This window comes from Rhinatrema bivittatum, chromosome 9 (assembly GCF_901001135.1).
Source record: "Rhinatrema bivittatum chromosome 9, aRhiBiv1.1, whole genome shotgun sequence".
NCBI classification, from domain to species: Eukaryota; Metazoa; Chordata; class Amphibia; order Gymnophiona; family Rhinatrematidae; genus Rhinatrema; species Rhinatrema bivittatum.
The window spans coordinates 50012833-50239200 of record NC_042623.1 but is presented as its reverse complement, the minus strand read 5'-3'; the positions used below and the strand labels follow the sequence as shown (position 1 = coordinate 50239200).

Below are 226368 nucleotides of genomic sequence, written 5' to 3'. Positions count from 1 at the left end.
AGCGATATTAAGTCGGAGGCCCCACAGATTAAAAAAAATTATAATTCGGCCCACGGGTTGGAAAACAGACGCTCAATTTTGCCGGCATCCGTTTTCTGAACCCGTAGCTGTCAGCGGGTTCAGGAACTGACGCCAGTAAAATTGAGCATCAGCTGTCAAACCCGCTGACAGCCACTGCTTCTGTCAAACAGGAGGCGCTAGGGACGCACTAAGTGTCCCTAGCGCCTCCTTTTTACCGCGGGCCCTAATTTGCATACCTTGGCTTCCTGAATCGCGCACCCAGGAGAGAGGCCTGGGTGCACGTCGGGAGAGCCGGCACTCGCCGGCTCTCCCGCGAGGTTCTCTGTATCGGCCCGTTTATAAGATAAGACACTATATATTGTTTTTAGTTTTAATCTGTATATCTATCACTGACCAGACAACCCAAGCAATGCCAGGCAGTTTTTGCTACATGTTTCAAAGCACATGATGACACAGCAGAGGAGGAGAAAAGACGCACCAGAGACGCTACAAGACTGCCTTCCTCCTCTTCCTTTTTCACTGTCATTGGAGTTGGTGTGCAAGGAAATACAGGTGAGGGAAGGAGGGAGGGAAATTGAGATTGTGGGGGTCACGGACAGAGTGGATGCACAGAAAGGGGATCGTGGGTGGTGGAGTGAGCGAACCATGGGGAGGGAACAGTGAGTGAACTGGGGCAAGTAGGGGCTTTGTGGGATGGGGGAGGCAATGTAGTAGGGTGGGTGTGATACACTTAACGCACTTTGCAGTAAAATAGCTATGTGAAGCATTAAAATAGCACGCGTTGCGGTATCTCAAAAATTACCCTAACCACGCCCCTTTTTTTTAATTGCGGGCACTTTTCCTGCAAAATTTATACCAAAATGATGAATCAAGGTCTAAGTCAGGGATGTACCGGTGGGGGTGCAAACAAACTTCCAGGGGGCCACTAGCAGCAGTGAGCCAGGACGAAACGACAGGAGTGCCCGTCTCTGTCTGGGCCCTAGTGGAGTGGTACATGGTGGGAGAAGTTGCATGTGGCTGCTGGGGGACCTGATGCTACTAGCAGCCACATGCAACTTCAGTTCAAATTCTCTCTTTGCCTGTCTTATCAACGTTTACATTGAGGGGTAGATTTTATAAATCTGCGCACATGCGTACTTTTGTTCGCGCACCAGGCACGAACAAGAATACGCGGGATTTCAATAGATACGCGCGTAGCCGTGCGTATCCATTAAAATACGGGGTCGGCGGGCGTAAGGCTGCCCAATATCGGCAGCCTGTGCGTGCCGAGCCGCGTAGCCTGCCTCCGTTCCCTCCGAGGCCGCTCCAAAATCTGAGCGGCCTCGGAGGGAACTTTCCTTCGGCCTCCCCCCACCTTCCCCTCCCTAACCCATCCCCCCCCCGGCCCTATCTAAACACCCCCCCACCTTTGTTGTGCAAGTTACGCCTGCTTACTTGCGCGCGTTGGGCCGGTCGCCGGTGCGTCAGGGTCCAGTCCGGGGGCTAGTCCAGAGGCCGTGGCCACGCCCTCGGAACGCCCCCGATGACACGCCGGCCGCAACACGCCCCCCGGAACACCCCCCCAGGAAGGCCCCGGGACTTACGTGCATCCTGGGGCTTGCGCGCGCCACCGAGCCTACTCAACATAGGCTCAGCACGCACAGGGGGAGTTTGGGCCAGATTTTCGGGGGGTACGCGCGTAAGAAAGTCTGGCCCTTAGCTTGCCAATGCTTATGCTTTTTCCTATTTTCTTCAGATGGATCCTTTTTCCAGTTTTTGAAGGATTTTCTTTTGTCTAAAATAGCCTCTTTCACGTCACCTTTTAAGCATGCTGATAATCGTTTGGCCTTCCTTCCACCTTTCTTAATGCGTGGATTACATCTGGACTGTGCTTCTAAAATGGCATTTTTAAATAATGTCTATGGGGTAGATTTTCAAAGGGTTACGTGCGTAACTTCGAAAAACTGCCCCTACGCGCCGCCGAGCCTATTTTGCATAGGCTCGGCGGCGCGCACAAGCCCCGGGACACGCGTATGTCCGGGGGCTTTGAAAAAGGGGCGGGGCGGGGGCAGGACGTAGGCAGCAGCGGATTCACGATGTGGGATCGGCCTGGGACACATCACATGGTCTGCCGAGTCCGGCTCTGTCACGGCCGCGCACGGCAGACCATGTGACTGGAGCGATCGGCCCACCGGGGGATGCCCGATCCCCCGATAGGCCAATCCACCCTTGGACCTAGGCCTCTGGCACAGCGGCTGTGCCGGGGGATGGCACGCCCGGCGCGCAAGATACGCCTGACAGAAGCAGGTGTAAAAAGTTAAATAAGGTAGGGGGGGTGTTTAGGTAGGGCTGGGTGTGGGTTAGATAGGGGAAGGGAGGGGAAGCAGAAGAAAAGTTCCCTCCGAGGCCACGCGTAACCCTTTAAAACCCCTGCTGCGAGCGCCGAGCCTATTTTGCATAGGCTCAGCGGCGCGCACAAGCCCCTGGTTGCGCATATGTCCCAGGGCTTTGAAAAAGGGGCGGGGAGGGGGTGTGGGCGTGGTGCCGGTCCAGGGGCAATCCAGAGGCCTCCAGCACAGCAGCTGTACCGGGGGATGGTGCACCGGTAGTCGGCTGGTGCACGCAAGATAGCCTGAAAAGTGAAAATAAGTGAAAAAAATAAGTGAAAAAAAGTGAAAAATGAAATAAGGTGGGGGGGGGATTTAGGTAGGGCTGGGGGGTGGGTTAGATAGGGGAAGGGAGGGGAAGGTGGGGGGGAGCAGAATAAAAGTTCCTTGTCGGGAACAGGGAAAGCCATCGGGGCTCTCCTAGGGCTCGGCGTGCACAAGTGTGCACCCCCTTGCGTGCGCCAACCCCGGATTTTATAACATGCGCGCGGCATGAAATAGATTTGCACACAATAGAGGTGTTGCATGCAAATCTATCTCCCGCATATTCATTGTGGATATCCTGACAAGCTGATTGCATAGGTGTGTCCTGAGGACTAGCTTGAGAAGCACTGCTGTAGGTGATGTCTGATGGACTGAAGAACACACAGTTTAGTCTACAACTCTTAAAGCAGAATTCATTGGTGGATGGCTACTGTTAAACGTGAGTTTTCCATATTACCAGACTCACTATAGGATTTTTCCCCGAATTTCAAAACAAAAATACACCTGTACATTGTTTGAAACTTGCTGCAGATAGAAAGTACCTGTAGATATTTACAACTGCCTTTATGTGTTGGTACTTTTTCATAGAAAATTATATCTTCATGGCCCCAAGAGTGCCTCCTGTAAATGTGGTTAAAAGTGTACATGTTTTTAGCGGCATTAAAGGAAGGCACTTTTCAGGCTGTCAGTGGCTTTGAAAATCACCCTTCCCATGTACATGTAGCCCAGTACTCACGGGCTTGAGTTTTATTTTTTATTAGGGGTGTATAAACAAAAAATGCTCAGGCTTTATAAATTTCATTTTGTTTTTTTAAATTTGTGCTTTTTTGTTTTGTTTTCATTTAGTGCACACTATTTCAATTTTATTAGTGCACACTACTTCCATCGGAGGGACCATCTTTTCAGGCTCTACTAGTGGAGACTCTACCATTCAAATCTTTGCTCTTCAAAACCCATAGGTTTGAAGTTCCCAAAGTGATTTTTACCTCCAAAATTAAAGGAGAGGATCACAAACTTCAAATGCAATATTTATTTACGCTAGCCAAAATCATTAGGTAGGAAAACTTCCATGCAAGTCACTTCTTACAGTGATTTGCATGGAAGCGTTATCCTTAGTTATCAGCCCTGGTGAGCTATACACTTGCACTAATCACTTTCCACTTTTTCCCAACCCAATCTATCAAGTCAATGGCTGGGTTACTTGGATAAGAGGAAATAACTAGCTACATAAATCAATATAGGCTGCAAGAAAATAATAATTTAATCTCTGGAATCAATAAATAATGCTGTGACTGTAATGTATTATTTAAAACAAGATTGTTAATGTAGAGATAAGACCTCAGTATTGGCAAGAGATCTGAATTAACAGAAACTTCTAATGGCCAATTGGTCCAATCATCGGTCTTGTAATCTCTAATTGTGATTTGGTGAATTTTAATAAAAATCTTTTAATTATTAACTGTAGTAACACTCTTACATATTAATTTATTAATTTTGCTTTTTTGTAAAATTGGAACAAATGTCTATTGGCACTAGTTAAACAACACTGTGACTTGTGTTCAATTTTGATGTTCTGAATTTGCTTGAAATCAAGCTTAATTCATATTATATTTCTTGAAAAAATTCTTGAACTTGATTTCCTAAGTGATAAGAGTAGAAAATATATTTGTCACTCTTAATTAATGTCCTTCAACTTTTTTTGACTTTTAATTGATGTCCTATATACTTTGTTGTAATTGATTTTAATGAAATGATAAATCGTTCACACAGCTAAAAGTAACGTTTTGTTACTATTCAGCAACTTTGTAGCGCTTTGCTGAATCGACGGCTGTGCTGTGCTGTTTGAAAGGACTCAGACGTCTCAAAAAAGTAACAATTGTTACTATTCAACGACTTTGTTGTGTAATTCTGGGGGGAGTGTGTTCCACAACAGTGGATGGAGCCACTGAAAAGGCACACCACCAAGTGGATAGGCACAATCTTGCGCATTTTATGTCCTTAGTTGTGCCTTACAGTCTGTGGATAAACATTTCTTAGAAGTATCATGTGATAGAGCAGTGCACTTAGTTGTTGCTCGTGAACGAGCATTCTCTATTGCTGGGCCTGCACTCTGGAACTCTTTACCTGGGAATCTACATACAGTAACAGAGCTTTGAAAAAGCACTTAAACATTTATTTAAGAGTGCCTTTGGCAAAGAGACCTTATGAAGTAGGTAAATTTTTAGTTTTCCTGCAATATCAGCAGTAGAAGCACGTGAGACAGGCTAATTTGGTTTATTATGCTTTTATTTGACAGAATTTTTGTCTCATTGTGTTATTGTATGGAGCAACCTTTTTATGTCTTATTAGTGTTTTATTTTTATATGTTTTAGTATATTTTCACTTGTTTTTTTTATTATTTATGTAAGATTTAATTGTAATCTGCCGTGATCTTACGGAATGTGCAGAATATAAATTTTTCAAAATAAATAAGCCCATTTAAAGAAGTAAGCTGACAGAGTGAGAGGATGTGAAGAAATTCATTGTTACATAGGAGGGATGTGAAGAAATTCATTGTTACACAGGAGGGACAGTTTTACCCCATAATTAGAGAGGAGTATAGTCGTGGAGACCTGACCTGACCAGAAACAACAGCAGCACTGTCATTTTAGATGTTACAGTTAGCACACCAATATACTCAAAGATCGACTAATTGAAGAATTAACACACGTTAACTACGCAAATAGCCACAGCGCAATAACCGACTGATTAAATAGAACCACCACCTTGGCTAATGAACTAAACCCTATGCAATTGGCCCACATAAAAGAATCAAAGCAAAATAGTCCATGGTATAGTGAACAAATCAAGGAAATAAAACGATGCCTTAGAAAGAAAGAAAAAGAATGGAAAAATAACAAAACTTCTGGAAATTTAACAAAGTACAGGAAACAACTTGCATACTACAAAAAAAACAATTTTAGACACAAAAAAAAAATACTACAGCTCAAAAATAGAAATATTTTTGAAATAACGCCAGAACCCTATTTAACATAGTAAAGAATCTAACTAGTGACAATACAAACAACTACCTAACACTACAAGAGAACCAATGCAACGAGGTAGCTCAATTCTTTAAAGATAAAATTGAGAACCTAAGAAAAAAATCGTTAACACTACGAAACAAGAGATTAAAATGCCCACTAGAGATGTTAGTAACTGGTCAGAATTTGAACAAGTATCACAAGATGAAGTCGAGAAATTGATAAATCAAATGAACCCTGCCACCCACGTAATCGACACCGTTCCCATTACCGAACTAAAAAAACTAACCAACACAATATCCTCAACCCTAACTAAGATCATCAACCTCTCACTTCATGAAGGAGTAATGCCAGATATCTTGAAAGGAGCCATTATTAAATCAATAATTAAGAAAAAAAACCTTGACCCACTAGTTGGTCAAGGTTATTATCAAAACAAATTGGACATGCTAAACACATGTCGTTTCTATAGTTTCTTCCTATAATCCCTGTTATGCCCACCTCTTTATCTGTTACCTGTTTGAAGTGTTTTTCTCGTTTCAATGTAAATCGCCCTGCGAGGCGTTAGTTTCATTTCCTTGTAAACCGAGGTGATATGTATTTTATACAGGAACCCCGGTATATAAAAACTAATAAATAAATAAACAATAAATAAATAAATAGTTCTCAATAACTATAGACCAGTCTCAAACTTACCCCTATTAGCCAAACTAATAAAAAAAACAGTACAAAAACAATTGTCAAACCATATAGAATGTAATAACATATTTTACCCAACGCAACATGGGTTTTGCAAACACTACAGTACTGAAACTCTACTATTAGCTTTATCAGATAATATCCTAAGAGGTTTTGATACAAGAACACACTACATTCTAGTTCTATTAGATCTCTCCGCAGCATTCGACACAGTAAATCACAAAATACTACTAAATAGACTGAAAGAAATAGATCTCGCTAATAAAACAAGAAAATGGTTTGAGTCATACCTAAACAATAGATATTTTCAGGTACAAATCAAAAATACACTCTCGGACAAAGTCACACTGCTAACCGGTGTCCCACAGGGATCGGCCCTGTCGGCAACACTTTTTAACATTTATCTTCTCCCGGTATGTCACCTACTAGCGGGACTTGGAATCACACATTACTTATACGCAGACAATATACAGCTACTGCTGCCAATTGTAAACACCATTGAAGAAACAATGAAACTTGCCAATATGTATCTTGAGATAATTAAACAGCTCTTAAATCAGATGGAACTGGTAATAAACATCGACAAAATGGAATTCTTACACCTTGAACATAAAAACATACACCACATTCAACCAACACTCACACTTAAAAATAACCAAACCGTTGAGCTAGCAACAAAAGTACGAAATCTAGGAGTAATAATTGACCCTGAGCTAAACATGAAATAACACATCTCATTGAAAATAAAAGAAGGATATGTGAAACTAATGATCCTGAGAAGACTAAAACCTCTACTAACGCTAAACAATTTCCGCACAGTTCTGCAGGCAATGATATTCGCAAGTACAGACTACTGTAACTCACTACTTTTAGGACTACCACAATCTACAATTCGGCCACTACAAATATTACAAAACTCAGCTGCTAGAATTTTGACTGGCAAAAAAAAGAATGAACACATTACAGGAATACTCGCTGATTTACACTGGCTCCCAATTGAACAAAGAATTCAATATAAGGCATTATGCATAATACACAAACTAATCCACGATGAAAAAGCTGACTGGCTTAACACTGCACTGCGCGTACATGTCCCGCAAAGAAACCTAAGATCTGCTAATAAGGCTCTACTAACTGTCCCCTCTGTCAAAACAGCACGCCTCATGCAAGTTAGGGCTGGCCCCGTGCTATGGAACACCATGCCGCTCGAAATAAGGCTGCAAAGAAATTTCAAAATATTCAAAACCAATCTGAAAACCTGGCTATTTAAACAAGCTTTCTATAAAGATAAAGAGAAGGAAAAAAGCAGTTGATTGATAAGGATGCACCAAACTAGAAGTTGTTACTTGTAAGCTACAAATGCACATTAATGTTAAATTCAATCCGCCTAATATGTTCCCAACAGACAAGCCTAATTTACCCACATAGTTTATTGAAATGAATTGTTACCGCACTATGATGGCACATGATTAATTTGTAATCTATACCACTCATAGTTTCATTATCGTGCCTTGCTGTAAACCGTTGTGACGGTTATCTAACTTAATGACGGTATAGAAAAGTTTTTAAATAAATAAAATATAACACAGGCCCCCAAAAAGTAACAGTTGCTGAAATGACAATTTCAGTGACAGTTCAGCTATTTTAAGAAACTAACAGTTTTTCAGCTAAGCCCCCCTGTTGCAACAAGGGAAGCTGCAGAGCCCCAAGCAAGCACTTGGCAAGTTAAAGAATGAGGAACTCCTTTGTCTCAGGAGTAGTATAGCTGAATGCAAGATCAGAAAGTCAGGAAGTAACTCTGTAGCTTAAAGAAAAAAAAACTCTTGAAATATTATGGCTAAAGAACAGAACACAGCTCTGAAACACTGCTCATTTATTTTTACTCTGATATATTTTAGAAGAAAATATTTTGCTTAGGTTTTGAGAAACACTGATTCGGAAAACAGGAAGTAGCTACTACAGCCCTCTATAGCTCTGAATGAGGAACTATTTTTTTCTGCCTTAGCAAGAAATATTAGAATATGTACATGACTTCACACATCTAATTGCTGGACCCATGCCTTTTTCCCTTCCCCTGTCTTTTCTGGTTGAAGTGGTTGTTTGGTGACTCTCAGTTGCAGAGAACAAAGCAAATAAGGCTGCCTGCATCAAGCCAGATGCAGTCTAAGAAGCATAAAACATATAGTAACATAGTAACAAGATAATGATGGCAGAAAAAAGCCAAATGGCCCATCCAGTCTGCCCAGCAAGCTTCCCATGGTAGTAAAATGCCACTTCATTTTTTTGAAGGGGTTAATAAACATGTGGATAAAGGTGAACCGCTAGATATAGTGTATTTGGATTTTCAGAAGGCGTTTGACAAAGTCCCTCATGAGAGGCTTCTACGAAAACTAAAAAGTCATGGGATAGGAGGCGATGTCCTTTCGTGGAGTACAAACTGGTTAAAAGACAGGAAACAGAGAGTTGGATTAAATGGTCAATTTTCTCAGTGGAAAAGGGTAAACCATGGAGTGCCTCAGGGATTTGTACTTGGACCAGTGCTTTTCAATATATATATAAATGATATGGAAAGGAGTACGACGAGTGAGGTTATCAAATTTGCAGATGACACAAAATTATTCAGAGTAGTTAAATCACAAGCAGACTGTGATACATTGCAGGAGGACCTTGCAAGACTTGAAGATTGGGCATCCAAATGGCAGATGAAATTTAATGTGGACAAGTGCAAGGTGTTGCATATAGGGAAAAATAACCCTTGCTGTAGTTACACGATGTTAGGTTCCATATTAGGAGCTACCACCCAGGAAAAAGATCTAGGCATCATAGTGGATAATACTTTAAAATTGTCGGCTCAGCGTGCTGCTGCAGTCAAAAAAGCAAACAGAATGTTAGGAATTATTATGAAGGGAATGGTTAATAGAACGGAAAATGTCATAATGCCTCTGTATCACTCCATGGTGAGACCGCACCTGGAATACTGTGTACAATTCTGGTCGCCGCATCTCAAAAAAGATATAGTTGTGATGGAGAAGGTACAGAGAAGGGCAACCAAAATGATAAAGGGGATGGAACAGCTCCCCTATGAAGAAAGACTGAAGAGGTTAGGTCTGTCCAGCTTGGAGAAGAGACAGCTGAGGGGGGATATGATAGAGGTCTTTAAGTTCATGAGAGGTCTTGAACGAGTAGATGTGAATTGGTTATTTACATTTTCAGATAATAGAAGGACTATGGGGCATTCCATGAAGTTAGCAAGTAGCACATTTAAGACTTATCTGAGAAAATTATTTTTCACCCAATGCACAATTAAGCTCTGGAATTTGTTGCCAGAGGATGTGGTTAGTGCAGTTAATGTAGCTGGGTTCAAAAAAGGTTTGGATAAGTTCTTGGAGAAGTCCATTAATGGCTATTAATCAAGTTTAGTTAGGGAATAGCCACTGCTATTAATTGCATCAGTAGCAAGGGATCTTCTTAGTGTTTGGGTAATTGCCAGGTTCTTGTGGCCTGATTTGGCCTCTGTTGGAAACAGGATGCTGGGCTTGATGGATCCTTGGTCTGACCCAGCATGGCAATTTCTTATGTTCTTAAGTTACAGAAAATTAAAATTTTGGGCAAAAGATGCACTATTTTAAAATTGTACAGGCAAATTGATTTGCAGGTTCTTTCTCCTCTTTGTCTGACCTTTGTCCAAAATGTAATCTGGTCCTAAAATAAATGTCATCAAAAAGCTAGCTGCTGGCATTAGTTTTAGCATCATCAGTTTTATAATGGAAGATAATTGCTTAATATTCTTGATTTATATTACATTTAGGGTTTTCTGTAGGAAACAGACCAAGTAGAAGGAGGTGTCTGATGGAAGCAAGCAAAACTTTGCATGTGGGATTTACCTTAGCTGAACAGCACTGTAAATTATTCCTGAAATATTGTCACTTACACGTTCTTTAATACTTGCATTTAAAATATTATGTAACTAATCTAACTAAACTCATTTCCATTTATAAATATACTGTATTATTGTTATTGCTGTGGAAGTATAAAGTACATTAGTTGAAAAAATAAAAAATGTATTTAGCTGCTACTAATTAGCACTTTGAATAACATTTAAATTATATATATAAACAATTATTATATAAGCCTGAGTCAGCTGTACATAGGGTTTTTTTTAGTGCTTATAAACTCCATCAGCATTCATAGGCTGACAGTGGAACATTTTCAAATTGGGCACATAATACAGGTCTTCTATTACCTAATTTACACTTAACACTACTTGATATAGCCTCTGTTCTGTGAAATTCAGAAATGTGCAGAAATTATGCACCTAAATAAATCTCATGACACAACAAAATATCCCCCAAGTTGACTTGAATATATTTTTGCATCAGAAAAAATGTTATGGATGGAATATTCTCAGATAATTGACCATTTATGTGGTTTAGGATTTTTGCAGAATAAGGACCTATGTATGTGTCAGTTTGACTCCAAACCTTACTGTTCACCAATGATCAAGACCTTGGTTCCTTTACTCAGCTCAGCTCTTATTTGTCAGCTTGCTTGGGCTTGGGAACGTTGTGGAAATAACCTTCACCACCCTTAAAAGGAGAGGAAGCCACGAATGTAATTAAATAACGCAATCTAATAGCCAACCAAGTGCTCTCTCATGCTGTGTTCTGGGGCCTGAAATATGAAGCAATACCCAGAAGGTTTGGTGAAAAGAGCTGAAGTTCAATCCTGTTGTGCTGGAATTTCAAGATTTGGAGGAGCAAGTTAGAAAAAAAGGGGGGGAAAAACCATCTTCTGCATTCGCCCAGCATTCGTCTGACTGCATTCGCCCAGCATTCGCCTGACTGCATTCGCCCAGATTCGTCTGACTGCATTCGCCCAGCATTCGTCTGACTGCATTCGCCCAGCATTCACCTGACTGCATTCGCCCAGCATTCACCTGACTGCATTCGCCCAGCATTCACCTGACTGCATTCGCCTGACTGCATTCGCCCAGCATTCGCCTGACTGCATTCGCCCAGCATTCGTCTGACTGCATTCGCCCAGCATTCGTCTGACTGCATTCGCCCAGCATTCGTCTGACTGCATTCGCCTGACTGCATTCGCCCAGTCTGACTCGTCTGACTGCATTCGCCCAGTCTGACTGCATTCGCCCAGCATTCGTCTGACTGCAGCGTCTCATCTTTAAGTAAATATGAGACTCAACTCAATCCCAATAATATATAAAATCAGGAGATTCACACCAAACAAACAAACCGCCCCTTATGAACCACAAACTCGACAAAAAAGGCTCTTACCAATCATGATTTCCCCGCTAAACCAACTCCTAGGCCTCACGCTTTTCTCTGTTACCCTTTTGAATGCTCAATCTCTCTCAAAAAAAACTCACCTACTAAGTGACTATCTGGAGGAGGAAAAACCAGATCTATGTGCCATCACTGAATCATGGCTAAAACTAGAGGATGCAGCCCTGATCAATCAACTTCCTCTCCAAACATACGACATCTTTTCCATCCCTAGACCTAAGAAAAGAGGAGGTGGTTTGTTATTAGCATCAAAAAAATTTATAGGATTATCTCTGCTCACATCTATTGCTACTTCTAATATTGAATTCGCTGTCTTCAAATCATCTCACCTACAAATAGGCCTCATCTACGCTCCTCCAGGCCGCCTTGACTCCGACCCTTCCCCTTTAATAGAATATATAGCTCGTCACATCAACACGGACTCTCCAGCCATACTACTTGGAGATTTCAACCTTCACGTAGATGCTAACCCTCGTTCCTCCAATTGTGAAACTTTCAACAACACTCTCAACTCCATGGGATTTCATCAACTAATAAACGAATCAACTCATAAAGCTGGCCATACCCTAGACCTAATCTTTATAAATAAAGGTCTCTCCCTATCAGCCCCAGTAGTTTGCTTGCCAATCCCATGGTCTGATCACAAGCTAATCCGCTCATCCTTAGCAACCCACCTCCCAAGCACTACTACCTCATTAAAAACCTCGATTCAATTCAGAAAACTATGCAATCAGGAAACCCTTATCACACATCTATTGGAAGAACTAAAACACATAAACATCTCGGACGCTGACTCAGCCCTCTCATCCTGGTCCTCTATAACCAAAAAAGTTGCAGATCAGACATGCCCTCTTATCTCCAAAACCATCAACTCTAACAAAGAAAAGAAAAAGCCGTGGTATACCCCCGAACTTAGACATTTAAAGCGGGAACTTAGAAATAAAGAACTCATCTGGAGAAAAAATCCGACTTTGGAAAACAACTCAGCCTTCAAAACCATCATGCACCAATACAGGATCGCTATCCTACAGAAAAAAAAAGATTTCCACTCTCGAAAAATCCACCACTTCATCTATGATCCTAAAGCTCTTTTCTCCCTGGTCTCATCCCTCACTAAACCACCCACATTCATCATTCCAGATGAAAAATCTGCAAGCAAAGCCGAAGAACTCGCTATCTTCTTCAAAGAGAAAGTATATAACCTACATAAACCACTCCTGGATCAGAAAAAAACTTCCCCCCAACCTCCTCTCTCAACTTCCAATCCTCTTCAAATTTCAAGCCTTGAAGCCTTCGAGCCAGCATCCACTATTGAGATTGAAAATATCCTAAAAAAACTTAAACCTGCATCCCACCCGCTTGATTCGATTCCTGCTAATATGCTCATTGCTGGCGCCAAAGCTATTTCTAAGCCCATTGCTCAAATCATTAATGCCTCCCTCACACAGGGCTTAGTGCCAACCCCACTCAAACTCGCTATACTAAAACCCCTCCTAAAAAAGCCCAACCTCTCTCCGGAAAATCCAGCCAACTTTCGGCCTATAGCCAATCTCTCATTTATAGCTAAAATCCTAGAAAGATTAGTCAACCATCAACTCTGCGAATTTCTGGATGATAACAACATTCTCGCCACAACACAATTTGGATTCCGCAAATCCCGAAGCACTGAATCCCTTCTCATTTCTCTAACCGACAATATTCTCTTAAACCAAGAGAAAAAACACCCTTGCCTATTGATCCTCCTTGACCTCTCAGCGGCGTTTGACACGGTCAACCACAAGATCCTCTTAGACCGTCTAGCAGAGATTGGTATCAAAAACACAGCACTCAACTGGTTTAAATCCTTCCTACTAGACAGGTTCTATAAAGTTAAGATAAACAACTATGAATCTCAACCGATCAGTTCTAACCTTGGCGTCCCTCAAGGATCATCTTTATCCCCGACCTTATTCAACATTTACCTGCTCCCACTCTGTAACCTACTTTCTAAGCTTAATCTAACCTACTACCTTTATGCGGACGATGTCCAAATACTTATTCCTATCACCAAATCCTTGCAAGAAACACTTCACTTTTGGAATTCATGCTTCCTCTCCATATCCAATCTCCTTGCTGATCTATGTCTAGTACTGAATACCAACAAAACAGAATACCTCCTAATCACCCAAGAAGGCAACTACCAACTCTCCAACACTCGCTCGTCGGCACCACCTCCTCTTTCTACTCTCTCTACTCAGGTTAGAAACCTAGGAGTTACCATGGATAACCTACTGAATTTCAAAAGTTTTATCAGTAACACAGTGAAAGAATGCTTCTTCAAACTCCAGGTTCTAAAAAGACTCAGACCTTTATTGCACCCCCATGATTTCAGATCAGTTCTGCAAGCAATCATATTTTCTAAAATTGATTACTGCAACTCCCTTTTACTTGGACTCCCTGATATCTCCCTGAAACCGCTACAAATGCTCCAAAATGCCACTGCCAGGATCTTAACTAAAGCAAAAAAAAGGGACCACATAACACCAATATTAAAAAATCTCCATTGGCTCCCTATAAAACACAGAATCACCTACAAAACCCTTTCATCCATTCATAAATCCATTTACAAAGCCTCATACCTAGATCTCAGGATCCCATTCCAGCTACATACTTCCTCCCGTCCACTGAGAACTGCGCAAAAAGGCTCTCTGAAAATCCCTCCACTTAAGATTTCGTCAAACAAAAGAGCCTTCTCCACTGCAGGTCCGATCCACTGGAACTCTCTACCATCGGATCTTAGGCTTGAACAATGCCCCCTCACTTTTAAAAAAAGACTTAAAACTTGGCTTTTCTCTCAAGCCTACGATTGAGTATATCCACAAATCCCTCCTCCAGGTCTATGCCATATAATACCTCTTAGCTCAACAACTAAAGAATTAATTTTCCAATCCATCTAGTCTATTTTGCAGATATCTTATTCATACTGATTCTTTTAAATCGCCTGTATATAACATGTCTATTACTACTGTTGTTTTTAATGTTATTTGTTATTAGTATTTATTCAATTTTCTCCAAGTTCATTTTCCTGTTCCATGTAAGACTCGCATGTTAAGTCACTCCAATGTTATATGTAAACCGAAATGATTAGCAACATTGTTGCTAGAATTTCGGTATATAAAAAATGTTAAATAAATAAATAAAGGAAACAAAAATCAACATTTATTGATGTTTCAATTGGTTCTAACAGACAATTATCTCATTTAAAAAAAAAAAAAAAGTATCATCAACATATTCTTTACACCTATAAAAGCTTCAGTGCATGCATCAAAAGGCTTATGAAATAGTGACTCTGCGAACGAAGTCTCCATCTACAGCCCTACACTTTCCAAACAGCACAAATCATTTTGACTGTCCCTCGGCTAATGTCCCTGAGAACTTCTGCTGAGCCAAGCGGCACATTTTGGGGAGAAATAAAATAGGATTCTTAGGTTAATTATGTTTAGAGGACACTTCTGCAATTATAGACAAAGCAATTTAATTTTTATGGGCATATTAAGCTGCACTCGCAGTATTTCAATCTTTACTCGTTAATGCAAACTTCATTATGTTCTGGGTTACGGTGGCAATATTCAAGCCACAGGATGAGCTAATAATGGTGATAACGGAGGAAACTGCTACTTATTTGGCTCTTTTTTTTATACATTTCTATTTCAGTAGAACATTGTCTACCTGAGAAAATGTCTATACACGTTTTAAAGAGAAGCAATAAAAACTATTTTCCAACTAAGTCTCATGCAAATTTTTGGACTTTGAAAATAAACTTTCCATGTGGGGCTAAATTATTGACTACAGGAGAAAAGTATATGTTGTAGGTAGAACACAGTATATGATGGCAGATAAAGACCAAAAGGCCTATCCAGTCTGCCCAGCAGCGATTTTGTGTGTAGATCAAAATTCCCACATGGAACCCACTTGCATTGTGTCTCCTTTAGGGCTGTAGCTGCCGCTCCGCACAGGGGTCCTCATGCCTTCCAGGAAGCACAGCGGTGCCGTATCACTGCTGCATCATCATTACCATTCTCTTGCCACCAGGGATCCTCTGTGCTTATTCCATGCTTTCTTTAAGTCTGCCACTGTCCTCGTCATCACCGCATCCTTCAGGAGGGCATTCCAGGCATCCGCCGCCTTCTCTGTGAAAAAATACCTCCTGCCACTCTTTCTAAATCTGCTCCCTTGGAGCTTCATATTGTGAGCCCTAGCTCTACAGCTTCTTTCCATTGAAAAAGCTTGGCTTCCTGTGCATTAATATCTTTCAGGTATTTAAATGCCTGTATCAAATCCCTCTCTCTCGCCTCTCTTCTAGGGTGTATATATATTAAGTTCCTTTAGTCTTATCTCAGAGCTTCCAGAACAAATCCTGCACCACTTTGGTTGCCTTTCTCTGGACTGCCTCCAGCCTCTCTATCTCTTGTCTGAGAGACTGCCGCCAGGTCAGGACTCATCAGTGACCTATGGAGAGGTATTATCACCTCTCTTTTTCTCCGGGTTATGCCTCTCCCTATACATCCAAGCACCCTCCCAGTTCTGACCACCACTTTATCACACCGTTTTGCTGCCTTGAGATCATCTGACACTGTCATGGTCCTATAGTAAATAACAGCCGAAAGAGACCAACAGGCCCATCCTATCTGCCCGGTAATTCACGTTCACCCTGTTAAGGATATATCTCAGCTGCCAATTGTAGAAGCTAGGTTAGAATATAGCTCCTTATCCAAGTCAGGTTTTGTGGTCTTCCTCCGATTCTCTACCATCCTGGCTAGATGAGCATTCAAGGTCCCATATTAAATTGTTGGATTAAACAGCTACCAAACACTAGTCAGGTTGTTACCCAAACATTGCCTCCTAGGTCCCTTTCTACTTGCTGGACAATACCCAGCCTCCAGCAATCTGACAGTAGCTATCAGGTTGGTTTCTGTGGACTTGGAGCCTGCTGCTAGCAGCCCAGATACCCAAATGCCTTAGAGAAGGAGTAGCCTAGCGCATCTGCAAGGTTCCTAATATTTTACTGCATGGACTTATGACTGAACTGCATATAAATATCACTCAGGGAAAATACAAAGAAAGAGAACATATTCTGCTCTTTTCAGCATTAAAATGAAGACTGCAAACCAGAACAATGAGTATTTTGAGACTACAGCTTGAAGTGCAGGTTTTTCTAAACAGAGTAAAGGTCAGACTCAAACCCTTTGTGGGGCTAGCATGTGGCAGTGTACTGAGCAATTATTTAACAAAATCAGCCTTTTCTGATTAATAAAAACCTACTACAACTACATTTTGGCCATGTAAAATGGTATAAATTCCCTTACAGAAAATTAGCATTGGGGGATGGTGAGGTGGCATAATAGCAAAGTGCACTGCCATGCAGAAGGCCTGGTTTCAATTCCTGGGACTGGGAATGCTTCAGAGGCAATGCTGCTCATAGCCTCTGGGGTGAGGTGGGGGGTCCCAATCACTGCTCAATGCTGCCACCTACTGGTTGTAAATAGGACGCCTATGTACCAGGTACTGGAGGAAGTCCGAAGTGTTACCTGTTCACAGAAAGGGAAGGGAAAGGTTATCAGACAACTTCAATGCATGCCTCAAAACCTGGTATAAAAAAGGATGTGTATGGAATAATAGTCTAGACAGCAAAGATGGCCTACATCTCTCTGTGGCAGAAAAATAAGGATCTTATATGAGAAACTCAGAATATATGTCATCAAGCGTTTAAAGGACGGGATGGGAGAAATCAATCAATGAAATTGAAATGTCACCCCAGCGCATACAAATACAGGAAGTGGTTAGAGAAAAAGAACAAAATTATTCCGCTCTTAGGAAAAAGCGTGGGAAAGGTACCTTTGATCCTATATCTTCCTCTGAAGTGCAAAATATTATCTTAAAAATGAATCCTGCCTCCCATCCAAATGACTTAATTCCCATAAATTTATTAAAACGAATTCCTAATATTAAAGCTAAACCTATTGCAAACATAATTAATCTTTCACGAAATGAAGGAATATTCCCTGATAAATTAAAATGTGCAGTTATCAAACCAACACTTAAAAAAATCCAACCTTGACCAACTTAATATTTCTAATTTCAGACCTATTTCTAAACTCCCTTTTATTACAAAAATACTCGAAAAATTTGTCAATCAACAACTTCAGGAGCATTTAGAAAAACAAAATATTATTCCCAAATCAACATGGTTTTAGAAATACACACTCAGCACTGAAACTTTATTAATATCATTATCAGATACCATCATTAAAGGATTAGATATTGGCCAAAATTTCATTCTAATCTTCCTCGATATATCAGCTGCTTTTGATACTGTAAATCATTCTATTCTTTTAAAAAGACTAAATGAAATTGATCTATATGGTACCACCTTTAACTGGTTCTCCTCATACCTACACAATAGATCTTACATTGTCAAAACCAATTACAATGAATCCAATCAAATTCCCCTCACCCATGGTGTTCAAGGATCCTCTTTATCCTCAACTCTTTTCAATATCTACCTGCTTCCATTATGTAAATTACTTTCAAATCTTAACTTAAATTATTTCATTTATGCCGATGATGTTCAGATTCTTTTACCTATAATCTCTATCTTACTAATACACTAAACCTCTGTAATTCTTACCTTAATACAATACAACAATTACTAATGCAAATATCGCTTAAACTTAATCATAATAAGACAGAAATTCTATATATTGGCAATAAATCCTCTCCTGAAATAGACATTCATCTTAATAACCATCTATCTAATAATAACATTCTCGTTAAAGCAAGAGAACTCAGAATTCTACTTCAAACAACATATTAATAACATTATCAAAGAAGGTTTCTACAAACTTCAAATTTTAAAAAGAATTAAGCCTCTCCTTCATCATCATGACTTCCGTTTAGTTTTGCAAGCTCTACTATTATCTAAATTAGACTACCTGCTACTACCATCACTCCACTTCAATTATTACAAAATGCAGCTGCACGATTACTTAGTAATCACAAAAAATCAGATCACATCTCTCCAGTGCTAAAAGATCTTCACTGGTTACCTATTCTTTATAGAATACAGTATAAAATTATGTCTCTCATTCACAAAATATTATTTAATAATAAGACAAACTGGATGGATACAACAATATTTTTCCAAATCTCAAGGCAATCCTTACGATCCTCCAACACTGGTCTCCTCGAAATACGATCTAAGATATCCCGTCTTACCTCAACAAAACAACGTGCTTTATCAATTGCTGGTCCGACATTATGGAACTCCCTTCCTATTGATTTAAGACTGGAAACTTCTACTCAAACTTTTAAGAAGAATTTTAAAAAACTTTACTATTTCTAAAAGCTTTTCCAACATGATTAATTTAATTATATATTAATTTTTACTCTACTTTTATTCTTTTCATTTTTTCTTTCCACTTTAATTCTCTCCATTATTTTATATAACACCATTATTTCTATTCTTCACATTGTAACTGTTTATCATTATTGTTGTATGTGAACCGACGTGATGGCTATGGTTGAATGTTGGTATACAAAAAAAAAAAAAAACCCACAAAAAAATAAAACACACACACAAAAAAAAAAAGTGTGGGAAAGGTACTTGGGAAGAACTTCAAGCCAAGGGAAATAAGATGGACAGCTTGTGGTCTGAAAAGCAAAGTTGCAGATTTACAGGCCCCAAAGGTGGAGGCGGATAATGCAGCTATCAAGGAGACATGGTTTAGTGAGTCTTATGAAATGGGATATGGCCATCCTGGGCTGAGGAAAGACAGAGAGGGCAAAGAAGGGGGAGGAGGAGCTCTTTATGTCAAAACCAATACCCTAGTAATTGATACGTAGGAGCTGTGGGGGAGGGTAGAAGCGTCGTAGGCTGTCACTGAAAAGCATAATGGCAATCCCATTTACACTGGTGTGGCTTACAGGCCTTTGAACCAGACAGAACAGGACAGAAAAGGGAAAACGGTACTCATTAGAGATCTGAATCTGCCAGATATGGATTAGAGTATCACTGCTGCAGTACCTATAAGGAGTAGGGAAATTAAGATAAGTGACAGCAGGTAATTCTTTATATAAATGTGCGTTTGCTGAAAAAAAGACTGGTTTGTCGAACAAGTTTGCAAAGTAAAGGACTTTCAAGATGAGAGCCTTGTTGCAAGAAAGGTTTTTCTCCAAAGTTGGGGTGTTTTAAGATATTTAAGAAGATACAAAAATAAGAAATTATCAATAAAATTGGACTTAAGAGTTTACACAGGATGTAGTATGAACATTCCTACTACTTGAAAATCCTACAAAAAAGAAAAAAAGATAATAACAATTAGTATATATATAATTAAGAACTGTAGCAGTGGAAGATATAAAATATTGTCTACTGAGAGACTTTTGGGTTGTTTTGTGATTAATTTTGTGAGCATCAGGTCTAGTATCATTCCTCCCCTCGTGGGTTCCATCACTATTTACCTAAGCAAGAGCCCCTTGAAAGGCATCCATAATCAGCTCTTTCATTGATTTATCGTTGATTTATCGAAGCTCACAAAATTAAGCCATACCTAGAGCCAAATGACTTCAGAACAATTCTTCAATTATTATTGATCTCAAAACTTGATTACTGCGATTCCATCTACTTGGGTTTTCCTAAATATACATTGAAGACTCTTCAAGTCATTCAAAATTTAGCCACTAGAATACTGTCAAGCACTTTGAGATATGACCACATTTCACCAGTTTTGTTATCATTACACTGGTTCCCTGTTGAACAAAGAATTCACTTCAGGGTTCTCACAATGGTTCATAAGGGCACGAGTGGTGCGGCACCTGCATCCATTAACTCACTGCTTAAGGTATATCAACTTCCCAGTGCACTAAGGTCTGCAGGTCAATTCTTATTAGTCGTTCCAAGCTCCTGGAGAATAAAACTGGCAGAATGCAGAGAAAATAAAACTTTTCCATTATGGACCCAACATGGTGGAATCAATTGCCTATTGCTATTCACAAAGGAGGCAGTATTAAGCCCTTTAGAAAAAATGTGAAAGCCCACCTATTTCGAGAGGCCTTTAATTTGTAATTTTATCTTATCTGTTAATAATTGTCTATGAGAAAAAGTGATCTCTTTTGATCCGTGTATGACAGTTAATGATTTTTTAATCTTCTTTTCAAGTACTGTTTGTCATGCTACTATGTATGTTTTTTGTAAGCCGCTCTGACCCAAGGATAAAGTGGCACATAAAATCTTAAAATAAATAAATGGAGTTAGTATCTCTAAAGTCCAGGTAGGTGCCCATTTCAGAGTGCCAGTGATCATCAAATGGTATGGTTTGATATAGCAGCTAAGATGGAAAGAAGTCATATGAAGATGAAAGTCATGGATTTCAGAAATACAGACAGAGTTAAAATAGGGAAGTACTCTGAGGAGGAACTAGAAGACTGGGAGGAGATGGGAGAAATGTAACAACAGTGGTGGGCTAAATTAAAAGGAGCTATATCAAAGGCAACAAATCTTTATGTAAGAAAGATGAATAAAAGTAAGAGAAAAAGGAAACCAATATGGTTCTCTAAAGAAGGGGCTGAAAAAAATAAAGGCAAAAAGATCAGCGTTCAAAAAGTACAAAGGAAGACAAAAAGAGGAAGACAAGGAAGAATATCTGGTGAAGCTGGAAGAGATGAGAAAAGAAATCAGAATGGAAAAAATCTCACATGGAAGAAAAGATCGCCAAAGAGGTAATGCCAGGTGACAAAACCTTTTTTAGATATATCAGAGAAAGGAGCAAGGCCAGAGGTGGTACTGGAAGACTGACTGGATATGAGGGCCATTATGTGGAGAAAGATGGGGAAAAAGCAGAAACATTAAACAAACACATCATTTTGGTGTTCACTAAAGACCACTTTGGAAAAGGACCACTGTTGGTTGGTAAGAGTGGGGTAGATACCTTTCTGTTTATGGAAAAGAATGTTTGGGTTGAATTAAAAAACTGGAAGTGGACAAGCCATGGGGACCAGATGAGATACATCCCAGAATACTGAAGGAGCTCAGAGAGGGGCCTGCTCAATAGATCCTTGGAAATAGAAGTAATGCCGCAAAACTGGAGAAGGGCAGTTGTTGGACCCGCTTCACAAAAATGGCAGCATGGAGGAGCATGGAAACTACGCCAGTTAGCCTCACCTCATTGGCAGAAAAACTAATGAAGATACTTCTGAAGGAAAGAATAGCCCTCCCTTCTCTACCCACCCACCCCAGAGTTTGTTCTTTTAATGTAATCTTGCTGGGGTAGATAATGACAGTAATTGGTAACAAGATACTTTGCAAATTTTTATCAAATTAAAGGAGGTCCCTATCAAATCAAATGAACAAAATGACTATTATTCAATGTAATAATTATTGTCCCTTTGTCTTCAGGCAAACCTTCTGGATGCTTAGGGCTTGCCCCATTGGTTCACAGCTCAATTCAATGATAGTGAACTATCTGCTATGCATTGGGTTGCATGATCTAAGATAACATGGTTTTAATAGAGGAAGTTTATGTCAGATAAATCTGATTGATTTTGTTTTGATTGACTAGAGTATTAGATCAAGGAAGAACACTTGATATGATTTATCTGGATTTCAGCAAAGCTTTTTATACGGTCCCACACAGGAGACTCATGAACAAATTGAAATGCCTGGGAATGGGTCCTAAGGTGGTGGAATGAATCAGAAGGGACAGTGTGTAGTTGTAAATGGAACCTACTTTAAGGAGGGAAGATTGATAAATATAGTGCTCAGGGATCAATTCTGGCCCTCATTCTGTTCAATGACTTTGTGACAGATATTGCGGAACGTTTAGAAGGAAAAGTTTGTCTTTTTGTGGATTACACTAAGATATACAACAGAGTGGTCACACCTGAAGGAGTAGAGAGAGTGAAAAGTGATCTAAGAAAACTTGAGGAGTGGTCGAGGGCTTGGCAGTTGGGATTATACGCCAAGGAGTAGAGAGTCAAGCATTTGGTTTGCAGAAATTCAACGGGGGGGGGGGACTGTAAAGTCTATTGTGCAAGGATTGGGAGGGAGACCTCAGGGTGATAGCATCTGATGATCTGAAGGCAGCAAAGCAATGTGACAAGGCAGTGGCTAAGGCCAGAGGGATGCTGGGCTGCATAGAAAGAAGCATAACCGGCAGGAAAAAGGAGGTGATAATACCCCTGTAACAGATCATTGATGAGGCCTCATCTGGAGTACTATGTTCAGTTCTGGAGCCCGAATCTAAAAAAGGATAGAGATAGAATGGAAGCGGTCCAGAAAAGGCAACTAAAATGGTGTAGGGTCTGAATCAAATGAGTTATGAGATGAGACTGAAAGACATAAAGATGTACTGTATATATTGGAAGAGAGGAGAGACGGGGTGATATGATACAGACTTTTAAATACTTGAAAGGTATTAATAATGCAAAGGAATCACGTTTTTTTCAACAGAAAGAAAACCGTAGAACAAGGTGTCATAATGTGAAGCTAAGGGATTAAGTCAGGACCAATGTCAGGAAGTATGCATGGAACGCCCTCCTGGAAGAGGTAGTGAAGACGAGGGACAATAATGGAATTCAGAAGAGCATGGGAGAAACAAAGATGGATTCCTAGTGGCTAAATGATGGAGATGAAGAAAAGGGGTAACCCGTATTGACTGGGATAACCTGTACAAAGCAACAATTACCCTAAGAATTTAAAAAAATTGCTTGCTGGGCAGACTGGATGGATCACTTGGATCTTTTTCTGTCAACATTTACGATCATAGACTGTGGCACCTGGCCAAAGACTGGCACTACAATAGCCGGGGTTAGGGAAGGTTATAAAAACAGGGGAACCACTCCAGGCTTAGGGCACCATTGCCCGGCAGTGACCAGCTAGGACTGAGCTAGAAGCCAAAGGATGAGGATGAAACTGCCAGTCCAAAATTACAGCTTGTAAGCCCTCTGGGGATAGAATGTAATCGGCTTTGAGTGCCAAAAAAAAGGAATATAAATCAGATAAATATTTTTTAAAATACAATTAAAAAGAGTGTAACTGGCATTTTGTGTTCTGAAATCTGTCATGCTTCTTCCTTTTTAAGAATGTCTGAGAAAGTAGTTGTGCTAGAAAAAAAAATACAGTAAACCTGTTATGTCCTCTAGATCATGTAAGGACATTTTAACTTATTCACAGAGTTACCAGAAAGCTTACACTGGCTTTTAAAACATGAAACATTTCCATTTCTGTATACACAGGAAGGGTAATTTTCATTATTTGTGTAACTCAGCACATACAGGCATTAAATAAGTGCTCCTAAAGTTACACCTGTATTTTGTACACTGTGCGGCAAGAGCCACACAGATATAGAACACCACATACCTATGCCCCATGAGTATTCACATATGGTTCAGTATACACACAGTTTTTTTTAATATAGGGATCCACATAGTTTATACACCTATTTAATAAGAGCATGCATATATATTTTATGCACTAAATAATTGTTAACCCTTAGTTTATCCAGGAAGGCGCATCTCTTATTCCAAGCACCAGCTTGCCAAGACCTGCACCAGTTGACCCAGGCCTTCCCTAGTTCACCCACAGTCTACAGCATTTGCTCCTGATCTCCCCCACCCAAAAGAGAAGTCCTGCTCAATTTATGCAATTTGTTAGCAGGGGTGAAAGCCCATGTGCAGGTTTGCTGATATATATACATGCACTCCTATTTATAAAATACGGAAACAGGCCAGTATTTCCAAACAATGTCCTCTTTGTAGATGCACAAGGCAGCAAAAGTATGCTCTGAAAATGTGCTTACCACGCCCAGAGGCTACTTACATGTGAATATGTCAAGTTTACATGCCCAACTCCCATGCAAGTCTTTGAAAATTCACCCCAATATGTTCCAAGTTAACAGCATTGCCCAGCAATGTGCTTCTCAAACACTCCACTCGTTCTAAGCACCGTCTGGCAAGAGAAGAGGCAATGAACAAACCGCTCAAATGACACCACAAATGTCTTTTTATACTCCGTATTTTATTGCTTTTAAACTTTTTGTCATTTTCTTGAATTAAAATTAAGCTAAATATATTTACATAAACATACATACTCTCACATCTATATACAAATATCCCTGATAACTTAAAGAGTAGTTTAGTGGCTTCTCAGAAACGAATGAAATCACACCGATGGTTCGAGCCATCGAGGGTTTTCATCCAGTTTGTGCATAATGTGGAAACAATTAGGGAGCAAAGTCCGTGGGCACTTTTTACAGTGTGTGCTTACGGCTGATTTTCAAACATTAAACTACCTGGATAATTTCGTTTTGAAAATCAGTGTTAAAAGTGCCCACTCTACTTTGCACCTGCTGTTCGGCATGGGCAGCTGGGCGTGGGGGGTCCAAACAGCACGTGCACATTTAAAAATCAAACGTGCGCAGGACGTTTTACGCCCCTCACTTGAACGCGCTCTGCAGGAGCGCCTCTTTTTAACCAGGCTAAACACGTATGCATGCTACAGGTACTTTCAGCTGGGCAGAGAAGGGCGGTTTTCAAACAGGCCAATTTACCCCACTAAATAGCTTTGAAAATTGCCCTGCTCACGGGGGGAATCCTACGGATCTTTCCGAAAGGCACACAGCAGTGAAAATCCCTTACTGAATAAGGACGATTAATAGCTTTAGCAAGTCATTTAGAGGTCCACAGTGAGCGATGTAGCAGGCGGGAAGTTATCTAGGTAAAGTTAGCCATGATATTTTGCAGGACTTACCTGGGTATGTTTACCACTGAATATACTCACCTGAGGTTACCCAGACAGCTTTAGGACTGCGGCTTCCTGACCAGACCTACCTACCTACATTTATCCAGACAACACTGAATACTGGTGCTAGCCAGATAAATTTAGGCCACACCCCTTAACACTGTCCACCCTGCCTCTTTTCATCAAGCTAAATTTTATCCAGGTAAAAGTTTTGCCGGTTGGTGGGTGGCACATTTAAATCTAAGGGTTTGTCCAGATAACTTAAATGTTATCTGGACAAATCCTTTTGAATACAAACCTTGTACAGTCTGTAAAAATCTAGACATACTTTACTATCTCTGGTGCAGTTTAACAGCCACACTAGTACTGCCTACCTACCCACAGAACACTGTTATATCAGCATCACACTCTCATCTTCTGGCTACAAAATGTGCATAAGGCTTCACCCAATGGGATCCTTCTGCACGGCAGGAGGGAATTGTAGGCATGTGCTTAGAATACACAACGCAAATGTCTGCACTCTTGTCCATTCATGAGTGCATGCCCGGTTTGCTTTGCTCTGTTCCCAGGAGCAACAGCCTGGAGTACAGCAGCGTGCCAGAAGACTGTTTCATAAAGCACATGAAACCCTTCTCACTTGGAGTTCCATGATCGCCTACATTTCTTCCATTTCAAAATTTGTGTTGAAGCCGTTGGCCATGAATCTGTGATCAAAGGTCCTTGTCGGGCTAGGTTTCAGCAGCTCCACTGATTGACATGCCAGATGTTGGGCGGGGTCGCTCTTCAAGGACATGATCTGATCGGCTCCAGGATCCTTTCTGTCATAATACAGTGCCCAGAGCAGCGTAATAGTAAGAATCATAGCCAGAATCTGTGTCACCCCAATGGAGATGCCCAAGAACCGCAGCACTTGCAGCTGTTTGGTTCCTCTCAGGAAGCTGTACATTTTTCTGCCACAGCCCTAAAAAGCAAAGGAAACCTGTTAGTGAATATTATGTTTATATATTAATTTCTCCATTCTCATCCCTATTGGGAACTTTTGATTAAAAATATCATCAAAATATTGTATATTTTCATGTAGCACATCTATGTACATGGTGCTGTACAAGGCTAGTTTAGCATCTCCCTACACAATCCTTACCTGCTTTGTAGATTATGACTTTTTTTAAATTCCTTATTGTCTGCTCCTTTTTATAGCAAACCTCAACCCATGCCTCCACCTCCTTATTACTGGCCTGGGCATGAGTGACTGCTGGCTCCCTTGCTGGTTGAGAGCTGGACGGATGTCTCCAAAACTGAACTTCTCAACACTGCTCTTGTACCAGCAGGGGTCACTACGCTAGCAGCCACTACCTGAACTCTGCTTAAGGTCCAACACTGATATGACAAAGGAGATCCTAACCCATGCAATTTTGCATAGTGGTAAAAAGAAATGAATTAAATTGGAAAAATATTGAGCCATGTCCCATTTTGACAGCTTAATACAAGAAACAGATCTGCCTGCCTCTGAGTGGTCACAGCTTTCACCAACTTCCGGTTTTCTTCTGATAGGTATTTTAAGACTTGTCCTTTATTCTAGTTCAAATGTGAAAATCTATGACATTCAGGTTTTTTGCTATCTGCTACTGCACAAAAATGCTTACCAGAGGCAATATTCTGATACAGTTCACACCGCACTTAGAGGAAACAGCCTCTGTGAAAGGGCAACAGCATTAATCCTCTTTTTACCTCCATGCAGCCATATGACAGAGACAAATTACACACTGTATCTGGATCTTCAAGGCTCATTCCTAGAACAATGAAATTCAAGACATTCCTCCTATCCATGGAAGTGCCCAAGATTTCTCTGCTTGTCAAGGTACTTGCTTGAAAAAAAGACAGCATAAAATGAATAGACGATGTATAAAACAACGCACACAATTCTAATTATTATTATATTCATAATCAAAGTGGCACAGGGGATTGATACAATTCCACATCTCAAGAGGGGCAGCCACATTCGTGTGCAGCAGGAAAAATGACAAGCTGGTGGCCCTTTATAGACTGTCCAGTTTACTGAGGCCTCAGCTTTTGAGTCCACGTCACCTAATGTAGCTCATGAAGTGGGCTCTTATGCTGCAAAGCTCATGTCTATAGGGTGCCACCATTATATTACATTTTTACACTTTTATAATGCCTTACTTCACAAGCATAAACCCAAAGCAGTTTACATCACAGATACAATAATCAATACTAATTAATCCCATAAGGTACAGAATGGCCCCATCCGCCTTTCTCACTAGGAGATGGGCCAACCCTGTAATACAAAACAACAAAGATAAACCATCATTCCAAATAAACCCAGAAAATTCCATCCCAACCTGCCCATCTAAATACCAAAATACAATATACTAAACTATCAAAGCCCGGCAAACCTAATCCTCTCACGCCAAAAAAAAAAAAAAAAGAGCATGCATACTGATCATATTCCAAGTAAATCTCTACTCCCAAGGGATGGTCCCCTTTGAATCACCCCTTTAGGGGCGACTTGCCTGCAGCGGCAGACCTCTGATTAATGTCCACTGCACATGATGATATGAAAGGGGCAGACGCCTGGGCCTGGGACGGCATCAGCCAGAGCAGGCATTCAGGCTAATAACTGCAGCGGGATAACCGAGTAAACATCTCACCCCTCCTGCGGCCACAGCAGAAGGAGCAGTTGTCCTCTCTCCCAGTGAAGGACCTCTGTTTAAAGTCTGCTTCAAATGACACCAAGTTGCCAGTTCTAATCTCGTTCAGGTCCACACTAATAAAAAAAAACCTTTATCTGGGAAAGGTCCCTAAGGCAGAACAGTTTATCGGCCGTGATGATCTCAGTGGTAGAGTTGGCGCTGATCACTGGACATGGCTGGGCGTTACTGGTAAAAATGGGAAATGCAGCAGCAATGGACTCCTTAGGAGGAGGAAATGTGCCGAACGTGATCTTTTCATTACTACCACAGTCTTTCATTTGCCGCATCATAGACAGACATCTTGGATGCACCAGTGCTCCAGACATTGGCATCTCATCGACTATGTCATCATAAGGAGAAGAAACAGACAGGATGTCAGCGTGACAAAGGCCATAAGAAGTGCTGAACGTTAGACTGCTTGCAGTCTTATAATCTCCACATTAAACCTCTGGACACATCCTAGTAGCTGAAAACTAATCAAAAAGTCCCTAAAAAGCTTAGAGGTGAATTTTAGAAAGCCGATGCATGTATTAATTAGGGGATGTGCGAAGAAGTCAGGCTCACGCGCGCCGAGTAGATTGTAAAAGTCGCCGAGATGTGCACATATCTCCCGCAGGGTGCATATCTCAAAAGTTTTCACAAAAAGGGGCAGGGCGGGGGCCTGGTCTGGGCCGAGCATGGACATTTCGGAGCGTGAACCTAAGATGTGCGTGTAAATACTGGCACGACCCAGCACACGCCGAGGTCCCCTGCTGAGTAACTTATCTTCTGCTATGGATGATCTAAGAACATAAGAAATTACCATGCTGGGTCAGACCAAGGGTCCATCAAGCCCAGCATCCTGTATCCAACAGTGGCCAAACCAGGCCACAAGAACCTGGCAGTTAAAAATTAAAGAAAACTAGGCAGATCTGCGGGGTTTTAAGGGTTGGGGGCATGAAGGCTATAAAACTAGAGGGGTTTGGAGGACCTCTCTCAACTGGGCAAACTGGGGACAACGTGGTAGAACTGGGAACAGATATGGCATGCGCCGTTTTTAAAGTCCCCCGATTTATGTGGTTGAATGATTTGTGCACACACGCATGCGCCCACTTAAAATTTGCACATGTGCGCGTGGCCAGGATATTTTATAACATGTGCGCATATGAGCACCTATGTTACAAAATGGCCGCATCCTGGATGCAGGCCAACATATGCACGCAAATCTGCACATGCACACCAGTTTGAAAGTTACCGTCTTAATGTTTCTGTGAAAGGATATATACCCAGGAACCCGGAATACCTTCAGAACAGGGCTTAGCTTTCTGGACAAGGTCCACCTTAGGACAGGGAATTCTGGGTATAGGTTGTCGGAAGAGCAAAGAGAGGCCCAGGTCTGCAGGAACGTGAGTAAGAAGGGATAGGCAGCCCCGTAACAATAGTTGACCTATTTGCGTTATCATATAAATGGGAGAAGGCAGTTCTTTTGCTTAGTTGCCTGAATTTGTGTTGTGCAAACTGTGAATGCTGGTGGCTTTGTTGCACTGTAAAAATAAATCACTTAAAAGAAGAAAAAGCCTTGACCACTCTTTGCTGTGCCACAGTCTTGTCTGAGAGTCAGTGCGACTGTGGGAAAGGGCATAGGGCCATAGACATGGTGTTTGCTGCTCATCAACTTCTGGAGAAATGCCAGGGGCAGCATTCCAACCTGTATATGACCTTTGTTGACCTGACAAAAGCATTTGATACAATTAGTCATGAAAGCATTGGGAAGATCTGGGCAAAATTTGGCTTCCAGCAGAAATTTATTGTAATTGGATTAGTAATTTCATGATGCACGCTTGCTTATGTTGTGAGTGACAGTGTATTGCCTGATTCATTTCCATTCACCAATGGGGACAAGCATTGCGATTGACATTCACATATCAGACTATGATAAACTCTTCAGTCTGAGGAGACTACAAGCAAAAATAAAGCTACAGGAAGTGATAGTCCATGATCCTCTGTTTGCTGGTGACTTTTCCCCAAATGCCAAAACTATGTCTGATGTGCATGGATCATTTCTCTTCAGCTTGTGACAACTTTAAGCTCACAATCAACATCAAGAAGACAGAAATGTTGCATCAGCCTGCACCAAGAAAACCTCTTGGAGCCTATGATCATAGTGAATGACCATACCCTCAATACTGTACATAAGTTCAAGCAGACAGTCACATGCAATCCACACTGATGATGAAATCAAAGCAGAATTGCCAAAGCAGGTGTGACCTTTGGCAGACTACATGCAAATCTGTGGGAGTGCAGGGGTATCAGTCAACAAACAAAACTGAAGGTCTGTGTTGATGCCAACCCTGCTATATGCATGAGAAATCTGGATGAATTTACACGCAAGGCTATGAAGCTAAACCATTTTCACACAGGTTGTCTGAGGAAACTGATTTGACATATTCCCAGATACCGAGATATAGGCTGATATTCCAAGCATTCACACTTTCCTGATAAAATCACAGCTGAGACGGGCAGGTCATCAGAACATTACATGAGTTAAAAACATAACCTGCCATACCGGATCAGACCAAAGGTCCATCAAGCCCAGTATCCTGTTTCCAACAGTGGCCATTCTAGGTCACAAGCATCTGGCAGCAGGGTCAGTGCAAGCTTACATGGGGCACCTCCCCCACCTCCTACTTAATAACCAGCGACAGTGGCTCCAGCCCAGCACTCCCTTCTTTGATGGTATTGCCTGTACAGTACCCCTCTAGATATCACAGTGTCAGGATTTTGCCACCCCCAAAATATTGCACTCTAGGAGGGCCATACTCAAAAGTTATTTAGATGGATAATGTAATAGTTATCTGTCTAAATGGCTAACCTGTTTATATTCAACCTTTATCTGGCTAAATTCTAGCCAGCTAATAAGAATAAGTTAGGAGGCTAGAATTTAGCTGGATAAGCTAGGTGCGGTCCAGGGGCGTATCTGGGAGGAGCTGAGTTATCCGGCTAACTCCAATATTCAGATAACTTAGCTGGCTAAGTCTGGTCAAGTCAAAGAGCTGTCCTAAAATTAGCCGGTTCTAGTTAGCCGGCTAACTCATTAAGTAGCCGACTATATTCAATAATGTGGCTGCACTGTTGAACATGCCTCCAAAGTTAGCCAGATAAGTTTATCCGGTTAACTTTGTTATCCGGACAGTGTCTGAATATAGACCTCTTGGTGAATGCCTAGTTTGCCTACTGGAAGCACCGGCCCTGTCTGGCAGGATCCCAAAGGGTCAATAGATTCCATGCTGCTTTCCCCCAAGTCTACCTTAATAATAATTTATAGACTTTACTTCCAGAAACTTGTCCAAAACTTTTTAAAATCCATCTACGCTTATAGCTTTTACTACATCCTCCAGCAACGAATTCCAGAGCTTAATTATGTATTGAGTAAAAAAAATATTTTCTCTTATTTATTTTAAATGTATTACCTAGTAACTTCATTACTAGGTAATACTAGGTAACTTCATTATGTGACCCCCTAGTCTTTGGTCTTTTTGAAAAAGTAAACAACTGATTCATGTTTATCCATTTCACGCCACTCGTTATTTTATAGACGTCTATCATATCTCCTCTTAGCTACCTATTCTCTTCAGCCTTTCCTCATAGAGGAATCATTCCATCCCCCTTCTCATTTTGGTCGCCCTTCTTTGTACCTTTTCTAACTCCACTATATCTTTTTTGAGATGAGATGACCAGAACTGCACACAATACTCAAGGTGAGGTCTCACTATGGAGCGATACAGAGGCATTATGATATTCTCTGTGTTATTCCCCATTCCTTTCCTAATAATTTCTAGCATTCCATTTGCTCTCTTGGCCACCACCACATATCGCGAACAGGAATTCAACATATTATTCATGATGACACCTAGATCCTTCTCCTGAGTGGTGACTCCTAATTTTGAACCTTGCATTGTGCAGCTATAATTTAGGTTGCTCTTCCCTACCTGCATCACTTTACACTTGTCTGCATTAAATGTCATCTGCCAATGGAATGCCCAGTCTGGTGATATAACAACTTTGAATCATTTTTTTATCATCAACAAATGTGATCACCTCATTCATTATTCCCATTTCTAGGTCATTTATAAATATGTTAAAAAGCAGTAGTCCCTGTGAAAATCCTTGAGGCGCTCCACTATTAACCTTTCTCTCACTGAAAAAACTGACCTTTTAGCCCTATGCTCTGTTTTCTATCTTTTAACCAGTTATCAATCCACAAATCAACATCTAGCCAATGATGTTTTAATTTTCTCAAGATTCTTTCATGAGTTACTTTGTCAACCGCCTTCTAAAAATCCAGATACGCTATGTCAACTGGTTCACATTTATTCACGCATTCAAAAAAAATGTAGTAGATTGGTGAGGCAAGACTTCCCTTAACTAAATCCATGATGACTTTTTCCCATTAAACTATGACTATCTATAGGTTAAGTAATTTTGTTCTTTATAATAGTTTCAACCATTTTACCTGGTACTGATATCAGACTCACCAGACTGTAGCTTTCTGGATCACCCCTGGAACCCTTTTAAAAATTGGCATTATGTTGTCCACCCTCCAAGCATCATAGCTAATTTTAATGATAGTTTACAAATTAGTAGATCTACAATTTCATCTTTCTGTTCTTTCAGCACTCTGAGAGCTATACCATCTGATCCAGGTGATTTGCTACTCTTTAGTTTGTAATTTGCTCTAGTACATTTCCTAGGTACACTGAGATTTGTTTCAGTTCCTCTGAATCATCACCTTTAAATATCAATTTTGGCATGGGTAACTGCCTTACATCTTCTTCTGTAAAGACTGAAGCAAAGAATTCATTTAGTCTCTCTGCTATGGCTTTGTCCTCCTTTAGTGCCCCTTTTAATCCTCAATCATCTAATGGTCCAGCTGACTCCTTCGCAGGCTTTTTGCTTCAAGTTATTATGAGTTTTTGTTTCCACAGCAAGCTTCTTTTCAAATTCTCTCTCTGCTTTCCTTATCAATTTGCTAGTGCTTAAGCTGTTTCCTGTTTTCTTCATTCGTATCACTTTTCTATTTTTTTGAAAGATGTTCTTTTGGCTAGAATAGCCTCTCTCATCTCATCTTTTAATCTTGGGCTTCCTTCCACCTTTTTTAATGATTGGAATATATCTTGTCTTGCAGTCCACCAATTTTTTTTTTTGTAAATTTATAGGAGCATTTGTTTATAATGTTTGTATTTACTTGATTTGTTTTATTTGCATTCTTTTAATATGTATGTTTTTATGTAACCCATCCTGAACTATGGAAGGTGTGGATATGAATACCTTTTAAATAAATAAAAAAATTAGGCCAGGATTCATCAAACTATTGATTGTGATAGGAAGAGGGGCGTGTTTTATGGTAATAGCCTATTTATCGCAAAGTGCACTATCTTAGCGCTTCGCAAAGGTATTACCGCAGAGTGCAATAACTTTTTTGCACTTTGCGGTAACTGCTACAATTCCTACCTACAACTACTTGGGGCGGGGGGGGGGGGGGGAAGAGAGAGAGAGACTAGCTATAAGACCCTTATAGTAGTTAGGTATTTATACCTCTATATGAGGCCCACCTAGTTACTCGAGGTGAGGTTTAGGTAGTAGTGTAGGGGTTAGGGTCCACTTTGACATTCAGAGTGAGACGTATGAACAGAACAGTACACACTTGTGAAGATTTGATGTCCTTCGGAGTGAGAAAACTCACACAACGATGAGATTTGTACAATGTTCTCTCAAACTAGCTTGATGGAGTCTCTACCTGGGTAACATTAAGCTAGGTTGATGGTACACGATGATATAATTTTATAACCTTAATAGAAACGTGATTCATAACTTCCTGATTATTCAGCTGGTCATACATTCCGTCTCTTCTGACATCATGGTGACTTCCTCATAAATATGTCATTGGCTTTTTCTGCCGTTTCCAGTTTGAAGTTTGGCACCAAATGCCCAAGAAAACGCAGTCATGAACTGTGTGTGCAGGTATAACTATATTGTTTTTGACTGATATATCTGCAGTAATTTCATTAATATTGATTTAGGTTTTTTGTTGAATTAAAGCGCATTGCTTATACTACTGGATTGAAAACCCCCCTGATGCAGAAACACAGTTTCAAAATGCGGACCTTGTCAGGGCATGGGACTTCTTATTATTTAAGATAAGTTTTATATGCAGATTTAAATGTCAACAAAACAAATGGCACAAAATTATGCCAAACGATCATTTAGAAGGCAACGAAAGTCTATGATGGCAATTGTCAATATTTTCACTAATGTACGAGGAAAGTTGGTATTACAGTCATTGTCCTTTTTCTTTCACTGATTCTCACACTTGCCTATATTGAGAGTGATTTTTAAACAATATCCATACCTGATGTAAATTCTTAACCTTTGTAGCTGCTTCTTTCAAAATTTTCCTAACCATTTTCCTCATTTCATCATAGTCTCAGTTAAATGCTTTCACAGCAGATTTCTTTAGTGTCCTCCCTCCAGTTATCAAATCAAATTTGATTATATTATGATCACTATTGCCAAGTGGCCCCAATCGCATTACTTCATCGTCCCCCACAAGATGAAGATCCAGGGAGGTCGACTCAGAACCAACATTAGGAAATATTTCTTCACGGAGAGGGTGGTGGATGCCTGGAATGCCCTGCCGGAAGAAGTGATGAGGATGAAAACAGTAAATGAATTCAAAAGGGCATGGGATAAACAATGCGGATCCCTAAAGGCTAGAGATTGGAAATGAAGAAAAGAGTACATGGGGGTTACCCGCATGGAGTGACTGTTACTACCCTTAACAGAAGGCATGGGGATTACTACCCTTAATCAATTAGCCTTGATGCTTCTGATGCAACTGGAACATTGCTTTCTGCTTCAGCGGGGGCAAATAGGGGAATTGGATTCTGACATCATCCATCGCTGGGCCCTGACTTTTATAAGACATTAGAGAAAAGTACCTAATGTGAACCTTGAAAATGAGAAATGCTATAGAATCAAGCACAAGATCTCACTTCAAAACAGCACAAAAAACTCGTTCTTGAGTTGATGAACCATCATATATTAGCACTTGGAATGCATCAGTGAATTTTGTGTCTTATGTCAGCTTATGTGCTCTTGTAGTTATAATCATCAGGTCAGTAAATCTCAGCTTGAAAACAATTTTTGAAAATGTTCTTATGCAAATTAAAATATCACACAGTCCTTTTTAATACATTCATGTCAGGAATAACACATAAAAAGGTTGATGAGGACGTGTACAGAAAGTGTTCTCAGGGAGCAGCTTTTATCTCTTATATTGTACTTATATTGTACTTGCATATCTTAATGAACAAGGTTGGTGCCAACGATGTGAGGACACTGCAGCATTTCGAAGAATATCTTCCTCAGGGGTTTATCAATTTTGTTACACGGGTCTCCCAACTGAAAACCATCTGCATGCAAACCAGATCGGGAACTGTGTGATATTTTAATTTGCGTAAGAACATTTTCTAAACATTTTCTCAGCCTGACATTTACTGACCTGATGATTCTAAATTCAAGAGCACTTAAGCGGACATAAGACATAAAATTTATTGATACAGTCCAACTGCTAATATATGACGGTTCACCAAGTCCACAATTCATTTTTTGTGCTGTTTTGAAGTGAGATCTTGCACTTGACATTTAGGAAAAAGCACAGGACTGCTTTACAGCCAAGTCCAAAGGCAAAGCATGTCCAGGCAACATTGTCTGAATTAAGAAGACTGCTCACCTCGTAAAAATGCTGCTAGCAGTAATTTAGTTATGGGTTTGATTTGTTTTGATTGTAGATATTACTATCTTTAATATAAGGCTTAGGAATAACTTGCATGAAGCGACAGTTACAACCGTAGAAGACTTGCTGGGCAGACTGGATGGACCATTTGGTCTTCTTCTGCCGTCATTACTGCGTTACTATGCTATGTTACTTCTCACACCGAATCATCTGTTCCACTATGGATTAGGTATAAAATGGTTCTTCTACCAACTGCTCCATGAAGCAGTCATTTATTTCACCTAGAAACATTTACCCTAGGAGGGAAAGTGTTCTCAAGGTGATCAGAAGAAGCATTTCAAGGACTCCCTGGTCACCTCTGAAACACTTCAGTAATGACCCATAATCTTGGGAGGGTCGTGTTCATTAGCCCTCCTACTGGCAAAGCCTCATCCTAGACGTACGTACGTTTAGCGTGAGTCAATGGCTTTTGAAAATTGCTGCGGTAGGGTACTACACATTTACATGCATAATTCCTTTGAAAATGTGCCTAAAAGTGCCTACTTTTGGCTACATTAGGAGGAGGTGTTCCTGAGGGCAGGATAAAAATAAAAAATTCTACGTGTGTTATTTTCCATAAAAAACAGGGGCAAAAGTCCATGGGTACTTTGTACCCGAAGCTATTTTTAATGGGAAAACCCAAGCCCATGGGCTGAAAGTACTCATGCACTCTGCACTACAATGGACAGTTTTAAAGATGTCCCCTAAATGTCAGAGATGAAGGATTCATCGGGCACGGCTACCACCGCACCCTGTGGGGATCCTTCCTGAGCAGAGTCCGGGTAAACTGGCATAGCCCTGTAGAGATGAGAGGCTCTGCTACTGCCCCTACCGCACCTGGTACTGCTGACTAACAGAAGGCAGCTTTCACCAGCACCACAGTCACTACTTTTTAATTATAAAACATAAATCCAGCAATGAACTGGTAACTAACGCATTTCAACCACAAGTGCCAACATCATTTTTCATGCATGCTACCTAGTGGACTCCGTTAACCACAAGGATACTAGATTTCATCTGACTCGGATGGGGCTGGGGATGATGTGGATGAAGCGTTCGCAGCCCATGAGCTGGATGTGTGGATAGTACAGTCACTGTGCAGTGCCAACACCTAGCAGTTAGATTTAGGAATCATGCTTGGAGGGTTACAGAAGGAGCCTTAGGAGGTCATTTTAAAAGGAGTTACACCTGCAACAATTTTAAAAAGCCACTCATATATGTAAAAGTGCACTTACGAGGGTAAATCCTGTGGACAATTCAATGGCATATAATGTAGCAATTTTCAAAAGCCCACTTACACAGGTAAAGTGCATTTACATGTGTAAAACCCAATTTTAAGCTTATAAATGCTCTTTAAAGTCAGGCCCTGTGTGCATGGTCCCCAGTCAAGGACTGCCGCTGCGATTGCTGAACTAAAGTATATTAGGAGAAAATATAAAATAGAGGAAAAATCCTCAAGTAGTTGCGAACGAAGACTCGTGACAACGAACACAATGGAGGATGATCCCAATTCAGCTGAAAGTATAAAGATGGAGGAGAAAACTAGCAGGTGGAAAGAAAACGAATGTAAAGAAATGAAAGGTTTCTCATCTTGCAGAATGCATATGACTGAAGCCAGAGGCCTTCCAATAAAACACGAGAGGAAAAGTTAGCAATGGCAAATACAGCTGAATAATAAGTTTGGAAACACAACATTTCCAAAGTCATTCTCCTTGTCCAGAATTCACTAACCAGGGATGAAATGTAGTCATGATGAACACCTACAGCTCTCCTCCCCAAGAATTTGTTTTGAGAAGATAGGTGGCAGAAGTATATGGTGAGTGAATATTTTCCCAGGCAAATGCAAACCCTCCATACCATCCCCTTGCAGCTTTCTCTCTTCTCCTCCATTTCCCTTCCCCACCCTGTGTATTTCTCTTTCCACTCCACTCCCCTCATTCTCCATTCTTCCTCTGCTCACTCCCTTCTCTCCCCTCCCACCACCCCCTTAGCTAGCCTCAATCCCTCAGCACTCCTCTCCCACTCAACCCCAACTCTCTCTGTTCACACCTACTCCCACTCACTCTTCTCTTCCTTCAACCAGTCCCCTTCTTGATTCTCCTTCCCCATCATCTCTCTCCTCTCTCTACATCTATGCACTCCCCACTCACTCTGCTCTAACTCACTCTTTTACCCCCACATTGCTCTCTCTCACCACCCAGCCCTCTTACTCTCTACCTTTATTCCCGCCCTATTCCTGATGCGGCATTATAGGTTCAAATGGCCCCAGTGGGTACTACAGAGATGGCCTTCTCCTGCTAGGCAGCAAATGTCTTCAGCCCTGACAGCTGCAACAGGGGGCAGGATGATCAAGGCAGGGGCTTTCTTCAGCCCTGTGGCCATAATGAAAGTTGGAGGATCCAAGTAGTGGCTATCTTCGGACCCTGCAGCCACAAGGGAATTGTGATTTCATAACCTGCCACAGAAGTGAACCCAAATCCAAGAGTGGGCAATGTTCAGTCATGGAATTATGCATTCCAGCAAGAGCAGAGATGGACATTGTCTGGTTGCATCCATCTTTCCCTTGCGTTGAACCCTCAGGTGCTGGCGGCCAGCAGGACTTGGACAGTAAAAAGGAAACACAAGACACACACTAAGGCAACATTAAACCGAAATTTGGAGACATGAAGGAACCTCAGAAGCAGAGCAGGACCACTGCAGGAAAATCTGAAGACATGCAAGTGCCCAAAGAAGCAGTGTGGGGACCACTGCAGGCGCACTGGAAGTGCAAGACACACACTGATGAAGAATGGGATCAAACAGGAACAATGGATGAACAAAGCAATTGCTGAGTAAACAGGAACACAAAACATAGGACCACAAAGCATGACCAAATGTAAGACCGTTTATAGCACAAAGCTCCGGCAAAGTGCAGACTGGAATATATATGTGTCCAGAGGGAAACAAGATGGCCACCAGCAAGAAGTGTGACCTTAGAGCTAGGAGAACTAACCAGAGGGTCCAAGAAGCCTGCCAAGGCCCTTCGCCAGCAAGGGCAAGAACTGCCCATTAGGGCCTCACAGAAAGGAGGAATAGTCTAGGCTGCAGCAAGTCTTTGGCCCATATGGCCACATTGGAAGTCACTATCCAGCCGTCTTCTGTCTTTATTATTTAGCTGGCAGGGCCTGGGGAATCTCACCAGCCCCTCTATTCTGGCTGCCATCTCCTTCCATTTTTAATTCTGTTGGAAGGGCTTGGGGAACACTGCCAGCCCCACTGCTCCAGCTCCCTGGCACCTCTTGCTGTTCTCCATTCCAATTTTCATCTGCTCATGTACAGAAAGGAGCATACGTTTCTGTGAATGTGTAGATGAAAACTGAAATAAACAACGTGGTCAGGTGCATAAAGCATTCCTGTGCTTCACAGTACTTACTGTGAAAAATGCCGAAAAAGAAAACATAAGACCAAATGCCTCTCACACAATAAGGGCCTTATTGTGTGAGAGGCCTTATCTCTTGTTTTCTGTCTGTGGCAAAATTCTTTTAAAAACAATCCTATATAAAAGTTGCCATTTCAAAAATTTATTTAGCTCCATTAAGATTTTCTGTGTTAGCAAAAAACTGCAAATCCAGTGATATACTATAATCACTGTGTAGGATTGCTTGTAATAGAAAACCAGGTTAGACCCCATAGGCTAAAAAGTGTATAACCCTGTCACTTTAATGCTAGAAACAGCAACTCAGACATAAGACATTCTTCCAAGCATAAAACAAATTCTATTGCGATGTTAGGGAGGATCAACTTGGAGGTGGTGTGGTGTTTTATGTCCGGGAGGGCATAGACTCCAACAGGATAAAGATCATACAAGAGAATAAATGCACAGTAGAATCTTTATGGGTAGAAGTCCTGTGTGTGTTGGGTAAGAGTATAGTGATAGGAGTATACTACTATTCACCTGGCCAAAATGATGAGACGGATGATGAAATGCTAAGAGAAATCAAGAAAGCTAACCAATTTGGCAGTGCAGTAATAATGGGAGATTTCAATTACCCTAGTACTGACTGGGTAAATGTAATATCAGGACATGCTAGAGAGGTAAAGTTCCTGGATGGAATAAATGACAGCTTAATGGAGCAATTGGTTCAGGAACAGACGAGAAATAGGAGCTGAGAGACTTTTTTTCCAGAGATATCCAGGAGCACATGGCTGGATCACCCTTGTAAGAGACTGAGTTAAGTAATTTAAACTTTGCACAGAAAGTATCTTAGCAGAAAACAGAGAAGGTTTATTTCATGCCTTTTGTCAAAAATTCAGTCTCTCATATTAACTGCTTCAGCCTTTCAGCTAAAGTCAAGCATAAACCCTTGCTAACAGGTACAACCACACAAGATAGCACTGGGAAAGAGAAGCCAATGGACCATAGTCTTTCTGTAAGAGACTAAAACCAGGTCAGTTTCCTGTTTAGTACCAAATAAACCATTTGGAGAAGCTCCCCAGGAGAGAGAGGGATATTTTACATACTGCAAATGTTTGGTTTGTCATCTAGCCAGCTCCAACATCATCAAGAGGGACTTTATTTTCTTGATTGTTTATTTTCTACAGACTTGTGTTTGGGACAGGGTGCACCTTACAAAAACTGGTGACATTGGGGTGGATCTAATCTCCCCTCCTTTTTTGAGTACTCCGGGGTTAAAGACAATTTTTGAAAGCTGTGTACTTCACATTTAATGTTCTGGCTTGATTACCTGTTTACTTACACAATACTAGTAAAAGGCGCTTTTCAACAACTAAAGATGCACTTGAATGCATTTCATAGAATGACTGAAGCTACTATAGTCTTGATACACAAAAAAGGCAGGGATGAGCTAGACCCAGGATCGTACAGACCTATATCCCTTCTAAATGCAGATATAAAAATCTTAGCTAAAGTAATGCAGATAAGAGTGCAACGCATTTTACACATCTGGTAAAGGAGGACTAAATGGGATTTGTGAAAGGGCAGCTCTCCTTTACTAAGACTAAACGTGCCTTTCATATCATCTCATTGGCAGACAGGCATCAGATCCTGGGGCTGCTTGCATCTTTGGATGCAGAAAAGGCCTTTCATAGGCGTAGCTGGGGATTTCTGTTTGCTGTTCTGTGAATGTATGGCTTCAATCAGGAATTTATTGATTGGGTTAAAGCCCTGTATTCCAGGCCAGCGGCTAGGGTTCTTACAAATCGGTCTCTCTCCAATCTTTTCCCAATTAAACAGGGTATGTGGTACGGATGCCCCTTGTCTCCCTAATATTTAACCTAGTTATTGAAGTATTGGCGCAGTCCATTTTCGTAGACATTGACATTAAAGACTTTGTGTTTAATGGGCATGCACACAAGATTTCTTGGTATGCAGATGATGTGCTAATACATATGACGCAGATTACAAACTCAGCCCTGTGAATGTTTCAGATACTTGAAAAGTAGGGAAGGGAGTCGGGCTATAAAGTAAACTATCAAAAATCTAAACTATTTTTGATAAGAAGGACTCAACGCTCTCAATTACCGGACTATGATTCATTTTATGGTGGCAAGAGCAGGGTTTAAATATTTGAGTATTTTCATACCCAAATCTTAGTTGGACATCTATAAAACTAACTATGCCCTAATATGCTGGAAAGTCCTAGAAGACATGCAGAAATGGACTGGGCTTTATGTCTCATAGGCAGGAAGAATTGGGATCTTAAAATGAATTTTACCAAAATTTATGTACCTGTTTCAACATTTACCCATTACATCTCCTATGAAATTCTTCACTAACCTGAATGAACCAATGTCTAGGTTTATCTGGCAGGGCAAGGTTTCTAGGTTTCTAAAAAAGCAAGTTTGTTTACCGTAAAAGGTGTTTTCTGTAGATAACAGGATGAATTAGCCGTGCTTTCTGGGACATCCTTCTGGGGCGGCCGAGGCAGAGTTTCTTAAAGATGACAGAGCTTTGCTCTGTGTGCGACTGTGCATTATTTCCCACATGATTCCATTTTCTCGTCAGTCTATTCCAAAGCATGACTGTGAAGTGTGAAGTGGAGTCCATCTGGGGAGGTGGGTGAGTCACATGGCTAGTTCATCCTGCTATCTTCGGAAAACACCATTTACGGTAAGCAAACTTGCTTCCCCCCCCCCCCCAGATAAGCAGGCTGAATTAGCCATGCTTGTTGGGAGTCCCCAGCTGAAGGTTGTAAGCGCAGTCTGAAGGGTCCCTGTGGGAACGCTGTGCAGTTCCCGAGGCTGAGTAAGATGTGTTGCGCCCAACCTGATCCAGAGTAGCAGACAGTCTCTTTACGTGGTCCCTGACTGGAGTATGGACCTGCCCATCACCGCATCCACAGCAGCTTGCTGGTCAAAAAGGTAATGGGAAGTGAAAGTATTCAGCGAGGACCACATGGCAGCTTTACAGATGTCCATTTAGGAACTTCCAGTAGATGAGCTATTGACGCTGCCATCGCTCTCACTTAATGGACCTTTGACAAACTGGTCAGGGTCTCTGACTTTTTTATTGTAACAGAAATGAGTGCACTGTGAAATCCAAGTCAAAAGAGTCCATTTGGAGACCGGCAGTCCCAGGGATTTCAGGTTATAGGAAATAAATAGTTGTGAAGCTCTAGATTCAAAATGCGTTCTACGCTTATAGTAAGCCAAGACTCGCTTGCAGTCCAGCATGTGTAGCCGCTGCTCACCCTCAACTTTGTGTGGCTTTGGAAAGAAGGTCGGCAGGGTGACGGTTTGATTAATGTGGAAAGCCAAAACCACCTTGGGTAAAGAATGAGGGGTGTGTTCGTAAGGTCACTTTGTCATGATGAAATTCAAGGTATGGCGAATAGTGAACCAGAGCCTGCAACTCACTGACTTCTTGCAGAAGTCAGGATGACCAAAAACAGAACTTTCCATGAGAGATATTTCATATGACTACTTTCCAGAGGCTCAAAGGGAGGAAGAGTAAGTTGTTCCAGTACCAGATTGAGGTCCCATGGAACAGGTGGCTTCTGTATCGTGGTTGCAGCCGTAAAATGCCCTTCATGAACCAGAAGACTAGCGGGTGGGTGGACACTGGCAGACCATTGCAGGGATGATGATAGGCCGCAATGGCACTGACATGGACCCTCACCAAAGCTGTCGCCAGTCCCATTTGGGGCCCCACTGAAGGAGTTCTGGTGAGCAGGTGGTCTATGCCCTTGTCATTGCACAAGGCCGAGTATCTGAGCCACTTGCCCTGATAATTCCTTCTGGTAAAAGATTTTCTGGATGACACCAGGCCCTCTTGGATCTCGAATGGCAAGTGTAGGTGGCTTAATACTGTCCTTTCAACTTCCATGCAGTGAGATGCAGCGAGGAGTGCATGGGGTGAAGTAAGGTGCCGTTGTCTTGCATTAGCAGATTTGCACTGTCGCCAAGAGGAATAGATGGTTCAATGGAGAGTCACACTAGACATGGCTGTCTGGGCCAAGCCAGAGCTATTAGAATGAGGTCGGTGACGTCTGCGATACACTTCTGTATCATTCTTGAGATGTGTGGGATTGAGGGATAAGCACGAGAAGCCCTCGTCCATGACATGAGAAACATGTCCTATATGATGGGGTAAACAGAGCAGAACGTCTCTATTTTCCTGTTGCGTTCTGTGGCGAAGAGGTCCATGCATGGAAGGCCCCATGTTTTGAAGAGGCCTGTCCGCCACATCCTGGCAAAGCTCCCATTCGTGTGGATGGAAGATCTCTCTTGGCCTGTTGGCTTTGGTGTTCTCCACCCCGGGCAGATAGGTTGCTTGGAGAATGTTAGAGCCCATCTTCTGCCTATTCCAGGATATGCACTGCTTTCCTGCACAACATCCAGGAACCGGACCTTCCTTCCTTGTTTATACAGAACTTCATGACCTGATTGTCCATGTGGACCACGACGGGTCTCCCCCACAGGAACCCCTTGAACTGTGCGCATGGCATTCCCAATTGCTCAGAGCTCTAGGAGGTTTATCTGTTGGACTCTCTCCCAGCCGGACCAGAGCCCTTTTGTCCATACCTGGTCCAAGTGGGCTCCCCACCCTTTGCTTGAAGAGTATGTGGTGAGGATTAGCTGATGGGACAGAGGTTGAAGTGGCGCCCTGCCTAAAAGAGCTGTGGAGCGCAACCACCACCCAAGTCCGCTTTCATGCTTCGGGTCAGACTCATTCGCTGGGACAGCAGATGTGAGAACTGTGTCCATTGTGTCTTCAGTCCCAATTGTAGGTGCCGTATATGTAAGCAGGTAAGCGGTAACACAGACTACCGCTGCCATGTGGCCCAGCAGGGTCAAGTTCTCACTGGCCAAGGCGCAAGTACAGTCTTTCAGTTGGATGGCCAGGGTGTGCAGCGTGCGGGCCCTGTCTACCGGAAGGAATGCTCAGCCCAGTGTAGTACTGATACAGGCCCCAATGAACTGTAGGTTCTGCGTTGGCTGTAGACTGGACTTCTTATAGTTGATAACCAACCTGAGCCCCTCCAGGCAATGGATTGTTCCTTCCAAGCTTCTCTGAAGAGTTGCAGGTTGCAGTGTCACTATCAACTAGTCAGCGAGGTAAGGAAACATAAGAGGTCTTGAACGAGTAGATGTGACTCAGTTATTTACACTTTCGAATAATAGAAGGACTAGGGGGCATTCCATGAAGTAAGCAAGTAACACATTTAAGACTAATCGGAGAAAATTCTTTTTCACTCAACGCACAATAAAGCTCTGGAATTTGTTGCCAGAGGAGGTGGTTAGTGCAGTTAGTGTAGCTGGGTTCAAAAAAGGTTTGGATAAGTTCTTGGAGGAGAAGTCCATTAATGGCTATTAATCAATTATACTTAGGGAATAGCCACTGCTATTAATTGCATCAGTAGCATGGGTTCTTCTTAGTGTTTGGGTAATTGCCAGGTTCTTGTGGCCTGGTTTTGGCCTCTGTTGGAAACAGGATGCTGGGCTTGATGGACCCTTGGTCTGACCCAGCATGGCAATTTTTTATGTTCTTATGGATTCCTTGCTTCCTGAGGTGGGCCACTGCTACAGTTAAACACTTGGTGAAGACTCTCGGGGCAGACGAGAGACCAAAGGGGAGCACCTTGTATTGGAAGTGGAGTTTACTGACCTGAAAACACAGGTTCCGCCAGGAGGAACTATGGTTAGGGATGTGAGAGTATGCATCTTTGAGGTCCAGCGAACACATCCAATCATTGGGCTGCAAAAAGGGAAGGATGGTCTTGAGAAATGTCATCTTGAACTTCTCCCTTTTCAGGAATTTTGCTGAGAACTCGTAAGTCCAGGATTGGGTGGAACCCTCCTGATTTCTTGGGGATGAGGAAATATTGGGAATAGAATCCCTGGCTCAGCTGACTGCTAGGAACACGTTGGATAGAATGTTGTTGGAGCAATTTGGTGACTTACTCTCGCAGCCAGCCTTGGTTCTCTGAGGTGGGCAAATGCGACCGTAACTGATGGGGGAGATCTGGTATTTTCTTGACGTTCAAGGGGTATCCCTCTCTGATAATATTCAGCACCCAATGGTTGGAGGTGATCGCTTCCCAAGAATGATAGAAAAGGGAAACTCTCCCTCCTACTTTTAGCAGTAAGAGTGGCCTAGATACCTCTAAATACCCTGCTGAGGTTATGTGTTGCTGTTATTCAGGGCTGGGCATTGTTATCTCTGGTTCCGCTGCCTGCTGCGAACTTGCTGTTGTTGTGGTAACTGTGGCCAGGTGTGAGGATAAGGAGGCGGATGGTAGGATGAATATGGCCTGTACGGCCACCGCTGGTAATAGGCTTTCCTGTAGGACTGGTAATAGTTATGGCGTAAGGGCTGCTGGTTGCTGGGAGATGCCAGAGCAAGACCACTTTAATTGGGCTACAGTTTCACACAGCTTGTCTCCAAAGATGCTGTCCGAGAGACAGGGGAGGTCAGCCAATTTTTCATAAACGTCCTCCCAAATGGCGCTGACCCGAAGCCACGCCATCCACCGAGCAGCTATGATTCCTGCTGGAGTGCGTGCAGATGTCTCGAAGGCTTCATATATTGCCTGCAACAGATGTCGTAGCCCCTCCTCTAGGTCATGAAATTGTTGTGGTAGGGCCTCATCCGGCGAAGCAGTGGCAAAGTGGGGCTTTAGTGACTGTAGACACTCGTACAGGTACTGCGTAAAGTAGAATTGATGCTTCTGGATTTTTGCATTCAGCATACCTGCTTGGAACGCTCTTCTACCAAAATCATCCAAGTATTTACAGTCGCATTCCAGAGAAGTATTCAAATGGAGGCATGATTTTTGGCTCTCTTCATGGCTGATTCAACCATCACCGAGTGCTGCGGGAGATGGACACATCCTGAAATTGAGATCAGTCTTCCGTGAGGTCGCTTGACCAGAAAAGGGGGGACTCCCAAGCTTTCGTCAGGACCGAGTCTAGCACTGCTTGGGATAGCAGCTTGGCCAGAGCTTCAAAGATCTTCAGGATCCTCAGCACCTATCTCCAGCGTGAGGGTCTGACACCTTTTGTATTTCAATGTTAAGCCGAGTGCCCACCTTCTCCACAAATTTCGAATAGGAGAGCTTCTCTGGTGGGTCAGATGGGTACCACATTGAGGAACCCGGCGACGTAGGTGGAAAGAGCTGCAGGGAGACGTCAGGTTGCGGAGAATGCTGAGGGGCCGGGCTGCTGGGCCGAGGCTCTGAACTATTGTCCCTTTGAGGAGGAAAGGGTGTTCTATTCGGGAAGGGGAGGGGGGGGGGGGGGGGGGGAGTCCTTGCATGGGATAGGGTGAATCTTGCTACCTCCCTGATCCTCCATGGAGGCGAGGAACTGAGTCAAGATCCTGGAAATTTGTGATACCACCTGTGAGGATAGGACGAAATGACGAGCCATCCACCGAGGAATTTCTTGGTGGCAATGCTGCCAGCGTGATGTCAGAGTTGGGATCTCTGGGTCATACTTGTGCTCGTTCTGTGCGGAAGAACTCTCATGCCGCTTTCGGAGGGGGCATTGCCGTGAAAACCTTTTCCATCTGAATACTGAAGACAAATCAGAGTAGACGTGCTCCAAGGACATGGAGGAGCCCGTGGACACATATTCAGAGGCCAGCTCCATATCAGAGAATCCAAGTTCCATTAACTCGTCAGGTGTGAAGACCACCTGCACGTTCACAGCCGGAAGAGGCTTCTGGGATGACATACCAGCCAAAGGACTGAAGGCAGCTGGTTCCCGGTTACTTTTGGACACCTTCTGCGTCAAGGTGTTCGATGCGACGTGCCCATCTTGACATCTGCGTCAAAGGGCTCTCCTGTGTCAATCCCGATTATGCCCGGTGATGATGCGACAGTGGAAGTCAACACATGCGTCGACAGCGCATCTTGCATGCAGCGCTTCATGGTCTGCGGCGCGGTGTGGTGCAGTGCTCTGGTCGGCTGCATCAAAGCTCTGACGCTGGACAATGCCAATTCCCTTGGCAGTTGAACCGGCACATCTCCTGATGCTCCACATGCCTGGTTGGCTTGGGGGTGCTGAGGGTCAGAGAAGGATTGGCCCACCTGTCCCTGCCACTTTTCGGCGGTCCCACAGAGGAGGCCCTTTTAGATTTTTTAGGGCGGAATAAGTGCGGCCCAGGGACAAGTGGGCCAATAAGCCCTCTGAGCTGGGGGCATAAGACCCCAAGTTGCCTTCTCACAACCAGGTGATCTTAGTGGCACATTGGTGCTGGGCCCAGAGGGACATTCGGCTGTAGTCCCTGAAGGAGACCTGGTTGTGGTCCGGGCCTAGGCATAAGTAACAATAATTATGCCCTTCGGTGACTGACAATCTTCCTGCACTGGCAGAACTTGAAGCCAGGCGATCTTGGAGGCATTTTGATGAAAAAACGTAGTGCTCTGTGAGGAGAGAAAAATGCTCAGCATGCAGCCTGCAGCATGGAAAAGAACAGACTGAGGAGAAAATGGAGCTGTGTGGGAAAGCTCTGTCATCTTTAAGAAGCTCCGCCTAGTTGTTCTGGAGGGACGTCCCAGAGAACATGGCTAATTCTGCCTGCTTATCTGCGCGGAAAATTGAGCACTAAAAATGGAGGAGGGTTTGCGCTTCCTAATCTATTGGGCTTCCAGATTGGTTTGCCTACCAGCATGGCTTAATAGGGATTATACACAGCCATGGCTAACACTGGAGGCGAAAGCGATAGAAGGAATAGATTTACCTCTTTTGCTATTTTTATCACTCACCTTCCGGAGGGTCAGGCACGTAATGAGATCTAGTCCAATTGTAGCACACATGGTATATGCTTTGTAAGCATTTGCATATACAGCTGGACCACCATGTCCCACTGGCTGTTTTAAAGCAAACCTTGATATTTCAATCACTATGTTTAATACAGAGTTCCAGAAATGGGAGTATGTCCCTGTATAGAACACACTATTACGGAGCCATCCATCCCCCTCAGTCCCTTCCACCTGGGAGAGCTGCGGCTGGATGCCTGAACACTGTTTAGCCTGTGAGTTCTCTCTAAATCCTAGGTGGACAAGCACTTGAGAGAGACAGTGATGCCTGACGATTTATCCAGGTCACCATTAGAAGTATTTTTTGAACCTGAAGTTGGGAACCTCCTCCAATAGGATTCTCGGATAGCCACTGGGTGAGCTTAGTATTAGTAAAAGCACCATGGGAGCTGTACCCAGAGGTCTGAATAAAGGACACCTACCTTCAGAGGAAAATCACTCATATATCATAGTCAGATGTAACTTCAACAATATGGACAAATGGACTTCAATGTACTTATTATCAAATCAGTAAACTTTAATTTAACACCCAAAGCCTGGTCCTGTATGATTTGTCCCAGCATCTCACCTCATGGGATGCAACTATACTTTAAACAGACTGAAAGTAAGACACCACTGTCTGGGCCACAAGCGAGAGCTTCCTGCATAAAAAGAATCCCCCCAGGATTAAGAGTTGAGTGTGGGTTGTAAATTGCTAGCCGGAGTAGCCCCAAAGAAAAATAAATTTGTTTGTGTGCCCTTGGGATTAAAAACCCTGCTAAGGGTTATAGGAGAATCTAGAATTGAAATATCTGGATGACTATGGGATGAAAATGTGTGGCTACCCTTCAAGGATTTGAAGGAGGAATTTGACTTGAGAGATGAGGCTAAAGGAGTTTGTGACATCATTCGCAGACGCCTGAATAGAACGGAAGGGACCTCGTGGGCTAGAAGGGAGCCCTCATGAGTAGAGTAGGTACTAATGACCATAGAGGTAGGATATAAAATTATCCCCCCCCTCTATATCAGGCCATTATTGCTACTTATGAAGGGAGAGAGCCACTTAACTGCTCTAATAAAATGGAATGCAGATCTATGGGAGAGATTGACAGCGACAGACTGGAAGACCATAAGGAGGAAGGTACACAAAGTTTCTATCTGTAGGGTGGAACTTATGTATAAATTGGTCCAGAGGATTTATAAGAAACCCAAAGTATTACACCGGTTTTTGCTACAGAGATCTAAACCTGTGTTGCAGGGGTTGTAGGAAGGAAGGGACCTATTTCCACGTGTGATGGACATGTGCGCTACTGGCGGAATTTTGGAACCAAGTGGAAAAAATAATTCCTAACACAAACACACTGGATCGTCAGGATCGTCTCCATCCTTAAATTATTGGGACGGGGGGCAGATCAGCTCTCGACAGATATCAATACAGGCTGTGTGGACATTTAATTCACACCGGGTGTTACACAAGCGCCACAGACTGGAAGTCAACACCTTCAATTGCCCAATGGGATAAGCAGATGCCCGACATAGCAGTGCTGGAAAACCTCACATCAGAAATGCAGAAGATGACCCAGTGTGTTTGAAAAGTATAAGGAGAAGTTCAGGCACGTTTGATGTTGCTCTTTGGGGTGCTGGTTTGAACAGAAGGGGGGGAGGTTATGGTGCACTGTGCAAATATAAGGTCAAGATACATGATTCATACAACTGCTGCTGACACTGAACATGTTTGAGTGTTGTACTGTTATGTTGTTATCTGTCCTATAAATAAATGTTTAAAAAAATAAAATAAATAAAATAAATAAATAAAAAGCACTTGAAGGGAAATAACTCACAAGCTTGAGCCCCCACCCTACTCTCTCCTATTCTATGAGACTGGCTACAGAAAAAATGTGTTCCCTTCAACTGCTGTGACGGCTAGTTTTATTATCTCGGGCGGAAAATGTGCTAAATTATTCGGTGCACGTTATCACAGCTCAGAGTCTGCCAAATGTCTGCTGAAAATAAGGAGAGGCAACGAGCCAAAGGGAAAGTGTAGAGCGAAACCAAAAAGTCCCACCGCCGTAAACCGTCAGCTGCGTTAGACCTAGACAGACCGTCGCAGAAGTAGGGTATTAAAAAACACCCTGTACGACTTGCACGGCATTACATACAAACCATAACATTAAACTGGAAGCCGTAACTGTGCTTTGATCTGACTGCTCTATACTCTGCATGGTTTCTTCATGGAGTGCTGTGGAAAGGAAACTGGTTTTTCAGGCACAACTCGGCCCACCCAAATTCTTCGTGGCCTCTGGAGGGTAAATAATAGGGGAGAAAACAAATAGCAACCATCATAACAGCAGATGTGTGGGAAATATTTAACTAGAAAATAGAAAATATTTGACAAAGTCTAAGCAAACCAGCCACCATGGAGCTTTCATTAAACGCTCTCCTTCTCGCCCACAGACATGTGTGCCCAAACCCATCCATTCACACACACACACGCACACACACACTTTGAAACCATGCAGCTCCCATTACTTCCTATGGAAGCAATTTGCTATATGTTTCAATTCTTTAAACTTGTAGAAAAAAATAGGATGTTCAGGGGAACAACCCTTATATGCCGAGACCACAAACAAGTTAACAGCAAGTATCCCATCCCTTATTTTTAAACACTGGCTAAAACTTCCATGAAAATTCTGATTACAAAAGGACCAACACTGAGGGCGGTGGCGCATCGCTAATTCAGAGGAAGAGTGGGGGGGGGGGGGGGGAGGGATCAGTGTCGAGGGAACTACACTGCTGACAGAGGCAGGGAGGGTGGTCGCATTGCTGTTACAGGGGGAGAAGGGGTCAGGGCTGCCCTTGGGAGAGTCAAATAGGGGTGACCACCCAGGGCTGCGCATGTTGACGTGCTCTGCACCACCATGGTAGAACCGTCCCCAGCACCATCATTAATGTCAGCGTTCCAGGGCCCCGCTGTGGTTGAGTCACCCTGAGACTCCCAGCCTCCTAAGATCCGTTTTGGAAGGGGGCGACCATCTTGGCAGGCACCACTAACCTCCAGAGGTGTAGTTAAGTTTTGTCGGTTTTGGCAATTAACACAAACCTCATTTGTTAATGCAATTTGATCTACTGAGCTGTTCAGCGTGCATATAACATGCTGCTCAGTTCATTTAAATATCCTTCACGTTATGCCGAGATTTCTTGCATTGACACCCATTAAAGATGTTTAACGCCCTTCCGTAAATAGGAGCGTTAGCCACAAGTAGATTATTTGGTCCCACGCTAAATCTGGAAGAATAGGTTTAAAAGGGTGCCTTAAACGCACAGGTTATAAAATACTGGTGTAGCTGTGTGCAGGCCCCTACACATGCATCCAATAAAGTATAAATATAAATGAAATGTCATTTGTATGTTACCTTTAGCACATTCCCCGTCTCCGCCAACCCCCCCTTTGCAGAGTGTGTCCTGGTGTGCAATTTAGAGAGGTCAAGGAGCGCTGTGATAAGAGGCACAAAGTGGAAAAAGAAGCTTCAGAGAGTTCAGCCTCTTGCTCTTATTCAAGCAGACAGGTCAAGCACGCTCATTCTGCTTCCTCAAGCCCCATTCCAGATGTTGATGACATCAAGAGAGCAACTCTCCATGCCAAGAAAGGGTTAATGAGGCTCATGCTTCCTTTAATGACACTGATAACATATTACACAATCCCAAACGGGAGCTGGTCTAAAAACCCATGCAGGGAGGGTTTATTTGATTTCCACAAGATCCACAGGCCCTTGCAGCCGCATCCTTTTAGCATCAAATATGCTTATTACACTCATAAATACTAACAAATAGCTTCCAGCCAGAAATGTTTCTAAGTGCCAGATTTGGATGAATCAAGCCCGCTGTGTACATTTTGTACTGTGTGCAAAGAGATTCATGGACTATGAGCAGCAAAAAGCATCACTGAGTTATATGCTGCAACACCATGCCAACGACTTTACAATAAGATGATTCATGGAATCACAGCTACACGTAATGTAAAGGAAGCAATTTTTATGACCAGAGCAGTAAACTGAGAAGTTTCAGGTCCCCAAATGCTTTCTGTTCTGCGCTATACTCAATTTGGGTTTCCAGATTTCACTGTGTTTGATCATAAGGCTATTTGTCCAACATCTACATAAGATGAGCTGAAAGAAAGTCTTTGTAAAAAACTCCCCACCTTACTATATAAGCTACTAAAAGCTACACTTAACTTTCTCTGTATTTAATATATCCTGCAAGTCAATTATTCATTAACTCTTCACTATTTTACTCCATCTTGTTCATGAAAATCAAGCATCTTTTGGGACTTCTTCTACACCTGATCTTCAGCATTTCAGCGATCATATTTTGCACTCAATGTAACGTCTGCCAGTCACAGGGTCGGCCCGCAACCGGCAGCATTCATCCAACAGCCTCTGGCATGGTAGGAACACCACCAGCATCGCCGGTCCTGGGTTCCCCTAAGCACGTGCGCAGCACTTATGAGGATCCCAGGGCGGGAAACCAGGTTACTGGCGCACATTGATGACATCATGTGGCTGAGTATAAAGTGCCCAGCCATACTCCCTAGCCTTGCCTCAGCAACAGGTCCACCTGCTTGATTGCAATGCATGTGGCTCCTGCATTGGGGTTCCTGATCCTGCTTCACCTCATCCAGCCTGCCTCGCCCAGTCCATCCTGCCCCATCCTGGGTCTAGTCTTCCTTCATTCCGGTCCCTCTCCTGTCTGCCTGGTATTGACACTCTCTTGCCTGCCTCCTGCCACTGACCTTTGCTATGGACCTTGTCCACACCTTGCTTGCTGCCTTCCCTGACCGCTGGTCTTTTTCTGGTCATTTTCTGACCGCCACCTGTCCTGATCTTGGCCAGCCCCGGACTCTCTTACTCTGCATGCCCTGTTGGACTCTCGCTTAAGTCTTGCTACCCCTGGAATCCAAAGTCTCAAGCCACAGGGAACGGGTCTAGTATAAGTGAAGCTCCAGTCTAGTCCCTGTGTCCAGGGTGTGTTTGCCAGCTGTCAGCATGGGGTTTCTGGATTCACCTACTAGGCTACGTCAATCACACCACAGTACAAGGATCCACTTTTTTACATTTTAGAAAGTTAGATTTCATTTACTTTATTGAGCATGGATCTTATACAACATTTTAGACTCCAAGTTTATTTTTCTCCATACCTCCTGATAGAGGTCACTAAGGTCCTCATGATGTGCTTGTTTGGAGCAGCCAGGAAACTCTTTAACACAACAGGAATCAGGAGGCCAGTCCATCTCAGTCATTTCCAGCCAGTCTGTGAAGTATACTACTCCACAGCATTTAAACTGCAAAAGGAAGACATGTTAGAATCAGTATTCCAAACTTGAAAGGGGAGCAGTGCTCCTAATGAACCAAATCAATGATTTTCCACTAAAAAATGAGCATTGTCTGGCATGGAGTAATAGACAGTAGGTTCTGGCACTGTCCCAGGTTTGTGTGGCTGCTGCTACTTCAGTGACCTCTGCCAGCCATGGACGAATGACATCCCTCCAGCTGGCAAGAATTTCCAAGTTGCCTTGGGCACACTGCCTGCCTCATTATAACATAATAAAAAAAGAGACAAAAAAGCAGGATGAAAAATATAAATTTTTAACCGGTTGGTGGCATGTAAAGTAGACTGAAACATAGAAAAAGCATTAAGGGAGTGATGCCTTACAGTTATGATGCTTTACTTGCCTTGAAACACTGCTGTAGATAACAGTGAGCATACCAAATGGTCTTTCACCTTCTCATCATGGCACCTAAGTCTTATTACAAAACATATTTCTGCACTATAGTAAATAGATGTTAAATAAGGTTGGGGATATTAAAGTCTCACGGGACACTCTGCAGACCAGCTCCCAAGGAAGCAAGAAACGGGACCCCGTACCAGCTTTTTGTAACCTGCCCATCAGGAACGCATGAAAGCAGTCCCAAACCACCTCTACTCCCAGCTCTTGAAATGATCCTCAGGAAATGATTATGGTTCTGCTTTTAACATTCTCCCTTTCTCTCTCATATATATATATAGTATACATGTCTAGAACACTAATGTACGCTCTTATGCAAACAAATATTGAATATACAAAATATACAAAAAATATTTGTATTTTTCTTATGCAAACTAAAATAACATGGGGCATAAACAAAATATATACTAAAAATTCATAACATGCATTTTTTTTCATATTGCCTTATAATTGCTCTTAATACAGTCCAAAGTCAGGCTGACATTTGCAAGCCTCATTATGGTTTCCAGAGAGAAAAGCTTGGAATGGGAAGGCTGAGAATATGGTTGAGAGAACAAATTATAGCAAAATGGTGTATGTGATTTAGACTCAGAGATAGTGCCAAGACATTGGGCCTCATTTTCTAAAGTATCGCAGGCCTGCGATACTTTGGAAGATGAGGGGCGGGGGGCTGAAACGGGTGGCGGGCCTGCGATCGCTGCCGGTTTCGCACCCAATAGCGCCACCATAGGAGGTGTAGCTATTGGGAGCGAAATAGGCAGCGAAAAGGCACTTACCTTTTTGCTGTGCGCGCCGTCGTCGCAGAGTCGGCCCCGGCGACGCCTCGACTCCTCCTCTTCCAGGGCCGACTCCGCCCCCATTTTGGTATCGCACGCGAAAAGGGACATTTCGCGTGCGAAACGTCCCTTACCGCGTGCGATACGTTTGGAAAATAAGGCCCATTGTGGGGCTGATTTTAAAAGCCATATGCGCGTAGGGGGTGTTACCCACGCCGGGCATCTAAGTCCCGGGGCTTTACGGGAGGGGGCGGGGCAGGGTCAGAGGCTCCCGGCACAGTGGCCATTTGCCGCTGTGCTGGGGATCGCGCACCGGCAGTCGGCCAGCACGCGCAACTTACTTCAGCCCCAGGGCTGAAGTAAGTTTAACAACAGAAGTTAAAAAAAAGAAAAAGGCAGGGGGGAAAGGGCGGGGGAGGTAGGGAAAGGGAAGTTGGCGTGGGGGGGTAGGGAAGTTCCCTCCGAGGCCGTTCCGATTTTGGCCTGCGTGCATGTTATAAAATTGGGCGTACATGTGAGTGCGCCGGGTAGCGCGCGCACATGTATGCCCGTGCGCATCTATTAAAATCTACCCCTATAGGTTTTTAAGACTCTTTACACTGGAATCTGTTATTGCGTGGTCTCTTCCCCTCTGAGGAAGCCAGACCTGGAAAACGAAGGCCTTTTGTTGGGGAATACAGAGGATTGTACTACGGGGAACAGAGTGGATCACATCCTTTGATCGAATGGAATTTAAACCCTGCACTAGTTGCAAGGTTTCCTTGGATCTAATACTCATGATGTATTGAAGAACTTTAAAAAAAAAAACAACACAAAACCCTTGAGAAGGTATTTGGACTTAACGTATTTTTTTTTCACACTAAAGAAAAATTAAAGGCAGTGTGAAAAAATACATGTTGTGAACTTTTAATATACATTTTATTTATGCTCCATGTTATTTTAGTTTGCATAATAAAACTAAAAATATTTTTTGTATATTTTTGTATATTCAATATTTGTTTGCATTAGAGCTTACATTAGTGTTCTATTATTAGATGTATATACTGTACAATGATCGTGAGAAAAATGATTTGTGCACTTTGATTTTTCTTTTGCATATCTACAAAAATATATAATATGAACATATATATATATTTTTTTTTAATTTATTGGTTTTTATATACCATCATTTAGACTTGCCTTCATAACTGTTTACAAGCTTGATATAAAATGGTAACATTCAAATCATATAAAATTAATAAAAATAACATATTTAAATCTAAAAATACAAGTGTTATACATACTATAAAATATAAAACTAAATTATTTAATTAAAATACTATCATGAGCATGAATTGGAGCTATTTGTTATATGATTTTTAAATGCTGGTTGAAGAGTTGTATTATGATCTCTTTGTTTTTTTAAAATGTTCTTGTAAATTAATGGGTTTGGTTTATGGTTTTTGTGTTTACAGCATTAACTGGTTTATCTAGCCGTGAGGCAATTTCAAACCCAGTTACATTTCTAGCTCCCCCCCAAGGTGATAAGGTGGGAACGAGAGGAGGTAAACATTTTTTTTGTATTAATTTTTTAAGGATATTTTGATAATATTAACTTTTTTTTAGAGTTAAATTTAGTAGAGTAACAGATTATTTAAGAATTTTCCAACATGTTTTTTATAATATAGATTAGTTGTTTTTTAAAATCAGAATAACTGAGTATAGGTTTTAGGGCGACAGGTAACCCTATGGGATCATTACAGTTGTGAGGGGTTTATTTGAATATAGTCTGAGTATCTTAAGGTGTTTTATGATTTATGTTTTCTATTACCTATCCATTGTAGCAATCATTCTTGGGTGTTCAATTTGTTGCTGATAGTTTCCTCTGAGAATTTCCCTGAGGAAGCCGGATTGGCGAAACAAGGGCCTTGCTGGGACATCATATCATCAGGACATCACAGCTCAACACCCATAGGAATATCGATATTTAAGTATTATTTTTGGTTAGATTTATCAGTATATGAGATGTTTTGTTAGAATGTTATCATTGAGTGTGATTTTTCATTCTGTATTCGTTTGATTTGATTCTATGCTTTCCAAACTGGTTTGCCCAGCTCAAGTTAGCTATAGATTAGCAGCAGTTTAGATTTGAGGGTCTACCTTTGTTAGATCTGTATACAACAGAATTAAGAATGGGAAATATGTGTCCAATGTGTTTTAAGGGATATGCATAAGTATTCTAGGGAAAATTTAATGATATGTGTGTGTATTTTGTTCCAATGTGGTTATCTTTGAATAAAGGATTGCATTAAATGTTTATTTTTGATTTTGTATAGTTATTGATGTGCTTTTTTCCTTCTCCTATTGGAGTTTTTTTGGTATATATGACAAGCACTAGTTAGCTCTACATATTGCCTATATATATATATATACTAAGATAGAAAGTATCTTTTCCCACAGGATCTTCGTTTTCGGAGGATTTAGTTTTAGCATTTTATTTATTTAAAAAGATTTAGATCCTGCTTCTACAAAGTTCGAGGTGGGTTACAGTATGTACATTCATAAAACCATGAAAACAGAGTACAAAAAGACACAGCTCAGGCTTCACCACTAGCTATTAATAATTCAAGTCAAGCTCCTAGATCATCAGGTGTATCAAGGCTTAAAATTAAAGGCTTCCTGAAACAGGTAAGTTTTTAATCTAACATGTTAGATTGCATTCAGCTTGACATGCACAACAGTACATTAGCCTTTCTACTGCTTTTATTTTAATTGGCTTAAGAGATTTACACAATTGTATATTGTCTGCATAGATGCGATGTTTATTCCCCAAGCTTTACAACATGGACACCTGGGGGTTGTGTATCTGTTCTTTATTACAGTCATTTAGCACATCTATTCAGAAGAAAATAGCAATTTTTACATTCAGAATTCTTTATAGTATATAAAGAATTATATATATATAATTCTTTATATACTTTATATATATATACTATAAAGTATATAAAGTATACTATAAAGAATTATATACTATAATTCTTTATAGTATATAAAGTATATAAAGAATTATACATATATATATATAATTCTTTATATACTATAAAGAATTCTGAATGTAAAAATTGCTATTTTCTTCTGAATAGATGTGCTAAATGACTGTAATAAAGAACAGATACACAACCCCCAGGTGTCCATGTTGTAAAGCTTGGGGAATAAACATCGCATCTATGCAGACAATATACAATTGTGTATATCTCTTAAGCCAATTAAAATAAAAGCAGTAGAAAGGCTAATGTACTGTTGTGCATGTCAAGCTGAATGCAATCTAACATGTTAGATTAAAAACTTACCTGTTTCAGGAAGCCTTTAATTTTAAGCCTTGATACACCTGATGATCTAGGAGCTTGACTTGAATTATTAATAGCTAGTGGTGAAGCCTGAGCTGTGTCTTTTTGTACTCTGTTTTCATGGTTTTATGAATGTACATACTGTAACCCACCTCGAACTTTGTAGAAGCAGGATCTAAATCTTTTTAAATAAATAAAATGCTAAAACTAAATCCTCCGAAAACTAAGATCCTGTGGGAAAAGATACTTTCTATCTTAGTAACAATTCCCTCTGTCTGCATAGATGAGATTTTAATTCTTCCAAGTTCACAGGTAAAAAACATCAGACTTTTATAATGATGTCCCCATACTTCAGCAGTTACCAACATTTCACCTTTCCACCTCCACTACGTTTGCCAACTTTGACATTTACATCTGATGAGACTGGACTCCACCTCCATAACACCTCGTCCAGAATACTGCAGTGTGTTGTATACGGATCTGCCTGTGTTCAAAATACTGCTGGGAGGCTGGTTTGCAATGTGTGGTATACTATACCGCTATTTAAATAACTTCATTAGTTACCGGGGGTTTTCAGGTCTCAATTTAAGTTATCAACCTCGAATTTCAAGGCTTTAAACAATATTGGGTCCTCTTACTTAAAAGAATGTTTAGTAAGAAATGTCCAAAGTAGATCCTTAAGATCCAAATCTGAGGCGCCTTTAAAAATTCCTTCTTTAAAAAGAAGCAGAGTTGGAGGTCACTTGATGAGGTGAGCCTGGGCAAATGTGTTTGTTCGGGCTGTGGGTGCCAACTCCAGAAATCGTGTGAAATCTGCTGCGGTGACTCAGATAGATGTTTTCAAGCTTGGTGAGATTTGCTTATGTCTATAGACATATATATGCATAAATCGTCCTCTAGCACGCCCTTGAAAGGGAGAAAAAAAGATCAAGAAAAACCACGGGTGCTTGGTGAAAAGATGGCGGCCGAAACAGAGAAAAGAAGCGAGCATTCTTTAAGTAGTGAAGCGACTGCCAATCATACTGCAGCGGTAGTAACTGCTTTGGAATAATTTACAGAAATCAAAGCTGTGATTACTGAACTTGGCCCAAGGATGAATGCAGTTGAAGGGAGATTATCCCTCCTGGAAGACGATTCGATAGCCCTCTCTAGTAAGGTGGCAGCTTTAGAAACAAAAGTTGAAATACAGGATATTAAGTTAGAGGACCTTGAAAATCGGTCTTGAAGAAGTAACATCAGATTGGTGGGGCTGACGGAAAGAATAGAGGATCAGAACCTGGTGGGATTTTTGGAGAAATGGTTGCCTGAGGCCCTAAACTTGCCGGACCTACTGGGGAAACTAAAAATTGAAAGAGCACAGAGACTGGGAGTAAGAGCGGTGGTGAAGTTCGATCTCACATCATAATCGCAAAAATTCTTAACTGGCACCATAAGCAGCAGATCATGCAAACTTAGCATAAGTGCCGAGAAGTGGTATACCAAGAAAAGTTTATCTGCATTTTCCAGGATTATTCGATAAAAGTTATCCATGCAGCGTAAAGAATTTAATCCATTATGTGCAGTTTTAGTGCAAAAACAAGTTAAGTTCGCACTGCAGTACCCCATATGCCCTTGCATATGGCATGCAGGAGCAACATATCTGTTTGATAAGCTGAAGGAAACTAAAGAATTTATTGATCAGTTGCCATGATTTTTTGTCAATCTGCGGGTTCCTTTAAGTTACCTTACAGCATAAAAGGACTGTTCGTTGTTTAGGTTGGTACCGCTAAAGGAAAAAGGTTTTGATATTTTTGAAGACTACTACTAGCACCGTCTCAAGATGGTGGAGGAAATCGATGACACATGACTTTACTTTACGTTTATAGCCACCGTCATCAAGGGAAAATAAAGCTTGCACTTTCTAATTTTTTGACTAAATATTTGCCTGCTTGGTTAAATGGTGGCGCCTGCTTGAAGGGAGATGAGAATTTGAGCCAAGTGGGCAAATCAGCGCATTTTCCAGAGGAAGGATAACAAGCTAGATGGCGATTTCTTCTTTTTGCTTTATTTAATTCTTGCGAGACCACAACATTGCAGATTTGCTACAGGATGGTGATTTAGTATGGCAGATAACTTCCCTAAGATCATAATGTGGCGCTGTTTCTACAAAACAACAATGGAAATAATATATAAAAGGATAATGAGCCGTAGAATGCTAGCCTTTCATAAAAGTTGTTTTCAAGTATTACCAGGACCATGCTGGAGATGACCCAATGAGGATATCTGGCGAAGGGGATAGAGACTTTAGCATTGAGTCCTTCAAGAAGAGAGTTCTCTGATGGAATCAGAGATAGTCCTTGGGGCAAAGCATATGTTATGCTCATTACTTGTTTATTACTAATTGTTCAGAATTAAGAGACGTGATAGGGGGAACCTAGCACCCTGTGTTGTGTTATATGGTGTTATAATTTAATATGTTTGGGATAAAAAGCGGGTTTGAAGTGATGTTATTGGACAGCAATCTTTTATGTGTTGTAGGCTAATGGGGAGATGGACAGATGTACTTCATGCTCGCTAAAGGGGAGTAATTAGATATGGAGGGGTATAGGAAAAAGAAAGAGGGAGGGGTGACTCAGGAGAGTGTTAAAATCAAGGGTGGGAATTCTGAATGGGGGAATTCTCAAGAAACACTTTGATAAATCAGCATCGGCTAAGGTTCGTACTATAAATGATCAAATATTGATCACCTTACTATTTTCTCAAAGTGGGAGGTAAGTTTTCATTCCTTTCAGCGGCTACAAACACAGTGGGAAGATTCCCCAAAAGCAGTTCTTTGCTTATTTGCAAGGACATCATTTTAGTTATCAAACTTGTAAGGGAGATCTTAGTCTATTAGTTATGACTGATGCGGAAGACTTTCTTTGGCACGCCCCCTAAGTTTAACAAAATTGCAGTTTGGATCATGCAATTGAAGCCCACTCTACCCGACCCACATCTGACCCATCTGTCTGAAGGGTGGAAGATTGACTTGGGGGAAGCTGTCTCAGCTGAAATCTTAAAGAGAGCCTTCTTGGGACTTTGGCGGCAGTTACCATCTGCAGCCTTACAAGAGATCCAATTTAAATTGCTGCACAGAGCTTATTTGTCTTGAACACAGGGAGTTAAAATGCAACTTTGGGATTCTGACCATTGCCTCAAATGCAACGTCCAAGCGGGGACTCTTTGTCATAATTTTACTGGATATCCTAAGCTAAACAGCTACTGAACACAAATTCGGGGACTTGTGAACAAGTACTTGGAAGATCGGTTTCCTTGTCGGGAGTCTTCACAGATCTGTATATGACAGACAGCTGCCCCAGTCTGGTGTCACCATGAGTAATAGCCCCCTGTGGCCTTCAATCTTGTGAATTATCCTGCTCAACAAGGGTCATGGAGGAAAGGCATAAAGCAACCTGTCTTCCGGCCAGACCTGTATGAGAGCATCTATGCCCAGGGACCACAGATCTCTCCTGCAACTGAAGAATCGAGGATGATGGGGCAGTTCTTCAGCTCTTCCCCCCCCCCCCAAAAAAAAAAAAAAAACCAACCCAAAACCTTTTAAAAACAGTCTTTGTTGATGCTGGCTTTCTATCCCTCCCCCTCCATCCCCGATAAATATTTTAAGAAATACAACCTCCTCGCCGCCGCCCCAGTATCTTAATCATTGGCCCATTTTAAGCGCAGGCCTGAGATTGCTGAAAGATACGATCCCAGCTGCTTCTAGTGTAGCTACAGGCAGCGTCACTGGAAGCGGACGCTGGTAACTTACACTTGTAACACGGCTGCCATTAACGATGCTGGAAACAGCCGGGATTGCATCTTTCAGGGATCCCGGCCTTGCACAACATAACGGGCCAGTGATTAAGGTACTGGGGAAGGGTGGCAAGGAAACAGTATTTCTAAGTATTAACCGGGGAGGAAGTGGGGAGGGCTGGAAGGCTGAGGGCAATAAAGGCTGTTTGTTTACATTTTCGAGGTGGCTGAGGGGATCCTGGCCAGCCGTGGGTTTGATATTTGTGGTGATGGGGCTGGAAGTAGGCCGGGAAGCCCGCAATGAAGTTTTGTTTGTTTGTTTGTTTTTACAGAATCACTTCTTGGTCGGATATCATTTGAAGATATCCGGCTAAGTGGCAGGTTATCTGGCCGGCCTAGGCTGGATAACTTAGAATTTCGATTATATCTGCCTAAATTATCCAGATAACTTTGGCCTGCCCTGGAAGACCCTCTCTCTTATCAGCTACACATTTAGCCGGATGAGTGGCTGGATATTGCAAAGCATGCCACTTAGATGGATAACTTGCGAATATTGACCTCTAAATGTTTTCTTTAATAATATGAGGGTGTTTTAGTTGTTTATTTGCACAATTACTTTTGTATAGTATTATGTATTTGTTACTTTTTTATTCTAATTATTATAATACAGAATTTTTGTATATGTGCAATTTTGTTGATTTTGCTTAATTTGTCCTGCTTTTAAAGTGCCCTGGGCTTCCTTCTGTTCAGAAGGGAGGTCCAGACATTTAATTAATTAATTAATTAATTGTGACATAATTAATTAATTATGTCACAAGCTTTTTTTCCAGTTTGGTGCCAAATTGTTTTTCTATACAGTGCTTTAATCGTTTTAGTAGAAAGTGGTTTATTTAAGCTTTCCAAATGGCGTGCAGGCTTTTCCCCCCTTTATTTCTGATTCTTTCTAGTGCAAATACGGACTAATAAACCAAGAAATCAGGAAATGTTTGAACAAACAGGAAACCACCGAAACAATGGTTGACTCCAACGTTATGACAAGGGCAGCAGAACGAGAGGCATTAAGAAAGTTATTCTTTTCCTGAACACCAACATATATGCTTACATCTTGTGGAGTTCCCTAACGCTGTGGCTGTAACAGTTTGTTTTTTTTGCTGAAGCCGTCCTATTCGGCATTGCAGACCACAGAGCTGATTTGTGCTGGGCACATGGAACTCTCCAATTTACTGCTAACGCTTAACACTTGCATCCTAGCAAAGAGTTCACAGGAGAGGCAACAAACCAATGTGCAGATGGAAATGTTGGGGTTTCTAATCAGGCCAGGGGTGCTCTCTGTATGAATTGTATTTCATGCTGTCCTAAGGCAGGAGTGACCCTCTCTCTCTCCCAAGCACTGAGTTTTGCAGTGGTTTAATGCAAAATTCACTAAACGACATAAAGGCTTTAGGAGTCAGTATTCAAAGAAAGTGCTCGGTTCCTCAATTAAGTTCCTAAACTTAGCAGAATTTTCGGCCGAATGTAGGAACCCAAGTTTTTCAGCTGAAAATTCATCCAGCTGTAGTTACTTCAAATTTAGGACTGCAAATCATTTGCCTAGAATTAGATGCCTGAGTTAGGTGCCCGGGGCCGAGCCTCACTGCTAAGTGCTTAGCTTTTTACCCCAACCCTAACTCTGCCCCCAGCCGTCTGCATTTCAGGCATCTAAATTTACATGCACAAGGAAAATCAGCTCCTAAATTTAGGCTGCTCAACCCTGTTCAGTTTTCAAAGGAGCCAATTTAGGTGCCTGGAGACCAAAGGCACCTAAACCGTTTGAAAACTAATCCTTTAGTGAAAAGCGCAATAAATGCACTGCAAAAAGACAGGTTAAAAATCCTGCAGAGAGAGGCAAAACCTTTCCTGTTATTTTGCTTTAGTTTTTCTCCTGATAATTCTGAGACATCAGTAATACCACCAACACACTAGAGATTAGGCGTCTTTCACTTATTTAGGCCCTGCATCTTGATAGGAAAAGACCTTTGTTCTTGTTGCAATGCATACAGTAGCAAGCCGCACTGACACTAAATCACATTATGCTTGGACGGCCTTCCTACCTCTCTTTGAAAGAAATTCCATGCGTGAGTTAGCCACTGGTATCTAGGTAACCCGTAGTTCGGCATCCTGGCTTTCAAACTGACCATATCTGACCACTGAACCGGAACCTGGGAATGGCAGAAAAGAACACACGATTATTAGTGATGCATGTGCACGGAGGATAGGGCCAAGAAAACTAATGCACAGGAGGCAGCTGGTTTGCTGGGGGAGGGGAGGGCGATGCAAGGGACGGCCTTCGGACCATTGTTTCGTCGGGTCTGAAGGCTCCACGGTGCCGTTCTCAGGTCAGCACCGAGGTCTCAATAAGAGCAAGAGAGTATGTGCACACACGTGCGTTTTTCCACCACAAAATAACTTTGAGTGAGTCATAACGACACCAGCGTGCCAATGCAACTCTAAAACAAATGCATTTTCCAGGCCTTCTTTGCTCAGCACTTTTACCCAACACACATTGCACACATTTTCCTAGCAGTTTGTTTCAGCCCGTCCCTTCCCCATCACTAAGCCTGAGTTTAAACTTTTTGTCCTTGGGGTCTGCAATCTCTTCATGCTTTGTAAACCAGTCATGACCTGGGAACATGTTTCCTTTGCTAATTACGATTAAATATATATTATCTTTCCTTACTGAATAACTCACTTTTCCCCCCTTTGGCTCCCAGACTGTGACCTCCGTCAGCACCGTGTGAGTAACAAAGTAAGCAAAATCTGTTTGATTTGGCACCAAAGATATGGTAGGCATTCACTTAAAAACTTGAAGTCAACATCTGTCCCAGCAATAGCCATCCGGCACAGCCCAAAGCAGATGTGGAGCAGTTGAAAACATTAAGGAAACTTGACAAAGATCTCTAAATGCTTTTTCTCCAAAATGTAATTGTGCCTGCTTTTTGCCCCATTCAATTGCATAATCGTAGCTGAGAGCTGAAACTACTACTAACTCCGCTGTTATAGCCATGGTCCAGTTGCCCAGAACAGGAACAATTATTGAACACCGATGATATGATTTTATGTTTTATGGAGGGTTCACCCTCATAATCCTCTCTGAATGTACTATATATGATCCCACGCAAAACAAATGTGGTGAAACAAGCGCAAAGGTTAAGAGGGAGAATAAACCTTCACGGACATAAGAGACACCTCAGCAGGTGAACGTTTCTCAAGCAAAGACCACGCTCTTAAAGACCTCACAATCTTAAAGGGAATTTCAGAACTATACAAGAATGCAAAACATATCAAACAAAGATGATTAAATACTGTGGAACTTAATGAGGAGATTGGCTTTCTCGCCCATTCTGAAGCATAGGTCCCCCCTGGAAGTGAAATGCGCTACTGCCTCAGCCCTGTACTGTGCTGTAACTGCAATGCAACTCAGAAGTCGCTAACACACGTAGGCATCCTCGGGCCTAGCTGAATTCTACACTACTTAAACCGGGGTACATCTGCGCTGCTTCTTCACTGACCTGACGAAGGGAGCAAATCCCTGGAAAGTTAGTCACTGAAAGACGTCATCTACAACTTGTCTGCTGACTCTTATTTCTACATTTTACTGAATGAAAGCCACTACAGGAGAAACAGACTATGGATGTCAGGGGGTGCGAGAGTTTATTCCCTTGCAGCATTCCTGACTTGCGCAATTCCTCTTGGACCTACCAGTGAGCCGTGGCTTAGGCAGTGCAGCAGAGAAGATTTGTGCCCTTTTTCCTTTGGGTTTTCCATTCTGCCCAGCAGGTTTCTAATCCCTTTGACTTCCAGTTCAATCAGAACTAACTCCAACTGGGGATGTGCTGCATAGGCCCTTATTCACAGCCAGTCAAGGTTTTCCCCATTTTGGTTCTCTCTCTTACCCCTCTCCCATCTACTCCAGTCATGGCTGAAAGACACAGATCACGGTTCCCTCTGGGACTCACTCAAGTGTGCTTCTGAGCCCAGTCAGCGGTTATATCTTAGTTCAGAAGCATCCTCGGCCCCCTGCAAGCCTGAACAGCTAGAATCTGAGCAACAAACCCTCATCTCCTGTGCACCGCCGAGGGAGCACTGGGGCAGCAGGAATCTGCGCCTTTAGGGACTGCTGCTTTCCTTCTGCCAGCTGTGAGGGGAGAAGGGGGCTGAAGTGGAACGAGGAGAAGTGCCAGGAATGTATTTCTCCGTTCTGGAGACCGAAGAACAACTCTAGCTGGGCTATGCAGTCTAATAAAGCGGGCCACAGATCAGACTGTGACTCAGCTGACTGCTTGTACATAAAACATCAGGACAAGTGGGATCTGATCTAAGGCTGCAAGAAGACTGCAGTGAGCAAAGACCCATAAATATCATAGAATCATAGAACCAGATGTTTCAGTGAACTGGAAGGAGAATACAGAGCTCACCTGAAAGTCACCAGTTCAAATTAAGAGTAAGTTGTTAGTGACAGAGCATTGCCATGTGAGAGACAATTGCTGGCTTAGCTGAAATCAGCAAGGTCAGGCAAGTTCATATTTGGCACCCATGCTGACGGTCTCAGCTTAGGAACCAGCGAATGAAAGGGCATGGAAACTGAATTACCTTCTTCTTTGCAGAGGTGTTGCCTCTAGAACCGGAATGGAGCACCCTGGGGGCAGGGCAGGAGCTAGGATCTGCCCAAATTGTACCTATTCTATGAGTAAATGGAGGACTTTGCTTTCCGGTGCTGTCAATTCAGTATCTTCCACTTCTGACTAGAAAATGCTTACAAAACCTGTGTGTTTCTCAATCAAATGCCTGGTGAATTTGTGAGCTCTCATTTGCTGCATTCCCGCACCATGTACCAGCAGCAGACTGTACTCTCTACTCCGGTCCCTGACATCTTCCATTTCTTTTCTACCCTTGTGACACTTTGCCCTCCTAAAGTCTCCTGTTTTATCAGGATTGCAGACATGGATTACCGGATCCCTTGTGATTTTAAGACCACCAACCTTGCCGGGGTCCCCTCATGACCGACCCGGAATCCTAGCGCTCTCTTCCGCCGTCTGCCACCTTTCCTTAACCTTTAATTCACACAGGGAGTCCACCTTCTCAAGCAACCAAGGGCAGATCCTAGATGGTCTTCTGTGAACCAGTAAATTAGGAACTTCGTTAAGATGTCTTCTATAGACGAGCTCCCTTGGAAGAGGTTTTAGCATTCCAATCAAGCCTTCTCATCCTTATTGGTATTGCATGTACGCCCATGAAATATGTGTATTGCAAGGCATCTGAATAATGAAAGGTAGATACTGGCAATGAAGAGAATTATTTTAAAAGTCTCTTACACTTGCCAAGTAGGAAAACTGAGCTCAGAAGACAATTTACAATCTTTGCCCTTGACTAGTCGAATGTCAAGGAGAAAAGTTTAATGTGTGCAAGGGAACAGGGGAAGAAGAATCTAACTGTACTGGCATGGATTCAAGAAAACGAGTCCTGCCTTCCAGCCTTAATTAAGAAACGCCACTTCTCAGAAGGGGGGAGGTACTACTGCTGCTACTTACTTCTATAGCACCTCTCGACGTATGCCGTGCTGTGCAAAAGCACATAAGAGAGAGTCCCTGCTGAGCAGAGCTTACAATCTATCCGAGACAAACAGACAGGGCAAGAGAGAATTTGGGAATTTCATTTATTAAGAAAATTATTGAAATCAATAAGGCAATAACTGAGTGAGGACTTTCCATTATTGGATGTGCTTTTCTCCTGCTTGCTTGGCTGGCTCAAAATAAGCTCATTCTTAATGTAAAAAAAAAAAAAAAAAGACTGAAGCACTATGGGTCGGTCGCAGAGTGCCTCCTGAAGTTTTGCCTGATATGCAATTAGACGGGCAATCGATTGGATATTCTATCGAGGCGCGTGACCTTGGGGGTCATTCTAGATTCTCACTTGACTTTAAACCCCCTCCCCCGATGAAAAAGATATTGAAATCTGCTTCTTTATAAACTCGATGGCTAGGTAACTCACGTACATTTCATCTACGCATTATTTTCGCTCGATTGTTCGTTCCTTGTATTTGGGACTTCCTAAATGTTAAATTTGTGTACGTCAGTCAATTGCTCCAGAACACTGCTACTCAACTTGTTTTATCAACCGTACCCCGAGATCAAATCATCCAATAGCTGCAGGAGCTTCATTGTTTACCTGTAGCTCAGAAAGTTAATTGCAAGGTCGCTACATTGATTTTTTAAAGCCTCGTGGGAGGAAGGCACCCAGTGGCATAATGATGCACTTGATGTTTATGCCTACACTCTGCAGATAAGTGCCTTTCAGGGATTCCCTCTGTTAAGTTGGTTCACCTGCAAGACACTTGTAGATGGGTTTTCCAGTGGCTGGGCCAGCACTGTGGAATGCACTTTCCTTTCAGTTAGTCAGGTGACATTTTTGATGCTAAACTATTCCGGAAGCAATGAAGAGCTTTTTATTTTATTTTCTGGATATGTGATTTTTTTTTTTTTTTTAGTTTTACTGATTTTATTCTTATCTGGTACTTTTAAACCAAGTAAAACTTATTCATTCTAGCGATGTTTTAATGTATTAATTTTAGGTCTACGTATGTCCTGCTTATGTTTTGCTGTTGGATGCTGTTAAATTGTGGATCGCCCAGAACTATTTGTACTGTAGGCGCAGAATATTAAACATTTTTCATGAATAAATAAACAAGCACCGGGGTAGCTACTTTCGGAGGAAGAGGAGGTTAGTATTATATCCATGGCTGTTTTCCAAAATATGAAAACTCTGGATAGAAATGGTTTCAGATTAGAAGGTTCCTTCTCAAGTAACACCTCAAAAGCATTCATAAAAGTCCTTCCTTTGGTTCACAACCCCTGCTTCTTACGCACTAACTTACCTCTCTTCTGGGTGGGATAAATTAGTCATAAGGTTCTCTTTTCATGCTTAGTGCTGTTTATCCGCTAGAAGCAAAACTATTTATATGGGAGCTCTTAAATCTGAATATATGCCAAAACGTCTTCCCCACATGCTCTGTTTGATCATGCAAACTCCCGGTTTTTAGTCTGGCACTCCTCGGCAAGAACAATGTCTCAAAGCTGCTTATCCCTGCAGTAGCAGAACCACTCTGGAATCTCTCGCAGAGGATGCGTTTTCAAGCAAAAGTGCCTCAAGCTGCTGGAGCTGCCAGAAATTCCCTGGGTGCCAGCGCGGCACGAATGCCGCGGACAATCCCTTCTTTCTCACTGCAGTGGACTCGCTTCAAGCTTCCAGGGCTTGGTCGTGTCCCTACCATCCATAATTAACAGCGATTTGCATCCCGCTGAAAAGAAGTACAGTGTCTGGCAAACAGGCAGCTGGTAGACGGACCCGATTTCAGAAATGATTTCGAAAGCGGGTGCTCACGGTGCGTGAACCATTTACAGCCTGTGAGCATAAGTCACGATGTTTTCTGCGTGTAAATGGGCTTTTGAAAATTGCCTGGGGAGGGACAGTACGTATCACAGAATGCATAGAACGATTCCAAGCACTCCGGGTGCAGGCATACCATTTATACACGTCCCTTTGACTGATTTATTTTACATTTTTATATTCTGCTTTTCAGCACTTCACAGTGTACATTAAAGCGGATTACATCCAGGTACTGTAGGTATATCCCTATCCCCATAGGGCAACGGCGGGTAAAATGACTTGCCCAAGGTCACAAGGAGCCACAGCGGGATTTGAACCCTGGTTTCCCCTGGGTCGTAGCCCACTGCTCTAACCACTAGGCTACTCCTCCACTCCATTTTCATTTTAGAAAGTATGGGGGTAATTTTAAAAGGAGTTACACACAGTGGGGCGGATTTTAAGAGCCCTGCTCGCCTAAATCCACCCAAATCCGGGCGGATTTAGGCGAGCAGGGCCCGGCTCACCGGCGCGCGCAGACCCCGGGACTCGCGTAAGTCCCGGGGTTCTCCGAGGGGGGCGTGTCGGGGGCGGGCCCGAACCGCGCGGCGTTTAGGGGGCGTGCCGGGAGCATTTCGGGGGCGGACCCGGAGGCGTGGTTACGGCCCGGGGCGGCCCGGGGGCGTGGCCGCGCCCTCCGGACCCGCCCCCAGGTCGTGTCCCAGCACGCAGGAGGCCCGCTGACGCACGGGGATTTCCCGACAAAGGTAAGGGGGGGGCTTAGACAGGGCCGGGTGGGTGGGTTAGGTAGGGGAAGGGAGGGGAAGGTGAGGGGAGGGCAAAAGGAAGTTCCCTCCGAGGCCGCTCCGATTTCGGAGCGGCCTTGGAGGGAACGGGGGTAGGCTGCGCGGCTCGGCGCGCGCCGGCTATACAGAATTGATAGCCTTGCGCGCGCCAATCCAGGATTTTAGCCGATACGCGCGGCTCCGCGCGTATCTACTAAAATCCAGCGTACTTTTGCTTGCGCCTGATGCGCCAGCAAAAGTAGGCCTATTCGCATAGTTTGAAAATCTACCCCAGTAAATGTAACTACTATTGCAGGAATTTTCAAAAGCCATTTACATGCGTAAAGCGCACTTGCATGGGCAAAACCTACGGACAATTCAATGGCTTATATTGTAGCAATTTTCAAAAGCCAATTACATGGGTAAAGTGCGTTTACACGTGTAAAGCCCAGTTTCATTGCGTGTAAATGCTTTTTAAAATCAGGCTGTATGCGCATAAACCTATTTGCACACATTTACATCTGTTAACCAGCAGGTGCTTAAAGTGCACAGGGATGCAGAGCTGGGTTTCGTGCACTGCGGCTGAATGCAAGTCCACATAAGTCCTTGCAGACTTTAACCCCACATGGACCACTGAAAATTGCCTTCTTATGGGAATGTGTTCCTACCCTTACGCCTATGAAAAGTATATTTATCAATAGGGCCCACGTGTTCTGTTGCTTCTTTTGCTGAAATAATACTGATTCTTAAACAAGAACTGATTGTTTTTTCACCATTTTGTATTTTTAGCAGGCTTTCCGAAGGGAAGAAGGCTGAGCTCGTCATGCCTGTGCGTCTTGCCCTAATAACTGTGAGTGTGTGTGTGTGGGGGGGGGAGGGGGGTAAATTCTGCAACAACCCGCATTCAGCTTCACTTTGAAAATCACTCCGGAAAATCTCCCTGCATACAATTTCACCTGCTGTTTGGTGTGGGGGTAGTTTTGCTAGGAAAATATAAAAGTGTCTGCTTTCTAAAATCAAAAAGGATGCTCGTAATGAAAGCACCATACAGAAGAACCCCCATCACCCTCGCAACGCCTTTCCTGATGGGGGCCTATGAGTGCGTAAATACAGCTCTTCTGCACATACGTACACCCTCATTTTATAAAAGGGGGAGAAAGTACTGCTTTACCTACAGAAAGGCCTTTTAAAGTTACCCTCCCTGTGTTTGGTGTTTAGTAAATGTCGGGAGGTTCGAGGGGATGGGAAGGGGGCGGGGGCATTCATGGAAAAGAGGCTCCGTGGGTTCTGCACGGCACTTCCTGTTTACATATGTTAATGTCTCATAGTTACTTAGGATCATGTGCAGTGGCACGACTGCACATGATTATATCCAACTGGTATTCGTGTCCACAACCAAAAAAATGAAAAACCCAAGAACGAGATCTTTAAGTAGTTTTGCTGATGTCTTTTTAGGTGTTGCAACAGCATAAAAACTTCTTAAAGGTCACTTTATCAGTCACGCGAGTTGTTTTAAACAAATTCAAGAAGCTGAACAAACCTGACTGTTCAGGCAACACCGTATTAAAACAAAACCCAGAGATGAAGAAGTTGCAAAGAGACAAAAAAGTAGCTATGAAAGAATGAGTATGGGATATGCTCTCTAAGGCGGGCGTGTGGATCCCCCATTTCTAAAATGTTTACGTGCAAACAAACAGAGGCATCGTGGGACATGATCTCATCCGTCTATTGCCTCAGGCACACCTACCTGGGCAAGGAAATGACTTCGAGCTCCGTATTCAGCCACTGTGCTGATTAGCTGGTTATACATCTCCGGCTAACTAGCAGGGTACATTCCAAATATCAGTTAACCTATGCGACTAACTCCACTCCTCCCCAGAACACCTCCTGCCCACCCGTGTCTTATCCGGCTACAGCCTAGCTACCCAGCTAGAAGTTAGCCAGATAAGGGCTGAATATAGCCAAGGAAGCCATTAAGGCGGATAACTATTACATTTTTCGTCTACATGGCATTTGAATATCCTCTACGGGATCGGAACTGTAACTCACCTGGAGTTCAGATGTTTAAAAGGCAAGTAATTGCATCCAAAATCTAAATCCACATCCCAGTATATCCCTTAGAGCCCGATTCACCGAGGTCTTTTCCCATACACGCAGAACAGGAGGTCAGCAATCAGTGGACTTAATCATAAACACTTTGCTTTCAACAAAATATCTGTCAACTAGTCAGACGCACTGATGAGCCTAAAAAAAGCGCAAGTTCCCACAGGTTTTCCAAAAGAAGCTGGTTTCATGCACAACCCCTTGGTCCACACCTGTGGGATAACATTCAGTGCCAGTAATTCTTTAGTTGCCTGCTGATCTAGTCTGCTTTCAGCACATGAAACCATCTCTCAGCAGTGAAACAGATTAACACTAAAAGTATAGTGGGGGGCGGCCACACCAGGCACAGTGTGGCCCCCGAGAATGTTTTCGGCTGATTCAGCCCACTGATAGGTGGTCCGTGTCCGTTACCGCATGCGGGAGTAACTGACATCAGTTAGGGCCCGATAATGGTTCACAAAGCACAGCGCGGATCACAAGTCTATTCTGTAAGCATTATCTAACTCTAGTAGATTAGCAACGCATTGGTGCAGCAGAGAGATGTTCACCGGGAATCTCTTTCTTGGACCGTGCACCGAGCTACTTGTCGTGCTAAATTTACTCGCTCCTGGAAGGGGAGGGGTGTTTTTGCAGGGGTAGAGGGAACTGAAGTCATTCCCTGCTCTGTAACAGATTATAGCCTTTCTTCCTTGGATCCAGCAGTTTCCTCCTGCTGCTCTGGGCTTCCAGCTCAGTCAGAACCAGGGCTGGGATCCGGCGCCATGAGCTTTCATTTGCAGCTGCCTGAGGATTTCTCCCACCACCACCACCATCACCACGTTATATCCCTTGCCCTCAACAAACCTAGTCGAGTCACTACAATGACGGACCTGAGCAGGGGTTCATGCACCAGGGGCCCCTGCGTTCATAAGCCCTGAATCCAGCTAGCAGGTGTCACCCACCCTTAAGCAATGACCAAGACGTCCTCCCTGTCAAGGGCCTCGAGGGTGCAGAAGACCTGACTTGAAGACTGAACTCCCGCATGGTGCCCTATAGCACTTGCGTCACCAGGCCAGCCTTCCATATGCTAAAGGTCAAGAAAATGATAGGAGAATTTTTATCATGACTCTGAGATCTACCACTTTAAAAGAAAAGACTTAGACTACTGTAATACTGTACCACTTAGCCCCAGTTTTCATAAGTGATACGACATAATATGATGATTGAAAACAGAGATGGCTCAAGGCAATCTGCTGCCCAAGGTGAAAGATGAGATGAGTTGGCAACACCCCCCCCCCCCCCCCCAACATATACACAGAGAGACAAGGCACGGTGCAGGTCAGTCACCAAGAGGGGGGTCCACCTTGGAGCTTTACTGAGCAGGAGCCCCTTGGAGTCTGGCGCTTTTGGGGAGGCAGGGATCAGGATTCCCTAAGGAGTGGCAGATAGAGTGCCAGTGAGAACATTTCTAGGAAGCTGTCAAGCCCTGCCTTCCAGCCTTCCCCAGCGTTTGCTCCCTGTGGAAGTGAGAGTAATGTTGGGGCTCTGCGTGTGGTGCACTCTCTCCCATTCACATGCACCCCTCATAAGGTCTTCCTCTCTCTCTGCTTCCCTCCCTCTTCCCTCTTTCTCTCATTTCCTCTCATTCCCCCCTTCCAGCTCACTCACACACACCTTCCCTTCTTACACATACCCTCTCTTCTCTCCCTTATCACGTACACCTTCCTTCCCACCCTTCTTACTCACCCCTTCTCTTCCATCTCACTCACACTCCTTTCCTTCCTCCTTTCCCTCTCATTCACTCCTCTCCCATTCTCACATCACCATTCCTTCTCCCTCACTCACCCCCTCCACTGCCCCTTTCTCTCCTCTCTCTTTCACTCACCCACACCCCTTATTCTTTCCTTCCCTCTCATACTAAAAAGTCATGGGACAGGAGGCGATATCCTTTTGTGGACTGCAAATAGGTTAAAAGACAGGAAACAGAGAGTAGGATTAAATGGAAAGTTTTCTCAGTGGAAAAGGGTAAACAGTGGAGTGCCTCAGGGATCTGTACTTGGACTGGTACTTTTCAATATATTTATAAATGATCTGGAAAGGAATACAATGAGTGAGGTAATCAAATTTGCAGATGACACAAAATTATGCAGAGTAGTTAAATCACAAGCAGATTGTGATAAATTGCAGGAGGACCTTGCGAGACTGGAAGATTGGGCTTCCAAATAGCAGATGAAATTTAATGTGGATAAGTGCAAAGTGATGCATATAGGGAAAAATAACCCTTGCTGTAGTTACACCATGTTAGGTTCCACATTAGGAGTTACCACCCAAGAAAGAGATCTAGGTGTCCTAGTGGATAATACATTGAAATCGTTGGCCCAGTGTGCTGTGGCGATCAAAAAAGAAAATAGAATGTTAGGAATTATTAAGAAGGGAATGGTGAATAAAACAGAAAATGTCATAATGCCTCTATATCGCTCCATGGTGAGACCGCATCTTGAATACTGTGAGCAATTCTGGCCGCTGTATCTCAAACAAGATATAGTTGCACTGGAGAAAGTGCAGAGAAGGGCAACCAAAACATAAGGGATATGGAACGGCTCCCCTATGAGGAAAGGCTAAAGAGGTTAGGGCTGTTCAGTTTGGAGAAGAGATGACTGGGGGGGATATGATAGAGGTCTACAAAATCATGAAAGGACTTGAATAGGTTAATGTAAATCAGTTACTTATTCTCTCAGATAATAGAAGGACTAGGGGGAATGCCATGAAGTTAGCAAGTAGTTCATTTAAGACTAATCCAAGAAAATTATTTTTCACTCAACGCATATTAAGTTCTGGAATTCATTACCAGAGGATGTGGTTATGACAGTTAGTGTAACTGGGTTTAAAAAAAGGTTTGGATACGTTCCTAGAGGAGAAGGCCATAAACTGCTATTAATAATAGTTTGGGATCTATTTAATGTTTGGGTGCTTGCCAGGTACTTGTGACTTGGATTGGCCACTATTGGAAACAGGATACTGGCTTGATGGACCCTTGGTCTGACCCAGTATGGCAGTTCTTATGTTCCATGTCCTCTTCCTTCTCCTACTGGCAATTTACAACCACATCTTGAGGTTATCCTTCTGTCTGATGGGAACCCTCCGAAGCCTGAAGGTCTTCCTCCTGATGGTGGAAGGTGGGAACCCCACCATCATCACATCAAACCATGTCACCACATGGTTCCCTCTCCCTGTCTGCTGTAAAATGAAGCAGTTGCTGCAGGGGTCTTTTCCGGGGTACTCGCTGCCACCCTAAAATGTTGCTGCCTGAGAATACCGCCTCACCCTCCCTGGTTGATGATATCAAAGGTCGACATTAAGTCCAAAATTACCAAAAAATGAGTGAATCCCTTATCAAGAGTACAATGTAAATTGCCAATTAAAACGAGCAAAGCAACCTCCATATTATGACCCAGTCTAACTCCAAGACTGTAGTAGATCAAGAAAATTACTTTGTTCCAGTCATTGCAGCAACACTCATTAGTTTGGAGCTATACATTAGGGCTCCTTATGCAGCCCCTGCAATCAGGGGATTGCACTGGTAAAATGGAATATAAACATAAATAAACAGATAGGTGTCACTGCTACCCATGACTACAGCTGCCTTATCCCAGAGACTGCAAATGCAGCATCCCCACTCCTACTCCAGCAGGAGAGCAGAAGAATCAAACCCAGGCCCCACCACCGAGCTGCCCCTTGTAGTTAGATTACCTAATGCAGCACTGATTACCACAATAGACATCTTCCAGATTGCAAGCAGGGCTAAAAATAACCCTTGAGCAGTCCCATCTATTTCAGACTTCCCACGCCAATGCCCTTTCTGCAGGCTTCAACTTGCAGAAGCAATGCCATGCACCCTAAGGTGGTGTCCAGCTTCCCTGGACACAGAAGCAATCCAAATGTCTGTAATCTGTATTCATGCATTACATTCTTTCCAAACCCGAGTGCAAAGTGAGTTACAGTTCAGGCACAGCAGGCAACTCTCTGGTTTAGGGGGGTTAAGAACAGAAGAAATTCCATGCTGGGTCAGACCAATGGTCTACAGAGCCCAGCATCCTGTTTCTGGGTTACTCGGAAGTCCCTGGAAGATGACCACCCTATAGCTCATTCCTAGATGCAGAAGAAGTCTATCTCTGTGCCTGCCTAGCTAATAAGCATCAATGAACCTGTCCTCCAGAAACTTGTCCATACAATTTTTAAGCACAGCCACACTATTAACTTTGACCACATCTGCCAGCAACAAACACACCCAGCCCCTGCCACAAGGCCCAATAGATAGTTTCAGAAAAGAAGCCAAACCATACCGTTCCCCTTTCCCCCAGCATCTATACGTCCTCCTGTAACTGGGGAGATCCTTCAGAAAGAAGTAGAACGTAAGCCCCTAATCTATATAATCACCTGTGACTGGCAGGCAAATGAACTGCAAATAATATAATAATGACCCAGAGCAGGAAACTACGGAGATGACGACATCCTACAATTTTTTCCTGGTATAGACCGCCATAATTATCTCCAGGACTTGGTGTGGCCTAGCAGAGGACTGAAAGTATTCTGAGCATTATCTTTAGAAATAATCAGAAAATGTGTCTGTTTGCATATGACCTTTGGAGATCTCTTGAGAGTACAGTTAACTAAATTATTATAAAGAAATACATTATAATCTGGTTGGTTTGCAATTTGTAATCTTATAATAAAACCTTAGCTTATTTGGGACTTTCTGGTTTCTAAAATGTATTATTATTGGCAAAATAATTATTCACTGGTTTTATTATTCATCATATAGCTAATTTCCTTCTTCTCACAAACGCCATAGTTTATTGTGTACTGACAGAAAAAAAATTACTGTCTCAAATTTGTTTCAGTCAATGCACATTTAAGCTATGGAATTTGGGTTTACCACCTAAACTTGTGATTAAGGCAACGGAGATTGCTCCAGGTCAAGCAGTGTGCTCAGCCTTCTGCTCTAACCTCTAGGTCATGCATCCTTGATCAATAGACTAAATGCAGCATCCTGTAAGCTTAAAAATAAGACAGACAATCTCAAATTACTAGAGCTCCTAAAGCAACACCTAGCAAAAATAAAAATTAAATTAATGACATATAGTTGTATTAAAAAGTTTAGGCACCCCCTGATTGACTTGTATGTTTCAATGCATTTCTTCATGAGCAGAAGTGGACTCAACCTCTACATGGTACAAACTTAAACATGGAAGCACACGAGCAAAACCAGCACTATATATATATATATATATATATATATATATATATATATATATATATATAGAGAGAGAGAGAGAGAGAGAGAGAGAGAGAGAGAGAGAGAGAGAGAGAGAGAGAGAGAGAGAGAGAGAGAGAGAGAGAGCGCTAACACCAAAAAGAGTGCTAGATAAAAGGTTCACATAGTCCAGAAATCCAAAAGTTTTAATCCAAAATTCTTTTTTATTTTTTACATTTGGCAACTCCACTGTAAATGATATTGTATTCCAAAGTTAAACATGACATCTTTCTGCAATTTTTAATGCAAAAATTACTATTTATTTGCTGATTATTTTAACAGACTGAAAATAATAAAACAGTGAATATAGCATGTGCAAAGGTTTGGACACCCTTCAACTGCTTTATTACTATTTTTTTTTAAATTTAAAAACAGTTGTTAATAAGGTCCAAAATGTTGATTGACTCATTAGGCCTTTAGTTACTCAGGTAATATCATCTTGTAAGAACATGTTCATGGGCCTTTTCTATAATAGGCCCCATGCTTTCAATTATCTTGCCTAAGGAGTTGCATTCTAATTCCGATATTAAAATGTATTGTAAGCAGCTAAAAGCCTTTCTGTTCTCAGAAGCTTTTGGTAATGTTTAATATAGCAGCTGTGATTTTTTAGCCTGTGAATTTTTTTGGAAATGTATTTTAATGTTTTGTTGTTTTAATTGTTTATTGTATATTTGTTTTTATTTTGATGAAGTATATTTTAGTTGTAAACCGCATAGTACAATATTTGTTGATTTATATGGTATATAAAAATGTTTTAAATAAATAAAGATAATTTCACAGTTCAACACTCTGACCCTTCTGACCTCTGAGGTTGTGTCAGTGTTCTGTCTACTTTTCATCATCAGCTTAAGCATTTGAAGCATCATCAGCTTAAGCATTTGAAAATGAAGATAATTCACTCTTACAAAGCAGGGGAAGAGTTTAAAAAAAGATCTCAAAATGCTTCCAGCTAGTAAGCTCAACTGTCAGAAACATTGTTAAGAAATGGAAGTTACATGGAATTACTGAAATCAAGGCACGATCTGGATGACAGAACTGGTCAGATCTGCAAAACAGACCTTGTAGATCACTACAAATGACCTGCTGAAACGTTTGGCTGACACTGGAGTAGCTGTCCACAGATTCAGAGCACAGCATTACTTACATAAGGATGATCTGCATGGGAGAGTTGTCAGAAAGAAACCTTTTCTATGAGCTCATCAAAGTAGTCATTATCTAAAGCAACAATTGTGTTGTGTGCTTCCCGGTCTCCCACTGCTCTTCCATCCCTTTCCTCCACTCCAGCGAGATGCAGACAGTTCTTCCACTAACACTGCTGCCCCTCCCCGGGCTATCAGCACATTTTCAAGCCCAGGTGGGAATGGCAGCAGTGTGAGCGGAAGCCGGAAACAGCAACATGTCCTTTTCTTCTTCCTGCCCCTGTGGACCGGAAGAAGAAGAAGTGATGCTTAGTGGGGCACGCAGGAAGAAGAAAGGGCCATGCTGATTTCGAAAGCAGTGGTACCATTGGCCTGGAGCAGCAGCTGGCATTCGCAATAGGAGCAGTGCAGGCCGAAGCAAAACAAGGATCAGCTGGTGATTAACAAAAGGAAGCAGAGCAGCCTCCTCCTCCAGCCCCTGCGGTCGATAGGACTCTTTTTCTTGGGCCGCAAGGGCTGGAGGAGGAGACTGCTGTAGCTGTCGTGTGTGCTCTGGTGTGGGGGCGGAGTGAGTGAGTGAGACAGAGAAAGTGAGCATGTGCAAGAGAGGCATGTGTGAGAGACTGGTCAGGGAGGTGACTGGTATACATGAGAGAGTGAGAGACTGGTCAGGGAGGTGACTGGTGTGTGTGTGTGAGATAAACTGGTTGTGGGCCCTAAGGAAGAGGACTGTGAGGACAGAGCTTCAGCAGCCACTGCTGCTTCTGATGAGTGCTATTGGCATGCAAGGGAAAGGAGCAGGAGAATTGCTGGAGAGGATAAGTAAAAGTAGCTTTAAGTTTATTTTTCTTGATTGACTGCATTTTAATTATTGGGTATTATGTGATGTGTGTGCTGTTTTGAAATATTGTAATGGTGTTTGGAAACATTTTTTTTTTATAATTTTGGAGTTTTTAATTATAGAATGTTATTCTATTCATCAGTTGTTTTGAAACATTTATTCTGTTTATTAATATAGTTTTAGAATTATTATTTTATATTTCTTGAGGCATGTATATGCAGAAATGTTCAGGCAAAACTGAACTGGAAATAACAAGAAGCCAATCTCTATATGCAGTGCAACAATGTAAAAACAAAAACATTAACTTTATGGTCACTTTATTCTGTATTTGGTGAGGGTCTGTCTGTGTTCTGCGTGTGTGACTCAGGTAAGGGTATTCTGCAAACTTGTAGTTTCTGTGTGGGGATCTATAGCAGCTTGGCTGATTCTATTTTCCTAATAGGAGGTGTATTATTGTTTAGGGCCTGGTTTAATATTTGTAGTGTTGCCTTAAGTAGGGTTGTTACTGTTTGAATGAGATCCATAACCCAGGTGTAACTGTGTGAGGATTAGTTTGTGTGCATTATTGCAGATCCTGGGACTGTGTTAGGTGCTATATTTCTCTTTCCATTTCTCCAGGTTTGCACTGCATGCAGAGTGGCTTTTTTGAGTTTCCATTCCAGATTCTATCTTCATATTTGTAATTTGTGGTCTTTCTGTACTTGGTGAAAGTCACTTCTGTGGGTGAGACCGAGGTGAGATATTTTACTAGCATGTAGGCATTTGTATCAGTCTTTATTTATTGTGTTTTCTGAATAAAACATGTATTGGTGGTAAATTTCTCTTCTCATAAATAGGCTATTGTGCCAAGCACTTTGTGAAGAAATACAAACCCCTACACAAATATAATAAAAAACTATCTAGAACCTTGCCATACCATAGCATACCATAACAGCAGTGACTCTCTTATTTATTTATTTATTTTATTTATTTTAGATTTTTATATACCGGCATTCGCGACATCAGTCACATCATGCTGGTTCACATAAAACAGGGGTGCAAAGTAAACATAACTATAACAATGGTGCTGAAAAGGCAGTTACATATAACAAGGTGATGAGAACTTGGCTTAGAAGGAAGAGAAAGGACAGGTTATTAATTCACACAAGTAAAACGATAGAAGATAAGGTCAACCATAGTGTAGATGGAGATTAGGGGTGGCTTGGAAGTATTAGATCAATTGGCTTGGGCTTGACTCTTAGGACTCAAACAGCAGCAACCTTATCTATGAAAAGACAGCAAGGCAAACATTACATCAGGCCCTAGAACACTAATACACCACCAACTGGGCAAACAATCGGGAGTGCGACAAATCCCTACACAAACAACTCACTAGATGAAATACTGCACCTCTGGCACTCATGCGCAACACAGACAGAATAAGAAACTATAAATTAGCTAATTAACTAATACAGAATAAGAAACTATAAATTAGAAACAGAAACACGCAGACAAGATTGAAATGGAAAACCCAAGAAACCAGACTCTGTGAACAATGGAATACTGAAGAAAAAGTAAAATACAAATATATATTTAAAATTGCTGAATCAAAATAATTTTTTTTTTTACCTTCATTGTCTGATCTTATTTTTGTAATCAGTGGGCATAGTCTCTTTTTTCCCCTTGTCTGTCTTTTCCTAATATAAGAACATACCATACTGGGTCAGACCAAGGGTCCATCAAGCCCAGCATCCTGTTTCCAACAGTGGCCAATCCAGGCCATAATAACCTGGCAAGTGCCCAAAAACTAAGTCTATTCCATTCCTTTTTCAAGGTCTCTTATTTTGTTTTTTCTCTCTTCTCCTGTCTTCTTTCCTTTCTCCCTCATAGGAGGTTCCCACTCCCACACACACTCTTTATCAAGGCTCCCACTCTCACATGCAGGCTCTCACTCTCATATACTCTCTCACATGCAGGTTCCCTCTCCCAAACACACACAATGGTTCTCACTCTTTCATGCTCTCTCTCACATGCAGGCTCCCACTCCTACATACTTGCTTCCTCTTGCATCCACAGGCTCTCCACACCTACATACTCTCTCTCTCTCTTTCACACACACACACAGGCTCTCCCCTCCACATGCTCTCTCTCTCAAAAACACATATAGGTTCACTCCCACATGTTCTCTATCTCACACACACACGACACACAGGCTTCTCGCTCCCATGCTCTCTCTCTCTCACACACACACACACACACTAAGGCTTCTCAATCTCATGCTCCCTCTCATGCATACACACACACACAAACAGACTTCTCACTCCCATGCCCTCTCTCATGCACACACACACACTCAGGCTTCTCACGCCTATGCTCTCTCAAACATACACACAGGCTTTTCATACACTCTATCAGGGCTCTCCCTCTCTCCTGGGCCTCCTTGCTGTGACAGGCCTCCTTTTCGAGCCGCACGAGATGAGCTCTGCAATGGCCCTGCACTGGGCCTCTTCTTCTCAGGCCACACGGGATAAGCTCCACGATGGCCCTCCTCTTCTCGGACCATACGGGATAAGCTCTGTGACGGCCCTCCTTTTCTCAGTGCCAGGCAATGCTGATTGGGTGGGCCTGAGTGCAAAGGGGGTGGGCCGTGGCCTACCCGGGCCCGCCTGTGGCTACGCTACAGGTCCCAACAGAAAAAAGGTTGAGAACCACTGATCTTAGGAAAGCAAAACACAACCTTGATAAGGCTGAAATATTTTAGAACCAAGTATTTTAGACTGATGAAATGAAAACTGAATCGTTCGGCCACAACCATACAAGGTATTGTAACTGTTTCTTAATAATGTGTCTGACAGAGGAAACTGCTAACTGGAAGCATTTAGAGATTTTTTTTTATAGTGTTCCTTTTTTGAAAGACTGAATTACAATATCTTTATTTTCAAATGCTCAGACGTGCTTAGAGGGGCCCATGGTTATTGAAAGCAGACAGAACACAATCACAACCTGAGAGGTCAGAAGGGTCACTGTATTTGTTCAACCATGGAATTATCTTCACCTGACTAAATGAAGGCTTAATGACTCAATCAACTTTGTGGGCCTTATTAACAACTTTTTAAAATGTAGTAATGAATCAACTGGAAGGGTGTCCAAATTGTATTATTATGTTCAATCTGTTAAAAAAACAGCAAATAAACAGTCATTTTGTATTAAAAACTGCAGAAAGATGTTGCGTTTGTGTGTGGATATGAGACCACTCTGTAAGCAGTGCTCGAGCCGACCCCAACAAAAATAACTGTTTGGCAGTGAGAACTTCATGTATGGCTAATCATATCACAAAATGACTGCGACCAGTACCCCAATATAATCACGAGTCTCACTAAGAAGTGCTTGGAATGTATAATTTTTCAAGAGGCCTTTTTGTATGCAATTAAAAATGTCAGTACTTATCCCAGAGGCGTGAATGCTCTTCCTGCGGTAGTAAATCACAGTCACTGGCAGATCACAAGTCCATGCCTACCCTGACAGTCATTTTGTGATCTGATTAGCCATGTATGAAGTTCTCACTGCAAAACAGTTATTTTTCTTCTTGGGCTCAGTTTGAATGTTGTTTATAGTGTGGTCTCATATCCATTCTCATTACATATTACCCCAAACCAAAAATGCCTGATACTTCACTTTCAATGCATATCCAGCATAGCTCTCTGCTTCAATGGCAGGGGGAATGAAGAAAAGATGTTTTATATTCAGACATCTACCAACAAGGACTGAATTACCGTATTTTTCGCTCCATAAGACGCTCTTTTTTCCCCCAAAAGTGGGGGGGAAATGTATGTGAGTCTTATGGAGCGAATAAAAAACAAAACTAAAAATCTAACAAACCCCCCTCCCCCACCCTCCTGACTCCCCCAAGACCTGCCAACTTGATTTACTACAACCCCCCACCCTCCTGACCCCAAGATCTGCCAAAAGTCCCTGATGGTCCAGCGGGGGTCCAGGAGCGGTCCGGGATCGATCTCCTGGACTTGGGCCGTCAGCTGCCAGTAATCAAAATGGCACCGACGGCCCTTTGCCCTTACTATGTCACTGGGGCCGACCAATGGCAGCGGTAGCCCCTGTGACATAGTAAGGGCAAAGGGCTGTCGGCTGCCAGTAATCAAAATGGCGCCGATGGCCCGCTGCCATTGGTCGGCCCCAGTGACATAGTAAGGGCAAAGGGCCATCGGCGCCATTTTGATTACTGGCAGCCAACAGCCCAAGTCCAGGAGATCGCTCCTGGACTGCTCCTGGATCCCCGCTGGACCACCAGGAACTTTTGGCAGGTCTTGGGGGGGATCAGGAGGGTGGGGGGTTGTTAATTAATTTATAGGGTTGGGATGGGGTTTTTTTTTTGGGGGGGGGGGGGGGGGGTCCCAGAGAAAGATAAAAGTTTTCTGATCTGGGGAGTGGACCGAAATGGCCCTCTCCAGACCCGAAAATAAAATGGGGAGAAAAAAAAATATGTTATGCACTCCCCTAATTTGCTCCACAAGACGCACAGATGCCCAGGGACAGAGCCGGTTTAGCACAAATATATATATATTTTTTATTTTCCCCCTCTGAATCCTAGGTGCGTCTTATGGTCAGGTGCGTCTTATGGAGCGAAAAATATGGTACATAGTCTGGGTAAAACAAATAAGCATGGGTGTAGCTTGCCTGATACTACCCCAAATCAAGCCTGATACTTCACTTAGAATACATATCCAGCGCAGCTCACTGCTTCAACAGCAGGGGGAATGAAGAAAAGAGGATTTATACTCAAACAACCAACAAGGACTGAATTGCACAGGCAGGGTAAACAAGCATGGGAGTAGCTTGATTATTACGGCGGTTACTACCCCAAACCAATTAGCTGGATACTTCACTTAGATGCAGCTCCAGCACTGCTATCTACGATGGCGGGGGTGGAAGGGAAATAGAACCAAAAAAATTATTTAAAGGGACAAGAGTAACAGAAAAGTATGAAAAAAAAAAGTGTGAAAGCTTGCTGGGCAGACTGGATGGGCCATTTGGTCTTCTTCTGCCGTCATTTCTATGTTTCTATATTCCACTTTGTTTGCAGTCCTGCATTGTAGTGGTGTTTCATTTTGTACCTTGTAAAAGATTTGTCAGCTTCTGTTCACTTGGAGATTCATTGAAACATACATTTTGCATACAACTGTTAGTTGACTTTGTCAGAATCTTGTTTCTTTTTTTTCAGAATGACGGTTTCCTTTTTCATACTTACTGTGATTTCCTGCTCGTATGTCCAGACGCCACAGGACAGCTCTACACAAAAAATCACCAGCAGACTCCCGAAGTACTGCAGAGAGACACAGGATAACCTCATTCAGACAGGAAGGCTGGGCTTCATACAACTGCTCAACTACTGCTACGCTCAGTTCGGGGAAGGAAAGCAGGCATGTGTGGCTTCTGAAGCTGGAAAGAAATTAAGAGTTTCGCTTAGAATTTGAAAAATAAAAATAGAGAGAGAGAGAGGAGCCTTCCACAATTCAAAAGAAACAAAAAGACAGAAAGCATCAGGTAGTGGCTGTGGCCTACTTGGAGAGCGATTCAGTGGAGAGCTGCTGGGGTTTTGGGTTAAAGCAAAGCCACATTCCTAGCATGCATCCGAGTTAGAGGTGTCACATCCCGCCAGAGGTCAGCTAGGCTTCACGTTCTTACTATTTGCAGGGCACCAAGCTGCAAATTCCAGAAGCTCATCTGTTCCACAATCATACTCTAAACATGCAGCACAGTACAATTTTAACTGATGGGGGTCTGACAATTCAGCGAGACACAGATTTTTCTGTCCCCCTGAGAACTGCCACAAGTCATGTGATGTAATTTATGGCATCCTTGGGCCTACAGGAATTACAGTGCTCAGCAACTGCAATGAGAAACAAATGTCAGTGTTTTAGCTTTACACTACGGAACTGCCACTATCTGGATAAAAGTGCTGAATGCATAACTGAAAGGGACTGAACACCACTAAGGGGTCTCTTACTACAGCTGGGCATGCGTGGGCCCAAAGGAGGAGGAAGAAGCTGCTACCATCCTGCTTGGCCCAAAGGAGGAGGAGGAGAAAGCTGCACCTGGTGGCAAGGCTGGTGTGTCCCAATAGGCAAACTGGGCAGTCGCCTAGGGCACCAGTCATTAGGGGGGGGGCGGCGAAGAGCAGCCATGTGGGGCCATGAGTGGAGCCCATCCCACTCACAGCCGAGAGGAGTAGAGACTCGGTGGGCTGCGAGCGGCGCCTCTGTTTGTGTGTGTGTGTGTTGTGAGAGGGATTGTGTGTGTAAGAGAGAGCAATGGTGTTAGGGAGGGAGGGAGGGAGCCTCTGTAAGGGTGCGAGTGTGAAGGAGACAAGGAACCTAAGTGTGCGGGGGCCTATCTGAGTGAATGAGGTCAGGGCCAGAGGGGGGACAGGCACAAGGCAGAAGGTTCACCTAGTGCCCTAACTGGTGGGTTTGGTGTGGGGACAGATAATGAGTTAGGATGTGTGTGACTGTGTGTGTATGTGTGACTGTGTGTGTGGGAGAAGGAAGCAAGTGAAAATGTGAGTGAGCAAATGTGTGAGAGGGAGAGAACTGAGGGCGAGTGGGCATGTGTGTGAGCAGGCATGTGTGAGAAGTTATACGTGAGTGAATGGGCAAGGGTATGTCGAAGAGGGAGAAAAGTGAGTGAGCATGTGCAAGTGTGTGCATGTGGGAAAAAAAGAGTGTAAGTGAGCATGTGGGAAAATGAGAGTGTAAGTGAGCATGTGGGAAAATGAGAGTGTAAGTGAGCAGGCATGTGAACGAGAACGAGCAGGTGAGAATTTGTGTGGGAGAATGAGCATGTATGTGTATGAGTGAACATGTGAATGTGTAGGTACATTCCCCCCGCTAATCCATGAGAACCTTAGGGTGACTGGAAATTTAAAGTTCCCACATATGGCAGTGTCCTCTAGTCTTTTTATTTTTAGAAAGAATGAAAAACTGATTTTCATTTACCCCTTGCACTCCACTCATGATTTTATAGCCCTCTGTCATATCTCCCCTCAGCTGAAAAGCCCCAACCTCTTTAGCCCTCCCATATAGAGGAATCATTCCATCCCCTTTATCACTTTATTCGCCCTTCTCTGCACCTTTTCCAGTCTTGCTATATCATTTTTGAAATGCAGCAACCAGAAATGCATACAGCACTTTATGTGCGGTCACACCATGGAGCGATACAAAGGTATTATGATATTCTCTGTTGTATTCTCCATTCCTTTCCTAACAATCCTTAATATACTGTCTGCATTTTTTATCACCACCACACAGTGAGCTAAGGATTTAAACATATTGTTCATGATGATGCCTAGATCCTTCTCATGAGTGGTGACTCGTAATATGTAATCTAACACTAGCCAGTATGTACTAAAATTATATACCTGCATGTAAATGAAGGAATGCAATATGTAACTGAGGCTTTAGCAAGTATGCACAAAATAATGTGGTATGCTCTCCTCCACACACTATTTAGATCACGTTCACTAAGACCTGAAATTTAACAAACACCTGAGACCATGTGTTAACTTTTTACCTCACATTACATTTCAAAGGCTTAGCTAACGGCATGCATTGGGGGTTACCGATGGAGAATATGATGCTGTTAGAGCAGGAGATATTGTGGGAGGTGTAACGTACACGATAAGGGAAAGACAGAGGAGACCGAGAGACAGAGAAGGCGGCCAGAGTGGAGAGACACCAACACGTACTTGAGTACTTCCCAAAAAAAAATTACACAGTTAAAGAAAAATATTTTCAAACCAAAGGTTCACTGATGACAATTGTTTTTCAAACTCTGTAGTACATTGCACAGTGTATAAGGCATAATGTGTCACTTTTACAAGGAAAGGCCCACACCTTGCCATGACTCATGATTGTACATGTTCTGTGTCCTGCATGGTCTCAGAAGGGAAGAGCAGTCTGCCCACGACAGGCGCAGCACTGGAGACGGCAGTCGAGTCCTCCCCAAAGGCACTGAGTGGGAACTAGGAGGAATGCCCATGAAGTATCCTCCTCCCTCCCAAGGTTAGATGCCCCCTCTCCAGCCTTTCCACCTCCTGGCTGTTGCCACCTGAGCTGGCCATTCCTGCAGGGGATGGAGCGGAAGCCCTAGAAGAGGTTAGTAGCTTTGGAGGATGGGGCACCCAGTGATGGCACTCAGTTGCCTGAATTAGCCTCGCTGGATTATAGCAATGGCTGTCGACGACCACCGCAGGATTTCCAAGGAAGATATCAGAATGTATGCGTACAAACATTTTGTCTTAAACTTGGCAATCAGCATATGAAATCCCTTAGAGCCGCATGATTTCTCCATTATTTTTTTTTAATATTTGCATGCGGCTGCTGTTAGGTTTCAAAGCATGCTCTCCAGGGCTTTTTTTTCTGCCAGTACTTGATCCTACTTATAGTCAGCACCTTTTCTCCTCTCTCTCTCTGCGCCAGCCCCTGGGAAATGACACGAGGGGAGTGGATTAGGAAGCAGAGTCTCTCTCCTCTGCTCCAGTCTGTTCTCTGCAGGGCCAATCGAGTTGGGGCACCAGTCCTATAGGCACTGACCAGGGATAATACAGAACAGCACCAGAACCTGGTAATTGTCCATATTATTAATTATTTTATACCCTGCAATTGTAATTATGGTTATTAGCACTATTAGCTATTTTTCTTCTTTTTCCTCCTTTTAGCCACTTTATGTATTACTTTGACACACATGTACTAATTTTGTCATGACATAGTCTCCTGAATCTTTATCTAAGAAAAGCACTAGTGGTACTTCTCTCTCTTCCAGCCTCCTTCCCCACTGGTGCTCTTCCCTTGCCATAACAGTGGCAGAGGAGGTACAGCAAATAAAAGCCCTGGGCTCTTATGCCTGCAACCTGCAGGGGAGGGATTGGATAGGGGGAGGATCATGCTGCGACTGGGCTACTTTGGGGACAGGGCACTGGACTATTGTTTTGCCTGCCTCCCCGCATCGCGGCGCTGGTACCTTTCTTTCTAGACAAAGAATACTGGCTTACTCTAATTGTTTGAACTGTCTTTGAATCTATAATTTTATGATTTTATGAGATTGATTGCAAAGTTAATTTTTAATTTTAATTATAATGTTAGCTTACCATTATTCTATTATTATTATTTTTATATTAGGTCCTTATAAACTGGATATATTATATTAAATAACTGGTGCTTAGGGGTGGGTTTTAAATCCCTCCCTGGTTACTGGGTTCTCAAAAAATGGTTGAACAGTTGTAGTAGTGGACCAGACCCAAGGTATTTTTTTCTACTGGACAGGGAGAATTTTCTACTTTATGGGTAGGATAAAAAAAAACAAAAACCCAATATTCTCAAGATACTGCCTCCCACAGACAGGGACAATCTTCCGGCGACCATCTGTTCACTCAAACCCAAACCGAGAATAAAAAGCGGTTCAGTTCCAAACACTAAGAGGTGGTTCCGAGATTAACTTATTTACAAGCAAAAGGAAACTGAGTGCACTTACACACAATCCATAAAAAAAGTTTGCTTACCATAAACATTGTTATCCATAGGCAGCAGGATTAATAATAAAACGGAAAATGTCATAATGCCTCTGTATCGCTCCATGGTGAGACCGCACCTTAAATACTGTGTACAATTCTGGTCGCCGCATCTCAAAAAAGATATAATTGCAATGGAGAAGGTACAGAGAAGGGCGACCAAAATGATAAGGGGAATGAAACAGCTCCCCTATGAGGAAAGACTAAAGAGGTTAGTACTTTTCAGCTTGGAGAAGAGACGGCTGAGGGGGGATATGATAGAGGTGTTTAAAATCATGAGAGGTCTAGAACGGGTAGATGTGAATCGGTTATTTAGTCTTTCAGATAATAGAAAGACTAGGGGGCACTCCATGAAGTTAGCATGTGGCACGTTTAAAACTAATCGGAGAAAGTTCTTCTTCACTCAACGCACAATTAAACTCTGGAATTTATTGCCAGAGGACGTGGTTAGTTCAGTTAGTATACCTGTGTTTAAAAAAAGATTGGATAAGTTCTTGGAGGAGAAGTCCATTACCTGCTATTAATTAAGTTGACTTTGAAAATAGCCACTGCTATTACTAGCAATGGTAACATGGAATAGACTTAGTTTTTGGGTACTTGCCAGGCTCTTATGGCCTGGATTGGCCACTGTTGGAAACAGGATGCTGGGCTGGATGGACCCTTGGTCTGACCCAGTATGGCATGTTCTTATGTTCTTAATTAACTATTACATGTGGGTGATATCATCCAGTGGTACCAAACTGACTTGTTTCTCCAAGCTAGAGGAGCTTTGAGTTCTACTGAGCATATGCAAAAGTTCCTGTGTGGGCTTTGCTTCGTGAGTCTCCTCGGTCCATACCAGCGCTAATCTAGTTATGTAGTCAACTCCCCAGGGAAGCGGGTGGGTATTCCATGGCTAATTCATCCTGATAGCTACAGAAAACATTGTTTACAGTAAGCAAACTTGCTTTTTACAGTCAACGGGTAGGCTGAATTAGCCATAATATGTGGGGAGACCCAAGCTGAAGGTTGTAGTGGAGCGTTTACTTAGTAAACAACCCGGTCCACACTATGAAGAGCAGACTACAGCGAGACCATATTTTGCAGACTGCTTGTCCAAATTTACTGTCAGTCTTTGAGAGGTTATCAAGATAGTAGTGGGTCATAAAAGTATTAACGGAAGACCAAGTTGCAGCTATGCAGATATCTTCCAAAGATACTTCTTAAACATGAGCAACAGAAGCAGCCATATTTCTCACATGATGAGCTTTTACAGTGTCTGTGGCTTGCAGTCCTGCTGAGGTATAACAGTGGTGAATGCACTCAGCCAGCCAGATAGTTAAGGTATGCTTGCCAACCACTACTCCTAGTCTATTGGGATTATATGAGATGAAAAACTGGTAGGTTTTACGATGTGGCTGAGTACATTTCTTGTAAAATGCTAAGGCCCTTTTGCAGTGCAGAGTAAAGTAGGGCTTTTTCGTCTTCATGTGCATGGGACCTAGGAAAGAAGGTAGCCAATACGATGGCTTGATTGATTTGGAAAGCCAAGATGACTTTGGGCAGAAACTTTGAGTGTGTACAGAGAACAATTCTGTTGTGGAAGAACTGCATGTGTGGATGATAATGGACAAGAGCTTGGCGTTCACTGACTCTCCAAACTGAAGACACTGCAATGAGTAGCACACTTTCATGTCAAGTACTTTAGAGAAGCTGACTCCAATGGCTCAAAAGAAGAAGGTTTCATCAGTTGGGAAAGGACCACATTCAGATCCCACAGAACAGGTGGCTTTTGTACCGAGGCTTGACATACCATAAGCCTTTCATAAAACAAGATATCAGTGGATGAATAGAGATTGGTTACTGTATACTTGAGTATGGTAAGCAGCTATAGCACTGAGGTGCACTCACATAGAAAAGGTGGCAAGACCTGAGTCAGACAAATGGAGAAAGTATTTCAGCAGATGCTTAGAGTCGAAAGAAAGTGGGTCCAAAGTGTTTTGTTCTCACTATACCTTTTGAAGGCATAGTTTCTTTTAGATGAACATTTTCTAGATGAGACTAGTATGCGAGATATGCATACCATTTCCTATTTTATTCTAGGCAAGACACTATTTTAAATGCTTTCATCTTGATGTGTTGTATTTTATTTGTCCTATTTTATTCATATAGTTTTTCTTATTTATTGATTTTATGATTTCTTATACATTTTCATTTGAATGTTAACTGTACAATTTATTTTTTGCGGGTTATATATGCGTTATGCAATAAAACGCCTAGTACCTTTTGGTGTATGTGATTAATAAATCTTAATAAAGATAAAGTTCTGCCAGAGATTTAAGGATCAGATGAGCACGATCTGAAAAACCTTCTGCACTGTCCTGGTGATAAGTGAAACAGTAGAAAAGCATGCATGAGGCTTTGTCCCCAACTGAGGAGAAAATTGTCTAGCAGAGATGAGCAAAATTGATTTAGTTTTGCGTTCTGCTGAGATAGGTAGACCCCTCAGCTGAAGAGCTCATCAGCCAATGATTGCTGTGGAGACCATTCATGTGATTGAAACACTCTGCTGAGTCAAGCTGTGAGCATATTGGAGATGCCCAGCAGATAGGTGGCTTGAGGAACAATTAATTTTCTTTCCACCCAAGAAGTGGAAGAGGTTGCAGATAGGTGGTCATGGTGTTTGCTCGATCTTTAGGGCTTCCTAGCAGAGAAGCTATGATCCCATTCTTCCTTGCTTGTTAATGTAAAACACTGCAACCTAATTGTTTGTTTGAATCAGGACACTCTTCCCCTTAAACAAGATGTGCAAAGGTTGATAAAGAATAGAAGATTGATTTGATAGAAGATCTCTTGAAGAATCCAGATGCCTTGTATTCAAAGGGTTCCAGTTTGCGCCCTACCCTTTGGTGGAGTCATCCATCGCCTTAACTACTAGATAAGGGAACAAGGGATGAAGGATTCCTTAATTGAGAATTCATAGGTGTAGCCACCAACTTAACTCCCGTTCCATGGTTGCTGCAATGTGCAGTGGTTGAGTTAGTTGATCTCACTGGGTACATAGGCCCACTGGAGGTAGCGGATGTGAAGGCAGGTCAATGGAAGGCCAAGATGACTTGGGCAGAAACTTCAGGTGCATACAGAGAACAACTGAATGGATGGCCACTGCCATATGACTGTGTACTACAATGAACTGTCTGGCAGATTGTCGATGTCATGGTGTTTGCTCAGTTGGGAGGCAGGGATGCACTCTTTCCTGTATCAAGTTTATCCAAACCTCCATGAATTTCAGTGTCTGAATGGGCTCCATGGTCAACCACTTGAAGTTGATCAGGAAACCTAAGTGATGTAAAAGAGCTATGGTCAAGCTTAGAGAGCAGAGCACTTCGACTCTTGAGCTCATGAAAACCGCACTCCCTCAGCCTGGCTCAAAGTATGTGAGGGCTTCTATCATGCACATACTTTTAGCCGGGCCTCAAGGAGGCGTTCCCAGAGACGCGGTCAGGTGAAGGGAGGAACAAAGTAGGCATGCATGTTTTCACCAGTCTGCACTCTGATCCTTCTCGGCTGCCTCCACGAAACAGCACATGCAAAGCAGGCAGTTGCTTTTAATGCATATGCTATACATTAATCTTTTTTCGAAAATGAGTGGCTGAGTATTTTACAGCTACACATGAGCTTTCTCACCCATTACCAAATTCAGGTCCTTTCAAACTGCAATGTTTTACTGCATCTTCACCTCACCCACCCTTTTCTTTTACTGAACTGTAATGACACATGCTTACGCCTAAGGCCTAGATGATTCTGTACTATTTAAAACCAGTGCAACTGTGCCGTTTCTTCACTGGCCTGATGAAGAGAACTCATCACAGATGTATAAAGTTACACAGATTTAAAGGTATCACCTACTACCTGTTTGTTGATCCTTAAATTCCACAATTCCACAGGCTATTTGAAAGTCCCTCACCCCCAAGCCCCCCAACACTACCACCACCCACCCATTATTTCATCTCAGTTCAGGCTGCATTCGCTCTGCTTAAGATATCAAACTCCACAATTTACAAAATCAAGAAATGCTGATGAAACTGAGGGGGGCAAAATGGACAGAAAGAAAATGTAAAAAATAGAGATTAAAAACAGACAGACCACCAGGATGGGCCTGGTGGCTCAGGCTGTCGCCCTGTGGTGCAGCAGGCTCGCGTTCAAGCTTTATGTCCAACAAAACCCCACAGGACTCGAGCCCAGGGAGGGAGAAGAGAAAGATGGCTGACCATAGCGTGCCACCTAGGGATAGTTTTAGAAGCATCACTCCAGTCTTTGGGGCTCCTGAGGATTCCCCATACCACCAGAGCATGTTATCCCGGGTGAGGCATTTAAAAAAAATGGGAACGGGGTGAGGGAACACTACCCTAAAAACCAAGATGCACATTTGCCCAAAAAAGCAGCAGACTGGCGACACGTTCACTTTGTTCAATTTACTGGCGTTCACATGAAGACGTAAGCCAGGGGAGTGTGGCCAACTCCAGTCCTCGAGAGCCACTAACAGGCCTGGCTCTTCAGGATCCGAGCTGGCCAGCCCTGACGTAAGCAAGCCCTAATTCAGACTCAGGATGGAAAGAGATCAGGGCAGTGAGGAGCTGCTCTGCACACCACACCTTTCAGAAAGGAAAACCAACGTGTGTGTGTGTGTGTATGTGGGACCAGGGTACAGAAAAATCAGCTCCTGAGTGGTATCTAAAAATGGATTCAAGCTATTCTCTGCACAGGGAAATCTGACAGAATAGCCTGCTAAGAAGAAAAGTGTTAAGGATGGGCAGTATAATAAGACAGAGCTGAGGAGAAAACCCGCAGGTGAATAAGCTGACAAAATTCATGAATTACAGGAAAAAAATAAATCAGTGGAAAGAAACTGGAAGGCGATATCTGTTTAAGCTGAGCTTTCAAGGCGAGGGGGATTTCTCTTGCCGCTGTATCATGCTTAAAGCGATACATACGCTGGCAATTTAAAATCGGCATGTTCTGAGCAGCAGCTGTCTGCGAGACGGCGCTGGAGCAGCACGAGAGAGGTTAAGTTCAACAAGGGCCGAAAACGGAGTGCAGGGAGCCAACTCTTTCACAACGCTGAGCGCTGTCTCAGCAACCCCCCTCAGGCGGGCGGTGAGGGCATACCTGCACAATTAAACTTTATGGAAGGCGGGCGATGCCCCTCCCCACCTCCAGCACACTTCGTGCCACGTCTCTCGGTTCTCCTGTTGCAACTGGGCGCTTGGTGCGCCCAATACCAACCTCACGTCTGGCGTTTCCCCACGGCTCGCGGGCACGGAGCCCCGGCCCCTGGATGCACTGCAGGCTTTCCAGGGTGAGAGGGAAAGATATGCCGCCGATAAGACAGGTGCTGCTGTGAGGGCGAAGGGACCCCCCCCCACGGTGGCTCTGCGCGTTCCCAGGTCACAGCCGGGCACTGCCGGACAGCTGCTGAGCACAGGGGAGGTTACGGTCGGACAGTACTGGAGGCCTTTCCCCCCCCCCCAAGCCTTTACCTGGTACCAGGGACCAAGAGGGATTTACAGAGCGCTCCACTTACACCCCAGTAGAGTAAGACGAAGAACAGGTTATAGTTGGGCTTCTCCTGTGGCTCCAGGGCAGAGAACTGACTTCATCCTGTCCACTACAGACCCCAGTGAGAGAAAAAGTCGAGCCTCTCCTCCCAGAGCTAGGACTGCTGGCAGCAGAAAGCTGTTATGCAGGGGAACCTACACAAACATTTTAACCAGTGCCTCTTTCATCTCGCACTTCTGACAGAAATCTAGTTTCAAATGTATACCCATCCTCTCCTCTTAGCATAAAAACCTTACAATCCATCTATCAAGGAACTGTGTCAAACTGGCATTACAGATAGCCACGCCATAAACACTAACATCTGCTAAACTTAACATGGACATTTAATATACTGTAGGAGGTGTTTTAAAACCAATTAACAAGACCGGTATGCCCTTTTCCACCTACAGCCGCACCCTGGGCACCCAGAACTGAAATAAACAAAAGTCAGGCTCAAGGCAGTGGGGGTGAGAAAATGATAAACTCCAGTCCTCGTACTGTCTAATGCCAAACTCCAGAGGCCTAATGCTTAGTAACTCTTTGTCAGTTGTTTATTCTTCAAATCCCTGTGGCGGGAGCATTTAACAATATAGAAATACTTAGGCAAAAAAAAAAGAAAAATTCCAGGCCCAAATATTTATACAGGGTAATGGAGCAGCAGAGCAGCTGGGACGGGCTATATGTTAGCCCACATACATTGAAGCAGCAGCAGGAAACGCGTTTAAAAAAAAAAAAAAAAATCCAGTGACATTCTCCTAAACAGATTTCAAAATGTCATCAACTCTTGTGGCATTTGGAGGTTTTGTATCCGTATGCCAAGTAATTTTAACAGTGAAAAATGTGCTGGTCTCTACAGCAAGCAGAACAAGCTACGGCAGGTCTGAAGCTGCCGACTGTTTGTGAGCCGATAGTAAAGTTGGAGGGTAGCTGTCCACATGGCATGCGAATTCCACAGCAAACCTCTCCCTGCTTGTGTACTAACCGGTAAGACTTGCACACGTTAGCACTGATGTAAATTAGTCAGGTGAGTGCAGTCTTTTTCATTCCTCCCTGTCTTCTTGTTCTCTGCTGGCTTAGGATCAGCTGTACCAAACTGTTCCTCTCACTCAGCCTGGACCAGGCGTTAACAGATCATCTTCCATTTGTGTCTATGACAATAACTCTTGAAATCAGAACATGTGCTGTACTGATAAACCTGCTTTAATTCCTACACACTGAAATTTTGTCACGAAAGAATATTCTGTGGCGTTCCTACCTAAATTCTAAATTAACAATTGTACTCCATTTTCATTCACAGCCTATAAAAATATCACCTTGCTGTAGCCAGTGAGTATTTATATCTCACACTAAATGAGAGAGAACAGGTTTGAAAAAGAGGAAAATAAATAAGTTCCTCTTCATCCTGCCAGACCAGTCCAAACGCATGTGTTATGTCCACCAACCAGCAGATGGAGACAGATATTAAAGGCTTGCTGATGTCACCTTACCTAGGCTTCCGAGCTGCCCTCAGCCTGCCAGTGCTCTCTGTCTTCAGCAGAAGGCAGGAGAGCATGCCCCCTGCTCTGAAATGAGGCCTAGATAGGCTGAAAAGGACTGGATTAGAAGAGCAGCTCCTGCGGTGAAAGCCTTGTGCTCCCTCCCCCAGGGGGCTTCCAAAGGTTTGGTTTGAGCTCAACATTTTATTCTGTGTTGGCCTATTTCTTCCCTTTTCTCTTCCCTCTCTTCTCTGACTGGACCTCCTCAAAAAAAAAAAAAAAAGTAAGAAAGACAGGGAAAAAAAAAACCCTGGGTTGATTTCTAATTCTCCCTCTGCCTTGTTAATTTTCATAAAGTTAAAGAAAGAAAGAAAGATTTCTGCACAGGATGGTGTTTCCAGTGGGCCTGGTAGTGAAGTCGGTTCCCACTGGAGGTTGGTCTGCTGCAGCCGGTCCGGCGACCATTTTGTATGCACGGCAAGAGGTTTGAACTAGGCCCTCCACACTGGGCTCCTGTGGTGCAAGGAGCCCACGACCTGTTCCTTCAGAACTGCATTAGCTGCTGGGGTTTTACGTTGGCAGTGTACTCTCCCTGATATCGGTCTCCTCTGAAGTCAGTCAGCATTTCCTCGGACTTTTTAAGATGCCTGCAACAGGTGTTCCCTTTGGAGCAGCGTTCAGCCTCCGTTCCCTTGGACTCGGGTACCATCTGCTTGCAGTTCCTGGGCAAAGGTTGAGGGAGTATCCCTTCCAGTCCACTAACTGACGGGGATGTTTGTGGGATATCTGCGATATGGATTTTTTTTGAAGTCTTTGCTTTGTAAGAGAATGTGAGACCCCTGGATGTCGCTTGGGGTGAGGGAATGGGGAACCCTCTCCCTGGGAGAGGAGCCCAGGATAGAGAAGACTTGCCCCATTGTGACCATCCAAGGAAGCAGAGACATTGTGGTGGTGGCCCCCTGCAGCATCTTCTGATGTTAAGATCAGTTTTTGGGAAAGAGGCATTTTGGTTAGAAGATCGGCGAGGAAGAGGTTTGCTGTCCCTTCTCTCTACCCTGAGAAGGAAAGGTGAGAGCTGCGTGTTCCAGGGGATCTCTCTCCAACTTGAGATTCGAATACCGTGAGTGAGATCAAGAAGGACTGAGGAGAACTGTGAGTAAAACCAAATTTGAGTTACATCTGAGGACCCCTCCCCCCCCCCTCAGAGTCTCCACCCCTGGGAAGAGAGATAACAGGGAATACTGTGCAGAGACTGTGTAGTAGATTTCTGGCCGGCTAGAAGCGGGGGTTTCCAGCCCAACAAGGATACCCCTGCCCACTTGGGACCTTCATTAATTCAAGCCCCGGATGGTGAGTGTTTCTCTTGCCCATGGACCAAGATAAAGATCCTTACAAACAGACAAAATAGAAAGAACCGTGGAAACCAAAGGAATTAAGCTGAATTGTGCCATTTTGTCATCTGATGACCCATCAGTAAAGGTTTTGAGTTTGGACCGTGCACCCAAAAACTCTCCTGTGCATTCTTTCTGGCGCCTACAGCATCCACGGTGTTGGGAAAACTCTACCTTTCCCGGGGAAGACGAGTAAGTTCAGCCCTATCACACTGGGTCCTGAAAGTAAATCTTTCCCCCCCCCCCCACCCCCCCATCTACAAAGAATCCAGCCCTGGAGGTAAGAGAGCCGGTGAGAGAGTTAGCTGGAGAGTGGCTCCTGCGCTGAAGAGACTTCAAAAGGTTTATGGCCCCATGCGTGTCTAGCACACCCTCGGGGATGGGGTTACAGCAGCATGGAATACAGTAAAATCTTTCCTCATCTCATACAGCGATTCAAATAACAGTACATCCATGGGTTCAAAATATTAATGAATACAATTCATTATTATTACCCCTGAAACCAAAAGCAGAATTGTGCCTGGAGATATAAACCAGGAGGGCTCTTATTTTCATCCGAGGGAAAAAAAAGTATTCAGCTTATCAGCCGAGCTACAAATTTATCTCGGTCATCTAAACCCTTTTTTTTTTTTCCCGCAGCGTCCAATTTTACTACTTTGTGTGCCCATCTGAATTTAGAAACTGTGCACTTAGGGGGCGAGGGGCATGGGAAAACAGGTGCACAACCAACCAAGCTATAAGCATACGATTCGGTCCGCTTTCCAAGTACGTCTTTTCCTCCTTTTAGGAGAAGGCTAAGCCAAGGTGACCTTGTGCTGTAAACTCATTAAACAACCTGAAATTTTCAGCATGCAAATGCTGGGCCCCGACAAGCACCGTTGACGCTGAAGGCAGGAGAATAAAGTCGCGGTACACTGCGAGATTTACCGTCTCTGCTGCTGCGGCACACATTTCTGTATTGTAATACTACAAGCTCAGACCAGACACATTGATCATGGAAGGCTGACCGGGCCTGTCCACAGGGCTCACGTGAGGAAACCACTAGCAACAGGACCAGAACGTGTAGCAGAAACTTGAGTGATAGCAGGGATCCATCTGCAAAAGGACGGGTCAGAGTCTGAGAGCTAATAAAGGCGGCTCTCTGTAAGTAGGGACCTTAGTCTCCAGTTTTTATTTCATTTTGTCCCAGAATGTATCAGTTGTCAAATACAGGAGAAAATCATTGTGTGTGGGGGGGAGTAATTTTTTTCCACTGATTTTATGCCATGTGGTTGGTTATAATAAACACTGAAAAATTCATTGTCTGAGGGGAGAGAAAAGCAGCCGTGGCTCTCCAAGGATCCTGGAAGGCAGGCAGTGGTTTTCCTCTTTTCCATCTAAAAGGTTGGCTTGGAGTCCATAATGGGGCCAGCTACATCTAAACTCAAGGGGGTGCCCTATTCCAATGTCTAAGGGATAGACACTGGAATCGTGCAGTTAGTATAGCTGTGTTTAAAAAAGGACTGGATAAGTTCTTGAAGGAGAAGTCCATTACCTGCTATTAAATTGACTTAGAAATTAGCCACTGCTATTACTAGCAACAGTAACATGGAATAGACTTAGTTTTTGGGTACTTGCCAGGTTCTTATGGCCTGGATTGGCCACTGTTGGAAACAGGATTCTGGGCTTGATGGACCCTTGGTCTGACCCAGTATGGCATGTTCTTATGTTCTTAAGTCTGGGGTCGTCAACCAGATAATGTGCTACCAACTTAAAGCAGAGATGGAACTATGGATGAGCCTCAGGGGGCCTGTACCCCTTCACTTTTAGCTCAGACCCCCACCCCTAGCAGAAGGCTCGTCTCCTCTGAATAAGTTCAGCATCTCCTGTGTCTTTAAGGAGGTTAACTTAAATGGGGAAACACCACCACCCTTCAGCTACACAAGTAAAAGTATGAGGCCATCAGTCTTTGTTTACGTTTGGCAAGTAATTATTTATCCCTTCTCCACCCTGAGCTGGGTGGAAGCCTATTTACATAATCGCTCTAAAGCAGCCTGAGAGGTTGACATTTTTACAAAGTAGAACCTGAGAAACATCAGAGACAGGCCAGGGAGAGAATACTCTAAGGGGCCGATGCAATATAAAGTGCGGAAAGCGGGCGCCGAATAGTCAGCGCCCGCTTTCCTAACGTGCGCATGGCGCCCGCAAGGGGGTCGCCATGCAATATCCCGCCGCGGCTGCCAGTTATGAAGACTGACGCCGGTAAACTCGGCATCTGTTTTTATAATCGGCCGTCTGCCAGCAATGAAAATGGACGCAGAGTTCATCAGCGGCCATTTTAATTACTGGCAGACGGCCGGTTATGAAAACCGGCGCCGGGTTTACCAGTGGCGGTCTGCCGAGTTTTTTTTTTTAACTTAAGAAAAGAAGTACAGAAAAGCAGTTTTTTCTGCTTTTCTGTACTTCTTTTACCTGTGCTCAGCTATTAACGCCTGCTCCATTTATGTTTTGCATGTGATGAGCGCTATTACATTCACTCCGCGTCCGACACGGGTTAAATAGGCGCTAATCCACCCCCTAATGCAATAGGGGGATTAGCGCCTATTTAACCCGCGTCGGAGTGCGGGTTATGCAGTGCGCTCAGCTGAGCGCACTGTATTGCATCGGCCCCTAAGTCATTAATATATTTCAGTGTGATTTTCTTAGCCATGTTGTGCATGTGGGATTCTCCAATAGCTAGCACGTTTCACGGCTTTTGTATACCTTTTCAGATTCAGATAACTTTAGTGGCATGACAATTTTTGTTGCCAAAGTAATAGTTAGCGTGATTAAAATAGCATGGACAAGCCTCAGGTTTTGCTGCTGGTCTACATTGTCTCCGGTCAGATTGCATTTCTAGCTGGGTGACAGGATACCACTTATTTTGCTGCTATAGCTGCTGTTTCCCCTAGGAATATACAGTTTTTTCCTACTTTTTCTTTTGTGGGAAACCTTTGATTTTATCTGTCAACTTTGGGAAATGTGCACCTCTGATATCTTTGTATTTTGCACAGTGCAGAAGGAAATGCATTTCTGATTCTATTTCTCCGGTCTTGCATTGCATACAGAATCTGGCTTCTTGGGGTTTCCAGTTCAGTTTTTGTCTGGATATTTCTATTTCTAGGTAGCGCATTTGCTAATCTTCAACCTTTGCAAGAGTGAAAGGTAGGAGCAATTATTTGTTTATTCACCACGTTGAACTCTATCACTGGCTTACCTACCAGCTGCCTAGAAATCCATTATATAGATTCATAGCAGAGGTATGTAATTGAAATGAAAATCCAGCCATTGGCAATAACAGTCAGCATAAGATGCTAAAAGTAGTGAATGCAAATGCAAGAAGCCTGGGAGATAAAATGGGAGAGTCAGAATTAATCAGAGCCAGGAAAGGATATGACATGATTGGAATCACTAAGACTTGGTCTAAAAAGCCTCCTAGCTGGACAGTAAATGTAGCATGCTGCACATTAGTCAGAAAAGATAGCTTGCAAAAGGAAGGGGGCTCTGCTTGTATTTTCATCTCATCTTCAGAGGGGATCCTGTAGGCAAAACGGATGCGGGGAAGGCTTTATGGAAGACGGCAAGGCCCATACTTTTGGTATCACAGCCATCTTCTGTTCCAGTATGAAACGTCCAGCCTATTTTTTTTTTCTTTAGCTTGTGAAATATGTCCTGCAGCTTTGCCAAGCAGCCTCTACCGCGCCTGCTCAATTATTTCTTTCTGGGCCCACACACGTTAGAGCTTTTCAGAGGAATTTCACAGTCGCCCCCTAAAAATCAGGTCAACTCGCAGACTTCTCCGTCAGTCCCAAAGTCATGAAAGTCAACAGCTACTGTGACAAATCTGTTCTACAATGACCCTTTTATAAAAATGATACACACACACATGCTCTCACACTCTCTCTCTCTTTTCCAAGTATATCTGCTTCATCGCAGTCACATTTCCTCAAATAACCCATTCAATTCTAGCCACCTGACTACCTGTCTAAATCCTGTCACGAAGGGGCAGATTTCGGTATCTGGAGAATGGAAGAGCTCTCATCTCTATAAAGATTAAAGACAGAAGGTCTTACACCCTTTCTAACAATTAAATATGAACAAGGCCCTCAACAGGTCGGTAACAGGAATGCTCTTTGAAGTGTCCAACTTGGATGAGGTAGGCCGAGACTGAATCTCCCTCTTTAGAAACCCCTCAGTCCTGCACTTAAAACCCTGCAGATGACAACTTTAAGTTAAAAACTGAATGTACTATGAAGGGGATTATGGTGGAAGGTCCAAACTCCTCTTAACAACGTACCTTATGGCAGTATATAACGCTAGATTACTCATAAAACTAAGAGGCCCACTGCAGAATCTCAAGGATCGTGCATATTTATTTATTTACTATTCTTATATTCCACCATAAATCAACAACATAGTTCTAGGTGGATCACAGATAAAAACCTGGAACAATAATATCACAAACCAAACAAAATCAAAACATACAAAATTCATAACGATCAACCATAAAACAGTCGCCATACATGCAAGTAAAATATCTGTTAAATCAGCAAAGCTCAAAAACTGAAGCTGTTTATCTCATTAGCATCTCTTCAGAGGAGCACTCCGAGGACTCCAGTCACTATGCAAGACGTACAGCCCTTGTGCTAATTATAATACTGCCTTGAATACACTCTTTGCCCCAAAAAGGAGGCTTGTGGATAAGCCAGGCGGTATTTTTCCTGGGCAAAGCCTGTTGTCCTGCAGACTGATCTCCTGCTAGCACCGTGTTTGAGAGTGGAGATGTATGCCAGCGCCATGAAGCTGAAAGATGAATGTATGGGGCAGGAACTCTTGCTAATGCAGCAGTGTGAACGGAGAACGACTTCCAAGCTGCTGCCAGGAAGATGAGCGACACCAATTCGGAGCTGCTCCTGCTTAATCCAGAGATACTGAAGTGTTTCATAAACTGCTGCAAGCCTGAATACCTAAACGCTGTCTTCCTTTTAGGGACCATCTCAGGAATGGGATTTTGACTTGAATTTCCTCATGGAGTTCTTTGCATACTATAAAGGCAGCTGCTTGGGGTTTTTTTTATTTTTTCTTTTAACACATCTCTCCCACAAAAAGTGCTAAGCACAGGGAAAACTGGTATCAGACAATCCGATTGACAGATTTGTTTTTTTCCGGTCTTTATGCTCACTCTGTGCAGGAAACAGCCTTGAGAGCTGGAGCAAGCCACTAAGGGCCAAATGTGCCAAAGGTTTATCCCCGTTTGTGTTTGAGGGGGGGGGGAGGAGCTTCCTATAATCAGTGAACACAACTCAAAGAAACATAACTAACTCTGATCCCTTGCAAAACCATTAATACACATTTTTAATGACAGTTTGTCTACTGTCATACTGGAAGATTAGGCCGCATCAGTTTTGGAGGCAAAGTGCCAGCTGTTGCATTCCCCAGAGACAAACGCTGAACCTAGCTAAGGATTTCCAAGTGAAAGCAAGTCCCTGGGCTCATCCCTATTCCTGGAGCATGGTAAAGCAGATGGCGAAAGCCCCCCTTCGTATGTTCTATCCATGCAGCGCTCTCTCTCTGCCACAGAGGTATCCGGGATGGCATCACGGAGACCAGGTTATCTCCCGAGATAAGGCCTTCGGTTCCTACCAGGTCAGGCAGGTGGTCATCAGTAGTTCATACCACAGCTGTCAACATCAGGCAGCCTCCCACAACCAAGAGAGATCCCATCCTTTAATATGCATTCTGATCCATACTAACAATTCCTTTCTAAATTCACATCTATAATACGGTGCTATCAAATGACTGCAAAATGATATTGATTCATTGCAAAATCTGCACACACAAAAAAAAAAAAAACAAACTTAAAGTAATCTCTTTCAACTAACTCTGATCCTTAATTCACCGTGAGCCAAACAAACGCGAGTCTGGGGAAAAAAAAAGATTATTATCTTCTGATGGGTGCATCCGGAGGCTTTTACACAGGGTAAACACTGCCAGCTTTGTGTAGAACTGAGGAGACTGGGGGAAACAGCCTGTTTACATTGCAGCCTGGAACTTAACCCACAGCACAGAGGTTTCCGTGAGCTCTTACAGACAGGTCTGTTCTTATCACCACCCAATCGCCCACCCTGCACTGCATATCCAGCTCAGGCTTTATTTTCACACTGCTTTGGTACGGAAAGCTGGGTCTGCTCTCCTAGCCTTTTGTCTGGAGCTGGGGGTTCCCTAACTGGGGGAATCCCAGAAGACTTGCTGGTGGGTCAGGAAGTGAAGCAGTTTCGCAGTGCTCACTCAAGTCTGGATAAATCAGAAAGGGCACAGCGGGGCAGGAAGGGCTGGAATTACCTCATCAGCATCACTGGGTGAAAGGGAGATATATCTTCAATGTGGTGGTAGCCACGGGGCATCCACCATGGCATTTTTTTTTTGGGGGGGGAGGGGGGATAAAGGGGGCACATCCTCTTCCAAAGGGTGGCCCACACAGCCTGAGCAGCAGAGCACTGTTGGACCCACTGTCTAAAAATCAGAGGGGTGGGCTGGTGGCTATTTTACAGGGCTCCGAATGCCACCAGTCTGCTTCTGTCTTTAAAGGGGACCCTGCTGCTCAGGCTGAATGATGTTTAAAAGAAAGTGCTGCCAGGACAAAGGATGTGTCCCTTTCATCCCAATGCCCCTAGGCAGATGCCTGCACGGACCAGCGGGGGAAGGGGGGAAATCCGTGCTTGCATGAAACAAAATTCACATCTACAACAGCACACTGGAAATCCACCCCCCCCACGCCACACAACGGACATCAGTATATGAACGCGCTATCTCTCTCGCAAGCCCCCAACTATGGAATACGCTACCGACCGAGCTAAGACTACAACCAAGCCAAAAGACATTCAAAAAAGAACTGAAAACATGGCTGTTCATCAAATCCTACCAAAACGCACACTGCCACTAACCTACCTCACACCACTCTGAAAGATCACTAACCCCCATGATACTTGTCTAAACCCATAAGCGAAACCTTGCCATATATTGATAACGTGACAAACCTTAACTATTTAACGTAATACTGTATTTCCTACTATTTGATGTACTATAATTAGACCTTTGTACCTTTTAAACATTTAGCATTAGAATGTGCATTCTATGAAAAATTGCTAACCATGTTAAAAAAAATTCTGGAATTGTAAACCATTGTGATGGCAATACCGAACGACGGTATATAAAACTCTACAATAATAATAATAATAATAGCACTAAAGATCAGAGGGCGCACGGCATCTGAATATGACCTGCTCTCATTTTGGTGACTCCTGTGATTTCTATTGCGGGTCAGAAGTGAGTCCTAGGCAGGAGCCACAAATATCTAAATCTCAAAGCAGTGGCTGAACGTGGCTGGAATCCCTTTAGGCTGCATGAATTGGTTTTGTGGTGGGCAGAAAGCATTAAAAACAGAAAAGCTTTATCAAACAATACCAAAAGTAATGGATGCTAGTGCTCGATTTGCAGGATGGCCTTACTGCCGTAGCTCAAAGCCTCTTATTTTTTCCTGTCTGCCTGACTATAATCATAAACTCCAAGGACTAGGGACTCTCTCTTATGTGTCTCTGCACAATGCTGTGAACATCTGATATGTGCCACACAAATGATAATGATGGGTGACCGATGACCAACTGATCAGCCCACGGACTGGACTGATCCGGGTAGGTACAGGGAACTTTCGTTTCCATTCCTGTTTCAAAGTGACCGGGGAGATTCTCAATATGAAAAGCTCAGAAAAAGGGAGTTTAAAAAAGCAAGAACTGATTTGTCTGCTTCTTAGAAGCTCCTTTTATGTTCATGTATCTTTTAATCAATGACTGCTGTTTAATCCCCGTCCCCACCCCTGTTCCCTCTGCCATCCTCCTGCAAGTCCAGGAGACTGAACACTCACGGCAAAACTTTTCAGGGGATGAGGAAACATGCTTGGGCCTCTGAAAACGCCCAGAGGCACACAACTGCCAGCCCTGTGTTCTCTTTGATACGTGTAGCTGCTTTCTTGCTCCGCAAATGCACACAGCGCAGTGCGGCTGAACAGCACTGTCGATCCACAGCTGCAAAATTCAGCTGTCACAGTGACTCCAAAACTGTGAGCGCTGGAGGGCCTTGTGCCAAGCTTCGCCTGGATTCTTTGCCGGCTCCAATAAGAGATGTGCAAATATCTTCAAAATATTAGTGTCCAGTTTACTAAGGCAGTTTTCTCATTCTGTATCTCTGGGAAAACAGCTCAACAAACCAGGCCCTAAGGGGCTGATTTAACAAGCTGAGCATTAAGGGTAGGCTGAAATTCAGCACACAATTTCTTAACACACAAGTTCATTCTTTTTTAACCTCCAATGCAGTAAGCTAATGGTTTGCTAATGCAGTGGGAGTCGAAAAAAAAGCATAAATTGGAAAATATGTGCAAAGTAAGAGTTTAGCACACAGAAAACTATGATTTATGCACAGAAAGCATTTTTTGTACATATAAATCAAATTATATTCAGAAAACATGATTTGTGTAGATAAACCATATAAAAATAGGGTTTATACACGCAAACATTTTTAGCACAGAAAGCGGTTTTTTTGTGAGAAGAAAACATGCTTGTTGTGCACCGGAACGCCTGCTTCTGGACATAGACTAATACTCGTGCTGGAAACCTTATTCTACCTCTGGCCAGGAGTGACGTTTCCAGCACTAAGAACACCTGAGTTATGCCAGTATACCTCTCTGCATTGGGGATAATAGTTAATGCCTTCATTAGCATGGGGCTTCCATGCAAGGGCATTAAGCAGGATGCACAGTTTTTAAAACGCACATTTTTGGTGCGTAAAACTCCTTGTGCTTCAGTACAGTTTGCACACAACTGCAGGTAAATCTGCGCTCTGCTGAATGCACCTTATTACATTGGGCCCTAAGTTTGTTGAACAAGTCCACGAACTAGGAAAAATTCAGAAATGTTTTTGAATTATTTCATATTTTTGATGGGAAAAAAATGTCTTTTTTTCATTTCAAAGTGGACTTTTTGGGATTTTCTTCGATTTCACTAGGATTCATCAAGGCGTAGGCAGGTAGACATTTCCTCAGTGGATCCGAGTAATATCCAAAAAGAAAATTCTCCGGCAAGCTCAAACTAAGCTGAAATCTGCCTTCTCTACGGGATGCACAAGGTGAAGTCTTAGTACTGGGCACACTTACAGACCAAAACATGCAGGGACGGCAAGAACCGCCAGGCACTTCTCCTGTTCCAACCGATCCGGAGTCAGGAAGCGAGAAATACTCCCCTCCCCAATTTGAGGATGGCTTCTCAGAGGCATTCGCCTCTCCCCTCCGGAGCAGCCTGACAGCATCTGCTCTACAGGCTGCAGCTTATCTCACAGTTCACCTCTGCTCCCCCAGGGCTGTTTCTGCTGATCGCCTGCTTTCCCCCCCATTAATCTGATCTGAATGATGTATTGACTTGAGCTGGTGCAGCCCAACAGGAAACTGCTCATTTAGCAATTACTCAGAGAGAAGGTGGCAACCTTGGCAAGACAAGCTTTTACTGCTCTGTTTGTCAGTTCAATAAGCCTGACAGTAAGATATTTGCAACTTAAAGAGCAGGAAACCTTTTTCTTTTAAGGCGCACCGAGATAGTGGAAACGAGATAGGCAGAGGCCGTGAAAGGGGCTTCTAATGAGGGCAGGTGTACTTTAGAGTGGAGGGGAATGGGAGGATTTTGTACTATACTGAGGGGTATAGATTGGGGTGGGGAGGTGTAATTTCAGATGGTGGTGGGGTGGGGGGTGGAAGATTCAGCGGATGGAGGAAGACCGCGGCAGAGAATGGACTGTTGATTGCGGCCTTGCGATGCCAGTGCGTGCGCTGGTATGGTGGGAGACGGCTGACCTGGATGATGGCGCCGAGGGAGAACAGCCAGGCTTCGCTGCACACGCTGCTTGCTATCATATAACAGAGACGGGTGCTATCTACAGATTCTATGCAACGGTCGGGGCAGTTGAGGGTGGGGTGGAGAGAGGGATGGAGAAGAGTCTTATGGGGTGGGGGAGAGCATGGATGAGGCTAATTGAAAGGTCCGGGCAGTGGGCCCCGGGAAGATCCCGGCTCAACCGGACCAGTTGGTGGTGGAGGAGGTAGAGTCACAGTTTGCGGCACTGGCGGAAGGTGGGATAGAGGAGATGGGATTGAATGTTTCCCCCCTGTCTGGCAGCTGAAGCAGTGTTTTTGTGGACCTGCTGCACTGGGAGGTGGGTCGGGGGTTCTTGTTATGTTCCGGTTGGGAGCGTCAGAGGTATTCCAAAAAATGGAGGTTGCATACAGGGCTGTTGCAAGGGTATTGGGCGCCCTAGGCGAAACCTACAGTCAGCCCCTCCCCCATCACACAATTAAAAATTAGGTATTTATAATAATAGATTTTACATAAACAAGAACATTTAACTACAGTCTTCTGAGGTAAAAATATCACTTATAAAGATGTATATTATATTTACATGCAGAGCTGTAAAACCCTGGCATTAGGTCTATTGTACTTTGTGTTGGGTATGGATTTAGCTCGCAGAAAACCACAAGTAAACTGAATTACAATTTCAATACAGTAAATCTCCCAAATCAAAACTCCAATAACTGCCAGCACTCAAAAGACAAAACAACCTTAATTATGAAAAGGCAAAACTGCAATTATTACACCAGGCCCTAAAATACCAATACACCTATTAGGAAAACAGAAAAAGCCAGGCTGCTATAGATCCCTACACATAACCTGCACACAAGCAGAATACGTCAATTCAGTCACACATGCAGAGTACAAACAGACCCTCACAAAAATGCAGAGTAAAGTATTAATAAAAACGTGTAGAGAAAAACTGAACTGTTAACTGCAACAGGCCAGACTATTATACAGTGCAACAGTGGAAAAACAGAAATAATACAATTCCTCAGAAAACATCAAACAATAAAATCAGGAAATATAAATCAATAGAAGTAAAACCATACTAATGAATAGAATATTTCAAAACAGCTAACAAATAGAACAACAAAAATTTTCCGAAGACCAATAAAATATTTCAAACACCATCCAATACTTTAAATTTTAAAAGGATAAAAAATCCCCGGCTGTTCCTAACTGGGATCTTTTGATTGTTGTGGATTAGCAGGGGAGAGGTGAGAGGTTGGTCCTCACAATCATTCTCTCCCATATATACACACATGTTCAATCATAGAACATGCTCTCACACACACACACATACTCTCACATAGTATGTGAGATGCACACAGACATGCTCTTTCATGCTCAGACACACACACACGGTCTCACAGATACATACACACATGCTGTCACTGACAGACATGCTCTCTCAGATACCCACAGACATGCTCTCACCGATATACTCACGGATACATAGACATGCTCACACACACACATGCTCTCACATATATACACAGAAAGGCTTTTTTCATGCTCACACACATGCTCTCACATATATACACAGAAAGGCTTTTTCATGCTCACACACACACATACTCTCACATATATGCACAGAAAGGCTTTTTCATGCTCACACACACGCTCTCACATATACACGCTCTGACATGCTCAGACACACATGGTCCCAGCACACATGCTGTTACTGACACACAGACATGCTCTTTCACACAGACATGCTGTCACAGTCACAGATACATACATCCTCGCAGACACACAACATGCTCTCAATCATTCACTTCACCCCTCCCCCTCCCCAGTAGAAGTACAAGTCCAGCAGCAGCCTCCTCTCTCAGTATCCTCTTTCTTGAGGTCGCGGGCGCTGATGTCGCTGTGTTTCCTGCGAGGGGAGGGGCCTCCTGCGCTTGGGCCAATGTTGCCTCTTCCTGCGACAGGCCGGGGGATGCGCTGATCTTTTTTCCTGCGTGGCCTCTTCTTCCCGCCCCTGCAGACCCACCACTTCCTCTTCTGGGCTGCAGGGTCGGGAAGAAGGGGAAGTCATGCCATCACCGCCCCCAGACCGGTGGCGCCCTAGGCGGTTGCTGATCCCTCCACCAGCCCTGGCCGCATGGCGCAGCGTGGGGGCCCCAAGTGAATTAGGTTGTGGTCAGTAGGCCTAGCAAGAGGTTAAACATCATAATTCTGAATGTAGGAGGCCCAGATACACTTGTCAGAAGGAAAAGAAATTTTATTTTATACATCTTTTTAGTAGAAAATCCCAAAATTTACCACAGCCAGTTCTCAACAGAGGGCAGATACCAACAATGAATAGTCTGAGTCCAAGTTATTTCTGGTGCTTCGCGTTGTATTACAATGACTACGTTTCTTCATATTTTATTTTATCCCCCCTCCCTCCCCTTGTTTTCCCCCCACATCCATTCATTCCACGCAATCAAACAAACACTCTCATCCCATCGTCATCACGCCAGGACACCTCCCGTATAATTATTTCCATGATATTGCCAAAAAAAAAAAAAGTGTCCCTCAACCAAATTTTGTTACCCTTTCCCTCAACTGAAAATACCTCATGTGAGAAGCCAGCCGCTTAGGCTGCTGCACTTCTCTCTTACGGTGGCACAGCCCCATTTGGGCAGTATGGAACCTTATCCATGAGTGAAACGAGGGAATTTCCTCACTCTTCCAATCAAGCAACGCCGCTTTTCTGGCCAGCAGCAATGCAACTGATGAAAAAAAGGTTTCCCCTCCCCCCCTCGTGGCAATCTGACCGCCTGCTCCGTGAGATGAAAATAAATCAGCATCCCCGACCAAGCTACCGAACAGCCCCCATTATACGATCTAACAGGCCGATACAGTACAGTGGAGCTATGGTGGAGTGCACTGTTAACCGGCATTTGGACGCGCGTTTTCGACGTGCTAGCTTTACCCCTTATTCAGTCGAAAAAGTGCGTCCAACCCCCCCCCTCCCCCGAGACTAATAGCACCCGCAACATGCAAATGCATGTTGATGGCCCTATTAGGTATTCCCGCGCGATTCAGTAAGTAAAATGTGCAGCCAAGCCGCATATTTTACTTTCAGAAATTAGCGCCTACCCAAAGGTAGGCGATTAATTTCTGCCGGCACCGGGGAAGTGCACGGACAAGCAGTAAAAACTGCTTTTCTGTGCACCCTCCGACTTAATATCATGGCGATATTAAGTCGGAGGTCCCAAAAGTTAAAAAAAAGTAAAAAAAAAAGTAAAAAGCAGCCCGCGGCTCGCAAACTGGACGCTCAATTTTGCCGGCATCCGGTTTCCGAATCCGTGGCTGTCAGTGGGCTCGAGAACCGATGCCGGCAAAATTGAGCGTCGGCTGTCAAACCCGCTGACAGCCGCCGCTCCTGTCGAAAAAGAGGTGCTAGGGCCGTGCTAGTGTCCCTAGCGCCTCCTCTCCCGCGAACTTTACTGTATCGGCCCGTAAGTAAACACAAACCTTCCTCCAATATGCTTGCGTTTTATGGCAGCCTGCAAACGTACGGCATAAGCTCCCCTTACGCACATTACATTTCCCACACAAATCTGAATCCCATAGGCGCATTTCTGTCCCAGTACCCCAGTGATATAAACCCGACGTAACGGTTTCAGCTGAACTTCCCTCGTTGACCTACCAAGGAAAGTGCAAACTAGGAGCCCTTTTCCTCCACACCTAGGTCGTCATTCCACTGCTTTGCCAATTTAAGAACCCGCGGCTCTGGCAAGCCGGTTTTCACATGAGTTACCCCTATCGCTATCTTCCTGAATTTAGGGACAGAGGACAAGAAGTTTTAATTTCCTGAAAAGTCTGGGGGGCAATGGTTGTGCTCTGGCGGGAAACGCGCGTCAGACCCAGAGCATAAAAAACTGGTGCGGGAAGGTGACAGGGCAGGAGTTTCCCTCTGTGTATAATACGATGAGCGGAGGCATCTGTATTTTAATTCATAAAGCCTGCCCGACGACGGTTACAAAAGGTAGGTTTGTAGCCCCGGAACGGGCCGCACATGGACAACACTTTGTTCTGGTTTACGTATAAGGTCCAAATGCAGGACAGAGGAAGTTCTACAGGACGCTAGCGCAAAAGCTGGAGGGATTTTCCTGTGCTCCCTTTCTTACGAGGGGGGAATGTCCAGATCCTGCCGTGGGTGGCTCTTCCTCGGCAGGCAGGGCTAGGGAGCGGGGCTGCGCACTCTGATCGACCACCCCCCCCCCGGGATGGGTTGACTTTTGGAGAAGGCCACACCCCTCCAGTCGGGGGCTTCGCGTTTTTCTCCCACAGGGACGGCTCTTACAGTCGCACAGACTTTTTCTCGGGTTCCCCAGAACGGAGTGGAAAGGCGGGCCCCCCCTCACTTAGTCCAGCCACTCCTGCAGCCGTCCTCAGCTGGGAGCCGACGCACGTTTCTAAAAGGTGTTCAGGGGGCGAGCTGAGCGATGGGCGTCTTAGTACCCGAAGTACGCGGCCTAAACCACAGGTGGGGATTTCAGAATGCAAGCCCAGGGCACTGGCAGCCAGCTCCGCCCCCTGCAGGCGCCCCTTTGGCAGTTTTCAGGCCCTATTTTACCCGGGTAACTCCTTAGATACCCGGGTAAAATCATTGGAAAATATGTCTTCCAGATGCTTAAGGCTATCAGAAATGTTTCACCGGTCTGCTTCATTCTGCACACTTTTCTACTGGAGCCACTTCTCCATTTTTTTTTTTTTTAATTTTACAAGGAAATGAATGTGCGAGAATCATGAAGAGAGAACCCAGACAGGGCAGCTTTTCAATGCAGCTGTCACCTTCCTTTGCGTTCATTCACAGTTTTGAAAAGGGCACTGCATTATAGTATAGCCACTTTTTTTTTTGTGTGTGTGTGTGAGGCAGATTTTTTAAAAACAAAACAATTTGCAGCCAGGCCCAGATTTGGGTAGAGGCAACACAGGCCCGAGGCGCCCAAATTTTGAAGGTACCATATATCCGGGCCACGGAGACGGCTGCTTCTGCTTGCTGTCGGGCAGTGTGCTGGCACAGCGTGAAAGAGGCGCCACGGTGGCGCTCTCTGCCTCTGCACACCAAAACCTTAAAAATCTGGCCCAGTTTACAGCCAGTTCTGAAACTCTGAAAAAATCATGCTCTCTCTGCAGGACGTACCCAGGCCAGAAGTAAGAGGCTGCTTCTCATGGTGCCGCAGTAGCCCAGCATCCCCACGATGACGAGGAAACAGCAGACGGCGATCATCACCGGATGGACCACGGGAAAGTAGGCGAGTACGATGGCCTCTTCCACCCTGGAAGAAGAGGCAGGAACATGACTCCCAACCCATGAAAGGAAACACAACCAGGCAGCCTAAACTAGTCTCACAGCTCCCTCCGTTTCTGGTTAAGCGTAGGGAGAACGCGGGGTCGGTTCTTTGCTTTACCTTATTTTGTAGGGGTTATTTTCCCTTTACTCTTTTCTCCCTGAAGCCACCTCCCCCTCCCCCCCCCAGACAGGATTCTCCTGCTAAGCCATTTCTATACTTCTGGCCCTGTAAGACCGGCCCCGTTGCTGCTGTGGGGGCCGATTGCCATCAGGAAATCTTGGCAAGCCGTGAACTAACGGTTCTTTCCATGCCGGGCTGCAAGCCCCCAAGCGCCGGTGAAGCGGAGAGCGGAGAGAGAGGGGAGGCCCTACGTACCTCGTTTCTGCAGTCAGAGTGAGGACATTGCTTATGTAATCTCTCATCCAAGCCGAGACCCCCAGGATGCACAGGGACATCAACTGAAAAACAGAAAAAAAAAAAAAACAGCAAACCGGCGTCACTCGGCAATTACATCACAGCAGCAAACACGGGCAATACTTCGCTTTGAGCACAGGCATGATCCAGCAACAGCGTTAGCCAAGCTACCCAAAATATCAACGTGCCTGTTTCCTGGCTTGGTTGCTCAGAGTAATCCGGATCATCTTTATAGTACTATTGGATATACACAATGGTGATAAGGCCCCGTCACAAACAACTTAGAATCTGCAGGCATACTTAAGGTAACAGAAACACAGAAACGACAGCAGAAAAGGACCACATGGTCCATCCAGTCTGTCCAGCAAGCTTCTGGTAGTATCTGCGGCGCCGTGCGGGTCACTCCCATGTAGTCAGTCAGTTTTGCTTGACCTGCTTTGCTTATGGAGATAGTGACCTGCCCAAGGTCACATAAAATGATTTTCAGTGGAAAAAGTGAGATGGCAACCAACTCTGCTTTCCTCCAGCTCATTGCTCTAACTACTAGGCCATCCTCTTTGGGTCTTGTGTCTAGATTTCCTTTTATTCTCCCCTGTCTTTGCATTATTTGGAACAGAAGGTGGTGTGCACCTATTATAAGAACTCTTCAGTCTGTCGCCCTTCAACTGCCCAGGCCATCTTCATGGTACGTAGTGCCCGCTGCAAGGGGATTTTTTTATAAAGGTGGGCACAGCAGTGCCCCAGTGTACAGAGATAAACATGGGGCAAGAGGCAGAGCAGATGGAGCTTCCAAAAGCTTTATAAAAAAACAACTAATCTCCTCTCAGGACCGAAATACAAATCAAAACACAAAAAAAAGGGACAGCTTAATGAGTCGATTTGCTGGGACTGCCAAGCAAATAATCTAAAATACCTATTCTTTAGCACTGTTGCTGCAGTGTGCCTTTCCTCTCGTTCTTTTTGTGGCCCCCAAATGGCCACTTCAGAAAAATAATTATTTTTTATTTTATCAACGATCCGTCCCACTGAGAGCAGCAGGCAGTGGCCAACTTACCCCCCTCAGGCTGCATTTCAGACAGCAACAGCCCCACACAGAAGACCCTGCTCTCGTCAGCCGTTATCAGCATTTGCCCACGCTAATGAAGATGAGCCTGGGGCACCAGCCACGCAGCAGTATGAGGGGGGGAAAAAACGTGCGTACACCTACCTAGGAGAAAAGTCTCTCGTTCAGAGGCATAACCAGGCACGGATCTTCACTGCCCAAAGCAAAAGTGCCTCGGCAGTCCAGCACCATCCAAAGATTCGGGACAGGCAGCTCCCCCACCACCACCACCAAATCCACTGCTCTCCCCATCACCCCCGCCAGCAAGAATCCATCAGCTTACACCTACTTATCTGATTTCTTTATTTCCTTGTACTATAATTTTTCTTTCCAGGTTCGGTGAGAAGACGTCTACCCCAAGACGCCTTCAAGTGATGAAGAGTCAACCAAAAGGGCCGCAAGCCCCTGGGAAATTACCCCGATATGCAAGCCGACAGAAGCGAAGGATTTTACTGCCAATGAATAATCAAAGCCTTTTCCCCAGTCCCCAGCAATCAGTCGCTTTTGCTAACCGTGCACCGAAGGGGAAACCTTCAAAACAGCTCGCCCAGGTGCAAAGCCCGCAGGTGCTCGGTGCACATTTTTTCAAAGGGAAAATCTGGGTGTAACTTTCCCTCTTGAAACTCGCCCCTGGTTACGACCGGCACACGGACTTCGCACCTGCGTTTTCCATTGGCCCAATCCAGCAGGTGTGCGATGGGCGCACGCTATTTCTTAATCTTGCCGGAAACAGGCCTGGGGGAACGCCTCTCCCCTTAACCCGGCTCCATGTGCACACGTGGAGGAAACCCCCCCCCCCCCCCGGGTACTTTTAATCACCACCAGCCCCTTTACCCAGTTAAACGCACTTTGATAAGTGCCCTCTAAAAGACTTGACGAGTCAAGCTGTGCATGCTGTAGCAGCAAAAGACAGCCTGGACCCTGTTTGTGTAAACAAGAAAATAATCCTAGAAGAGTTTAAAAAAATTCCTCCAGAGTTTACTCGCCAGGGAAGAAACGCATTTGCCATGAAAATCCTCCTTCAACCCTCCCCCTGCCCCCCAAAATATTCTGTCTCGCCTCTCTTACTGCAAACTCCTCCATCCTTCCCAGCAGCCTTCTCACTCTCCCCCTTTTCTCTCCACTATCCTCTCTCCTCCTCTTCCCACCTATGCAACTGTGTCTCACTCACCTCCTCCATTCCCTGCCCCCCCCCCCCCCCGCGGTCCTGCTACTGCTGCTGCCGCCTCCCAGACTATCTGGGCTCAGACTGCTCCTCTGGGCCTCAATCAGGCCTAAGACAAGTCGCCTGCTCTTGTTTCTGACCAGCCCTGTTTACGAACCACCAAAATCCAGTCTATATACCTGTATCGAGAGAAAGAGATTAGATACAGATACGCAAATGTCCTATAATTTACCCACATCTATCTGTGTACATATGGCAGCCAGGTCACAATAGAGAAGTTTGCCACAGGACCATACATAGCTTTCTAGCTGACGATATCATCTCCCTGTGCCCTCACGCCACCCTTTTTCTCTCTGATGACTAAAAAACTGACTTTGTTAAAGGGCTACTGGTACAAGCCATATCAGATTTCCAGCAGACGGCCCTGGGTCAGTAGCTGTGCATCCTTTCACTTTGGTTCCCGTATCTTGTCAAGTTTCAGTCTCTCATGACATCATGTGCTTCTTCTTTATATTATTCTTGTACTTATACAGTTTTACTCTGCTTTAACTTCTTTCTAAATTCCATTTTTTCTGTCCGATTAACGTTTGGAGATGCATGCGCATAGAGTTGGTGGCACGAAAATATCCCCGCGTCCCGCGAGAAGGCCACTGACAACCACCTCAACAAATCACCTTCAAGGTCATCTCGCTAACTCCCAGTATCGCTCAACATCTTTTCCGCAACAGCCAGATGCATTTAAGGACCTCTGAGAGAGCAGAGGACTGTATGAATATTTTTGTATAGTTCAGGTTACAGGTGCATCACAGAATACAAAAGATTTGCTCTGACAATATTTGAAGCAACACTCACTGAACTGTTTCTGTGCTAAATATTTTACTGTCTGACGGTTTAAATAATTTCAGACAGTTGCAGGGGGGAGGGGGAGATTGGTACGTATTTCCTTGTTTAAAAAAAGAAGGCACATTGAATCAGCACAAGCTTGAATTTTGGTAATGACAGGGCCCCGACTGTTAAAATAGCTGAGGCCTTGACAGTGGGCAGTAACTGCACCCAGTTTCAAGCTTGTGCTAATTCAGCCCTTCTGTATACGTTTTATTTAATAGTTTTATACCCGCTCAGTCACCAACTCTTGGCAGTTTACAACAAAGCATACATAAATATATCTAAAACAATAAAACAAACATGAAAGATAATAAGGCGTATCATACATATGTCTAAAAGTAAAACATATAAGGCAAAGAAAACAAAATGAACAGAGAGAAATGAATAAATGTGCATTACACTTTTCTCTTACAAGAAAAGAAGAACCCTCAAAGTAAATCTTGACCAGAGGGTTCATTTGTAGGGGAACGTCCCGGAAGGCAGTTCCAGCACTTCTTTTCAGGTTTAAGAGAAAGGAGGTGGAGCATCAGGGTTGTTCTGCTGAGCCCCTCTCCTTCAGGCAGCCTGCAGGGAAGAGGAGGAGAGAGGATACGACTGGGACAGACAGAGCACAGGACAGCCACTCTACTCCCTAATCCAGACCCTTCCCTTCTGTTCCCCCCGCCCCTCCTCTTCTACAGGGAACAGGAGGGGAAGGGGGTGATGCTGCAGAGCAAAAAAAAGACATAAAAAGAGAATGAATTAGCACAAGTCTGAAACTTATGTGCAATAGTGCCCGGTTGTCAAGGCTTCAGTGCTGGCCTTGAAACACACCACAGCTAACAGGTTTCTTCTGCTAATTCAACCATGGGCGTAACATCCATAGTGCACAACGGTGCACAGGCACCACCAGCTTGGGAAACTATCGCATCTTCTCTGGCTGTCCTCACAGAACAATAAGCGCGGCCACCCACCACTGCTGTTTCCCTCCGCGTTGCATGAGTCTGCTGGACACGTTCTGCGCTTGCGCATGCATGCATCTCTAAGCTGCATATGTGCGCTGGTGCACAGCTTTTCTTGGGGCAAGCACAGCCCTCCCCCCCTCCTCCCCCAGTGCAGAAAGCCTGGCGGGGCTATGGTAGAGACCATCCCACCACGGCCCGAAGTGAAGAAGAGGCCGGGTGTGTAACACTGTGTGAGAACTTGTGTGTCTGTGTGAGAGGCTGCATTGTATCTGTGTTTAGAGATTGTATGTGAGTACTGTGTGTCTGAGAGAACGTGTCTGTGAAAGCCTGTGTGTCACACACGCTCTTACACACATAGTAATAATGTGTGTGTGAGAGAGAGGGAGTGTGTGTGAAAACATTGGTGTGTGTATATGAGAGGGAGTGTCTGAAAGAATGAATGTGTTAGTATATGTGTGTGTGTGTGAGTGAGGGAGAGAAAGAAGATATAGTTTGTGTGGCACTACCCTTTCTAATGCTTGATAATCTCAGGGCAACCGGAAATCAAAAGATCCCAGGTAGAGAGAGCAGGAGAATTTTTAATCCTTAGTCGTTTTAATTATTGGGTGTAATTTGATATTTCTATTATTTTTAAATATAAATATATATATATATATATAATATTAGAACATTTTTCAATTATTGGATGTTTTATTCATCAGAGGTTTTGAAATATTTTATTGGTGTTTGGGAAATAGAACAAATTTATGCAAGTTTTTTTTCTAATTATTGGATGTTAGTCACCTGTTTGGACATTTATTCTTTTTATTAGCATGGTTTTAATATTATGTTTTATATCTCTGATTTTATTGTTTGATGTTTTGAGAGGAATGATGAGGTTTCTATTTTTTCATTGCTGCACTGTATAACAGTTGTGCTTGTGGTTTCCAGTTCAGTTTTTGTTGGCACATTTCTACTCTGTATTAAGTGAAGGTCTGTCTGTATTTTAAAGATCCAGTTCTTGTGTAACTTTAATTCTTGCTGTGAAAACGACGGCACTTACCCAATGGCTTTTACGGCATTGTTGCTACCTCTTCCTCATTTCTATTTTAGTATAAATGTGTTTTTATTGAATTTTTAAGAAAGTCCACATAGAAATAATACAAACATTTCTGCTTTCTTCCATACAACGGATATTATCAACAGTTTTATAAAGAATGGAACGACGTTGTTTCCCTGCCCTATATCTCCCCCATCCCTTCCCCTTATTAATATCAGAAATTGGGTGAATAAGTTTACTCATGAAAACCTAGAGGTCGATATTCAAAATCCGTTCAGATGGATAATTGAAAAGCGAGCCATCTAAATAGCCAGCCAGCTATATTTAAAGCCATATGCAGCTAATGCTGGTCACGCCGTAAAGCTGTCCTAAAAGCTGGCCAGATATACTTATCCAGCTAACTTTATGATAGAGATATTCAGGGTTGCGGCAGCACCGCAGAATACCCCCGTTAATTTAGCCAGATAGCTATATCCGTCTACCTTACCCCTAGATTCATCATTCTGCTATATTTATTTATATTTATAGCAGAATGATGAGTCTTGAAAAAAGGGGCGAGGGGGGGAGATAGTGGGCAGCCGGCCGCACCACACACTATCGCCCCCATAGCGCCACGGGAAAAGGTGTAGTTATTTCCCGCGGTGCTGCCGGCGATAATGTGAAAAATATTATCGCCCGCAGCGCTGCCGGGAGATAACTCCGCCCAAACCCCGCCCACACTCCTCCCCTTCCTCTAATTTTAATAATACCGCCGCAACACCGGCACATCGCAAAATAACGAATGAGCCTGTAAACTTGCCACTCCACGGCTGAACATCGACCTATTCATTTCTATTTTAAAACAGAAGTTTGTTCTTTTATTAATTTCACTTGCATACAGAAAGCGGTTGTGAATGTTCTTGCAGAAAATGTTTTTTCATTCACTCATTTTAATGTAACTGCTGTTAGAAGATAAGGTGATTATTTTAAGGGATCAGCTAATGTTCCCTCTAAGGACTGAGTTGCTGTGAGCATAAATTTCTTAGGCTTTTTTTTTTGCATCAAAGAAAGTGGTGCTCACAGGGTAATGTAGGAGGGTGGACTGTGTGCTAGGGCACACGGCGGCAGCAAATATTCTGGTGCACCACCAACTCCGGCCCCTGAATTCAACCAATTTTTGTTCTGTTACCCAAGATTTAATTTCTGGCTGACCAACCAAGGATGGCATTCTGCCAGCTTTTTTTTTTTCCCAGGACACAAGGAGACAGATCAGAGCTGGCAGTATAAGTCAGCCCTGGCTCACTCACGGAAACGGAGCAGAACTGGTGGTATAAATCAGGCCCAGCTCCCTGCAGAAGTGGGGCAGAGTGGTGGTGGCAGGATTATTTCTGGTCTCCCAAGTCCCAGAGAAAGCAGATTAGAGAGAGTGTTGGAGCTGCATACCAAGAGATGAGAGCGGCCTTGATTTGTGTGCAGTTTCCTGGCACCAGAGGCGTGCGGTGACATTAATAGCAGGGTATTCAGTCTTACTCCCCCCCCCCCACCCCCCACTACATGCACCGCCCAATCTGCCCACCTTCCTTCCCTGGTCTACAGTAATCTCACTCCCTCTCCCCTAGAGCAGGAGCTTCTCAACCTTTTTTATATCAGGGCACACTTTAAAGTTTGCTTGATCCTCGTGGCGCAGTGATATAGTTGCCATGGAGAAGGTACAGAGAAGGGAGACCAAAATGATAAAGGGAATGGAACAGCTCCCCTATGAGGAAAGACTAAAGAGGTTAGGACTTTTCAGCTTGGAGAAGAGACGGCTGAGGGGGGGGATATGATAGAGGTGTTTAAGATCATGAGAGGTCTAGAATGGGTTAATGTTTATCAGTTTATTTATTCTTTCGGATAATAGAAGGACTAGGGGGCACTCCATGAAGTTAGCATGGGGCACATTTAAAACTAATCGGAGAAAGTTCTTTTTTACTCAACGCACAATTAAACTCTGGAATTTGTTGCCAGGGGATGTGGTTAGTGCAATTAGTATAGCTGTGTTTAAAAAAGGATTGGATAAGTTCTTGGAGGAGAAGTCCATTCCCTGCTATTAATTAAGTTGACTTAAAAAATAGCCACTGCTATTACTAGCAACGGTAACATGGAATAGACTTACGGCCGGATTTTAAAAGGGTTACGCGCATGTTATGCACGTAACCTTTTTAAAAGCCCCCTGCTCGCGCCGAGCCTATTTTGCATAGGCTCGGCGGCACGCGCAAGCCCCAGGACACGCGTAAGTCCCAGCGCGATTTTCGGGGCATATCGGGGGCATGACGCCGGCCCGGGGGCATGGTCAAGGCCTCCGGACCAGCCCCCAGGTCTGGTGATGGCGCGCCAGCAGCCCGCTGGCGGGCGCAAAGTTACATCTGCCTCCGGCCGGCGTAACTTTGCCAACAAAGGTAGGGGAAGGGTTAGATAGGGCCGGGGAGTGACTTAGGTAGGGGAAGGGAGGGGAAAGTGCGGGGGGGGGGTAGAAGGAAAGTTCCCTCCGAGGCCGCTCCGATTTTGGAACGGCCTCGGAGGGAACGGGCAGTGCGCGCAGGGCTCGGCACACGCAAGTTGCACAAATGTGCACCCCCTTGCGCACACCGACCCTAGATTTTATAAGATACACGCGGCTACACGTGTATCTTATAAAATCCGGCGTACATTTAGAAAATCTACCCCTTAGTTTTTGGGTACTTGCCAAGTTCTTATGGCCTGGATTGGCCACTGTTGGATACAGGATGCTGGGCTTGTGGACCCTTGGTCTGACCCAGTATGGCATGTTCTTATGTTCTTAACCAAATTTTACAGTATCACAGATATTCATACCCGCTGGTCACGTGACTATGAAAATGCACTTTTAACTAAAAACTGAACAGCACAACCCCCCCCCCCCCCAAGGGCCATCTCAAAGAGCACTCTCTTTCTCTGTAAACCCAACCCCCCCCCTCAAGATCCAATCCCAATCTCTTTCTCCTCAACGCCCAGTGTTCCCTTTAAGGATTGGCTTGCTGTGTGCAAACATTTTTTTATTACTTTACCCTGTGAGGCAAAAAGCCTATCACTTTTATGCTCACAGCAACCCAGTCGTTAGAGGGAACATTGGCTGAGTCCATCCCTTGCTTAAAATAATCCCCTAATATCTACTAACAGCATTGAAAATAAAATGTGTATGAAAAAATATTTTCAGCAACAACATTCAAAACTGCTTTCTGCCTGCCGGTGAAATTAATAAAGAGCAAAGTTTGTTAAAATGGAAATGATGAAGGGGGTGACCATAATGTCGTAAAAGCCAGTGATAAGTGCCATCATTTTCACAGCAAGAATTAACGTTACACAAGAGAGACCATCACTAAAATAAAAGAGAAAGGCCATAAAGTATAAATAGAAATGTGCCAACAAAAACTGAACTGAAACCCACAAGCCCAAGTGTACTATGCAGGATAACAAGGGAAAAACAGAAACATCATCATTCCTCACAAAACAATAATAGCAAGACATAAAACATTCTGAATATTAAAATCATACTAAAAAAAGAAATAAATGTAAAAAAACAGCCAACAAACATCCAATAATTTTAAAAAACTTGTTATATATTTCTCAAAAAAAACAATAAAATATTTCAAAAACAGCAGAAATATCAACCACCACTCAATAATTAAAATAAAAAGGAGTTTAAAAACTCCTGCTCACCATACCTGGAATCTTCTGATTTACAGCCATCCTGAGATTGTCATGAATTGAGGGAGGGAAGGCCACACAAACTTTACCTTCTCTCTCTCACACACACACAAAACACCAAATTCATAGAAATGACGGCAGAAGAAGACCAAACGGCCCATCCAGTCTGCCCAGCAAGCTTTCGCACTTTTTTTTCTCTCACATACTTATCTGTTTCTGTTGGCTCTTAGTAACCTTTTTTTATTCTATTTCCCTTCCACCCCCGCCATTAATGTAGAGAGCAGTGTTGGAACTGCATCTAAGTGAAATAGCTTAATTTAGTTAGGGATATTAACCACCGCAATAAGCAAGCTGCACCCATGCTTATCTGTTTATTCAGACTGTGTAATTCAGTCCTTGTTGATTGTTGCCTAAATATAGATCCACCTTTCTTCATTCCCCCCTGCCATTGAAGCAGAGAGCCATGCTGGCTATGCATTGAAAGTGACGTATCAGTACTGCTCCCCCGCCGTTGAAGCAGAGGGCCATGCTGGATATGTGTAAATTGTCAAAATTTCCTCCCCTGCCGTTGAAGCAGAGAGCTATGCTGGATTTGCATTGAAAGTGAAGTATCTGGTATTTTTTGGTTTGGGGTAGTAACTGCCGTAACAAGCAAGCTACTCCCCTGCTTTTATGTGGTTGCAAATCCTTTTTTCCCACATTTCCTCTTGCCATTGAAGCATAGAGCAATGTTGGAGTCGCATTATTGAATAAGGATATTCATCTCCAGGTTGTAGCCATCATTCCCTCAAGCCACCCCCATGCCTCTTCTCTTCATTCACATCCTCTAGACTTTATGGATCCACAGTATTTATCCCACGCCCCTTTGAAATCCTTCACAGTTTTGGTCTTCACCACTTCCTCCGGAAGGGCATTCCAGGCATCCACCACCCTCTCGTGAAGAAATACTTCCTGACATTGGTTCTGAGTCTTCCTCCCTGGAGTTTTAAATCATGACCCTGGTTCTGCTGATTTTTTTGCAACGGAAAAGGTTTGTCGTTGTCTTTGGATCATTAAAACCTTTCAAGTATCTGAAAGTCTGTATCATATCACCCCTACTCCTCCTTTCCTCCAGGGTGTACATATTTAGATTCTTCAATCTCTCCTCATAAGTCATTCGATGAAGACCCTCCACCTTTTTGGTCGCCCTTCTCTGGACCGCCTCCATCCTGTCTCTGTCCCTTCGGAGATACAGTCTCCAAAACTGAACACAGTACTCCAGGTGAGGCCTCACCAAGGACCTGTACAAGGGGATAATCACTTCCCTTTTCTTACTCGATATTCCTCTCTCTATGCAGCCCAGCATTCTTCTGGCTTTAGCTATCGCCTTGTCACATTGTTTTGCCGACTTCAGATCATTAGACACTATCACCCCAAGGTCTCTCTCCTGCCCCGTGCATATCAGCCTTTCTCCCCCCATCGAATACAGTTCTTCCGGATTTCCACACCCCATATGCATGACTCTGCACTTCTTGGCATTGAATCTCAGCTGCCATATCTTTGACCACTCTTCCAGTTTCCTTAAATCCCGTCTCATTCTCTCCACTCCTTCCGGCATGTCCACTCTGTTGCAGATCTTAGTGTCATCTGCAAAAAGACAAACCTTACCTTCTATCGCGTCCGCAATGTCGCTCACAAGATATTGAACAGGACCGGTCCCAACACCGACCCCTGCGGCACTCCGCTCAACACCGCTCTCTCTTCAGAGTAAGTTCCATTTACCATCACACATTGTCTTCTGTCCGTCAACCAGTTTGCAATCCAGGTCACCACCTTGGCACTCACTCCTAAGCTTCTTATTTTATTCACCAGTCTCCAGTGCGGAACCGTATCAAAAGCTTTGCTGAAATCCAAGTAGATGACATCGAGCGCTCTTCCTTGATCCAATTCCTTGGTTACCCAGTCAAAAAATTCTATCAGATTTGTCTGACAGGATCTTCCCCTGGTGAATCCATGCTGCCTCTGGTCCAGCAATTCTTCCGACTGTAGATATCTCACTATTCCTTCTTTTAACAGCGACTCCATTACTTTTCCCACCACTGAGGTGAGGCTAACCGGTCTGTAATTACCAGTCTCTTCTCTGTTTCCACTCTTGTGAAGCGGGATCACCACCGCTCTTCTCCAATCACTCGGTACCACTCCCGTTTCTAGGGATCTATTGAACAGGTCACACAGCGGACCCACCAGCACATCTCTGAGCTCCCTCAGTATCCTGGGATGAACCTCATCAGGCCCCATGGCTTTGTCCATTTTCAATTTCCTCAGCTCTTCCCATACATTCTCTACTGTAAATGGAGTTACATCTACTCCATTCCCCTCTAGTTTGTTAACTAGCAACGGTCCTTCTCCAGGGTCTTCTTTAGTGAACACAGAACTCCCACATATTCCCTCTCTCATATGCATGTCTATGCTCTCATACACACAGGCTCTCTTTCTCTCACAGACCCATTATATGTATGTGTGTGTGTGTGTGTGTGTGTGTGTGTGTGTGTGTGTGTGTGTGTGTGTGTGTGTGCGTGCCTGTAAGAGCCTGTATGTGACACAGTGCTTTCATATGCATCCAGGCTCACTTGGGCACACAAACATAGGATCTCACACAGACACACACACAAGCAGGCCCCTCCCCCTCACAGATCACACCTGGCCCCAGCCTCAGTACCTCCAACTTCGCTTCCTTTCCCCCATCTGCTCCACAGTTCCACTTCCTTTTTGTCTACAAATTAAAGGGCCGATACAGTAAAAGTTGCGGGAGAGCCGACGAGCACAGGCCACTGTCCTGGGCGCGCGATTCAGTATCGGCCCATATGCAAATTAGGGACCGCGGTAAAAGGAGGCGCTAGGGACACTAGCACGGCCCTAGCACCTCCTTTTTGACAGAAGTGGTGGCTGTCAGTGGGTTTGACAGCCGACGCTCAATTTTACCGGCATCGGTTCTCGAACCCACTGACAGCCATGGGTTTGGAAAACAGACGCTGGCAAAATTGAGCGTCCGTCTTCCAACCCGCGGGCAGATTTTTAATTTTTTTTTTATTTTTGGGGCCTCCGACTTTCCCAGTGCCAGCTGAAATTAACTCCTGCCTTTGGGTAGGTGTTAATTTCTGAGAGTAAAATGTGCGGCTTCGCTGCACATTTTACTTTCTGTATTGCGCGGGAATGACTAATAGGCCCATCAACATGCATTTGCATGTTGCGGGCGCTATTAGTTTCGGGAGGGTTGGCCGCGCGTTTTCCACGTGCTATTACCCCTTACTGTATAAGGGGTAAAAATAGCGCGTCGAATACGCGCGGCCAAACGGGGGCTAACAGGGCGCTCAGCCTGAGCGCGCTTTACTGCATCGGCCCGTAAGTCCTGTTTAGCACTTCCTGGCTGGATGGCCAATTAATATTTCTAAAGCTCTGATGCTTTTTCCAAGTCCTGGTACAATGGGATCTTCAAGGAAGACTTTCAGTATGGGAAGAGCACTGGACTTTCAATCTGATACAAGTTACCCATCTTACAAAATATAACTTGTTAATACTTCACCCATACTGACCCCCATAAAACTATTCTATCACCAATATAGCCGCAAAACATTAATACTGGGACCAGATGGCCCATCCAGTCTGCCCAGCAAGCCTCTTATGGTAGTATCTGCCATTCTGTGCAGGTTACCCCCAAGTGTGGTAACTGCCACTCCATGCAGGATACCCCCATGTTTCTCGCAAGGCTCTGTGCGGTTTCCCCCAAGCCTTATGATAAGAATAGTAAATAATATTTACAATCAAAACCAAGCAACTGTCAAACCCATAACAAATTACTGCTAGCAACATGTTCATTGGGTGAGAAGCGTTCTTGATCATTCAGACAGTGCTGCTTGATGTTCCTTGCTTTGGGACTTGGCCGTAGAAGCCGTCCTGAGCTTTTTCCCTTACATCTGCGTATTCAGTACCCCAGACTGTAAAAGTCAGGACCCATGTTGGTTGCTGTCTGTATCCAGTTCCCGTTTTTCCCCCTCACCGTCTAAGCGGGAAGCTATGTTGCAGTTGCTTCAAAAGCATCAAGGCCTTTGACTGAGGGTGGTAATCCCCATGCCTTCCGTTAAGGGTAGTAACTGCCGCTCCGTGCAGGTTACCCCCATGCACTTTCTTCTTCATTTCTGTCCTCTAGCCTTTAGGGATCCACAGTGTTTATTCCTTGCCCCTTTGAATTTGTTGACTGTTTTCCTCTTCACCACCTCCTCCGGAAGGGCATTCCAGGCATCCACCACCCTCTCTGTGAAGAAATATTTCCTGACATTGGTTGTGAGTGGTCCCCCCTGGAGTTTCATTTCATGACGGAAAAGGTTCAGAGTTTGTGCATCTTTAAAGTTTTTTGGGTATCTGAAGGTGTGTATCCCCTGCACCTCCTCTCTTTCAGGCTATACATATTTAGATCCTTCAGCCTCTCCTCATAGGTTTTCTGATACAGACCCTAACCATTTTGGTCACCCTTCACTGGACCACCTCCATCCTGTCTGTCCTTTTTGAGATATGGTCTACAGAACCAAACACAATACTCCAGGTGAGGCCTCACCAAGGACCTGTACAAGGGCATAATCACTTCCTTTTTCCTGCTGGTTATTCCTCTCTCTATGCAGCCCAGCATTCTTCTGGCTTTAGCTATTGCCTTGTCACACTGATTTTCCATCTTCCGATCACCAGACACTATCACCCCAAGGTCTCTCTCTTGCTCCGTGCACAACAGCCCTCCCCCTCCCCACCCCCAAATTATATACAGCTCTTTCGCATTATCACATCCCAGATGCATGACTCTGCACTTCTTAGCATTGAATCCCAGCTGCCAAGTCTTCAACCACTCTTCAAGCTTTCCTTCAGGTATGTCCACTCTGTTGCAGATCTTAGTATCACCCGCAAATAGACAAATATTACCTTCTATCCCTTCCGCAATGTCACTCACAAAGATATTGCACAGAACCGGCCCTAAAACCCCGATCCCTGTGGCACTCCACTTAACACGGCTATCTCTTCAGAGTGGGTTCCATTTTCCATTACACGCTGGGTCCTATCCGTCAACCAGTTTGTAATCTACCACCTTGGTGCTCGCTCCCAAGCTCCTCATTTTATTCACAAGCCTCCTATGTGGGACTGTATCAAAAGCGTTGCTGAAATCCAAGTAGATTAAAGCAAGCACTCTTCCTTGATCCAAATCTCTAGTCACCCAATCAAAAATATCGATCAGACATGTCTAATAGGACATTCTCCTGGTGAACTCATGCTGCCTTGGATCCAGCAAGCCACCTAATTAATTGTAGTAGATTAAAAAAAAAAAAAAGAAACTCTGTCCTTTAGTCAGACAAATGTGATACAGGACTAGACAGTAGAGTAAACTCCTCTATCAAAAGTATAGTGCCTGTTTCTAAGCTCACATCTGGCTCTCTTCCATTGTACCACTAAATTATTCAACCCACGTTCCTGCCAATACACACGGGATTATCACAAGGCTTGGCAGAAAATGCACTGTTTATCAACAATTAACTGTGGAGAAAAAAAGTGAAAGAATAAAGAAATTCCTGTAAATTTACTATACTATCAACTTTTGGAAATCAAGATGGTCAATTAGCAAGATTAATATTCTTTAGCAAATTAAAACATAAGCAAGATATCAGCAGTTTGAACCTTGGTGGAAAAGAAAATCCTTCATATGAAAATGAATTCAGCTTGGTTATGAGACGTGCAAAAAGGTTTCTTCATATTTGATTTTCTCAGTTTTGGGGGGTTTTTTGTTGGTTTTTTGTTTTTTTTTAGATTTGATTACTAAACTGTTCCAAATCCAAGGCGAGTTATATTTCAGGTACAGCAGGTATTTTCCAGAGGGTTTACAATCTAAGCAGCCTAGTTACCAAAGGTTTTCTCCCATTTTGTGTCTACGGGAAAAATGCTTAGTAAATATTTATTTTATTTATTTAGGCATTTTATATACCGTCATTCCAAAAGAAGATCCCAACGGTTTCCAAAAGCAACATTCACATTACAGGTCCACACAACATTAAACATGCAAAATTCACATTAGAATTCAACACAACATAAAAAAAAAAACACGTTAGCTAGATTGTTAAATAGTAATTCATGATTAAGTAGTTCCTTTTAGGTAACCTTCATGAGGTTGTCAGTAAGTTATCTTAATATTCTTTAAGTCTCTTAGTAATTGTCGATCGTTCACCAAACCTGTCTGTGTAGTTTTCTACAAGTTGTAGGTTTATATTAGAGCATACGCTTTTTTGAAGAGCCATGTTTTCAGTTCACGACTGAAGCTCTTTCTTTCTGTAATGAGTCATAACGACTCGGATAGGGAGTTCCATAATTTGGGGCCCACTATAGAGAACATTCGAGCTCTTATTTGCGTTAGATGGGTGTTCCATGGTGTAGGGACTGTTACAGTCCTTTGTTTTGTGATCTAAGTGTTCGTTGTGGTGTGTGAGGTTGGAGAGTCACGCCTAACAAGCAGGAGTTGCTATTACTGATTGCGTTGAAGGTAAGTGTCAGTCCTTTACCGTGTATTCTTGCTTGCACTGGCAGCCTGTGTAGATCTATCAGTGAAGGGGTTGACGTTTGGGCCTGAAGCCATGGAGGGTGGCATGACTTAGCCAGCCCCACGAGGAGCATGGGTGGGGAGAGGCAGGATTTGAGCCTTGGCTTCCCCAGGTCTCAGCCTGCTTTTCTAACTACTAGGTTATTCCTCTAGGTTGCATTTCCTTGCATTTCGGTTGCTCTGAATGTCTCGTTTGTTAAGCTTTAAAGCATACTGTTGTTTAACTGAATAGAGATACATTGGCAATCACCAAATCGGGGACAGGTTGAAGGTGCCTGACCTTGACGGTTTCATGTAGTCACTCAATCATACATTCAAAAAAAACTTAGATAGGGGCGAGGTGCATGGATAAGATATACATCAAAATAATTTCAGGAATATAAAGAACAATAAATGCAGAACAGAGGACATGCATATATTTATGTTCTGCTTTTTGAGACTTCAAAGCAAATTACATTCAGGTAGTGAAAGTATTTCCCTGTCCCCAGAGGACTGACAATCTAAATTTGTATCTGAGGCAACTGAGAGTGAAGTAACTTGCCCAAGGTCACAAGCAGCCGCAGCGGGATTTCAACCCTGGTTTCTAGCCCACTGTTCTAACTACTCTCGGAGAGGGAGGTAGATGGTAAAAAAAAACAAAACACTACAGATGCCAGTGGGTAACATGAATTGTACAAAACATTATAGGTGCTTGTCTCTCCACTGTGATCATTACTGGATCTCTCTCAGCATGCGTAAATCATAAGGAACATCTGTTTCAAACAAGCTTCAATGCACCCGGAACAGATTGTTCAATGTGTTAATCAAAAACCTTTTCTGGGGCTGGGTGATTAAATAACCCTGCGTGCAGGTCTCTAGAAGCACACTTGGGCATGCCCTACAACTTTTGCTTGGACGTAACCTGCTTAGCACGACTGGTTTGTCATAAGCGGGCTATAAATGTGATTAAATAAATAAAATAGACGTGTTATTTTACAACGACCAGTCTGCAGACTATTTATCACCCTTGCGCTGCGAAAGAAACCGCACATGGTACAGAAGACGGTCGACGAGAGGGTTTCAGGGAAGACACTTTGACTCACCCAGAAGAGCAGGTTGAGGGCGTAGAGCAAACAGCGCAGGCATTTCACCGAATCCTCCCTGGCCATTGTGAGCCAACCATAAAAGACACCCCCATCCTTTCAGCTCATCCTCCCCATGGGGCTGCTGAAAAACACAAGGGCCGCAGGAGGTAAGGCGGGCAGCAGAGGGACCTGACCCATCTGGATAATAATAGGCAGACGGGACCTCACACAATGAACAACAGATCACCGAACCTTCTGGAGAAAAGCAAAAGAAAGAAACAGAAGGCATAAAAAAAAGCAAGGGAGGAATAGAGCAGCAGAGCAGAGACCTGCCCTTTGGAGCATTTCGCTCAGGTTAATGCATCGTTCCTCCTTTGCAGGGGTCCCGGCATAACCAAACGTGCTCAACAGACAGACAGAATATCCCAAAAGAAGGGAAGGGAGCAGATGCTGAGGAGTACAATCTTACCCAATGGACTGCAACATAAACACCCAATGTTTTTAAAAAGCGTACTTGCCAGCCAGTCTTTATAGTTAAAATAAATAAATACAACTTTTGTGTTATTCCTCTTTCCCTTCTAATGTCTTTCCTACCTTCCAGCCTCACTCCCATGTCCTCCCTTCTTTTGGAGCCCAGCAGTGGCTAATGGGCCACCAGAGGCCACCACCGCTCCTTTCAGCCCCGTAGCCACTGCTTCTCCCTGCTCCAACCCCAAGCCCAGGTCACCACTGCTCCCCACAGCGTCATGAGCCATTGCTGTTCCTCGCTGCCCCAGCCCTGGGCCATCACTGCTCCAGCCCCGGTCACAAGCCACTGTTGCACCTTGTAGCCCTGGGCACAAGCCACCACTGCTTCAAGCCAGCTCCGGCCTCAAGCCACCATTGCTTTTCCTGGCCCCAGCCTGGCCTCCACTGCTGCTCCTGTCCCTGGCTGCAGCTGCTCTTCCTGACCCTGGACAGCCCAGCAGCCTCCACTGCTCCTACCTGCCCTGAGCAGCTGCTCCTCCCAATCCCAGCTCTTTGGCTCAACAGCAGACACCAGGCACCATATTTTAGGTGCCCTAGTATCCAGGTTTATCCAGTCCTGCTAAAAAACAAACAAAAAACCACCCAGCAATCCAACATAAACATACATGTGCAGGCCCAACATAAACACACGTATGTATAAATAAACCCTCAACATATTCACACATACTCAACTATATACACTTTCACACACACAAATACACATACATGCACAGACCCACACATGAACAACAGAGCAGCATTAGCAGCTGCAACCAGTCACTAACAATGAAGCAGCATTAGCAAGTCCGCAGCAGTCACTTACTTTGAAGCAACACTAGCATGATCCTGGCTGTCACTTACTGTGCTATTGGCATTAGCAGGTCCCTAGTCACTTACAGAAGAGCGTTACTTGCAGGGTCTCAGCATCTGCATTCAGCAGAGCAGTAGGATTCCTAGCTGCCACACTTAACAGTAGTGTGACAGGAAATCCCCAGCAGTCACTCAGTTAATTAGCAAGTCCCCAGCAGTCATTTACAGCAGAGCAGTATTTGCACTGTCCCAGCATTACATGTCTCCAGCAGTCACTTACAGCAGAGCAGCGTTACCATGTCTCCAGCAGTCACAGTAAATTGACATTAGTGGTCACCAGCAGTCATTTACAGTAAATATTTATTTATAGTATTTATATACCGTCGTTCCAAAGTCAATTGCAACGGTTTACAAAATAAAGATAAATAACAGGTACATAAAATTCATATAATATCAAATATAAAAGAACAGACAAAACAGGAATAAAATATAGCTAAAAACTATAATAAATTAAAAGAAAAAAAGAAGTAAAAGAAAATACCTCGCTCGTAATCTAAAATCCGAAAAAAAAAAACCATCCTGCAGGCCAGATAAAATAAGAAAAACTGCCTTAGCTAGCCACTGCTCTCATAAGCTAGTTTAAAAGGCCAGGTCTTCAGTCCCTTTTTTAAAAATAGAAAAGTCTCTTTGAAGCCTTAATTCCACCGGCATAGAAATCCACAATTTAGGACCAGCCACTGAAATAGATCTCTCTCTTACCTCATGTGCAGTGGGAACTGAAGGAACTATGAAAAGGCCTTTATTTACCGATCTTAAGTTCTGCTGAGGAGTATGTACATGAATGATTGAATTTAGTCACTCAGCCGTTTCATTATATATCGATTTATGTAATAAACATAATACTTTAAAATCTAGCCTGTATTTTATTTGTAGCCAGTGTAGAGCAATCAATGTAGGAGTGTACGGACTTTAGCAGGGTCCCCCAGCAGTCACTTACAGCAGAGCAGCATTTAACAGGTCCTCAGCCGTCAGGTTCTGAAGAGTAGCATTAGCAGGATCCCCAGCGGTCACAGTAACTGGCAGTGGCGAGTCCCCGGCAGTCGCGTACAGCAAAGCGGCATTAACAGGTTCCCCAGCCGTCACTTCCAGGAGGGTGACTTTAGCTAGTCCCCCAGCAGTCACTTTCGGTGGAAAGGCAATAGTTCACCGGCCTTGGACAGCGCCGAAAGCATTCGGAGTCCTGTGGCGAGACGTAAAGGGGCACATTTCCTCCCTGACTTTCTCCCTAGATCAGCTGCTGTCTTCAGGAACTGGGATCGCCAAACGCCGGCACCGGCAAGTCACTTTTTCAAAAGATTAAAAGCAATCTCCTAACATAAGCTCCAAAACAAAAAACTACAACAACAACAACAAAAAGTCCCGTCAAGTTTGCAAACTGCCCATGTGCGTCAGAAATGTGCAGTGCAGGGCAGGTCTGTGGAAGAGCCGCAGCCCTGCCGCGCTCCGCTCCGCTCCTCTCCAGTGCAGCGCCTCGCAGCCCGGGAGGGAGGTGCCGCGGCCGCACTGTGCTACAGGAGCCCGGAAGGTACACGTGCAGTCTCCCAGTTTCAGCAAGCACTTTGCGTTTTGTGGTTGCGTAAACATCCAGCCGGATCAGCACAGCTCCTTCCTGCCGAAGGAAGTGGAAGCGGTCAGCGCATGTGTGCACGTCGTTCCTCCCTAGGTGAACGCTGCATGTATCGGATATAGAGCTAGCTACGGAGGAGGGCTGCAATTACAGAAGGGGGTGGGAACCTTTGCAGGCATGGAGCAAGCTTTTGGGATACGTTTCTATTTATTTTGTACTGACAAGGATTTCATTAAGACACGAAAGTTCAGAACTTGTTCCTTTTTTTTTTTTAGACAACTGAGCTAAACTTCTGCTCCTATGTTCCATTTAAGTAATGCTTTCATAAGCCTTTTTTTTATTATTAGTGCAGTGTTTTCTTGTCGAAGTTGTGGAAGCCCCATTATCAATCTAACTGGGAACACGATTGTGTTAAAGAAATGAAGAGAGAGAATGGCACTTTTACGGCATACCGTGTGGGTTAATTTTTATATTAATATCTGTACTAATGAATACCTGTACTCCTACTACTTGTGCTCTCCCTTGTGCCTCATGCCCTATGTTTCTCTCCCTTCCAATACAGAACATGTTGCATTTCCAGGTATCTCATGATAAAACTATGAAAGTATGATGATAGACAGACGCCATTAAATTAAATGTATGCAGGTACAATTAATCTCTACCCCAAAAAGTTTAATAGTCTCTGGGGCCGATACAATAAGACACGCGCCTAATGAGCGCCCCTTTTTCCTAATGCGTGCGCAGGCACATCCCCTGGGCGCCGGATGTTAAGATTTAAATGAGAAGCAGCGTTAAAAAGGGCACGCTAAAGGAAAATTGAGCTTCTGTAGCACTCAATAGTGTATTATATCAGATGCACAATTGCAGCCGGTGCTCAATACCAGTGACCGTTTTAATCCCCTTTCTTTTTTTGCTATAATTCACTTGAGTAACCTCTACAAAATAATATGTGCCCCTTGCTATGAACATTCAAATTGTGTGGCGATAAGAAGTGGATTTTTTTTAATGAAGTGAAAATGTACAATTATTCTCCCCACCTGTTGCAGTAAATTAAAGTGTCACAATAATACTGAGGGGAAAGACACACTTATCACAACACAAAGAACCTATTTTTTTTAGTTTTTCATGAGCTCTTGATTGCAAACTGACTTTACTCCACCTCCAAGGCTGGAGTTTAATTTACTGCCTTAAAAAGTGTGCAATGGGCACCCAGTGATTTACTGCAGCCAGGGTTAATAGCTAAGGCCCTCATTTACATGCAATTAAACTTTATTGGGTTCATGTTTGTTAGAGCGTGTGGCCACACTAATCTCCTTACTGCATCTAGTACTAGTCTCCATGCATCCAACCATCTGCACTAGGCTGGGTACACTTTACTGCATTGGCCCCGCAAACAGGCCGATAAATGCGGGTTAACCCGCATTTGGACGCGCGTTTTCGACGCGCTAGCTTTACCCCTTAGTAAGGGGTAATAGCACGTCGAAAACGCGCGGCCAACCCCCCCCCCCCCCCCAGACTAATAGCACCTGCAATATGCAAATGCATGTTGATGGCCCTATTATTTATTTATTTAACACTTTTCTATACCGACCTTCATGGTAATAACCATATCAGATCCGTTTACATAGAATGGGAAGAACTTTAACAATAAACAATCATTTAACAAAAAGGAGCAAAGTTACAATCAAGAAGGTGGATAAACTTGGAAGCATAGGTAGCTGGAAAAAAGAGTAGGAAAAAAGTGCCTACCCAAAGGTAGGCGTTAATTTCTGCCGGCGCCAGGGAAGTGCACAGAAAAGCAGTAAAAACTGCTTTTCTGTGCACCCTTCGACTTAATATCATGGCGATATTAAGTCAGGCCCCAAAAGTTAAAAAAAGTAAAAAATAAAAAAAATTTTTAAATCAGCCCGCGGCTCGCGGGTTGAAAACCAGATGCTCAATTTTGCCGGCGCCCGGTTTCTGAACTCGTGGTTGTCAGTGGGCTCGAGAACCGCCGCCAGCAAAATTGAGCATCAGTTGTCAAACACGCTGACAGCCACCGCTCCTGTCCAAAAAGAAGCGCTAGGGACGCGCTAGTGTCCCTAGTGCCTCTTTTTACCACGGGCCCTAATTTAAATATTTTGTTTTACTGTATCGCGCGCACAGGACACTGACCTGTGCTTGCCCGCTCTCCCGCAAACTTTACTGTATCGGCCTGAAAGTGACTTGCCCAAGGTTACAATAATTAGCAATGGCAGCTACAAGACATTTCTTATTTGTTACAGCTTCATTTCCCACCTTTTGTATTAAACAAAAAAGTGGAGTATAAACCCTCATAAGCTCATATCTATTGGTCCCTGGTCCATCACTCTATGCCTAGGTTCTTGGATATTTTAATTTGAAAAAGTGTCTGCATTGTATCTGTGGTGGTGTCGTACTGGGTATATTAGTTTAAATGAAGATCTTGTGTAGGGGTCTTTGCCCAAAGTCAGAAGTTCATGAGTGCTCAAATACTACTAGATGGAGAATTTTTTTTTCAGCTAGCAAATGCAACTCTTTTAATCAGCAGGTCCCACATCTGCCACTTCAGAGAATATGACATATGGCCTGCACAGCTGGGAAATGTCATTCCTAGCTTTTAGGAACATGTCCCATGATTTCTGGAAAAAAAAAACACACAAAATCTGGCTGCAGGACCCGCATCCTCTTCAAACTCATTCCAAAGTTGTGACAGTTTTCAGCTTTTTATCTGGTGCAGCAGGTTTAACCGTGACATGCCATCTTGTCAAGCTGTGTGTACCGCTTTAACATTAAGACACAGGTCCAAGAAGATGGTCAGATCTCTGAGGTATACAACACATGGCATAATCTAGTTGCCAAAGTCCACTCTTCTTGCATACCTAGTCCTCCAGCTCCATATCCCAAAGGGAAACCATTAAAGCAATGGCTTTTGGTCACCTTTATTCCTTTGCAAGCTGGCATTTTGTATTGGACCGACAGAAGAGTAATCCAAAGGTAATGCTCCACATGAGATTTTGAGAGAGCACAGAAGGTCCCAGCTTCAGGTATCTAAGTGATCCGAGATGCACGGCAGAAAAGAGACTGCACTTTTAGGGGTAAAATGACAATCGGGGGCCCAGCTGGCAATGCACATGTGTACTGTTAAGCCCACAGAAGCCCAGCGGATTTTCAAACACAAGATACTCATGCAGGTTGGGCTCGAATATCAATTTGGTGTGCGGCTAAAATTATCCACATCTCCTTGCATGGTATAAAACAGTGGCGGAAAGTATTCACATTAAAGGCATGCTGACTGCGTACATCCATTTTTGAAACTTAAATATATGCAGCTTGTTTTCAGTCACATTCCCACAAAATGGCCCTGGCACACCTCATTTTAATGCAGCTATAAAGTACACACATTGTGAACACATGCATGTACTTTCAGGTGCCTGAAAATCCACCAAACACAGATTCAGCCAATCTATGCATGCAGATCCCAGTTAAGCCTTTGAAAAATTGCCCTTTAAGGATGGTGCATTCTTCCCCTTGTACCAGCCCGAGGGAGTGCCAAACAGGGCTGGGCTAAGTGGTGACAAGTGCCCCAGCATGAAGCATCAACACACAGCAGCCTGATTTGCTCATTCATGCTAAAAATCACACTTTGCAAATATCAGAGTGTAGCTTGCATGAGACGGACAAGCAACAGGAAAGCAGCGCTCCAGTTTACTTACAAGAGTAATGGGAGGCAAAGTGAAGCAGGAGGGGCTTTCGCAAACTTTACAGAGTGATGTTCTTTCAGGAATAAAACATCTTTTAAAAAAAAAAAATCTTTCCATTTTCCAACTTTGCAGAGCCAAATAACAAAACCCAAAAGGATAATTCCAGAAACAAAAAAAATTAAGAATATTACTTACCCCTGATCACAAATAGGTGATGAGTCCAAGGAACAGAAATGATAACAATAAAGAAAGAAAATATAAAATATAGCCAAAATAAAAATCTTAACCAAAGGAGATCTTACTGATTATCCTTGTTCCGTCATCCAATGTGTCTAAAAAAAAAATGGTTGCTAGTACGGATTCTAAGCAAGCAAACTCACAAATGTTTAAAATGGCTCAAACTGTATAGCCCACAGCACCAATAACAATGTTGTAAATTTGAATCTGTGCTCAAGACATTTGCTTAATTAACTTCCACAGAATCAGCAAAGATTAGCTAGAGCAAAATAGCCTTCAGGCAAAGAATACAGGTTTAATTTCTGACTGCCCACTAAACCATGATGTCCCAAAGGAAAGCTCCCCCGGGCTGTTTCCTGCCACTGAATTTTCAACCTTTGCAAAAATTTCCATGATATCATCATTGGGAAAGAAAGTCGCACACAGTTCCCATGCATATATTAAGGCAGTTAATAATATGTAATCCACACCTAAAGAAACTGGCACAAGTAAACCTTTTTTTTTTTTACAATGACTGCATGCAAGCTTTAGATAGCATTAATTCCAACCGGAAAGTAAATGAAACCATTCTGAAATTCTAGTAATGCACGATCAGAAACTAAATAACTTTTGTATCATTTATGAATTTGTTTTAGCTCTATTTTTTTTTTGACAGCTGTTGAACTGATTTCTGGTTGCCTTACACGAAGAGATTTCCAGAGCCACTCTAGTATCTTTACAAACTCAAACAATGCAGCTGTCAACCTACAGTTCAAGTTCATTATTATTATTTATTTATTAACCAAATGTAAATAAATGCACTGTACATATAAAACCAATACAGATAAGATAACCAAAGCAATAAAATCTTAAACAATGAACAATAACATAATGAATATTTTATTTATTTAAAAAAATATCTATTTCCCATCTCTCCCAGATTTAACATTCACAGCAGGCAATAACGTATATGGGACAAAAGACATGACATAAAACAAACAATGTGAAAATAAAAATATGAAACAATAATCAAAACATGAGCCAGAAAAAAACCCCCAAGTAAAACATAGTGATAACATAAATAATCAAAGTTTAGTTTCATAAAATGCTATTAAATTAAAATTAAAATGCAACCTAACCTAACAAAAATACTAGTCAGATGGGAAAGCCTAAACTTGGGATAGTCCTTTTCCAGACAAATAGGCAGAGGAAAAGAGTTGCATAGGGAAGGTGCTAAATAAGAAAATCCTATTTCTCTAGTGGTCTCTAGTCTAATTACTCTTGGTGATGGCTGCAATGAATAAAGCAGCCAATCAGTTGTGCCCTTTAGTTCTCTACTTTCATCCAAAATGCCCCAAACCTTCACCGTTTTTCATTATGGTAGCAACAGGCTTGCTCCTTTCTATCAAAACTCTTACTGATCCAATGCTACCTTTTCAAAGCGATGAACCAATAAGGAAAAAGCAAAGGAGATTTCCCAATCAAGCACTGAAATGAACTGCTGTCAGGCAATTACTCTAGAGAGAAAAAGTGTGTGGCGGGGAAGGGGACCCCTAAACATCGATCTGGCTCTTAGCAAAGTTTGATCCATGGCACTTCTATTTCTGATAGCTGCAATTCAACCATGAAATTCAGCTGTACCTGGATTATTGATTATTAGCAAAGTTTGATCCATGGCACTTCTATTTCTGATAGCTGCAATTCAACCATGAAATTCAGCTGTACCTGTCCACTGACTCCAAAACGGATAACTCCTAATATGTGTTGTATCAAGAAAACCACATTTCTTTTTAATGAGTCATCTGTTTTTTAGTGTTATTCCTAAATATTTCCCAATCCCTGCCCTAATTACTTGAAAATTACTAAACATATCTTTTTACCATAAACAAATAAAAAAGTGCCCTTAAATCCAACTGACATTTAAATGATAGTATGGTGGCAACCAGACTTTGTTTCCTTTGGTCTTCACACTGCTTGCCATGATTGATGCCCTCCTTTTCTTGGGAAATAGCGTAGACCATTGTTTAACAACTAGCATCATTGTTTTCTGAGAAGCAATATATTGAGTCATGGTGAGTTATGATGCCGAGTGTGACCTTTGCATCCACTATACTCTATCTCCAACTTCCTTTCTCAACAAAGCCAAAGAAAACTTTTTATTGTGTAAATAAAACCCTGGCCACCTTTCCAACCATAAAATCGATGACAAATTCAGTCTATTTTCTGGCCTAGTCAATGCAACAAACCTATTTTTCTTTGTAGCCCAAAAGGACAGGTCTCACTGGCAACCTGTTTCCTCACTGCTATTTTATTACTACCATCCACTTCATAGTTCCTCTCAAACCTCTATCCAGGCTGTAACCAGTTCTTTTTTTTTTTTTGTTGTTGTTGGCTACTCTGAAGATGCTAAGAACTCTGAAACTCTGAGACAGTTTGAGAGAGTTCCTATGTTCAAAATGCCTGCTTCAGTAAGATGATTAGCTGAGGCAACCATGTTGGGATTAGAACTTGTGAACCAGAGATATCACTAGGAAATGCCTGAGTAGCAGAGCACTCTCTCCAGCCATATATGTCATGTAGTCAGGGAATATTTTAAGTCTGCAAATCATTTGAGATTTTACTATGGTCTTACAAGTCACACTTAAAATAACAAGATATGCTTACCTACACTTGTCCAGGGACAAAGAGCTCAGGTATGCCTAATTAAACTCAAAGTAAAAGCTGAAATGGTTCAAATTACTATGTAATAAGTCTTGAGGTATTTTGTGCATGCCATGCATATGTGTGATAAAAATGTTTCTTGGTGCGTGTAGCCTAATGAACAAGTTTTAAAGTTACAAATGTTTTTTAAGTTCTGCTGTCAGGACTTTCTTTAGGTATTGTCCAAGCAATGGTGCCAATTGCTCATAATAAAAAAAAATAGACCATCAGTAATGTTTGTTATTTATAAATGATCTGGAAGGGAGTATGACGAGTGAGGTGATCAAATTTGCAGGTGACACAAAATTACTCCAAGTTGTTAAATCACAAGCGGATTGTGATAAATTGCAGGAGAACCTTGCAAGACTGGAAGATTGGGCATCCAAATGGCTGATGAAATTTAATGTGGACAAGTGCAAGGTGATGCACATGGGGAAAAGTAACCCACACTGTAGTTACATGATGCTATGTTCCATATTAGGAGTTATCGCCCAGGAAAAGAACCTGGGCATCATAGGAGGCAATACTTTGAAATCCCTGGTTCACTGTGTGGTGGCATCAGTCAAGAGAGCAAACAGAATGTCAAGAATAAAGGAATAAAGGAATGAAGAATAAAACAGCGAATGTCATAATGCCTCTATATCACTCCATGGTGAGATTGCACCTTGAATACTGTGTGCAATTTTGGTTGCCACATCTCAAAAAAGATATAGTAGCATTGGAAAAGGTACAGAGACGGATGACCAAAATAATAAAGGGTTCCCTCTGAGGAAAGGCTAAAGAGGTTAGGGCTGTTCAGCGTGGGGGGATATGATAGAGATCTATACCATCATGGGTGAAATAAAATAGGTAAATATAAATGCATTATTTACTCTTTCAAAACAATACCATGACTAGGGACATTCCATGAACTTAGTAAGTAGCACGTTCAAAACAAATCGAAGAAAATTCTTTTTCACTCAATGCACAATTAAGCTCCAGAATTAATAGCTGGAGGATGTGGTTAAGGCAGAGAGTGTAGTTGGGTATGAAAAAGGTTTGGACAAGTTCCTGGAAAAGTCCATAAATTGTTATTAACCAAGTAGACTTAAGGAATAGTCACTATTTATCTTTGCGCGATAGCAGCATGGGATCTATTTACTGTTTGGGATCTTGCTAGGTACAGTACTTGTGACCTGGATTGGCCACAGCTGGAAACTTGATGGATCCTCGGTCTGACCCAGTATGGTAAATTCTTATATCTGTAAATCTTTTGCAGCAGCCTGTAATTTTGGTGCTTGTCTCTTGCATCTCCATCTGACGTCAGGCAGAAGCTGGAAGTGATGTGTTTTGAGTTGAAGAAGAGGGGGAAAAACTCCAACTTTCTTTGAGGTGGACCTCCATTTCCTCCTTCTTTTTGTTTTGTTTTCCTCCTTTAGAATTCATCAAGGATGCTGAATTATAAGCAAGGTCATGTTATTTGCTGTTGTTTTGTTTTTATTTTATGAATGTTTTATTGTAAGCTGCATTGGATTTTCTGATAATGCAGCATATAAATATTTTTAAATATAAATAAATAAACTCCTCCACACTCCAATATTCTGCAAAGGAGACCGTTCCTCACACCTCCAATATCCTCAACTCCCACCTCAGTCTATCTGACTCCAAATCAATTTTATAGACAGTCAGTTACAAAAAAAAACCCTTCAGATTGTAAGAAAAATATTTCTTGGAAGTTGGCAAGGCTGGGTTCAAGACTCAGAATCAGATGTCATAGACAGGATGCGGGGTGTTAGTCCTTGTGGAAACTAGATTCTTTACATGGAGTTATAACTTTAATTGAACCAATACAACATTATCCAAATATGTTGTGTATAAGATTTCAAGACTTGGTAAATTCCTTTTTCAAATGTAAAACAAAATTCATGTTCAACGTTTTTGGCTATTCCTTTGCTGATCCAACAGAGTTAAGACAAACTACCAAGAGCTCAGGATGGAAATATTCACAATACAGAACAGTGCATTCAGAGGTTTAGGACACATAGGAGCCAATGTATTAAAACACATTAATGCTATTGCAAGCAATAATATATTCTAATTTAGTAGGACATTTGGGGGCTGGCTGATATACTAATATCGATTGTTAACACATGCACTTGTGATGTTTGTCGTGTGCCAATTGCCAATATTAATGACATACAAATGAGACATGATATTGCAAAAATATAATTCCATCTCCCTAATGTTTTTGTGTTAATCCATTTGTGAACAGTTTGCATGTATACTTCTTTGCTGCACCAATATGTAATGAGATGTTTTACATATCTTTACATCTTATTAGCACAACAAATTTTGTATTAAAACTATTACAAGCTAATGTAGGTGCATTAACGGCAATTTTCACATACGTTTTCCTACATTCATTTCTAGGTTAAAGCAGTGCGGTTGCCATGTTAGTACACTTGAATGCATAGAAATAAAAGTTAAATAAAAAAAATAATATATATATATATATATATATGAATAAACTGTGCAAGGTGATACCTTTTTATTGGACTAATACATTTCTTGACTAGCTTGCCAGACCTAAAACCCTCTTCTTCTGGTCATTCTACTCTGACCTGAGGAAGAGAGTATTAATTCTGGAAAGCTAGTCAAGAAATTCATTTAGATCAACAAAAGGCACCACTTTACGTATTTTGTATTTGTCAATCTTTATTTTTATATATTTACTTCTAGTGCATCATTAAAGGGAGAACACTGCCGAACATGAGTGCACTATCCTGAAAGCGCCTGCAGTAGGCTGTCTACATTAACACTCGCTGTGTTTTATCATCAGTAAATTACTCCTACCCAGTGATCTGCATACTTCGGACATTGTACATAACTTTTCTCTCTTAGCAATACGCCCACTCCCACCAGTACTAATAGTTGTGAACTATTAAACGCTTTTCCTATACAGCGGAACCACAGGAGTGTGCCCCCCATCCCAGCTCTGCCTCAACGCAGCTGCTGAAGGAGAGTCTATAACAACCTCCAATATTTAATGAAAACAGAGAAACTCATTGCGAAAGCTACGTGTAGCACTTTCTGGCCAGCGTCAACAGTTAATACAAAAAAGGGAAACTATGTGGGACCCGATGGTACATGCGACTGGCCACAGGGAGTCAGAAAACTAACCATCCCAGCCTGCCCCGGCGCCCAACTATGTCATTCAACGACCGACCAATCAGCACAGAGGCGGGCTCTAGCCCTGGGCGAAGGGAATGTCGTCAGCTGCAAGCAGACTTTGTGCCGGGCGCGAGCTGCTTCTGCTGGTGGAGGCGCCATATTGAAAGAGAGGAGGAAGAAAAATAAGCCCGGGTTTTGTTGCCTGGGGTTTTAACTCCGGTTTTTTTTTTTTTTCGTTAGTAGTCCCGGGTGACGGGTCCCGACGTCAGCATGCTGTACTTGGAGGATTACTTGGAGAGTGAGTAGGCGGCTGCAGGCCCTGTATATGTTTGTGAGTTGATTGTGTGTATTTGAGAGTGAGTGTACGCGCTCCCGGGTAACACTGACCGCCTCTGTCTGTCTTTTTTTTTTTTTTTTTTTCCTCTCCCTCTCTCTCTCCTCTGACAGTGATCGAGCAGCTTCCCATGGATCTCCGCGACAGGTTTACGGAAATGAGGGAGATGGACCTGCAGGTTCAGAGTACGCGTTTCCTCTCTGCTTCTGTACCAGTGGGGAGGGGAGTAGGATAAGCCAATTGTGTGCTCGGCCAGAGGCATCTTTGAAACTCATGTTATTCAACCATAGGTGGTTTTGCAAAGTTCCACATTTTTTGTTTAATATTAAAAACCAAAAACAAAAAATGACTATAATCTTCTCAAGTTTTAAAGGAAACTAGTCACAAAATTCTCATTTCCTTTGGCTTCAGAATTGCAGTGTCCTTTTATAAATGATCAATGTACCAATAGTTTGTTAAAGTAGTAATACTAGATAGAAATTTCATAACATGAGCTTGTTTTTTCCCCTAATTTGCTACCCTTATTCTTTAAAAAAAAAAAAAAAGGGTTGCTCTTATGGCCACGCTCTCTATTTTAATCTTTAATTGCTTATGCAGTATTCCTGCATTAAACATGGTATACCTGTACAGAGTTCTGAGACATTTCTTTTCGCTGGTGCCCTGATTTCCTTAAGTAAGCATGGCTAAGTAGGAGGAATTTTCAGAAACTTTGAATGCTTGCTTATTTGCAGGAGTGAAATAACCTAAAGGAAAAAGATCTTAATGACTTCCAATTGCCTGCAGAATTATAAAGACATATTTAGTTTTTGCTCAAATTGTTGCTATAAAAATACAGAGCATAACAGGTTGGCAGCAACATTAGACTAGGAAGTTTCTACTTTTTAAAGGTAATAATCCAATTCTGCCAGCATAGCCCTATTAAATGGGAAGTTTTGTATTATGTTAATTTGGCCACTATAGAGAACGAACTAAAGTAGGAAAATAAATGTTCACAAACAGTAACTTGCTAAACAGTTATTCCTCTGTTCCAAGATCTCCACGTCCAGTGTTTGCAAATCATGATGCTACAATACAGATACTACTGAACTTTTCTTATGCTTATTTAATATCAAAAACAGATGCTTGCTATGTATGACATAATCACAATCATAGTACTGTTTTTAGTAATATCCTTTTGTAAGAGCTTTCAAAAACATTTTGAGTCATACTTACAATGTCCTCTTCTTAAAAAAGAATGAAATTGTCTTGCATTCAGAAAGTTGACTGCATAGATTCCCACTGCCTGGAAAAAAAATAATGTATTTTAAATATAAATGAAAGTGAATTTACCATATCACTTTTTTTTGAAAACTAAGTGTTGTAAGAAAACCTTTTACCTTAAGAGACCTAGCGTACAATCCAGCACCCTCAACTGAATAACAGGCTTACAAATGTTTCACTGATTGCACTATACTGTATTTATATCTACTGGTGGAAGTATTGTACAGTTCTAGTTTAGTAGACTTTATTAAATGCTGTAGTGAACATTGGTTGACATCACAAAATGCCACAAACAATGTGACAGCACAGCTGGCAGCCTGCTTAAAGGAAGTCCAGGAGTCACTTGACACTGGGTATTTGTCCTTCCAGCACCTTTAGAATGTTGCCCTTTTAAGTCATATTAAATAGCAACATTTGGGAGTGTCCCACTGCAGCTGTCTGCTTGCTTTTGGCTTGTAGATAAAAGGAATGGCATTGCTGTCAGTAATTTATATTTAAACAAGTGCAGGTTTAAAAACAATTGCAAATAAATGCAAAGTAATTGAAATGGACATTTTTTTATCTGTTGACTTGAAATAAATACGATTTTAAACATTTATATGGTATTTTAAGGGTAAGTGTGTGGCTTTGACTAGGTTGATATTGGAATGGTCATCTTGAGGACTGAAAGCTGTTGTCATTGAATAAGGGGATTGATTCTTTCTACTTGATTTTCAACCACCAAAGGTGATTGCTTAGCAAGTATTTCCTGTAAAATATTTTAAGAGAAAGTAACCTAGAAGTTTGGTAAACTGGTCAACATTTGGTTCACCAATATGCATGCAAGGTGGTTTTGTTTTGTTTTTTTTGCTGCAGATGCTATGGATCAACTGGAACAGAGAGTCAATGAGTTTTTTGTGAATGCAAAGAAAAATAAACCTGAGTGGAGAGAAGAACAAATGACATCAATCAAAAAAGTAAGAGAATAGTAGAATTGGGTTAAGGTTTTAACCCTTCATAATATTATTCCAAATTGGCTTTAAAGAAAAAGGTGGAGATAATTTTTTTTTTTTTTTTTACCTATTTAAGATATGGTCAGCCAGTACTCTATAGAAAAGCCTGCACAGTTTGGTTATTAGAAATTATGCTGCTGGTATCTCCCAGCCAAAGAGTTAGATGCAGTTGCACGAGAGTGCATCTTATTTTTGCAAGAAGTAATTCTCAACAAATTAGTAATGTCAGGAAAGAATTCTGTTTACAAATTTCTCCTTTTTTCTAGTGGTCAAACCTCTGTGGCTGGCAGCTGTGATATACCCTTGTTAATGTGGATAGGAATAACTAGATAGACTGGATGGGGTAGTTAGTCTTTTTATGCCATCATCTGCTATGGTCTACAAGGTATATAATAATCTGGAATATGTTATTACAAAGTTTTTTTTTCATCTTTTTTAGTCAAGTGCTTGGCTTTGCTTTGTTCTCATGTCCAGTCAACATGCAACTTATTAAAATTTGATATACTACCTGTAAATATAAAAAATATAAATTAGTAATAAAATCAAATTAACAAAACATAATCTTATGAAAATACAATTAACACTTGCAAAACTTGGTTCTACGTTGAATACATACTTTTAAGTCTGACGTTTTATGTAGTAGCTTAATACTTTTTCAGTGATATGGTTTAATTTATTAAACTGTTGCTTTAAAGTAAATTGGCTTTATTGGCAGCAACAAAAACATAAAGATATAATACAAACACATAATTGTTCCTTTTGCATACCATGTCACCTGTAGTGATAATATAATGAGCCACTATATCCCTATTAATTCTAACCCTTTACACCCAAACCCTCCCCAACCCAACAGATGAATCTACAATCTTATGTTCTTTCATCCCCCTACAAACAGCGAATAGTCATTTATAATTAAACTCCTTGCTTAATGTAGTAAGACTTGTATATACGAGTCCCAAATGGCCATAAACTGATGCTTTAAACAGTGTTGTATAATTTAAGTGGCAGCAGATCCACAGCCAGGTGTGCTTTAAGTATACTTTTTTTTTTCCATTTCATTATGCCTCTGGGGTGTTGAGGCTGAGGATTGAATGAAAAATGTTCCAGTGAGTCAATAAAGCAAGATTTTATGGAATAGGTTTCTGAGTTATATCAGAACATCACTCAAAAAGTATCTCCTACAGTAAACAACATTTAATGTTTCACTAGCTATTTTTGTAATCCTGCTTCTGTTTGGTGCAGCAATAGTAGGACCAGTATAAAAGGCTTTTGCATTTATACCATTTCTTCATTGTTTTATAGGTGGGAGTTGCTGGATGTGTAGCTAAATGGGTTAATTACTGTCCCAATTTAAAGCATTTCTTTCCTCATTTCAACTCTCTCCTTTGCTTTTTAAAGAAAGCAGAACATGTCTAGGAAGGTAGTTATAAAGAACCAGTCTTAGTTTGTCTTCAGGTGTCATCTCCCCATTTGCTAGCAATTCATTTACAAAACACTGTTAGAAGAATGATCTGAAGGTCTAGAATTTAAGTTGTGATTGAGGACTAGTTTCCACATATTATATTTTATTTTGAATTGTAATTGGTAAAAACCCATCAGCAAGCAAATATTTATTTATTTAATTCTTTTATATTTATTTATTTATTTGTTTGTTTTTTTTTATACCGACATTCAATTCAAAATATCACATCAGTTTACATTGAAACAAATTGTCATCAAATACTATTGAGGACATAATACAGTAAAACAGTTCAAAAACATAACGTATGGAACTAAGAAACATCGTAAAAAAAAAACCAAAACAAAAAACCTATAGATTAAAAATAGATTTATATAAAGCAATAACCTATCATTGTCACACAAATTTTAATATATCGCAAAAATAAAAGGAAAAAACCATAGATAAGGGGATGTAATCTATTGTATTTGTTGGGGGAAAGCTTTGATAAAAAGCCATGTTTTGAGGTTTTTTCTAAAGGTAGGTGTAGAAGGGTCGGTCCTTAATGGCGATGGTAGGGAGTTCCATAGAGTAGGACCAATTATAGAAGGGGCCCGGTTTGTAGTAGCTGTTTTGAGAATTTTTTTGCTGGTGGGAATAGTGAGTAAACCAGTGTCTGTTGAATGAAGCTTTCTAGTAGAAATACATTGATTATAGTGGTTTCTGTAACTAAGATGCGTAATCATTGTATAACGCTTTGTGAATAAGCATAATTATCTTATACTGCGATCTAAAAGTGATGGGAAGCCAATGTAATTGGTGCAAGATTGGAGTGATGTGTTTAAATTTTCTACAATTTGATAAGGATCTAGTGGCAGCATTTTGAAGCAGTTGAAGAGGTTTAATTGTGGAAGCAGGCAATCCTATTAAGATGGAGTTGCAATAGTCCAATTTTGCAAAAATTAAGGATTGCAGTACTGTTCTAAAGTCTGGGGGATGCAGTAAAGGCTTCAGTTTTCTCAGAATTTGAAATTTATAAAAACCTTCTTTAATTAGATTTTTGATGTGAACTTTGAAATTAAGTTCTTTATCTAAGGTAATTCCAAGGTCCCTAACTGACGTGGATATTCTATAATTAGGGGATACTGATGGATCTATAGGTGGTGGTGATAACTTCTTGGAGAGAAGAAGAAACTGTTTTGTTATGATTAAGTGATAGTGCCATTTGAGGTAAGATATTGTTAATATCAAATAGATATAGTTCCTATTGTGACAATGTTCTGTTGATGTTATCTTTAATAGGTAACAAAATTTGGACATCATCCGCATAAAGGAAGTATGAGAGGCCTAATTTATTCAGATAGTGACATAATGGAAGCATGTAAATGTTGAAAAGGGTAGGAGAAAGGGATGAACCTTGAGGGACACCTAGTGGGAGAGGTGCGAGATCCGAAGTATTGTTGTTGTACGATACCTTGAAGGAACGATTAGAAAGAAAAGACTGAAATCATTTCAGTACATTACCATTTATACCAATCTCTACTAATCTATGGAGTAGTAACTTATGGTCGACTGAGTCAGATGCAGCAGAGATGTCTAAGAGAATCAAGATAAAAGAGGTTCCGTTGTCGAAACCATGATGGATTTTATCAACCAGAGTAGCTAAAAGTATTTCAGTGCTATGTCCTTTCTTGAAGCCATGTTGGGCAGGTAGTAGAGTATTATTTTCGTTTGCACATCACATCTGTTTACAGTGAAACAGTTTAATGAAGATTTGTAATGAGAATAGGAAAATAGAAAGTTACATTATAACATTTTAGGAGAAAGTATAACATATTAGGCGAGATGGGTGCTGGTAATACAACAACAAGGCATTTATATATGTAAGATGTTTTAACATAGGGAAAGATGTAGTAGAAAAAGTATGTACAGGAGTTATTAACTTGTGAAGTCTGGATAGGGGTGCTTGATTGTCTGGGGTGGGAGGGGAGCTATGAAAAGGCCTTGGTGAATAGCCAGGTTTTCAATTTTATTTTGAAGGTTTGTGTGTTAGATTCTAGTCTTAGGTCTGGTGGGGCCAGCAAGTGAAAGGGTTCATTCTCTGGTGGAGATGAAGTGTGTTGATTTGGGGGATGGGGTGTGTATGGTTCCATTGTGGGCTGATCTGGTGGCTCTCCTTGGGGTTTGGAAATGGAGGGAGGCATTTAGCCAGTGAACATTTTGATTGTGTAGGGTCTTGTGTATAATGGTTAGATTCTTGAAAAGGATTCTGTGTTGGATTGGGAGCCAGTGGAGGTCTTTTAGGATTGGTGTGATATGGTCATTTCTACGGGTGTTTGTAAGGACTCTGGCTGTGGTGTTTTGAAGCATTTGGAGGGGTTTGAGAGTTGAGGCCGGGAGACCTAGTAGTAGGGTGTTGCAGTAGTCAATCTTCGAGAAGGTTATTGCTTGAAGGACGGTTCGGAAGTCATTTTGGTGAAGGAGGGGTCTTAATTTCTTTAGAATGTGGAGTTTATAGTAACAGTCTTTCATTGTTGTGTTTATGAATTTTTTGAGGTTCAGTTCGCTGTCTAGGATGACACTTAGGTCTCTTATGTGTTGTGTGGTTGGGAAGGGTGGGTTGGATGTCGTTTAGGGTTTTTTCATTTAGTTTGCGGCTTAGTAATAGGAGTTTGGTTTTGGAGGTGTTTAGGGCAAGATTGAGTTGGGTGAGTAGCTGGTTGATTGCCGTGAGATAGGTGTCCCGTAGTTGGAGGGATTTGGGAATGGATTCAGAAATGGGTATTAGAATTTGGACGTCGTCCGTGTAAATAAAGTGTGTGAGTCCTAAGACAGATAGGAGTTTGCATATGGGCAGCATATAGATATTGAAGAGTGAGGATGATAATGAGGAACCTTGTGGTATGCTGCAGGTAAGTCTGATAGGTTCGGAATTTGAACAGGTTCAGGGTCATGGTTCATAATTGTGATATTCTTATTCATCTCTAGTCATAGAAATCACATTTCAGCTCTGCCAGTAATAGTCTGACTTACAGCATTTGAATATGGAGAGAATTTATAAACTCATGTGATTTTTACAGTTTCTCTGATCACTATTTTTTTTCTTGCAGGATTATTATAAAGCTTTGGAAGATGCAGATGAAAAGGTTCAGTTGGCAAATCAGATTTATGACTTGGTAAGTAAATTAATGACCCTAATGTATGTAATCCACAGAATTTATATCTTTATTCCAAGAGCAAAACGGCCCCTTTATGCAGAAATTCTCTATGGTTCAGCAAGCTATTGATGGCTATGTGTGCTAAAAATTTTTCCAATAGATACAAAACAGGAAAAAACATTTAGAGCATCTGGCCCCTAAAGAAGCTACCATCAGCCTAGTATTTGAAATTAACACACCAAAATTCACCTCTAGTTATATCTAGACTACTACAAATGTGAACACTTTGTTGAAACGCTATTGTGCAAGCCATACTGATTCAAATACCCTTAAAAGGAAGATATTCTGTGTTCTGTTGTCATAGAAGTTGTGTGCCCATCTTCACCTCTTGTAAATGTTTTGTGTTGCGATAACTTACTGAAGTCATGTTTTCTCACTGTAAGCATAGCACAGTGTCATGCCTATATTTGAAAATCCTAGAAGACATGGACATGCCATTAGACTTAATATTTATGTGCCACTGGGTCCCCCTGTTCCCTGTATGTATCCAGATCAGTCCAGACTCCTGGATTTTGCTTCCCTGCCAGCAGATGGAGATAGAGAACATTCTCCTGATACTGCTATTTAACAACATGTGCCACCTGCAGTTCCCTGTATGTACCCATATCAGTCCAGACCGCTGGGTTTTACCTCCCTTCCAGCAGATAAAGACAGAGAAAATCTCGAAGAGCGCCCCTCTTAACTGGGTGTAGCACCAGCATCTCCTCAGTATTTCCCTGTCTCCAGTAGATGGAGGTGGTACATGACCTGCAGCTCTGTCCGTTCTAGGTTTTAAAAAAAAAATAAATTATTCTAATTGATAACTAGCAGGAACAGCTAAGGACAAGAAGGATCTTTTATTCCTTCCAGGGGGTTGGCAGGTTCTAGTGGGACCATCCCCCCTAGTGTCCGGAGCAGGGTCGGTGACCCGAAGTTGCTCCACGAGCCGGTAAGGTTGCTTTAAAAAAAAAAAAAAAAAAAGCTTACCATGAAGTTACTGCAGGCAGCTTCCTTTCGTGCCAGCTCAGGGGCTGATAGTAGTTGGACCCTGTTTAGGCCATTCTCCGCACCTTGGGACCCAAGGTCTATTGTTTTATTGGCACCTCTTCCCACCGAGATGCCTCGTGACACCCGATGCTCGGCCTGCGAGGAGCTCTGTTCACGCTCTTCCACAAAGGCTCTGTGCGCGTTGCCTCACTGGAGGGGAGGGTTCTTCAGGGGCATTGGGGGCGAGAACAGGCAAGACCTGCTCCAACAGCGCTCAAGGCTGATCCATTCCCGCTAAGCGTGGGAAAGGCAGCCATCTTGGAATCCTTTGGCACGGCTCGGCAGAGGGCAGCTGGGGAAGGGGATCTCCAGCTGATCTGAACACAGATTTTTCGAAGGAGGAGCCCGACCCCTGCAAAGGGGATCCTAGGGGCCCATCCAATTTTCTCCGTGGTTCTTGGGGGCCCTACTAATTTTGCTGCGGACTCAGGCTTCGTGCATGAGAAGCATGATCTGGCCAGTCAGGCATGGTCATCGGCTCCTCCTCGGCGCAGACCAGCTGACGCAGAGCGAACCGAGATGGGGCTGCTCAGGGGGGCCCTCTGCTCCAAATTCTCCCAATGAGATAGAGCCAGCCCATCCCTGCATCCCACTTTCACGAGGAATTGGTCAAAATAATGTTGGACCAGTGGGTTCTAAGTGTCATAGAAAGTGGCTACGCTTTAGATTTTGCTTGGCTTCTACGTGACCTGTTTATGGTCTCTCCATGCGGCTCCCCATTGAAGAAAGTGATCGTTCAGCAAACAATCCATCATTTGCTCAGTCCCCAAGTCTTGTCCCAAAGTAAGGATGTGGAGTCGGCCGTTTTTCCATTTAATTTGTGGTGCCGAAGAAGGAAGGCTGATTCTGGACTTGAAGCAGGTGAACAGGGCCCTCAGAGTCCCGCGTTTTTGGATGGAGACCCTACGTTCAGTTATAGCAGCCGTATGCCAAGGGGAGTTCTTGGCTTCTCTAGATCTGACGGAAACGTATCTGCACTCGGGGATCACCAGAGGTTTCTCCGCTTTATGATCCTTGGGATGCATTTCCAGTTCTGTGCTCTCCCTTTCAGCCTGGCTACAGCTCCGCTCATGTTCATCAAAGTGGTAGTGGCAGCAGCCCTCCGGCAGGAGGGAGTGTTAGTCCACCCATACTTGGGCAACTGGCTCATTTGAGCAAAGTCAGAGGAGCTCTGCAAGCAAGTGGGGGACAAGGTCTTGTCCCTTTTGGGGTCTCTCGGTTGGATCATCAACCACTCCGAGTCAACTTCGTCCTTCTCAGGTTCTGGACTTCTTAGGAGCATGTTTCAATACCTAAGTGAGCAAGGTCTTTCTAGTGGAGGACCGAATCAGGAAGCTGCAGTTGCAAGTTCAACATCTGTTGGCAGCTGTAGTGCCCAGAGTCTGGGATTACTTACAGGTCCTTGGCTCCATGGTGTCTACTCTGGAGTTGGTCCCATGGGCGTTTGCTCATTTGAGACCCTTACAGAAAGCATTGCTATCCCGTTGGGACCCGAGGTCAAAGCAGTTCCAGGTGGCTTTACCGCTCAGAGTCCGCTAGGTCCAGTCTTGGTGGCTTGTCTGAAAACACTTGTGACGCGGGGTGGACCTTGAAATACCACAGTGGGTGGTAGTGACCACGAACACCAGCCTCTCCAGTTGGGGGCCGGTGTGCCAATCACAGTCAATTCAAGGTCAATGGTCGAAGGAGGAGGCAAAGTGGTTCATCAATCACCTGGAGATCAGAGCAGTACGACTGGCATTAGAGAGGTTTCTTCCAGTCTTGCACAATTGGGCAGTATGGGTTCTGTCAGACAATGTAACGACAGTGGCCTACATCAACCATCAAGGGGGATCCGAAAGTCATCAAGTCGCTCTAGAAGCGGAGCAGCTGATGTCCTAGGCAAAACAGCACCTGGCCTTGCTGGCTGCATTGCACATTGCAGGGACTGACCAAAGTGCAAGTGGATTTTCTAAGCCGATAAAGGCTAGACCCCTGAGAGTGGAAGCTGTCATTGGAAGTGATGAGCCTCCGGAAGGGGTTGATGCCCTAGTACTCCCATGGCTGCACAGTATTCTGCTTTGTGTTCCTGCCGTGGCCTCAGATAGGGAAGGTAATCTGGATTCTATGGCTTCGACCCTGGATTTGGTTCTGTGGGTATTTGCTCATATGAGACCCTTACAGAGGGCTCTTTTGGCATAGTGGAACCTGGTCTCTGAGGAGTTTCATCTTCCTTTTCCACTTGAGGGAGTTGCTTGGGCGAGTCTGTACTGGTGACTTCTAACTTCCAATCTGATTCAGGGGTTGGATCTTGAAGTTCCGGATTGGGTAGTGCTTACTACCGATGCCAGTCTCTCTGGTTGGGATGCAGTTTATCAGCAACAGTCGGCTCAGGGTTGCTGGTCCGTGAAAATCTGCTTGATCTATCAATCGATTAAGAGACCCGAGTGGTCTGCTTAGCCTTACGGGCTTTTCTGCCATTGGTGAGGGGCTGTTCAGTGTAGGTCCTGTCAGACAATGTGACAACACTAGCTTACATATATCGACAGGGCAGAACCAAGAGTTGAGCAGTAGCCCAGGAGGCACAGGTGTTGATTCTCTGGGCAGAACAACCCCTGGAGAGAATAGCGGCATTGCACACTGCCTGGGCCGAAAATGTTCAAGTGGATTATTTGAGCTACAGGATATTAGATCCAGGTGAGTAGGAATTGTCTGAGTCGACAATGCAGCTCATTTGTGAAAGGTGGGCTCTCCCTACGTAGATCTAATGGCAACTCTTTGGAATGCCAAGGTGTTTCCGTTTTTCAGTCGGAGAAGGGAGCACAGGGCCAAGGGCGTCGATGCTCTAGTAGTGCCTTGGTCTCAGGAGTTCTGCTTTATGCATTTCCTCTGTGGCTGCTTGTGGGCTAGGTGTTGCGACACATAGAGAGGTATCAAGGCAAGGTGGTGGCTCCGGAGAGGCCACATCGCCTGTGGTTTGCGATTCTGATCAACTTGGCAGTAGATGGCTCGATTTTGCTTTGGACACCTAGTGAGTCTTCTTCATTAAGGACCCATATTTTCAGACCAGGCCATTCACTTTTGTCTAGCAGCATGGCTTTTGAGAGGCGGTGATTGAGATGTGTTATCCCAAGGCAGCCATTTCTGAATTGTTACAAGCTAGGAGAACATCTACTAATCTTTCGTATATGCTAGTATGGAAGGTTTTTTGAGCCTGATGTTGCTCTAAAGCAGTTTAGGCTCTCAAATCTTCAGTGTCTGACATTGTCTTTTCTTCAGGAAGGCTTGGTCAAAGGATTGCCTCTGAGCTCGCTTAAGGTCCAGGTGGCAGCTCTGGGTTGTCTTCAGGGCAAAATGAAGGGCTCTACTTTATCAGCCCATCCAGATGTGGTTCGGTTCCTTCGGGGGATGAAGAATTTGCGTGTCTGCGGAAAGTTTGCCCATCTTGCAATCTTAATCTGGTCCTTAGAGGTTTGTGTAAGGCTGCTTTTGAACCGCTTAGAAGAGCTACCCTTAAGGACTTGACTTTAAAGTGTTTTTTGTGGCCAAATGTTGGGCTCAAAGAATTTCTGAGTTGCAGGCCTTATCTTATTGTGATCCATTCCTTCAGATTTCGGACTGGGGGGGGTGTCTTTGCAGACAGTACCTTCTTTTTTTGACATGAAACGCGGACACCACTTCAGGCAAACAGTGGAGCCTCCCGCATTTCCTGAATTGGATGCCTCCGCTCCTCACCCGAGGGAGCTTAAGTTGTTAGATATAAGGAGAGTGTTGAGATCTCAAGGTAACTAATGACTTCCAGAGGTCAGATCATCTCTTTGTTGGAAGGCATCTAAGGCTGCTATTGCCCGTTGGCTTAAGGAAGTCATTGGATCCACTGAGGGTTTGCGTGCTTATTCTATGCTTTCTCAGGCAGCTTCATGGGCGAAGGCTCAATTAGTTTCTCCACAAGGGATTTGCAGAGCAGTGACCTGGAAGTCGCTACATACCTTTGCAAGGCACTATCGACTAGATGTGGAGGGCACAGGTTTCCCATCCTTTGGCAAAGGTGTTCTGCGAGCAGGACTCCTCAGGGTGGGACCTGGATAGGGAGCTTTGGTACATCCCAGGAGTTTGGATTGATCTGGGTACGTACAGGGAAATGAAAATTTGGTTCTTACCTGCTAATTTTCATTCCTGTAGTACCACAGATCAGTCCAGATTGGTAGGGAGAGAGAGTCATCCGCTCATTCTGTGTATAATAGGAAATACAGGATTGTTTAAATAAAGTGAATTAGTTGAAGAGAATTTTGAAGCTTTGAAAGTTTTGGATAAGTTTTTTTTGGTTTTTCTTTTGGCTTAAGTAAAAAAGGAATTGCAGGTGAAATCCTGCACACCTGGTGCTGCCGGTAAGCATTGGAGTACGCCTTGATCTGTTGCGGGTCTCCCTATAGGGACCCGGATGGTATAGATGATGAAACCAATCCTTATTCCCTGGAAGGGATTAGAACCATATAGAACTATGTTGTGGTTCTTTCGTAGAGATGAGTTACCGGTTCTTGATTTCCCAGACATTGAAGATGCTGGGAGTACTGGGGGCTGAATCCTTGTCTGAGCCAAAGAAAGATCCCATTTTGATTTCTTTGTGTAAACCCTCATGTTTCTTTCCTATTATAGAGGCCATTCAAGAATTGATTGTTCTTGAGTGGGGTGCCCCGGAAGCTAATTTTAAAGGGGGATGAGCCTTGGAAGGACTGTATGCCCTGGCTCCAGCTGTGAGAGAGCGATTGCGCTCTCCGAAAATGGATGCACTTGTGTGTGCCGTTATCAAGCGGACGACTATCCCTGTAGAAGGGGGAGTGGCCTTGAAGGATGCATAGGATAGGGAATTGAGGCCATCCTTAAGCAGGCTTTTGAAGCAATGGCAATGAATTTGCAGATAGCTTCTTGTTCCCTGTGGCTCGCTCTTTTTTACTTCTCTCTCAGGAGGTACATAAGAAATTGCCATACTGGGTCAGACCAAGGGTTCATCAAGTCTAGTATCCTGCTTCCAACAGTGGCCAATTCAGGCTACAAGAACCTGGCAAGTACCCAAACACGAAGTAGATCCCATGCTACTGATGCCAATAATAGCGGTGGCCATTGTGTATTTCAGACAGAACCAATAAGGATAAAGTTTTTTGATCTTTTTGCAGAGGTAAGCTTGTTCTGTTTTAGCTTTCTTTTAAATTTATAGTTAATTGTTCCATATTACTATATAATCCTGAAAACTCCCTGGTTTAGAGGGGACTGAAGATTGGAAAATCTTTCTTAGCTTTTGCAGGATATACTGGCAGACTGAAGTCTGCACGGGAGCCTATAAGAAATGACAACCACAAACCTTACGACTCTGTTTCCATCTGCTGGTTGGTAGGCATAACCCATACATCTGGACTGGTCTGGCTGACTCAAGGAAAAGAAATTATCAGGTAAGAACAAATATTTCCTTTTAGGTTGTGATAGCAAAAAATCCCCAAAGGGCAGTGGATAATTGAGATTTTGTTTTCTCATTCTCCCTTTATGCTGAAATAAGTTTCTTTCCCTGATTTTTGGACGTCATTTGTGCTGTTTATCAAACAGGTAGATCGTCACTTAAGAAAATTGGATCAGGAGCTTGCCAAATTTAAAATGGAACTGGAAGCAGATAATGCTGGAATTACTGAAATATTAGAGAGGCGTAAGTATGCATAAGAATTTTATGATCACTTATTGTGTGTTCCAAATACTTTTTACATAATTGCCAAGACAGGGTGTAGAGAGCCTGACTTCCTTATGCTCTGATTTTGAAGCACCTTTCTATTTTGTTGCTAAGTAATCTGTTTTAGGGTTGGTAATTAAACTTGTTATCCTTATTACTGACCAGTTTACTCACACACAATTGAACTTTTGCAGCATTAGTTCAGAATATTGGAGTTGATAATGGAACTGCTGATCAGCCCTGTTCTAAAAGGTTCATGAGTGGAAATTATAAGGTATTGCAAATAGTAAGTAGGTTTGTGCTATCTTGATTGCATTAGATTTTGACAGAATACTTTCCTCCACAATAGTACTGCTCTTCAGAGAAGATTAACTGATTTTTCTCTATTTAGGAATGTATATATCGCCTTAAACTAGAGCAGTGGTCCCCCACCCTGTGGTCCACGGACCCTTAGGGGTCCGCAAGACCATAACAGGGCATCCATGAAAACTCACGCCAAGAAGAGGCCTGACAGACCCCATTCCACGGCAGCTGCAAAAGAGAAGGCCCAACAGGTTACCAGAGAACCTCTTCGCCCCGGTGGTTGAAGATAGATGAGGGCCGCCGGCCTATCCCATCTCGCTGGTGGCTGAAGGCTGCAGGAGGCCGCCGGCGCTCCCCATCTCGCCGGTGGTCGAAGACTGCAGGAGGTAGCGGAGTTGCTGGTTCACTCCATCCTGCTGGCAGCAGAGGAATGCAGGAGCTGGCGGGGCTGCCAGCTCTCTCCATCCTGCTGGTAGTCTAAGTGAAAAGGAGACCTCTGGAACCCCTCTCCCCATGCAGATTCCAAGACAAATAGAGGGAGCTGCCTGGGTGAGAGAGAGAGAAAAGGGTATGAGCATGTAAGCCTGTGTGAATTAGAGAGAGGGGACCTTGTATGTGTGTGAGAGAGAGGCAGCATATGTTTGTGTGAGCATTTCTGAGCGTGAGAGTATGTATATATGAGAGAGTGTGTGAGATCAATTTTGGACAATTTTCTCAGTGGAAGGGAGTGGGCAGTGGAGTGCCTCAGGGATCTGTACTGGGACCCTTACTTTTCAATATATTTATAAATGATCTGGAAAGAAATAAGACGAGTGAGGTAATCAAATTTGCAGATGATACAAAATTGTTCAGAGTACTTAAATCACAAGCAGATTGTGATAAATTGCAGGAAGACCTTGTGAGGCTGGAAAATTGGGCATCTAAATGGCAGATGAAATTTAATGTGGACAAGTGCAAGGTGATGCATATAGGGAAAAATAACCCATGCTATAGTTACACAATGTTAGGTTGCATATTAGGTGCTACTACCCAAGAAAGAGATCTAGGCGTCATAGTGGATAACACATTGAAATCATCGGTTCAGTGTGCTGCGGCAGTCAAAAAAACAAACAGAATGTTGGGAATTATTAGAAAGGGAATGGTGAATAAACGGAGAATGTCATAATGCCTCTGTATCGCTCCATGGTGAGACCGCACCTTGAATATTGTGTACAATTCTGGTCGCCGCATCTCAAAAAAGATATAGTTGCGATGGAGAAGGTACAGAGAAGGGTGACCAAAATGATAAAGGGAATGGAACAGCTCCCCTATGAGGAAAGACTAAAGAGGTTAGGACTTTTCAGCTTGGAGAAGAGACGGCTGAGGGGGGATATGATAGAGGTGTTTAAAATCATGAGAGGTCTAGAACGGGTAGATGTGAATCATTTTTTTACTCTTTCGGTTAATAGAAAGACCAGGGGGCATTCCATGAAGTTAGCATGTGGCACATTTAAAACTAATCGGAGAAAGTTCTTTTTCACTCAACGAACAATTAAAATCTGGAATTTGTTGCCAGAGGATGTGGTTAGTGCAATTAGTATAGCTGTGTTTAAAAAAGGATTGGATAAGTTCTTGGAGGAGAAGTCCATTACCTGCTATTAATTAAGTTGACTTAGAGAATAACCACCACTATTACTAGCAACGGTAATATGGAATAGACTTAGCTTTTGGGTACTTGCCAGGTTCTTATGGCCTGGATTGGCCACTATTGGAAACAGGATGCTGGGCTTGATGGACCCTTGGTCTGACCCAGTATGGCATGTTCTTATGTTCTTACCATGCGTGCATGTGAGCACGTAAGAGAGCATGTATGTTTGAGTGAGAATGAACGTGTGCATGTACACAAAGTGTTTGTACACCCCTCTCCCCAACCCTACAAATTCACGGCAATTTCAGGGTGACTGGAAATCAAAAGGTCCTAGATATGGAAAGTGGAGAATTTTTAAATTCCTTTTAGCTTTATTGTTGGCTGCTGTTTGTCTGTTCTGAAATTTATTCTTAATTGGGAAATTTAAAAATATTTTAAATTATTGAATATTGTGTGTCAGTTGTTTTGAAATATTCTTTTATTAGTATGGTTTTACTATTGTTTTATATTTCTTGATTGTATTATGTGGTGGTTTTCTGTTTTTCCATTGTTGCAATGCATAAGGAGTCTGGCTTTCTTGCAGTTTCCAGTTCATTTTCTGTCTGCAAGTTTGTACTTATACTCTATTCCGTATTTGGAGAACATCTTGTCTGTGTTCTGCATGTATAACTTAAGTGAGATATTCTAGCATGTAGTTTCTAAATAGGAATGTAAAGCCTAATTTATTCTGTTTTTCTAATAGGACGTATATTGATGTTTTAGGGCCTGGTATAATATTCGCAGTGCTGCCTTTTCATAGGTATGATTCTTACTGTTGGGTCTGGCAATTAGTGTGTTATGGCAGGTTTTCTATAGGCTCTAAGTACTTTTTTTTTTTTTTTTTGAGGATTTTGTATTATGCAGTGTTCCTGCTAGTTGAGGGAGTTTGTTCCTGTTACTGAGGTGACATCAGAATTTGAATATTATGTTTTTATGGTGAGTAGTAAGGGAAAATGTCCTTGTTCTGCTCTGCATCCTTTGTTGGGGGAGTTTCTGTGAACACAGGGTATTGTAGAATATAAGGTGATGGTTTTGTATTGGAGTTTGTCCCACTCCTATCTAGAAGAATTTTTTTAATTATGCTATTGAATAATTTTAGTGGTAGTCTTACTAGATGGCTGAAATTGGCCAGAGTAGAGAGCCCGACTTCCTCATGTCTTTTGATCTTGAAGCACCTTCCTGTTTTGTTGCTAAGTAATGTTTTAGGATTGGTAATTAAACTTGTTACTTTTATTACTGACCAGTTTTGTTACTTAGAAGGTTAACATGCATGCCCAGCATCTTGCAGAAATGGTGCATATTGTTTTTAGCAGCACCCCTTGCTTTATGAGCGGGGGTGTCTTGATTCTGCATGTATGGAATTTGGTAAAAGGCAGCTGTGGAGAAAGCCATTGGACCCCACCAAGATTAAACTAACAGGGAGGTTTCCTTGTCACAGGTGATTTACTTTAAAAATCCATAATTAAAACAAAACAAAAAAAAAAAAACTTGCTGGGGGGGGGGGGGGGCTTAGTTTTGGAGGGACATTTGTGCACCAAACCTCTCTCTACAGCTCCATTTTAGTGATGTGTGCCTGTCGCAAAACATCCCTCCTTCCTCCCTTTCTCTCCAGTCTCTCACTCTTTTTGCTCCACAGTCCATCCCAACCAGTCCCCCTCTCATTCCATCAGTCCAGTCCACCAGTCGCTCTGTCTCCCTCCACCAGTGCATCCTTACTAGTTATCTCTCTCTCCACCAGTCCATCCCTGCAAGTCTCTTTCCTTGCCAGTCTCTCTCTCCTTTCAGCAGTCCATTTCAACCAGTTTCTCTCTCCTCCTTCTCTCTACTAGTACCTTTCCTCCAGTCTCGCGCTCTTTCTCCTCCAGTCTCGCGCTCTCCCTTCTCCATCCTGATCAGTCTCTTTCTCTGCTTCCACCGGTTCATTCCCCTTGGTCCAGATGCAGACAGATCCAGCTGTGTGACTGCCTGTAATTACACTACAAGTTATTTAATGAGTACATTCTATCTTTTATATAAGTAAGCATTATTTAATAAGTTTTATATATTATGAATAAGTGTGGAGTGCATGTAATTATTTCTTTATTACATTAATAGCTTTTCTATATATGGAATATTACTACAGATAAAAATAAAAGAGAAGCATGTGGGGGTCTGCAAAAATTTGAGGTTGAAAAGGGATCCACACTCCCAAAAAGGTTGGGAACTTGTGACTAGAATGTTGTATAGCTATTGTACAACAGTTACATGCCAGTTACAAATAGTGCAGTACCATGAGCAGTCATAAGATGGCAACATTGTGCATAGAGATAGCTGCAGATGTAATACTGCCGCTTAGAATAAGAAATGTACTGTGTCAGAGCAATGGTCCATTGAACCCAGCATTCTTTTTCTGATTAGAAGTACTCAGCAGATCCTAATGGGGAAATCCATTTTCTGTTGGTCACTCCCAGTCCCTAGCAGTTGATTTGCCTTTCCCAAACCTAACTGGTCAATAGTTTTTTTATGGATCTGGGCCCATTATTCTTTTTTTTTTTTTTTTTTTTTAAACCTGGTTCCCTATATGTACCAGGATCAGTCCAGACAGTGGGTTATGTCCCCCATCCAGCAGATGGAGTCAGAACAAAGCTTCGGAGGATGCTGCCTCATAAGCCAGTGCACCCTCAGTGAAATCTCAGTATCTTTCTGACTCCAGCAGATAGGAGTAGGAGAGCCTTGGCTTCCCCTGGGATTGAAGAAATGTATTCTTTCTCCCTTTCTGTTCTGTTTTCTTCTGTTGATGGATCAAGTTTATTTAAAAAAAAAAAAAAAGATTAGTATCACAGAGAGCAGGCACTTCCTTTCTCTGAAACTTCTGTTTCTTTGGGGCTAGCCGGGGGTGACAACTGAAGGCTTCAGCCCCTCCCCCCCCCCTTCCCCGCCGCGATCTGACCCATGGCTCCGAGACGCGCATTCCTCAGGGCTGCCAGCTGCAGAGAGCACGTTGCTCAGCATAGGGTCGGAGTTACAGCGGATGCGTTTACCCGCAGCACAGATTTCCTCGCAGCACCCCCTCCCTCCCCCCTGGCTCTCATGCCGAGAGCGCACCGTTGTTCTGCATGGGGGGAGCCGGGTTGCGGCTCTCCCGCGAGGGGGTGTGTACGAGGTGCCTCCCAGCCGATGGGATGGCCTCCATCGCGCGATCAAGCGCGCCTGCATGTTTCTGGGTCAGCCCCGATCCCGTCTATGGTGGGAACGGTGGCCATTTTGAATACGGAGCCAGCAATGCCATTGCCTGAGGGGGAAGAGTTAGATGAATTTTCTCACAGACAGCCACCGATCCTAACTCCGGTTCAACCTTTGGGCCCCGGTTTTCAGCCTGGGGCTCCCCCTGCATTGCTCCCCACCCCCTTCTTGGGCCCTTCTCCTTTTACCACCGAATTTGTGGTCCTCATGCACAATGCTTATATGGCACAAATGGGCCAGATCCCAGACCCTGCGATAGGACCACCACCCTTCAAGGTCCCCAAGGCGGCGGATACCCCTGGGGATGGGACGTCAGGGGTATCACAAGGGGCCTCCTGGGTGTGGCTCGCACTGCCCCCGGTAGAGGGAGTTTTCTCAGCTCCGGATCCCGGTCCCGTCGATCCACTGCTTGGGCTGGATGACCCGCTGTTTGCAGCTCAGCTGGAAGGCGACGACCTTAGTGTACTGCGGATTTTCCAGCAGGAAGAACTGGATGCTCTCATTCTGCACATTCTACAAGAGTTAGACATTGAGGCTCCCCAGGATCCACCGGGACCCTCCACCTCGGGAAAGAAGGGGGACCCAGTATTAGCGGGCCTTCGTCCCCTGGCAAGAGCCTTCCCTACCCATCTTACCTTCATGCAACTGTTAGCTAGGGAATGGGATGCGCCCGATTCATCACTGAAAGTCAGCAGGGCGATAGAGAAGCTCTACCCTCTTCCCGAGGACTTCTTGGATCTTCTCAAGGTCCAGAAGGTAGACTCTGCAGTATCGACGATCACAAAACGTACGACTATTCCGGTCACGGGAGGCACGGCCCTGCGGGATCTTCAGGACCGGAAGCTGGAGGTATATCTCAAAAGGGTGTTTGAGGTTTCCGCCCTTGGGGTCCGAGCAGCCATCTGTAGTTCCCTTGCGCAACGTGCGGGTCTTCGCTGGGTACAGCAACTTTTGACCTCTCAGGCTTTACCACCGGAGGAAGCCACTCAGGCAGACCGCCTGGAGGCGGTCATCGCCTATGGAGCGGATGCACTGTATGACCTATTGCGAGTACTAGCTAGATCGATGGTGTTGGTGGTTTCGGCACAACGCCTCCTGTGGCTACGCAACTGGTCAGCGGATTCGTCATCCAAGGCACGGCTAGGATCTCTTCCGTTTAAAGGGAAGTTCTTCGGGGAGGATTTGGATCAGATCATCAAGCTTCTCGGTGAGAATGCGGTGCACCATCTACCTGAGGACCGACCCAGATCTTCCAGGTCTTTTAATCCTTCCAGAAGCCAGTTTCGGATGCAGCGCCGCCTCTGCACCACCAGACAGACGAAACCCAGGACGCCTTCCTCCAGGTCTCAATCGTGGACTCGGTCCTTTTGGGGCCGCAGACCAACCAGGGCGGGGTGGCCCAAGGGGCTCCCACCAAGTCCTCTCAATGATGCCAGAATGATCCACTCCTCGACCCCCCCCCCCCCCCCCCAGGATCGGGGGGGGGGGGGCGCATCTCGCTCTTCTAAGAGGAGTGTGTCCACATCACCTCGGATCAGTGGATTTTAGACATCCTAAGTTGAGGTTACGCATTGGAATTTGTAAGACCCCCCCGAGAGACAGGTTCCTCTTTTCTCCCTGCGGAACATCACACAAGCAGCTTGCGGTTCGCCAGACTCTCGACAGGCTCCTAGCCCTCGGGGCTATCATTCCAGTACCCCCTGAGGAGATGGGTTCGGGACACTATTCAATCTATTTTGTGGTTCCCAAAAAGGAGGGTTCCTTCCGACCAATACTGGATCTCAAGATGGTCAACAAGTCTCTCAAGGTCCTCCACTTTCGGATGGAGACCCTAAGGTCCGTGATAGCAGCAGTCCACAGGGGGGAATTTCTTGCCTCGCTGGGCCTGATGGAGGCTTACCTTCACATTCCCATCCTCAAAGCACATCAGCGTTTCCTCCGCTTCAAGATCCTGGGTCAGCATTTTCAATTCCAAGCCCTCCCGTTCAGTCTCGCGACCGCACCCTGAACATTTTTTAAGGTAATGGTAGTGGTGGCGGCGGCAGCCTTCAGACGAGAAGGGATTTTGGTTCACCCATATCTCGAAGATTGGCTCATCAGTGCCAAGACACTGACACAGGGGCATGCAGCAATCACTCGAGTGGTGCAACTTCTATAATCACTCTGTTGGGTCATCAACTTCTCCAAGAGCAGTCTTCTTCCGTCTCAGTCCTTGGATTTTCTGGGGGCATGCTTCGACACGGCCAAAGGCGAGGTCTCCCTGCGTCCGGATCAGGCGCAATCACTTCGGGAGCAGGTGCATCGCTTCTCTACACTCCCCCCGCCCACAGCTTGGGATTACCTGCAGCTGCTGGGATCCATGGCATCCACTATTGATCTCATAACTTGGGCCTTTGCACACCTGCGCCCCTTACAAAGGGCACTACTCTCTCGTTGGAAACCGGTGTCACAGGACTACCAGCTCGTCCTCCCATTCCCCCAGTTCGCCAGGGTCAGCTTCCTATGGTGGCTAGACCCGCTGCATCTGGCACAGGGCATGGCTCTCGAAGTGTCAGACTGAGTGGTGGTCACCACGGATGCAAGCCTGACCGGCTGGGGGGCAGTCTGCCAGACGAGATCTGCACAGGGTCTGTGAACAAAGTCTCTCAAGCCGCATGGCCCATCAATCGCCTGGAAACGAGGGCAGTACGTCTGGCACTGGAACAATTTCTTCCTCTCGTTCAGCATCGGGTGGTCAGGATCCTGTCAGACAACGCGACCACAGTAGCGTATATCAACCGCCAGGGGGGCACAAGGAGTCGACACATCTCCCTGGAGACGGACCTTCTGATGTCTTGGGCGGAGATCCATCTCTCTCACCTTGCAGCCTCCCACATTGCGGGCGTGGACAATATCCAGGCGGACTTTCTGAGTCGACAATGTTTGGATCCCGGGGAGTGGGAACTCTCCAGAGAGGCGATGAGGCTACTCATACATCGCTGGGGGACCCCTCACCTTGATCTTATGGCCACCTTTCGCAATACCAAAGCACCGCGATTCTTCAGTCGCAGAAGGGACCACGGCGCAGAAGGCGTGGATGTGCTGATCCTCCCTTGGCCTCGTCATCTCCTTCTCTACGTGTTCCCACCATGGCCACTATTGGGCAAGGTTCTCCGAAGAATAGAGATACACTAGGGACCAGTGGTTCTGGTGGCGCCGGAATGGCCACGCCAGCCTTGGTTTACGGACCTGATCAACCTGGCGGTGGACTGACCGCTACGCCTGGAACATTTGCCACGTCTACTGGATCAAGGTCCAGTATTTTTTGACCAGGCAGAACGCTTCTGTCTTGCGGCATGGCTTTTGAAAGGAGGCGGCTCTGATACCGGGGGTATCTGGAAGCTGTAGTCACGGCACTCCTAAAGGCTAGGAAGACATCAACCTCCATCGCTAATGTGCGAGTCTGGAAAGTCTTCGGCTCCTGGTGCATCTCTCATTCCACACGTCCGAGGTCTGCTTCCGTGCCTCAGATCCTTGAGTTTCTTCAGGATGGTTTGGACAAAGGACTCGCTTACAACTCCTTGCGTGTCCAAGTTGCGGCCCTGGGGTCCTTGGTTCATTTGCAGGAACACCTGCCTCTGTCCTCTCACCCTGACATAGTTCGTTTTCTTCGAGGAGTAAAGCACTTGAGGCCTCCGATCCAGACTTCCTGTCCCTCCTGGAGCCTCAATTTAGTCCTCCGCACCCTGGCCAGACCTCCCTTCGAACCCCTGCGTTCCTTCACCCTCAAGGACCTCACACTCAAAAAGGTCTTTTTGGTGGCCATCTGTTCTGCCTGTCGGGTCTCCGAACTACAAGCATTATCATGCAGGGAACCCTACCTCTGTTTCACTGACTCCGGTGTGTCCTTGCGCAGAGTGCCTTCATTTCTGCCCAAGGTGGTTTCGGCTTTTCACTTGAATCAGACGGTAGAATTACCCTTCCTTTTTGCGGATGACTTACGGGATCTTCGAAGACTTGATGTTAAGCGCATATTGATTCGATACCTCGAGGTCACCAATGACTTTTGTCTTTCAGATCATCTCTTTGTCATCTGGTTGGGACCAAAGAAAGGTTCCAAGGCAACAAAGACAACCATCGCTCGTTGGCTCAAGGAGGCGATTGTAGCGGCATATATAGGGGCGGGTAGACAGCCCCCTCTGAGGGTCAAAGCCCATTCTCTTCGTTCTCAGGCGGCGTCCTGGGTGGAAAGCCAGTCTGTCTCCGCCCAGGAGATCTGTTGGGCAGTGACTTGGAAGTCTCTGCATACATTCGCAAGGCACTACCGCTTACAGCTCCAGTCGCCAACCTCTGGCTACTTTGGCAACAGGGTCATTCGAGCAGGGCTTTTCGGGGTCCACCCTCTGTAGGGAAGCTTTGGTACATCCCACCATGTGGACTGATCCTGGTACGTACAGGGAAAAGAAAATTATTCCTTACCTGCTAATTTTCGTTCCTGTAGTACCATGGATCAATTCAGACGCCCTCCCTCAGAAATTTGGAGTTTGGGGTTTACTGCTCGACTTCCCTCCTAACTTAGCTAATCTGTTTCATCTATTCAGCTGTTAACCTCTGTGTTAAGGGGCTGTGTTTAAGAATTCTTTTTGCAAGTTTCATTTTTTGACACCAGTTTTGCGTGTCTGTTCCAGGTAGATTTTTAGTCATAATCAGTGGGTGTGTATAGCTTGATCCATCATTATTTCTCTATACTGAGACTTCACTGAGGGTGCACTGGCTTATGAGGCAGCACCCTCCGAAGCTTTGTTCTGACTCCATCTGCTGGACGGGGGACATAACCCACCATCTGGACTGATCCAAGGTACAACAGGCATGAAAATTAGCAGGTAAGGAATAATTTTCTTTTATATGAGTGGTTTTGACCATGCTCTAGAACAACAAATTCCACAACTTAATTGTGAGGCCAAAACATACTTTCTTAAATTTTCTTTAAATCTGCTACCATTTTCATGGAGTGCCCCTTGTACTAGTATTCATGATTTTATAACTCTCATATTCCCTCTTAAGAGTTTTTTCCAGAGCTAGACAGCTCTAACCTGTTCAACCTTCCTTCACAAGGGAGCCATTCCTGTGTGTGTGTGACATTTACCTGTGTGTTGTATATAACCAAGGGTGCCACCTGCAGTCCTTCAGTATTTCTCTGTCTCCAGCAGATGATAGATGTGCAAAACCTGCAGTCTGGATTTAGTTTAAAAAAGGAATAAAAGAAGAGTTCCTGATTCCTCCCAGGAGATTGGCAGGCCCTGGTGGAGCTAACCCTCCTGGTCTTCAGGTGGATGAGCAGGGGGTTGGGGACCCTTAGTTTGCTTGGTCCCTAGTTGCTAGGGAGTTAAAAGCTGGTGGTTTAAGCTGTCTCTTCCCCCGGAGGATCAAGGGAGTCTGCTGCCAGTTTTCAGCACAGGAAAGTGTGCCTTTTGTCTCTTTGTAGCTTTGCTAGCTGATTTGTTTAAAGTTTAAAAGAAAAAGAAACGTTTGGAGAGTGAGAGGTTCTCCTTTTCCGCAGCAGTGGGCAACTTGCACCAAAAAGGGCTCACTGTGTAACAGTCTCAGCCCCGTGCTCTATTTTCCTCTGTCGTCAGTCTCCCGCAAGCAGACGCTTTGTGAGCATGCCACGTGGCACAAAATGTGCATGCTGTGGTGATTCGCGCCTGAGGCTCACATGAAATGGCTGTTGCTCCTGCTGTCTCCTGGAGGGAGAGGACAGTTCGGGTTTGTCCGACTGGCAGCATGAGTCAGGAGGACTTATGCAGGCGCCACGGGAAGCCCCGGACCCGTTTCCTGTCGGCTTGGTGATAGCGGCCATCTTGTTCACATTTGTAGGCCAGCAGGCTGCTGCTATGGAAACCGTGGAGGGGGAGGCAGATTTCCTTCACTTCCCCAGCCGATTTAAACCCTGTGCAGACCCAGGGGGGGCCACATGGGCGGCAGAAGACCTCCAGGGGAGCAACTCAGATAGTTCTGCCTCTTTTTCAATGGATTTTGTGCTTTTGATGCACAAAGCATATCGGACCCGGAGATCCACAGGTGGAGTAGGTCCAAGCATGAGGCTGCTTCTGTGCCTCTGCCCAGTAAGAGATCCAGAACCGCAGGTAGGCCAGGGGCTACTAGAGTTTGGCTGGCCCTTGGGGAGCCCACACTGTGTGCTGCAAGGGACGATTTGTCAGAGGATTCAGATCTTGGTGTTCTGGCTGGTTCTGGGCCATCTCAGAGGGTTTCTTCCCTCTGAGATGGCCCAGAGCGAAGGCGGGGGGGGGGCGGCAGGATTATGAAGAGGGACAGGGGGAAGACCCGCGGGCGGATGGTGATGATCCAAAGATGGTGCGTCTGTTCCTTCCTGTTTTGGAGGAGCTAGGAATAAAGCTTCCAGAGGAGGTGTCCGATCAGGAGGGATGTAGACCTGGTTATGACTGGCTTACAAGGCCCAGCGAAGGCTTTTCCATTTCATAAGTCCGTCAAACAGTGTCAGGGAGTGGGATACTCCAGAGACCTGCCTGAAGGTAGGCTGGGTAATGGATAAGTTATATCCTCTGTCTGAGGAGACCCTGGAACTCTTGCGGGTTCCGAAGTGGATGCCGTCATGTCTGCTGTCACCAAGAAGACGACTATTCCGGTAGCCTGTGCAGCTACTTTGAAGGATCTTTAGGACAGGAAACTTGAGGTCCGCTGAAGAAGATTTTTGAGGTATCAACGTTCAGCATTCGGGCTGCAGTGTGCAGCAGCTTCATGCTTTGAGCAGGGTTGTGTTAGGTACAACAGCTGCAGTCCAACAGGTCCATGTCCTCTCTGGAGGCAAAATAGGCTGAGCGGATGGAAGCTGTGGTAGCCTATGGAGCAGGTGCACTATATGACATTATCAGGATGTCCTCTAGGACCATGATGTCGGCAGTCTCAGCAAAGGGGCTGCTATGGTTGAGGAACTGGTCGGCTGATGTCTCATCCAAGTCTCAGTTGGGACAGCTACCTTTCAAGGGGAAGCTGTTTTTTGGAAACGTTTTGGACGTAGCATCTCAGGAACAAGAAGGTTCACAAGTTACCTGAGGATAAGCCTAGAGGGGTTAGGAATTCCTCTTTGAGGCATGTTCTCTTCTGAGGGAACAGGCGTTTTCATCAGGGAAGGTCCTCGGCGGGTGCTCAGAAACAGGCCTCAGGGAGGCAGCAGTCTTAGAACCAGTCTTTTCGAAGGCGAAAGACTAACAGGGATGGCTCCAGCCAGGGTGCCTCGAGCCAAGTCAGTACAAAGATGCGAAGCTGGTGCACTCCTCCGACCCGCTTATAAGGGGTCGTTTGGCCCGGTTTAATGAGGACTGGACCGCAATCACTATGGACCAATGGGTCTTAAGCATGATAAAACAAGATCGCGCTTTTAGACTTTGCTCGTCCGCTTCAAGATCTGTTCATAGTATTCCCTTGCGCTTCCATAGAAAAGAGACTGATCATTCAGCAGACTCTGGACCGGCTATGGAGCCTGGGAGCCATTGTCCTGGTGCCTGTGGAGGAGCACAGGAAGGGACATTACTCCATTTACTTTGTGGTTCCAAAGAAAGCTGGGGCTTTTCATCTCATTCTGGATTTAAAGAAGGTGAACGTGGCCCTCAAGGTCCCCCGTTTTTGCATGGGAACGCTCCGCTCTGTCATTGCAGCAGTGCACAAGGGGGAGTTCTTAACGTCCCTGGATCTGACTGAGGCCTACTTTACCTTGGCATGCTGAGCATATCCAGCATACCATGCGTCCATGTGGGGTCCCTCTTCAGTCTGTTTTCTTTTTCCATGGAGCTCTTGCATCACGATTTAAGTGAGCTCTTAGCTTTCTTCTTTAAAACTTGTGGGAAAACTCCACCCCCCCCCTTGGGTTTTTGTGTTCCATTGACACTAGGTCCTTCCCATAGCCACCTCAACTAGGTTTCTCGGTGTTTCGGTTAAGTTTTCTTTCACATCGACCTGCCTCAGTGCCTGCCAGTCATCGTAGCCCACCACCATCGTTGTTTGTGTGTCCCTCTTTTTTTCACTTCTGTCATTGTCACAACCGGTTTTCGTTGATGCCCTCCAGTACCAGAGGGCCATGTCTGTCAAGGATCCCCATGATATGTGTTCTCTGCCTGGGGATATTGCATGACGTTTAGGGTTGCTGCAAGTGCGTCCAAATGACCAGAAAGGGACATCGTGCCCAACTTAACAAGATGAAGCAACTTTTAGGGTTGGAAATCTGAGCCATTGACTTCGGCAATGGTGGCGTCAGCATTGATTGTCCTTGGAGCCACACTGATGGACACATTGACATCAGCGGTTCTGTGGATGCCGCCTGTGGCTAGGAGCGCCGGAGACTGGCCATACTCTGTCTCCTCCAAGTCAATGAGGTCTGTATTCTCATCCTCAGCACCAGGGAAGGACCAGGCCGAGCACCAAGGGAAGCTGAGAAAGCATAGACACCGGTTGCCTTCAATGCATGATGCTGGGCACAGGGATGCGCCGGCTCATGCCATGATACCTCCGAAGCAACCCACGGTGAGGAGCGCCCATCCTCTATCGATGCCGGGAGTCTGTGACAGTCTCCACCGGTCTGGGTGCCAGTCACCGATCTGAGGAAGATCTGACCCACCCCTCCTTCCTCCCAGTCAATGTTGGCTTCAACAATTTTTTTTGAGGAGGAGATGGAGCGGCACTTCCAGCTGGCGGTAGAGCAGGCAGTGCAGGGCAGCTGTCTTATGGCACCGACAACACCGATGCTGGTCCTATCTGCTTTGGAACCATTGCTGGAATGGCTCAATGTGCTCATATCTGTATTACTGATCCAGCTGGTGCTAGTACCTGAGAGGCCATCAGTGTCCAGCAGGGCCCCAATGCTTCCCGTGACTGATACAGTAATTGTTGCCGGTTCCTAAACATCAAAATCACAGAACATATAGAAAGACATGGTTTAATGGAACAAAGTCAGCATGGCTTTACCCAAGGCAAGTCTTGCCTCACAAATCTGCTTCACTTTTTTGAAGGAGTTAATAAACATGTGGATAAAGGTGAACCTGTAGATGTAGTGTACTTGGATTTTCAGAAGGCATTTGACAAAGTTCCTCATGAGAGGCTTCTAAGAAAAATAAAAAGTCATGGGATAGGTGGCGATGTCCTTTCGTGGATTACAAACTGGCTAAAAGACAGGAAACAGAGAGTAGGATTAAATGGACAATTTTCTCATTGGAAGGGAGTGGACAGTGGAGTGCCTCAGGAATCTGTATTGGGACCCTTACTTTTCAATATATTTATAAATGATCTGGAAAGAAATACGACAAGTGAGGTAATCAAATTTGCAGATGATACAAAATTGTTCAGAATAGTTAAATCACAAGCAGATTGTGATAAATTGTGAGGCTGGAAAATTGGGCATCAAAATGGAAGATGAAATTTAATGTGGACAAGTGACAGGTGATGCATATAGGGAAAATTAACCCATGCTATAATTACACAATGTTAGGTTCCATATTAGGTGCTACTACCCAAGAAAGAGATCTAGGCGTCATAGTGGATAACACATTGAAATCGTCGGTTCAGTGTGCTGCGGCAGTCAAAAAAGCAAACAATGTTGGGAATTATTAGAAAGGGAATGGTGAATAAAACGGAAAATGTCATAATGCCTCTGTATCGCTCCATGGTGAGACCGCACCTTGAATACTGTGTACAATTCTGGTCACCGCATCTCAAAAAAGATATAGTTGCGATGGAGAAGGTACAGAGAAGGGTGACCAAAATGATAAAGGCAATGGAACAGCTCCCCTATGAGGAAAGACTAAAGACGTTAGGACTTTTCAGCTTGGAGAAGAGACGGCTGAGGGGGGGATATGATAGAGGTGTTTAAAATCATGAGAGGTCTAGAATGGGTAGATGTGAATCGTTTTTTTACTCTTTCGAATAATAGAAAGACTAGGGGGCACTCCATGAAGTTAGCATGTGGCACATTTAAAACTAATCGGAGAAAGTTCTTTTTCACTCAACGCACAATTAAACTCTGGAATTTCTTGCCAGAAGATGTGGTTAGTGCAGTTAGTATAGCTGTGTTTAAAAAAGGATTGGATAAGTTCTTGGAGGAGAAGTCCATTACCTGCTATTAATTAAGTTGACTTAGATAATAACCACCACTATTACTAGCAATGGTAACATGGAATAGACTTAGTTTTTGGGTACTTTCCAGGTTCTTATGGCCTGGATTGGCCACTGTTGGAAACAGGATGCTGAGCTTGATGGATCCTTGGTATGACTCAGTATGACATATTCTTATGTTCTTCTCCGAGGATGCTCTGCCTAGGCCGGCAAAGGCAATGCAGCCTGCTGCCCCCATCCAGCTTTGCTGGGGTCTGCACCAGGTTTGCCTCTGGGAGAAGGCAGAGTACCCAGGTACCATCCCCTGTTGATTACAGTGAGGATGAGGGTCCCTATGATCCCTGGAGGGATGATACTGCGAAGTCCTCCTCTGAGGGCTCGAAGGGTCTCCCCTCAGAATCGTCTCCTCCAGAAGAGCGAAGGAGGTCCCTGCCAGAGGACTTATTCTTTGCAGGTTTTGTGTGGGAATGGTGGAAGCCATTCCGTTTCAATTACTGATGGAGGAAGATGCCAGGTACAAGATGCTGGAGATCATCCAATTTGTGGAGCTGCCTAAGGAAATCATGGTAGTCCCAGTGCATGTTATCCTTAAGGAGGTGCTGTTGAGGATATGGGAACACCCCCTCACAGTACCTCCTGTTAACAGGAAGGCTGACAGGGTCTGCTTCATCTAGAAGGCTACTGGATTTGATAAGCTTAAGCTGCCCCACCAATCGGTCGTCGAATCCCCCCTCAAGAGGGTCAAGCACGCTGAAGATGGTTTCTCTGGGCACCTTGATCACTATTACAAAGCGGGGACTGGCTATGTTCTCTCGATCTAAAGGGCATGTAAACCCATGTCAAGATCTTCCCAAGTCACAGGAAGTATTTACAGTTTGTGGTAGGAATACAGAGTGTTGCCATTTGGGCTAGCATCAGCACCACGTGTCTTCATAAAATGCCTGGTCATGGTGGGAAGTGCACCTCCGCAGGCTTGAGAGTGCATGGTTTCCCCTATCTGGATGATTGGCTGGTCAGGAGCACTTCTCAAGCAGGGGCCATTCGGTCCATGAGCTTGACCATTCGCGTGTTGGAGCCACAAGGGTTCATCATTAACTACCTGAAGTTCCATCTCAGTCCGTCACCTCAATTGGACTTTGTAGGAGCCCTGCTAGACATGGTTCAGGCAAAAGCCTTCCTGCCTTGTTCATGGGTCACCACCCTGGTGTCCATAGCAGCAGAGATCTAGGGAGCCAGCAGATGTCAGCGTGGCACATGTTGAGGTTGTTGGGCCACATGGCTGCAACTGTCCATGTCACTACCTTGGCACGTTTACTCATGCACAGAGACCAATGGACCCTGATGTCTCATGGCGCCAGGCCACTCAGTGGCCAGGCTTGCATCAGTGTCATCCTGTCTCTACGGGACTTTTTGTCCTGGTGGCGGGTACTCCAATCTGGAATGGGAGATCTTTTTCTGAGATCGTCCTATGCAAATTTTCCTAACCACGGATGCATCCACCCTGGGCTGGGGAACTCATGTAGAAGGGCTCCGCACCTAGGGCCTCTAGTCTGATTAGGAAAGCTGTTGCCAACTTCCTGGAGCTCCGGGCAATCAGGTACGCACTATGGGTTTTTAGAGATTGGCTGCCTTATCCAAACAGACAACCAGATAGCAATGTGGTATATGAACAAGCAGGGAGGTATGGGATCTTACCTCCTGTCTGGAAGCGGTCTAGATTTGGTCATGGGCCCTGTCCCACTGTATGGTGCTCTGGTCAACATATCTGATAGGTACAGAGAACATGGTGTCTGAGAGACTGAGTCATGCCTTCAGACCCCACAAAGTGGTCCCTGAACCAGGAAGTAGCCTGGGGGGGGAGCCCAGACGTAGATCTGTTCACTTCCCCCTGGAACAAGAAGGTAACTTGGTTCTGCTCCCTGTACAAGACAGACTGCAAACCAGCTTTGGATGCCCTTGTCCATCATTGGGGCAAGGGTCTTCTATACACGTATCCTCAGATTCCCTTGCTGGTGAAGACTCTCTTGAAGCTTCGCAAGGACAAAGGGACTATGATTCTCATAGCCCCTCGTTGGCCAAGACAGGGAGTTGTCCATCCAGAAACTGATCAGTCTGGGGACTTCCCCAGATCTGATCACACAAGATCAGGGAAGGCTATGGCATCCCAACTTTCAGGCCCTGTTGTTCACAGCCTGGATGTTGAGAGATTAATCCTGCAGCTACTTGATCTTTCTGAGGATGTGTCTTGGGTCCTGGTGACTTCTAGAAAGCCTTCAACAAGAAAGTTCTATGGATTGAAACGGAGGAGGTTTCTGCTGTGTCTTGGGACTTCAACGTGGTACTGGCTCAGCTAATGAAAGCTCCTTTTGAGCCATTGCGCACCTGTGACCTGAAGTACCAGACCTGGAAGGTCATATTTTTGGTGACGGTCACTTCAGCACGCAGGGTCAGCAAACTCCAGGCCTTAGTGACATATCCACCTTATACTAGGTTTTATCATGGCAGGGTGTGCGCAAGACCACCCTAAGTTCCTACCGAAGGTGGTGACAGACTTCCATCTTAACTAGTCTATCATCCTGCCAACTTGCTTTGCCAGGCCCCATTTGTACCAAGGTGAACAAGCATTGCATAGTTTGGACTGCAAGCGAGCCTTAGCCTTCTGTTTGGAGCGGACAGAAGCCCATAGACAGTCCATCCAACTTTTTATTTCTTTTGATAGCAATAGGTTGGGAGTTGCCACTGCCAGATAGGCTAGCATCTCCTTCTGTTATTGCCCAGGAGGGACTGCATCTTGAGGATCATGTCAAGGCTCATTCTGTCAGAGCAATGGCAATGTTGGTGGCCCTCTTGTGAGCAGTTAGCATGGAGGAGATCTGCAAGGCTGCAACATGGAGTTCTTTCCACACATTCACATCTCACTATTGTCTGGATAGGGATGGCTGACATGACAGTCTGTCCTTCAGAATCTTTTTGAGGTGTAGAACTCAGTTCTCCCTGCCTAGGGCCCATTGTTTGAGTTCAGGTTGTCTTCCCCTCTTCAGTAGCACTGGTTGGTGTTTGTTGGTGCCCTTTTTTGTTGGGGAGCAAACTGTAGCTTGGGATTCACCCCTGTGTGAGGACTACCATCCTGCTTGTCCTTTGAGAAAGCAGAGTTGCTAACCTGTAACAGGTGTTCTCCGCGGAGTTGGGTTTCTCCCTTTTTTGTTATTTTTAAATCTAATTCTGTATTATAAGACTGAAGAGGGAGCCTGCGTGGACACATGGGATAGGGCATGCTGGGTATGTTCAGTATGCCAAGTCAAAGTTCTGGAAACTTTGACAGAAGTTTTCCGTGCTGGGCTCCATCTGATGTCACCAGGTGTGAGAACTAACATCCTACTATCCTCTGAGAACACCTGGTTACAGGTAATAAACTGTACTTTACTGTATTCTTGCACTGTGTTATTTATACAAGACAGACATGAAAGTTAAGGGCCTATTTATTTTATATACTAAAAGTAATAGTGATGTGCAAAGCCTGAACCTTTTGGTTTGGGCTTTGTTTTCGGCCCGCCGCAGGAAATACGATATTTCCTGCGGTTCCGGCCTTTGAAAACAAATTTTTCCCGAAATTTCAGGAAAATTTCGTTCGGGATTCATTGTCCTCGAAACAGGACGAATTAGGCAATTTTGTTAAAATTGCCTAATTTTGTCCTGAATGAATGCAATCTCCTAAAAAGTAATGTTGGTGCTACATGATCTGTTTCTCTAAATAAATCAGTTTTGTCCTTGCTTAAAAAAGCTTCTAAGTGTTCTTTCTTCTAGGGTCTCTGGAAATGGATACACCCTCACAGCCAGTGAATAACCATCATGCTCACTCCCACACTCCTGTGGAGAGTAAGTATTTAATGGATTTGTATCACTCTGTATTACTTTGTTTTTGGAAGTGTCACAGGATGTTGAAAGGACTTTAAACTTAATTTTTTATTTTTAACAGAAAGGAAACATAATCCATCTTCTCATCATACTACAACAGACTATGTTCCTGAAAAGAAATTCAAATCAGAAGCTCTGTTATCTACTCTCACTTCAGATACCTCTAAAGAAAATACACCTGGTAATCTACTACTGATACCAAATATTTTATGGCATCATATTTAGATAGGCTTCCTCATTAATAGGCTGTTTGTAGCTTTATAATAAAAACATACTCCTTCTAAATTGGAAGTAACCTTTTTCTGCCCTAAAATCTCCAGCCTGGTGTACACTAGGAAAAAACAGTTCCCTCCGAACAAATGGTGTTAGATTTAGTAAATTTATAGACCTTTTCCACTTTGACATATTGATTTAAAAAAATAAGCAAGGCCCTGTATAGAGTAACTGGCACTTGCTAATAAAGGGTTACTACTTTGATGTTATACCCAAAGCTAACATTATGGGTTAATATGCCCTTGTGTTCCATCTGCTGCTGTAGTTTCTTTCTCATAAGCTTACACATTTACTGGAAATCATTTGACACTACCTTTTTTAAATTATAACACATGACACATTTGTGTGCGCATCCTAAAATCTGTTGCTACGCTCATAAAATAAGCTCCATGATTTCCTTTCTACCTACAGCAGTGTTTGCTTCTTCACCCTGTATATTCATATTGTAATATTTACATAGGTTACTATGTCAGCAAATCCATTTTTTCCAAGCTATTTTAGTTTGTTCCATCTAGAAGTTTTAAATGTCTTCATTTTATTCATTTAGGATGTCGAAACAATAATTCATCCTCCTCCTCCTCCAACAATGTGTACAATGTGGCCCCTTCCCAACCCCTGGCATCGTATAACCTAGGTACCATATCCTCTGGAGCAGGAGCTGGGGCTATTACCATGGCAGCTGCCCAAGCAGTACAAGCAACAGCACAGGTAAAAAAAAAAAAAAAAAAGGAACAAGTTATTCATCAGCCCATGCATAATCCCATAATGCATTTTAGGAGATTGAAATCCGTATTGTTTTTATGTATGTGTTGTAAGTACTTTTGGTAGATTTGGTTACTTTAATTTGTACATTTAGGTTACTTTTAATGTTTCTAGGGTAGATTTAATTTTGTTATACTTCTCACATGACAAGCAGGATGGTAGTTCTCACATAAGGGTGACATCATCAGGATGGAGCCCAATCACGGAAAACTTCTGTCAAAGTTTCCAGAACTTTGACTGGCACCCATTGGGCCTGCCCAGCATAACACCAACCCTGCATCCAGCAGGATTCCCCCTTCAGTCTTCTTTTTTCCGTGCAGCAGTAGCCACGCAGGTTAAGGAGCTCTTCAGAGGTTCCTGACAGGAATTTTCCTCACAGAACTTTGTTTAAAAGATTTTCAAAAAATTCTACCCCACAGGGGTCCCCTTATCAATTTCTTTGCTCCGCGGTCGAATGATAAGTTTTTTGCCTGTTTGAGGTTGATTCCTGTTGAGTTTTTTCCTCGCGGCCTACTGGCCATCAACCGCACTGCGACTAAATTTTGTCGAGGCCATGGCGTCTGGTTTCTGTCCGTGCCCCGACTGCACTCGAACAATGTCCATCACTGACCCTCACACGGTCTGTGTGATGTACTTAGGGTCCGGCCACGATGTCCTTACTTGCACCAAATATGCCCAGATGACACCAAAGGGGGTAGCAAGGCTCGGCTCAATAAGGTGGGTCTTCTCTTTCGGCCAAAAACCCAGACTCCATCGATAGCTTTGATGTCGTCTGAACCAATGCCGTCTACGTCGCGCCAGCACCGGGAATCCGCTGCTATCCGACCAGCCTTGACGACTCCACGGGTGTTGACCCCCTCTGTTCCTCCTCACGAAAAACACCGAGGTGAACATCGAGAAAAACATTGACACCGTCATCGTAAAGCTCAGGTCACCGATACGGGCAAACCCTCGGCATCGATGTTTTCTGAGCCTCCAACAAAGAAGCCCCGTACAGAAAAGGCCTCGTCCTCTTCTGTCTCTGGGTCACCGAGGCGTTCCCCATCTGGACAGGTGCCGGGATCCGCGATTCCACTTTCACAAGTGGACCCTTCAGCTACGCCAGTGCTGCCTCCTACTCCGGAACCGGGTATCCATGCCCCATGTTTCCGTGAGGAATTGGATCGGATGATCCAAGAGCCCATCGTCAAAGCACTCCAGGGCTTCCAACTTCCATTGATGCTGGTGCTGGTTCCTCTTCTGGGCACTGACCCAATACCCATGGCGCTTGCACCGCTATTGGCAAGAATGGACAAGTTAATCGGTGCCCTTCCACCAGTGGATCCGAGGGAACCGATGGACCCGACTCCTTCCTCGCCGATTCCCTTGTCATCGGAGGAAGATGAAGAAACACCGCTCTTCATTCCACCTTCGGGAGTGCCGCCACTGACACATCCATCGATGTCACCAATTTCATCGGTGCCTATGTCGATGCCTCCCTCAATGCCTCCATCGATGCCTTTGATTCCTCCTTCTGGGCCATCGTTGCCCAGGCCAGGGCCTTCAGGAATAACTCCATTACTTCCTTCTGAAGAACATTTGGGAGCTGGTGATGACCCTTATAATCCTTGGACAGACTATTTGTCCCAGGATTCTGATGATCTACCTTCACAGCCCTCTCCTCCTGATGAAAGGAAGCGTTCTCCTCCAGAGGACCTGTCCTTTATTAATTTTGTAAAGGAGATGTCTGAAACGGCCCCTTTCCAGCTTCAGACAGAAGATGACTCTAGACATCAGATGCTAGAGCTACAATTTCTCGATGCTCCAAAGGAAATTATGTCCATCCCTGTTCATGACATCCTTTTGGACCTTTTGAAGAGAAACTGGGAGCAGCCTGGCTCTGTGGCACCTGTTAACCGAAAAGCAGATGCCACCTACCTAGTTCAGTCAGCCCCTGGCTTCTAAAGAACTCAGTTGGATCATAACTCGGTGGTTGTAGAGTCAGCCCAAAAGAGGGCCAGATGCTCCAAACCTCACTCTTCCATTCCCCCAGGAAAAGATCAGAAATTTCTGGATGCATTTGGAAGCTGGGTATTCCATTGATCAATGCTTATCTCTCGCATTGCATCCTACCAACTCTACGTGACCCAATACAATAGGGCCTTGTTCATGAAGATTCAAGACTTTGAAGCCCTACCTCAGCAGTTCCAGGACCAACTTCATGCCCTAGCACAAAAGGGCTTAGATGCTGGCAAGCATGAAGTATGATCAGCGTATGACATCTTTGTCACCGCTTCCAGGGTGTCGGCAGCCGGTATCAGTGCAAGGAGATGGGCCTGGCTGAAATCTTCAGACCTCAGACCAGAGGTACAAGACAGATTGGCTGACCTGCCCTGTGGGGTGGGTAATCTTTTTGGTGAAAAAATTCAAGAAGCAATGGTGCAGCTCAAGGACCACAAAGAAACTCTGCGCCAGCTGTCCTTACTGCCTTCTGATCTCTCTTCTTCTTCCAAAAGATCCTTTAAGAGAGATTCCAAGAGGCAATTCTACTGGCAGAGGAGATACTATCCCCCAGTGTCCAGGCGTTGGCCTTCTAATCCTTACCAAAAAGGCCAACCTCTAGGCAGCCTAGAGGGCAGAAGTCGCAGCCAGCCCCTCAACCAGGTCCAGCGTCAGGCTTTTGACTCCCTTCTAGAGAGCAGTACCCAGCTTCCACTTCCAACTATTCCGGTCGGAGGCTGGTTGTGCCACTTCTCCAACCTATGGCACACAAGTCACCACAGATCAGTGGGTACTTGCTATAGCATCCCAAGGTTACCACCTCAACGTGGGGAACATCCAACCATTCACCACTTTTGGAGCAGGAGGTCTCCCTCCTCCTCCAGTTCTGAACAATAGAACCAGTGCCCCTCTCCCAACAGGGGCAAGGGCTCTATTCCAGATTTCCTGATACCAAAAAAGGTCAGGTGGTGTGCGCCCAATATTGGATCTTCACACTCTAAACAAATACCTACAAAGAGAAAAGTTCAAGATGGTGACCTTGGGTTCTCTACTTCCCCTCCTTCAAAGGGGAGACTGGCTCTGCTTTCTAGACCTTCAGGACGCCTACATGCATATTTCAATCACTCGGTCACATCGCAGATTCCTGCGGTTTCTAGAAGGCCCAAAACACTTCCAATATCAAGTGTTACCTTTCGGCCTAGCATCTGCCCTATGCGTCTTCACCAAGTGCCTCGTGGTGGAAGCTGCCTACATCAGGAGTCAGTGTCCACGTCTACCCCTATCTGGACGATTGGTTGATCAGGGCTCCCTCTCAGCAAGGTGCACTGATGTCCCTTCACCTCACTTTGCATTCCCTGATCTCCCTAGGGTTTCTCATAAACTATCAAAAATCCAGGCTAGTTCCTTTGCAAACTCTATTGTTCATAGGGGCCGACTTGGACACTCTAAAATTGAAAGCTTTCCTACCTCAGGATCGAGCTCTCACTCTCGCTTCTCTGGCCCTTCGACTGCAGTCTCGACAACATTCAACTGCACGTCACTTCCTGATATTATTGGGTCATATGGCCTCCACAGTGCATGTCACTCCCATGGCTCGCCTCGCCATGAGAGTAATGCAGTGGATTCTAAGATCGCAGTGGACTCAGTCTTCTCAGCCAATGTCCATCCGCATCACCAAACAGTTCCGGCTATCGCTAGCTTGGTGGACAAACCAATCCAATCTGGTACAGGGCCTTCCATTTCAGATTCCAGAACCTCAAATAACCTTGTCAACAGATGCCTCCAACCTCGGTTGGGGAGCACATGTTGGAAACCTGCAAACCCAGGGCATCTGGGCTCCAGAGGAAGCCAAACACCAGATAAATTTCCTGGAGCTTCATGCAATCAGATAAGCTCTCAGGGATTTTCAGGATCACCTCTCCAACCAGGTCATCCTGATTCAAACGGACAACTAGGTGGCCATGTGGTACATCAACAAGCAAGGGGGAACGGGCTCCCACCTCCTGTGTCAGGAAGCTGCACAGATGTGGGCGGAAGCCCTTTCCCACTCAATGTAACTCAAGGCCACCTACTTGCCGGGTGTGGACAATGTGTTGGCGGACAGGCTGAGTCGCACTTTTCAACCGCACAAGTGGCGGACTCAATATTCCAATGTTGGGGTTACAATCACATAGACCTCTTTGCGTCAATTCACAACCGCAAAGTAGGGAACTTCTGCTCTCTCACTAGCAGCCAACACCGCCAGCCCAGAGATGCTTTCTCCTTCTCGTGGGCCAGCGGTCTCCTTTATGCATACCCTCCATTTCCACTCATTTCAAAGTCTCTCGTGAAGTTGCGAAGGGACAGGGGGCTAATGATTCTCATAGCCCCTCATTGGCCATGCCAGATCTGGTTTCCAATTCTCCATGACCTATCAGTTTACTGGCACATTCCTCTGGGAAAGGACCCGCTTCTGATCACTGAGAACGACGGATGCCTATGTCAGCCCAATCTCCGGGCCCTCTCCCTGACTGCCTGGATGTTGAAAGGTTAATACTGCAACCTCTTAACCTTTCTGAGCCGGTTTTCCGTGTCCTAGTAGCTTCACGAAAGCCTTCCACTAGGCAGTCTTATCGTTATAAATAGAGCAGGTTTACGGTATGGTGTACTTCTATGTCCATCGATTCCTTCACTTGTTCCACACCGAAGTTTCTGGACTATCTCTGGCACCTGTCAGAGTCAGGCCTCAAAACTTCTATCAGGGTACATGTCGGTGCTGTACCCATTTCAGTACAACCCCTTGTTATACGCTTTTTGAAGGGCTTGCTTCACCTTAAACCTCCACTGCGCCCTCCGGCCCCTTCTTGGGACCTCAACATGGTTTTGGGAAGGCTCATGAAACTGCCGTTTGAACCTCTCCAATCCTGTGATCTCCGCTATCTCACATGGAAAGTGATTTTTCTTTTGGCAATCACTTCTGCCCGCAGAGTTAGTGAGTTACAGGCCTTAGTTTCCTATCCGCCTTACACTAAACTTCTGCATGATAGGGTTGCACTCAGCACTCACCCTAAGTATTTGCCTAAGGTAGTATTGGAGTTTCATATCAATCCATTATACTACCCACCTTCTTTCCCAAGCCCCACTCAAACCCAGGAGAATGGGCTCTGCATACCCTTGACTGTAAACATGCTCTAGCATTTTATCTAGACCATACAGCTGCCCACAGGAAATTCACTCAATTGTTTTGTTTCCTTTGATCCCATCAAATTGGGCAAACCTGTGGGTAAGTAGACTCTCTCCTCCTGGTTAGCGGACTGTATTTCCTTTTGTTACCAAGAGGCAGGCATTCCGCTTCAAGACCATGTTAAAGCACACTCTGTCAGGGTCATGGCACCATCAGTAGTGCACCTACACTCTGTGCTGCTTATTGACATCTGTAAGGCTGCTACCTGGAGCTCTCTCCACACCTTTGCAGCCCATTATTGTTTAGACAAGGCTGGCAGACAGGATTCCATCTTCTGCCAGTCTGTGCTATGCAACTTATTTGCGAACTGAGGTACCAACATCCTTCCGCCAACCCGGTGGGGTTCAGGATGCCCTCTACCAAATTCCACCCCAGTTGTTGTGCCTGTTGCACGTCTTTGGGTACATTGGTGCATTGCTCGGGCATCCTCGGCTCGGTACTCACCCATATGTGAGGACTACCATCCTGCTTGTCCTGTGAGAAAGCAGAGTTGCTTACCTGTAACAGGTGTTCTCACATGACAGCAGGATGTTAGTCCTCCTGAAACCCGCCTGCCACCCCGCGGTGTTGGGTTCATTACATTTTCTTATTTTTCACATGTAATTTTACTATAAGATGAGACTGAAGGGGGACCCCTGCTGGATGCAGGTTTGGTGCTATGCTGGGCATGCCCAGTGGGTGCCAGTCAAAGTTCTGGAAACTTTGGCAGAAGTTTTCCATGATTGGGCTCCATCCTGATGATGTCACCCATATGTGAGGACTAATATCCTGCTGTCCTGTGAGAACACCTGTTACAGGTAAGCAACTCTGCTTTCTGTTGCATGAACAAGTTTTCAGCCATCATGTTGAACTAGGAGGTAGAGAGCTCCAATCCTTGAACGTTGCAAGGTCTTGATAGCCAAAAGAAAAATATGTAATTGCCCATATAAATAAATACTTTTCAGGGAAAATAAAGTATTTTAAGTTTTTATGCAGTATGGGCATTGATATGTTCAAAACTTAAAGGGATATATTTTATAGTAATAGTCATCCTCTCACTTGGGTATTGATGTTTTGATTTTGGATAGATTTTTGCATTTATTTTTTTTTGGAGTATCTTGAAATCTTGATTGGTATCCATCAGTCATGGACTGAGATTACCTATACCTACACCAGCAAACTAACTTGTGACTGTTCAAATGCAAAAGACTTGATTTATATATTTTAACAAATAATGAGGTGCTTTTCTAAATCCCTTGAATGTTTTCTTTAAGATGAAAGAAGGAAGGCGAACTTCTAGTTTAAAAGCCAGCTATGAAGCCTTTAAAAATAATGACTTCCAGCTTGGGAGAGAGTTTTCGTTGTCCAGAGAATCAACTGGATATTCATCCTCAGCCCTGGCATCTACATTAACACAAACATTAACATCTTCGGCCACCACGGATTCACGGAGTGGTAGGAAAAGCAAGTGAGTGCAAAAGTGATTGGATCAAGTAAATGCTTAGAACCGGAAGCTTTGGAGAAAAATGTTTCTTTCCTAGCGTGTAGCCAGATGGATTCAGGACCAATGGGTTATGTGCTCCTCTGCTAGCAGATGGAGACTGAGTCAGGTTTCAAAGCTGACCTCACCCTGGATATACTCCCGCAGTGAGCTCAGCCAATCAGTATGTCTCAGTCTCCTAGCAGATGTGGATGCTATCTCCACATCACCAGTGTTTAGCAGGATTGAGCACTAAATCGAAGGAGAAATTTACCTTCAAATTGAAAGGAAGATTGAGCCCCGCTCTCCTTCAGTGATACCTAAGGATCCTTCCCCCAGTTGAGAATTCCTGAGGTGATTTCTGAGATCCCTCAGAGGTGTGCCTTGGTCCAGTAGCCGGCTCCTGGTGTGGACTTTGCTGCTGAAGCAGCGGAAAGGCAGCAGATGCAGAAGCCAAGTGCGGCAGTGAAGACCTAAGCCCTCTCCCCCCTCCCCCGCAGCCAGAGACTGTCTCTGTACTCAGCAGGTAAGCTCTGAGACCAGGTAAGTAGAGAAGAACTCCGATCCAGAAACGTGGAAGGGCTTTGGTCAGGCTTTCCTCCGGTTTCCTTGCTTGGTGTGCCATACCGACGACATTCCTGATCCCGTTCAGGTGAGAGAAGGGGGTTTCAGAGCGGGTTGAGCAGCCCCCCAACAGGCTAAGCCCTGCTTCAGGCTCGATGGACTCTCCACGGCGGCACCATCTTGCGTGCGGTTTGGTGAGGCGCCCTTCCCCCCCCCCCCCCCCCCCCCTTCGTTTGTTGGTACGTGTGGTGTGGGCTGGCCTAACGTGTACCTAAGTATGCGCATAAGCGCATGCACTCTTTAACGCACAACCAGCCGCTTAGATCTACATGCGCTGAGGCGAGTCTGCGCGCTCGAGAGGCATTTAGGCAGCTAAATGCACAAGCTACAGAGGTTATGGCCCTGGCAGCAAAGAAGCTCAGACAACACTCCCTTTGCGCTGCCTGCCATATTAGGGCTGCACAGTCTGACCTGGAATCCTGCCTGTGTCAAACACTGTGAGGAAGGAGGCCCAGAGAAGGCTGGATTCTCAGACCTTTTTCCAAGTTCGGCCCTTCCCAGTTGGAGGACAGGTCAATCATGACCTTATCTGGCAGCGCCCCAGACCTGAACAATTGCGGGGCTGTGTCCTCCCCGGGAGAGGGCAGTTCAGCGGCCCCTACCCCGATTCCTCCTGGGCCAAATATGGACCTGGCCTTCTCTTAGTTGGAATTTTTTCAGGGGCTTCAAGCCTTTATTCAGGCGCAGGGAGCCTATGCCCGGGCTGAGCCCCAGCTGGGAAGGCCACACCCTCCCAGCCCTGTCAGTAGGCCTCGGGACATACCTCGCCTCACCAAAGATATCCCTTACAGGGACCCAGACACCACGGAAGACAACGGGGATTCATTGGAGGATGGGGAAATCCCTCCTGGAGCCATACCGGACCATGCTTCGGGTTTTCCACAGAGATGGATTTTCAGCCCTAGTCTCCTAGACCCTGAAGCCTCTGGAAGTTCTGGGCATAGACCCTGTGTCGAAGCCAAAGAAGAACCCCATCTTGGTGTCTCTACAGAAAGCCTCTTGCTATTTCCCCGATGCTGGAAGCCATCCAGGAGTTGATTGACCTGGAATGGGACACACCAGAGGCAAGTTTTAAAGGAGGTTGGGCCTTGGACTCTCTGGACCCAGCGATCAAGGAATGCCTGCGTTTTCCGAAAGTGAATGCCCTGGTCTGCGCTGTCTCAAAGCGAACAACTATCCCTGTAGAAAGAGGAGCTGCCTTGAAGGATGTTCACGATAGGCAGCTGGAGTCCATTCTTAAGCAAGCCTTTGACACGACAGCAATAACACTGCAGATTGCCTCCTGTTGTGCCCTGCTGGCTCGCTCATGACTGCTTCTCTCTCAAGAGAGAGAGGCAGATAGCTCAGGAGCGCATACCGGAGAGGTGATCAAACCAGCCACAGCCTTCCTGGCGGATGCAAGCTCGGACCTGGTACATATCTTGGCCAGAGGAGTAGCCTCAGTGGTGGTGGCCAGAAGACAGCTATGGTTGCAAAATTGGTCGTCTGACACAACTTCTAAGGCAAACCTCACAAAGATGCCCTTTAAGGAATCCCTCCTATTTGGAAGCGAATTGGAGAAGCTAGTCAGTAAGAGGGGTGAATCTCCAGTGCCCCAACTACCGGAAGATAAGAAAAAGAGGTCACAGCGCCCCTCACCCATGAGTGGTCGGGCCAGGGGCTCCCAGCACTTCCGGCCCTACAGAAACTCGTCATTTCAGTCATTTCTGCCCTCGGGAAGGTCTCAGTCCTTTCGGAACCAACAACCAAAAAAAGGAACAGATTCGGGCTCAGGATCAACTTGAACTCCCCAATGAAGTTGGGCCGGCCTATCCATGGGCAAGGAGATAGGGGGACCGATTATCCTCTTCTACCAGCGGTGGGTCGATATCATGTCAGACAAATGAGTACTGGACATCATATGAGAAGGTTACACTCTGGAATTTTGCAGCATCCCTCTGGACAAGTTCTTGATGTCACCTTGCCACTCCCAGCACAAGAAACTGGCAGTGGAATCCACACTAATAAGGCTCCTCAGCCTGAGGGCTATAACTCCGGTACCTATACCCCAAATAAATACGGGGCGTTATTCCATCTATTTTATCGTGCCCAAGAAAGAGGGTTCATTCCAACCCATCCTGGATCTCAAGAGCTTCATCAGTCATCTGCGGATAATTCACTTCCGGATGGAAAGTCTTCGCTCCATCATAAACTCCCTGGACTTCTCGGAGGCCTACCTCCATATTCTAATCCGTCAAGACCAACAGCGTTTTCTGCACTTTGCGGTACTGGGCGTTGCCCTTCGTCCTGGCAACCGCCCCCAGAACATTCTACAAAATTATGGTGGTCATGGCGGCGGCACTGAGGAAAGAAGGGATCTTGGTGCAGCCTTACTTGGACAACTGGCTGATCCAGGCGAAGTCGTTGGGGAGAGCCTCCACTTGACCAGCAGGGTCAACTCTCTCCTGCAGGAACTCGGTTGGGTTGTGAGTATGGACAAAAGCAGCCTCAAGCCCTCCCAGTCCTTAGAGTACCTGGGGTTCCGATTCGACACCAAGCAGGACAGGGTCTTCCTCCCTCGAAGAGAAGGAAACTGATGGACCTAGTGCGTCGGTTGACGAATACAATGCACCTCAGGGTTTGAGACTATCTCGGGTCCTCGGCATCATGGCATCAACCCTGGAAGTAGTACTATGGGCGAGGGCACACATGCAGCCTCTCCAGCACTCCCTGCTGTCATGTTGGAACCCACTGTCTCAAGACTACTCGATTCGCCTCCACCTACTGATGGAAGTCTGCTCTCGGGTCCAGTGGTGGCTACAGGAAGTTCACCTAAGCAAGGGTGTAAGCCTATCCCCACCGAGCTGGATCGTCCTCACAGCGGATGCAAGCCTCCAAAGGTGGGAAGCTCACTGTTGGGAACTGACACCCCAGGGGCAATGAACTGAGGAAGAGGCGAGCTGGAACATAAACCACCTGGAAGTGCAGGCGGTCAGATTAGCATGCCCTGCAGTTCAGCCACAGGCTCCAGGGACAAGCAATCCACGTGATGATAGACAATGCAACAACGTTTGCCTACATCAACTGCCAGGAAGGGACCAAAAGCCACCAAGTGTCTCTGGACATAGACCCCCTTATGGAATGGGCGGAGTTGAATCTATAAGGGATCTCAGCTTCCCATATTGCGGGAAAAGATAGCGTCAGAGCAGACTTTCTCAGCAGGGAAAGCCTGGATCAGGGGGAATGGATGTTGTTGACCAGAGCCCCCAGCTTCTAGTAGATCGCTGGGGCCTCCCATCCATCGACCTACTGGCCACATCTCGCAATGCGAAGGTTCCCAGGTTCTTCAGTTGTAGACCATATCAGCGCTCCCAAGGGATCAACGACCTGGCCAGAGGAGGACTTATACCCCTGTGAACGCCCAAGATCCCCATGATTCTGGAATTTTTACAGGACAACCTAAACAAAGACTTGTCCCTCAACTCCCTGAAGGTCCAGGTGGCAGCCCTCTCCTGCTTTAGGGCCGAGGTGAATGGAAACAGTCTTTCGGCGCATCCAGACTTGGCTCGTTTTCCTAAAAGGGGTAAAACAACTCCGAACACCCTTAAAGTAGCTGGTCCCCCTATGGACCTCAACCTGGTATTGGACTTCCTAGCAGGGCCTTCCTTCAGACCATTGCGCAGTCTGTCGCTATGCTTATTAACATTAAAGACTGTATTTTTATTGGCAATATGCTCTGCTCGTCACATCTCTGAACTACAGGCGCTGTCTTGTCGGGAACTGTTCCTTCAGTTTACTCCAGGAACAGTATAGCTTCGCACCGTCCCCTCCTTCTTATCAAAGGTAATCTCGGAGTTTCACCCAAACCAATCCATCTCCTTACCGTCCCCGGATAGATGCAAGGACATGGAAGACTACCACCTTCTTCGCCATCTAAACATCAGTAGACTTTTAGTGCTGTATCTGGAATGTTCAGAACCGGTGCACAAGACAGATCACTTGTTTGTTCTTCATGGGGGAAAGAAACAGGGCGAAGTGGCTTCGTGAGCTACCATAGCTCGCTGGATCAAGGAAGTAATCAAGAGAGCTTATGTAGAGGCAGGGAAGCCTTTACCCCCTCAGGGCCCAGGCAGTATCCTGTCTCCCTCCGACATCTGTTGAGCAGCGAAGTGGTCCTCCTTACACACCTTCTCCAGGTTCTACCGTCTGGACGTCCAGGCCCGAGAGGATGCAGCCTTTGCAATGGTGGTGATAACCGGACGGCAGACAGCTTCCCACCCCTTTCAGGAGTAGCTTTTGTACAGCCCATTGGTCCTGGATCAAGGAAGTAATCAAGAGAGCTTATGTAGAGGCAGGGAAGCCTTTAACCCTTCAGGGCCCAGGCAGTATCCTGTCTCCCACCGACATCTGTTGAGCAGCGAAGTGGTCCTCCTTACACACCTTCTTCAGGTTCTACCGTCTGGATGTCCAGGCCCGAGAGGATGCAGCCTTTGCGATGGCGGTGATAACCGGACGGCAGACAGCTTCCCGCCCCATTCAGGAGTAGCTTTTGTACAGCCCATTGGTCCTGAGTCTATCTGGCTACACGCTAGGAAATGGAGAAATTACTTACCTGATAATTTTGTTTTCCTTAGTGTAGACAGATGGCTCAGCATCCTGCCCATGGCTGCCCAGGAGAGGCGCCAAGGAATCGCCCATGAGGTGAATCTCGATTCCATGTGATTATGGGTAAGTCATTGCCCTATCCCTAGTTCAGAGCATCTATGGTATTGCTGAGATTCAGCTCTTATGATGGTTGAGTACAGTTGCAGTCTCCAATTTTTAATCAAGTTATACCAGATTCTAATTAAGTTCTTCAATAATATGTCCACAATAGTTTTTGAAGAGAATACTGAATGGCTGAGATCACTGCAGGGGAATTAGGGTGAAGTCAGCTTTGAAACCTGACTCAGTCTCCATCTGCTAGCAGGGGAGCACATAACCCATGGGACCCAAGTCCATCTGTTTACACTAAGGAAAATGAAATTATCAGGTAAGTAATTTTTCCATTCTCTATTAAATGTTAAAATTAATATAAGGTATGCCTTATGTAGAGAGATTGACAGAGTGCCACATAAGACACCAGTAAGAGGTGCGCTCTCAGATAATTTTACTGACAAGACGTGTTATAGGGTTTACACTTCATACATTTCCAACCCCTAAACCAATAACGGGTTACAGAATTGTCAAAATATATCTATGACTGGCCATTTTTTAAATACACAATCCAAATAGCTTTATGTAAATTCGCTCTTGCTCTGTATATAATGCTATCTGAGTCTACAACTAAGTTAAAGTGCCAAATGACCTTGTTGTGTTCTAAACGTAACTGTTGAGCCTTTCTTCACAAAGGAGCCAATCCATCCTCTCTCTCATTTGTGTTGCCCTTTTCTTTATCATTTCTAATCTTATATCTTTTATGAGATGGGACAAGCAGAACTGCACCTAATACTCAAAATGTGGCCTCACCTTGGATTGATACAGAAACATTATTATATTTCCAGTTTTGTTTTGTTTTCTATTCTTTTCTGAATTCCTAACATTCTATTTGCTCTTATGGCTGCTGCTATCCAGTGAACTGAAGATTTTTATATATTGTCTGAGACTCCAAAATCCTTTACCTGGTGGTAACTCCTAATATGAAACCCAGCATTATGTACCTATAGTTCATATTTTTTCCCCCTTTTGCATTTCTTTTCCCTTGTCCGCATTAAGTTTTTTGCCAGTTTCCTGCAAGGTAGACCTGCAATTCTTCACAACTACTTTGAATAATGTTGTCTCTGCATATTTGATCACCTCATTTATTGCTCCCTTTTCAAAATCACTAATGAATATACAGTACAGGTCATTGAGGTGTACCACTGTTGAACTTTGTCCACTGGGAAGACTGAACATTTAGTCTTACTTTATGTCCTATCCTCTACCTGATATCAGTCCACAATAGGAAATACATTGCTAAACATCGAAACTTGTAAACCGTTGTAATGATGAAACCGAATGACGGTATATAAAACTCGATAAATAAATAAATAGCTTCCAGCCCCAAGACTTTTTAATTTTTTGAAGAGTTTCTCATGAGGGACTTAATCAAATGCCTTCTGAAAATCCAGATACACTACATCTACCAGTGTACCTTTATCCACGTTTTGCATCTTCAGAAAGTTTTAATAGATTAGCAAGCTGAACTGAAGCAATCTGTAAAAATGTGATGCACTCTTTCAGCATAGAGAGATGCTGAAATTGTGTATAGTGTGCCAACTATGGAATACATGCTGTGAAATCTCATTATGTTGAAATATTAAAAGCAATGCATGAACCCTGCTCCTTGTAGATGTCTTCAAAGGAAGTATGTGAATCACCTCCGGTGAGAAGAGGACCGCCCACCGGGTGACCTCATCCAGAGGCGCCCGCACCAGGAGGAGGTCAACACCAACTAGGTGCCCTCGCGGCGTGAAGCAACACCGTCCAGGCGCCCTCGTGGCACGAAGCGCCCCCGCGACACCGGTGCCAGCTCTGTGGGCACAGCTCCATCCAGCTCACCATTGGGGCCTCCAGTGAGAAGAGGACCGTCCACCGGGTGACCTCATCCAGAGGCGCCCGCACCAAGAAAAGGACAGCATCATCTAGGCGTTGCACGCCGTAGGTGTGCGACAAAGGGGCCATGCCCCTTTGTGCAAATCTGAGTGCCACAATGCATATGAAAGGAAGAATACCAACACAGCAACCACCACCTCAAGCTATACAAAATGACTGCAAAATGGACAACTATCAGATCGTATTAAGAAAAAAATAAATGAAGAAATGTGAATACCAACACACAAATACCATGCTCATTAATACTAAAACATACACTAGTCACTTAGCACTATCATTCCTTCTTTTAATGCTCAATCTATAATAAAGAAACTACCCATTATCTCTGACCTGCTCGACGACCACAAGCCTGACCTCTTAGCCATCAATGAAACATGGTTAAACACTGACCATGTATTGATCAACCAAATTAACAACCCTAACTACAAAACATTTTCAGTCCCTAGACCAAAAAAGAAAGTTGGAGGTTTAATGCTAATCATCAAAAAAGAACTAAAGATGAAACTTCTTCCTACCAACACCCTAACACCACTGGAAATTGCACTATTCGACTCACCAAAACTACAAATCTGTCTCATATACTGCCCCCCCCTAATTCACTGGTCAAGCAGAATTTTATAAGAGGTGAACAGTTCTGATCCAAACTATCACTCAACAAACCCATCATCTTACTAGGAGACTTCAATATTCATATTGACACTATCCCTCACTGTAACAAGATGCCCGAATGGGAGGTAGGCAGACCTGCATCGTACTAAACACCACACACAATATGATACAAGATACGAGATATACAGTAATGAAAATATAGCTTTATTTACAGCACACATACTTCATTTCCCGTGACTATAATACATACCAAATCAGCATCCTGCCACTCATCAAGTCAGGGAACCCCAGTGCGACCGAAAAATAGCATCAGGTCAGGGAACCCCCAGTGCGATCGAAAAATAGGAGCACACAGCTTCAACGGGAAAGATCCTGCGCCACTCGTCAGTGCACAGGTGAGGCTCCAAGTTCCCACCGGAGAACCCTGAACTTTTATAGGGATTTGTAAACAAGTGTGTGTGCGTAGATGAGCCAGCACCTGGGTCTTGGGAACCTTTCTGTAGGGCTGCTGGCCAGGCATTCCTCCTCTTGTTGAATCAGGTCCCAGGCACAGACAAGCTACTCTCCCCCACAACCACTTGTGTAAGCCCTACTGATAAACAGCTTTTTGCTTAAAAAACAAGTCCCCAGCTTAAAAAGTGACAGGACAGCATAATGTTTGTTCTGAGAGCAATTTTTTTTAACCCATCGTATTACACTCACTCTCACACATGCAAATTAATTACTGATGCTCTATCATCCCTTGGGCTCAACCAAATCATCAATGGCCCAACCCACAAAGCAGGTCACACCCTAGACCTCATCTTCATCAATACCAACACTTGGACTACCCACCAAACAAAGATCACGAACATCCCATGGTCAGACCACTCAATAATTCACACCAATCTGTCTTCTAACAGCAAATTTACTACAATAAAGAACCCACCCAAAACCATCTCATACCGACCAGCTTTTTGCAACGAGACACTCCAAGAAAATCAAAAAATAGATAGGTCTATGTTTGTTAGTGCTAACGTTAAAACCGCCACTGCTTCCTGGCCCAGCATCACAAAAACAGTATCAGACATGATAAACCTCTTGGTAACTAAAACTATCAAAAATCCAAAACACCTAAACCATTGGTATAATGATAGAATCAGATCAGCCAAACGCAAACTTAGAAAGATAGAAAAAAACATGGAGAAACAACAAAACAGTCTCACTACTTAATACTTACCGCTCACACCTAGCGGATTACAAAAAACGTATACACCAAACAAAAAAAGATTACTACTCGAACAAAATAAACAAATACCAGCATAACCCAAGAATGCTCTTCATTATCGTCAAAAACTTAACAAAAGCTTCCAGTGACCAAATACCAACACCATCCAAGTTCACAAGCAACGATTTCGCCGATTTCTTCTATGAAAAAATAAATAACTTCATAAACAACAACCTCAACGACAACTCTCAAGACCCAAAAACGAAAAGCAAGACTCATCCTAGCTAGCCAACTTCGACACAGCTTCTTCAATGGAAATCCAAAATATTATAAAAAAAATGAACCCAGCTAAACACCCTATTGATTGCACACCCATAACAACAATCAAGAATATCGAACCAACAATAACCAAGATCGTTAACCTATCCCTCTCAGAAGGAATCTATCCCGACTGCCTAAAATCAGCAATTGTCAAACCCATACTAAAAAAGAACAATCTTGATCCTGAAAACCCACTGAACTACCGACCATTTCAAACCTACCTTTCATTGCTAAAATCATCGAGAAAGTCGTACACTCCCAACTCAGCGACCACCTTGAAGATTACAAAATTCTACTCCCTACCCAATTCGCCTTCAGGAAACACCTGAACACAGAATCACTACTTCTTTCATTAAACGACACCGTACTCAAAGGCTTTGAAAACGGCAGCAGCTACCTTTTAGTCCTACTTTACATCTCTGCCGCATTTGACACAGTAAACCACTCAATCTTGATCGACCGTCTTACAGAAATAGGAGCTAAAGAAAAAACACTAAAATGCTTCTCATCCTATCTTTCACAAAGAACAGGGTGTCATTGATTGACACTTGGAATATCTAAGAAAATAAACCTTGAAACCGGTGTTCCACAAGGTTCCGCTCTGTCCGCAACACTTTTCAACATTTATTTGCTCCCAATATGCCACCTCCTCGCAAATCTGAAACTAACCCACTTCATATATGCGGATGATATCCCAATACACAACACTCTTGAAGACACACATGTAAAAACAGCCACGTACCTAACCAAAATAAAGCAACTACTAAACAACTTGAAACTCATCCTAAACTTTGAGAAGACTGAAATAATTATACTGGACAGAAAGAACAACACCCCCAATTGCCATCATTCAAGCTAATGAACCAACAAATTGTAATCTCCCTCATCAAGCATGCCTGCAACCTAGGAGTCATCATAGACAATGAATTATCCTTCAAGAACCACATTGCTTCAAAAATCAAAGAAGGATATCGCAAGCTCCTAACCCTTCGACATTTAAAACCATTCCTCTCCCCCAGCGTCTTCAAAACGGTCCTTCAACTGCTCATCTTCTCTAACCTGGACTATTGCAACTCCCTGCTGTTCAACCTTCCTACTACCACCATAAGACCACTACATATTCTCCAAAACGCAGCTGCAAGAATACTCACAGGATTCAGAAAACACGACCATATCACTCCCACTCTTATATCTCTACACTGGCTCTCGATAAAATCCAGGATAGAATACAAAATACTATCCATTATACACAAAACAATGTATGAAAATCAAACAAATTGGCTAAGTGCATCCATAAAACTACACTCACCAAAGAGAAACCTACACTCAGCCAACAAAGGGCTTTTAAAAACCCCACCTGCTCGATCCAAACAACTGACAGCAACTCGAAAGAGAGCCATAACCCTAGTAGTCCCAAACTCTGGAACGAACTCCCAATCAAACTTAGAACACAGCTAAACTCAAAAACAATCAAAAAAGAACTTAAAACCTTGCTGTTCACCAAAGCATACCTTAATAACCTTTCATCTGGCAGACAAATCTACCCCTGACTGCAATTAAGAGTGCCAATTCATTTTTATAAAATCATCATCGGACTGTTACTTAAAGAAGTGATCTAGATAAACAACCACAGGAACCTTTTTTGGAAATTTTGTTAAATATCATTCGATATTATCTAACTACCTACAATGTGTTAAAAAAAAAATTTTATTACTTAATTTTATCTGCGTTATGCTTTTTAAGACTAACAACCTAAAGATCCGTTAGCAAATTTGTTACATCAAATCTTTGTAAACCATTGTGATGGTGAAACTGAACGACAGTATATAAAACTCGATAAATAAATAAATAATTAGTATAATGATGATTAGTTTTGTCATGCTTTTGAGTGCGAATTAAAGTCCTATGTTAGGATAGTCTGTTTAAATTTAAGCCAGTTTGCTGACTTTAAATAAGGGTGGTATTGAATAATTAACATTTTTCTTTGTTTCTCAGAAGCAACAACAAGTCTTCAAGTCAACAGTCATCCTCATCTTCTTTGTCATCTTGTTCATCTTCATCGGCATTAGCACATGAACTGTCACAGCAGACAGCATCAATACCAGAGTCTGATTCCAGCAGTCAGGTTGACTGGACGTATGACCCAAATGAACCACGCTACTGTATTTGCAATCAGGTAGATGCTCAGATATTATAGCTTTTTAAAATTGACCATTTTGACTTTCTACAAGGGAGGTAGCTATGTATCTGGGTTGTCGAAATGATATTTAAAGCACAAATTTGCAAAGTAGTGGTACTATATGAAGGCTTATATTAAAAAATACTATATAATAAATTTAATATTTTCAAACAATTTGTATTCATTCAGGCTGTTTATCTGGATGCACATTGTCACTACAGAAAGTAATGGGGTTTTCCTGAATTTAAAGTAATTTTCTTTTGCCAAATACTTGGATGGGAGGTGTCCAAGGAGCACTAGGTGCTGGGGCTAAGTGGTGTGGGTGATTCAGTAGATACATTCTTCTCTCAAAGTCTATGCAAAGCTAATGCTTCAGCATTGGGTTGGGAGCACTGTGCTGCAGACTGTGCCATCTTCGATTACATATTATAAACGTGTTTATTTTTGTGGCCGTGAATGACACCCCCCCATGGCCCTTTTTTCACAAGAATTGATAGAGCTAACCCCCAGTGTCATAGCTGGGTGTCAATACAAGTTGTACAGGATACTCTGTCAAAATTCTTTGTTGAATTTTGACAGAGTATCCTGTACAACTTGTGTTGACAAGGCTTTGTGCTGCGCTTTGGATAGAGCCTAGGTCCTTGGATCAAATCTGACTCAGGTTGGAAGTGCCTGAAAGCCTTTCTCATCTGAAAGGAATTTGCAGACAGCCTCAGTTCAGTTCTCATTGGGCAAAATGTTCACATTATTAAATATGCTCTTACAATTTGGTACTATTCTTGGAAGCCTCAGGAGAGATTGCAGTAATTTAATAACCATGCTTTTACAACTATACTCTCATCCAAAAAGATAGTCCCTCAAGCTGAATTGAGGAAGTTGGCAGTTGCAGAACATTTGGAGGGAAAAAGGGGGTGGCCTACACAGCTATTGCCTGTGCTGTTTGTGTTCTGTGGGTAAATACGGGAGATTTTTTGTTTCTAGTAATGTCAGATCTGAACATTTCAGGAGTACTAAATTCATTAGACCTGTTTTCAGGTTAATTTACATTCAAAAAGGGTCATATTTGATAGTCAAGCTGATGACCTAGTGGCAGTAGTATGCCCTGCTATGTATATGAGACAGTTCCATTCTTAGCTAGGCTTCTGTTTCTCGGGTCAGCAGAGACTGGGGGTGCTATGGAGGCAGTGTTTGTAGTTCCTGGGAGGGAGAGAATCCCAGCCATCGTACAACAGTGAGCCCTATAAATGGAATTCAGGGTGCATGTGTGCCAGGTTCTGAAGAAAGCCTCACTCTGTGGCATCCTACCAAGGACTGTCATTATAACCGCTGGGTTATAGGAGGAGGCAGCTGAGGGAATAAAAATGGGGAACAATCCCAAGTAGTTGTAAATGAAGCTTATGTCACCGTAGCCTAATTGGGATCAATTTGAGTTGGAAATCTGAAGGAAAAGGAGGAATCTGATGTCAAAAGGCTCATAATTCATTTTAAATCTTGTTGTGAGTATGGAGAGGAAGAGACGTGTTCTTTCCTCTATCCTGATTTTTGTCACTAAGATAATAAATTAGGTTTATCAAAGTTTCTGGATTTCTTAAGTATAACATTTTATTTTGGGGTGATTTTGATAGTACTCAGCAATTGTGTTAAAGGTGGTAATCTTCCAAGAACACATCTCTTCACATTCATTTGAAAATGTGGGTTTATGGTCCCAACTTTAGTGTGCCATCTCTGGGAGACTATTTGTGTGTTTACCAATCCCTTCAATTTCTGTTTTGTTCAGGTATCCTATGGTGAGATGGTAGGCTGTGATAACCAAGATGTAAGTATCAGCATGTTGTTATTTACTGTTACCATATTCAGAGTTTAAATGCTCATTTACAGCAATAATAGGGGATATTTAAAGGCTAATTTTTGTCCAACGTCAGTGAAATACTTGTGTGTATTTAGAGTGATAAATATAGCACTGTGCTCACTAAGGAGAAGAAATGATTTTATGTAATTTTTGACTTGGCTGTGTGCCAGATAATTGGATGCATCCTACTGATATTTAATGGAGGGGATAGCAAGTGGGCTAGAGGGGAGGTGGATGCAAAATAACTTATATGAAGAGGTTAGTTTCTCTGGAAGGTATGCACAGCTTTTTAACCTAACCAGGTTGATGTGCTGTCTTACCAGACTAGAACTGAGCAGAGCACTCATGACCCTGTTCACTAAAGCTAGAAATCATTCCTGACTATCCAGCTGCAGTATTTTGTTGGCAAGAAGATAGCCTATTAAACTTTTCTTTTTCAAACCATCCCCTCATTAAGGTCATGCAAAGAAAGACTGAAAGTCTTTAGAACTTCAGCTAGTTATTTTATGTCTAAAATAATCTGCCTGACTCATGAATAAGGTAATTGGTTCAGAATCCTAGATTTGTAAGTATTTTGAATCTTAAATCTGAATACCCAGTGTCAGATACCCATGTGGCACAGAAGATGCTTTATGTAAAAGAATCCTGATTCTGCCAATCCAAATGGGTTAGTTCTGGTTTCTAGCCATATAAAGGTCTTCATTTGATACAAATATAAAGATCTGGATCAGGCACCAGAAAGTAGGCAGAATATCTTTGAGGGATTCTTGCAATTTTTATTTTTTTTTATTGCTGAGTTAAGACTTGTTTTAGGTTTTATTCAAAAACAATTCTGCAAGATTTACATTGTTGGAGTGACTTGTCTTTTAAAGGTAAATGGCATGTATGTTAATCCATCTTATGTGGCCAAGTTTGTATAGAACTAGAAAGTGATGCTTAGCCTTATCTCACTCTTTTATATAGGTCAAATTAAGTCTCTCTTCAGGCAGATTTTATTCCATCATAGTATAATAATAGTGACTTTTGAATCCCTTTTCCAGTATGTTAAATCAATTAGTCACTTTGAAATTTATGATTTTTTGGTTGGTACAGTCTTAATGGGTCTTGAGCATGTCCAGCAGCTTATCTTATCAGGCCAGAGCTTAAGGGCAAAAGCTTAGTAAAATGGAATGACTTTGTTTAAGTTGTGCTGCAACAGAAAAGATTTCAGAATTGACCTGGTTCAACCTATTGCTTTGTTGCTGCTCCACTTTTCCTTCTTAGATCTCCCTTTACTTTAATCTTCCTCTGTAGAGCAGCTGCAAACAAATATTTTTCCAGTTCTATTAAATTTAAATAATTAAAAATATTTCAACCAAGAAAATCGTATACAGAAAACATCGATATAACAAGACAACTCCTAAAAATAGTGTTATAAAAACAAAAGAAAAAGCTTCAATGCAGTTTGGTCCACTTTAAATGGGGGGAGCGGTAGAAATCCACATTACATGGAACAATCTTTTTTTCTAAAGTAAAATAGGAAAATGTCTTTTATTAAGACCTATATTCTTACAAAGTGGGGGTCTTTTTGGGCTTAATTTCCTCTGTAAATGTGTTGAAGTATAAATCTATTAGGAATGTATTTTGACCCCTTGCTTTTGTTGGCCTCACTCACCACTAAGATGTACCTGGTTCCCTTTATGCTCTCATTAATAATTTATTGCCCTGGGTTCCTGTATCCCTTAATTGCTGCTGTTTGTTCTGTGTAGTTTTGGCAACTTGAATTTTGTAATTCAAACCATTGATAACTTTTGCAAGCTTTTTACTTTCACCTTCCTCTATGGTACAGTCACAAAGAGACAAACTGAATGATTGACTAGCCTGCTGAGCTTCATGAGCAGTGTAATGTCTTTGCAGTGAGAGAGAGGCTGTAATGCTAGCTTTTTATCAACTGAAATGCAAATCCCAGCAGAAAGCAAAAAAAGAAATGCAATGCAGCAGTAAAATATTAAAAAAAAAATTTAAGGCTGCAAAATGCTTTCTGTTTTAATGTGTTTGTTGGCATTAATTGGAAATTTGACCAGTGTTTAATTTTGATAATGCAAGTATATTGTATAAGTTCTGGAACATAAAGCCAAATACTTGTGTATGTGGTTGGTCTGTGTGAATAATGTAAAAAAAATAGTGTAAAATGCTGTAGAAGGGGTGAATAAATGTGGACAAAGGTGAACCGGTAGATGTGGTGTATTTGGATTTTCAGAAGGTGATCGACAAAAGTAAAAGGTCATGGGATAGGAGGTGATGTCCTTTTGTGGATTGCAAGTTGGTTAAAAAACAGGGAGCAGAGTAGGATTAAATGGTCAGTTTTCACAGTGGGAAAAAGGTAAATAGTGGAGTGCCTCAGCGATCTGTACTTGGACCAGTGCTTTGTAATATATTTATAAATGATCTGGAAAGGGGTACAATGTGTAAGGTGAAGAAATTTGCGGATGACACAAAATTATGCAGAGTTGTTAAATCTCAAGCGGATTGTGATGAATTGCAGGGAGGATCTTGCGAAACTGGAAGATTGGGCTTCCAAATGGCAGATGAAATTTAACATGGACAAGTGCAAAATGATGCATTTAGGGAAAAATAACCCTTGCTGTAGTTACTCAATGTTAGGTTCTATCTTAGGAGTTACCACCCAGGAAAGAGATCTAGTTGTCATAGTGGATAATACTTTGAAATTGTCGGCCCAGTGTGCTGTGGCGATCAAAAAAGCAAACAGTGTTAGGAATTATTAAGAAGGGAATGGAAAATAAAATGGAGGATGTCATAATGCCTCTCTATCACTGCATGGTGACACTGCACCTTGAATACTGTGTGCAGTTCTGGTCACTGCATCTCAAAAAGGATATAGCTGTACTGGAGAAAGTACAGAGAAGGGCAACCAAAATAAGGGGCATGGAATGGGTGCCCTATGAGAAAAGGCTAAAGAGGTTAGAGCTGTTCAGTTTGGAGAAGAGGCGGCTGAGAGGGAATATGACAGAAGTCTACAAAATCATGAAAGGGCTTGAACAAGTTAATGTAAATCGGTTATTTACTTCTCAGATAATAGAAGGACTAAGGGGCACTCCATGTAGTTGGCAAGTAGCTTATTTAAAACAAATCGAAGAAAATTCTTTTTCACTCAGCGCATAGTTAAGCTCTGGAATTCATTGCCAGAAGATGTAGTTACAGCAGTTAGTGTAACTGGGTTTAAAAAAGCTTTGGATAGGTTCCTAGAGGAATTAATAATCAATATAACTTGTGATCTAAAGTTTGGGTACTTGCCAGGTTCTTATGGCCTGGATTGGCCACTGTTGGAAACAGGACACTGGGCTTGATGGACCTTTGGTCTGTCCCAGTTTGGCATATCTTATGTTCTAGAATGGAGGTAAGTACTACCTGATGATGCAATACAATATTGGTAGGGGGTTTGAACAAACTGCTTTTCTTATTCATGTGAAATAGAGCCCATGCATCCATTTACAAATGTTTACTGTAATAAATAGAAGGTGAATGAATATTTATGTAGTGGTTTAGATATATATTGGAATCCCAAATAGCTTAGGAAAACAAACCACATTTCCTATTTATCTAGTCAAATCAGTTCAGACAGATGGATTATTATTGCGCCCACCACCCCCAGCAGATGGAGAGAGAAATTAAGATTCCCTGAGTTCACCCTTTCATATGCATCCGTGTTGATCTCAGCTTGCTAGTATTGTCTCCAGCAGATGGTAGGCGAGCATCCTGTGCTAAGGCTGGATTTAAAAAAAAAAAATTTTTTAGAGGGCTGCGCCTGTGGTGAAAAGCCAGTCCCCCATCTCCCTCAGTTGAGCATAGCATGGATCAGACTCTAAGGCACCTCCTGAGGTGAAAGCATTGTCTCCCTCTCTCGGTTGAGCAGAGTCTGGACCAAGGGGCTTTCCAGGTCTTCCTTTTAGACTGGTCATGGGGCTCTGTCTTTCCCTCCTCTGGTGTTCTTTATTAAAAAAAAAAAAAAAAAAAAAGCAGCAGTGAGCAGAGCAGCAGGCCTTGAGTGATTGCGGTCTGCAGGGCCTTTTGGAGTGCATTCTTAGGCAAGTCGTGTGCCTAACCCCAGTGTTCCCAACTGTGGCGGTGAGCGCCAGGTATTGCAAATTTCTCTGGTCAATTAGGCCCAGTATCCTGTTTCCAGCAGTGGCCAGTCCAGGTCACAAGTACCTTGCAGGATCCCAAAAGGTTGATTAAATTCCATGCTGCTTACCCAGTTATAAGCAGTGGATTTCACAAAGTCCACCTTAATAATGTTTTATGGACATTTCTTCCAGGAGCTTCTGTAAACCTTTTTTAAACCCAGCCATACTAACAGCTTTCACCACATCTTCTGGCAACAAATTCCCGAGTTTAATTATACGTTGAGTAAAAAAATATTTTCTCCTATTTGTCTTAAATGCATCACTTAGTAACTTCATTGAATGTCCCTTAGTCTTTGTACTTTTTGAAAGCATAAACAACCAATGTGCGTTTACCCGTTCCACTTTACTCATTTTATAGACCTATATCATATCTTCCCTTAGCTGTCTCTTCTCCAAACTGAAATGCCTTAACCTCTTTAGCCTTTCTTAAAGGGGATGGAACAATTTCCCTATAATCATTTTGGTTTCCCTTCTCTGTAACTTTTCTAATTCTGCTATATCTTTTTTGAGATGTGGTACAGAATTGCACACAATGAAGGTACAGTCACACTATGTAGCAATGCAGAAATCTTGACATTCTTTGTTTCATTCTCCATTCCTTTCCTAATAATTCCTAGGATTCTTCTAGGACAAGCAGGATGGTAGTCCTCACAGTTCTCCGATAAACCCAGGAGTCCTAGGCATTACCCACCGATATCTGTGCCGGGCATCGTGCCTTCTCTGTCCTTTTCTCACCAGACTTTCAGGAAGAGTTGGACCGCATCGTGCAGAGTGCAGTGTTCCGAGCTCTGCGGAGTGTTGAGCTGCCACTGGTCCCCCATACCGGTACCAGAGCCTTCGCTGTCTATCCTGGTGCCCCTGCTTGAGCATCTGGACATCCTCCTCTGGGCCCTCCCGATTCAACCAGTGCTTGAGGGACCCTCTGTTCCCCAGTGGCCACTGATGCTCCCCTCTGGAGCGATCCCCTATCATTGGGTCCTCCAAGGAGGAAGATGCTTTCGGTGCTGTGGTCCTGAAAGCCTCGGTTCCCTGAGCCTTTGCCCAGACCCTCTGGCCTCCAGCGGCCCCCGGTGGGACAATTGATTCTCACGGTGCCCTCGCTGTCTTCGAGGCCCTTGGAACCCAGAATCTACACAGGCCTCACCAATGCAGGTCCTGTGATGGCCTCAGCGAGGAAAAAGGCCTTTATGACCCATTGGGGGGGATGATTCTTCCAAATCTTCTTCCGAGATCTCAGACAACCCCCTGTCAGAGCCTTCTCTGGAAGAAAGGCGTCTATCCCCTCCGGAGGACTTCTCCTTTGTGGGGTTTGAAAGGGCCATGGCCGAAGCTATCCCCTTCCAGTTTGTCGTGGGAGGAGGATGTGTCATAAAATGTCAGAGGTCCTCCAATTTGTTGACGCCCCTAAGGAGATAGTGGCTGTTCCCACATCTTTAAGGATCTTCTCCTTCAGATGTGGGAATACCTGATCTCCATTTCTCCAGTGAACAGGAAGACAGATGCCATCTCCCTAGTACAGCAAGCCTTAGGTTTTGAGAGGTGGTATCTCCCTCACCAATCTGTAGTTGTGGAGTCTGCCCTCAAAAAGGTCAAACACTCCCACACCCATGCCTCTGCCCCTCTGGGGTGAGAGCATAGGGAACTGGATGCTTTGGGTAGGAAGGTTTTTCAGGGTGCTATGCTCATCGCCTATATCACTTTCTACCAGTTATATATGACCCAGTACAACCAAAACCTGTGGAAACAGGTCCAGTAACTCACAGAATGCCTGCCGCAACAGGAGTCATTCTCTGCTGTTATCCAGCAGGATCTGGAAGCTGGAAAACATGAGGTGAGATCCACCTACAATATTTTTGAAACAGCAGCCCCGGGTGGCCGCTGTGGGCATTGGCACCCGTAGGATGGCCTGGTTCCGTGCTTCCGATCTTCGACCGGAGGTGCAGGAGAAGTTGGCGGACCTCCCATGTACGGGTGAAAACCTGTTTGGGGATAAGTTTAGAGTTGCGGTAGCTCAGTAGAAGAATCACCACGAAACCCTTCAACAATTCTCCGCTAGTGCTTCAAACCCTTCATCTTCTGCCAGGAAATCTTCCAGGAAGTTCTTTTACTGGCAGCGGAAATATTATACCCCCGCCTCTCAGACTCGCACACCCCGTGCCAGCTCCAGGTGCTGCTCCCGTCAACAGTAAGCACCTAAGCCCCGGCTGGCGCCCCCCCCCCCCCCCCACACACACACACATGGGCTTTTGACTAGAGGTGAGGGAGCAGACTTCTTTACTTTGCCCACCACTGGGCGGCCATCACTTCAGACCAATGGGTCCTTGTCATAGTTCGCCAGGGGTATCATCTCAATTTCGGAAAGAACCCAGAGAACTCTCCCCCATGTCCATTGTGGGGTTCATCTGCCCAGCAGGTCATACTTCGGAGAGAGCTATCCACCCTTCTCACGGCAGGAGCAGTAGAGCCTGTTCTTTGTCCTCAGCAGGGCCAAGGGCTCTATTTGAGGTATTTCCTCATCCTGAAGAGATCTGGGGGCTTGCGCCCCATGCTCGAATTCAGGGTGTTGAACAAATTTCTTGCAAGAGAAAAATTTCTCTGGGCACTCTGATTCCCTTTCTCAAAAGACGAGACTGCTCCGCTCCCTCGATCTCAAGGACGCCTATGCTTATATTGCCATCTTCCCCGGACACAGAAAGTATCTTTGCTTTGTAGTGTGGAAGGCTCACTACCAGTACAGGGTTGCTGCCTTTTGGTTTGGTTTGTCTTCACCAAGTGCTAGCAGTGGTGGCCACACATCTCAGGCGCTGGGCGGTGCACTTCTTTCCTTACCTGGACGACTGATTTGTCAAAAGCAACTTACGCACGGGAGCACTGGATGCTTTAACCCTGACTGTGCAAACTCTGCAGTCCTTGGGTTTTGTTATCAACTACCCAAAATCTCACCTCTGCCTGTCTCCCCAGCTGGACTTCATAGGAGCCAAGCTGGACATAGTGCAGGCAAAAGCATTCTTGCCACGCAATCGGGCCCTTACCCTAGCTTCGTTGGCAAACTTCATGCGCAGCAGTCGGAATGTAAGTGCCTGCCTTCTGCTTCGTTTGTTGGGCCACATGGCAGAACGCAATGGACGTTGCGGTTGCAATGCCAGCAGGTATCCCAGGACCTCAAGGCTCGTGTCTCTGTCACACAACCTCTGAAGATCTCTATCCTGGTGGGAGAATCGCTCCAATTTAGAGAAGGGGATTCCCTTCTAGGCTGCCCTGCCTCAGGTGTTGCTTACCATCAGTGCCTGACCTCAGGGCTGGGGGCCCATGTGAGCGGCCTCCACACGCAAGGTCACTGGACTGTTTAGGAAGCTCTCTGCTAGATAAATGTCTTAGAGCTTCGGGTGATTCGTTATGCTCTCTGGGCATACCGAGACCGGTTGTCCCACAATACAGTCCTGCTTCGGATGGACAACCAGGTCGCGATGTGGTATATCAGCAAGCAAGGGGGTATGGGATCGCTTCTCCTCTGTCAGGAGATGGTACAGATCTGGTCTTTGGCCCTGTCGCAGGGGATGTCATGTGAGCGACATACCTACCTGGGACCCTCAATGTGCTGGCGGACCGCCTAAGCCGCACTTTTCAGCCACATGAGTGGTCCCTGAATCTGGCGGTGGCGGCCTGGATCTTTCACCAGTGGGAAACCCTGGATTTAGACCTCTTCGCCACCCTTACAACTGTAAGGTGAGCAATTTTTGCTCCCGGTTCGTATGGGATGGCTGTACAGCCTCTGACACCTTCTCCCTTCACTGGGGGAAGGGTCTTCTGTACACATACCCTCCTCTTCCGCTCCTCTTGAAGACTCTCCTGAAGCTTCAGCAGGACCAAGGAACCATGATCCTCATGGCGCCCTACTGGCCCAGGCAGGTCTGGTTCCCTCTCCTTCGGGATCTCTCAGTCAGGGTTCCCGGGACTGTGCCTGATCTGATAACTCAGAACCAGGGCGCCCTACTCCAGCCAAACATCTGGGCGTTAGCCTTGACAGTTTGGATGTTGAGTGTCTAATTCTTCAGCCCCTGGACCTCTTGGAAAATGTCTCCCAGGTGCTGGTGGCTTCCAGAAAGCCTTCCACCAGGAAGCCTTACAAGTTGAAATGGAAGAGGTTCTCGACCTGGTGCGTGGGGCGTGGCTTGGATCCATTCACATGTCCCTTTCCCAGGTTCTTGGACTATTTGTGGCACCTTTCGGAGTCCAGGCTTAAAACCAACTCGGTCAGGGTTCATCTAAGTGCCGTTAGTGCATACCATCGGGGTGTCACTAGTATACCCATATCGGTGCAGCCTTTAGTGAGTCGCTTTATGCGGGGTCTTCAACTAAAGTCTCCTCTTCAGCCTCCTGTTGTGTCCTCTGACCTCAACTTTGTCCTAGTGCAGCTCATGCATCGTCCTTTTGAGCCTCTGCGCTCCTGCGACCCGAAGTTCCTCACCTGGAAGTGGCGATCACTTCGGCTCATAGAGTTAGTGAGCTTTAGGCCTTGGTTACGTACACAAGGTTTTTTTTCATGATCGTGTGGTCTTACGTACACACCCCAAGTTTCTACCTAAGGTGGTGACCGATTTTCATATCGATCAGTCCATTGTCTTGCCCACCTTCTTTCCAAATCCTCATTCCCATCCAGGGGAACACGCCCTGCATACATTGGATTGCAAGAGGCTTTGGCCTTCTATTTGGAACGCACAGCAGGTTACAGGCAATTCACTCAGCTCTTTGTTTCTTTTGACAACAGATCTTGTCTAATTGACTGGCTGACTGCGTCGCCTTCTTCTATGCACAAGCGGGCCTTCATCTTGCAGGCCGAATCAAAGCTCACTCTCTGAGGGCCATGGTGATGTCAGTGGCCCACTTGCGAGCAGTTCCCCTCGAGGACATTTGCTGGGCAGCAACTTGGAATTCTCTGCACATGGTCAACTAGACAGTGTCTTCGGCCAATCTGTTATAAGCAATCTCTTCCAGGTGTAAGACCCAACTCTTCCTGCCTTAGGGCCCCTAATTGGAGCCAGGCTGTCCCCCCTACTGACCAACAGCACTACGATTGTGCCCATCGGCTCCTTGTTCCGTAATTGTTGGTCTTAATTATTGCCAGGAGCAGTCTGGAGTTTGGTATTCACACATCTGTGAGGGCTACCATCCTGCTTGTCCTAGGAGAAAGCGCAGTTGCTTACCTGTAACAGGTGTTCTCCTAGGACAGCAGGATGTTAGTCCTCAGAAAACCTGCTCACCACCCCATGGAGTTGGGTCATCCTGCGTTTTGTCATTTTATTTTTTTGCTCGTATTTTTATCTTTGTTACAAGGCTGAAAGGGGACCTCTCATGGATGCACGGATAGTGGCATGCTGGGCATGCTCAGTGTGCCAGTCAAAGCTTCTAGAAACTTTGACAAATATTTTCCCTGCTGGGCTCCATCTGATGGTCACCCATCTGTGAGGACTAACATCCTACTGTCCTAGGAGATCACCTGTTACAGGTAAGCAACTGCGCTTTCTCTTTGCTTTCTTGGCTGCCAATGTACACTGAGCAGAGGATTTTAACACATTATCCACAATGACACCTAGCTCCTTTTTCTGGGTGGTGACTCTTCTTGCATTCTTTTTCAAAGCATTTATTGCTTGGATATGAGGACTAGCAAGAAACCTCCTTCATGGTAGAGGGCTTTGGGTAGTTTTTAAAAGGACCATGCGTGCGCCCATAAACTTGCGTATTTTGCCACGTGCAAAGATACGCACTATTTTATAAACCGTACACGTAGGATATAAAATACTCTTCATGCGCACATGTCTGCAGCTCTGCGCACAAATCTTACACTTATGAGAGAGAGGCTCTTTATAATCTTGGTCTGATGCTCTATATATGGACCATTGTAAAGGGGCACTTTGATTTGAGGTGAGTTTTCGGGAGATGGGTTGGGGGGGGGGGGGATGTTAGTCACATTCAGAGGTATCCATTCTAAAATTGACATCATTAAAGAATTTTAGACCTTATAAGTGATGAAAAGAAGTTGATTTGTACACTGCAGCTAGCCATGAAAAAATCAACTCCTCGTTAGAATTTTTACTTATAAGGTCTAAAATTCTTTAATGATGTCAATTTTAGAATGGATACCTCTGAATGTGTCTTAACAACCCCCCAGCCCTCCTCCTGAAAACTCACCCCGAATCAAAGTGCCCCCTTATAATGGTCCTTATAATAGAGTATGAGACCCAAGATTATAAAGAGTGAGTCTGTCTCCTGACTCTTATGCCTACCGAGGAGCTGTAGCAAAGTGGTGCGTGAAACGTATGCATGCTGGCTGAGAAACATTAGGCGTTAACATTTGTCAGTGCTGGCCCTGCCCCTTTTTGGCCTACTTTTTCTGGGCGCGCATACATTGATGTATGCATGCCCTTCTTGGCTATTTAAAATTCGTGTAGCTTCTATGCAGCCCACGTATGCCTATGTGGCTGTTTTTGTGCATACAAGGATTTTAAAATCTACCTCTTTATGTGTGGGCTTGGCAGTGTCCTGCCCTAGTCAGAAGTACATTGGGTACTTCTCATTTGTTTGTATTAGTCTATCTGGATGAAGAAGAAGAAGAAATTAAATCTTACCAGGATATTTCCTTTCCTTGAGTCCAGTCCAGGACCCTCCCTTGTTTGTTTTTTTCTGCCAGACATACTGTGGTTTCTATTTTATAGTGAAAACATTTTTAGCATGTGATGCAAGATGCACAGGTATATTACTGTCTTGCTTGTCCATAATTCGTTATTCCTTTCCTGATTGATGTTTCTTGGAAGCCCTCTGGTTATTATAGGTTTGCTAAATTTTCCAAAGTTAGCTTTTTACAAGTAATACTGACAGGCTGAGGTCAGCACGGATACCTATAAAGCGAACCTGTTAATCTGTCTCTATTGCTGGTCGGGGGCATAATCTATTTGTCTAGATTGGTCTGACTGGACTCAAGGAAAGGAAATTATCAGGTAAGATTAAATTTCTCCATGCATCCACCTCTAAGGTGGAAACACATTCCTGAATAAACAGCAATCTTACAATATTATCTTGGGAAAGAAGGGAATAATGAAGGGGTAATCCTTGATACTGTAGTTGCATAAGCTTCATAAGTAATGCTAAAGTATCTAATTATAATACTTATTTTACAGTGTCCTATCGAATGGTTTCATTATGGCTGTGTTGGCTTGTCAGAAGCTCCTAAAGGAAAGTGGTACTGTCCACAGTGCACTGCTGCAATGAAGCGAAGAGGCAGTAGACACAAATGAATCCAAGGCAGTATACATTTAAGCATTTTATTCCGATCTTCAAATTAAAACTCACATTTCTTATCAACCACATAAGAATTAATGTAAGCATACATCTTGAACAATTCTTTCTGATTGTTGTGTTTTTAGTTTTACAAGTCAAGTTATTTATGCACTAAGTGTGCTTGGAATACTAACTATTCCAGTTGGCTACTGAAACAGACCAAGATTGTCACATGCAGACATGCGTACTCTGTGAAATCATTTTCTCTCAACCAAATAAAGGGCATTGTAGAAACTTTCATTCTTTATTAAATTCCAGCCTTTTAGGATGATTTAAAACATTGTATAAATTTTACATTCAGATGTTCTGATGCATGTATGCAGCAGCGGTTATTTAATATGTATACAGTTTGCAGAAAAAATCAATGCTTCTAAAAAGACTACATGATGATTTTAGAAACTTTTGTAGCTTTTTCTTTGTGAAACAAAATTCAGCTGGCTGAAATGGTTCTTTTGTAAAGTGGGCTGGTGTCCTCCGCTGTACTTAGTTACATAAAAGCTGAAACGCCTGTATTGTAAGTGAAAACAAATTTCTGTTATTAGTCTTTGTATGTTTCTATACCAAACTAGGACATAGCTCATTTGAAACAAAAGGTGTTAAGTGATCAGTTTTTTATACAAGATTTGTTTATTTTTTTGTGCAAGTAATTCCTTATTGTACTAGGTGTTTAAAATAATAAAATAAATGCTGGCATAGAAGCTTTGCATGCTCTTTAACAAAAAAATGTTGTCAAGTGGGTACTTGCCAGGTTCATATGGCCTGGATTGGCCACTGTTAGAAACAGGATGCTGGGCTTGATGGACCCTTGGTCTGACCCAGTATGGCATGTTCTTATGTTCTTAAGTGTAATATGCTTAAAACTGTTTAAATTATTTTTAAGATTTTTTTTTTATTATTTCCAATCCCTTTATCATTATCTTAGGAAGGTACATATGTTCTCTTGCCATTAGACTCCTGCCCTCTTCCTTAAAAGGTAACTCAGACATTGGGCCCCTCATGTTCTTTAGTGGTAGCAGTAACAAGCATTTTTAAAGCATTAAAAGTGCTTAAGGCTCTGCTGCTATAGTGGATTCCTAGACTGGTGGGACAAGTTTATCTGTGATCAGATAAGACACAATTTTTCCATACTTGTGTATAACTTCTCATAACATATGCCAGTTAATTCTAAGAGCATATCTTTTTTGTTACCAGCTAGTCCAGTACAACTTCAGTGAAATAGAATTGTATATATAGGGGCCAATTTTCAAATAATTTAGGCTCCTAACCTTTGGAATTAAGCTCTTAAATTAGCCCTTTCAAAAATTTACTAGGGCTCAGTTCCTAAATTTAGGATCCTAAAAAGTGGGTGCCTATGGGGGCAGAGTTAGGGCAGAGAAACAAAGTTAGGAGCTGAGCACTGATTTTTAGAACTAGGCACTTAATTTAGGGATTAGCCACCTAAATTTAGGACTGCTAACTTATCGGACCCTAAATTTATGTGAATTTTTACTGAAAACTTAGGATCCTAAGTTTGACTGAAAATATTCAAAATTTAGGCCTTTAAATTTGGAGCCTATCTGCCCCCTATAGTGACTGTTTTTCTTTTGGCCACTTTCAATCAAAGCTATGTAATCCCTGCTGCTTTTGCAAGAAAGGGTAGGATGGGAATATAATTATGTGCCCTTTATAATAAAAAATGATTTTTAGAAGTAGTGTTTGTATGTTTGCTAGATATTGCATACAAATGTACAGGATGTGTATGAAGTAAAAGGAATATGCATTGAAACAATGTTAATTGTAGGAGTCTATACATAACGATTTTTTAATATCATCATATAGGATTGTTCATTACAAATTTGATCCCATCACTAAATTAAGCATATAGTTTGCACTGGAAGAAATGTTAGTGACGTTTTCAGTGAAGGATTGCTTCTGTTCTTCTTTCCAATGTTATATATAGGTAAGAAGGGCTAAGACTTAAGGTGAAAATGAACATCTCTGAGGAATAGGGACAGTGACTTTATTTTGCTATTAATAAAAAATTGAAGTTAGGGCCAAAGGCTCATTCTCAATTAAAAAAAAAAAAAAAGTTGTAAAATTTGGATTAAAGTAGGGCTGAACAAAGTACTAGAAATAATGCTGTTAATCTGTGTGTCAAAAAAAAAAAAAATGACTGTGTGCAGGTGTCTCCCTCTTCGTAGTAGTCTTAAACTGCCCTGAGCTCTTTCATATAGATCCTTTGCCTTTGTCTCTGCCTTAAATTAAATTTTAATCCAAAGCATTTTACAAAAGACGCAATAGTTACAATAATTCATTTTTATTATATATCTTATTAATATATCAAAATTCTAGGGTACATCCCTAACATTAATACATTATCAGTATGGCATCACCTCACTCTGGGGATATCCCACAAACAGGCTATCTTGAAGCTGTAATGTGACGTAGATAATATGAACTGAATTTAATCTTGCTGCTTTGCAAGAGTCTTCAATAGACGTTCACCTTCTGTGGGCCCTAATGATAAGGGCTATGACATGCGCCTGTAAGGTCAGATGTGCCTGGGCATAAAAGAAGATTAGCATATAATGCGTTAGCTCAGCCCTTAACTCTCATTTGTGGTTAAACTATGGACATTGAGTCCTGCCAAGCAGAACTCAAGCCTTCCTGCATATATATCCTTTCTACTGGCAATCTCCTGCCTACCAGCCAGGTTTCCTCTTGCCTCCAGGCAAGTACTCTGCCCACAACCTGTCCCCTGATGCTTGAGAAACACTGAAATTTCACGAAATGCAAGGGTCACACAGTTCTTAGAAGTGTACCTATAGACAGTATAAAAAAAAAAAGATGCTGGGATCACCAATGAATCCCAGAAACAGAGCTAACAAACAACAATTTTTAAACCGTTGGTGCAGGATTCATACAATTACAACTATCTAGACAAACTTCATTGTATGTAGACAGTGCCTGGGGCAGTTTTTAAGGTAGGCTGTCGTTGCTAGGATGTGTAGAGTTGGGATAGGGTGATGGCACAGACCTGCTTACTCTGTATTCTCAGCCAAGACTGGGGAGTTCTAGCAGATTTAGAGGCTAGTTTTGTGGTTTCAGTTTGAAGGACCAGTTGGAGCATGAATCAATACCTTTCTGGCCAAAGGCACTACAGAATGTTAAAATCTTACAACTCTTTGAGGATATTGAGGAGCAGGCATTCCAAGCCTCAGTTAGTGTTAGGGCTGCAAGGATCAAGACACCTGCAATCGTGCTTATAGGAAAGGAATTCTCTCTGTGAGGAAAGAAGTCCCAGGGCAAATCAAGGAATCACAGTGCACATAGAAACCCCTGTTTTGCCACAGAGATGCAATTTGATATTCAATTCAAATCTCTAGTTTATCTGAGTCACTTAATTTACTTAAAAATGAGGTTGAACTTACTGGCCTTTTCTTAGTGTCCAGTCAGATGAATCCAGAACCAAGTGGGTTATATATATAACTATATAACTGTGACATCAGCCCTTCAGTATTCTCCATCTCCAGCAGATGGTGGACATGCATCTCCATATTGGGGATTGCTTTGATTTGAAAAAAAGGAGAAATAAGGAAAATTTGCCCTGCTCTCCTGCGGCGATACCGAAAGGTCCCTCCCTCACTTAAGAATTCCTGAGGTGATTTCCATGGTCCCTCAGATGGTCCGGTAGCTGGTTTTTCAGCCGGTGTGGACTTAGCTGTTAAGCAGCTGAAAGACAGCAGGAAGCCGAGCACGGCGGTTATGGCATATGCCCTCTCCCCTCGCAGCCGGAGACTATCTCTGTACTCAGGTTGAGCAGCCTCTGTAGTCTAGGCCTGCTCTGAGGCTTTTTCACTGTGCGCTATGTGGTAGGCCTCAACAACATTTCGCAGCTTTCTTTAGGCTGCCTTCTACAGGATTACTGGTTTGATGTGTGCATCTAGCAATGCGTACAGATTGAGCATCCAGTTTTTGGACGCTTAGGCAGGCCTAGTAGTCTGTGTGTCCAAGGTAAATGGCACCTTAGTGACCATCCGCTTACCAGTGCACACAAGTTGAGCATTGCTGTGCGATGCCTAGAATTTTTGGACACCTTAAAAAAAATAAGTAAATAAAACTAGACGCATACCTCTGGTCGCCAGTCAGCGTGCTGTTGGCTTAATGGCGCCTATATCTAAGAAACCTAATCAACTTTCTCTTTGTGCTGCCTGTCATATTCGGGCATCTCTGCCAGGAGTGCCCGCTGACTTGTGCCAATGCTGTTTGGAGGCTCAGGGAGAATTATCTTCCTCTAATTTCATTAAGCCTGGTTCTTCCCAGATAGATGTAGGCCTGGGTAAAGATGTTTCAGGTGGGGCGCCTGATTTTGGAATTTCCCTAATTGGTTCTTCAGCAGGGAAAGGTAGTTCGGTGAGTATGCCTCAGGTACCTCCGGGTCTGGATAATTCTACATTTTCGTGGGTAGAAATTTTCCATGGATTGCAATCCTTTCAGCAGGCACAGTCATCAGCCCAGTCCAATGCTCCCAGGGCAAAGTTGCAGGTGGGACCATTGCCTGGACCCACTGTTAATTGCCGGAGTACTCCTAGAGTGGCAGCGGGGACTGCCCGATAGAGATCCGGATGGCACGGATGATGATGCTGATCCCGACTATCTTGAGGATGGTGAGATTCCTCCAGAATTAGAACCATATATGACTCTGCTATGGTTCTTTCATAAAGATGAACTACCAGCTCTGATTTCCCAAACCTTGAAAATGCTCGGGGTTACTGGTACAGATTCCATGTCCGAGCCAAAGAGAAATCCCATTTTGGTTTCCTTGCGTAAAGCCTTTTGTGTTTCCCTGTGTTGGAGGTTATTCAAGAATTGATAGATCTTGAGTGGGGCGCCCCAAAGGCTAGTTTCAAAGGGGGTCTGGTTTTGGAAGGCCTGTACCCCTTGGATCCAATGGTTAAGAGCGTTTACGTTTTCCAAAAATGGATGCACCTTTGTGCGCAGTCTCCAAGCGGACCATTATTCCTGTGGAAGGAAGAGTGGCTTTTTGAAGGCTGGCCATGATAGGATTGAGACTATCCTTAAGCATTTGAAGCAGTGACAATGACCTTGCAAATCACTTCTTGTTGTTCCTTGGTGGCTCGCTCTTGTTTACTTCTCTCCCAGGAAGTTGATGACTCTAGGGTGAACTCCAGGGCAGTTATGGAACCAGCTGCTGCCTTCTTGGCAGATGTGGGCTGTGATTTGGTCCGCACTTCAGCCAGAGGGGTGGTTTCAGTAGTAGCGGCCAGGCATCAGTTACGGCTGAGAAATTGGTCAGCCGACGTGACCTCCAAGGCTAGCCTCACCAAATTAGCCTTTAAAGGCTTGCTTTTATTTGGGAATGAGTTGAAGAAACTAGCCAGTAAGTGGGGCGGATCACTGGTTCCTTGTTTGCCAGACGATAAGAAGCAGACACTGCGCTCCTTTTCCATGAGAGATCGTGCTAGAGGATACAAGCGTTTGACCCTATAGAGGAGCGACCTTTCAGAAGACTCAATCCTTCAGTAGGTCTCAGTCCTTTCATCCTAGACAACTCAGAAGGTGCACAGGCTTAGGTAGTGGAGCCTGCCAGTGAAGGTTTGCCAACCCACCCCTGGGAACAGGAGATAGGGGGACACCTCTCGCTCTTTCATCAGAGATGAGTCAAAATTACATTGGATCAATGGGTCCTGGAGGTGATACGAGAAGAATATGTGATGGAGTTCTCACAGGACAAGCAGGATGGTAGTCCTCACATATGGGTGACATCATCAGGATGGAGCCCAATCACGGAAAACTTCTGTCAAAGTTTCAAGAGCTTTGACTGGCCCCTACTGGGCATGCCCAGCATGGCACTAACCCTGCAGCCAGCAGGGGTCCCCCTTCAGTCTTCTTTTTTCCGCACAGCAGTAGCCTCGCGGTTTAGGAGCTCTAAAGTGATTCCTGACAGGAATTTTCCTCACGGAATTATTTAAAATAAAATTGCCCCATAGGGGTCCTTCCTCTAACTTTACTTCGACCGCGGTACTCTGGTAAGTTTTTATCCATTTTTCCATCGATTACAGTCTAGTTTGGCCCTTGCGGCCTACTGGCCGTCGACTGTACCGCGGCACGCTTTTTTTCAATGGCCATGGCGTCGGGGTTCCGTCGGTGCCCGGACTGTTCTCGCACCTTGTCTCACAGACCCCCATGGAGTCTGAGTAATATGTTTAGGCCGTGAGCACGATGTCCTGACTTGCACCAAATGTACCCTCATGACACCCCAAAAGGTCACAAAGCCAGAATGGAGAAGATGGAACTCCTCTTCCGTGCTCAGACCCCGACTCAGTCCATTGCATCAAAGTCATCGGAACCGGCACCGTCGACTTCGCAGAGAGAGACATCGCCATTGACATCACAAGACTCAGACCGTCGAGGGAGCGAAGTCATCGACCGAGCCACCATCGAAGAAGCCCCGTCCAGGAAAGGCACCGACCATTCCTGCGACCGGGTCATCGAGGTCACCCTCACCCAATCGGAGTTTGGGAGCCGCGATTCCGCCTGTAAAGGTGGTCCCTCCAGCTGTGCCTCCTCCTCTCTCTTCGGTTCTGGAGCCGGGGCTGCTTGCTCCAGGTCTCCGAGAAGAACTGGACCGGCTGGTTCAGGAGGCCATCGACAAGGCAATGCAACGTCTCCAGGTTCCTCCGGCACTGACACTGGCACCGATTGTGGAACCTGTCATCGACCCGATTCTGGCAGCACTGGCACTGCTGCTGTCCAGGATGGAGGCGCTGATGGCCACCCTTCCACTGATGGATCCCGGGTCTCCAATGGTTCCGATGCCCTCCCAGAGGATGGCTTCATCGGGAGGAGAAACACCGTTCCACATTCCTCCATCGGGAATTTTACCTCAGCCATCGATGCCAATACGTCCCTCGCCACCGATTCGTCCATCGGTGCCATCGATGCTTGCACCGATGCCTTCCATGCCATCATCGGTGCCTCCAGCGATTCCTTTGATTTTTTTCAGAGCCTCGCCTGGGGCCTTCAGGTATCCAACCCCCTTCTCGTCCTACAGGACAGTCTGCTGATCCTTATGATACTTGGGGTGATGATACTTCAACAGACACCGATGACTTACCTTCACCACCTTCTCTTACTGAAAGTAGAAAGCGTTCTCCTCCAGGGGACCTCTCATTCATAAATTTTGTGAAGGAAATGTCTGAGTTGGTTCCTTTTCTACTTCAGACGAAACAGGATGACAGGCACCAAATGATGGACTTACTCCAATTTCTGGATGCCCCCAAGGTACTCCCCTCCATTCCCATTCATCAAGTACTTCTTGATCTTCTCAAAAAGAACTGGGAAAATCCTGGGTCAATTGCTCCAGTTCAATGAAGGCTGACACTACTTACTTAGTTCAGTCAGCCCCAGGTTTTCAAAAATCCCAGCTTCACCACCACTCAGTTGTGGTAGAGTCAGCTCAGAAAAAGGCGAAGAGGTCAAAACCTCACTCATCCACCCCACCTGCTAAGGAACAAAAGTTCCCAGACAACATTGGTCGATGAGTGTTCCAAGGAGCCATGCTCATCTCCAGAATTGCTGCCTACCAATTTTATATGACCCAATATAATAGAGTCATCTTTAAACAGATACAGGATCTATCTGAGTCCCTGCCTGAACAATTCCAAGACCAACTACAAACCCTTGTTAACAAAGGTTTTGAGGCAGGAAAACATGAGATTTGAACATCTTATGACATATTCGACATCTCTACCCAGAGTGTCTGCAGCTGCCATTTCAGCAAGACTGTGGGCCTGGCTTAAATCTTCTGACCTTCGCCCAGAAGTGCAAGACCGGTTGTCCAACCTGCCGTGTGTGGGAGATAATCTGTTCGGTGAACAGATTCAACGAATGGTGGCTGAATTAAAAGACCATCATGAGACCCTTAAGCAGCTCTCTTCAATGCCTTCAGACTTCTCCTCAAGACAGCCCTTCAGGAAGGACTCTAAGAAGTCGTTCTACCGTCCAAGGAAGGCCTACCCACCACCACCAAGGTCCCGTACTACGAGACCTTATCAGAACCCTCAACCTTGCCAAGTCCGAAAGCAGAAACCACAAGCAGCTCCCCAGCCAGGACCTGCTTCAGGTTTTTGACTTCCGCTTGGAGAGCAGTAGCCAGATTCCTCTTCCCAACATACCAGTAGGAGGCCGATTGTGCCACTTTCTCAACATTTCTCAACTTACTTCAACGATCCATTTAAGATTGTTCTGGGCACTCCCCATTTTCATTGTTCTCCCCATTTTCATTGTACTGACTGTATTGACTACTTGATATACTTATCTGTTTATTTGTTTATTTGCCTATTGGTTTACTGGTTTTTCGGGACCATTCCATAACTTAACTAGAATAGTCTCCCTTATCCCAGTTTTTTGTATTCCTTGTTCCATGTACCGCCTACGAGCGAATTGTTTTTGCTTTATTTCAGTGTAAACCGATGTGATTTGTATGTCATACAGGAACACCGGTATATAAAAATAAATAAATAAATGTGGCAGTCAATCACAACCGACCAATGGGTAATGGCAATCATTGCTCAGGGTTACCATCTAAACTTTCTCGCCCTGCCACCGGACTCCCCACCTCTGCAGACGTGGAGAACGTCCGACCACTCCATTCTTCTGGAACAAGAGGTCTCCCTCCTTCTCCAGTCAAGAGCAATAGAACCCGTTCCGTACTCGCAGCAAGGCCTAGGGTTCTATTCCTGGTACTTTCTGATCCCCAAAAAATCGGGGATTGTTTGTCCAATCCTGGACCTACGTGCTCTCAACAAGTACCTTCAGCGGGAAAGGTTCAAGATGGTTACCTTGGGATCGCTTCTACCTCTTCTACAAAGAGGAGACTGGCTCTGCTCTCTGGACCTCCAAGATGCATACACACACATTGCGATAACTCCAACTCATCGCAAATACCTGAGGTTTTTAGTAGGCCCCAAGCACTATCAATACCGAGTGCTTCGGTTCGGCCTGGCATCTGCACCATGAGTCTTCACCAAATGTCTCGTAGTTGTTGCAGCTTTTCTCAGAAAAGGTGTTCATGTCTACCTCTATCTGGACGACTGGTTAATCAGGACCCCAACCCAGCAAGCGGCTTGGTCGTCCCTCGATTTGACTCTACACACTCTCATTTCACTAGGATTTCTCGTCAATTACAGGAAATCCTATTTAGTCCCATCTCAAACCTTGTCGTTCATTGGGGCAGACTTGGACACCTTGCATGCAAAAGATTTTCTACCTCAACAACAAGCGTTAACTCTTGTGTCTCTCGCTCACCAGTTGCAGTCTCAGAATACTGCGACTTCACGCCAATTTCTCGTCCTCCTGGGACACATGGCGTCCTCAGTCCATGTCACACTGATGGCCCACTTGGCCATGAGACTCATGCATTGGACTCTGAAGTCACAATGGATTCAAGCTGTTCAGCCTCTGTCAGCCATTGTCCACATCACCGACTCACTCCGTCTGTCTCTCGCTTGGTGGAAGAATCAGAGCAATCTCCTCCAGGGATTGCCCTTTCATGTCCCAGATACTCAAGTCATTCTCACCACCGACGCTTCCAACCTCGGGTGGGGAGCCCATATGAACGATCTGCAGACGCAAGGATGTTGGTCTCCAGAGGAAGCCAAACACCAGATAAATTTCCTGGAGCTTTGAGCAATGTGATATGCTCTCAGAGCTTTTCAGGATTGCCTTTCCAATCAAGTCATCCTGATTCAGACGGACAACCAGGTGGCCATGTGGTACATCAACAAGCAGGGTGGCACAGGCTCCTTCCTTCTCTGTCAGGAAGCTGCGCAGATTTGGGCGGAAGCTCTCTCCCACTCGATGTACCTCAGGGCCACCTACTTGCCGGGAGTGGACAACGTTCTAGCAGACAAGCTGAGTCGTGTCTTCCAACCGCACAAGTGGTCTCTCAACCCCTCGGTAGCAAACTCCATCTTCCGACAATGGGGTCATCCTCAGACAGACCTCTTTGCGTCCCTTCAGAACCACAAAGTGGACCATTACTGCTCCCTCATTCGTAGCAAAGCTCCCAGCCCAGAGATGCATTCTCCCTCTCATGGGCAACCGGTCTGCTTTATGCACTCCCTCCACTTCCTCTTCTCTCGAAGACTCTCATGACGCTACGTCAGGACAAGGGAACCATGATCCTGATAGCACCTTACTGGCCACGCCAAGTTTGGTTTCCCATACTTCAGGATCTTTCCATCCGCAGGCACATTCCCTTGGGAACAGACCCGTATCTGATCACTCAAAACGACGGATGCCTACACTATCCCAATCTACAAGCCTTGTCTCTGACGGCATGGATGTTGAAAGGTTAATCCTTCAACCACTTAACCTTTCAGATTCGGTTTCTCGTGTCCTGATTGCTTCACGGAAGCCTTCCACAAGAAAATGTTATTCCAATAAATGGAAAAGGTGCACATGGTGCACCTCTGTCCCTTGATCCCTTTTCCTGTCCAGTCCCAAGGTTTTTGGACTATCTCTGGCATTTGTCAGAGTCAGGTCTTAAGACATCTTCCATCAGAATGCATGTCAGTGCGGTAGCCGCCTTCCATAAAGGTGTCGGGGATGTCCCTATTTCGGTACAACCCCTCGTAACACGCTTTTTGAAAGGCTTGCTCCATATCAAGCCACCTTTCCGTCCTCCGGCCCCTTCTTGGGACCTTAATCTGGTTCTTGGTCAGCTCATGAAACCACCATTCGAGCCTATTCATTCCTGTGACCTAAAATATCTCACATGGAAAGTGATTTTCCTTTTGGCTATCACTTCAGCTCGCAGGGTTAGTGAGTTACAGGCCCTAGTTACCTATCCGCCTTACACTAAACTCCTGCAGGACCGGGCGGTACTCTGCACTCATCCTAAGTTTTTACCAAAGGTAGTTTCGGGGTTTCACATTAATCAATCCATCATACTACCTACCTTTTTTCCCAGGCCCCACTCCAATCAAGGAGAGCAGGCTCTGCATACCTTTGACTGTAAATGGGCTCTAGCTTTCTATCTAGACCGTACACTTGCCCACAGGAAGAGCACTCGGTTATTAGTCTCTTTCCATTCCAACAAATTAGGGCAACCTGTGGGTAAGCAGACTCTCTCCTCCTGGTTGGCGGTCTGCATATCTTTTTGCTATCAGCAAGCAGGCATTCCTTTTCAAGACCGTATTAAAGCACACTCTGTGAGGGCCATGGCGACTTCAGTAGCACACCTATGTTCGGTGCCGCTTCCTGACATTTGCAGGGCTGCCACCTGGAGTTCTCTCCATACTTTCGCAGCCCACTATTGCTTGGACAAAGCCGGAAGACAAGATTCCATCTTCGGCCAGTCTGTCCTGTGTAACCTATTTCTAACGTGATGAACCTACACCCTTCCGCCTGCCTGGTGGGGTTCAGGAAGCCCTCGACCAAATTCCACCCCAGTTGTGCCTGTTGCACGCCGTTGGGTACATTTGGTGCATGTTTGGACATCCTCAGCTCGGTACTCACCCATATGTGATGACTACCATCCTGCTTGTCCTGTGACAAAGCAAACGTTGCTTACCTGTAACAGGTGTTCTCACAGGACAGCAGGATGTTAGTCCTCACAAAACCCGCCCGCCGCCCCGTGGTGTTGGGTTCGTAACGTTTTATTTTATTTTTCGGCACTGCCTGTAGCTTTCAAATAAGACTGAAGGGGGACTCCTGCTGGCTGCAGGAGTCATGCCCAGTAGGGGCCATTCAAAGTTCTGGAAACTTTGACAGAAGTTCTCCGTGATTGGGCTCCATCCTGATGATGTCACCCATGTGAGGACTAACATCCTGCTGTCCTGTGAGAACACCTGTTACAGGTAAGCAACATTTGCTTTTCACAGTGTTCCTCAGGACATGATCATATTCTCCCTGCAGAAGAAGCATGCAGTGAAGGCTACATTGGCAAGGCTCCTCAGTCTGAGGGCTGTGGTTCCAGTGCCAACATCTCAAGAAAATACGGGACAATATTCCATTTATTTCACTGTGCTCAAGAAAGAGGGCTCCTTTCGTTCGATCCTGGATCTCAAAGGTGTCAACCGTCATCTGCAAGTGAAGCATTTTCGCATGAAAACCTTACGCTTGGTGATAATGGCCGTGCAGTTGGGGGAATTTCTGACCTCTCTGGACCTGTCCGAGGCGTATCTTCACGTTCCCATCCAACTAGATCATCAACTCTTTCTGCAGTTTGCAGTTCTGGGATGCCATTTTCAGTTTTGAGCGCTGCCCTTTGGTCTGGCCACCATTCCCAGGACCTTTTCCAAGATAATGGTAGTAATTGCAACAGAGATGAGAGAGGATGGGATTCTAGTACACCCGTATTTGGACGACTGGCTAATGCGAGCCAGGTCGCTGGAAGAGAGCCGCCTTGTGACTTGCAAGGTGACTTCCCTGTTGCAGGAGCTCAGCTGGGTGGTGAACATAGCCAAGAGCAGTTTTCAGCCCACCCAGTCTTTGGAATATCTTGGTGTTCAGTTCGACAAGAAGCAGGGCAAGGTTTTCCTGCCAGAAGCTCGAACTCAGAAGTTGCTGCACAGCTTCATCTGTTGTTGAACACTCTGCGTCAGACATATGGTCCTACTTGCAAGTACTTGGCCTAATGGCGGTAACCCTGGAAGTGGTCCTGGTGAGCGCATATGCGTCCTTTTCAGCGCTCCCTGCTGTCTCTGTGGAACCCGCAGTCTCAGAACTATTTGATTTGGCTCCACCTGCCAACGGAGGTCTTCTCCCAACTGCAGTGATGGCTGCAGGCAGATCATCTCAGGCAGGGAACTTCCGTAGCACCACCAGACTGGCTATTACTGACAATAGAGGCGAGCCTCCACGGTTGGGGAGCTCACTGTCAGGAGCTGATGGTGCAAGGGTGCTGGAATGCAGAAGTGTCTCTCTGGAACATCAATCGGCTGGAAGCCAGGGTGTCTGATTGACATGTTTGCAATTTAGTGAGAGGCTGCAGGGTCGATTGTTCTGGATAATGTCTGACAATACGACTGTGGCTTATATTAGTTGGCAGAGCCAAGAGCCAACAAGAACATAAGAAATTGCTATGCTGGGTCATACCAAGGGTCCATCAAGCCCAGCATCCTGTTTCCAACAGAGGCCAAACCAGGCCACAAGAACCTGGCAATTACCCAAACACTAAGAAGATCCCATGCCGCTGATGCAATTAATAGCAGTGGCTATTCCCTAAGTAAATTTGATTAATAGCCGTTAATGGACTTCTCCTCCAAGAACTTATCCAAACCTTTTTTGAACCCAGCTACACTAACTGCACTAACCACATCCTCTGGCAACAAACTCCAGAGCTTTATTGTGCGTTGAGTGAAAAAGAATTTTCTCCAATTAGTCTTAAATGTGCTACTTGCTAACTTCATGGAATGCCCCCTAGTCCTGCTATTATTCAAAAGTGTAAATAACCTATTCACATCTACTCGTTCAAGACCTCTCATGATTTTAAAGACCTCTATCATATCCCCCCTCAGCCGTCTCTTCTCCAAGCTGAACAGCCCTAACCTCTTCAGCCTTTCCTCATAGGGGAGCTGTTCCATCCCCTTTATCATTTTGGTTGCCCTTCTCTGTACCTTCTCCATCACAACTATATCTTTTTTGAGATGCGGCGACCAGAATTGTATACAGTATTCAAGGTGCGGTCTCACCATGGAACGATATAGAGGCATTATGAAATTTTCCATTTTATTAACCATTCCCTTCCTAATAATTCCTAACATTCTGTTTGCTTTTTTGACTGCTGCAGCACACTGAGATGACTATTTTAAAATATTATCCACTATGATGCCTAGATCTTTTTCCTGGATGGTAGCTTATGGAATGGGCAGAAGAACATCTTCAGATGATCTCAGCCTCGCACAAAGTAGGAAAAGACAATGTAAGAGCAGACTTTCTCAACAGGGAGAGTTGTACCCAAGAGAATAGGTATTGTCAGACGAGGCATTTCAGCTGATTCTGGATCGCTGGGGTCTCCCATTGCTAGACCTGGTGGCAACTTCTCACAATGCGAAAGTTCCACGATTATTCAGTCAAGGAGATTCAAATTCATTGGGGCTTGATGCCCTTGAAACGGCTTGCTTTCTGAAATGTGGATACTCTGCAGCAATGATTTCCACCTTGCTAAGATATAGAAAGTTCTCCACTTCCTTGGCCTGTGTGCAGGTTTGGTGAGTGTTTGAGGCTTGGTGTGAGAATCGAGGTGCTCTTCCTTGTTCGGTCAAGATCCTGCTCATTTTGGAATTTTTGTAGGTTGGCTTGAATAAAGGCTTGGCCCTTAATTCCTTAAAGGTACAAGTAGCAGCTCTTGCCTGTTTCAGAGGTCAAATGAATGGTGGATCCTTCTCAGTTCATCCTGATATGGCCCGTTTCCTGAAAAGCGTGAAACATCTTCATCCTTCTCTGCAATTTCTGGTGCTCTTATGGAGTCTTAATTTGGTATTGGATTTCTTAACAGTCCCTGCATTTAGACCGATGCGTATCTTGAACCTGCAATTACTGTCCTTGAAAATGGTTTTTCTTGTGGCAATTTGTTCTGTGCATAGGGCTTCCAAACTGCAGGCCTTGTTTTGCTGGGACCCATTCCTCTGGGTTACTCCAGGGGCGGTACAGCCCCTGGAGTAACCTGGAGTAACCCTGGACAGTATTGTATCACAAATCAAGTATTTCATTTAGAAAACTATGTACCGAATCAAAATTACAGCACGTGTGTAAATTAATAGATCTCAGCATCCTTATTTTATGTGCCCTATTGTAAACCGTTGTGACGGATCCCTTCTTAACGACGGTACAGAAAAGATTTAAATAAATAAATACTGTTCCTTCTTTTCTACCGAAGGTGGTCTCTGACTTTCACTTGAATCAGTCAATCTCCCTGCCATCTCTGGGCAAAGAGAGAGATGTAGAGGAGTATCATCTATTGCGACCCTTGAATATCAAGAAACATATTATCAGGTATCTGGAGTTTACTAAGCCTTTACGGAAGACGGATTGCCTGTTTGTCCTTTATGGCGGTACCAGGCACGGAGAGCTGGTCTCACGGGCTGCCATAGCTTGCTGGATTAAGTAGGTAGTCATGGCTGCTTACGTTGATGCTGGTAAGCCATTCCCTAATCACATCAGGGCTCATTCCACTAGGGGCTCAGGCAGTGTCAAGGGCAGAAGTGAAATTGTAGTCTCCAGTCAACATTTGCCGAGCTGTGACGTGGTCCTCATTACACACCTTTTCTGGGTATTATTGTCTGGATGGTCAAGCCTGGGAGAACGCAGCCTTTGCACTTGCAGTTTTGACTGGACCTTGGGCAGCCTCCCGCCCTATTCAAGAGTAACTTGGGTAGCTTGTTCTGGTTTCATCTGACTGGACGCTAAGAAATGAGAAATTACTACTTGCCTGATAATTACCTTTTCTTTAGGACAGTCAGATGAATCCAGCTTCCCTCCCTTGGCTGCTTAATGGTTGTATTATAGTCCTCTGCAGTGACTATGTGGTGCAGGGATTACTGGTAAATGTTACTCTAGTCCCTAGACTAGTGTTAATACATTCTTGTCTGAGCTCAGTGTTTGTTGCCTGTTGGCTGAGTATTGAAATGGTTATCTGTTTAATCAAGTTTTGCTAGTCTATCCACAGTTGCTTTTGATGAGAATATTGGCAGGCTGATGTCACTGCAGGGGTATATGTACTGTGATGTCAGTTTGCTCCGTCTCTGCTGGTAGAGGTGCATAACCCACTTGTTCTGGATTCATCTGACTGTCCTAAAGAAAAGGAAATTATCAGATAAGTAGCAATTTCTTAATAGTTAGCATCCTCATTCCTGCTTTGGTGAAGTGAGGCATCTGCCCAACTCCACTATTACAAAAAACACACTCATTCTGAAATGTTGTCAATAATAGAAATGCTTGTACACCAATTGCCATCACCAGTGCTGAAGCTTTCAGACTACAAAGGTAACTGCTCTCTGTCTGACAGGTGCATCTTATGATACATATTGGAGATTAGCAAGTAGAAGACAAGATGCTTGTGAACATGCTGAACCCAAAACTTAGACACAATCTATATTTTATTAAAAAAAAAAAAAAAAATCAGCTTATCAGATTATGAAAACTAATTTTTAAAGTTGGAAATGGAATTTGGAAAGTCCCAGTTTTGTTCCTGCCTTCTTGGAAATGGTGAGTTCTTCTATATTGTATTTACATAGGAAGATATAGTTTTATGTTGTTGAATGCTGGAACTTTAGGCTGCCTTTTCACTGGACCAAATGGGATATTATATGATCAAAGATAATATCCAGTGTTGTAATGCATTATGTCAAGTTCCATCAAATCCCATCACCTCAGCTGTAGTGTGCTTTAGACAATTCAATTAAAGCACCTGTTCCTAAAGCTAGAGGTCAGGAAACCATTATCTTTACAGCAAATATGACTTAAAATTAGTGGTCATTTAGGCCCCTATAAGGATATGGAATCTGATACCTGCAGAAGCGAAAACAGCCCTAGGACATGTCTCCAGAGGACACCGATGTGTGGCAGTTCCTTTATCTGACCTTTCTGAATTATGTTGTCTCAAATTGACTGCATCCATTTTCATTACAAACTCTGAAAGCTCACCAAAACGAGTTTCTCTGAAGACAGAAGGATGATAGTCCTCACACATGGGTGACATCATCAGATGGAGTCCTGTTGCGGAAAACGTATGTCAAACTTTCTACAACTTCGACTAGGCACGCTGAGCATGTCCAGCATGCTCTATACCACACGTCCACGCGGGGTCCCTCTTTATTTTGCAGAGCTGTAAGCCTCACGGTGTGAATGAGCTCAGTTTGGCCCCTTTTAGCTTTATGGAAAACATTTTGCTCTTCACGGTTTTTTCCTTCAATTCCGTGTTTTCCCGGAGTGGCTCTAGTCAAAGTTTTTGGTGCCTGGAGTAGAATCCCTGCCTTCTTTACCCTGGTGGTACAGGCTTGACCGCTCTGGCCATTAAGAGGGAGGAGAGCTCTGCTTGTAGTACCTCCTGATGTGCTACCGGCCCCCAATGTGAGCACGGAGGGCAGTTTGGCAGGATACCCAATAGATTCAGTTGGTACCCTTGGAGGACGATGGACAGAACCCATTGGTCTGAGGATACATTGGGCATATGCACCCTAATTTCCTGCCTAAGGTAGTGATGGATTTCCATTTTAACCAGTCAGTCATCCTGCCAATATTCTTTCCCAGGCCCCATTCGCTCCAAGGCGAATGAGCACTGCACAGTTTGGACTGCAAGCAAGCCTTAGCCTTCTATCTGGAATGGAGAGAAGCCCATAGACCGTCCACCTTACATTTTATTTCTTTTGACAATAATAGGTTGGGTGATTGGTGTTGCTAAACTGAAACTATCCAGTTGGCTAGGAGATTGCATCTCCTGTTATGCCCAGGCAGGACTGCATCTTGGGGGTTATGTCAAGGCTCATTCTGTCAGAGCCATAGCAGTGTCGGTGGCCCAATTGCAAGCAGTTCCCATGGAAAAGATCTGCAAGGCTGTGACCTGGAATTCTCCCCACACATTTCACATCCCATTACTGTCTGATTAGGGATGGCCAGTGTGACAGTAGATTTGGCCAGTCTGTCCTCCAGAACCTGTTTTGAGGTGTAGAACCCACAACTCTCCCAACCTAGGGCCCATTGTTTGGGCTCAGGCTGTCTCCTTCTGTTACCAACAGTACCAGTGGTGTTGTACCCGTTAGCATCTGATTAGGTGTCTGTTTTCACCTTTTGTTTGGAGAGCAGCCTGTAGCTAGGCATTCACCCGAGTGTGAGGACTACCATCCTGCTTGTTCTCTGAGAATGCAGAGCTGCTTACCTGATATCCCATACAATGTACTGTCGCCCTAGCTTGATAGCAGCTAGGTAGAGAGTGCATCAAACTAGGTTGAGAATACAATGTACAAATCTCATCTTTGTGTACCCTTACTCTCTCCAAATCACATCAAATCTTCACTGTGTACTGTGCTCTCCGTATCTGACTGTGCATGAAAAACTGCCCCTCAAACCCTAGACCACCACCCAGACCTCACCTCAAGTTACTAGTTGACCAATATGTGTGCCTCCCCAGAGGCTCGCTCGCGCTTGCACTCTCACTCTCTTTCCTCCTCCTCCCATCTCTCCCCCCTTTCTCTCCCCTCCCTCTTTCTCCCCTCTTCTCTCCCTCTCCTCTCTCTTACCTCTTC

General features: G+C 44.0%; 2 protein-coding genes across 5 annotated transcripts; one reads left to right on the top strand and one right to left on the bottom strand.

Moving 5' to 3' along the window:
- Positions 1-24706: 24706 nt before the first annotated feature.
- On the bottom strand, positions 24707-144109 carry TSPAN12 (tetraspanin 12). Of its 4 annotated transcripts, XM_029617108.1 has the most exons (9): positions 144020-144109; positions 143856-143925; positions 129617-129740; positions 113070-113152; positions 112544-112679; positions 84673-84747; positions 63962-64069; positions 53411-53554; positions 24707-26411 (listed from the first exon to the last, which is right to left on the bottom strand). In XM_029617108.1, the coding sequence occupies exons 3-9, from the start codon at positions 129680-129682 to the stop codon at positions 26106-26108; spliced, it is 918 nt and encodes a 305-aa protein (XP_029472968.1). In that variant the 5' UTR covers positions 129683-129740; positions 143856-143925; positions 144020-144109; the 3' UTR covers positions 24707-26105. The 4 variants fall into 4 exon arrangements, with proteins under 4 accessions (XP_029472968.1, XP_029472969.1, XP_029472967.1 ...); XM_029617109.1 differs by lacking the exons at positions 143856-143925; positions 144020-144109 and adding an exon at positions 136439-136457; XM_029617107.1 differs by lacking the exons at positions 143856-143925; positions 144020-144109 and adding an exon at positions 131913-132718 and having other exon boundaries at positions 129617-129853.
- Positions 142352-210223, top strand: ING3 (inhibitor of growth family member 3). The gene is made up of 12 exons (XM_029617105.1): positions 142352-142607; positions 142757-142828; positions 144759-144859; positions 149444-149509; positions 156155-156251; positions 175390-175461; positions 175562-175681; positions 176321-176481; positions 182992-183185; positions 194566-194746; positions 196527-196565; positions 207958-210223. Exons 1-12 carry the CDS (start codon positions 142580-142582, stop codon positions 208072-208074), a joined length of 1248 nt encoding a protein of 415 aa, XP_029472965.1. The 5' UTR covers positions 142352-142579; the 3' UTR covers positions 208075-210223.
- Positions 210224-226368: the final 16145 nt, after the last annotated feature.

Bases quoted from the DNA above. Each gene is read 5' to 3' on its own strand.
- TSPAN12 (XM_029617108.1), bottom strand. From the start codon at position 129,682: ATGGCCAGGGAGGATTCGGTGAAATGCCTGCGCTGTTTGCTCTACGCC. The intron at 84,748-112,543 runs GTACGTCCTGCA...GTCTCTCTGCAG, and splicing joins GCCTCTTACTTCTGGCCTGG to TACTTCGGGAGTCTGCTGGT. The intron at 26,412-53,410 runs GTATGGAGAAAA...TTTGCTTTTTAG, and splicing joins TTAGTGACCTCTATCAGGAG to GGCTGTGGCAGAAAAATGTA.
- ING3 (XM_029617105.1), top strand. From the start codon at position 142,580: ATGCTGTACTTGGAGGATTACTTGGAGA. The intron at 142,608-142,756 runs GTGAGTAGGCGG...CTCCTCTGACAG, and splicing joins CTTGGAGGATTACTTGGAGA to TGATCGAGCAGCTTCCCATG. The intron at 196,566-207,957 runs GTAAGTATCAGC...CTTATTTTACAG, and splicing joins TAGGCTGTGATAACCAAGAT to TGTCCTATCGAATGGTTTCA.